A 229579-nucleotide genomic window follows, 5' to 3' on the forward strand; every position below is an offset into this window, starting at 1 on the left:
CAGCCTCACAGCCCGCTGCTCGAGGCGGCACTGCTTTCAGGTGAAGCTGTTTCGCTCCGTGACTTCAGCCACAATCCAGTTCCCTCTGCTAGGTGAATAAGCACTTGTCACCGTGCACCGAACTGAAGCCAAATATGATGCAAGAGCGGATGCAAGCGATTCCTCGTGAGCTAACGGGAGACAAGCCTGTGCTTCTTACCGCTCAGCTTTGGTTGAGAGCAGCAAGGACCACTTCACCCCAAAGCCCGAGTGAAATTCCTCCCTTACGGAGCAGATCGGTTAAAGCAAAGCTGCCTAGCAAGGAGCTGGCCCTCTGTATGCTGCCACGCAGCTCAATATCGTAGCGGTCTGGGGAAGGGAGAGAGGCAGCAGTCAGTAGGAACTTCCAGCTTCACTACAGAAGCGGCCGTCCCTTGTAATTCTGCTTACTGAATGTGCATTTGAGCACCCAAAACACGTGCTGTAAGGCAAGCTTTATCTGAGCTGGGAGGAGTTCAGCACTCCTATCGATTCCCCCCACACCTCGCTAATACAACAATATTATCGTGGCAAGGATTCAGGAACAGAGTATCTAAGAGGTACCTCATCTGTAGAGCTGGCTTTTTTCTAAAATATCTCAAGGAATCTCAGATTATTATTATTATTATCGTAATCCTAAGTGCTTCTTAAGTCCTCCAAAACTCTCGTTTGAGCAGAACAGGAAAGTTGTCACAAAAATTCAAAACTGTATCCACATAGTGAAGTTCCTGCATGGTGTAATTAGAGCACTGTACGTTGTCTGTGTGTGAAATTACCCCAGCAGCTAGGTTGAGATTTTCTCCAGTACTGAGGGCATAACATATCTCAGAGCCCTCTTGATTTCCACATCAGTTCATCCGCACCGTGCATCCAAGTGCAAGGAAATGGCATCCTGACAAACCAGCATTCCTTATTGATCTGTTGTTTTCACCTGACCTTTGCATGGAAGCAAGAGCCTTCCTCCCTGGGTACAGCTGTGAAGCTGCGATCGTGGAGCACAGCTTTGAAATGATAACAATCACGGTAAAGAAGCTCAAAAGATGTGCCAGACTTTCACACCTGCCCTCTTTTCACACCTGCAGTTGAGTTGTTTGGAAGAGCAGCTCCCCTGTTTGTTGCTTTCTGTCTGAGAAGTCAGCAGCCTCAGAAGCCTCCGCCTTCCGTGAGAGGGGAAAACCATCATCATTCGTCATGCCCCTAAAAATAACGGTAAGAAAAGCAGACGAGGCAGGCAGATGAACATCCAAATGCGGGCTTTAAAGCCAGTCAGTTCAGTGCATCTGTCACCTCAGATAGCTTGTGCTGAAAGAGTACTACACAAACACTGCTACTTTTGCACACCCAATTATTTTAAGACATGTTTCTTAGATTTGGCAAGCTGAGTTTGAAAAGCAACAGTGGAGCACTCTGGTTATTCCAGTCCCTCTTGCCAAGTATTTATTTGGACACTCCCATAAGGATACAATTCAATTTAGTCACCTTAATCTTCATAGTTAAAACCTAAATTCTAAGCCACACAGAACCTAGATGCAGGATACACATCGCATTGAACAATTCAGTCTCAGTGTTTGCTGAAGTACTCATGATTTTTCAGCTGTACATCTCCTTCTCTGGGAAACTTTAAACAAAAATCCTCCAGGGATAGAAGATGAGCTGAAGTTCCTGTTCTAGGAACTCAGTGACTGGGGACAAGTCTCCACCCGTCCTGGGAAAGACCCACATCTGCAGCAGTACTCATTAAATAGCTGCTCTTACCCTCACAAGCAGACTCAGAGTCATTCGTGGCACTCCAGCAGTGCCAAAGCAGCATGAAACATCACTAAAGGGAGTTGAATTACCAGGATTTTTAAAGCTGCTCATGGTGACATCAGGCATAAAGGGAGGACAGCATCGAGAGCTACAGTGTATTAATTAAAGATAAATAAACTGAAGTCCATATTGTCACCCAGTAAGTATTGGCTCAGAAATTCAGCCACGCATTTTTAATATCTGAGTGACCTAGTTATACTGTCATTTAGCCCAATAATTGCCAGCAAAACAGAACAATTTAAAAAGCAATTCACTTCTCAGTGTCAACTTCTGCAAAGCTTATTTCAAAGCTCACATTGCAACTTCAAAATACATGAACATCCAAAAACAGTTACTCTTCCTTGCACTGAGTAAAAGTGCTGACAAACAGCACACATCTGAACCAAACAGAGCTCCTGTGGCAGAAAACTGAATGCTCACAGACCTGATGCTCTTGCCTAGAGCATGCCAAAGATGACCTCATAAAAAAAAGCCAGGCTGGGACAGAATGCAGTTAACCCAGGAGACTGGCACCCCAAGGAGCAAAGTCAGCTTGCCACAGATGGTAAGCTTTACAGCTGATACTCTTCTTGGAGTGCAACCTTTTACCCCTGTTTACTCATTCTCCCAGTTCACATTGACTCACCTGGTTATCTCATCCTGTTACAGAAGCACAACCAGAAGGGAGAACTCATCCTTCCAGGCTGTGCAGCCTGAGCTGTGCTAGAGCCAGACACTTCTGACTTCCTTAATGAAACTTCTCAACTAGAACTCAGATCTACTAAAAATCACAGATTTCTTACCACCCTCCCGTGCTGTCGCACTGCACGGCTATGTGTGCAAACTAACACAAGGCAGCAGTGCTTACTGCACTCCCTTGAGGGAAAAAAGGGATTCAAGAGCTGCAGTTCCATCATTTTCCCCACAAAAGTGAAGACTGAGGAGCCTTCATCCCAATTTCACCTGATCTCAGAGATCCAAGGGCACACAGATGTGGGAAATGCATCAGCTGCCCATACCACACAGAACAATGCCATACAAAAGATCCATGCTGGATCAAGTTATTGATGCTTACCCTTTCATCATTGGGTTGTGCCTGCAACAATACAGCTGAGGCTGCTCCTGAGCCCTCCATGCTGGCCTTGCCAGCAAAGTTTAGGAGATCAGCAGGAGCAGAACCAAAATGCTTGGACACACTTAAAGACTCGTGTATATTCCTTCCCTTACATAAAAACAGAAGGAAGGGCAAAGTGAAATGGAACTGAAGCAACCTGCCCAGTTCCCAGCTGGAGCACGATCAGGGCTGGGATGCAGTGCCTATTTTAAGATATGGGGAGGCTGACAATGTTCAGCTGTCAACATTTAGCAGTGGATGGTATTTCAAATATTTACACAGCCATGTTCTTTTCTATGGAACTGCAAACGTGAGAACTTTCTAAACCAGAGCTGCTGTACAGAAGGGGAAACCATGTCAAGAAGGCTCCAAATACTTCCTCACCCACCCAAATGAGGACACTAAGCCTTGGGGCTCAGATACTAGCACAGTCAGGAGAGGGCATCACCACAGCAGTTTGTAAACAAAACAGTATAGTCAGGGACCTGAAATAAACCACAGACAAGACTGGAGATAACGAGGCTTTATTCGTACATTTCAGCAACAGGAGAAATAATCAAAGATGAAATTATTTGCTTTGTTGTAAAGTATAAAAACATTTAATTATAAATATTTAGCTAAAAAAGCGTGATTTTATAAAATATAATCTGTGAAGATATATACACAGTTTAATTGTTTAGCAATTCTTTCACCTGACATTAAAGAGTAGAGGTTTTCTATTCATTATTCCACGCTCACAGTTTAGTGCTCGTACTTTAAGAAGCAAAACAGACAAATGAGAAAATGACTGCTGAGTTTTGGTCTGGAGAGAAAAAAAATGCACCAACTGGGGCAAACAGCAAAGACAGAATCTGAGCAAATTTGCATTTTGAGGTCTCTCAAAGGAAACACATTTTCCCTCTGTCATAACCTACAGCACATATCCAGACAAGCATCAGGTATTTTAACATTTGTGGGTGAGTTTCCTGTGTGTGTGGTGAAGGAAGTAGCTAAGAACAGTGCAACCCCTCTGAATCCAATTCAGCTGAAGATGCTAACCTCTCTGGTCTTCCCTTCTTGAGCAGAGGGCACTGAGCTAGTTTCATCTATTATGGCTCTGATGAAATCAAACACCACCATTATCTTTATGATTCAGGATGAACACATCCAACTTGGAGAAAAAACCCTGTGTGCCATCCAAGTTTGTCATCCAGCTGGCAATATCCCTTAAAAACAGACAGAACTAAGGCTGAAAAGTACAGTGAAGCCATACAATGCACTAACACGATGGAATGTGATAGAAGATAATTGATTAGGCAACTCAGTTTTCTATTCTTGTTTAAGAGAGCCAGCTTCCTCCCTTCAAAGTTCCCAGAAATCCCACATCTTACTGAAAGGTTAGTATGGCACTTCAGAGAAGAAAAACTGGAAGACTCTCCAACATGCTGGGCTGAAGAAAAAAGCTACAGGAAATAATTTGATCCCTGCCCCTAGTAGTTATCTCTCTCTTCACAGTGCTTTCAGTGCCTGCAGCACAGGGCTTTGAGGAAGACTGATGAAGTCAAGGATGCATGACAACACCCAACAGCAGTACAAACATACAGGAAGTGAATCTGTACTTGGTACACTCTGCTTTACATGAGACCTCACTACTTGAATGTAAGCAAGGAATGAATTAATGAGGTTAAGAGAAAAATGTACAGAAAAGGAAAGAATGAAGTAGGTAAACACTTGTCAGTGCTTACCCATGATTTGCTACTTGCTGTTTCTACTTCAGGGTGATGTACTCCTGACAGTTCAAAGCAAACAGCATGCACACAGCTCTTACGATTCACATTGCTAGGAGTGCATAGTAACTGCAAGAGTTGTGCCTTTAAACTCGGAAGGATCTTCGAGAGAGGAAGACTAAAATCTGTTACAGCATTGCTTGGCAGGATCCAGGCCGTACTCTCCAGGTAGAACCCCAATCTGGAAAGCATGCCAAGTCATGTGCAATCTCAGAGTGCATACTGGTTAGCTGCTTTACTGGGTAAATGCAGACTTCAACTCCCTGAAAGCTGCCCGGCGGTGTTTCCTTTCCTCCTCTTCTCGCTTTCGCTCATCTTGCTCAGCTCTTATTTCTGCTTCAAACTTACTTGCTGAAGAAAGGGCTTGAACCTTGATGAAAGAGAAAGCAAAAATGCTTTGCATCAGAGTCAGAACCAAAGTCTGAATTGCTCTTAAGTGAACAATACCAGACTGTTTACTGCACCTCTCATCGCTTAATGGGAAGATGTCAGGATGGGTCAAGTATTAGGCTGCACTACTTGGGTATTTACATCCAATACTTGCTAGCTCGCTTCACTTGGACATCAGTAAAAGAGAGGTCATTTCCTAATAAGTCACTAGCAAGCGACCAAAACAATACCATCAGCATTAGGTCAAATGCATTAAGTTGCACTGCATGCTTACAGAAATAAGTTCTGAGTAAACGTTGGGAGAAACTATGGCAGAAAACAGCTCTGAATCATAGCCAAATCTGAGATAATCATACTACACCACAGATAATCTGCAGATCAAAGACTTTTGCTGGCAGTTTTTCCAGCTTTCATCTCAGTACATCTGCTGTGCAATAGCTGTGCTACACTCAGGACAAAACTTCTTATGTAAGCAAGCAGGATTATTCTCTCTCCAAGAGAACTTGCAAAAAGGGTGCTTTGTCAGCTTCTCATTGTGTAAAGCTCTTTCTGCCAGCACCAGGACCCCATGGAATAATTTTGATTCCAAAGGTCTTTCTTGAGCTGTTCTTTGTAACATCTGAAATGTATACTCCAAAAAACTCTATTCACCACTAAACTGAGTTCTCCGGTCAAGTTCTGAAAAATGAGAAAGTCAGTCCCCATGCACTTGTTTCCAGGATGTTTCTGTCCTCTAAAGGAAGTCAGCCAGCTAGTCACATACAGCTCCCAGCCACAGGGACACAAGTCCACCAGCCAGCTCTACCAGAGAAAGATCCACAGCAGAGTGGGAACAAAGGCATTCGTGTTGATTATCTGCAGGAGAACACATCAGCTAGGTAACAGTCTGAAGGGAGAGAGCAGTGACTGAGGTCACGAAGGCCAGATTAAATTACATATTCTTTCAGCTAGAGAGAAAACAGGCAGTATCTTCTACTGAAAAGCAAGCAGGGTTAGAATCTCAGTGACAGTCAGGTGCAGTTTTTTCATGTTAGTGTTTGCTACAAGATACCTTAGCTTCAAAGAAGTTCTTGGCTCCTTTGACTCCCTCAATGGAGACATCGATCTCTGAGAGCTTTGCGAGAGTCAGCAGTCCACTGTCCTCCTCAAGTTCCCCAGCTGCAGCTTTATGGAAAATCAGCAGGAACTATCAAGACAAGAAACATTCAAGTTCTTCACTGAGAAGAATTAAAATGCAACCAGCACGTACATCCACCTGGGGGGAGGGAGTAACAATTGACATTTCAGAGCAAACGAAGCCAGTTTTATAGAAACCAAATGGCAACTTTTGCTCTCATGTCCTAGCTCTATGACACAGCCCTGTTGCACTACAGAGAGAAACTTCTTAGGAAAAGAGGGTTTGTGTGGAACAAAGCCATGATGAAGCACAGCTGCAGGGCCCCTACACAGCAAGAGGGAGGAGACCATCCCCACCTGCCTGGTTCAACTGCAAGGTAACACTATATTGCCTTGCGGGGTCTCAGATCACATCCCACAAGAATGAAAGCAGAACAAAAACTGCCTTGCTTCACACCTGAACCTCAGTCCCTCTGCACTGAGGTGACAGTCCAGTTCCACCAGGGAGGATATCAGAGGAATGATGTGCACTTGGAAGCAATGTGGGGACAGCCCAGCCACCACGAGCCCTGCCTTCAGTACTTCCCAAGCCTCACTGTCCACACAGCACAGGAGGAAAAAAACAAAATTAAGGCCAAATGCACCAGGAACAATAACACATGGTTACTTCAACTGGCTCCTTGTCTAGGACATGGGAAAGACCACTTAAATCAGTACTTGGAGCAATGCCTCAGCATGTTCCAGGAAACCCTGAATGGTTTAGCTATAATGAGCAACACCCATGTATTTCTTTTGTGCCCATTAAATAACACAAAGGAGAGCTTCTGTAATGTATCTGTCAGGCCAGGGGCATGCCCTCATGAGCGTCAGAGATGACTTAGAAGAACACAGGTATCCACAGAGCTGGTTTTGAAACCTTTGTCCTACACTGACCTATAGACATTTAACCTGGAGGCACCACAGCAAAGTGCCAACTGGCAAATGAATCACAGAAGAAAGAATCAGCCATATTACCCTTCAGGAAAGGGCACAGAAGGGATAAGAACAGCTGCTTAAAAATAAAGAACTCTGCATCACCTGCCTCCTGACAGCCAAATGCATACAACCAACCCCCTGCTATCCCTGGGCACCCCACGAGGTGTCTCAGTGCCTGCTTCGTACAGCACTGGAGGAACAGAGACAAGTCACCCAGGCACTAAAGGAGTCCAGTAACACACTGCAGCACTTCAGTCCAGGGGAGAGAGCTGCAAGTACCACAGAACTGCTGTGAAGTCCATCTGCACAGGCACGCCTGACATCCCTGACACTTCAGGACTTGGCTTTCTCCTCCAGAAAGTGCCTGTATTATCCCAGAGGAGGGCAGCAGAGTCCCAGCATCTGAACTGAGAAAGCCCCACTCTCCTGCTTCAAACCGTTCACAGCAACCAACAGAGATGGGCGAGTTTGAGAAGATTCCCGTGGGGAGGGGTGTGGAGATGACGGCAGTGCTGGCTGCCCTCTTGCAGAGGCATTGCTTCGTGCAGTGGCCTTGTAACCCCTTATGTGCTCAGCACAGAGCAGCCAGAAGGCAGTCTGTGCTTGGAGAGGAACTTCATTCCCCTCCAAAAAAACATGCAACAAATTAAATGATACCCTGCTGAACAGAAACCAAATCCTTCCCAAGACACGCTCTCTCTCGGCTCAGATCCGCCAGGCTTGGGCTAGTTCCTCTCTTCATCCACCACTGCTGAGCACAGCAGCACGGAGGGCCAGCAGGCAGGCTAGGCAGCACACACTGCTGTCAGTTACAGTTCCTCCTCACAGTTTCTGCTCCACCCTGCAAGTCCCACTTCCTGGCATTGGACAAGTGCAGCAAAAGCAGCACAATCCTGAGGTCTGGCACAGCTGCTGCCCAGGGAGGGACTGGAAACACCCAGTCACAAGTACAAGTGTGCATGAATCATCCTGAAACCAGTGGATGGGGAAGCGATCCTCAGATGGAATACAGGCTGCTGCAGCCAAGGAAAGCAAGCTAAAAAGGAAACCAAGGAGCAAGCAACCAGCTGGAGTAGACACAGCCTAACTCCAGCCTTTAAGCGCCCTACAACACAGACTATAGGGCACCATACTGGTTCCTATTGAGGAATCAATCCTCACTTAACATCAAACTATCAGAAATTTTCCCTTTAGAAATAGGAGCTCATCAGGAAACTAACTCATTTATATCCTCACTAGGTGCAGGACACATCACATGCAGCTAAGCATCCAGGAAATAATGCCAAGAGAAGCCAAAGTGAACAATGCTTTTAAAAAAACTTAGTTCTCAAAAAGCACATAACAGGACACACTATTCCCACCCCAAAAACTTCCTAAGAAGCACGAGATAAATTTCCCTGTGCATCATTCGTTAGCAAAGACCAAATCAGTGCCAAATCCCAGAGCAATGCTGCAAACATGCACCCCCTGCACACTGTGCTGACCTCCAGGACATGAGAGCAGGTACTGCACTGACTGGCAGCAGTGCCCTTGGAGCTGCTTGCCGGAGAAGTGGTGTCACCCAAGGCTGCGGTGCACAAACCCTGCTGGCAAACACATGACGTGGGTCAGCACTTAAACAGGTGAGGAACAGTGGGTGGATTGTGGCAGGATGTAGCAGCCAGAATCAGACATTATTATACCAATTAACTCTGGTTTTCCTGTGGTAATAAAAAAAACATGGATTTTTTTTTCCACCCCCCTGCTGCACCTGATCCTTCAAAGCCTCAACTGCTTGGCTCAAGCTGCAGAGGGAGCCCTGTGCATCTGATAAACTGACATACCTTGCAAAGTCACCAGTACAAACAGCATTCCTAATAGGGCCAACAGCTTGACAGCTGCAAGCCAGAGCAACACAGGCCTGCTTTCCAGACAGCAGCTTACATGGGATGGGAGGACACAGCACTACCCAAAGCAACAACAAAAAGGTGACCTGCTGCAAATGAAACAGGACCTTGGGAATCCTCTGGCCAGGCCTCAAGCAGCGTATTTTCAGACAGGTTTGTCAGGAAACATCCTCTGGAAAGATAGACAGGAGCCCTCCAGCAGTTGAGTTGCATGCTGCTGAGTTCAGGCATGCATTTAAAACAGGGCTTCTCCATGGGTCGTCAGAGCAGCCTACGTCAGCTCACTCTCCACATGCTGGCTAGTCACCATGAGCTGGAAGTGGAGCAGGGCAGGGCCACAGAGCTGCTTTAGGCCTCCTCGCCCACCCAGGGAAGCCTGTCTTCCTAACAGCCCTCTGCCCAGTGCTTCTGTAACAACACAAGAAGCTCCTCTCTACCACTTGGCAGGTACTCAAGTCTTCCAAAGTGTGTAATTTGTCCCAGAGCTCTGCCAATAACACTGCCTCATTCCAGCCTGTGTACCGCTCAGGCTTCTGTTTGCTTGTCCATCTTTTTGCATCTGGCAATAAACTACAACAACAGCACCAGCTGCTGCCTGCCATGTGCCAAGAGCTGGCAGCACACAACACATGCCAGCTGATGAGTGGCCATGCAAGGGGCTGAGCTCCAAACAGGTGGCAGCAGAAGAGGAGCCACACTGCCACTTGTGCTGAAACAGCAATACAAGGACATCACAGGCTGGGCCTCCCAGAGCCCTGAGGGATAAAGGCACTTGGCTTTCATTGGAGAAAACACTTGCAAGCACTGCTCATGTAACCCAGAAGCCATCTCTTCACCTAGTCCAAAGGCAAGCTCAGGCAGCACACAGCAAGACAGAGAGGGCTTCTCCAGAACACACAGAAGTTTAGCAATCACAGGTGCACGTCTGTTCTGCCTCCAGTGCTTACCTTGCCCCTGTCTGACCTAGGAACAAGGACACTGCTCTTCCTGCTCCACTGGATTCTTTGCTACCTCCAGTTCACCTCTGCCTGAGCAGGTACCCTTCCGTGCATAGAGGAACCACCAGCTTAGAAGTTGGCAAGCTTAAGCAGAGAGGCTCTCACTGGTTGAGAGCATTCCTCAGAGCAATACTGGGAACAGTGTGTGAGAGGGGACATGCAAGGCTGTATGAGAAACAGGAGCAGTTATTCCCAACAGCTCTAAAGGGCAGACAGAGGCATCCTCATTTTTCCCACATCTCAAAAAACCTAAACAAATGGCATTTTTAAAATAAAGAACAACATCCTGAAGCACGTGGAGCTCTGCCACAATGAAATACCTGCCCTAGAAGCATGGCAAGGGCACACCCCCTCCAGAAACAGGTCCTGAGCAGCAAGGCTTCCCTATCTCCAACACATCCTGGAGGAAGGAGCAGCAGGATGGCCACACAGCCTTCCATTGCTGTAGGAGTCAAGTAATTGTACTGCCTGAGGAGCTGCTGGTTAATATATAAAGCCACACTGTTAAGCACACTACAGATTCAGGCAGCAATCAAAGTCTAGAAGATTATTCAACAGGAGGTTCTGATAACTGCTGTGATAAAGGCTGGGTACCCTTGACTGCATGCACACCACTGCTGAAACGCCCTCTTCTTTCACCCAGCAGCAGCAGCTCCTGCCCACAGCAGGGCTCTCAGCTCCCCCAGCACAACTGATGCCCAGTAGTATCACAGCAGAGCAACAACAGATCTGTTTGCCGACTCTCCTGTGCCAGTATGAAGTATTAAACTGCAGCATCACCCAGTTTATTACTCAATGCAAGGACACAAACTCTTGAAGCTTGCTGTGATCTGGAGAGGGACCCACAATGAACTGGAAAAGGAAGCTGTCTGTGCACCATGAAACAGTCTGCTTTGAGCAAAACCCCTCCCTTGCACCAGGAACAAGGTCTGAGCCACCAGAATGCAGAAACCCAAAGATGTCTCATGACTGTGGGGATGTGCCAGATCTGCACCACCCCCAGCTACAGCAGGAAGGTCTGCCAACACACCCGGGCAGCTGGGCTCATATGTGCTCCCAAAGCAAGAAGGGAGGCTGAAGCATATCAACACCAGGTACCATCGCTTACTGACAGTGCTTCAGACTTGGATCTGCCCATGGCATGAGGAAAATCACCTGCTGTTCCACCATACCTCACAATAGGAGGGGTATGGAAGGTACAGGGCTACAGTTGGAGAACAGGGCCTGGCTGTCTCCTCCCTTCTACCCTACAGCCACATCTCAGCTGCATTCACGTCACCTTACCTCACGGAAGCTGAGCTTCCCATCGAAGTCTTCATCCACCTCTTTGATCATGTTCTTCAGGCCCAGGTGGGTCTGAGGGGCTCCCAGCTTTTCCATCATCAGTTTTAGCTCCATCAAGTCAATGTAACCATCCCGTCCTGAGTCGTACCTGTGGGGTAGAAAGGGGAGAGGGTCAGCCCTTGTCATTTCCCAGATCCAGGAGCATCATCCCAGAAAGGGAACTGAGCAAACTGAAACACTGAGCAGCAGAGAGAAGCTGTACAACACAGATAATACTAAGCTCAGGGAAGTGGTAGGCCACTTTCAGAGCTGTCTCTAAGAAGGAAGTACTCACAAGCCAAACCACCCCACACAAAAAGAAGAGGAACTCAGCTTATCTTGGGATTTCCATCTCACCCACTTACGTGTCCAGCACACAGCTTACACCATGCACTAGCAGAGAGCAGCAAAGACACACCAGAGCCAGCTGCCACCTGCTCTCAAGCTCATTTAGAGGAGAAACAGGGTGCACAGACCAACCAGAACCTCCACTTGAAAGAGGCTATCTTCCTTTGTGAGAAAAAGACAACCCGCCTGGCTGCTAAGATCTCTTCTCTCTGAAATGCTTTTGTACTTTATAAGCACTCTGCTTCAGGGCAGCTGTTGATTCAGTGCCCTGAGGCAGAGCACAGAAGCAGGCTGGGGGAAGCACAGTGCACTACTGTGACCCTGGCTGGTGCCTGATGGCTGCAAGACAGCAGTGGGAGAAGAAATTTACACCCACCTCGGGACAGGTCCGGGAGCAAGGCTGGAGAAGGACCGTGCTCCCACAAGAGCACAAAAGGTTGTAAACAACTCCTTAAGGAGAAGAGGGTAGAAACAGGGGAGGGAGGCAGTGACCCACAGCTCTCAGACTACGCACCAGTTTCTCCCTTGACATCCTCTGCCAGCAGGAGCGGAATACCCATGAGTTCATAACCATGAGTTACTGGGTTTCGAAATCCAAAGACCCTGCTGCAGTGCCTGCTGCTGCCCTGGCCTCCTTCCCCACCATCTCAATGTCAACGCAGTTCTGTCTTCTCAGCTGCTCAGAGAGGAGCCCCTGCGCACTGGGCTGAAGCTCTCCTCCCTGGCAGAAGCCAGTGAAATCCTTCCACCCATCACTCATTCACTATTAGCTCTCTTCCAAAGAGCACGACAGCTGCAGCCATCCCAGACCAAGACCTGCACAATTGTGGTTACTCTGGAAGAAGGCCCTTTCCAGCTGAGAAACCTCACAGCTGCGGAGGAAGTTGTGGCTGAGGAAAGCATGAACAAAGCTGCTGGCACTGAGCCGCGTGCAGGCGTGGGCAGTGCGAGGCAGGGCTGCAGCCAACAGCATCGCCCCACCACAGCACCGGGCGGGGATCCCTCGAGCCAGGGTGGTATCTGCTGCTTTTCACACAGCCCCACCACCTCCCATACCAGTTCTTACACCCAACATATCAAGCCCACGAGAACCAAAGAGACATCTGGCAGGCTTGCAGACCCTGCTGCTAACCTGCATGCTCGTTTGCAGCCAGCAAACCTAAGGCCTGTAGATGGGACAGCTTTCTGCAAAACTAGGAGAGAAACCTGTGCTGGAGCAGAAACCAGGTTACAGAGCTGACAGGTCAGGAAAAGAGAAAAACGGCAGGCATGCTGCAGGAAAGCATCAGCAATCTGTGTGTAAGCAGCACAACCAAGCCGAGCTCTGAGATGCACTTGCACAATTGCATTAAGTACAATCTCACACATCTAAGTTCAGGGGAAAGGGTATGGTGCTGCTCCTCTGCAGTGAGACAGCAGGACAGGCAGTGCCTTTGATCAGATAAAGGACCACAGTAAACCATGGCAGGGAGGCTCTTGGGATTTGCTTTTTTCTCATCTGTTTGTTTTGCCCAAACAAGCTAATGCTGCTCTCTAGCTGGCTGTGGAAGCAGAGTTACACAGATCCCTCAAACAAGGGCTGCCACTCTCAGAGAAGGACAGGAACGGAGATGAAGCCAGAAGGAAAGAAGGTGCTCAGCCAACACCGTGCCCACCTCACCCTTGTGATGCACACACTACCTGCAGGCAGACACTGGTCCTCAGTGCCTGTCTTCATCTCAGCAGTAGCCTGGAGGGCAGACAGCACCCCAGAAGGGTTAACTAGCTACACTGGGTGCCTCACCACTGGGCACAGCTTCAGGGCTCAACTATCCTGCAGAGAAGCAGCACAAAGCCAGGATTGTGAGGAACAGGCAGCAGAACAGCACGCTGTCCCAGCTACACAATAGGTGTTCAGTGCACAGGGCTGGGCGGCCCCAGAGGAATGCTTCTCCAACACAGGGCAGGCCACCGGCGAGGGGCAGCGGCTCAGCAGGCACATACCCTCCCAAAGTCAGCTTCCCAGTCTCTCACTGCTGGGGACAGCAGGACACCACAGCTCCCAGACGCTCAGTGCAGCACCCTGCAAAGTGCTGCATTGCCTCCCCACCCCCACTCATCTCCCAGAGCAGCCTGAGTATTTTAGGACCTTGGCACAGCCACACGACCGCCACGCAGCTGCACAGCCAGACTATTTAGGGAGAGACATATTTATAGGGCATGAGAGAAGGTGTAATTCGTTCCCTGCTGCACCCCCACGAGTGCAGGCACTCAGCACAACAGGACACAGCACATTTGTCACACAGCTGAACCAGGGGAGCATCAGTCTCAGCACTCCTCAGCCCTACCCAAAACCACACCACCTACCATCTGGGAGCTCCCCTTCAGCACCCTGTGCTCCAGCCAGGTCCTGGGACAGCACTCACCTACAGCACTGCCAGCACAGCAGTCCTGCTCCTGTAGGGTGACCCTGCAAGGATAGCTCAGGTACCAAGCAGAGCTGCAGCAGAGCACCAGAGCAAATTTGGTCCCTAAACATATCCCAGCATCCTGACAGCCACCCTGTCCTACACTTCAGGAGTGGCACAGCAGCACCTATATGCCCAGCTGCCTCACCAGCCCCACCACCACCCTCTGTCCTGCCATGACACCAGAGCTTTGCTCCCTTTGGGCTCAAAGCTCCCTGGGCTGCCAGCCAAGGCTTACCCTAGCAAACACGCAAGCATTACAGAGGGGCTCTGACACTGACAGGCAAAGTATCTCAGATCTCAGGCACACAGAGACAGGGCAGCCCCAGCAGCAGGGCCCTGGTGGGTCCCCTTCTGCAACTGGGCAGTTGTGGCCCCATGGATGAGCTGGGACACTGCACACAGCTACAAGCACCGTGGCCGACACAGTAAGGCTTCGCAGTACAGCCACTGTAACAATCCTGGCAGCAGATGAGACACTGAGCTGCTGCCAAAATCTGCTGCAACAAGGATGCACACAGATTCCCAGACTGGCTCGCTTCTACTCGGGCTGCAGCACATCCCCACCGCTGGGGCACTGAGGGAGGAAAGCAGCAGCAGAAATAGGGGCAAGGAAGGAAAGAGACAATGCTTAACTGAAAAGACTTATTTAAGGGCAAGAAGCTTTTTATGCACAGTTATTGTGCTAGTACCATCATTACAACTGTGTTATGCAGCACAGCTGGAGGTTTATACCACAGAAGATAAAAGGACTGGGAAAGGAAGAAAGGGAAAAAGGAAAAGCTGAGCACTGCACTACCAGTACTGACTTGGCAGTTACCTCACCAGTTGTCTTCACAAGAAAGCCACCAAACAAAAAAAGGATAGTTGAATGAGAAATCCCAAACACTGGAGGATCAAAGAGCATTTCTAAATATTCACACTTCTTGAGAAAGGCTGGAAAGAAAACCTGCCCTTCCTGTACACGTTCAGTGTACCTGAGCTTGCTGCACACACTGCAGGCAACCATACTTTGATCTGCAGCTCCCGCATGTTGTAATGGGCTAACGCAGTCTCTGAAACAAATCAGAGTAATGGTGCTAAAGTGGTAATAATCTCCTCTTAAATATTTCAAAATCCTTTCTAAGTAGCACTCAACTTCCTCTGAGCACTGCGTATCACCTTACATGCCATGAGCTTCGATAACTCCTCCACACTGGGGCAGATTTCCTCCGAGGAGCTGGAGCAACGTGGCCTTGGGCAGCCAAGTCCCCATCAGGATTACCTTCCTGACCACTGGGCCTCCAGGCACAGCTGGTGGCAGATCAGGGACAGCTGGTCACAGCAGGAGCACAGCCATCCCAGAGCAAGTGAGGGTGCCCAGCACCAGTCAGCAGCCAGCCCAGGCCCCCCAGGGGGTCAAGGGGTGACCACAGCCTTCCTTGCTCGTCACAAAATGAGTGGGCAGCACATGAAATTCCCTAAATGCAACAGCAATGCTGGAATTCATGCACTTCCTCCCACCCTGCAGACTAATCTGGTGGCTGCCTTCCTCCCCCGCCACATACCTCAGAGAGGTCACTCAGCCCAGGCACAGCCTGCTGCTCACACACACGCCTGCCCCCAAGCTGCCTCTGCCTGGATGAGATCACAGCAAGGTGAGCTGCAGGACTCCACAGCTCACCTGCAATACTTTGGGAAGGGAGGTTATTGTGGTTGCCTCCATCACCACACACTGTCAGAACAGGCAACTAATTAGGTCGCATTATAATTAGCCTGAGCTGCAGACTTCCTGGTTCTTCCGCCAAAATAAATAAATAAAAGCCCACCCCAAGAGCCACCTGAGCATCTACACTTCAAACTGTGGCCCCTGGAGTGGCACAGCCCCAGCACCGTGATGCTGGCACCTGGGAACAGGGACATGAGCTCAAACAGGATGGCAAGCCAAGCCAGAGCACATCCTTGTGCAGGGGCTCCCACATCCCAGGGATGGGAAGTTCAACAGCAGAAACTTGGTGGCAGAATCTGGTGGCAACGAGACAATACCACTGTCTGTCAAATGCTTATTTTCTAACATCAGTCATAAAAATCCTAGGTTGCTGTTGCTGGGGCCAATAAGCCATACAAGGCATAAAACCTTTAATCACATTAACTCTAGCTCTGACTGGCAGGAATTAAGGGGAGTATTTCCTCTCCTTCTGGAGCACGTGGTGTTGGCCAATACTTAAAACAGGTTGCTGGGACCAGATGGAGCAAAGACCAGATCCTCCACGGCCAACTGCAGCTGCCCCCAGCACAGGGCTTCCTGTCCTCCTGCCTCCATGGAGGACACCCACCAGCCCATGGGGCCGGGGGAGCACGCAGCCCAGCTCCATCCTGTTCTGGCAAGCTGACCAATGCTCAGCTGCAACGGTCCTCAAAGGGCACACAACATTTCCCAGCTCCACCGAACTGCTGATTAGCATTCAACTGCAAAGCCTAGATTTCCCACTTGTAAGGCCTGCATTTAATGAGCTCATTGTCTAAACATTCAGCTGCGATTCAGCTCTTCCACTTTTTATTTCCCCAATTGCAGTTGTTCCTTTCCTTTTTCCCTTCTGAGTCGGTATCCCTGCCCACTCCACACTCCTACCCTCAGCTACCACAGCAGGCTGCCAGCTTGGTTCACCCTGCTGCCCTCACAGACCCACATCTCAGCCCTCTACACAGCACAGTACCCCTTTAGCAACTGCCAGAAGGGGCACAGGAATGAGCAGAGCAGAACTCTCGCCCAGACACCTCCCTCCCCATGCCCGGCTGCTGATGCAAAGCAGCCCACACAACAAAGACCTCTGCCACACAGAAAAATGAATGCCTCGCCACAAGCACACAGCTAGGTCTCCCGCAGCAACAGTCCTGTCTGGGGCCAGCAAAACCCCACAGAGCCGTGAAGTAGAACCATTCAAGCAAACGCTGTCTCTTGGCCCAACCTCTGAAATGCCTGAGGCAGCTTTCAGACAGGAGAAAGACCTGACAAGTTACAAACCCTGCTGCAGACACCTCTGTAAGCCGAAGCAGCTCCTTGCATCCCATACGGCTCCTCTGCAGCCCAGCCTCCTCGTGCCGGACAGCATCTTCACCCCCAGCCCTGCCCCCCTCCTCGAACATCGGTCCCAGGGAGCACGGAGATTTGGGGCACCGAAAGGAAACACGAGCACAGGCAACAAAGGCACTCACAATGCAGGAGCAGAGGGAACAGAGCAGGGCTGAAACGTGGCCCTGGTTAAGCTTACACCAGCAGCTCTCTGCATTGCTTCGCACGAACGTTCCCGACAGGAGGGGAACTCCATCCCAGGAGGAGATGCAGCCACGCTCAAGCTTCGTTTGAGCGCACGAGAGGGAACACAAAGCGCGGCCAACGAGCCCGCAGGTGGGGCCGCGGGAGACACCGCGCTGCTGGAGGCGGCCAAGCAAAGGTCAGCCGTACCTGGAGCCACCGGGGCGGAGCCGCACGGCACGCAGCACTCGTCCCCTGACACGGGACGCACCGCTCGCCCTTCTGCCTCCTCATCCCACAGCACCCACCGCCCCGAGCCGCGGAAAAGCATCCGGACAGAGGCGGCCCCCGGGCAGAACGGCACCCTAACCCGCCCCCATCCTCCGCACCGCGGCAGGAAAGCGGCGCGAGGGGCCCGGCCGAGCCCCGGCCCGGCACTCACAGGCGGAACATGCGCTCCATGTCCTTGATCTGCCGGCGGCTGAACTCCTTGAACTCGGTGTAGGGGTTGAAGACGGCCGCGCGGCGGGGCTGCGCCGCGCCCTCGTTTATGTCGTGCCGCCGGGCCAGCTTAGCGCTCAGCTCCGCGTCCGCGCTGGCCGCCAGGCAGCTCCGCTCCTCCTCGCCCGGGCACGGGGCGGCCGCCTCCTCCTCGTCGCCCTCCGCTGCCGCCCCGCTCTCCTCCAGCAGCAGCCGCCGCTGCAACTTCTGCGCCAGCTCCTCCGAGGCCATGGCCCCACACGGCACCGCCTGTCCCGGCCCTCAACTTTATTCCCTCACTCGGAGGAGGCGGGCGGGGCGGGGAGGGGCGGGGAGGGGCGGGGCGGGCGCTCGGTGCGGCCCCTCGGGCTGACCCCGCCGTGCCGCCCCGCGCTCGGGTACGGCCGTGTGCGCGCTCCCGCACCGCCCCCCGCCCGCAGAGAGCCCGGCCCGCGAGGATCCGACACCTCCCCCGCGGGGCCCGTAAGCCCTGGCACGTGTCTCCCTCTCCTCTCTTCGGGCTAAAATTAACCCGGGTCAAAGCTCGGCTCGGCCCCGCGCTCCTCCTCCTCCCGCGGGGGCACCCCGCGCTCCCGGCCGCCCCTCCGTGTTCCTGCGGCTGTGCCCGGGACTGTGCGGCCGCCGTGTCCCTCCCGGCCCCGCTCCTCCCGCTGCGAGCAGGGTACCCCACAAAGCCCCCGGGGCTTTTTCGCGTGGGAGAGGGGCGGCCGGGAGCGGGGGCTCCCACGGGAAGGGACCGCTGAGGCCACTCGGAATGACCGTGCGGCAAACGCTGGGCAGCACGTGAACGCGTGGGGGCACCTTCGTGTGACTTAAAGTCGTGTTGTTCTTTTCCCCAGCCTCGCATACTGCCTACGGTACGCTTGGAGAAACAGATAAGCAGACAGTGAGAGGCTCAGCTGTCAAGATTAGGGAAACGGATGGGACAGACACGATAAACAGGAGGTAACACGTGAGAGATCAAAGCTGCGTGGGATCGGGCTGTAAATAGATTGCGGACCTGCAGTACTCAATCAGCAGGGAAACGGGACAAATGCTTGGCGTGCGGGGATAGGGAATATGAGGCTGTGATGTGTTTTAGGGACATGATGGGATCTGCCATCCTCGCGCAGCTTTGGTCCACATGAGTGGCACAGGGCAGGACCCTGCAAAAAAATCAGGCCCGGTCAGCCTGTGCTCGAATAACGGTGGCCATGGTAGAGGCAAATACTGCGTCTGTGCACTTCTGTGCTGCGGGGTTTGGAGGGTCTGTAAGCTGAAAGGCAGGCAGGAGGAGCACTTCCCGCACAACCACGTCGCCATCTGCTGGATCGAATGTCTGGGGTATAACAGCAGTAGCTGAAGAAGTGACGTTTCTTCTTGACTGTGCGTGCCTAAGTTTGTAAAAGGGTAAAGAAGTATGTATGCAAGTATTTTGCAGAGAGATGTACGAAAAGGAACGGAGAAATATATAAAAAGTAAAAGGTAAATGGCAAGAAATACACAGAGCTCACTTGTTGTGCAAAGAACAACGATGAAATCTAAGCAGGGTCAGTGTGGATTGCTCCTCTGAGGGAGACCCTCACATGGGAGACCATGTTGACAGCGACAGGATGAGGGGAAATGGCCTTAAATTGTGCCAGGGTCAGTTTAGGCTGGATATCAGGAAGCACTTCTTTACAGACAGGGTTGTTAGGCACTGGCATGGGCTCCGCAGTGCGGTGGTGGAGCCACCGTCCCTGGATGTGTTTCAAAACGGTTTGGCTGTGGTGCTCAGGGACGTGATTTAGCGGAGGGTTGTTGAGTGAGGGCAGTATGGTTGGGTCGTGGTTGGACTAGACGATCTCTAAGGTCTTTTCCAACCTGAGTATCCCCCTCCCCTCCACTCCCGTCTCCCACTCCCTCTCCCCCCACAGGCTGTGTGGCTTTGTTCTGCCTTCGTTGCCATGTGGCCGCATTCCATTGGTGCCTGTGGCCATCCTACCGCTCCAAGGCGCCATCTTGCCTCTCTTCCAAGCTAAGCAGGTGGGGGGTGGGTTTAGAAGTGGGAAGGGAGACCTCTGGGGAGCAGTGGGAGGTGTAGGGCAGTGCTGCTCAGAACTTGGAAGTTAGACAAGTTGGCCATCCTGGATGCCATAGCTTGTTTTCTTCCTTCCCTGTTCCCTTCCCCTTCTCCCTTCCCCCTTCCCCAACACCTTTCTCTATCCCTTTCCATTAACCCTCTGCTTCCTCTTTCCTTTCCCCTTCTCTTCCCCTTCCCCTTTCCCCTTCCCATTCCCCCCTGGTTCCTGCTGCCTTGCCTAGGCTCGCTGTGGGCTGGTGTCATAGGGTAAGGTAAGCAGGGTCTGTGTGGGCTGTAGACCTCCAGGGAGTGTTGAGTTGTGTAGAGTTGTGTTTTTTATGTTGGGGCTTTGTGGCACTGGGGCCTTTTTTCTCCTTTTGTCGCGGGTGACTGTGTTGCTGCCAAGAGTGTGGGTGCAGGAGCAGGAGCTGGAGGAGTGTACGGCCACACCACTGTTGTAACACCTGCTCTCATCTGATCTCAGAGGCTAAGCAGGGTTGTGGGTAATGAGTACTTGGATGAGAGTCCTCCTGGCACAACCAGCTGCTGTACACTGCTTCCTTTTTCTCACTGGGCTGCAGTGCTGTATTTTTCCCTTTGTCACATGTGGTCGGGCTGGTTGTTTAGGGCTTGAGCTTTGTTTTGAGGGATGTCAGCCACCATCGTTGTGCGTAATGGCTACTGAGTTAGTGTACACTTATATTTGTTTTCTCTGTTGTTTATTGTTTGTTCTTTTTCTTTTTGCACACTTTTTCTTTATTTGTACTCTCCGTTATCTTCTCAGAGTTTGGCTTCCATAGCTGGAGCATGCACTAGTCGTAGAGCCCGTGTGTGTCTGCAAGGGGCCGTGCCATGCTCTGGACTGCCCACTGCAGGATCCCATCCCAGGTTCCCTATAGGATAGCCCACATGTTGTTACTCTCCATTTTCACTCTGTTCTCAGCCTCTCTGGGTTACTCTGCCTACTCTTCCTTCCCACAGTCCGGGGACCTACTCTGGGGTACCCAATGCACTTAGTAGTACCCCGTGGGTATGCTCTGTATGTACCCCGTGTCTTACCTCGCTCAGGAGGGCATCGAGCTCTTCCCTGCTTGACATGGGGTCACTGCTCGCTGAGCCATTCTCCAACTGTGGGAGGAGATGTGTCACCCCCACCTCTGGTCATGTGCTCATTTCCGTCCTTCTCTGACTGGAGGTTGGGGTCCCAGCACCCTTCCATCACCTCCAGCCTTTACCCAGCAGCCTGTATTCCCTGCACTGGTTCTGGCTCTGGTTGTACCAACCTTTGCTGCCTGAAGCACATCTCCAGCAGCTGCAGTGCTCTCCCAGCTGCCTGGTTCTGGGGTGCCCACACAGGAGCTGCAGAGCCACAGCCCTCTGCAAACCAACAAGGTATTCACAAACTCTCTGAGCAGTATGAACAAATGGAGAGGTTTGGGGTGTGATGTAGGGAAGGGCGGAGAGGACTCACCCATGGTTCCCATCACGTGTAGGGCAGTGTTGGGGTGCAGAGATCCTGGAGAAACAGCGGCTGCAGGTGCTCCCATGGCTTCCACCCAGCTGGGCACCATCCTCCTCCTTTTCTGGGATGGCAGGGGGCTGCTCTGCAGCTGTGTCTGCGTCCCGCAGCCTGCCCAGCTTGGCCACGCATGAGCTGCATTGCCATGTCCCACTGCACAACCCCAGCACAGCAGTGAGGAGCAGCGGGGACGTGAAGTACACTGGAGCCCCATCCCAACCCGGGGCTCACCTCGGGACACGAGGCAGCGGGGGCACCAGGCAGGGGAGGTGGAAGGCCCTGGGACAGCCATCACAGCAGATGAGCTCACCGCCGTCACCGCACACCGCGCACTCATCCTCGTTGTCCTGCCATGGGCAGGGATACAGGGCCTTGCATTGGCAGCAGGATGCACCCAGGCCGCAGGGGACCTTGCCACCCACTGTCCCCTCGCCTCATCTCCCATCACAAACACAGCACACCGACTGTATCTGGGACAGGGATCTACTGCTCCCAGGCTGTTGTAGCCCAGTGATGGTGGGGTGGCTGAGCCCCAGGCTGCCTGGACTGGGCCAGTAGAGAGAGAGATACCAGGAACACCCTGACGGTCCCACTTTGCCTTTCAAGCTCACCTGGTAGGGCGCAAGGTCCTGGCTGTGCACGGGGGGCACTGGCAGATGGCCCTGGGGGGTCTCACACATCTCCCCGCTCTGTGAGACAAAGGGCTTTGGGGAGCCAGCAGCTGGAAAGGGAAGGCCCCTGCTGCTGGGTGGCTTCGTACAGCTGTAAGGGTGTGTGTTGGTGCGGGGGGAGCGTACACTTTGGGGTGTCCTGTGTCGAGCAGCAGGCTTCAGGCTGCGGCTCCTGCTCCTGGCCCCCAGCTCCTCACCGGCAGCTGGGATGCAGAGCTCGTCCCTGGCTCTGCTGCCTGCCTTAGTGCTGCCTGGAAGAGAGGGGAGCACTGCTCCAGCAGGTGCCATCTCTGTCATCCCTGTCCAGCTCTGGGGGCCTTCCCAAGGAGGGGGGCTCCCGATCTGGGGGATGAAACTTAGCGTTTGGCAGTCTGGGGGCTGCCCGGTGCCTGCACTTACTTACCCGGCTCCTGTGTGTGCCTGATGAGGACGTGCTTTCCCCCACCAGCCCCACAGGTGACAAGCACCTCGCTGGCTGCCACCATGACCACCCTCTGCACTGAGGCAGCCTGGAGGCCTGTAGGGTGGGGGCTCAGCCAGCCCCGAGGCCCCTACTGTTGCCCAGTGTGATGCGCAGGCAAACACTGCCCCATTGCTGCCCCTGGTTGGCCCAACACACTCCTTTGCCCAGCCTGGCAGCTCTGCAGCCCCAGGGGCGTCACCCAGACGGTCACCACACAGCTGGGATTACTCTGGGGGGAAATCTGTGCCTGTGCTTGTCCCCCTGGCTGCCAGAGGACATTGGCACTCACCGCTGGTACGGAGTGTGCGTGGAGTGTCCACGCTCTCAGCCTTCTTCACAGGTTTTGCCTTTGCCAGGAGCCCTAGCAGGGTTGGGGGGGCTGTCACCATGGGTGACACCACGAGTGCCCCCCACATCTCTTCCTCACACACACCCCCCCCGCTAGGCCTCTGTACCGGGGCTGGCAGTGTGCCTTGGTGAGGGTTGTGCCACCCGGGCCCCATCCCGCGCCTCGGGGGCTTTTCTCTTGCCTTGGGGCCTGTGTGGGGTCGGTGCCATGGGGCTGGGGGACGGGCGTCTGCTGCAGTGCTGCTGCCCGAGGTCCACCTCTGCAACAGAGACGGGGACAGGCACAGTCAGAGCAGAGTGTCACCTCCGCCTGTGCGCAGCACCCAGGGTGCTGTCCCTTCCAGCCTGGCCTCCCACCTGTGGGGAAGGCGCTGTGGAGGGGCCGGAGCCGGCTGTAGCGCTCCAGGTTGTAGTCCTTGAAGAGGACGGCCCAGAAGTCCCGGACAGCAGTGGCATCACGGCCCAGGAGCCAGGTGAGCAGTGCGTGGAAAGCGCGGTGGGAGCCCTCCCGCTCCGTCTGGCTCAGCGTCTCCTGCCGGCGCCACCGACACCCGTGGACACGCAGGAGAGTGCCACCAACCCCGTCCTCGCAGTGGGGGCCAGGACTGCGGTCTCCTACCCGACCCCCCCCCCCACGGCCTCACCTTGAAGACGTGCTCAGGGACGATGTCGTGGTCAGCGAGGCCGTGCAGCAGTGGGAAGACATCATCCACCGCCATGGCGATCTCAGTGCGGTGCAGTTTCAGCAGGTGCCGCAGGTGCCCGTCCCCCCCCAGCCCGGCCATGCTGCTGCAGCCCTGCAGCCGGCCCCGACGCTCTTTAATATACACCCTGGTTGCTGGGAACTCGTCAGGCTCCCGCACCCCCACTCATTTCTGTACAAGGCCACGTAACCCGAGATCACACCTCCTGCCCCCAGCTGTCCCCGCAGCGCAGCCCTGTGCCACTGCCTCTCCCCATCACCGGGCAGCACCAGCCTGGCAGCTGGCACGGCGTCAGCCACCACGAACAGCGAAGGACACCCAGCGTCACGGTGAGCACCCCAGGAAGAATGAGGAGGGGGGAATGAGGCAGAGCACTGTTGCAGGCGGCCCCCACCTCCCCGTCCCTGCGGTCAGCCAGGCGTCATCCCAAAGTTTCTGGACTTTCCACAGCACCTGCTCTTCTCATCCAGAAACTCAGCCGCACGTGGGAAGCAGTGCCCTGCAGCTGAGGGCAAACGCAAGTGCTCGCTGCAGTCGCCCCCCCTGCACACGCATGCAGCTGAAGCACAGCAGCTGACAAACACCTGCAGCAGAAATGCTGAGGCTGAAGAAACTTCAAACATGTCTGGGTGCGATGCGGCGTTGCCAGAATGACAGGTGGTGTCACGAAGGCACCCGGGGATTACCTGGCTGTGTTTGCAGTGCTATAATTGCCCGCTATAGGAAATTGGGCAATAAAGCAATTTTGTGGGAAATGCTGGGAGCAGAGGAGTGGGGATTGGCACTCTGTGGGTGCCTCGCATAAAGAAGCCTGGGGGTGATGTGATGTAATACACGTGGTTGCTCCATCCAGGAGACCAGAAAAGGAAAGCTCCAAGGTTCCCCTCCTGCCTCCCAGGCATCTGGGACTGCCCCAGCACAGGTTTCCAGCTGCACTCAGAGCTGCCGGGGTCGCAGGTGCCATGCACGGCCATCCCATGCTGCAGGGCAGAGCCTGATGGCACTCGTGCAGCCAGAATTGGGACCAACACAGAGCTGCACACATTACAAGGTGGTACAGGTAAGGATGTCTGTAAGTCCAGCACTGCTGTCCATCCTTTCAGCTTGTTTGGGCCAGGCCGAGCCAACAGGAACTGCCTTGGGCTGCGTTTAAAATATATATTAACGTATATAAGTAACAAAACTTTTTTAATGTGTTGTTTTTTAATTAAAACATAACAGCAACAAAGACCTAAAGGTGGTGGCTGACCTCATTGCTGCAGAACTAACCCCTCAGGCCGGCCCCGTGCCGTTCCTGCTGAGCTCTCCCGGTGTTCAGCAGAGATGTTTGGTGAAATATTACTCTTCCTGTGTTCATCCTTGACAATAATCATTCAGAAACGCTCACACTGCCAAAAAGGGATGATGTGGCTGTGAAGGGAAGGGTATTTCCTTATTTCTCACTGTTAACAGAGGGCTTATGGCCCGGCAAAGAGACATGACAGATTTTGAGTCGAACATCTGATTTCAACTCTACATATTCAATTCGAAAATTCACAGGTAATGTATTTATGTCAGTTGAAACGAGTGGCAAATATACAAAAAAAGGAAAAGACTGTTTTTTGGGAACTCTTGAAACCTATTCCCAACTCCCATTGTCGCAGTGGAAAGCGTGGCTGCATATTTCTCGCTGCTCACAGGCCAACAGATCACAGCGTGTGAAATTATTCACCATCAGTCAGGTTTCCATAATGTAGGTGTCATTTACAATGCTGTTATTGTCTAGAACAGTGCAGGTGAGTTCAGTTTGAGCTTGAAGACATACATTTAACACATCTAAATGAGCAGTCAGAGCCCCAGAAGTGCTGAATCTGGGAGCCATTATCCATCGTCACGTTCAGGTACAGCTTCCCCTTTGGGTTCCCCGAAGCACTGGATTTCATTTCACAGTCCATAAAATCATTTTCCTTTGTAGCAACTGATGTCCCCACCATCAGAGTCCATTCTTTTAAAGCTCTCCTGGAACCGGCAGCGATTCCATCCTTTGGACTTTATGGACTTCACAGCTTTGATGATGATAGGCACAGCATTACCCATTTTTAAAGCTTTTGCACATGCATTTTCTTGACGTATCATCAAACACAAGTTGCTGGCTGTGGTTCCATCACCAACTAATTGTACAAGTCCCTGTTGGTTTTTTTTTTTAACCAACCACTGCCAGGGCACTGTCAGGAGCTACACCAGATAAAAAATGAAAGAGAAATGCTTCAACGTAATGTTTTACTGGTCCCTACAAACCAAGAGATTAAGCTGTGTCTTTCAGTGGCACCAAAGCAGCCATTACTTCTGTGAGAGGATATTCCTTATCAGTACCTCGAATGAAAGGGGCAAGTTGAGCCCTATCTGTAGCATCAGTACTTTGATCTGTTGCCAAAGCAGAACATGTGAAATCAGCAGCTTTGCTCTCCAGCTTTCCTTGGACAGATGTTCCTGTCTCTTCAGTTCACCAGGCTGCAGGCAGGTGGGACAAACTGACCTTGGAGAGAGCTTCTTTTTTTTTTTAAATGAGGACACATAGTAAGGAAAGCACAGCAGGTGCATCGCTCAATAAACTCACAGCCTGTCGATGGTTTTGTTTGCCATCAGCTTTGCTACCACAGCACTACCTTTGCTGGCAGAGCCATGGTGGCACAGCAGGGTCAGATGTGCCTGGGCTGGAGCGTGGCTCTGCTGGCAGCAAAGCCCTGCCAGCAGATGGTGGCTGCTGTCCAGAAACTCAAGAATAACAAGACAACACCCCCTGCAAGGACAGGAAATACCCTCATCCATTTCTGGTTAATTATTTAACATGTTCATCCGACGAAACTCTCTCCCCAGAGCTCTTCTCAGGATTTGAAGTGTTTTTTTTCCCCTTGGAGGCCCTGGCAGCTGTGGTATGGAGGTCAGGCCAGCACCACGTCCCACCCTGTGCTCCCATTGCCAGTCACCTTCAGCCTGGGTTATTAAGCTGTCCAGCAGCTCCAAGAGGAGGCTGTGACACTCCCTGCAGGGGCAGCCCTCACACCCACGGCTACAAAGAGGTGCTCCCTCGTGCAGGGGTGCTGCCCAGTGCAGCTGAGAGCTGTGTGCCCACAGCACTTTGCTTGCTGGGCTTGACTGGACTTGTTTTGAATACCAACACTGTGACTGCACCTGTGCTTTGAATCAAGGACAGATTGTTTTCCATACCCAGCCAGCTCAGCAGTGCAGTAATCTGCATTTCAGGTGCTTTTTGTGATGTTCCTTCCCCTCTCTGAGATGCTAGGCAGGAGGCAGAGCGGGGGCTGCCAGGTGCCAGATGAAGAGGCACGTACTTACTGGGAGTCTGGATGGTTATTTCTGTAGTATCTTGCTTAGAGCAGACCTTGGCAGTTCAAAGGCCGTGAAAGGTCAGCTCTTGCTTGCAGAGAGGAGTCAGACAGTCCTGGGGGCTGGCAGCAGCCCTGCTTGGGTCTGAGGGCTGGAGACTGGCAGTGGAGGCCGGCCACACTCAGGTTTCAGGATGTCCTTTTTGCAGTGCTCCTCCTGCAAAAACCAAAGCACAAGTGTTAAGGTAGGGGAGCACTGCTGCTACGTGCCATCCAGCTGCTGAAAATGTTTTCCACAAACACCCAGTTACATCATCACCTCCACATCCATCTGGATCCCTTGCAGCTCCTGGATGCATCTCCAATCCCTCCTCCCTTGACAAGCTGGTGAAGTAAAGGAACCATTTTCACCATTTCTTCCTTCCCACCGAGGTCCCACAGAGCGTTCCCAAGCCGTCTCTCAGACACCACCTGCCCCGTGCACATCTCTTACAATCCCAACGTGTCCCCACAGTCAGGAGAGAGCAGGCAGAGAGGGGAACCTGCAGAGGGCAAGACCACGAGATCACTACCAGGAAGGAGAGGCACTGTGATACGGATCTCTCGGTGCCTGAAGCACACCGGCAGCCAAAGCAAAACGCTGCCACCAGGCACACATTTCAGCCCTCTCCCCTTACCTCCTGCTGCTCTGGGGCTCCAGTGCTTTTGGGAAAAAGGCTCCACGTGGGGCTTCTAGACTGTCCTATCCCTAGAGGCTGTCCTACTGCTGCCCTGCGTGGTCCAGATGAAAGCAGGTCCACCTGCACGCTTTGCAGCTGCTCCTGCAAGAGCCTGGTAGGGAGAGTGTAGCAGAGTTTTATTTCAGCTTCAGTGTCCTCTTTCCTCCCCCTTTAGAAAGAAGAAACAAAAGCCCAGAAGTATGTTATATTAATTTATTTGGGACACACCAAAAAAGGAAAGTCAACAACCGTTAACGTACAAAAGTACAGAGTCCTGGGACAAGATTTACTGTCCTGATTAAAAAGGCACCATGGTCCCAATGAAGAGTAATCAGAATACATCATTATAGAAATCTTCCCCCTGTTGCAGCAGAAACAGAGCCAGGCTTTGGCTCTATCCACAGTCAAACCCAGCTAAGAAGCAGACACGATTTAAATGCAATTAACACTGCTCAGCCTGTACAAGATGTCATGAAACGAATCACAGCCTACAACGCCATCTCTTTTAACTCAAAAACAGCAAAGGTGACAAACAAGCAGATAACTGAGGAAGGCGGCAGCGTCCCGACACCTTCAGCTCTGTGAGACACGCCAGCTGAGCTGGAACAGGAGGGCTGAGCACGGGGCTCCTGAACGAAACGTGGTTCCCTGTGGTACACAGGAAGTCAGATCTGACAACCTTAAATTCCCTGAATCCCTGAAAACCGTAAAGCACTACAGAGCTGTGTTCTGTACTCTGTTCAGCCCCGGCGGGTTTACTTTACACATTAGCACTTATACCATCTGCTATATCTGTAGTACAAAGGGGGGTTACAGCAGTTATTTAAAAAATTCTAACTCTGCGAGGTCCGAGCTTGGCTATATTCCCTGCTGAAACAGAGCTGCTGGTGTAGGAGCCCCGTGAGAGGCCGGAGTCCAGCATCTCAGGGCTGGAAGGCAAATAGTTTCAACGTGACATCATTTGCAAGGGGAAAGTCAGTGAAGCACGTCAGAGAGGAGAGGGCTGCGATCTCTGGAGCAGAGCACGGGTATCAAACATGCAATCAAACCTGTAACGACGCTACGAGTGATGCGGAGTACACTGAGTTCACTAAATACTCTGGAGCAACTTACCAAGAACTCGTCAGACACACAGCAAGGATCCCAGCAGTTACTAACGAGCAAGTTCGCTGGGACGCCGACGTATCGCCCAGAGCCAGACAGATCCATCCTCAGGAGGAGGGACAAAGTGGATGCAGCTGAGCCTGACTAAGCAGCGGGGCCAGGGCTGCCACCACCTCCTCCTCTGCTTCCTAGCTCTGCTGCACCTCCATCTGAACAGCAGCTAATTTGCTTTTCGTTCCTCCTTTGGCATAGGACTTCAAAGCAGTCCAAGAACTGATGCATCAAAGTAACAGGAACTGTCAAAATTATTTGTACATGCATTTATTGTTAAAGGAAGCAAAAGCTAAAGAATGAAACAGTGCAAGTTAATATCAGTAAAATGATACGCAGGACAATGAGGAAAGGAACGGGGTAAAGCTGAGATACTGGAGTGGGGAAATGTTCACACTGAAAGGTAAATTTGAAAACCAGGCAAGTTGGAGCTCTTTCTGTCAGAGTGTTTCTGAGGACAGAGACTTGTTGCTTTTTTGTTTGTTTGTTAAATGTAATCTGGCAAGGTTTGGGAATCTCACCAGGGAGACCTCCAGCACTGGGTTTCGTAGAAAGTTCAACTCGTATTTAAAAACCAGTAAAGCAATCTTAACTAAAAATGGCAGACACCCTCGTACTGCATATATCTAAAACCACAGACATGTCACTGCTTAAGATACACGTGGGCAAGAGGATTATACTTTTCTCAAATAAACTCTCGGTGGAAAACTACCACTTCCACTCTGCTGGTCAGCACGTACCTACAGGGGGTGGAGAAGCAAGTCCAGATTAAGGAGCCTTTTGCTGCAAATACCACAGCTACACACGGGAAGATTTTTTCCTTCCCTATATCCTAAGACGACAGGATAATATTTTATAAAGTTTTTCCCATCTTTAAACTAAATAATGCAATTTGCATCCTTTCCTCTATCTTAATACCATCCCCTCTCCCCAGGAAGATAAAAACTATCAGTTCATTTAGGATTCACATCTCTGATCCTAGCTTAAAGATTTATATTAAAACTCATTCGATTGCAGGAAGGTTTATCCTGATCAAGGAGACGTCATCAACACAGAATCCAGAATAAAATATTCAGAACCATCAATGTTTTTACAGCCGAAGCACTCAGACGGCTCCCGGTCTCTCTTCTCCTCCTCAAGAAGGAGAGCAATCCCTTTATGAAATCACAGCACGCCTCTCTGGGACTGGGTAACACACAAGAAAACTAGTTTCCTTCCTCGCAGAAACGCCAATTCTGCTGAAAGGGGCTGAGCACCCTTCCCCCCCACTGACATCAGCGGGAGGTTAGGGCTCTTCAGCACATTAATTTTCTATCAGCAACAAGTCCAAGTTATTTCCCTGCAGTAAATCGGAGTCCTGTTAGGCCACCGCTGGCTCAGAAATGGTGAGAGACTTTCAAAAACCCACTGATGTAGACAAGACCTTGGAAGTAGAGGCTTATAGGCTACATCAACTTAGATCATCTGCTAGGTTTGAGCCTTTGCATCGTTAGTTGATGACTACTTATCCTTCCAAGTTCGTGTGTTTTAGTCCTTGCCGCTGTCGCCGTTCCCCGGAGGCAGGATGTTCCTGAGCTCTGGCTGGGGATCTCAAACAAACGCTGCCAATTGATGGTGGGATTTCAAACTTGCCTAACGTGTGTACTGCCACCTTGTACTCCAGCAGCTCTGCTTGCTGACCACGGCATACACTAGCAGTTTTCTGCCTTCTCCACAGTCTCGTAGAACCCAGGCCTAACCCTCCTGATGCTCATCCGTATATGCTGGCACTCCAGGGGCATGGCATTGCTGGCAGGAGTCGCAGTGCGCCGGCGCTTCCTTCTGCCCCGCACTGAGAAGGCTGGAGCCCCTCCGTTCTCCTCCTCCACGGGATACACCTCATCCACACTCGTGCCTTCACTGTGCTCGTCAGTTCTGTATGCCGTTCCCTTCACTTTGTTTCTCTCCTTCTCTTCCCTGGCGAGCTTTCTGAAGTGTTCCAGGCACTGTATCTTTTGTCTTCTTTCCATCATTTTCAGTTCCTGCTTGTCTGTGAAATCTTCGTAGTACATTTTCCTTTCACTCCTTTGATCTTCAAGAAACTTCAGCTCGATGCCAGTCGTTTTTATTCCGCTGTATTCCTCCAGCTTATTTCTAATCTGTGTGTCCACACAAAAGATGTCGAACAGCTTCTGAGAACTCTCGTTGAACCTGTCAGCTTTCTCCGCGTAATTCTGGTTCTGCCTCTGCTTCCTGGTCTGGTACAATCTGGTAAACTCCTCGTACATTTTGAGGATCAGTTTCTTTATGTTTTGAGTTCCGATGGTGTGCAAGTTGCAAACCAACCAGTGCTCCTGCAGGTGCTCGGCGAGCAGCTGGGCCGCGTCATCTTTGGACCGCTGGGCCTGGCCAGCTCTTTTGGGCTGCAGCAGGTACAGCATGTTCTGAACCACATCCTTCTTCGTCGGCAGGATTCCCTGGGTGAAGCCCAAAGACTCTACGTACTCAACAGTTCCCAGAGTCTTCCGTGCTTTCACCTCGGTGTCCAGTGATTCCATCACTGCTCCTTCGCTTCGTGGTTACGACATAACCTGAAAGGCAGCGATTGAAGACAAGCGTGTGAGATGGGGCTTTTTTAACCGCAGCACGGATAAACAGACGAGGAAAAGCCGCCCAGACCAATGGGATCCGGGCTCTTCCAACGCGCCCGATGCATTGGATGGTCGCCGCGGTAGCCCAGCCCACCACGCTATCAGCTCATCGCGGCTCTCGCACTCCTGCGCAGCGTTTAAAGTCTAACACAGCGTTTGTTTACATCAATTAGATTTAATGGCGTTTCGGACTTCACACTGCAAATTGCAGCACTCCGAGGCCGCCCGGGGCGCCGGGTTCGCTCGGGGCCCGAAGCGGGCAGCTCCTCCTCGGCCCGCTCGGTGCCCGCCGCTTCTCCCGGCCGCACAGGAAGCCGGCCCGGCCCTCGGGCCCCGCGCAACCGCGGGGCGCGGCCCTCCCAACCCCGAGGCCGCCCCGCGGGGCCCCCCCACACCCCGGGGCCGACGGATCGCGGCCGTAGCGGGGGCACTGAGGCCGGAACTCCTGCTTACCCCCCCCAAGCAGCCCTCCCCCGCGGCGCTGAGTCACGGCGCGGTCCCCGGACGCCGCTGTCCCGCCGGGCCCCGTGCCCGCCAGATCCCCGCCGCGTGTCGCGGCCCCGCGCGGGGGTCCGCAGAGCCGGCGCGCCCTGCCCCCACCCGCCCGGCCCCTCCCCTCCCCGGGGCTCACCGCCATCTTGGAGGGGGGTCCGCGGAGCCTGCGCAGGAGAGAGAGGGGAGAACGCGCCGAGGTTACCGCCGCCATCTTGGAGAGGGGCAGCGCCGCGGCGGCTCCCGCCCGCCCTTTCCCGGAAGGCCCGCCCTCCCCGGGGCGGGGGCGGCGGCGGCGGAAGTGCTCGGCACGTGCCGGCCGCCCCTTCCTCTCCGCTCGGAGCCTAGAGCGGCGCGTGGGAGTGAGCGCGCGGCCCCGCCCCGCCCACGGCGGGAGAGGGCGGGCGTTGCGATTGGCCGCGAGGCGCGCGCCGCCTGCCGGGGACCAATGGGAGCCCCGCAGCTTCGGGAGCCCTCGGCCAATGGGGGCCGTCCGTAGGAGGGGGCGGGGCCGCTGCCGGCCGTGGGAGACGTCGCGGCGGGGGAGGGGTGGGGAGTGGGCTGAGCGGGTTGGACTCGGTTAGCAGGCGGGGCAGCGATGGGCGCCGAGATGGAGCAGCAGGGAGAGGTGGCGGGCTCCGGCACGGTGTACCTGGACCACAATGCCACTACCCCGCTGGCCCCGGAGGTCGCGCGGGCCGTGGATGAGGCGGCTCGCCACGCCTGGGGCAACCCCAGCAGCTCCCACCCCGCAGGTAAGGCGGGGCGGCGGTGGCCGGGCTGGGCGCGGGGCCGTGGCAGGTGGGGCTGCCGAGCTGTGTCCCGCAGGCAAGAAGGCCAAGGAGCTCATCGAGAGTGCCCGGGAGAGCCTGGCCAGGCTGGTGGGGGGACGGCCCGAGGACATCATCTTCACGTCGGGGGGCACGGAGGTGAGGGCGCCCGGCGCTGAACGGCCGCGGTTTCTGTGTGGGGAGGATGGGGTGAACGGGTGCTGCGCGCCCCGTGGGTCTTCACTCTTCCCTGTGTCTTCCCCCCCCCCAGGCTAACAACATGGTCATCCACACCGCCCTCAGGTACTTCCGAGACAGCCGCGGGCAGGGCCAGGCCGTGCCGCACGTCCTGACCTCCAACGTGGAGCACGACTCCATCCGCCTGCCGCTGGAGCAGCTGGCGAGGGAGCGCCTGGCGGGTGGGTGGGGATGGGGAGGAAGCAGCGGGGGTGGGGTGGGGTGGGGTGGGGTGGGGGTATTTGGTCCCAGCTGCCCTCAAATGGCACCAACTCCTGACACAGTGCCCACATTCCTGCACGCTGGGCATGGTGTCTGGCTGGCACCAAACACGGCAGGAGCTGCAGGACTCTGCATGAGTGGGCAGCCCTACTGTTGTTCAGTAGTGTTAGGGCAGCACCGTGGGGCTTCCCAGCAAACCTGGGGACTTGTTTCTTGTCTTGCAGAAACCACCTTTGTGCCCGTGTCCCCACGCAGTGGGCGGGCTGAGGTTGATGATGTTCTCGCTGCGGTGCGGCCGACCACCTGCCTGGTTACCATCATGCTGGCCAATAACGAGACAGGGATCATCATGGTGAGTCCCACAGCACGTGGGATGGGACGCAGCCAGGAGACATCCTTGTAAAAAGGTGTTTGGTAAGAGAGAGGACGTGGTTCCTCAGATGCAGACTCCCTTCCTGTCAGCCTGTTGCAGAGCTGAGCCAGCGCATCCGTGGCCTCAACCAGAGGAGAGTGGCAGAGGGGCTGCCCAGGATCCTGGTGCACACGGACGCAGCGCAGATGATTGGCAAAGGGCGTGTGGATGTGCAGGAGCTGGGGGTGGATTACCTCACTGTCGTTGGACACAAGGTACAGCCCTGCTCGTGAGGCCCGGACACTGTTTTTGTGGACATCTCTGCTTGGTCAGGCCAGGGCAACTAGCAGAACGTAGCTGGGAGAGCACCGTGGGGCACAGCTGTGGGATTGCACATCCCTCAGATGCTGAGATCTCAGCAAATCCCCCAGCAGCTGAGCAAAGCTGGGCGGTGGAGCTCCTCCCAGTGAGGAAGATCCATCTGGGAGGGACAGCAGGAGGTGGCTGAGGGCTGAGGACAGCTCTAGAGGGCACTCAATTTGGTTTAGGCAGCTGTCTGTCACCAGGGCACCTGGCACTGTGTCGCAGAGTCAGTGTGAGTTGTTTTTTCTTTTTACCTGTAGTTCTATGGCCCTAGGATTGGTGCGCTGTATGTGCGTGGCCCTGGGACCACCACCCCACTGCACCCCATGTTCTTTGGAGGAGGGCAAGAGAGGAATTTTCGGCCAGGGTAAGGTGGCTGTTTGGTGGCAAAACTGCACTGGGCTGCTCAGCCTGAGCTGAGGTGTCAGCACTGTCACTTCCAGTCCTGGTGTGGGGAAATGGGTTGGTGTGTGGGAACTTCATGTGCAGGCTTTGCACGGGTGGACCCCCAGGGTGAGCTGCCCCTTCCCAGCTGTGTCAGAGAGTTTTCTGGCAGTGGTGAGGGGCCCCATGAGGGGAGCATCTGTGCCATGAGGCTGGAGGGTAGAGCAGAAGGTCTGGGTAAATAAGTCACGTCTCACTCTTCTCTTCCAGCACTGAGAACACCCCGATGATCGCTGGCCTTGGCAAGGTGAGTTGGACATAGGTGAGAGGTCATGGCTGCTGCCTGGTAGAGCCAGCATGGACACAGCGTGCTGCACACCTCAGTCTCTAAAAGTGACAAATTGAGTGTGAGAGTGCAACTCCAAGAAAAGGAGATAGGAGTTTGTGGTGCCAGCCTAAGGAGCTGCTTCAGAGTACACGCTGCAGACTTTGCCCTAGCAGTGGGGCAGTCACAGCTAATGCTGCACAGGGCACTGACTGTTGGGAGACGCAGGAGCTCTGGCAATTGCGGAGGTTCCTGGGCTGCAGCTGCATGCTAGGGGGCTGCATGTGGAGGGAGTTGTTTGAAGGTCACTGACAGAACCTGTCTGGGTCTTTTCAGGCTGCAGAGCTGGTGAGCAGGAACTGGGAGGCCTATGAGGCCCACATGCGGGATGTTCGGGACTACCTAGAGGCAAGGCTGGAGGTGAGCAGATCTGCCTCCTGTTGTCTCTCCACTTTCTGGATCTCAGCCTGCAGAGTGGAGTCCTGAGCTGGAGTGATGATTTCCTTCTGGCCCATCCACCTCCTCACCAGGACAGAACTGCTTGTTCTCACAGCCCTCTAAATTCTCCAGGCATCCTTTGGAAAGCTGAGGATCCACTTCAACAGCCAGTTTACAGGCTCCAACCGACTCTGCAATACCTGCAATGTCTCCATCTTGGGCTCAGGCCTTCATGGTAGCTCTGTTCATGTCTCCTTTGTCCAGCTTGCCCACTGTACCACAACGTGCTGCATGCCTGAGACATGTGGGAGCTCAGCCGTGGCCTGGGCATAGAGATTGGCTGGGCAATGGGCCTCTGAGGGTGGCAGCACTGAGACTTGTGTGTGTTGCAGGGCGCCGAGTACTGTCTCACTGCAAAACCCTTCTTGCCAGTGTTGGGGCTGCCTGCCACTCTGAGAAAGGAGATCGGTGAGCAGCTGGCCCAAGCAGGGCACCTTTTCAGGGGAGAGAGGGTGGGAGGGAAGGAGAGAAGGCAGGGAAAGGGACAGTGGGTGGCTGTAGGCATCGCTGCCTTGAGCAAAGGGAGTGTTCTTTCTGGAGAGGCTGAAGAGCAGCAAAAGAGGTCAGGAAACACAGCTGGAATGCATGACTGCTGCTGGGAAGGACTTTGTCCCTCCTGGCTCTGGCGATGTAGCTGAGATTGGAAGTGCTCCTCTGTGCTTGGCACTTGTTTGGAACACAAGCAGTTCTCCTGGAGTGCATCTGTACAGATGTGCTCCTCATTAAGGCTCGGCGATACTGCCTGGTGATACGTTTTCTTGGTCTTTAATTAAACCTGCTCATCCCTGTGTTTGTTTCAGGCCCTCCTCGATTCTGCTCAGCTGTGGGATCCCCTGTGACATAGCACAGAACGCCTTGCGGCTGAGTGTGGGCCGAGACACCACGCGTGCGGACGTGGACCTGGTTGTGCAGGACCTCGTGCAGGCTGTGGCACAGCTTGGCAAGGACCAAGCCTCGTAGGCCCCAGGAATCACTGTCAGCCAGGTCCTCAGGGTAGGATTGTGCTCTGCTTCGCTCCTGGGCACTGGTTATGGCAACAGAGTTGGTTGTGCAGGGGCAGGATGGTGACCAAACTGATTGCAAGCCACTGCTAACACGATTTGCCCTTCTGGTCCTACGTCCAGTCTTCTAACTTAGTGGCTGCAGACTGAGTCAACTTGGATTCAGGGTTTGGCAGGAGTAATCTTCTGCCTGACAACCCAGCCAAGCCGACCCAGCCTCCGTCGATTCAACAAGTCGTGGCTGGAGGAGGAAGTGAGATAGTCTGCATCAGCAGCAGCGTGCTGCCAGCTCTGCTTAGCTGCCTGCTGCCTTGCACTCACAGCAACTGCAGCATGGCTGGTCTGTCTGCACAGCACGGAGACAAAACTGCTAATGCCTTAGCAGAAAAGCTTGCAGGTGTGTGCTGGTGGCAGCAGGAGCTGGGGGCTGTGCTGAGGAGGTGGCCTTGCTACTTTGGGGCTGGGGCAGCTCCTCTAGCTCTTGCTGAGGATGCTGTCAGCCCTATTGTATGGTGCAGACATTTCAGGAGCTCGGCTGTCAGGCACTCCTTGCTTGCCAGCACGTTTCTGCGTGTGTCTCAAAGAGTCAAAGCTTGGCTCCCCCCAGAGCATAACAGGCGTGAAAGCCATAGGAGCTGAAGGCTTTTGCACTGGTTGTTTTCCACAAAGGAAGCTTGCCTGCTGTCTTATCACCGAGAGGAAGAAAGACCATCTGTCCTAGGGAGAGATGAGTTTATAGCAGCGCAGTGAGAGGCTGGGCTGGGCACTGCACTGCCCCTGCCAGAGCCCTAAGCCACAAGAGATTTTTTTTTCAGCTGGGAAAGCGTTGGGTATAGCTTTCCCAGCTCTGCATTGCATTACTTGCTCCCCATCGTTCCTACAGTGGCAGAGCTCCTGATGCTGTCTCCACGTGCTCTGAAAAGAAATGGCTGTTGCAGGTGCCCTGACGTGTGCCAGTGCCCGAGATGTGTCACCCCTGCGAGGCCAAGGCAGTTGCTCTGATCACTGACACTAGGAAGACAAGAGCACCTGCAGTGGGAGTGCTGCAGCTGGGCTGACTGATGCTGGGGAATCTGATCTCTGGATATTCATAGGAATAAAAGTGATTGCCAGTGCTGTGGCATTTTTCCATGTAAAACATATTTTCCATGGTGTTTTGGGGGAAGCTGGACTGGTTGAGGTCACAAGAGGGATGGCAATGCCAGGGGTTGGGCAGGGAGGGGGCAGCAGGGGGCCCTGGTCATTCCCTGCTGCTGGTGTTGCCCTTGAGCAGGGAAGTTCAGGGCAGTAATGGTGACACAATGGGATAAATGCAGGTGTATTTTCATGGGCTGGAGTGTTCTGGGAGTTAAGAGGAACTATGGTAAGAACAAAGCCTTCCACGTCTCATCTACTTTCCTTCTGGGCTTATTCCACTGGCGTCAGCTGCACCCAAGTGGTGGATTAGCTCTCAACTTTTGAGCTCTTTCCTATTTCACATGTCAGGCACAGCCTGCCCTTAGCCAAACCACTTCTCAGGTCCCTGTTTCAGCTCCAGACAACAACTGGACTTGCCACACAGATGCCAATCCATGACTCAGTGCTGCACCCTTGTCAGGGAGACCCACCTGGGGGTGCAGAGGGGGTTGTTACTCATGCCACTATGCTGGGCAGGGGGTGCTGAATGTGTGCTAAAGCATACCTGCCACCTGCCTTCAGTTGCTTCCCAGATATCTTCGATACCTGGAACAGCATCAGTGACTGCTGACACCTCCTGCTACTGGGTGGGCTTGGCACCCATTCCTCCCTGCTACCCTGGTGGTCTCAGGAGCCTGATGTTCCTAGGGCCAGGCTGCAGTGGCTCAGGTTTTCCATCTGAAAAAATACTGTGACATGTCTTCTTTGTTACTCTGTTTTCAGAGAGTCTGAATCAATGGACTTGTGGTGTTCTTTGTTAGATTGTGTTTACCAACAAGGAAGAATTATTTTCTCCCTGTTCAGAGACCCACGTCCCAACTGCTGCTGTGGTTCACCAGATCGTGTATACTAACTAAGCCATTCTGCTAAGCAGCAGGGGCTTCTTCCTTGCCTGGTGGGCACAGGGCACAAAACAAAGCCCTTGTGTGCTCAGGCTCCTCCTGCTGTGTCTTTTCAGCTGGCTCCCAGCAGTTCCAGGGGGCTCCCAAAAGGATGAGAGCAAACGCCTCTGATGGCTGACCTCGCATTTCTAAGTGATGGTCACAACAGAGTAGGAAAGGTGTGCAGTAGGGATTAATGCAATTACTGGGCTGCATTAATTGCTGAAAGCACAGCTGTGGGCAGATTCTTAATGTGCTGGTCTTTCTCTTTCCTTGCTGTTAGCATGGCCAGGAATGCCATGTACCCATTACACCCCAGTGCTTTTTGTCCATTTAATTTCTAACTGAATTGTTAGGACCCAAACACGCTGACTTAGAAAACTGTTGAAAGGACACTAAGCTTGCTGTATTTCTTTGGGGTGGAAAATGTGCTTAGCACTGACTGCTCTGGGAATGGTTTTACAGTCACTAGATGCCTACCAGGCTGTTCCTTGTAAACACAATCGCTCGTACCTCAGTCTCAAATGCAGCCTTTATCTTTCCCCTCTCTCTCTTGCTTAACGCTTGAAACCTCTTTTGGAGAGAGTGGTGCTAGAGAAGGAATACTGCCCTGCTCCAGAGGTAGATCTGCTATTAGCCTGGATCTTCCTGGGGCTCTCTTTCACAGTTATAGCACGACTGCAGATCCACTCAAGGGCGCAGGGGAAGGTAGTTCTAGAGGTCTGGGCTTCCTGTGTCAATTCAGATAGAAGCTTAACCACAGAGCACAAAAAGCTTTACTGATACATTCTTTTGTTTATATGCACACTAGAAATACGAGTGATGATCACAGAAACATCAGCATTACTTCATTTGGAATATTACATCCAAAGCATAAGAAGTGTTACAGAGGACACGAACGCCCTGGTTGACCATTTTAATGCTGCTACTGCTCATTTTCCTACTAGCACGGCACACAGTAATGACAATTGCTCATGAATCCCTCTGACTCTACATTACTTCATCCAGGAAAGCGAGGCAGAACAGGCCTACAGCTTGTCCTGGGCTCCACTACCCCCTGTGCTGGAGGTGAATACCCCTTTCTCATGTGACAAACATCACTGGTTGTATGCACTACAACAAATTCACCTGTCATGGAAATCTGGAAATACCAGTGTTGCTACATCAGCTGTGAAGTTACACAGTAGAAAGAGGACCTGACCAGTACACTAAGAACACAACAGAGTTGGAATGTGTTACTTCCATGTGGTCACACACGTAACAGATACACCATAACACTGTCCAGAACTGGACAAGAAACCTGCAGGTCACTTAATGGAAGAATCCACAATCTCCTGATAATCTTGTCTTCCTAAATTCTTCCAGGACAGTTTATAACACGCTAGGAAAAAAACGCTAACCAAAATAACCGCTCCCCCAACAAGATCATAAGTACCTGGCAAGATGCGCAGCACGATGAGCTGCAGGACCATGGCGATGACTATCTCTAGGTGCTGCACAGTGCTGACCAGAGCAGGGTGGAACTTGCTCAAGGCGTAGTAGACCCCCAGGAAGGCTGCTGTGGAGCACAGGCAGATGGCGAGGAGATAGCTCCAGGTTTCTCCATCCAATGGGACGATTGGCTCTTGAAGTAAGAACATGGTGGATGCTCCCCACACCGTTCCCGTCCAACTGAAGGTGAACAGCGCTGTCCACATGCTGATGTTATCTTTAATTGACCTGTAGACTATCATGGAGAGAGCAGTGGTCAAACCTGCCATTACGGTCATGGTATAGCCAAAAGCTTCCTTCCAGGTGCTCAGCAGAGAGTTTCCTTCCTTGACGATGTTGGGGATCATGACCAGACAAACACCAAACACACTGCCCACCACTGTAACTATGTCTACGTAAGCCATTCCTTCATCTACTAGCAAAAAAGCCAAAATGGCACTGAACACTGTCGTGGTAGCCCTCCACATAATGGTCCCGTTACTAGGGGGAACTATAGAGAAAGATGTGTAAGCACAGGTAATGGAGATAACGTTGCAGACCCCGTAGAAGAAGAGCCGGAGCCTGTACCCTCTGGGGCCAAAGGGTGGCTCGTGGTAGTAACACACAGCTGTAACGGACAGCACCTGTAAGACGGAACGGATGAAAATCAGTTCTAGTGATGGCACTTTGGAGCGATCAGAAATTAATCGTGTAATTAAAGCCACGCATCCGTGAGCCACAGCAGAGCCAAAAAGGACTACCCACATCTTCCTTGACTGCAGAGAATTTCCTTCAGGGAAGTTCTGGAGATGCCCCATCTCGCCGGGTTTGGGTGGCTGTGCTGGCTGAAGCTGCGTGTCTATCGTACCAAAAAAGGTCCTTTCTCTTTTCTTGCCAGCATTCAGTAGTCTTGTCCTTGGGCTGTCCTCCATAAATACTCCTGTGTCTTCGTTCCAGTCCTCATATCCCTCCTCTCCTGGCTGGGGGTAATGAGATGTGTATTTCACCGTTACGGCGTTGGGATGAATTTTCACTCGCTTTTTGACTGGATATTTTGGGGAAGTTGAATCCATTTCCTCAGAGAATTGTCCTGCTCTTAAGGAAAAAAACCAGGGATGCATCGTTATTTTCTTTTTCACAAATACTGAGAGATTAATTAATATGCAAATTCTGACAGTGTTTACAAGCTATTTTTATGGGTCACATCCAAGTACTTGTGGATTGTTCCTGGTTCTGCTTTAACTGCATTTTATTCACCAGATTTTGAAAGTGACATACATTCCCATTATGTATAGGTTGTATAACATCCTGGTATATCTGAATTCTGAGGAAGTTCTCTCTCTAAAGTACTTTTTGGACAGTAAATACCCTGTAATGAATGATACTTGTTAATCGCTTGCTAATTTTAAAAGATTACAAAAGTCTGGCAGGAGATGGCAGCCTCATTTATAAACCTCCAGAGAACAACACAGGCAAGGCAGAATATCCCTGAGCACAGCTAGCATATGAGTAAACAACCCATTTTTTAACAATAACTGACAGCGTTCAAATACCTTCTTCTTTTCACATCGTATTTCCAGTAGCTGATTCTGCAAACATTTGCTCTCCAAGTCTAATTCAGTTTGTCGTGCACAGTTCCCTGCACCATCTGTGCAAAGAGCCCTTCCAAATGAGGCAGCAGCAGGGAAATGTCACCTTCCCGGCCTTCCTGTAGAAGGCACCGCTGCCCCACCAAGAAAACAGACACGCAGACTCTACCTGCTCTTGAGAGGTTTGATTCCAAGCCAGAAGGGGAAAAACACTTCTCTGTCATCTACATCCTTGTCCAGGTATCTAAACAGAAGCAGTAAATGCAAACAGAACAGGTTAGTAACGTGCAAACACAAAATGAACAGGATGAGCCCGGGAAGGCGGTGCCTCTCTCAGCCTCAGCTTTTCCTACCCAACGTTTTCTCTGGTTTTAAACTCACTATTCTACCCCGTCCTCCCCACGTCCTGAAACGAAAACCTTCTTCATCTCCACGACGTGTGCAGAAAGCACAAGGACAGCGATGCAAACAGCGCACAAGAGGTGTTATTTGAGCAATAGCAGATCCAGTCCCCTCATCCAGAAACAGCCGAGTGCATGCTGCAGCCACAGGCTCATGGAAACAACAATAACAGCAACCCCTAAAAAAAATGAATTTCTCTAACAGCATCCCGCAGCATCTTTCCGACATCCTGAGCTTGGATTACATTTTCTTCCAACAGACACAAAGAGGGGAATAGAAAAGAGACAAAACGCGTTTGCAAAGGCGGCAGTGGAGCTGTGGAGCGCACTCTGATGGGAAACAAAAGGCCACGGGCACCCGGCTCAAGATGGCAGTCCTGCACGGCCCGGCGCTCCCAGCAGCGCGGGGAACGGGCAGCAACGGGAACGGAGAGCCCGAGCGCTTAAACCAAGATCCCCCAAGCCGGGACGGAGGGCACGGCACACGTCCTGCAGCCGCTCACACGGGACGTCCGTGTACGCGTCGAGTGTGTAAGCCGTGGCAGCGGGAAGCGAGCTCGGCGCGCATCCCGAACGCTGCCGGCTGTGCGGGGCGCGCACCGCGAGCACCTGTTTATTACGGGAACACAGGACCCCCTCCGCACGCCTCCTCCGAAATAGGCTGCTGCCGGCCTGCCGCTCCCCGCTCGGCTCCTTGCCGCTTACCGCCGTGCCGCGCTCACACACCGCTCTCGGCGGCGGCCTCGCGTCCCTCCCCGGCCGGCAGCGCCCGTCCCCCGCGGGCGGCATCGCGGCTCCGGGCTCGATCCCGCCCTTCCGCCGCGACGCCCGTCTCCCGGACGACGCCCCGCCCCTCGGCCGCCGCGGCGCCACGCCGGCGCTGCGCATGCGCGGTGTTTTCGCGCGAAAGACGCTCGCGGCTCGCGGCTCTCGCGTGCCGGGCGGGGCCGCCCCACCCCTCCGCGCCCCTCCCCTCCCCTCCCGGCGGCGGCGGCGGCGCGGGGCAGTGGCGGCGCGCGGCCACCAGGGGGCGCCGGGGGTCCGGCGCGCGGCGGCGGCTGCGCCATTGGCGGTCGGAAATGCCGCCAGATGGCGGTTTAGGATTGCGGCTCCGGTGAGCGCGGCCCCCGCCGGCGCCGCCGCCCCGGCCCCGGCCCGCACCCGCCCGGACCCCGCGCGCCAGCCGCTCCGCAGGCTCCCGGGGCGCCGCCCGGCGCGGCGCGGCGCGGCCCGAGGTGAGCGGGCGCGGGGGAGGGAGGGCGCTGAAGGCGCCGATCCAAGATGGAGGCGCGAGGGGCGGGGGCAGCGGGCCGGGGCCGCTCGCTCGCTCGCTCGGTCTCCGCGGCGGCCGGGCCGGGAGCGGGCGCTGCCCGTGCGAGGAGAGAGGAGAAGGGGAGGGGAGGGAAGAGGAGGCGGCGCGGGGCGGGGCGGCTCCTGCCGGAGCGGCGGGTCCCCCGGGCGCGGCGCTCTTCGCCGCCATCTCATTGTCCCCGCCGGGGCCGCCGGGGGCGCGGGGCCGAGCGCGGCGGCCCTCTCCCGCCGACGGGCCCGGCCCCTCCGAGGGCGGCGGCGGCGGTGGCGGCGTTCCCGCGGCCCGGGCCCGCGGGGGGCGGCGGGGGACGCTCGGGCGGAGCGGGGGTGGCGCTTCCGCCGCGCGGCGCCCCGGGCGGCGGAGCGGGAACCGCGGCGGCGGGGAGGGAAAAGCGCGGGGGCCGGCGGCGAGCAGCCTGGGCCCGGCCCGCGGGAGGGCGGCGGGGCGGCTGGAGGGCGGCCAGGGCCGGGGCGGGGCGCGGGGGGGGGGGAGAGGGGGGCGCGGCCCGGAGCTCCCGGAGTTGCTCGGCGGTCGCGGCGCGGCGGGATGAGCCCCGTGGTTCTCGCGGCGGCGTCCACAAACGCCGTCCCCGGCGGCTGTGTGAATGTCACGTTGCTGCGTGGGGCTGCTTTGTAAGTACCGATGTTCGGTGCTTCCGGTGCCGGACGGTTCATCCCGTTCACGATCCGCCGGCGGACAAAAGCTCCCTCCGATCTCGGCACGACGGCGGCTGTCGTGGCAGGGACGGCGGGCGCTCGCCCGACTTTCCCGTGTTACCGCACCTGCGGTGAAGGTGCGATGCTGGAGGGCCTCTCCCGTCTCCCTGCACCCCAAGCGGCTTTCGCCTCGTGTAGCGAGTTGCTGTCCATCTGCAGGCAACAAAGTTATCCAGTGCATTTCTGTGGTGTGATCCATCAAGCGGTTGGAAGAAACCGCTGTATCCCAAGGCCGTGTCAAGAAGTTCCTGTGGAACCAGAGGCCACTTTGTTTTCTCTTCCTGGCAGTTCTGTGTTGAGTTGTTGGTGGGCACTGCAAGGAAGTGCTGCTGGTTGTGCCAGCCTCTGCAGCACAGCCGCCCTGCGGCATGGCAACGGTGGGGAACAGGAGTGGGGAGCTGGATCCAGGGCTGTGCTGCAGCAGGCAGGGTACAATTGGCAGGATTGCTCAAGCAATGGACTCGCTGATGGGTTTACTGCAGCAGGAGGTAGTGGTGGGGTGCAGAGCATCTCCCCAGCACATGGCAGCTCCTGGTCTCCACTGCTTCCCCATATCCCATTGATGTGGCCAAGCTTTCATGTGCAGCACTCTGGGTGATGGCTCCCAGAGCAGCTGGTATCCAGACCACTGTGGCAGAGGTCTCCACACTCCACAGGAGTTAAGCTGCTGTCTCTGTAGCCTGTTCTTCATGTTGCAGACGTTTTATATCACACCTGCTGAATCCACAGCGCACCTCCTGAGAGCTGGGGAGGTTTATGAACATTAAATATTTGATGCCTCGTCAAAATGAGTAGCTCAGGGTGTTTAGGGTGAATATTTCTGATTGGAAAGTCCCCTTTCCTGAGAGAGAATATATACCTCAGATTTGTTTTCCCGCTCGTTCCCTTTGTTGCACAGGCTTGCTGCACTATGAGGTTTGCTGACATTTTAAATACAATTTTAGTAGGCAGTTGAGCCATCTATAAAGATGTGGGAGAGAAACGCTTAATTGTGATGACTTACTAAGGGAGGTCCCATTGCTGGGATAAGAACATACCTTCATCATAACATTTGTAAATGGAGGGATGCAAAAAAAAAACTCATACACCTCTCTGAAGATCAGGAAATTCTGTAGGTAACACAAGGCATGCTGACAGCAGTGAACTTGGCTTCTCCACTTACATTGTGCAGGGGTGGCAGAGAGTGGATCTGGATGCAGTGTCAGGACAGGCAGGTGGCCTCTGCCATGTGGCTTTCCCAGCACTGCACCTGGAGTGCCCACGTGTTTGGGTGAAGCTCTGCCTGTGCTGCTTGAAGCCTGGATTAAGGTGTGCTTCCCTAAGTCTGGCAGACCAGCTACAGGTTTCCCAGTGACAACCAGAAGGTGTTACGTAGGTAGTGATTGGTGGATTGATTTTGAAGTTTGAGTGTTTTACTTCCAGTCACCTCTTCACATGGAGCTCTGCACCTCTCCTGTTGCAGACGGTTGCTGTGCAACTGTGTTCTCTCTGCTGGCCCAGAACAGAAAGGCATGGGGTTGGTTTTATTTCATGGAGGGGAAGGGGAAGTCTGAAGAGGTGTGGGTTCACAACACACAAATCTTCTGTTGATTCTATTCTGGTTATAGTGATACACGGTATCTTTCATTTCCAAACTGATTTCACTTGGCTACTTTTGACATTGAGTAGGTGATCAGAATGCAAAAACCTCCCTTTGTTCCTCTAAGAGCTTTAGAGAACATTGTGACCCTACATTGCAACTTTTCAGGGTGAAAATATGCTTCCTGAGTAAAGCGTTGGTTCAGGAAGATCCCTTCTTGTCTTCATGATAAGGTGAGCACCCCTTGCAGCTGAGAGAGCTGAGGAGGAGTTGCAGAGGGTTAGCAGCCAGTAACTTAGGTCCTTTGCTAATGTCACGAGGACCTCTGGTTGGGACAATTTGGCCAGGTGTTTTGCTTGCATCTCTGTAGCAAGTCTTGTAAAATGCTTTTTAATAGTAACAATGTGCTTGAAATAGACATTCTTTGCCAAGACATCTTTGCTGAGTCCAGATTATATCACATATCCCAGATTGAAACACAGCTTCAGCATAAACTTTGTCCGTTTTGATTGTGCGATCTCAGAAGCGCTTTCGTATTGGAAGAAAATGTCCCCTCCCAAGGGACCAGCAGACAGGGTGTGCTGCTCAGCCTCCCCTGGCCCAGCTGGAAGGAGAGTTGTTTTGGTGGCTCCCCAAACCCGTGCTCTGTTGGCAGCACACAGGCAGCTGTGTGCCTTGCTGAGCGGGAGTTCACCAGAGTAAGTGCCATTGATTCAGTGAATAAACGAGCCTGTGTTCTGTGACCACATGGCACACTGGTGCGGTGCTGGCAGGTTAGCTGAGGGGAAACAGCACTGGTTTGTCTCTTAAGAGAAAAACATTCTTTGTGGAGGTGCTCAGGTCTAGATCTGTGTGTCAGAGGTGTTCCTAAACGTTGCGTATTTTCTACAATAAAAGTAATAACTTCTCATCTTGGATGCATGATGTTGTGTTGTTGGGTTTTTTTTTTTAACAGTAGAGCGTAGCATGTGTTATGGTTTTTGTAACCCCCCACCCCTGGGGGGGGTTTCTCTCTCCTTTACAGGGTTGGAAACCCATAGCAGCAGGAAGATACCCATGTGTTAGTGTTTAAGAGTGGAAACTAAAACTTCATCTGCAAATGACTAATGAATTCCACCGTGAGTAAGAAGCATGCAGGCTTTGCACCGCTCTTCCTAGCTGTGCTCACCAGTGGGAACTGTTGGTGTGGGTGGAATTGCACAAGATGGTTGGAGCATGCAGCTCCAAGAGGCCCCTTCCCCCCACAGGCTGTGTGGCTTTGTTCTGCCTTCGTTGCCATGTGGCCGCGTTCCATTGGTGCCTGTGGCCATCCTACCGCTCCAAGGCGCCATCTTGCCTCTCTTCCAAGCTAAGCAGGTGGGGGGGTGGGTTTAGAAGTGGGAAGGGAGACCTCTGGGGAGCACTGGGAGGTGTAGGGCAGTGCTGCTCAGAACTTGGAAGTTAGACGAGTTGGCCATCCTGGATGCCATAGCTTGTTTTCTTCCTTCTGCTTCCCCTTCCTCCCTGCTGGGCCCTTGGTGGGGCTGGTTGGGTTAGTGCTCGCAGCGAGGGCTGTTTTCCTGCTGGGTGAGTGACCTGAATTGGGTGCTGTAGAGGTAATGCAAGGTCAACCCAATAGTATTTTTGTGGGGAGAAATGGTTCTGGAGTGTTTAAACTCCGCCTTCTTCAGGTGGGACACGGATGTGTGTGCTTACCCCAGTGGCCGTGTTCAGCTTGGGGCTGTGTTTGTGTGTTCCTGTGGGTACCTCACTGCTGAGCCCCCCCAGCTTTGCCATGGTTTCACAGTCTGTGCTGGCTCTTCTGTTCTTAGCTGCTGACCCCGTTGCTGTTAGGTGGCACAGTGTGCAGCAGCCCATAAGAGCAAGCACCATTTTAGAACTTTTGAAGGCTGTTTTCTTTCGAGTCACCACTGCGTGGCTTCTTTGGCGTCACATCGTGTAACTTTGTTTTCCTGCAGCCTTGCTTAAGTGGAAGGATACGTGGGAAAGGGAATTGAAGAATATCCTTTAGGGAGTAATGAGAGCATATATTCTGGGATTTCTGTTTTGCTGAGTTTAGTAGAAGTTGGTCCACGGTCTGAAAATTATTGGTAGTGGGAATTAGAGAAAAACAGAGAGAAGGGTGTGCACCCAGCGTACAGTTGTGTGTCTTACACTCTGCAAAGGAGCATTTTCATGTGTTTCTGTTGGTGCAGTGGAGGGTAGAGCTCTGGTGTCATGGCATGAAAGCCCTGATGAGTGGCTGCTGTGTGCACATCTGTACTTTGGGGTGACTGTGGAGTTGGGAATGCCTTGTCTTTGAGTCGCAGCATCTGTTACTGCCGCAGCCATCAAAGCTGGTGGAACAAACTGCATTCATTGGTACATCATGCTTTTCTGATTTCTCGTTACTGTCTGTGGATTTGATCTGTCGGTGACCAGGTACAGCATTCAGAAGGAGGAGACAAGGGGATCAGTGAGGAGTGAGAATCCAAGGAAGCAAAAACATCCCATTTACACCACCACAAATGTCTGTAGCTGCTGCTACTTCATGGACACGTTTTCTCTCAGTAAATGAATTTTTATGAAGCTGTCGAAGTTTGAAGGCTCCTGTTAAAACCTTCAGAGTGTTGTCTTTGAAGCTTCTGCCAGGGCCTCATCTGTGAGGATCACCAGACCTTCTGTGGGATTGCTGTCACTCGCTGGAGATGTGCATTGCCTTTGTGCAGAGCTTGGAGTCTGCTTGGATACACCACCTGCGTTTCCTGTGCTAGATTCTGAGGCATTGCTTGGTTATGTCACTGATGCTGATTTTATTGTAAAACCAGCAGCTGAGAATAACCCTTTCAACTCTCACTTGGTCATAAATGTTTTCAGCAGACAACTCCTTTGTTGCATCTCACTCAAACAGCTTCCTTGACCTGAAGTCATGCTTTGGTAACACCCACGTCTGCAGCTTAACCATTGTATCTGCCTTTGTCCTGAAGGCAACGTGTTGCTCCTTTGTAAGCCCTGTTTGCATTCAAGCTCCTGACACAAGATAGTGACCCTCTGTGACAGTCATCACAAAAAGCATTCATTGTGTGGGGCCAACGGAACTGATCTGTAGTTCCCCAGTTGTGATCTCTTTACCTACAGACTGCTGAACAGCACGCAGCCTTTGCTCAGTGTTACAAGGCACAGAGCCATTCTGTTCCTGTGAGCTCCTGCTCTGATGATACTGGCAGAGCTCCCTGAATGGAGCCTAGGGTTGAGAAGACCAAGAGGACGAGCACACCGGAGGAAGGTCAGAAATGGTCTGGATGTTGTTTCTTTCACCAGGCTTTCCTGTAGCAACCAAGGCCAAAACGTTAAGGCTTAGGGCAGACACAGCTCTGTTATTTTTGTTCTCCCTTCAGTGTAGATTCTGCAGTAGGGAATTAGCTGCTGGTCGTTAGTTTTTGTTGTTGTTGTTTTTTTTTACCACTTGTGGTGAAAGGTGGCTCAGGAGAGCCCTGCTGGAGATGGGTGTTATGAGGCCGCTCCCACCCTGCTCACACTGGCACTGCACATCCCTGCATCAGGCTCAGAGCTGCAGGCTGATTGTGTTACTATAGAAAATATTCAAATTAATTCTTGAATATGAGATATAAAGCCCTTTTTTTTTTTGCCACTTTTTGTTTTTTTTTACTTTATGGGAAAATTCTGCTGAGTTTTCCTGCTTTGGAGACAGGAGCTGCTCCACTGTGTGGCTTTCACGTTATAGCTGCAAGTTGCTACTGCGAGTAAATGAAGTGACCAGAGTATAAGCACCTGCAAAATAGTGAGTGCTAGCTTGGTAGAGGCCATAGATAGGTTCTTCAGAGCAGATCTTTGCTTAGCAGATTTCATCTTTGTGCAGCTTTTACAGGAAGAACAGCTTGTGTCTGCCTCCTGAGAGTAACCTACACTGTATCCTTCCAGTTTTGTCAGGAAGGATGGGGCCATGACAGACACCAGTGTGCTCTGCTGTAAACACAAGGCATCCCCTGAGCACCGCACTGTCTTAAACATAACCTCCAGGGTTGGGAAGCAAGGCTCTGAGCTCTCTGTCTGCCACCACTAAGTTCTCACCAGTCAGGTATCTGCTCTGTTCACGTTGCTTCCAAAGCGTGCAAGTTGCTGCAAACACAAATAGTTTTTCCTAACTTTGTTTGGGAGAGAGTGTTTGTTTTGGCTGAAGTCTTCCAGAGGAGCTTGGGCTACCAGCAGCACGGTGCAGTGAGCACGCAGCAGGGCACTGCTGTGTAGAGCTCCAGTGGGATGGGACGTGCAAGAGCAGCACGCAGGGCTTGCAGCCTTGGCTGGTGTCAGGATCAGAGCTGTTAGTGCTTCAGGGTGCACTTAAAGGCGAGCAGAAGTGGCCGTGCATAGCACTTGTCTGCTTTGCTGTGCTGAATGTCAGCGTGGCCGGGGAGCAGCCGGGCGATGCGGGTTGTTGGTGGCCAGCAGCACCTCACTGCTGGCACGCAGTGGCTCTAATGCTGTTTAATTCTTGGAGTCTAAATATCCTGATTACACGTGACGAGAAAAATGGAGATCACCCTGCCTCCCCCATGTTCTTTTCTTTACAACCTCTTGCCTTACTGCCCATTTCATCAGAATTTCCCTGTTTTGCCAAGGCAGATTTAACTTTGCAGTATGTTTTCTTGAAGATCCCTACTCAGGGTGTTGAAGTGGTTAACGGTTTCATGTAACATGCAGTCCTCTAGCAGCCTGCTTGCAAGCAGAGACCTAGGCTCCTGTTTTGTCTTGCAGTTGTTTTCCTTCAGAAGCCTTAGTTTGCTTTCAGAGAGCTGCAGAGCATTTATCAGACACAACTCCATTCTCAGACCGGAGCGTGCTCCAATGAGAAAGATATTCCATGCAGATTTTAAGCTTTTTTTTCCTCTGTATCTTTGAAGCTTTATCTAATGAGAGGACTATGACTGGGGAGACTATTAACAACTGTTCCTTTCTAGTTGTTCTGCTTGTTAATATTCTCGCTGGTTGTCCATGTTGCTGGCATTGCCAAATCCACGTTGTGCTTACAGCTACCAGGAGATATGGAAGGTGTAGCATCCTGAGGTCTATCTAGTGCTGTGCCCTTATTGTAAGGACAGGCTGTGTGGAGTGGTTCTTTATTTACTTCTACTTCATGGCTCTTCCTGGGCACTCTTTGTTCTGGGACAATACTGAGCATCAACAAGAAAGGGGAGACCTTGAGTTAGCCTCTTGCTGTGTCCTGGGGGAAGGTCACTGGCCATGTTCTTGACAGGTGCCTGTCTAATCTCTTAATTGCTGGGAATTCCACTGCATTTCTTGAGCAGATTATTCCAGTGCTTTATGTTCTCAGTGCTTTATTGATTGTTTTTTCCTGATGTGTAACCGACAGATTTCACAGTAACCTCTGACTCGGTCTCTCCCAGCTGTTTCCATTCTGCCCCCTGATCTCTAACACAAATCTCATGTCTTTATATTCCAGTTTCCAATGTTCCCTCACAGATCTTGTTCTTGTGCTTCCTGACCCCATTCACTGCCGTGTAGACGTTTTCCCATCAGTTCCTGTCCTGACTCCTGGAGCCTTCGTGGCACCGTGCTGTGATGCTGGTGCTGCTGGATTGCTCTGCTGATGTGTTTCAGGGAGCTGTGCACGAGGCTGCATGGTTCAGTGGTGCTCCTCTTGTGCATAGCTCAGGCAAGGCTTTGTGGGTGAGCAGTGCTGGAGGTTCTGCCTTCACCTGGCTCAGCAGCATGGCTGGGTCACTGTTGGCTTTGCCACTCAGAAAGGTGTATTCATCCTGCTCCCACATGGGGAATGAGGGAGATGGGATGGGATCCAGCTTGAAACTTGTCACTGAGACAAGTGGATATCTGTCCCTGTGCAGAAGCAGCTGCCCTGCGTGGTTAGTGCGAGGCACAATACAGTGTTCATCTGGCTTCTTGTCTGGCAGTGGTTGATTGCATAGGAGCTGTGGCTTTCTTCCTTGCTCTTGTCTGGGAGAATGAGGACCTTCCGTTTGAATGCTGTTGCCTGATGCAGTTGTGTGTTGTTTGATTAGCCACAGCCTTCAATATTCATGAGGAGTGAAGAGAGGCCGCCCTGTTTGCTCAGAGTTGAGCTACTGAAGGCATACGTGGAACATTGGCTTCTCTGCATCCTTTGATTTCAAATGCTGGGTTTTTTTTTTTGTTACTATAAATTGGTACAAATGCTTATGACTACCTCTGACAATACAGAAAGAGGATTTACTTTATTGTGGCAAAAGTATAATAGCACGTTTAACAGGAGGAAAAAAATAAAAGGGAAAGTGAAAAAAAATTGTGCAAAGAAAGTGTAAAAGGGATTTTAATGGGAACATTTAATGGGAATATAGTCTCCAATTTTAAAGTCTTCCTCTAAAATGTGCCTGGGAAGCAGCTGTCTTCCAGCACTGACTGTGTGTAGCTCTTGTCTCTTTCATGCTGGAGGCCTGCCTTCATACCAATGGGTATGTTCTGAGCCTCAAAGCAAATCTTTCAGTTATGTCTTAATTAACAATGTTTATTTAATAACTATTCGGGTCCCAGCTTCTTCAAATAACACTATTTGTTTCCTATCCAGGTGTAATCTTAAACGAATTAGTTCAGATGCAGTTTAGAATTGGTACTGTGCAATGTTACTTGTAGGATGAGCTGGTAGTTAGATTTCATTCATCTTTATTTTGAAATCATCTCTTAATGTGTCTACAAGATAGGTTTTCTTTGGGCTACTGATGGAGATGAAAAATTAGATTTATAGTGATACTGTTTTGTGGCTTTTAGGCTCTCCTGGCTTTTGTTCATGTTGTAGATTTATACTGATGACCGTGCCTGATGGTCTTTTAGTGTATGTTTGTTCTGGGTTGGTGTTTTCCCACCTCTTTATCTTACTGGGTGGCAATCAGTGCTGTCACCTTTGCTGCCCTCCTGTCACCCTGCGTGTCGGCCTGTGACGGATTAGCCCCGTCCCTCTGCCTGGAGCACGAGGGGCTGCTGCAGGCCTGGCCTCTGGTGGGGAAGCACCTCCGTGCAGCTCTCATGTAACAGGAGTGGATGTTGTAGGGTTCCCTTGGCTGTCGTGACACTGTCTGCCTATGCAGAATCATCACCAGCCTCTGCAGCTGTTCTGGTTCTGGATGAATTTGGATTTCCTTAGCAGTCGGATTGACAGCAGATGAACGAGCCTTTCAGTAGTGAAAAATCCGAGGTGACAGTGATTGAAGCAGCTTCCTTTCCTCCATCTGTGCTCTTTGTTACGCTGCAGCTCCCAGCAGCGTTTTGCTCTGTGCGTTCAGTGGTGGTTGTTAGTAAAGGCATGTTGGAAGACAGGTACCTCTGTGAGTTAAAGAGCAGTTTGTGGTCAGATGTGTAACAATTGTGATAGTGAGGTTTGTCTGGAGGTGGGAAAGCAGCTGGCTTTATGCTTCTCTACTGTGGCTTCAGCGTAATGGGGCTTTGTTCTGTAACTGAGCATTTTCCTGGGTGCAGCAGCATGTGGTACAGGAGCAAAAGGCTTCTCCATTTTGTTCTGTTCTCCTGAGAATATGAATTTCTTTATTTGATGCAACTCGGAGGCCAGTGGTATTTATTCTTCTGAAGTACAGCTCATATTACATCACTTACCTTTCCAACACATTTAATAGATAGTCAGAAGAACGATCAAGAAGATTAATCAACCTCTATTTTACTTTCCCTTCTCAGAGCCCTCAGTTACCCAAGGCGAAAAGGAAAATTCAGATGCCCTCTGACTCCTTGACAGAGTTGTATGTTACGCTGTACCTGAGCTTCATGCGTTTGCTTCAGAAGCCATTCATCTTTTGCTCTGCTTTCATGAACATAGTGCACAATTCCACTGCCAGTGCATCTTCTGCTCTGTTCTGTTTCGACTGAAGAAGATTTGGGAGAATCTGCTCCCTGTTCAAGCTCCAGAACTGTTTCCTGCCCCTCCAAAGGGCTTTCCCAGTGTCTGTGTCTGAGTAATCAATCAATAGGCTTGGTGAGTCCATTGATTGGTAAGTCAGTCCTAATAGTTGTCAAGTCCCCACCTTTAGGAAAAAAAAACAAACAACAAAGAAAGCAAGCTTGTGCTTGTGTGTCCCTAACTTGTAGCTCCTCAGTGGGAAGAAAGACGTTTAAGAAGAAGAAAGGCAGAGTGGAGTGAAAACTGAGCATGGGGCATGGCAGCTTGAATCAGAACTTCTTGCCTTGACAGCAGAGAAGTGGATGTTCTGGTGTGGGGAGCAAGAATCTCACCAGCTTGCCAACCAACTGCTCTGCCCCAAATCCCTCCTGGGCCAACGGGTGTTGTCTTTGTGACTCTTAAGGATCCATTCTCCCCTGTGAGCTGTTTGACAAAGGCACCAATACTCTGCTCAGAAAAGCAGTCAGACTTCAGGTGTTCCTTTTGGTATTACCTTGGGCTTGTCATGACAACAGTTTGTTGATTTCAGGAGGCTGTTTTATACTTGCAAGCTAAAATTTTCCATAGTAATCATCATCTCCTCCATCTCCTTGTAAGGCAGGCTAATTTTAGCAAGTCTGGGCATTGGCAGGTAGATTAAAAATGAAATATTGTTTTAGAGAACAGTCAATATTAAACATCCTTTTAAATGCTCACGTACAAATAGAAATAAGTGTTTCAAACCCTCCAGTAGAAAGCTGTACTGTACAGCGTGTTCAGGTTCTCCTTTTTCTGACAAATTACATTCAGGGCTTTTTCTTCCTTTGGCATTTAATCTGATAATCCACTTCTCCCACGTGTTTCTGTTGTCATGTGAAGGAGGTCAGTGCCTACTTACAGTGACAGCCTTTGTCAGCTGTGTCTGCCAAAATTGTGTTTTCATGTTCGAGTCTCTTCTGGCTTCAAAGAACACGTGTGCTCCTGCTACAGCAACGCTTCCACCGTGCTCGCTGGTGTAATGAATCACTGCTCTCTCTCTCCTTCGTGGAATAACCAAAAACTGATGGGTAAAGGCTTTTGTACCCATTGGTACTGACACTTGTTAAGCTCAGAACACGAGTTCCTTAGTTTTGATCCCTGGATGCTGGTGAGATGTTCTTAGCTTCAGCGTGGGAAATGCTGATGTAACTAGTAGCTGCCTCACTTGGCTTTCTCTTGGTCTGTCCAGCGTATCCAGAACGGGAAGATGGCTATACTGACTGCAGTTAATTTCTGAATAAAACATGGGGACTGAAGTGTTGAAGAAGTCCCTGAATTCTGGCTGCAGGGGAGGGCTGAGTGCTCAGCATTGCTGGGGTTTGCTGGTGCTGTTGGGATGTTTGGTGTTAAAACAGAATTTTCATTAAAAGCTGCAGTTCTAGCACACAGACACAAGCCTTTGGAAGTATTGATCTAGTTGTTGAACTAGTTACATGTGTTAGTGAAACAAACCAAAGGGAGGAAAGAACAAGACTAGCCCCACCTAAATGGTGAGCAAGCCCCTGGAGATAAATAGGTGAGGTTCCTCTTGGCGTTTCTCCCAGCCAGAGACTTGGAATTGATTAGAGCAGTATTGAACTACGTAATTAATGAATGATGAAAAGGCCCACGAGCAATTTGGATAGTATTGAACGCGAGCTGTATAATGAAGCAGGGAGGTGAGCTCAACCACATTAAATGGGAGGACCTGTCACATCTGTAATATTACAAAGCTGTTCTGGTATTGGAAATATCTGCAGCAGCAGAGTACTCAAATTCAGAATATTAAGCAGAAAAATTTTTGAATGAGCCAAATGTTAAAATGACCTCAGTAACAGTCTGATTCTTTGAAAGTTTATAAAAGCTCTGAGCACTGGCCAAGGGCTCGCTTTTATATCATCCATGAAGTTGTGTGCGGAGAAATCCTGCAACCTCTGAGAGGAAGTGCAAAAGGAGAATCTGCTTTGAAAATCTTGGTAACATCTCTGCATTGGATTCAGTTAAATAGCTATGAAACATGGAACTGGGCTAGTTTCATGTATGGTATCGTTGGTGGTATTCTCATGTCCTTCCTAAAACTGGAGAAGATAATCCTTGGTACTTTTCTTTACTGGTGTACTTCCGTTGATGAGGGATTAAAAACTTAAATTATTGCCTCTTATGTATCTTTTGAGATTTTTTCTGCTTTTGAACTTCTGGGATCATGGTTGAGATGAAAGTTAGGCTTTTCTGCCTAGTGAAGCAGCTTCCTTGTGGTCAGCTGGTGAAAGCAGCTTGGCACCCTGCTCTCTTGCTATAGCTGTCAGCTTGCTGCTGCCCAGAGAGTGGCAGCTCCCTGCAGGAGGTTAAGAGAAGCACAGTGTTGGTAGGGTCCGACTCCAGGGGTCCTTTCTGGTGCCAGAACTGCTCAGCTGAGCTGGAGGACAAGGTCCAGAATATCCCCCCACTCTGATCAACCTGCTTACCTTTGGATCAGCCCCAGCAGTAGCTGAGCAGCCACAGGGAAACAAGGAAAGCTGGCCAGAAGTTCCCTAGCTCTACAATTTCTTCAGAAGTTCAGATCCTGTAGCAGGTAATTTTGGGAAATGAGTTGCATTTTGTCACCTGGAAATACATTTTTCCAGAAAGTATTTCATAACTGCTTTTGAGCCATCGACCTTGCTCTTTGCAGTAAGGTAATTATTTGTCTTTTGTGTGGTGATGAGTTGAATTAGATAAGCAGGACAGCACCTTTCAGATTTACCACCAGCTTCTCTTCCTAGCTGCTTTTCACTGTTCCATTGATTGCAGTCAGGATTTTTCATTTACTTCTTACCAGGATGTGCCTCTTCCTGCTAAAACATGTGTGCTTTTCCGGCAGCGTGTGCACCATTGAGAACTGGGGCTGCTGCAGGGGACACTGGTGGGTAAGCAGGTTTGTAGTGTAGGGCTAAGGCAGTAGCCATGTGTAGCTGGGTAGCTTTTATAAACATTGCTGCCTTTTTCCAGTAATAAAGTTGTATGTCAAATTCTGATCTGACCTAGCTCACCGTTAGCATGCATTCCCTCATGGAGTTTGAGTGCTCCCATTTACTCTTGTTGAAACCTGAAGCAGGAAAATAAATGCTTTGTCATTGAACAAATCACACTGGAAATGCTTTAATTTGCTCTCAGTCACTCTTAAGTACTCACTGCATTTTCCTCAGTAAGTATTTCTCAAAAATAAGGATATTAATTTAGTTGGCTTTCCCTCAAAGTATGGGAAGGTGCCTTTTGTTGTTACGTGTAGCCATGTGAGTGAATGGTTTTTGCCTTGACTACTCAAATTCCCCATAAAATTGTACCTAGAGCTCTGAGAGCACCTGTGTGTGTGTGTGTGTGTGCATGTGCAGGACTGCATTGATGTGCCATTTAGTGCTTCTCTCGGGAGGAATGTAATCAATAGAGCAATTCATGATTTTTCAGCGTGGAGTCAGATTGACATAGAGTGTGAGTATCAGTATGTGAAAGTTGTTTATGTGTTGTTTTTTTTTTAATGAAGCTTTTTCTTTTGGTAGTTATGATGCTTCTACCTCCTTCAGAAGACAACAGCAACTTGTACCAGATCAGAAAGCTGGTTCTTACCTCATTCGTATAGTCATTTATTAAACTATCTGCATTCATTGTTGCCTGTTTATAGCAGTGCTTTCCAGGTCATTAGGGAAGCCATGAATAAGTTCCTTTGCCCTGAGATTACTTTATGATTTCTTAAAAGCCACTTATCAGTCCGAGTTCTGTTTACACAGCAAAACAGTTGTGAACATCTGGGATACGGAAGGTCAGCTGGGAAATGTCTGAAGGTGACCATGCTGAGTACAACAGGGTGAGGTGTTCTCTGCATCCACTGCTGCCATTAGCATCACTGTGGGCAATGGGAGTCTCTTCAAATCTGTTTGCTGAGCTGTGCTGTCCCAGAGGGAAGTCTGGGCTTTTCCTTGTAAGTGGTCTCACAAGTATTGGGAAGGAAGCAAGCTGAGCTAAACTCTGTCATTGGGATGAACAATTTCATTTGTCAGATAATACATTACTATTTATTCTTTTATTAGGAGATACTTCTTCACTCAGCAGTGTTTCGTATACTGTTTTATCACTGGGACATTTACAGTGACTTTCTAACTGCCTGTCCTTCAGGGAGGGTAGTTTTGTGAGGTTACATGTTACCTAGCAAGCTACACTTCAACAAAACATCCAGTCCTTCCTGGATATTAGTTTTGTCTGCTGTCAGGTCTTTAGATTTATCAGTTTCAGTTTGAATTGATGCCAGCTGAGATAGTGAAGTGCTTCTTAAACGTTTTGAAGGATTATCACGATTTATTTTGTAACCTATAATCCAATAACTGAATGCAACTCTTCCTGAGATGCACCTACAGGAAAAACACTTGTCCGCTGGAAACAGGGGTTTGTAGAATCTCCTCTCCTTCATTTCTGAGCCCTTTTTCTCTGCCACTGAAATCAGAAATGCTCATAATATAGAAGGATAAGTGATAAGCACTAAATTCTGTGCTACTCTCAAGTATTGGAAATTACTTTTTGGATCTGCACTGACGTCTGGGTGCCATTGAATCAGGCATCTGAAGTGAGGAACATGAAAGAGTTCAGAAACAGAGCAAGTGCTTTCAAACAGCTCTTCAGTACACAGCTCATCATCCACGTGTATTCCAAATACTTGTGGGATAGCAAAGGAGTCTAAAGATTTTTGGCAAGTACTATGTTGCTTGGATGGAAAAACAACTATTGTAAACACTTTTCCTGGGGGATTTCTTGGTTTTTCTTGGTCTCTTTATATCCATGCAGGCTGTTTGATATCGCTTCTTGAAGAATCATGCTTTGCTTTTCTATGTTTCCGTGTTTGGTTTTCTGTGACAGTGGGGCTTTGCAGCTGATGATGTGCCGTGGAGGACAGAGGGGCAGCAGTGGAGGTGCTGAGGTGCTGTTACTGCAGGGGAACAGCGACTGTCACTGTTTGGGATGGGTTTTTATATTGTTAATGGTTGGTCTTCAGTTATTTTGAAATAGGGCAAAACTCATATTTTTATAGTAAGACATCACACGTTATGTAAATACATCAGAAAGATTGAGATGCTGTGTGCATCTTTTGAAAATAATGGCCAATTAAAGGATAGCATGGGGGAGTTGTCAGAGGGAGAAATGCCTCATAGTTTTTGTTGGTATCATCTCACCTTCCTGTCCTGTTCCTACACCCGTCCCCTCCATCTCCAACGAAAGCAGCAGCAAGATCTAAATTGCTGCATGTTAAAGAACCCATGCAGAGCTGTGGGACAGCAGTCCATGGGGAAGCAGGTGTCATCGTTTCCACTGCTTATGAGACTGCTGGAAAAGACAAAACAGAAGGAATGCAGAAGTACTCAGCAGTCTCAGTTGGACCTAACACTAAAAAAGAGCTCAAGTCAGAATGGTGATTTGCAAGTTCACGATTCCTGAAAACGTGAGCAGTGTTCTTATTCTGGAAGGAAATCTTGAAAGCAGGTTAATACAGAGAAAGTAGGTTCTCTGAGAAGACAGCAGAAAGAGCAGCAGAATTGACCAGTACCTCTTCAGACAGCACCACGAAGCAGTGATCGGGTTGAGGATCATATTTGATGGCTAATGGCTGTCTCCTTGCAGATGTTCATTTTTATGAATGCACCTGTGCTTGTCTTTTCCAAATCCACACAATCCACTTAGTGCATTGACAGGGGAGATCCTCGTAACTGAGCAAAGTACTGTTAGATGAGATTTGTTTCTGTTGTTGGGGGGAGAAAATAGCTTCCCTGCTCACTCTGTTATTAGTTCTTAAGATAATTCTCTAAGGAAAAAGCGGATGCGCTCATCCTGTCGCACTCAGGCAGCAAGTGGCTGCAGGACGGGAATGCACACTGATCAGTGCAACAGGGAACAAGGTTTTATTCTACTTCACCCAGAATAAATTGTGTGAAATATTATGGAGAAATATTTTAATTTAAGTGCTTTATCAGCTTTAAGAACCGTTTTCTTTCTATCAGTCAACTGGGGAAAAATTCAGCTTGTTTGGGATGTGATGTCAAATTGGACCCTCGTACTATGCAGCACAAACTGAGTATTATGCATTGCCCATGAGCAATTGAGTTACAGTTAGGTTGCTGGTAAATATCACTGTAATGTTAAATATTTTTAAGGAAGAAGAAGACATAACCTTCAGATAACAGAAAGCCTGGTGAGTCCCGCAGGCTTATTGCTGATGCATTTTAAGTATGAAGCAGAAGATGTGAGAATGGTGTACGTGATGAATAGGTTATTGGAAAAAAGCCTTGTGGGTTTCATTTAAACAATCAGTTTGTCCTGACTGTGCTAACATATTAATTTATTAAGATTGCTATCATGGCATTCTGTTAACAAAGCTAGTATTAGAGCTCAATCTGAAGAAAATTATGAGTTGAAAGATGACTTGTATTTTCACAGATAAGCATCACAGTTCAGGTGTTTATTTTTAGGGGCAAATTTAGGTAGAAAGAAGACAGTGGAATTTTGTAGAATGCAGTTTGTTTCTTTGAATGGCAGCACTTTAGCTCCTCCAAACACGAAGGCAGAAGCAGCATACCTGATAAAATGTTTGGGATGCAGGGAGAACCCAAGAATTGCTTGGATTTGTGTTTAGGGACAACGGCTTCGTTCTTGAGGGTTTTATGGGAGGTAAGGAGGAATGTGACTAAATGGTATTTTTCTTCAAAATTGACTGCAGGGAGTGGGAAAGAATTGAGTTGCAGGGTTACGTTGATACGAAATCTAATGTATGCAAATAGGAGCGGTCAGGGTGAGCTGCATTTTCAGTCTGTTCCAGGAGAGCATGGCTCCATGCATGTAGGTGCTTTGTGCCCTGCAGCAACCACTGGTCTTTACAAGTCTTCTGCCCAGCATGCTATTTTGATTATTATGGATTTATTTACGCTGATATTTAGAAATATGTAAAAGTTTAACTGTGAGCAAGCTGTTTTTTGTTCGTTTTTTTGTTTTTTGTTTTCTTTTTCAAGTGAGGAAATGATTTGAACTGGGTTTGGAGGGTGTGAGGACAGCTCCTGGTTCTCCTGAGTCCGTGCAAAACTCTCAGACAAACCTTTGTCTTTTACACAGAGAATACTCTTCGTTTCAACTTAGCTTTGAAAAGGTCAGAAAGGACAATCTGAGAACAGGAGATGTGTCCTAGCTGAGATGGAAAGGCAGGACTTGGCGCCGAGTGTGTGCACTTCCATGAAGACCTGCAAGGAGCTGAGTGAGCTACCTGGATCAGCAGCTCCTGGTAGTCCTGTGGTGTTGTCAAGGCTGTCAGTTGTGGCAGCTGAGTTTTCCTGAGGTTGTCTGTCTCAGGGACTAGTTAGTGTTTGGGGTATTTCTTTACTGTTGTTAGGCATCATGGACGATGGTTATCGCCAAGCGAGCTGAAAGACATGCGCCAGAAGCTGGTAGGTGTCCCAGTCTGGAGAAAGTCAGAGTTATTCCTTGAGCTTGGTTACTAATTCAAACAGGCTTTGCCAGCTGATTTTGTGAAGTCTGGAGAGGCTGAAACTTTATACTCCATCCTGGACAGTGTACTCTGTACTCGGTTCCCACTCCGTATGTTCTGAAATACGATGTTCTTTTTCTTATTATGGGAATTTTACTCAAAGCAAATAATAGAAAATGAAATTACTTTAGGTAGGTTCTTTCATCTTGATTTTACAAGTTGCTTTGACCATGTAATGATTCCCAATGATCCCTGTGAGTGATTTTCCCCTTGTGATTGCAGGGTTTTTTTTTTCCATACTTACTGAGTTTATTGCAGTTAAATAGAAATGCAAGAGTTACACTTTGGAGCTGAAGATGTAAGCAGATCTTTTTTTTTTCTTTGTGTGAGTCTAAACTTGGAATTGGTTTCCAGATATTTCATTTTGTAGACCTAAAGCTGTGCTATCCTTATCTTTTCTTTTCTTTTTTTTGGGTGCATCTGATGTGTTATTCTGAGCCCTGGTTATTAATTGACAGATGAGTTACGCTATGATGGCACTTAAAATGCACAACATGTATTTCTGAAGGCAGTCGTTGCTATAGCAACTTTCTAGTAGGTCACTGGCAGTGTTGTGTGTGTGTATGATGTGGCTGTTAGTGCAGGCTAATGCTGATTGAAAAATGAGAAATGTAAGAATGAGAAGGTAGCCCTTCCCCCCCCCCCCCCTTTACCCTCCTCCAAAAAAGGCCACGATAATTTTGGTAATGTTTAGTTAAGATATTGCATGCATTGGCAAGAAATTGGCCGTCATCTGCCATAATGAGATGCTTTTGTTCTATTTTTGCAAAGATTATGAGAGCAAATTGCCTTAATCTCATTCTGTTTTTCTTTTGACATAATTGGAGTTCGTTTAGAAATGGAATTTATGTTGAATTATCAGAAAACAATGCCTGCTGTTGAGCAGAAGGATCTATTTTTAGGGACAAAAAGCTGCATGGGACAGTAGAAGTGTAAATTTTGAAAAGCCATTTTCCTTCCTCATCTTTAAGGCACTTCAGTGCCATGCATTTGCAGAGCAGTCCGGGCCCATCTGCGTGCTGGTGGAACAGGGAATGAGCTGCTTCGAGGAGCTGGTACCAACACCAGCGGCGTGGAAACAAGTTCAGGAATTGCAGGATGACTTCGTGGGTTGTGTAAATGGGCAGGAAGCCTAATGCTAGTGCAGATACAGTGCAGGAGGGAACTGTGGTAGCTGCAGGCTGGGTCAGTGCATGCAGGAGAGACTGGGGGTGTTCACAGGGGCTAAAGATGCTGCTCCTCACTGACTTCCTATTACAAGTTGCTCTGAAGTGTAACTGATAGTACTGTGTAAATACCAGGGTTTTTTTTTTTTGCTTTGGTATTCTTCTTTGAAATAGATCTCTCATGGGAGCACTTCTTTTCCTTGCGTAGATGTGGGTTTGGGTGTTTTTGGTAATAGTAATATACCGATTTAAGTAGAGTTTGTTCATATGTCCTTTAAAGAGATCAACTTATAGCCCAGGTAGTGTTTCCAGTCTCAAATTAACGATTTCTTAAGATACTTGAAAAAGTTTCATTTCAAATAACACGTTCCAGTAATAAGTAAAAACAATGATGAGTGTAGCAAGTATTTAATGATACTGTAATGCACTTCATTTCTGTCAAATCGTAGTGCTGATGAAAGACCAAACAAATGTGTAAGGACTGAGTTTTGCTGTGTGTTGACTCTTACCGTTTTCCAAAAGACATGAACAAGTCCCACTTGATTTTCAATTAAGCCAGCAAGGTAGAACAGGTCTGTTGGCTGGGTGGAGGCAGTGGCAGATGATGGTAGGGAGGGCAGTAGGGATGGGCTGTTGCCACCTTCTGCTTTTGTCCATTCTCCTCTCTTTCTGTTCACTGGTTCATGGGGGCTCAGAGCAGTATCAGGGCAGTTGTAATGGCAGAAGCAGGAACACGAGGCCAGGAGTGGTAGGAAGGAGCAGGGACTGCTTTTCAGCAGCACCAAGCCAACAATTGGGTTCAAGTGTTGCATGAAACCTCGTCCCAAGGGTATTGAAAACGTGTAATCACGTTTTCAACATGTAATCTGTGCTTTAAGAACTTGATTTCTGCTGGTACAAAGTGTTGATTTAACTTCTGAAAAAATCTTCCCCAACATCTTTAATTATTCAAATGGTTGTTGAATGCTTTATTAAATGATCCCATTGTGTATACTGTTTACTCTGGAAGAGCTTGATTTACTTTAGCCTCAGGGGTGAAGGCGGTGCTTAGAGTTTAATGTTTAAATTTGGATATTTTTATGGGAAGTGGAGGTAGGAGCAGGGAGAAGAGGAAAGGAAAGTTTGTCTTTTGTGTACCTTCTGTAAGAATCATTCTTAAAGGAGGTGTTCCCTTGTTTAACTCCCAGGGTTACAGCTTAGAGTTTGAACTTACTCTTTCCTCATGGGAGTTGAGAATCTGTTCAAAGAAATGCTTCAAAACATTCCCACTCTTGCTCTTAGAGCCTGACGCTTTCAAATGTCAATTAGTGTATGTATTTTTGTTTCGTGTAGCTGTGTAAAAGATACTGAAAATTCACTTCCTATCTGTGCAAATTACAGAAGCTTCTCTGCAAAAAACAAGAAGTTTTCCAGGGGAAAAATAACCTCTCGTGTGGATCAGCTGCTGGAATTTCCTCTCTCCTTGGAGATCCTGAGCTTCTGGTAATGGCAGTTTCTCTTGTCCAGGGCTTCTGTTATATTTCACTCTGTTTTACCAGCAGTGCTTAGAGAACTTGAACTTTTCATTTTCAGTGTCTTGCATTTGATAGTAGAGGCATGATGATTTCCTTCTAGTCGAGAGGGTTTTCTCTTCCCCTCATCCATTACTTTTTCTTCTTACCTTAGTTTCTCATTCTCTGGGAGGATGCATGTAAGCAGGTTTGATACCAGCAGGCCTGTTAGTGACCATCTTCATAACTAACATAGAAATCTGTGAGGAGCAAGTATTCTTCTGTTAGAGTTATTGAAGATTATGTGATCTGTACTCAGAATGCTGACCTTAATTTCCCCTGAATGAAGCTCTGACCTTCTGCTGCCTCTGAAACCAAGCAGATAGCACTAGATCCCCAATGTCCATATTTATTTATTTTTAACATGTTTTGTTTGTATCAGTACAGCTTCTGGGTTGTACTTCTTCCCTGTTCCTGCTGTGGGTCTTCCAGAAATGTTGGTTTGTGCAGCACAGTTCACAGTCTCACTTAATAATCCTTAGTCATCAGGATTGGGATTTTTTTCCCCATAGAAGGGCAAAGGCTTACTGTTTGGATTCATACTGAGCAAGAGGAAAAGCAGCCATAGAAAAAAGCGAAGAGGAAGAAGGTGAGAAACACTGAATGTGTTTTTCTACAGGCAGTGGAATTGCTGAAGCCTGTTTGGGTAGGCTTGGTACATTCCCTGCTGCAGTTAACGCAGTGCTTTCCTGCTGCCCTTGCAGGCTGCCCGCTTGTGTGATGGCTGCAGCCTGGGCTCTGCCATGCCGTGCCTTACTGGGTGAGCAGGATGCATGCATGGGTGGCACCTGATAACAGGGTGGAGGAGTGACACTGCTGAGCTGACCTCCTGTCTGCACCTTCAGCTTCTTTCCAGAAGCTATCCGTGCAGCACCTGCCCTGTCAATTATGGTTTTGGAATTTGCCAACACATCAAAAAATCATATTGGTATACATCTGGTATATGAAGTCCTGGGGAAAAGGCACTTCTTGTCCGGTGTGTGTGTGTCTACATCTCTGTTCTTGCCTTTCCTCCCTGTGTTTCAGATAAAAGCTGGTTTTAGAGACCAGTTTGGAACTGGGGTCTCTGCTGGTTCTGCCGTCTTCAGGCATCATTCCTCTATCTGGTCCATTGAACGAGCAGTGAAATAGGTAGTATTTGGAAGCATAATTTCCCAATAAAGTTTTCCTTTGAGTGAATTTATTGTTGTGTGGAAGACATTTTTAAACAGCAATGAATAGGCAGTTTCACCCCCTACTGTTCCTTCCCAGGGTTGTTGACTGACTGAGACTCATTTCATCACCAAACGATAGGAGCACTTCTAGATTATTCAGTGAGCTAAAATAAATCTTGCCTCCAGGTGCTGATTTGTCTGCACCCTGGGTTTACTAGTGCTTTGGAATATTCCAGAACTATTTCCAATTTTACTTAGTATTTGCTAATAACTTTTCCCGTATTTACCGTTACGTTTGCATTGGTTCCCTGTGCCTGGCATGTCGGAGTGCTCACTAGGGAGTGCTTGTCTTTAATGTCTTCAGTCGTGGAAAAATATGCTTCTGCTAACCAGTTTGTGATGGTTGGGTTGTTTTAGGAGTGGGAGAGGAACGTATTTTAAGGTACACTTTTCCAGCAGAGGTTTTAGCAGCACTCTGATAGAAGTGGTGGGCTTTGGCACTTGTAAAACCCAAAGGCACAACCTGTGGCAGAGACTTGAAGAATGCGTCTGATCAGTCACAATGCTGATACCCCTTTGTGAAGCAGTGGCTGTAGGGAAAGTTCTGGTTTGACCAGTGAAACAAAGCAGTGCTGAGTGCTCTGGCAGCAAACGCAGCAGTTGTTGATATGCTGCCTGGACGTTATCGCTTGTTTGAATTTCAGGTGGCTGTGGGCTTTGAGGAGAGGGGAGTTGGTCTGGGTGTGCAGGGAAGTGATAGCAGGGCAGCTTCTAGGAGCTGTCGCAGAGAAGAGCAGCCAGCAGCATGTGTTGGATGGCTGAATATGGATTTTCAGACTACAGAATAGATGTCATCTGCATGTTTTAATAAAGGCTGGTTGTATCTTTAGAATCTCTTAAGTAATCAGTGAGGATCTCAGCGTATTAGTGGGCTTGCTCTGCTGCCGTTAGACTGAGTGAGTGTCAGGTTAGGATGGATTGGAGGTATCTAGTGGTAGGCACATTGTGGAGTTTGCTGTGAATTCCTGAGGTAAAAAACATGGCTTTACACAGTGAGAGGCTGGTGGTCTGACTTAGTGCATACAATTCATTGTTGAAACTGCATAGTATACCGAGGAAGTTTATCTTGAAGATAACCAGCTTGCTCAGTAGCAAAGAGGATTTTCTCATATTTTTTGATGCGTTTGGTTCCATCTTGGTTTATACACCTGCCAGGTTTCTTGCTTCTCTGTCTTGAGGAAGTTCTTGGGATGGTAGAATAGGGTTGTTCAGTCTGTCAGGGTGAAAAGTTCAAAGAGGATTTGTGGTGAAGAGGAGTCAGATCAGGGTTGCAGCGTTGTTTTGCTGATTGCCAGGTTTAGGGGGTCCTGAAGCTGCTTTGTGGATTCGTGGTGCCTGGCAGGATGGAAGGTTGGGGAGTTTTTCCATGGAAGGCTGTAGCTTTGGACTGCTTCAGAATTGTAGTGGTGCACGTGGTAGGTGAAGGTGTGTGGTCTGACACGGGGTTGGGTTTTCTTAGGAAATTGTTAGGATGGGAGGTGAGGTTTGATTCTGTATTTGGTTTTTGTTGGCTTTTTTTATAGCTTGTTGGCCAAGTTTATCTTGTCTACCTCTGCTACTATAAACTTGTTTTAGGAATTTCAAGTGTTTGTAATTGAGGAATTTTAATGCTACCTCTGTTGGCCAGCTACATGAACTTAGTATTTTTAGTGAATATTTTTCTTGAGCCTCCGTGCACACCCCACAAACGATGATGAAGTCTAGCATTAACCAATCCCAGAGTTCTTCATCTACCTGAGACACTGAATGTTTGTTTGCTGATCTGCACAAATAGTTCTGCAGCTCCTCTTAGCTTTTCTCACTAGTGCCATCTGAGAAGAGGCAGAACAAAAACGCCCTAAGAGTGAAACTCCAAATCCTTGTGAGTTTTCTTCCTTGCTCCAGCGTTCTGCACGTCCAGCTTCACTTCTCTTTGTGACAATTGGTTTTGTTGCTGGCAGTGCTCCAGTTGCAGTGCATAATAGAGTGCCAGATGTCCACAGCAGCAAAAAAAAAAAAAATAATTACAGATGGGTAAACACTCTTTGGAGGTAGCATAAAAATCTATGAACGCTGCTTCTGGTGTGCCTGTACACTGTCTACAAACATGGCCCGTTGTGCTTTGTGCCATTCATAGGTGAACATGTCTGACTACAGGAGGGACTCCTGCTGTCCCCAAGACGTGGATTATTTTGCAGTAATAAGTACTTATTCAGTGAAGTGCTTGACTGAGGATTTAATCACTGGGTTTAATTTTTATTCTTGTCACACCTGGATTTCAATGAGGATAAAGTCACAGAAACATTAAAATAAATGGGGGGCAGAGGAAGTAAGAAAGGGCATTGAGTTGATCTAGTTCTTGCCCTTTCCCCTCCAGCAGGCAGTTGGAGTTGTGTCATGTTATCAGACCCAAAGTCTTGTCTGGTTTTCCAACAGTATCAGTCCTTTAGGAATAAGCTTCTTCCTTAAACTTTGTTTAATCTTTACCTGACAGGAGCGATGCATTTATCTGGGAAAAAGAAAATCTTCAATGGTAGATCCGCATTCCTTCAAGCAAACTTATCAGAGTGCTTCACAAGTTTTTCTCAATGTCTTACTTGACTTCTCAGAGAAAAAGGCATTTATTCCCCCCTTGCCTTCCTGTTTGTGGCAGTTTGTATGTGCTGAGGAGGAAGTCATCCTTCTTCAGTCTTGTCTGCATCCATTTTTACTGTCCTGGTAAATGTGCCTCCTAATACTGCACCTCCTGCAGCCCTGGCTCGACTTCCTACGACTACCTATGCAAAACCTGGGAACTTGAATTCCCTTTTAGTATGCTGGGCTGACTTGCTGCGAAAGCAAACAAGCCGATATCACTTTTTGCAAAGCGTATTGTTGTGTTAACTCAGCTATCTTCTAAAACCTTAACTCAGGGTACAGTGAACACGTGGGCTATCCGTATGGTCCTTCAGTCTTCTTCCAAGTTCTCATTCCTCATTCTTTTATTTGAAAGATGACTCTGCTTTCATTTCTGTACGCTAGGCAAATTCTCTATTTTTGCCCTATGGGCTTTTTTTGTAACTCTCAGTCCCCTAGCATCTCCCTAATAATAACATGGAGTTTATCTTAAGTCTGCATCTGAATCATGGAAATTTCAGTGCAGAGAAAGACTTCAGACTGTCTTTTATACTCACAATCTGAGGACAGTAGAACCTAATTTCTTTACAGCCCTTTTTTGTTATGTCTAACAGGTAGGTACGAGAATAGTAATTAAATAATCCTAGTGGATAGACGACAAGGAGAAAATTATTAATTTAGACCTTAACCCGTGTGCTGGCATAAGAACTTTTCGCCCTAACTCGAAGTCTTGTGCAGTCAGAGCACAATTTGCCGTGTGAGAGGCGGCGTGCCTGTAGCCCCCAGTGAGCTCAGGCACAGTTGTGAATGCTCAGCGCTGCAGAAAATCAGGTCAAGTGTCGCGCCGGGTGTCTGCAGAGCCAGGAGCGGGTGAAGAGTCTGTAGGAGTAACAGGAGGAGAGCAGGCTGCTTTTCGTGTCTTCAGCCCATCGGGTTTACTTGGGTTTTGAAATATTAAGAATAACCCAGGAGTTGACATAGACAGGACAGTTCTGTTCCTCGGAAAGCTGCGTCCTGCAAGTAAACATTTGCAACAAATCGTCCGATTCATTTCTTTAACATCAGCTGTTGTGGGTGTTACAAGATGATAAATGAACACAATTGAAAGCTATTGAAACAAACGCTGGGGATGATCAGACAAAACTGAGTGACGCGTGTCGTGAACTAAGCTGCTAAACCATGCTTAACAGATTGTGTCCACCTTTCCTGTGGAGTCTCAGTAGCACAGGCCTTCCGTGGTGCAGGCATTAGCTGCTCCCTTCTGGAAATGCCAGCAGGATAGACAGAGAAATGGATTGCTTTGGGCAGTTGACACGTTTTTAGAGACAGAAAACCGAGCAGGGAAGTGTAGTAGCATGGCTTAATGCTTGGAGGTCTTTGTCGTTTAAGAGTTTTATCCCCAGCTCTGCCAGAAGTGATTTGTGTAACCTTTCAGTGTGAGGTCTTGCGTTCATAATTGTGAAGTGTGCAGAATATTGCACGGTGGAAAGTGAGTCTTATTTTTCTGGCTGGCTGGGCAGGACATCTCCCTGCTAGAAGCATTTGGTGAGAGGAAGCAGCAACAGCTGTCCCATGTGTTGTTTAGAGTCAGTCCTGTGAGTTGGTGCAACTGCAGATAAACTGAGGAGACAAGTAAAATCAAAATTAAAGAGACTGTGAGGGGTTGTCCATATGTAATTTTTGTTCCCATGTTTTATACACAACACATCTGGAAATATCTTTAAACAGTTGGGGTATGAAGCCTTAGCCCATGGAAATGGACGTCTGCTAAACGCTTTCATTTTGTGTTGTTCTTGGCTTCTCACTTCTCATCTACCCATCAGCTCTGGAAGCCCACTTCCTTTTTTTTTTCATTTTACTTATTAACTTCTTATTGAAGCTAATTGAGGAAAAGACATTATCCTCAAGCAGATGCCACGCACTTCAAAACCACTTCTCCACAGCCAAAGATATGCATGTGGCTCTCTCCTGCTGGGGAGCTCAGCCTCAAACACATCCCCTGAGCTCTGGGCAGAGCAGGAGGGTCACGGCCTGTGAGTGCTAGCAGTGCTTTGCCAATGTAATTTGTACATCAAAAGCAAAATGCATTTTTTGTGTAAAAAAAACTGGAGTGAAATGATCTTAAAGGTAAGCTGACTAAGCATTATGTTGGTTGGCCTTAAATTATAATGCTCATATTCAAAGTTAGGGCTGGAGGAGGTCACTGAGCGTCGATTTCAGCATAAGTAGCTGCAGGGTTAACAAATTATTGCTGCAAGTTCCAAACCTGGAGCAGAAATACAGCTTACACTTTTAGAAAGATAATCCAAAGCAAACTTAAAAGCCGTCTGCAAGATCAATAGCCATGAATAATGAAGAGCACATCGCAGCATGTGGTGAATTTGTTATATCATTAGTTCCTGACAACAATTTTTTTTCAGTTCCTGAGGATTTAAAATTTATACTTTGAATTCCTAAATGCTATCATCACTTTGCAAATAGGACAGCTGAGCAGGAGGGATTTAAGTGGCAAGCTCAAGGCCGTGCCTGAGGTTGGATAGAGCAGTAAAAGGACAGAATTTATCTGCCTGCCCGCGAGAGCATCCTTCTCTCTCACTTTGCTGATGAAAGCCTTCGGTGCTCCATAGGTGTGCAGCGCATGCCCGTCGAGCAGCACTGCCCTTTGCTGCTGATGTAGGCCTTTTCCTGGCTGTCAGACCCTGCTGCTGGGTGGCATTACTGAGGGGACAGATGTTACCTTTAAACTGAATTAGGAAGGCTCGTGTTTCACTGATGCTGTGTCACAGCTTAGCGTCATGTATAGCATCTCATCCGCACGAGCAGGAACTTGGGAGCTTCTGAGCTTCCTTTGAGCCTTAATGGAATGGTGAAGTGTGCTGCTTTATTGACTTGTGACTTGTGAGAAAAGATACGAGCACTGAGGGAGGAAGCAGAGTCGTTGCAAATGGAAAAGGCAGTTCTTGTGTGTAGACGTTACCCGTTCAATAGCTGAAGATCAGAATGAGCCACTGGTTGAATATCTTTTCCACCTAGTTGGGACTGTCACTTGGTCAGCAAGGAAAGGGTTTTGAAAACAGGACTAAATCAAATACCTGTTATCTTTTATTTTGCTAATCTCCTAGGCAGTGGAGTTAGTAATGATGCAACTCTTATTACTATTTTATTTGCGTGTGTTTTTGTTTTAGTCATTGGCTTCAGCTCTATAACGTGTAGGTGCATTGTGTGTAATAAGGTCAGTTGAACCTTGTATTGCTTCAGGCAGCAACCGAATCTGTCTACTTTCAAGGTTCAGGTCAGGTTCAGCTGTTGGTTTGTGTAGCTTGGCTGAAATGGTATTTTACTTCAGCCCTGGAGAGGCAAATTATCTGAAGACTTTGCAAAAAATAGGTATTTTTTGACATTGGTAGGAACTAGAGAAAACGTTGATGAAATGCATGTGTCAGGTTTGCTGCTGTAAAAAGAAATGACTTTATTCTTAAAGGTAAGCTCATGGTGAGAGATGTATTGAAGAAAAATTACCATAAAACTGACCATTTACAGGAAAAGGTACTTTTTCATATAAACAGTTTAATATAACGTTCATTATAAAAATGAACCTTATATGAATGGTTATGGTGCATTGTTTAAAAAAAAAAAAAACAAAAAAGAAGTGAAAGCATTTACTGACTTTCCTCCCAATGTATGTTTCAGCTGAATGGTCTCTCCCTGTCTGCTCTCATGCTCTGTTATTGGTCATTTTTAACTATTCCAGCATAAATTGATGTCACCTTTGAATACAGATACACACATTTAAAAAGCTGCAACCATGCTTAAAAGTATTAAAGTGGGGGTTAAGAGAAAACAGCACATTAAAAAACAACCACAAACAACCAACCCTCCTAAAATAGAAGCAGTTGGCTGCAATTTATAAGGACTTAATCAATTGTGTCATGTTTGTAATAGTGTAAATAAATAACCCCATACTCCTATCTCCTCTCCTTCCCCATGCAACGTGATGGGAAAAAAGTGACAAAATGGGAATCTGGCTCAAGCTTTCAAGTGTGTATGTGATTGTCTTTATGTGACCGAAGGAGACAGAAAGGGGAGGGGTGGAGTTACATTTTTTCATTTTATAAAAATATCCTCTTTAGGAAATGGGTATTGCTTTTGTTAAAACCAGATCATAATGATCAATGATTTCTCTACAGTTGTCAAACCTGCTTTAATTGCAGGGCTCAATTGAGAACTCTGTTCCAAGCGCATAGGGCTTTTCATCAGTCCCTGAAGTAACTTAAATTTCATTTGCAAACTAAGCCAGAGCAACGTGGGTGATAATTTAAGATTGAATTTTGGAAACAGGGAATGGTGTTTCTTTGAGCTTAGCAGTTCTCCCATTGTGTGAAGTTGCAAGGCAGTTATCCCAAGGCTTGTAAGGGTTTCCTAGCTTCAGGTGAGGAAGAAAGACTTAACATCCAGAACAACAGGCAGCACAACTGTGTTGGATGTAGGTGAAGGACACAGCTGGCTTGGACCATGTGAGGGGGGATGGTGTTCCATGCAGTGTAAGATGCCACTGCTGGTCAGTCCCATGAAGCAGGCAGGACTGTGACTTCTCCATGTAGGCTCCTATCTGTGCATTGTGCATTTTCCATCTTGCCAGCGCTGACAGTTCTTGTATTTAGCACTCCTTGGCTTAATCCTCATTAACTGTGTTTAAATATGCACAAGGCAGTGGAAGGGCAACTTCATTGTCTTGTAGATGTATGAGTCTGGACCTAACCACATAGAGCTGGATTTTTTCCAGCATTGTTTTGCAGTTTCCTGTTCAGCACAGAGACTTGGGGAATAAGCCACAGGACCCCACAGTTGCCTTTGTGTCAGGTTGTCCTCCATTTATGCTGTGTCAAGGCTGTGGGTCCAACTTCCTTAGTTCTTCAGTCTCTTCTGACTTAAGAGCTCACCTCTTCTCCCTGGGACTTTCTATACCCTAATGCTATACATTTTTTGACTAAGCTGTGTCTGAGCAAGGAATACCATTCCTTGTGAGAAAGCACTTCTAGTTAGTACATCTGACTGCATAAGGCACTGCAGTTATTAAGGGTGGTAGCTGAGTTAAAAAAAAATCAATTAATAATAATTTTAAAATAACCACCTCTATGTAACAGATGTCCAGAATGCCATATATGTCTGTAGAGAATGCTGCACATGAAATACACATCAATTTTCTTGAACTTCTTTTGAAATCTCTGTGAGATTGATGCACTATATCCTTCTAGAATTAGATAAAAACATGCTGACGATCCGTGATGGATAGATTCCCTTTGAAGAATAGTTAGCATATGAAGGGATGTGTGTATAAGTGCTTGTGTATGCACTAGAAATAGTTCTTGTGTTTAAGATAAAGGGAATATTTTACTAAACAAGACTGTTATTCCAGTGAAAAATGTGTATACCTCGTGGTGTACATGACATGGTGGCAAGATGCTGTAAGTAAAACTGTTGATAGCACAAAGTGAGAAGCACTGGCAGAAATAGCTGTATGCATCTGTGAGTCTAATTAGGGCTATAATAACTAGAGGCAAAGAAATATGTTCACACTGTACAGCTAAAATTTTGTTAAATAAATATTGATGTAGTAGGATACAAATATTACTTTACACATTGTTCTGTTCTGCTTACACTGGTGCAGTTTTATTTAGGTAGGTTGATGGTAGTCATATTACCTCTGCCTGCCTTGATTTATCACATCTGCCACTTTGACCCATTACTCAGTGGCAGTCACTGCTGCAGCCACTAGTCAACTCCTTGGTCAGTCTTCTGCATAGAGAGATTTTACTAGTGGGTCTAGCAGTGCCATGCATGCGGTCTAATTTATTGCTTACACTTTGGTTGCATTGTGTTGGAATATTTCCTGTTGCATCTAGACACTTGTTGTTGTCATGCCTGAAGCAGAATTTGTATAATTTTTGGTGTAAGTCTTCTACCTTTATCCATAACTAAAAACACTATTTCTCATGAAAGCGCACTTGAAAGATAAACTTTATTCTATTTTTTCTGTAAAGAGAAAGTAGATTGCTTAAATCTACATCATGACATGCTTTCTGGTTGCTCACGTTCACGTATTTACCTTGTTTATTAAAATTTTCTCAGTTCTGTTTGCATTTTTATAGTTGTTACAGTAAATAAATATGGGAGGCAATAGAAAGTATGTTGTTTCGATTACACAATACAAAGCCCTGAAGCATCACCTGAAGCAAAACCCTGAGCAGAAATGGAGCCACAGAATGCAAGAATACAGTTACACTGTCCTGGGGATGTTGATTCTGAGCTTTGGATGGACTCATAATGATCACTCTTCAAACTGAATGCAGAACTTCTGCTTACAGTGGTTTTCAGTGTTTCGCTATCCTGGAATCACAACTAACACTTTTTTTCTCTTTTTTACAGACTGGACTTTGACATTCTTTTCATGAAAGAGGTTTCCAAGTAGTTGTCTTGTTATAACTTTGAGAAGAAGTTCTATGTAGCTCTTTCGAGAGTGCTGCAAAAATGATTACTTCAGATTTGCCAGTACTACAGTGAGTATGCATTTCTTTATGTACTTGAATTTCTCAGTTTTCAAAATGCAGAAGCAAGCAGGGAGCAGATCAGTCTTCCAGACCTCCTGTGTAGGCTGAAAGACTATAAAACTTAAGAATTTCCTCTTAAGGGTGGTTCTTTATATGGAGATTTTACTTTGATGTGGAAAGCAAAAGCAAATATGTGCTACTTTTACGCTTCTTAATGCTGTGAGATTTCAAAAACAGGAATTTTGTCATCACTGAGCACTTCCATGTATTCCAGGTGCGTACTCTTTCTTGCAGTGAGCTGTGTCATTGTGCACAAAGCCTTTCTGGAGTTCTGGTCCACGCCAGCCCCGCAGCACTGTTTCCTCGCAGTCCTTTTCCCACCATTTTTAAAACCCACCCCCCCAGCAGTGCTGCCGGGCACACTGATTGGCATTTGTCACTGAACTGATGGGAAAGGGATATTCCCATTCCCAGTTCACAAGTCTGAATCCCTTAAGAAGTGAAAGAGAGTAGAATGTAAGGTTATATAATGCATAGCAATAGATTCCATAATTCAGTGTGAGGGACATTTGATACTGCAGTTCTGTTTGATCCAGAGATGATTGAGGTGACGGTGAACCACCAATATTGTGCAACTTAAAACAACCAAACCAACCTTCAAGGCTGTCTCTTTTCAACAAAGAGTCTTAAAGTCAATTTGTTATGTTAATATTCTTTACTTAGAGCAGTATTAATTTTTCCCTCTCAAAATTCTTCCCTTTGAGGGCACGCAAAAAGGGATCTTTTAATTTTTCTGGATTCATTGAAATGGCTTCAGGATGTCATGAAGGCAGAACGCTACGTACCCGTGTGTCAGGCGTAGCACAGTGCTCTGTCTGGTTTACATGACCTAGGTGACTGCTGGAAGCCGTGCCTTGGTGGGATGAGTCACGTTTGCTGTGAGGCAAGCTCTCAGATTTTGAAGATCAACCATGGGAGCCGATTCATCCATGATTCATGAGCCTGAGCATTTCGCCATTTTTCTTCGTGAATGCTTTTCCTCACCAGGCTGAGGCTGGTGGCAGCAATTCCTGTATTTGTCTGCCAGAACCTTGAGCCACCTCAACAGCACTGGCAAAGTCTACAGAAGTGTTTTTACTTAGCAGAACTGGTATATGAACGTAGGTTTTTGATGTGGTCATTTCTTTAGTTTTATTTAAAGGGCATGGTATGAATGGCATAGCTAAGGCTTTGGTAGTAGTATGAGGAAGGTACATTGAATTCAGTTGATGTATTTTACAGAGATTTCAAATGCACTGTGTTAATGGAAATATTTTCTCTAGAAGTATGAGACAGCAAAGGGCTGAGGAGTAACCCCTTAATTCTTCGTTACCACATGGTTTCATTGGCCTGGATTTACAACTTCAGAATAAAATCTGCAGTTTTTAGGAGGCATTCCGGGGTACCACCAGGTTTTCTAGAATGCCTGTGCCACCACAGAAACCAAAAAGTAAGGCAGAGTATACTTAAATTCCTTAAATTGATCATGACTTCTCTTCCTTACTTCGTTCAGCCTGGTCTTGTAGGTCTGCCCATACTCTGCCAGGCTCTGTCAAGTCTCTGCCATGTTCAGGATGTCCTGGAGCTTCGTCTTCAGCACTGCTGCCTTTCCTCTCATGCTGCAGGTCTTCTTAGGCCCGCTTTACATTTCATCCCAACAGCTTCATGAAGGGTAAACGGTAAATTATGGCAAAGCCTACGTTTTTCTCTCAGGTGATGAATCACACACACATGAAATATAAGGATAGGGTAATTCTGGTCTATTAAGTTGTGGGTGACTGCCACAGAAAAAATTGCTTCCTAGCAGCTCTGCAAGATGTGTGGGGAACGAGGGAGATGGATGCCGGCCAGATGCTCCCCTCAGTAAGTGTTAAAAACCTGACAGAGCTGCAAGCAGTTCTGAGATGCTTTACTCCTCCCCTGAGTTCATAACTAAGAAGGAAGGGGCATGCGTGCGTGTATTCAGAGCAGCTGTAAGGCTTTGATGGAAGCAAGAAGCACTTCCCCCCACACTGAAGCTGCTGTAGGGCTCAGTGCGAGTGCCTTTTTGTCCAGCTGCGTGGTTCCACCAGAGCCCCCTGCTTCTGGAGGTACTGCAGTGTTTGCTTTCATGTTAAGTTAGGCAAGGGCTGTGGGTTGTCCTTATCTTGTCACCTCGCTCTGTAAATATGATTGGCTTATTTATTTGTTCCCTGTTACAGGCTTATGCTCTTAGTAGGAAGATCTTCCCCACTTACTGTTAGGGTGAGATTGATCCTTTTTAATTTTGAACGTTTCTTTTTGAGATGCTCATCTAGATCACCTTACCATCAGTGCATGGAAGAAAACTTACAGATTGCCTAACCTATTTTGGACTGCAACTGTAACGTGAGGTATATTGCAGATTTTCTGTGTGTGTATTGTATACATCTAAAAGTAAGATGAGATGAGTCTTACCTCACTGATTTCTTGAGCCTCTCCAGAAATGCTTCCAGCAAATGAGAGGTGTTTCAACAGGAGAATCAGGCAGCACGCTTATCAGGTTTAATACAGCGCTTTGCTTAAGACAGTGAAAAGATTGATAATTATTCATTTCATATGTAGAGCTCTGAAGCAATTGAAATTTCAGTCACTAAACATACAGACCTCAATAGATTGAGTTTGGCCCAGACACCGAGTGTAGCAAAATGAAGTTGGCCGTGGACTAGATGCATGCAAAATGGTAGCACTGTTTGATTCCATAACTCAGCATTTTGGGAAAGCATTAGAGCCATTTGTCATGGCAGACTGCTGAATCTGGTTTTAATAGAGAAAAATATTTGTCTTGATGACATTAGGTGTGCAGTTTTATAAGCTAACAAAGTTGCAGCATTTCCACAGGAATGTGGTGTTGTTTGGGCCACCCCGTGCCTGAAACTTCTTTGTTAGGGTTCTGTGTGGGTGAGAGAGTGCCTGGTTTTTCTACAGAGAGCAAGAGTGAATGGCTTTAATTTATCTGCAGCAACAGAATGCAGCAGATATTTTAATGCATGTTCCTCACTTCTGTATCCAGAAGTTGTTTAAAAAAAAAAAAGAGCAGTCATTGTGAGGCAAATGCATGTTTTGCACATAGAGCTGTGGTGTGTGCAGGGCCTGTATACATCCATCCATATAGGCATTGTGTTCACCTCTGTCTGCTGCCTTGGTTTTTATCAATGTGAGGCTGTTTAATCAAGTCGTTTTGAACTGTTGTTGGGTTTCATTGGTTGGGTTTTTTGTGCATTTGGTTTCTTTTATTTTTCAAACTCTTATCTCGATGCTGAGTTTTTCAAATTTCCTGTTCAAGGATCAGAAAAGTTAATTCTCTGGTTTTATCATTCCTGAACTCCAGTTTAAGTTGGAGAAATGCTGCCATAAAAGCACACAGTCTGAAAACTCAAGTGTGCTTGAATGCAGTTTATATTGAATCTGGGTGCATGCATTTCTGGGACATTGAGTATTGTGGGGTAGTCCATCACTGTTACCATCAGGAAAGCAGATTGCTCTGTCTTCTTCTGTGTTCTAACTTGTGTAAAGGGTTACACATACCACATGGCGTTCTTGTGCTTGTCAACTGGAAAAGGTCAGAAAATAATTCCTTGAAATAGTAGAATTTCACCATAGTTCCACAAAATAGTCTATGTTAGAGGAGGAATATGCCAATTTAGGGGAATAGACTAATTTCAGTCACAAGTGTCAGAAGATTCTTGATTCTGATATAATGATATTTGCACCTTTCTGCTTTACTAAATAGCTTTCTTGGTGATGCAGCAAATTTGTTATTTAAATTATTCCTGATCTAATAAGAAACAAAGGGAATGAACAAAAATCACAGACAGTGTGGAAGATCTGTGTAGGTCTTAGCTTGCTGGTGCTTCTCATTTTCCACCAGATCACTGATGCCTTCTATGTTGGAGGGTTTATAATGTTATGGAATAGGTGTGATTTTTTTTTTCCCTTCCCCCCTCATACAAGATTTACTGCCTTCACTTCAAGAAAATTATACTGCCTTTAAGGAAGTCTGTGATTAGAACTAGACTTGACCTAACTTTGATTAACCTAGGACATTGCTACAGGTGTTCTTCCATTTGTGGAGATACACTGCTGCTCTTGCAAACTAATCACAATGCACATCATTAACACATGGTTTTGGTTGTGAGTTTGTCTTGGGCAAAATGTAATGCATCAGAACATGACATGAAAGCAGCCAGGTTTTGAAGGCAGGTACCTGTGGACCTGGCTTGTAGGGGAAAGAAGAGGAATTGGAGGTAATAAATGTTTTTTCCCCTGTTGAGCATGCCCTTAGGCTAAACCAGGAATTACTAAAATTATTATGGGCTTCTCTGCTAATAATCTGAGCTCTGTGAGGTTTCTTTCATTTGTTTGTTTTTTATTATTGCACAAGTGAAAGCATCTTCTTAGCTACAAGGGTCTTAAATTGTTTAAGACTGAAGAGAGTCTTCTGGTTTGTGCCTCACGGTCACTGTTAATCCTTTTTTTATTAACAGCTGCACAATGGCGTTGTCTTCAAGTGTGACTAAAAACATGATTTATCCCTAGTGGGAACTTGTGCAACTATCCTAATGATGGATAAAGCTGGATCAGATGCCCGTCTTTCTCTCTGACCTTAAAAGCAGCTCAAAGTACCTATAAAAGAAAGCTGATAGTAATGAATACACTGTGTAGGATGGGTATGTTGACAATGTGCTGCTTAATATAGTGAGTTTTTGAAGTGCAACTTGATTTCTAAATAAGCTGTTAATTTAAATAAGTTTCAGTCTATAAAATGACATTCCAGACCAGAAAAAGGTAAGGACTTTTGCCAGGGGTGGCATTGCTTGGTTCCTTAGTTTGCAGAATAAATGTGGCAAGCCTTTTAATGCTGACTTTTCTTTTTTTTTTTCCCTGATTTAGAACTAAAAATCTAATCAGTCAGTTATAGATTACTTGTTGATTTCAAATCATTTTCATTTATCTAGTATTTTTCCCCCCTAGGGATTCTACAAATGAAACTACTGCACATTCAGATGCTGGCAGTGAGCTTGAAGAAACAGAAGTCAAAGGAAAAAGAAAAAGGGGCCGTCCTGGCAGGCCTCCAGTATGTGTAATTTAGTTTTATTTTGTTATGCATCTATCTAAACTTGACTGCAAACTGTTTTTCATCTAATCATCTTGTGGTCACGTAAATAGGCTTTTAATGAGCCCTATGTCAAACTATGAAGACTTGTAGTATGAAATATTTATCAGATTGAAATAGAAGTGTTTGAAGTGATTAAAAAGGGACATAAAAATGAGTTTGTATAGCTTTTTAAAATCTACTAGATATGTACTGTGTTTTGTTGTTGTCATATTACAACATTCTTCTGGGCTTGAGAAGAGTCCAACTGAACACAACCACTTTTGTCTAGAAAGTTTTAATGATTTTTTTTCAAGTGGAAAATGACAGCTGAGCCATCTTCGTAGTAAATGATAATCTCTTAATGTGAATGGAATAGTTTCAGCGTAGTACTAACAGTGTCTTAGAAGATAATTAACACATCATAAAAAATCATATAATTGGCATACCTGATGTTCTACACTTAGATAGGGAGCTCTAACTTCTTATCTAACAGAAGTTAACCTGTGATTTTGCTGTCTGCTGTGCAGGATTTGCTAACAGGCTGCTTTTCTTCATTGTGTTTGCCCATTTCTGGCCCATAAACGGGAATGTGCAGAATCAATTCTCTATTACAGTCTTGTATTTTGATTTCTTTTACAAATTACTACCCAAATTATTAGAAATTACTGAAGTTCTGTTGTGTCTCGTGCTCTTTTTAGGTTGAGGGCCGTGTGATGCAGTTCTCATTTGATTGTATCACTTCAAGTACACGATGTGGAATAAGTTTTTTGGTGGGAAGTTCTGTTTGCTATTAATTGTTTTGATTCTCCTCTTAGTGTTTGTCTACAGGTACACCCCCAGTATGAACGCCTAAATACGTAGCACTAATGGATTGAGATGCTGTGATTTTTTTTCCCTTTTTTTTTTTATCCCAAGAGCAACCACCCTAAATCTAATTCCTTAAGGACAGGCTAGTAAGGCTGTAGGAATGGACAAAAGCATGTGTTTCTCTCTCTTACATGCAGACAAAGGATACTGGCTTTCAATTTGCATCACAGTTTGTGAGCCAAGATTTTACGTCCTGAGTTTTTCTTGGCAAGTCTTATTCCTTCCTGAAGGTTTTTTGATACTGTCTTCTGTGAGACCTTATATTTTTCATCAGATAGATAAGCTTACCTTATCTTTACAAGAAAGATGTAAGGAGAAGAAATCATCTGTTTACACAGCCTGTAAGCAAAAGGCAAAATGAGAAGTTCTTAATATTTCACCAGTAAATGTATCAGTTTTTAGATGTCCAATTGAAAAAAATATATATAAAGAATGTATGGTGCAGCCTGATTGCTGACCCAGAAGGCTGTCAGCCTGTGAATTTAAGGTAAAAGAGCATTGGTATCATTACATACCTCTTTCATATTGACTGGAAAAGATAGATGAATGTTATAAAATGTGTTCCTCATCCCTCAGTTTGAGCATATTAGTAGCTCCTATGAGAATAGTTACTGAAGCACTCTGTCCTGCTGTCGAGTTTCTACAGGAGCATTTGCTTATCTGTAGAACAACTCCAGGTTCTTTAAGTGTACATGATTGTCAAGTGTTGATAATACTGGGGAAGCAGTCATTACTCCCTGAAAATGATGGGCTGTCTTACTGCTGTGGACCAAGATGCTATGAAAGCATCACCTTAATGTCTGTTAGAAATAAAAAAAAAATCAAATCTAGTGTTTAAAACCAAGAAAGACAATAACCTGAAATCACAAGAAAGATATACTGGAACTGGAAGGGGTTCAGAGCAGAACAGCAGTGAAGGTCAATCACAGAATCACTTAGAGTGAAAGGGACTTTGTGAGGTCCTGTTCCAACCTGCTCAGAGCGGGGTCAGCTTTGGGATCAGAGCACATTACTCAGGGCTTTTCCATTCTGGTTCTGAAAACCTCGAGGGCTGGATACTGTACAGCCCCTCTAAGCAATTTGTTTCATTGCTTAAATTTTCTAGTGCTGAAAAACCTTTTCCTTGATCAGAGCCTTTCTTGTTTCAGTTCTTGACTGTTGTCACTCGTCCTCCCGCCATATGCTGCTGCAATAAGAGCCTCACTGGGAAAGTGGTCCCAGCCCCTGACTGTACTGGGCCAGAACTGATCACAGTATTCCAGATACAGGCTAACAAGTGCTGAGTGGAAGAGGATAATCCACTTCCTTGGTGTGTTGGCTGTGTTCCATTCATGCCCCAGCTGCTGAGGTGACCTGTACTGCAGGGTCATGCTGCTTTTTACCATGAATCTGATGTTATTTTCCCCAGCTTATTACCATGAATCTGATGTTATTTTCTCCAATGTTGCTCCCCAGCTAGCCAGTCCACAGCCTGTAGGTGCAGGGATATATTACTCTGCCATGGGACGGATCTGTCCATTTTGAAATATGAGTGTCCTGTTAGCCCAGTCCTCCACACTGCCAACAGCAGGCTTGCCCTTGATACCAGTGAGTGATCTCCATGCCAATTTCATGTCATCTGCACGCTTGACAGGAACCCATTTTCTGCCTGCTTTGGCTCTCTGATGAAGATGTGGAACAGGACATGTTCCAGTGTAATCTTCTGTCGTACTCACTTATTGCCAGTCTCCAGGTAGAAACTGTTGTTAGCCACTGTCCTCCGAGCCCAACAGTTCAACCATTTGTCCACCCTTCTACTTCTGTTGTCTGCCCATCTAGATCACAGCTTCCAAACTTGTTTAGAAGAGGATTGTGAGAGATTGTTGAAACCGTGGCTAAAACTGATAAATAACATTTACTGCTTTCCCCTCAGCACAAATTTTCTTAGTTCTTGCATGGCTTGGCACAAATTGTGTACGTTTGGATCCACAACAGCACTTTGCCTGCATAGTACATACTGCAGAAATGGAAAGGAATAAATAAGCACCTTCTACAAAAAATGACTGAAAAGGGAAAACCCACTCAGTCTCTGATATCCATAAGGAGAAATGCAGATGCCATTGACTTGTTCTAGGCATTAAAATTTATAACACAATTTGATATTGAGGATCATGGCCATAGTAATTGAGGCATTGGTTTTACCAACATAGCGTGTTCACTTTCCTCCTCCTCCACACTGCACACTTATCCTTGACCAGATTCCACAGCTGAGTTGTCTGACAGAAGAAGTGTGGCTCCCCAGCACCTTGTCTGCTAACATCACTTTTGTTTCCTCCATTGCTACTACCTGTCTTTGGTCTTAGATGTGTAACAGATTGTGATGTTTAGAGCTTACTGTGCTCAACTGATACTTAGATATTTGGTTTTTAATTTCTCTTATGGACTTGAAAAGCTTTGTGCCCAAATGTACTTAATGTTTCAGTATTTTTTTTCTCTAAAGTATTATGGTCTGATAAGATTTAATCTCTCCTCAGAAATGCTGACTTGCTTATGTCCTTAGGTCATTGCAGCTACAGTGGCACATCTGCCATAAACATATCGACCTCTTTTAGAAGGAGAGTTTACTCTTCTGTGCTGCTCTGTTACAGAGCTGTACACAGTGCAATCCATTAAAATATATATGTATATGTATGTATGTATATATTTAATAAGGTTTCTGCTGTGGTGTTGTAAAATTGATTTCACATTTTATCAGGGAGACAGACTGGTGTTTTATTTCCAGCCTTCTTTTTCCAGAAACAAATGTTTTCTCATTGCAGCTGGGGCACTTCTGTAAGCAATAGCACTCATTTAAAAATCTACCATTTGTAACAGAGATCTTTTTGATTCAGTAGAGAACCTTAATATTTTGAGAAACCTTTCCTTCCTGAAAGTGCTACTTTCCATGTTGCTCCCCCACTTCTCTAGAGACAGTTGTAAAGACGTCCATGGAGCAGTCGGCTGGGTCAGGTGAATCTGTCCAGTCAGTGGGTATACACTGGTGCATGTGTTTACGTAAAGCTGCAAGTGAGTGTCCTCAGCTAGATGTATGTTTAGTAAATTGTGTGCTGTGTATGTAAGGAGTGGCCTGTGACAGTCCTCTGGTTGGAGTTGCTGAGTAACATTAGCTAAAAAATGCCTTTTCTGTATGCTGCGTTATTGAAATTGGATGCTCTCATCTAGGTAGGGGATTTGAAACCCCAGTGCAGCTTTCACATTAGTGAGCTCAGGCTCAGATCAGTTATTCATTTATCCTTTGTTTTTGCTTCCTCTCTTGCATCAGAGATCTCTTACAGAGTTGTTTAATTTTAGTTCCCATGTTTTATATTAACCTACCTGGCCTTACCTCCCCAGGATCTCTGAATTGCTTGGCTTAAACCTCAGCTCTTGGAGGTCTAAGCGAATGAGAGGTTTGTGGTAATATTTTAGCTATTGTATTTTGAAATAGGAGTAGCTAGAGATTGGCGAGTTTGGAGGATAAGAAGAAAGTCAGTCTGTTCCAGGGGTGGTAATTCTGAGATCTCTGCTGGAGTGTTTCTCATCTCATAGTTATGGAAGCTGCTGCATGCCTTTCTACAGCTTCTCTCCTCATGTTTCTTTATAAGGCAAGATGAAGCAAAGCACTTTGGATGCTTTTGTCCCCAGCACAGGATGTACAGTTTTGCTTTCAGGTACTTTTGTATTTATTTCTTTTGGTGTGGAGGAGACAGACCACAGTAGCTTATATTTGTTATCATATGTGAGATTTTAAGTTTGCAGCAGACCCTTAGCTTTATTTAGTCTCGTGTCTGGATGGTAAGTACTCCAGGGGATTGAGTTTTTCTCCTAGTTCCAAAATCACATGCATCCCAATTCACAGTAGGAAGAAATTCTCTTGGAAGAATTTATTTTAATAGTAGTCAAGTTTGTAGTTCAGTGTGATGTACATTGCTGTCCTGTTTCAGCTTCCTTACCTGATATTTTAAGTCTGTCCCTTAAAACTGGAGTTGAATAAGTCTTTGTGGACGTCTGAAGCAGCTCTACATGAAGTGGGTCTCAGCAGTCCCATGTCTTGTCTTTATTTGCAGTGTTTTTTTTTCAAACAAGAGCACCTTGTTTGTTTCTGTGATGAAGTTCAACGGACTGAGTCCAATAACTTCTGTCTGGATAGCCATGACAGTGTTATGAAATAGGCAGCTTCTTTTTATGAGGATGCATTCAGAGAGAGCTCAAACCAGATACTCCTCTGCTTCACTGTTATAAAGCAGAAGTTTCTTGAGATAATGCCTTTGAGAGGCAAGTTCTTTTGTCTTACTCAAGTGGAGGGTTGGAAGGCTTCTTCTGTCTTAAGAAATGGGATGTTACTTTAAATTACATATGGTGTGAGTGCACATATAGGCTGTCACTGAGGGGCAGGTGGAATTAATGACCTGTAATTCTTCCACCGTCTATTTCTTCTTGGAATGCCTCCCATCAGTTTGGACAATGTTAATGGAAAAGGTCAAGCCTTCTTTGCTGTCAGTTTAGCCTAATGCACAAATCCAAAAAGAGTAATTAATAGCTTCTGCTTTTGTATGACTGTAATTTGGGGCCTTCATGTATTTGAGGCTGATCTCTGTGACAGTAGTTAACTCAGAACATTTTTCTGGTTTTGAACAGGAACAGAGTCACTTCTCCTGAATTCTGTGAGAACAAAACTAATGTCCATATTTCTAGTGATTAATTTTGTAGAATAATGACATTACAATATAAAGTATTTTGTGTATAGATTGAGCTTAGAACTTGGTTTTAGAATAGTTTAGAAAAGAAAAAGATAGGGAAATCTATCTAGGGGTACTTTTGGTCTTCATGGGGTGACCCTGGTCCCCATCTCAGACAATGCAGTCTATTTTGACACCACCACCAGTCTGACTCCATGCAGCCAGGTCTCAAAGTGAAGGCACAGATTTTGCTGTTACAGATTTGTGCCCCCACGCAGCTCCTTTGTGTGATTAAGAAGCCTCAAGCTTCCTTACCATGCATTACTTCTTGGTGTCTCCCTCTGATGAAAGCCCTTATTCACTTCAGCAGTGTCCTGCTTTGCCCTCGCTGCAGATGCCTGCATTATGGATTATTAATGTATTTAGATACAGTGCAGCTAACCAGCTTGCCTTTTCCATGACTTTTCAGGGTTCCTTCTCATTAACAGAAGAAAAGTCAGTCTTTCTGAGTCTGGAAAACAGTCAGATCTTAGCTACTTCAGAATTCTGCTGGACTGGTGCTTAAATGAAAAACAAATAAGCCACCATGGGTTACTGTCAAATTAAGGCTTTAGGTAAAAGTCAGTCGTTTTGGGCATCTCACAGAGGCTGGAAGGGTAGAAGGGGAGGGGGCATGCAGTAACCATCATTGTTGCTCCCATTAGAAATCAGAGGATTCTGTTTTTCCTGTATCTTGATGATCGTTTGGGGGATCCTCAGGTTTATTCCTGTCAGATCTTATGGAATGTCACATTTTATGTTTGTAAGTGTTAATCAGACAGGTTTTCTGGAGCCCAGTTTATCCTTGGGGGGGCTGGTGCTGTGTGGAAGCTCTTCATGGCATTTTGAGGACGTTGTTTCTTGGGTTGAGCCTAAGGGCCATCCTCACCTGTGAAAACACTTCTACCTTGTGACATGCAGGACTACTTGTGCTTCACATTCTTGGTGTGTGCATTTCACATCTGTCTCCTACTTGAAGTACTTAATGTCTTGAATTTCTTGTTTAGAGGAACTGAGTATATAGGGGGCACGTTCTGGCTTAGATTAGTATCTGTGGAGGGCATCAACTTGCCTTACTGTTTTCCTATAGTACTACCTTTAGCTAGTTCCTATGCTTATGGCTTACTGTCACTCAGATTGAGTAAGCACATGGATTATATATTCTGGAGTGGAATCACAGAATGCTTTAGTTTGGGAGGGACCTTAAAGGCCACCCAATTCTAAATGTCTGTCACAAGCAGAGACAGCTCCATCTAGATCAAGTTGCCTGATGCCCCTTCCATCTTGACTTTGAATGCCTCCAGGGCTGGGGCATCCATCGCTGCAGGCAGCCTGTGCCAGGGCCTCGCCACTCTCAGAAAAAATTATTCCTTCAGGATATCTTATCAGTATCTAAGTCAAACTGTTTTTACTTCTTCACTCTTTTATTAAATAGTGATAATCTCTTCAGAGCTTGGTAGATCTCAAACATTTAGTGTATTTATAGCTTTCTTGCTGATAAAGGAAACTTTGCCAAAAAAAATTCACTGGGAGAGAGTTTATATTCTTCTTGTCATAGATGCAGATGTTACCTGAGAAGCTTTTCATAGATGTTCGGCCATTATTTAAGCTTTACATCTTGCATTTGTATGCGAGTCCTTAACTGACTACTTGCAAGAGACAGCTGCACTATTCCTTGCCCTTTTCTTTATTTCTCTGTCCCCACCAGTGGTGATTCCTTTTAAAGGAGATGGATAGACTGCAGCTCTGTCTTCTACCAGCTCTATTCCAGAAATGAGTCTGTCTTCTACCAGCTCTATTCCAGAAATGAGATTCCTTTCCTTTCATCCAGGAAGGTGCAACTGAAAATGCTGACTTCATACTCTTTACTAAAAGCATTACTGGAAACTGGGTGCCTGTATCTTCAAGGTAAATGGCACTGTGAGGATGTTCTCCTCTGTACAATTTTAGAGTTGCTTGCATGCTGTTTTCTGTTACAGTATTCCTCCAAAGTTCTGTGGCAGAAGGCAGTTTCTGCTTTTGCCTGCCTTGCAGCAGGGAGAAAGAGAAGATTTGGGGCATAAGATTGTAGCAGGAATCTTACATCTCCCCCGTTCCCCCCCTTAGAAACTGACTTTCTGCATAAGATGACTTAAATTCAAACAGTTCACTAAGTGAATCATTACAAGTGGAATCTACAGCAGTTGATTATAAGCTCAAAAAATCTATTAAACGCTTTAGGTTTACAGGGAAAAAGTTTTACTCAAAGGTTTAAGGCAAGAAAGGGGCTATGATGGCGATCTGCTAAATCTGAATGTAAATGTAGTCATTTAATTTTACTGGAGTTGAAGTGTTGTGTCTTCATGTACATAGTTTCTCATTAAAGGTGTATAACTGCTTTCAGAAAATGACTGTTAACATGACAAGTATATGTGTAATAAATTATTTGTTGTTTTCCAAAGATCGTTATTCTGAAAGTGTACTTCGTATGCCAGCATAAAACACTTCTACTGTCCTGTCTATAATTTGCTGCCATTTATCAACTTTGAGTTATGCTGCCAAGTATCTGTTTTGATTAAGACTAAGGATGTTGACATGAACTGATGCTTAAAAAGTGGGAATTCAGTGATTTTGAATTCCTTGGCTTGACAGTGACTTTTAAGTTATTTCTCCACAACTACTGATAATGAAAAATATACATACCTGTCTGGATAAAGCCCTAATCAATGTGGTTCAATTTCATAGCTGACTTTGCTTTGACCTTGCAGGAGATCAGACTGGAGACCGGAGATCCCTTTTAACCTGGCTTATTCTGTGATATTTGTATATTTATGTGCGTGAGTGTATAAATGTGTGTAATATCTATTTATGATGTATAAGGATACGTTGAATGATGTCAGATCTCATAGCTATAATAAGTTTTTCGTTCTGCTGGTTTTCTTTGCCCAGTCTGCCACTAAGAAACCTCGGAAGTCTCCAGGAGACAAAGGTCGTTCTGAGTCTGGAGCTAGAGGAGCGAGTCGTGGAAGAGCTAATGGCCACCCTCAGCAGAATGGAGAAGGGGATCCCGTCACTTTGTTTGAGGTGGTTAAGCTGGGAAAGAGTGCTATGCAGGTAAAACACCTAACTGTGTTACACCTTCAGATTTCAGGGTATCCCAGCTGTAGGAGTCCAGTCTAAGCTGTGCTTTTGTAAACGCTTGGATTGTTTTCATAAGCTGTATTGGTCCAATAAACTTTCACGTTTAACGTTATCTTAGCCTGTATATGATAAGGAACAGAGTGTGCTGCCTTCCAGCTGGGGGCTGTTACACTTCTCAAAGGCATGCAGCAGTTCAGAAAGTCGTTAGTTCAGTTGAATTCACAAGTATTTTGATGATTGTTTTTGAGCTGAAAATGAGTTGGTATCATGCAGTCCATTAAACCATAACCTGCAAATTTTGCAGGAAGACAAAGTATAAAATGATACTGTTGTTGGATGCAGAGCTTTTCGTTTTCCTGCTTTTTTTCTTTCCTTCACCCTTCCAAATAGCTGCTGGCATACTTTTGAAATGCTTTCTACTTGCATCCTTCTTGCTGTCTCCACCACAACTACAGAACAAAGCTAAACTAGTTGCCCAGACTTCCTCTTTAACCGAGGAGCAAAGATCGACACACCCCGAAGGCAAATTTTCCATTGTAAGATGAATATCTAAGATAGCTCCACTGAAACGCCTCTGGAAATGTTTCTTGCTTCTCATCACATACTGAGGTCTTAAAGTTATTTGTTAGTCCAGATGAGGCCCATCTGAAGAACCTCAGTAGGTGATTACTTTGACAATGTTTGTATGCTTTTAGTAAGTCGCTGTGCTTCAGCCATTTCTATTTGGCACACAGAGGAGGAATGATGGGTTCAGAATACTGATAACCCATTGCTGTTAAAATCTGACAGTGGTTACTGCTGAAGGACTGTGGAAGAAGGCCTCCTTTATTTTGCATTTCAACAAAACTGGCTTCATGCAGCATCAACATCCGTTCGTGCGTTTTGATTTTGCGGGGCTAACATGAGAAAAATTATAAATTAGTCAAAATCTCGTTTTCATTATTTTTAGCATAGCTCATAACTCAAGTCTAACAGTCTTCCACGTGCATGAAAGCTATAGAATGTTTTCTCTAAATTTCAAGTCTGGGACGTAGAGTGTTGTTCTCCGTATTTGCTGTGTTTGTTGTGCAGGATTGTCCCTTCTTATCTAGTAGGTGAAGACAGAACAAATGTACTCCTAACAAACTGACAGGTTCTGTGAGCCTCTCCTCTCTACGTGTTTTACGTCGAGGCTTCCAACTTGCTTGGATTTCAGTGCTTTTTCAAATTTCATTTTTGGCAGGATTTGAGGAAACATCTGGAGTCTATTTTCTGGTTTTACTGCAGCACTGAACATACATTATGCTTTACGTAGTATGTTTGTCTTAGAGTTACTGATATTTGCAGAAGCCAGATGAGAAGTAGTGAGTGACTGCTTTGATATTTGATGACTGTGTGTGTGTGTGTGTGTGTGTGTGTGTGGAATTGACTGATATATTTTATCTCTTTTAAAGGCTATACCAACTGAAGTCTTCCTAAAATGAAATTCTGGAAAGAAATAATCTGCATGTTTGTATTAAGAAACCATTGGAATTCAAATAAAAAGGAGTTGTTTCAAGAAATGTAATAGTTATGTAAAAATATACAAGGGGTGTGTTTATATACATGCGCTGGCATGCTTAAAACATGCTCAGCCTGTATCTCATACACATGAGAAAAAAGTAGATAGTGCATTTGAAGCCATTCCTAAGAAGTAAACAAAAAGGAGAAGAGTAGGCAGGTTCAGCTGAAGACTAGAGCATAAATGCCCCACATTTTAGGTCTGCATTTAGGAACTGAATTCAAGAGTATGCATCACCCGTGTCCCTTCCAAAATGTACTATTGATAAAAAAAAATTCCAAATAAATTAATAATAATAATAATAAATGCTGTAGTGGGGAAGAGGATGCAATTATAACGTGGTTAAATTATTTTTACTTTGAACGTCTGGGTGATAATGCCACATGAAACAAAGGTGATAGTCTAGGGGTTTTATGACACAATTGGGAATGCTTGGCTTTCTTTTTTTTTTTTTTTAGCTCATAGATTTGATGCAGGTTTTTGTTGTGGCTCTTTTTAGCAATTTGTCAGTATTGTCAATTTGGAGAGGAATGACATGTATTTGTGTTTGTCAGAACCTATTATTTGCTGATACTTAGTTATTTTTCTGTAATATGAGCCTGCTTTCGTTGTAATGCTCTTCAGTTTGCTTCCAGCAACGAGAAACAGAAAAATTCAATTATATAGTTTCAAATTACGTGGGAAATTTACTTCGTGTGCTTTCATTTCTGATCTGCCTACTCCAGCTGTTTGCTCTCAGGACACATTTTAGTTGGTAGATTTTTTCTGGCTTAGTGTTGCCAGCTCCTGGAAGTCTAGCTGAGTAGTTGTATTCAGTTCTCACTTAATTTTCTCTCCTTTGTTTTGGTTCTCATTGCAAGCTTACTGCTGTTCAGTTCTTCCAGGGAAGCGAAGTTGAGTTAATATTTGAGTATGTATAATTTCAGAGGTGCTTTTTGCCTATAGATCTTTGCCACTTTTATGAAGTGTTAGCTGTATCCTTTGTGTTAAGTCTCATTTGAACTCTGTAAATCAATTTAATACTCACGTTAGCCCAGTACTGGGTTGCTAGTTTTGGTTTCAATTTGTTTTTTAACCTTTTGTATGGTTAATTGCTTCAGAAGTTGTCAATTCTCTTTGTATGCAGTGCAGGATGACCTTACTGTTTTCTGATGGTACATTCCTTTAGTCCAGTAAGACTGTCCATAGACCTATTTAGGCACATGTTTTTCTTTTGCAGATGTGACACTCTTCTCCTTTTTGCCATTTGTCTCTTTTCTTTACCTTGAATGCTGGGTGCAGGTATATCCAGTATATTTCCCCTCTTTAAGTTCTGGAGACAGATAAGACTATCATCATTTCTCATGTGCTAAACTGCGTGAGCTGACATCAGTGGGAGTGGAGGATGTGGATTAATGCCCACCCACCACCACCACAGCTGAGCCCCTGGTATGCAGGCTGTAGCTGAAGATTTCAAGGGCCCTTCTGCACTGCTCTCTGCCCCCAGCATTAAGCCAGTGCTGAAGAGCACGTGCTGATCTCCCATTTTGTTCAGGCTGCAAGCTGAACGTTTCTTATAGATCACTTATGTCCAGTTAGTGGTAATGAAGTTTATGCTTCTGTGTTGGTCCAACCAGGTGTGGAGGCGTTTTGCTTTCATGTATACGAAGGAGGTTTGTGCCTCTCCCAGAAAACCAGAGATAATCATCAGTAATCATACCAGACATTTGTTACTGAGACATAAACAGGTCTGTGCTGAGATTGCATTATGTGCACTGCCATTTACCCTTATCTGTAGTGAACTGCAAACATCAATTTCAGTGTTCATTTTTGACCCCTCTGCTTATGCTCAGCTAATAAAAGATACGTTGGTGTTGAGCAGTCATGGTTCAGAGTGAAAGTGTCTATATTATATGCCAACGTGCATTTTAGGCTATTTTTCCTATTTTTAAAAAGAGAGTATTTTGTAGGTTGAAATGGAATTTGTCATTGTTGTACTAGTTCTTTTTTGCCTCTCCAGAAGTCAGGAACATAGCTTGTTCTTTACTTTTCTTATCCACCCACTTAAGCACACGTCTGTGTGCTATGAAGTTCCCTCCCTGTTCAAGTGCAGGTGCCTTTGCAGCACTGCTTACCCTGTCATGAGAGGAGGTTTTCTTTGTTTCTTGTGCTTCCATTCCACACGGTTATTTCTTTGTCTAGCAAGTTCACATATCAGAGCAGGAACACTAATTAATATCAGTGTAAAATATTTCTGAGATGTTAACAATACTTTCAGTACTGTACTGGTTTCAGTGTTTTTGCACTTGTCCTCGTTGTGGGCCATGGAGTTCAAAATTAGTACCTGCAAAAATGAAGGGTATGCATCCCTTGTAATTACATTTGTACTGTTGGAAATGTAAAAAAGGAAGAGCAGGCACTTGACCACTTTGAGCAATGCCTTTTTTTTTTTTTTTTATGCACTAGCATCTTACTGCAAGTTCCTATTAACATATTCCTTTTAAACTGAATTTAGTCACCAAGATCTGTATCCAATATTATTTTTTGATGGAAATTCCCAGTTCCTGCTGAATCTTCTTCTGTCACTTGGAGGTTTGGTGACTTGTATCATGGTAGTCAGTTCTTCCAAAAATTGGATAGAGTTTACATATCTTGTTGGAATGGCATATCCTGTTCTGCTGAAATGGTTTTTGGATTTGTATGGCATTTAGGGCAGAAATAAGCTATTATGGTCTGTACACTACCCCCTTGCATAGGTCAGGCCATGGAATTGCACCCATTCCTGTACTGAGCCAACACCTTTGCCAGCCCCTTTTGTATAGTAATAATGATTTTAGTTTCAGTTAGGGTGTGCTAACCTGAACAACTGTAGAGAACCCTGAGTTTGAACCTTTACAGTTCCCCCTCAGGTCTTGCTGCAGAAGCTTTTTGCACACCTGGTGGTCACAGGGCCCTTGGCTGGTACAGGAGGGGCACTGGCCTTGGGGAGGCTATCTTCCCACCCTCCCACCGCCCCCCACGTACACACACATGCACACACACCTCAGAGGACAAAGCTGCTGCTCAGGTGTGTTATCTCCTAGCGAGGGAGGCTGACAGCATGCTGAGTCCCAGAGCCTTTGCAGCATTGCCAGCTGCTTCCCAGCACGTTCAGCTTGGATTGGGCTTTGCTTCGCTTACTTCTCAACTCCCTGAAACTTTGCCATACAGTTATTTTATTTGCGTCATTATTGTGCAGTACAATCTCTATGATCCTTAGACCTCTCAGTGGCTCTAGTTAAGAACAGTTGCTGTCTGCCTGCTTCCATCTTGCGTAAACTAAGGCTGCTGTGGATCAGATTGGTCCCACCTTCTCTCACACCTACAGCTGGTGTTTTTTACACTTTTCTTGTGTATTTTGTAGTCACACCACGTAGATACATGGCACTGGAATGGATATTTTTCAGCTGGATCAGCTCTCTGATTCAGCTCATCTCTGGCAGCAGCTCAGACTTACTCTTGGTTGAAATGAATGTATAACCATGGTCATATCTACTTTATTTAGGAGGAATTGTATTTTACATATATTCCTTGTTACTTGAGCGTAAAAGTATAAACATTCTAGCTCTGACTGGATCATCTTGGAAGCCCAATATCCTATCACTGGCAAAGGCAAATAAGAAAGATATATTTTGGGAATTCTCCCTACCTCAGATTGTTTGCAGCTCAGAGTGAATGTCCTTTCTGTGTTTACAGTAGCCTTAATGGCTTTTTTCTCCCTGACTTTGTCTGTTCTCCATATTAGAAGTCCTCTTCAATGGATAGTGTCTCTGCATCTACCTTGACTATTTCAGCAAGTCAAGGTCCTTGCTAAAGACTTAACAGTGTACAAAAAAATTAAGGATAGTAAGTATTATTCCTGTTTTTTATGTTGAAGGCATAGCTTATTTGTCCTTTAATGTATTGTAATGACATGGGATTTTACCAGACTGTCTCAGAAACTCCTAAGGAGTTTTAAACATGTATTCTCTGAAGTTTGCAGAATAAAATAACTGCAACTGTTATTGTCACTTTTAATAATATTTAGTTTTGATACTGGTAGATGGATTTTTCTTCAACCTCGTCTTGGTTTGCTGTTGGTTGTATGGTACTGGTTTAAAAGGAAAAATCAGAACTAGGTACATGCTCTCATGCTTGTACTAGCAACAGTTTAGCTGCCAAATTAAACATTAATTAATTGAAGATGCATCCCTTAATACCAAGTAAATTTCTTCTGTAGTCATCACACAGTACTTCCTTTCCCACGTGTAATTCATGGTTGATGATTTTGCAACCGGGGTGAACCGGGTTTTACCTGAAAATACCCACTATAGTTAAAGCCAGATAAATTTTTTACTCTGGAACATTGGCCTTTTTTTTTTTTCTAATATCTGAGATGATATATGAACTCTTTCCAAATAACATTAGTAAAAGAAATTGAAGTGTGGTTTTTAATAAATTGATGATTCTTTTATTGGAATAGCTGATCTTGTTTCTGTTCTCCTCTAGCGATTTTCAAATCTCATGCACAATGCATGTGACTTTTTTGTGCTTTGTAGCATCTCAGAACCGTTTGTGCCCACGATAGGCCCAATTTAAACAGACAGAGCCCATTAGAAATTGTGTAATATGTAAATTGTGAGGGATGAGCAACTACACAAAGTCTGTACCGTTGTAGAAAATGGACTTGGTACGAGGCTGCTGCAGTCTGCCCTTGTTTCCTGAGGATTGAAGTGAGGAGGTCCCATTCTGAGTGGTGTAGACATGCTGTAGCAAGGGTATGTGTCCTTGGTGGTTCCTGTAATTTTAATCCATCTGCAAGAATAATTTTTCCAGTACCTACTATGCATAAAAGAGTAATGCCACCTAAATCATGCCATTGTAATACTCTTAGGGAATTAAATATTTTTGTCTTTTAGAAGGGGTTATGTTCCCAACTGAATTTTTCCATGTAACATGTTAGGGTACTTGCCCCACCTAATGATAGTTCATGCCCATTGTTCTGCATAGAAACATGCAAAATGCCAAACACAGATGCTTCTGCATGGAGCGCGAGTCCCTTTGTTTTATTGGGAATAAATCATTTGGAGATGTTATTCCTTTACTCTCTGTGCTTCGAGGAAAAGAAAAGGTTATGTAGATAAACTCTACATAAACAGATTTTTTTACTTTACTTCTAGAGAACAAGAATCAGCGTTACATGAAAACAAGGTTTAAAATAATCATTTTGGCTTGTTGGAAAATGCTCTCTTGGAGTTAGCGGAGCATGAACTCTCTTCATTTAAAATAACCATTTTTAGAAGAAAAAGGATAAACTGCAGCTTTTTGATCTACAGTTCTGTTTTATTAACCTTACATTAGTTCTTTCTGTGGGTGTATGTTTCTGCCTGCCATTAGGAATGCAATCAGTCATCTGGGAGTCTAGTGCACGGTCTTAAATTGCGTGTAGTTTGACATGCTAGGTGCTACCTTCTCCCTGGTAACTCTGTAATTACCTCTGTCTTCACAAAATTTGACCTTAAAAGACTATTAAAAAAAATAAGGGAAAAGAGATATGTAGGCTTACTTTAAGAACTTTATACAGAACATTACAAGTCATTTGTACTTCAGTTTCTTTCCCTGTATTCTTATTTGACTCTTCTTTTAAGTTATTCTCACCACCTGTTAAAGTATTTTCTAGCTTTTGTCTTTTTTAGGCTGTTCTTTATACAGATAACTGAAGTCATAATTTCACTGTGTTTTTTGTTTCAGTAAGCTTAGAATTTCTTTTAACTGCTTATTGGCAGAAGACCTTAGTATATACACCATGTTGTATGCTTTCATTTTATTTTTTGTACCTTCAGTACAAACACACTGCACACCCATCCCCAAATCATACTTTGTCTGTTGCATTCAGTGTAAGTGATGCATGCCCATGGTCAGCTGAATTATTGAATTGTTCCTTATTGTTGATTTCCCATAGTGAACAGTAGACTCAGATCTTTCACTTGAGCATCCTCTTTGGATATAGTGTTTACTTTCTGTTGGTAGCACTGCTGCCAAATTGTTGCTTAATTTGAATTGTGAAATAGCTTTATGAAATGAACTCTCATTAATATTTAGAGAGACTGTGCTAATTTACACGAGTTAGCAAAGTATCGTCGGCAGGGAGCTTCTGAGTGTTGTAATGTTCTTGCACTGCAGGAATGTGAAATTGATTCATAGCTGAGAAGCCTCCAGGAGGTAATAAGATAATGAGTTTCATTTTTTTTCATTCACTGCCTCAGACTTTTGGTTTTACTGGCATTTGAACCTGTTATTTCTCTTCACTTATAAAAAGCGTTCTGATTTATCGTTGAGCAGACTGAGATGTGAAGGTCAGTATATCTGTAAAGATTCCATGATTGGTTCTAAGTTATTTATTCAGATTGTGGATCTGTTTTGTTACTTCCTTAACTTTCTTCATGCTTCTGATTTTTTACTTAATAGCCTTGTTAAATTTTGTCTTCCAATGCTCCCTGGCAGGTTTTGAAGCAGAGTTATCTGTGAGATCCTGTGAAAGCAGTTACAGAATACTTAAAATCTCTGTCCTGACCCCCCTGTCCATGATATATCATCTATCATCTTGATTCTTCACTCAATTCTCATAAGGATAGAAGCATTTTTCAATTAAAATAATACTGAAAGAATTAATTTCTATAACATGGACTCATTACAGTGACTGAGTTGTGGTGCATCTGTGTGTGTATATATGTATATCTGTAGCATATATATATATATATATATATATATATATATATATATATAGATGTACTGTGTGTGCATATATAGCTGCTTTCTTAGGGCAGAGAACTAGAAGGGCTCATGTGGGTGTTGCTGGAGTAATTACTTACACCAGTCTGCTAGTGAAAATGAGAAGCTGAAGAGTTTTTCATCTACTTTCGTCCATCATAATGTTGCCAGGGGCCTTTTCTTTGTTGTGTATGTTCACTGTGTTTGGTGAATCCAGAAAGCATTGGTTTCCTGCACCTGGAGAACTTGTGCTGTAGATCTCACGCTTCCTGGGAATGCTGTATTTATCTTGCTAGGTGCTCTTTTCCATACAGTAGATCACCACTCCCTACTGCATCCGAAAGTAACAGCATCTGGCAGCAGATAGGTACCACCAGAAGAAGTCGTGCAGTCTGTTTGTGCACCTTTCCTAAGTGTTTTGCTGAATCAGGCAACAAGGCTGTGGGGTGAATTCTTCTGGTGGATGAAGCTGGCTTACAGCTGCCTCTTTTCCAAAGAGCTCTCTGAGCCTTCCCTCCCCTTGGTTCCTTCACTCCAGCATCAATCCTGTGTCTGAGAGAGATGACAGGGAAGAGGCCAGGAAATGAGTTGTTGCTATGAGAATTGTTAATGTGGTTTGTTGCTTGCTTATGTCTGAGAAACCCTTGAATATGGGAAGATTGGAAGGAGAGTAATAACAAGATCCGTTATGTCTGGAAGGGTTGGTTTTAACTTGTGGACTGTCAGTAAGAAGTCCTTGTTTTTAATAGGAGTCTTTCCCTCTATGCATGTTTAGCAAAAAGAAATCCCTTTTCTGGCAGAGATCCATTGTTGCACCCATTGCTGCACTATTGCCTGCCCAATTTCTTTTTCTCCCATTCGTCCTCTTTTCTCAGTTTTTGGATTACAGCTGTTTTTTCTTGGTTCAGTTGAAGTTTGTCTCTATTTTGGGTCTGGTACGTATCTTTTTTTTTTTTTCATCTGAATGTTTTCTGGTTTATAGCTCTTTTCTGTTACATCTAAAGTTAACAGTTTGATTAGGTTCCAACTGTTGTAGCATATGTAGTCTGGCTTCATTATCTCCTGTTGCCTTAAACTGTAATCTCTAAAAAAAACCCAAAAAACTACCAGTAAGCATGCCAAATGTGCATGAGGGGTTGAATTGTATAGATGTGTGGGTGCTACTTCCATTCTGATACACTGGAAGTACCCTCCTCATGTTCAGGGATTAGTGAGCACAGTGTGTGTGGCTGTGTAACAGCACTGAGGGGTGAGGTTAAGTAAGTATATACAGTAAGTCTGTAGGTTACTCCAAAAGTAATGCCTCTTATTTATTTATTTATGTGGAAACTAAAACAACGAGAACCATTGGGTAGAGCAAATTATCAGCCACAAAGCACTATTTTTTTTAACATAACCACCACCATCAGCTATTTTTGCCAGCAATGAACAAGAGCCTGTGTGCTGCACTCATAGTCACAGAGTTGTAGGGGTTGCAAGGGACCTCTAGAGATCATCAAGTCTAGCCACCCTGCCAAAGCAGCTCCCTAAACCAGGTTGCACAGGTAGGAATCCAGGTGGGTCCATACCAGCAGAGTTGACTGTTGTTGCTGCTGCTGAAGAGCACCACCCACCCTTCAATGTGCTACATTCACTGTTTGGTATCCAGAAACTTTCAGCAAGTCAATGAATATCACTGGGTGCTATTCTTTTCACATGGAGAAATTCAGTGGCACATCTTTGTTTCATCTGCACTTCCACGTCAGGCAGCATTCCTCAGACTGCCCCTCTGCTGCCATCTGTCACGCAGCAACAAGATGTAACAGAATAGTGTTGGGAAGGTTCAGCCTCTGCTGCCATCCCACCAACATCTGCCTCTGGTTATCAAGGGCCAACCTCATACAATAGGAGGCATTGCTTTTGGAGCAGCCATTGCATAATGCACACATACACACTGGCTGAGAACTAGATACTGACAGATAAAAAACACTTGAGATTTCCCAGGCTGAAAGAGGAAGATAGTAAACTTCAGAACATGTTAAGAGCAAAGATAAAAACATGGAAGTGGTTCTGTGCGAGTCACAGCAGCCCTGGGTAGGGTTCTTCTTCCTGAGAGCTGGCAAGTGGAGAATGTGGTGGAAGCATGGAAAGTGTAAATTGGGGCTGGAGGCTTGAGTTCTCATCTCTAAGAATTAGGTGGCACCAAATAGAGCTAACTCTTGGCAAATTTAAAACAGAGCTCACTCTTTTTTGGGGGATGAGTAATTGACCCTTCAGGCACACAACAAACTGGTGTAGATGGTGAAGTTTTTTGGTGTAGAGACATTCCTTAAAATAAAAATTGTGTGGAACAACATTCAAAGACCAGGAAACTTCTGAGCTGTACATTAAGGATCTGGGAGAGTGACTGGAAGTATCAGTAAGTTCTTACCCAATTGTTAGTTTTTTCCCTGAATGAAGCCCTGTTGGGCAGCTGAACCTGTGGGCTGACTTTGCCCAGACATTGGTTTTTAAGCTGGCAATTGCACGTTGTTCTGATAGTTACACTAATTAAGCTGTTCAAGCAAATGTTTTCTTAGTCCACCAGCAGGCTGGTCATTAAGCTTTGTCAATATTTAGTTTATTAAAAAAAATTTACACTTGACTATATTTAGTTTTACTGGGGAGAATTCTGCAGCTGGTTGGTACTTACAGGTGTAAATTCATGATGAAATGGTAGCAAAGCATTCTGAATAGCTTTGTGCTAGTGCTTTGTGTTTTCTCAACAAGTTTAATTTGAGCCAAATCTTCCTTGCTTGTTTCCTTTTGAGGAGCAGATAAGACAATGCTTGTGGAGGTTTCTTCTCCCACTCTGCACATGTGTGAGTGTGTCGGTATACAAAACCTCCAAAAATTTAGTTTCCTGGCAATTTGGATGTGTAGAGATTTTCATCCACATTGCTTCATTTTAGTGACGTTGGGAGGTTTTAAAATCATGGGTCTGCCCAGCACCCGTAGTTCTGTAGTCAGAGCTGTAAGGGAAAGTGCATGGGAAGCAGCTGTAGGCTGTGCCATTCATTGTATGCCTCTACATTCATTCAGCTGATGTAACTCTGCCATTAACTCTTCCTGGTTCTGTGATTGCACTTTTATGTTGACTGGCCAAATTCATTTGTTGGGTGTTTGCATCAGCCCACTGAAGCACATTGTGTCCCCAGAGCTGAATATGTGACAGATGACAAACCTTGACACCTGTGTGCTTTCTGGCCTCCTCCTTGCTATTATTCATAATAATGACCATGTGCTGTGCCTGCTTATCAGTGATTATAAAAATATCTCCTGACTATATATATTCTGAGTGCAGTTTGAATCTGACTCCACTTCATATACTGTGACTCAGGTGACTTAATGATTTCCAAATGCTATGAGACCAACTTTTGTATATCTGTTGTAGTTTACAAAATATTATTCATTTCATCCCATCTTTTTGAACTATGTACAGTGTTTATGAATGACTGATACAACATTTAGACCCTTATAAATATTGAGACGTTTGTTATGCAGTATAAATTCTTTTCTTTTTTTTTTTAATCCTCAAATGATTTCTACTTGTTAGTTTTCTGGCCATGTATGTTGGTTATTCTGTATGTAATTGTAGTTTTTATGTTTTTATTTTTATTTTTATTTTTTTTTAAGACAAGTGTGAAACTGTATAAATACTGCAAATAGAATTGTGAGGAAATAAAGTAATTTGAATCTGTGTTTTATATGATTATAATACAGACAACAGTGCATATAGTTCTGTTCTCTTAACAATATTTGTTCTGTCTCCACCCTGAGAGAAGGTGTATAGATTTCTGCATTTGTACATACATATAGTTACGTAAAAGAAATTCTCAGTTATGAAATGATATTCTGAAAAGAATAAATGATTTGCCTTTAATAAAATGCTTTTTGAGAGTGTCTGATAAGTATTCTTTTTTTCTTGACAGTCTGTGGTGGACGACTGGATTGAATCATATAAACAAGACAGGGACATAGCACTTCTGGATTTAATCAACTTCTTTATCCAGTGTTCAGGATGTCGAGGTACAGAACGTTGGGAACAAGTTGTATAGAATAAATCTGACAGTCATGCAAGTGTGTATTAGTGAAAATGCTGATACAGTTGTGGGAGGCACATGGACATATTCTGTGTATGCACGGTTTATACAGAGATATGGTCTACATTCAGAAATAATTTTATTAAAGCTTGTTTGTCAAGGGCATACCCTTTCTTTTTCTCACTTTCCTGTCATCATCCTAAAGTGTACAAATCCTCACAGAGACATTCTGCTCGTCAGCAAAAGGAGACAAAAGATCTGTTAATCAAGGTAGGCGTATCTTTACTTCCCCTTTCTCTTTCTTCCTAATTTTTTTATTACAAGAATTGGTAGGTGTAACTATACTTCAAATGACTTTTTTTCTCTTTCTTTAGGAAAATAGGACGTTTTTAACTGAAGAGGAGGGAGTCAGGCTTTGGTTGCCTTCGATTAGGAAGCGAGAAGCTGTTCTTGGCTTTTTGGTTTTGTGTTTGGCTTTTTTTTCCATGAAGCACCAATCTTATTTCTTCTTCTGTAATACTGTATGGAGTCAGCAGCCAGTGGATAGTCTTATACCCTATTTAATCAGTCTCCATTTATCTAACGTGGGCTGCTCTTTCTAGCATTCTGTTGCTACATTGCCCTTTCTAATCAATTTTTCATGTATTGTCATTTTACTCAACCTTGAAAAGAGTGAAAGACAAAACTTCACTGTCTGTAGCACCCAGCACCAAACTATTAATTGTTGAATAATGTTTCATATTATTTGCCTTGAGTATTATTAAAAATAACACATAATAGAAAAATGCTTTTCCTTCATTTTGTAACAGACGTGTAAATATATTTTCAGACCCTCCAGTGGTTTAGTCAGAAGTCCATTTCCTTCCTTCTTAAGTTATAAGGAGAAGTTCCAGGTAAATTAAAAGCGTCAGAGAAGAAGAGATGTAAGCCAACACTAGCTTCAGCAAACTTCTCTTGTAGCTTAACAAAAGATACCTATTTATGGATGGTAGGAAAGACAGGAGCTATGGAAGGACTGAAGCTTGGGGTTTAGGTTGCCAGCCTGTGTCTGTACTCTCACACACACTGCCGACAATATTTTCCAGACTTATTTGGCTGCTTATATGAATGTGGTTGAATTCTCTTTTGCTTTTTTGTTTGTTTGTTTTACCACTCTCTATCAAAGGTGAATGTGAAAAAAGACCAAACTACTATACCTTCATTCCCTTGGCTGCTCTTCCCTAATTCCTACGTTTCCTTATTAGAGAATGCAGCGCTTAAAATCTCTGAAGAATGACATTTTTTAAACATCTTGTTACTGACTGATGCAGGCTGAATGCCCGCTGTCAACCATATGCTATTGGAGCAATTGCTTCCCAGAAAAGCTTTCCATTATTGGCTGTGAAGCACAGCACTTCAAGTGGCTGATGTCAGTTAATTTTTATTCTGCTGCTGGGTTTTATATTTTTGTGTGATGGATGGATTTATGGTAATATGGTATCAGTTTTTATCAAGTATTCTGTTTTGCACTCACAGGGATTTCTCTCTGCTGAGTTTGCTTTAGTGGCCCTCTGGTTTCAAACAGTGATGGAAGGAAAGAGGAAGCAAAAACGACTCATCCCTTGACTTTATAGTTGTGGTGAAGGGATCTGTTTCTGTGCTGGAGTTTTTGTAGTGGGTACAGTCACAGCTGTTATATGAGGGTTAAAACCCTGGCAGATAGCTCTGTTCTTTCCCGTTCCCAGCTCTGCTTTTTCCCACTGTCCTGTAAGCGTGCTTGCCCATGGCAGTAAGTAAAAGCTTTATCACAAGGGAGAGGATTCCCTCGATAGACCACTTAGGGTAAGATGTGTAATGAACTACTCTTAAATAAAGGCAGATATGGAAATCACCATTTCATGTGTTTGTACGAGGAGGACCCAAGTTTGTTTTTCATTGGAAGAATACATGCTCTATAATGACATTTTAATTTCTAATCTAAAATATTAATCTGATTTAAATGCTAACCACTAACAGATCTAACTTTGTATTAAATTGAGCGAAGAAGAGCAACAGCTAACTGGGGAGGGAGCTTTGAAAGTGGCACTGAGTTTAACAAACAGAAACATTTGGTATCTAAATATACGTAAAATACACTTAGCTTGACATTTATTTCAAAAGCTGTATGTAGTTGAAGAGCATGTGCCTGTTCTGACTTCAATTAGAGATTGTTTAGGTACCAAACTTAATAGCATTATTTTGCAACAGTATTGAAAGTGAACAAAAATATTTATAATTAGAGAAATAGTGGTTTTCACCCATTTATTTCATTCTATTGGACAGCGCATAGGCTTGAATGAGTTTTTTGGCATCCTTCAGTTTTACTTAAGAGATTTTCCTGAAATGAGAAGTGATCTCTTGTAAATAGGAGTAAGTAGTCACGTTACATGAATTATTTAAAAATGGGAAATGTTATGTATTCTGTAGGCTAACATGCAAGATATGTGTAACTTTGAATAAATATTAACCAAGTATTCAAGGGTCTGTGTATCCTTTGTCAGCACTTTGGAGTATTTAATACTTTCAGTATTATGTATTCTGGTTTGTGCAATAATGACAATTAAAACATGTGAGAATTATTTTCAGCATGACTTCAGTAATCTTTCTTGTTTTTGTAAAGTTGACTGTGTATGAACGAAATGGTTGTCCTGATAAGCTAGCAAAAACATCTCCATTCAATAATTGGATTTTCAAATGGGCTAAAATCATTTTTTACACCGTTTTCCCACTAGTTTTCCTACTCAGCATTTATGTTTATTGCCTTTGCTGATTTTGATTAGAAAATGAAACCAGTTCCTAAGTTTTCCTTTCTCTCTCCCTTAAAGAATCCCAATGAAAATCCCTGCCTTTACACTTTGTTAATATAGTTGTCTTTGTGATGCTTTATGCTATTTCTGTGAAAGAAGAATGGTTGACCAGGACTGGCAAATTGATAAATGTATTTTCTTGTTTCCTACCACTTCAGAATGCTTTTCATTTGCTAGAGGGAAGATCTTTTATTAGATAGTATCTTAGAAAGATGAAGAAGTTAGTGTTCAGTTTAAAAGCTGTTACGTTTGGAAAAACCATAGATGAATGCTGTTTCCAGTCCTAGGAAGAAGATTTGTTTGTTTGGTAACATTTATTTTCACAATCCATAACACGGGTGTTGTGTTTGCCTTCTGCCAGAAACTAAGTTTAGTGGTTTGCATTGTTAACTTGCAGAACTTAGGCTGTCCTAGTGATAAACTGGTTGCTCAAGTCACTTCCACTTGACTGGAGGGGGAAAGTACCTCCATGCAACTTAGTTTTCCATTCCAGATTTTGAAGTGTGGTCTGTAGCAGTGTGGGTACAGCCATCCTTCTCTGCCATGAAGTTGCTGCTCAGTGTTAGTTTTCTGTGTTTGTTCTAGAGCTCAATTGATTTCTTGTTTGAAGGATCTTATTTTTTCTTTTGCGCTAGCTGCAAGTAAGCTGAAGTGCCTAATCAGCAGTATGGGTACCCAGGTCCCAGAAGGATCTGTGTCAGTGTGATGCTGCTTCTGGGCTAATTAGCTCTGCCTCTCAGTCTGAGTAATTAGCTCAGGTAGCATGCTCTGCTGCTATGACAACCAGGCTGTTTCTGTTTCTGGAGCTCGGTGGATTTAGAGCTGATTTGCGTGTCTGCATTGCTGTCTGCTTTTGCCTTCTGTTATTGATACAAAACAAATGGAAAACCCTATAAGCACGTTGACCTTTCTGGATTTTAGAGGCTGAGCGCCATGCTTGTGGAATAAATATATAATCATTCCTAACCAGAAGCCTGAATCCACCTCTTAAGCTGTGAAGGACAAACTGACCTATCAAGTTCATGTAAGAAAAGCTTTCTTTTGAAGGAAGAAAGGACACTCACATGTTGAGCAGAAGAACCTTTTGACTGCTTTCAAATACACAGCAAAATTACTGCTGAAATTTGTTTTCTCCCTTCCTCTCATTTCTTTTCTGATAGGGAAGCCAGAAACTGCAAGTTCTTGGGAGGATTTTACAAAGTGATGTGAGCGTTGCATCCTGTGCCAGCTTTACCTAGTGCTGAACAGCTTCAAGACACTATTACAGGAGGCACAAACTTGATGCAGTGCCCTCACTGTTCTTAGTGAGGGGGCCTTGACTGGATGTTAAGCGTCCCTCCATTAGAAAACGTCGTGTGATGTGGCACACTGAAGTTGATTGTAGGAGTGGTCCTGTTGGTCAGGGAAATCAGTGGGTTTCCTTCTTTTGAACTTTGTCTTATTTCCCCCCTCAGAATCTTTTTGTGGAATCAGACATTCATGAAAAACGTTCATACTGCCACCTGTCAGCCCTGGCTGCGAGTGGGTTTTAGAGTTGCCTTTTTGTAGTTGCAGGCAAGCAGGGATCCGGGGAAGAAGTTTGTGCACAGCAGGATGTTTATTGCTGACATTTTCCTTGTGAATCAGCCATTTAGAGGTCCACACCCTTTTGCTTGGAGCTTTTCGTCTCTAGTTGTTCCCCACATATTCCTGTAAGATGCTCTGAAAAATTTTGTGATGGAACATTGGAAACAGAATCAGCAAGTGCAGGATTTAGGAGCTAGCTTGCGTGAGTCCAAGATTCATGCTCATTTTTATTTTTATTAATGTTCTGTGCTCTTAATTAAAGGCATGGAGCAAGGTAATAGATTTGTGTTTCTCCAGAGGAAATTGAAGGCTAAGAACAAGTTGATGTGTCCATTGTGTAATCTGGCAAAACAAATGAAGAGGCAACTGCTCGCTTTGCTCTTGAGCAGGATTTCAGAAAGCAGATTAGCTGGGAAATAGTAACATTTGCTTTGAATAATAATGTTTTAATAGGGATATGATGTTGAAAGTAGAATAATGTTTTGGTTTAAAAACAATCATTTATCAGTTACTTTACTTGCACAGAATTTTGTTTTGTGATCACTGGAATTATACTGCTCTTACAGATGGATGTTACTGAGTGTTGAAGGAAGGCTGAATGATAAGCATAATTTCCTGCAAATGGTCTTTACATAAGGAACTGCAGAATTGTTTGTGGGAAATGTTTCTGGCTTTGGCATGTGGTAAAACACTTTCTCTCTTCAGTTGTTCATGTATTATTAAGAAATTAATATCCTGAATGTATTTAATGTATTTAAAATACGAGAAAATAAGGTTATTCATTATGTTGAAGTTTGCATTTTTTTTTTGAAGGGTATAAAATATGCTTTGTCTGTTATTTTCTTTTTTTTTTTTTTAATTTTATTTTAGTAAAATCCCTTATTAGTGTGTCAGTATAGGGGAGAAGTTACAAAGTAGAAGAGTAGTGCATGTCAAAAAAGAAGATATTTACCTGCATGTGATTCAAGTTCTGCTGATGTCAAGGTTTTATAAAACATTTTCTATTCATAGTATACACAGATAAAAAATACACTCCCAATTACCTACATTAGGCATTAAAAAGATTCTACTAACCACATTCAAGAATAGGCAAGCAGGACTCAAGAATGGAAATGACTTTATTTTCTTCTTAATTTTATGTGTGATGTTGATAAACCAGATCTGAACTTAATAGTTCTTGATTCTGAGCCTCAGGGTCATTTCTACAGTGCGTTTATCGTGAAATGAAAGCTTAGAAAATTCAGAGTGAAAATAAGATGCAAATAATAAACCTGGTGTGGGTGGAAAGTAGGTAGGATTACCAGAGCTGTGTTAAATCTCTCATTTCTGTAAGTGAAGATAAATAAGGTTAAAATGTCCTCATGAAAGACTTGACAGGTAATATGGTGATGTCTAGATATCGTTTTTGTGTGTGTGAAAATTTGCAAATGGCTGATTTTTGTTGAATTTCTTGAAGCTCAAGCCTTAGTTTCACTGCTGCTGACTGTTAGTTCATAAAGCTTTTCCATCTTTCTTCCAATTTTTGTGGAGAATGCTATCTGTACTTTTTATCTCATGTTCTATTTCTTATGTTCTTTTGCTCTTCAAAATTTCTTTGGCCGCAGGAAGAATAGCTGCAGAACTCTGGGCTTGCTTCAGTTTTGCATTTCCCTGACGTTTCTGTGATTCTGGGGATGGGAAGCCTTGAAAAATTGAAAGTAAAATAATTGAGCTGTGAAAGTATGAAAAAGGTCTGAAGTAGTGCATCATGTTTTGATAAGTACCTGGGAGCTGATGTCCTCTTCTTCCCCAAAGGTGCATCCTGCTTTCAGAAACTAGTGGGCGAAAACTGGAGAAATCTGCTGAGTGTGCATTACAGAGATGTGAATGAGGGCCATGCTGGGTCTGTGGTTTCAGAATCGCTGGCTTGAGGTCTGTCTTCAGCCTGGGATTTCACCCTAGGATCTGGTGACAGGAGCAGTAGTAATTTAAACGAAAGTACTTTTTAAAAATTTATTACTTTCTCACAGATATATTCAACTGTTCATATATCAAGTACAGTGACAAACCAGAAATAAGCTGGCTTAAAATCAAGATAGTAGCTGATTTATTCATGTGAATTAATTTAAGATTTCAGATTATTTAAAAGAATTTTATTCAGTTAACTGGCAGGACTTTCAACATCTGAATATTTTAAAGCAGTCAAACATATAATGTAGGGAAGGACAAATTACCTTTGTAGTTACAGTCCAAAAGCAAGTTCTGCTCTGCCAGTGCTGTATCATGTGTTCAAATCTCTGCTGAAGATGAAACTGCTCCTTGTAAGTGTGGAACAAAGTTTACGTTCTACCCTTGTGTACCACTTCCTAAACTCATAGCATTCATTCACTACATTTTTGGTAGTGCTCACTGAGCATAAATTGTACAAGGCTTTCTGATGTTACCGCTTGTTTTCTACCGCATTCATTTAATTACATACACATCAACCTGGGAAATTGTAGTTCTCATGTGATTATGAAGTCACTATGTGAGAAGTCTTACAGATAAGCGATGATGCTTCAGTGCTACAACTGCAAGACCAATAAATACCTCTTGACGTTAAGGATTCAGAATAGTTGTTGTCTTACTGGTCAGTTCTGTATAATTTCTCTGTATTTATGCTTTTTTGTTTTCTGTGTCATATTTTTTTTATAGGAGGAACCCCTATGCAGTAAGCAGTTCTTAAAAAATTGAAAACCCAGATCAGTGTAGGGTTGGTTTTTTTGGACAGTACTCCTCTGAGATATACGAGCGAACTCTGGCTGTGTGAGTTCATCTTTATCTATGTTTTAAATACATTTGTTAATTTTTTTTTAATGACTTCAGAGGTAAGTTTATTATACAAGGCCATCAAGTACCACCAGATCACAGTGCTTTCTTAACAGATGACAAATACAAAGGCAGGCTTCTTACATCTCTTGTCTTCCAAACGTACACTTTGTGCTGTAGCTGGAGTCTGACTGCAGACAAAGGGTAGGAATTAAGTTCAAAAGATGACTTTTCTCTCATGTAATACTGTGATTTTGATTCTCTCCCTCTTGCACTGGGGAAGCTGTAGAGTTCAGTCATTACTTTTTTTGCAGGAGCACTGAGGAGCAACCTTCCCAGCACTCTCTGTGCCTTTGCTTAAATAACCAACGGTGATCCCAGTTCTTGGATAACATGTTGTCAAGTGAGAAGTGGGTACATCAGCAGAAATGTCTCATCTTTCAGTCCATTACATTACATTTAACTTAGAAAAACTGGTATTCACACCATCCATAACATTTTGATTTGAATCTACTCGATTTCATAAAGGGTTGGATTTGAGAGTTAAAAAGTTAAAACACCTTTGACTGATGAGAAAATCTTTTCTCTCAGGAACAGCCTGCTGAGTTTAATAGACACCACCCGTTGTGGAAACAAATCCCTGCAAGGTCATAGCATCATCTTTTGGAATACCTTTAATGTAGTCATCAGATTTATCACAATCCCTGTTATTTGTTTATTATTGAAATGAATCTAGATTGCTTGCGAATTGTTGTGACTAAGGAAACTATGATCATGGAAAAAGGGCCTAGAAATTTCAGAAACTTTTGGGAATGAAAGTTTATTGTAGATATTTAATTATATAGGTACAGTCAGTAAAGTTCTTATTGACCGTATATAGATACAGCCAGTAATGTTATTTGAAATATGCTCTTATTAGACTCTATAAATGATCAGATTTCTTGTAGGATTAACCTGCTAAAACAAATTCTGCTTTAAATAGAATTCAGTATAACAAGAATACATTTGCTACTGACATGTTTATTCCCACCTCAGACTCTGAATGAAGAATACAGAGCCAGCTGTATGAATTGAACCATTAAGTAATGCAAGTCGTTCCTTGGAAGGAGTAGAGGGTGATACTTTACTATCACTCCTCGATGGTGTTTTAGTAGTTTAAAAAAGAATTATTGATATTGTGGAGTGATGGTTCTTAAAAATTTTGCCTGGATAGTTGTGAGTGTTTTGTAACTTAAATGTTGTAGCTCAAACAAATTAAAATCTTAGTTAATCTTAATTAAATCTTTCAGAGATGGCATTGGGGTTCTGTTTGTACAGCTGGGCAGTGTGGTAGATTGGATCACCACAGAGAACCTCTTAGGTTTCCGTATCATACAGTTAGAGGTGCAACAAAATACAGAACTAGTCCCATTTCAAGCAGTAAAAACAACTGATCAACTGATGTACTAAAAATTCCTACTAGCAAAAGTGTGCAGGTCTTCATTAAAGACAGTTATTCTTCCAGAGATGGCAGACTGGAGTTTTACATAGGTGTAATTTGCTTCTGGGAGCAGAAGTCATAGTAAGACTTCAGAGCTCAGGCAGGTGGATAGCAGTAAAATTAATGAAGTAAGATATCCAGAAGAAAATGGAAGATAGTATATCCACATTATTTATTGTACTGGAATCCCTTATGTATATGAACAAAGTAATGTGAAAAAGCAGTTCTGCAAAAAAAAGCTGTTAAGAAAAATAGTTTATGGCCAACTATTAAAAGAAAGGGATACATTTTCATTTCAGGAGACCAAAGCTTATTAGTAAGTACTTCATGTGGTATATGTATAGCAGTAGAAAATCATGCAAGTTCCTTTAATTATGCTACTGAATAATGAGGAAATTTCAGAGGGACATAACAGTGCTGTTAAGTAGCTTTTCTTTTATTAAATTGACTGTTCTACATCTATTTGATGATGGAAATAAATACTACCTTTTTATATATGTAATTTAGCTGAGAAGAGTTTAGTGGATTTTGTGGCAGTAGGGGAACTTTAGTTTTTGGTAAAGTGTGTGACAAGTTTCTGTTGTGTTGATTCAAACCAATTTTGAATATTTGAACAATATTCAAATCAGTTTAATTAATTGAGTCATTACTGAAGAAGAGGAAGAGCATCTTTTGAGATTAACAAAAGATTGCTGTTACTTCTGTATTCTTACTGAATACCTTTGAGCTATTTTTTCCTGATGGCTAAGAAGAATAAGAAGGCAAAATTCTGCACTCTTGAGGTCAAGTGTTTCCACAGCTTCTTGTGATGTCCTGAGTCATTTCTTCCAATTAGAGGTGGATTTTCTTTCTTAAATCATGAACATAAAGAAATGGATTTTCTCCTTTAAATCATACTGCATTGAGAGTACTAGTATATTTGTAGGGAGATTCTCTGATACCCCAGGTATGGTTACGACTTTTGTTTGAAGTTGATTTAACCTGAGTCCTCAAAGTAGTCCCTTCAGACTTTTTCTACAACAAAATGCCCTGAAATGTAGTGAAGTATTGAATGTTCCGGAGCTTACATGTGCTGGACAAGTCAAGTTGCTAAGCATTTTTTCTACCCTAACACTACGTCTTGTAACATGAACGTCCTGTTTTAAAGTTTCACTTAGAGAATAGAGCCAGCTGAAGATTCTCCGTTCCTGTAAAGCAAACACAAGTGGACAATGTAGTGGAATTCATTAAAATCCCTTCTTTCAAGTCTTTGAAAACAAATTACTTCAGATCTGCAGTGAGGTGACATTTATAAAACTGTGATCTAACAGAAAGAAAAAAATCTCTTTTTTGCAATTCAGAATAGAAAACCACGTGCACTAACATTTGCTTTTGAAGAGAGAAGTGTACAAATTCAACTCTTGTGCCTGGCTGGGAATTGCTGTTTCATAGTGCTTGGTCACTGCTGCTAGAGGAACAGCAAACAATGTTTTCAGCTTCAGAAGATAAGTAAGTAGGTCACTCCAAAAGTAATACCTCCTATTTATTTCCATAGAAACTACAACAGTAAGCACCATGAAACCATTAGAGCAAATTCTCAGCTTCAAAACACTGTTTTTCAACATAGTGACCACCTTTAGCTATGCTATTTTGCCAGCAATGGCTGTGCTCATTGTAATCCACGACAGTAGAGGTGAACAATCCTGTCATTGCAGAGCACCACTCACCTCCTCGCTGTGCTCACGTCCACTGTTTGGTCTCCAGAAACATTCAGCAAGCATTGATGAATGTCATTGGGTGCCATTTTTTTTCCACACGGAGGAATTCGGTGACACATCTTTGCTTCATCCACACTTCCATTTCAGACTGCTCCTCTGCTGCCATCTGTCACGTGGCAGTAACATGCAGTGGGATACTGGTGGGGGGGTTCAGCCTCTCCTGCCATCCCACCAACATCTGCCTCTGGTGTCATGGGCTGACCTCATAAAATAGGAGGCATTGCTTTTGGAGCTGCTCTCGTTATATTTGTGTTCCTGTCTTGCTGTATTATTTGCCCAGTGGATAAATGACGAGTGACAGAATAGCTTTTAGTTTTGAATTATGAGAAGATCCATTTATGGATGGAGAGTGCTTTGATTTGTTGTTTTCCAGTCAGTTGCTGGACTGTAATTCTTCTTCTGCAGTTACCATTGCCATTGCATCCAGAAGATGAAGTCCTTTCCATGATATATACAGGAGGAAATGTATGCTAGTCACTTCCTGGTGCCACTTATGAGTCCTCTTAACGGACTGGAGTTCTATGTCCAGATTAACACAGGAACCATGAGACATTCAAACTTGAATTCTTTACCTTAGTTAAAAATACTTTAATCTTAATGCTATATGATTGTGGAGGAAACCTGCGTGAATTAATTTGCTCTTTGTTCTCAAATTATTAATCTTATTCTTGCTTTGGGTTTGTTTGTTTTTGTTGTCGTCGTCGTTGTTCCTTGATCCACCAATCCTGCATTGCTGGTATTGGAACCAACACAGTGAAGGCTTGTAATTGGTTTGGAGATTTGAATTCTTGATGATGTATGCAAAATATAACTTATTCTCTACCAACTTAACTCACATGGCCAGTGTGCACACGCAGTTATGTTAACTTTTGGATTTTTTTGAAAGCATATATTTGAGCTGTAAAGTTTTTCAGCCATGCTTTGTTTGGGTCACTAGGAGTGGCTTACAGGAGAATATAAGAAACATGCAAACAGGAAAGATAGCAGTGCTGGCCCATACCACCTCATTTTGTCTAATAGCAGTGAAGACCGTTCCTACTCTCAGATTTGTCTGATACCTAATTTTCAATCCATTTTTATTTCTGGTTTCCATGGTAGCCTGTAACAGAGGGTGTTGTATTTGATTAGAAAAAAAATCACTATTTGTCTTTCTAATACTTCACTGACTAGTTCCTTGGGATTATTATTTTTCTTTTTAGAGATCATATCTATGTTTAAAATAGTTTATTGATACAAATATTTCATATATATCATTTATATCTTTTAGTCCTGCGTGACATCTTGTAAAGACTTATCAGAACTCTGACTTTTTCCTTTGTATTCCTCCTACTTTGCATGAAAACATGTATTGCTTGAGATCAAAAAATGAAACTATGTTCATGTGATTTTGTGACCAAATCTTAGGTCTGATATGTCTTAGTAGCTCAGCTGTCACAGCCAGCTTTTGCCCTAAGTTTCTGGGATATCCATTTGCAAATAAAGCTGAGATGTGACCGGTGCTGATAAGGAGCAGTGGCTGGGTTCAGCAGTTCACGAGGCGTTTCCAGACTACTTTCATATCTGTTGGCCATGAGCCTTTCAGTCTTGAGAAGGAAAGGCTGCCTGTTAAAATTGTCAGCTGGTCTAGCAAGGTGTATTGTTTAATTGCTCTGATTATCTGATACTTCAGCCAGTATGACTTTGCACTGTTACTTTGCGTATTGTATATATAACACCACGATTGTTTATTTTGCTTCCTTAATTGAGATATAAAATCAAATTTGATGTAGTTTTGACGTAATGCTTTTTTGCAAGAATGATAGGTTGGTAAATTTAACTACTTGATTACAGACGTGTTTAATAACACTTTCTAGAGAGAGAAGATAAAAATACAGTCAGAAATTGCAGCACATTCAAAATTAGGTAACTGATCTTAGCTATGTACTAGATTAGTATAGTGCAGTGTAAAGTAATGCATATTAGTATTAGCATTTTAGTAGTAAAGCATGTTTATTCTATCTGACAGAATTAATAGGAGTCAAGCTCGCTCACATTGCCTTTGCTCCAACCAAGGTAGGTTATAAAATAGAGACACTCCAGGGATCGGGTTCAGGTAAACTGCAGGGCTTATATCTAGGTTTAACTTCCACAAGTGATTGCACAGAAGGATATTCTATAGTTTTCTTTCAGGGTAATAAAGAATTAATCTTACTAAGTGGCTTATATTTCCCAGTGCTCTGAAGGGAGACTGAGCAACAAGCTGCTTTTGGGAAACATGAGTGTCAGTGCTCCTCATCCCCTGGTAGTGTTCTTCCCTGCTTGCATCTGCCAAGCAAAGCTTGCAGTTGTGATTAGAAACAGTGAGAGATATTGCAGTGTTTTGGAAAATGCATTTAACCCTTAGGTACATTGAGACTTTGATGTCATGGAAACAGCATCACGTGGCAGGCATTTTGAAAATGGGAAATACTTTATGCATTTCTTTTTCTTCTTATCAGCCTATAATGACAGCAAAAAAAGTGATAAAAAATAAAATAAGTGATAAAATCCTTGGGGAAAAAAAAAGTAATTACGTGTGTGAGATCTCATTAATAGGGAAGACTCAAGAAGAAACTAAAACGTTTGTTTTGTACTTTCATGTAACTGGAATGAAGGATGAAGAGGTAAACTTGTGGCAAGTATAAAGCAAAAGGAAGAATGGACTCTAAAAGTTACAAGAAAAGTATGTGTTCTGTGAGGGCAGATTTTCACTGGTGAGCTTAGGAAGCAGAAGAGGCAGATGGGCATACATCCCAGTGGTTTAGCTCTGCTTCATTAGCCAAAATGCCTGTGTATTTGTTTCATCTGATGTGTATGTTGTGCGGCTGCTCTAGGCTGCTGCACAGTGGTACAGCCATGATATACTGCTGGACAGGGCCATCAGTTAAAAATGTAACTCAATTTTCAAGCATTCATCAAGCAGATGATCCATAATGTAATACCTTTTGGTATTTCTGTTATGGTATCAAGAAAAATTTCATGTAGGAAGGACAGCAAAGCAATTACTAGACAAGAGTCTGTGTAGTCAGGTGGTTAGAGCTGAGAGTAATGCCAAAAAATTGGTCCTGTATAGAAAATTAAGCGTTACTAATAACCTTAAAAATTGTAGTGAGGAAATCCTTACATTAAGGCTTCCAGACATCTTAAACTGATCGTGTGGGAGAGGGAGCACTGAGAAGTGAAACCAGAAGAGTGAGTGACTGCTTTATTCAGTGACTGCATGCATGGTGTCTTGCATTTGGTAGTCTACAGAGAATTATATTAGCAGCGTAGTAGTGCTTGATGTATTTTAAGCACAGTTTCTAATTTATGCCAAACACACAGTTTCAGCTAATTATATTATTTTTTGCTAGGTGTAGTGTCCAAACAATCTGGGAGGAAACTCTAAATTAGAATTTAAACCATTTTCCAGATAGAGCCTGCCGTACTTCCAATGTTCCTCTGTTTTTCTATTTTTTCTTAATGGTATTTGATTAATTTTTTTATCTGAAGTCCACCATCTTTGCTTTAATTAATGTTTATTTTTCCACTCAAGCTCTTAATTCCCTCTTGTGTTCATCCTCTATTTATTGCTATTGGTCTTTCAGCACTCTTTCTAGTATTCACTGCTTTACCACTTCAAAACTTCGTGCGAGTTTGTATAGGTGTACCTTTGTCTTTACTCCAAATACACAGGGAATCCTAGGCATCCACTGTTGAGGAACAAGGGATTTATTGACCTTTCTCAGCTTTTTCCAGCTCTTTCCTCATTCCCACTTACAATTTTTGTCAACACTGTTGTGATCTCTGTGGGTTCTCTCATCTTTCCTTAGTTTGCATCTCCAGTTGCCATTCTGTGCAGCCTTAGATGGCCTCAGAGCTGCCCTAGAAAGGCTCTTTCTTTGGCCTTCTCATAAAAGCTGCTAGCACCTTTTCTTTTCTTAATTGTGAGGTGACAGTTCCCACTTGCATTATATTTATTATAAGCATATACAGGCTTTTACTGATTTAGGCTGTAGTGTAGGCTCTCTTGTTCTCTTGCCTCTGCCAAAGCATTTTGAACGGCTGTTGTTAAGATTAGAAGTGAACCTAAAACAAATTAATATGATGATTCTTCTTAATTTTTTTTATAATACCCAAATCCAGATAATAAATATTCTTGTGGGCTTTTTTTGCATGGGGTTTCAGCTAATTTGTCTTCAATGCCTTGTAAATAAAGATACTGCCTCCAGTGTGTAACTGGGTAGCCCATGCACAGCTTCATGGATAAAAATCTTTTTGAGACAGCAGATACAGTATTTGTGCCACTCCCTATGGGGAGGACTTTTGTTCAGATAACTATTAATGTTTAAAGCACAGCTGTTACTGCCTTCCTACTCCTTATTTTCAGTTTAATTAGTGGCTGGGCTCAGAGTACCTTAAGCAGTTCATGAAATGGAAACTTGAAGTTCTTAGTTTTGTATAATAGTATTTGCAGTAAGAAAAAAGCAAGATTCCAGCCTAGGCTAAGAGAATGGGATCCTCTCCAGTAAAGGGCTAATGCAAGCTCTTCCTTTTCCTCTTAATTTTTTTTACATACCAAAGGAAGGTAGTAGAGGCAGTGTACTTGCAGATTTTGTTATTTGTATGCTGTACTTTTCTGAATTGATCCATGATAGCCCAATGAAGATGCTTGAAAAATGAAGAATGTGCAGTTATGGACAGTCTTTGGTGTAGTTTAGGTTGTCCAGACTCTCATAGGAACACCAAAGTGAAAGAAAATAGCAGTCTGCAGCATCCTCGTCAGTTCCTCTTGTACCACCACCCTCTTTCTTCCTCGATTTACCTGCCAAGTTCATTGGCTGTAGCAAGAGCTGCACGCTTCCAAAGTGAAATAATTTCACCAGCACAACCCCTGTTCACTTCCAGAAGCTCAACAGAATTGTAAGCAGCCATGTAAGTTGTCTGACACGTCACAGTGTACACAGAAGAGAGCAACTGAGGATTGCAGAGAGCATCTGAAGTTCGGCACTTAATTTCTGCTAAGTGCACATATTATGTATTTTTTGCAGTTTCTCGAATTCATTCATTACCTTAAACAAAGAAAAGCCCCCATACATGTGCTCATATATTCAAAAAGTGTTGGAATGAACAAACAGTTAAGAGAAAATTGAGTTTTGTCCTAGCAAGGTTGGAAAAAACAGCTATGTAAAAAAAGGAGAGTTTCTCTCATCTTGTGTACTTGTAAATGGGAAATGATGAAGATAAAGGTGTTGCTGTCAGCCAGCTCTGGAAACCTTTTGCATTGACTTCATAGATAATGGCTAGTAAATGCTTTTCATCTCTACTTGAAACAAATAATTTCCTGAGAAGCAGAACTAATGAGGAGGCGTACCTAGTGTATCTGCAGTGCTTGTCTTCTTTAGCTTGTCTTTACTAAGTGGTATGAAGGCTACTGAGCATGCTGATCAAGTGGCAGATACTCTTTATGAGAGATGGTGTTCTGAGTGCCATGTATTCCTCTGAAAGCATGTTAGTAGAAGCTTATACATTTTTGGAAACCAAACTGTACAGAGAAATACTGCTGCAGAAGAGGTTGCTGTGCTCCAGAGGAAGCTTTTCTTGAGAAGTAGTGGCGTTCCCCATGTGAGCATCCCTGTCTGGCTCTAGCTTTAGGGCTTTTTGGTCGTAGCAGACTGAGGTAATGATTTAGATTGACTTTGGCTTTTATTAAATTACCTGCTTTTGTAAAATTCACTGCAACTTTTTAGATCTGTCAGATTGGGTTGAAAGAAACAATTCAAATGTTATTACGCAGAATGTAGTTAAGGATAGAAATGCACACAAGTCTCATTTCCTTTTTTCAGATTAATAAAAAAAGCAGATAACCTTTTTAAGGAAGCTGATGGCTTCCTTAATCTGCATAATCTGCATAATAATTCATATAATCTGCAGAAACAATGGGATAACCAGTGGGATCCCTGTCCTTGGACATGCTCAGTTATGCATCCTGGTCCAGTTTGCCCTGCATAGGGAAGGGCTTGAACTAGCTGCTGCCCCAGAATCCTGCCAACTGAGATTATTCTACTGTTCTAAGTTTCTAAGGGAAATAAGCATATGCAAGTTTGTTCTTGCATGGAGAAACTTTTGGTAGAAATCACAGGAAGCAGTATAGGAAAATCAATTGTCTGTTTTTAAGGAGTCATAATCTATTTATTATTTTGAGAATTAGTGGATTAATGCTTAGCTGCCCAAAAGAATGCACAGTGAGGGATACGAAACCTCTCCTACTAATGGTGGAACAGAGATCTCTGGTTTTTACCTTACAGAACGTTCAATGCTTTTAAAACCACTGGGGTTTATTGTAGGTGGCACAAAGAGGGTGTGCTGGTTCATTGTAAGTACAAGTACTGGTACAAAGCAGCTTGTTGTAGCTGAAATTGGTTTATCAAGCAGATTCGGTGTTTTCAAGACCTTTGCTATTTTTATCCCATGTGTCAGCTGTGCGTTGTAACGAGAGACATCTGCTACCAAACTTCAGTTCACACAGCAGGAACTTATGACACCTTGATCACCAGCCTAGCAGTGTGGGACTTGTGTAGTGAATGTGGGCATGGTTGTGCCTGTAGTCTTTTTAGCAGCTGGGGTAATGTTTTTACTCAGCCCTTGGCTACAAAAAGTGTTTATGCACTTAAGCTGTACTAATAGCTTGTGTTTGGATTGTCTGAGTCTTCTGTCCCTGGGCACTGTTGGGAAGTGTCTGTCTGTCTCCATTGTCTTTATGCCCTCCAAACAGGTACGTGTATTTGCTGGTAAGATCCCCACCCAGGAGGTGAGAGAGCCTCTCTTTTTCCTGAGGGAAGCTGGAGGGCTTGCTAGCAGTGCAGCTGATGGGTGACTCTAGGTGTGAAAACAGCCTGATAAAAGTACTCTAGAAGGGTAGTTATACCTGGACTTTCAGCCTTTCCTCCAAGCTACTGATCTTTCTGTTGCTAGATTTAAGTGACTTCTGGCAGCGTGAAATCAAAGTTTGGTTCCACGTATGAAGCGATAAATTGTTAGTCCTAGAGTCTGTTGTCGTTTCGAATAATTTGGAGATGTAACTTCTCTGCTTGGCGATGTCTTGAGAGGTGAAGTGAAGATCAGAAATGAAAGATGAGTTTGTGTATGTATTAAAAATAAAGGTGTCTATCATAAAATTGCATTGCAAAAAAAAAAAATAATAATCTTGAGTGTTGAATGCATTTCAGACCACATCGCTTCCAAAAGAATGTAGAGAAAGACCCGAGCACCAGGGAAAGGGATGACAGGTAGAGGAACAATTATTCAGTTTCTTGCAAAAAAGATCCCGAGCTTCTCCAGCAAAATGATCAGGCAGCATTTCTGAAAACAGATGAGTTACTTTCTTAGAGAACGTAGAGCTGAACTGCAGTTCTCTGCTATGGTAAGTATGAAAGAATTCAGATGCAGTAGATCCCCTAGCAGCACGAAATACAACTTTCACAGTGTGGCATAGCAACCTGCTAAGGTTGAGGTAGGCCTGAGCTACTGCTCAGTGCTGGACTGATTTATACATATGCCTGTCTGTGCACACCTACCAACAGCTAGTGCTGATTACTGAGTCTGGAAGTCCTTATGTTATTTTCTGCTTCATCAGGTCCACGCAAAATGTTTCTCTAAGCAAAAGTTTCCTTATAGCATGAACGTGGGAAACTGCAAGAATGAATAGTGCCTGACAAAAAAAAAGAAAAGAAAAAAAGAAATCAATTGTAGCGTAAGTACTAAGTAGGTGGAAAGTTTCAGGAGTTTAAACCCAGGAATGCATTGGAGCCAGTGCTTTCCCCTCTCCTTGATTGCAGACTGCTTGTTCAGCCACAGTGAGGTGAGGCAGGGCAGGATACAGCTGCTGGCCTGTAAGCTGAGGATGCTTCCACCAAATGCAAAAGCATGCAGACATTATTAGGAACAAAGCTCTGCCTTTGGGGTAGCAAAGGCTCCAGAGCTTTTGCTCGTGTTCATGCCATTTACTGTTGTTCAGTTGTGCTGTGATCTGACAAAAAGGTGGATGCCTTCTGAGAATTATTACTTCAGGCCATCAAAGCATGAAAGGATCCATTTTGTTAAGGCATTCAGTACAAACACTACATTTCAAGTTTTGTGGCTTTAGTTATTAATTATGTGGCTTCTGTTATTCAAAGCCAGTGACATTAACATCGAGATGAAAAGCAGCTTACCATTTCCAAAGGCAAATACTGTAAAATTATGCCAAAACAGCATTATCTGACTTAAACTCTCTGAAGTGGTTTCATTTATAAAATGTTAAGATTTGAATACGTGAAGCATGCTATTTCTGGATGCGTTAGATTATGCAGGTCTGCCCCTTTTTCTAGTAGCAGCTTGTGGAATTAGTGTGCTTTTTTTTCTGAAATGCATTTATTTACCATTTTATCAATTTTGTCACTATGAAATTATTTTGCAGCTTTGTCTGTCAGCTTTAATTCTCGCTGTTCTAAGTAATTTTGTTTCTGGCAAGCTTTGCCTGCTCCATTATTCATCCTTCTTTTCAAAGCATTTGTATCTGCTGGTTAGCATATTTCTATCAAAATCCTTGTTTATAAAGATATATTCCATTCTGAAAACTGACCATTTTTGTTATCTTTCCTTTTTTTTTAATCTTTAAATCTAAAAAAAAAAAACAACTCAAAAAAACCCTTTCTCTCTTATTGTGCAGCAGCCTATTTAAAAACTAAAATAAGGAAGTTCCATTACAAAGTTTTGAAAATGGATGTGTGTTGCATAAATGCATGACTTTCAGCTGCTTATTAATGCTTAGGAAGCTCCAAACCATTTGTGAAGCAGTGCTTTGCAAAAGCCTTGAATAGGCCCAAGTGTTCTATAGTACAGAACCTTCTAGGTTGGCACAACAGTTTCATTTGATGGTAGGTAGTTCTCTGGATCAGGGGTGGGTTCTGTATTTTTACTCTTTCCTTCTTCAGACAATTAATTTAAGCAAATAACTGATTATCATGCGTAGGAGATTGGGAATTTCATAGGATTTAGTTTCTTTACAACAGACAGAAATGTCACTTTTTACAATAAGAATACAGTTATTTTTCACTAGAGAGGAAGTGGCTGAATTGTCATTGATGCATATCACTGTCCTCTTATAGCGTTTTCAGACAGTCTTTGGTCTGTATCTTTCTGTATAAGATAGTTGTTATCTTCACTGATGGATCAGTATAACTTACATGAAGAGCTGAACAGATGACATATGAATCATTAGTTGTATGGATGAATTTGTCAGGTTCTTAGTCTTATTCAGAACTTTGAACTTTAACGTGTACGATAGAATTGTTCACTCTAACAATGAAACAGCTATCCTTAATACCAGAAACAGCGAGGGTTTTGTACTGAAATTCTGCTTCTAGTGCAGTGCAGAAAACCCCCTGTCAGTCACAAGATTAATAAGTCCTCCCAGTTTTATTAGTGCTTTTGACCCTACTGTATTGAGGCTGTTCATAGCTATGGTCACTACTGATGTTACTGGTTGGTTGAAGCCAGTTTCCTATTTAGTAAACTTTTGAGGTTTCCATACTGAATATTTTCTTTGAAGGCCAAATTTAGTTTTGGAATATCAGCAGAGACGGTTAAGCTAATTCTTGCCTATACTAAACTTATGTAAACCAGAACAGTAGCAGATTTCTGTGCCTTGTATTATGGAGGATGCAGAATTAGAAATGCTTTAGTAGCAGTCCCTTTGAATACGCCTCTCAATGTCTCAGTCACTCACCTTGTACATTACACACACATGCCTTTATTGGCTGTGTGATGAGCACAGAGTAGGAGCTGTAGGTGGCAGTCAGGCTTTGGGAGGAGAGAGCACAAAATGGCCATACAGATGGAAAGGACCGTGGTGACCAAAGTTCCCTCCGTTCCAGAAACTGGATTTAACATCATATTGCTATAGAAAAACGTCTCTTACTCAAGTATTTCTTCACGACAACGATTGAAAAATTAGTAGATTAGTTACTTAATCTTCTGTCAGGTGTAAGTCTGTTCTTTACATATGTTTCTCATACTCTAGTGGGTTTAGTACAGTCTTCTATAATGGCATTTCTGGTCTTTATCTTTCCTTATTTATTTAATTCAGATTAATAACTGTTTGAAAGAACTTCTAGGAAAAATCAAGATCTGAAAATTTAGAAGCAGCAGCTCGCCCCTAAATCCTTTTCCTGTATAATGTCAATGTTTTTATTTGGTCTGAAATCTAGTATATGTCTCTGGAGAATGTCTGGGCAATGAAAGAAGGGGAGAGATTGTAGGAGTTTCTTCTGTAGAGGGTTACAGCCACCAAAACAGGTGCTGTTGTTTTTATTTGGTATATAGTTGCATGCCATACAGTAACTGATGAGGTGGGGAGTCTCAAACTAGTGAGGTGTCATCAAGGAGTAGAAGATAGTAAGTCAGGGGTCATCCAGTTAGTTTGTATGATGTGGTGGTGACTGTTCTCTGATACAGAAGATGGAGAACACAAATTAAATATTCTCCGAGAGGTACATTTAATTATTGGAATGACAACTTAAATAGGCTAAGTCATTAAAATAATACTCCCAGTTCTGTGAGAGCAAAGTGAAGAGCAAAATAATGGTGATGGTCTTTAAAAGAGGCCAAGAATGTACTGAGAACATAGATAGGCACGTCTCCATGAGAAACACTACCAAGAGGGAAGAATGAATGCTCCTAAAAAGAATACTTAACAGTCAAGTACAAAATGGCTTAAAGCAAAAGAATAGGGAATGTTGTAAGTGAACAACATATTTGATTCATACACTATGCAGTGGTGTGAAAATCAAAATGAAGAGTGATAAATAATTAAAAGTAAATATTCAAGAAGTATAGGGTGATACATACAATGAGATAAACAAAATGAAGTACAACTTTTGTTATCCTTTGCTAAGCAAAAGGATAAGTGGAAGATCAAAGCAAGAATTTTACTACAAGAGAATAGACCTTCCTTGTGTGTTTCAGTTGAATGGTAAGGTCTTACCTTGGCAGTGAAATTTCAAAGAGCACATTTGAATGTGATTTGGCAATTGACACATTAGATACTTGGTTTGTGTTTTGTATTGGGATGATAAACATAAATGAGTTGTTAGAATTCTTTCTAGTAATTGCCTCTGATTCTCTGCTTGAAAAGGTTTCAGTTGTGTGAGGCTGTGATTTGTTTATTATTTTCCATTGGGATTCTTGCTGTTTATTTCAGTACATGTTCATGATCTGAAGCTGTTCTAGGGATGATTTAGGCCTACGTCCTTTAGGACAGTAATGGCTTTTGAATACTGCTTCATTGGCAGGAGAAGCTGGGCAACCTAGAGAGAATGCAGCACGACTAATTGAGGAATATGTCAGTAAAAGCATCTTCCCTTCTTGGGTGTGCCACAAAGGTTAAAATCCACCTATTTAGGCTGTCTTCTTTCCTGAACCCAGATTTTTTGTTTGAGTGAATTGTTTCAGTATTCAAGCTCAGAAATGAATGGAAAGTTAGGATTTAGGATGCTTAACATCTACTTGGATGTACTTTAGCAGGCCCAGTGCTGTTTCAGTTTAGATTTAATCATTATACGTATTTATTCCAATCGGGTAAGATCTATGTTAATATTCCTATGGGATGGTACACAACTCACAGAAAATAGAAGTCAAAACAAAAGCGTGTAATTTCTGGTTAGTTTCGGGCTGGTCTTTTCTGGGAACAGTAAATGAAATGTTCCAGAAGTACACATGACCTAAGTTGAGTCATGAGAAGTAATGCGTGGTTTGACATCAGTCCTTGTTTATCATCTTTCATACAGAGGTTTGTCATTAAAGCTTTTGAGATGATTTAAAAACTGCACTTTAAGGACACTGTGGAAGTGGATTATTTCTGTCTTATAATGTAAGTGGGGAGGAAACTGTAGGAAACGCATAGTGAATGATATTGGGGGAAATATTGCCCACCCAGATATTCCATAATCATCATTCATCCTTGCAAGATTTTTATTAAACTTACCTTTCTTGACAGTTTCACTGTGCTCTGATCACTGTTGACTTTTTGCTAATGCAAAGTAGTACTTTTCTTTTTTCACGTTATGCTTTCCAGCTCAAGTCTCCCGGTGTCCTCAACGTGATGCCTTTATAAATCTTTCTTTCGGTTATTGTGTTTCCAGGTACTGTGGCTGAGAGATAATAAGCTCTCACCCTGAATGGGAGTCCCCACAGTTCATCTTTCTTTGAGGAGGCAGAGTGGATTTGCTTTGTATCCATTGCCTATTCAGTCTTGAGCTGCAATTTTCTTACGGCTTTGTAGCAGCTCTCTGAGTTTGGGCAGGTGGTCTAAAGGAGAAGGGATGGTGCTGGCTTTGTAGCTTCCCTGAATGGAGGTAGAGGAGATGAAACCTCACTCTGGTTCATGGGATGTAATTTGTTGCCAGCTGTCAGGACTTTGTATTTCAGTAGTTCATTTAGTAGTGAGCAATATGTTTTCATGTAGGCTACTGGAGGTGGAGCACCACTCCTGCCACAGCCTTATTTCTGTTGTATAAACTTCCCTTTCTTGTGTAAGTACCAGAATTGCCAACTTTCACATTTTTTGTTGTTGCTGTTACTTTTCTTCTGTGGTACCTCTGCATGGTGATCAGTAAGAATCCTCAGGTGGTGGATGGAAAGTAAAAAGAGACTGCCTGTGACCTGTAGTCCTGTGATTGCAGCTTCTCCCCTGGGCCAGTGTAGAGGGCAGCTTAAAGGTTTCTGCACTTGTGGTACAGTATATACAATTTGTTGTCTGATAGTGACACAGGAGTTGCATCTTATACCAGCCATCAGCTTTCTCTGAGCACTGTTACTGCATCTGCAAAGTTGTCCAATTAAAGAAGCAGGGATAAATAGTCCAAGTCATAATTGTATTATGTTGCATCCGTGCAATTAAAAAATAAAAAATCAGTGTTGAAAATAGTTAGTCCTGAAATCAATTGCTCTGAAGAAACTGTTCAAGGAAAAACTATACTTGGGTGTTAAGTAACAGGAGGTCATTTATAAGCTAAAAATATCTGAAGTCCTAAGTAATAGTGACCACAGTATAATTACATTCCATACCCTCAGGAGAAAAGATACAGAGAACTACATCAGAATTAGACTAAATTGAAGGGAGATTTGAATGGAGTGAAATGCATTAGCAAAGAGTTTTTGTTATAGTGTGTTTACTTTTTTCCAGCAAAGTAACGTGATTACATATTTTATGGAAGCTATTTGAGGTTATTAACAGAGGTCATAAATAAATGGAATGGATAAAATTTGAATCAGGACTATGAGAAATAAAAAGAAACTGCAGTCGGTAAGTTATGTACTCAGTGGGGCTTATGTTACTGATCAAAATAAGAGCAGATGACAGCGTGCTCTGAGAGGTATAAATGCAGCTGAGGTGGATTTACTGTTCAACACACTGAGACATACTGAAGCTGTTACAGTACTGGGGGAAACATTTATAATACAACTGCACTTAGAGATGTTTTTGAAGCTGATGCTACAGCATTCTGTCATGCAGCAGTATTCCTTTGGGTTTTTGTTTTATATTAATATACCTCATTACTAATTGGTTATTAAAAATATGGAAATTGCCATGCTCAAACATAGATCACCGCTTTCAGAACTGAGGCTGACAGTGTTGCCTAGTATGAAATAGATAACAAGTAAATATTACTTCCTGAAGAAACACTGCCATTGCAAGAAATGAAGATATAAACTGTATTCTGAAAGTTTCCTTGCAAAGATGTGGAAGATTGGTGAGCTCTAACTGTGCTTGTGTATTTTGGAAGGTGTGTGTCTCTAATGCTTGTTTTTCAAGGAAAAAAATAGTGGAATTAAAATACTCCCATAGCAGTTGGTATACTTGTCTTTATCTTTCCTTTGTACAGAAATTAGTGCTGGTAGCTGTTATTCTGGTTTGAATTTTTGGAGCCATGCAGTGTGCACTGTTAATCCAATTGAACTTTCTGTAGTAGTAGCAAGACTCAGCTTTTTCAATGCTAACAAGGTTGGCTGTAGCTCTGTGGTTTACATAAGTTTTATGCATTTCTTCCATTAGCAAAAGAAGATTGTCAAGTGGCAAAAAGATGATGATGATGAATTGAAAATAAAATATATCACACAGTAATAAAAAAAAAAGTTTCACATGTTTGCTTGCGTTACATGGTTGGAAATTCAGACAATATTTAGTTACTAAGGCAATCATGTGATGTAAAGGTATTTTATTTCGTTGTTCTGATAGAATTTAGCATCAAGTCAAAAGAACTTTCATTAATTGTGATTGTGTTGTCATATTTCCAGATTTTGGTATCAGTTTACAATGTAAAATCGGTGCTATCAATTTAATGGTTCAGGTAATGGGGGATTGACATAATCCACATGAAGAAATAACATAGATGCACATACTGTTTTTAGTCCTGAGCTGGCTCACATCTTGACTGACCCCTTGGAGACTTTGGTTTTCGAGTACCTCACTGACTGCAGTGCCACGGGATGCAGTTCTGCTAGCTCTGGTGCTAGCTCCATTCACAGTGTTGTGTCTGAGCCATAAATCATATTTGTCCAGAGTTAAGCAGTTTGAAAACCACCGTTATGGCTCCAAGTAGAGTGCTTGGTATATCTTTAAAGGTGGAAAGGGAAGAATTACTAGCAATGGCCACAGAACTGAAAGACAGACTTCATTTTATTTTGCAGACAGAATTAAAACCATTTGGTGACTGCAGACATAGTATGAGTCCTGCATTGCTTTTTGGTTGCTTCTGTATCGTGCATGTTCTATTATGAAGAGTAAATTTTACTAACGTCTATTCAGATCGTTTTACCCATTTCTTCAAAATACACACTTCTTCAAAGTGTTTCTACCATCATTGCATTAAATTGTCTTTCATGTGTTATTGAGCTGTGCATTCAGCAGCAGAAAGACTTCAATATTGATATTTTGATACAAAAACGTGAGATGTGTTAATTTCTTTTGTTCCTTTATTACACCACAGGTACTGTAAGAATTGAAATGTTCAGGAACATGCAAAATGCAGAAATAATAAGGAAAATGACAGAAGAATTTGATGAGGTATGGTATGCAGATAGTATGCAATAGTTTCAGTATATATACTACAGATAGCATACAAACATACGGTAGCTTTATATTATGAAATATATTACAATATGCTGTGTTTGTAAAATAAAAATGCAGTGGGCAGGAAACCAGTGGTAAGCAATGCTTCTTTATAAGAAATCACACCAACAAGCAAAGCAGCAATTTAAACTGCAAGATGAGGATTGGTGAGCCAATATCAACGTTAGGAAGAATAATACAGGAAAAGTAGAAGTGGTAAAATAATTTAAAAGGGTAGTTGCAGTATGCTGACATTCCAAAATTATGTTTTGGAACAGTGCTATGCAAAGAAATTGTCTTTCAGACGTTCTGAGCTTTTTGTTTGAAACAAATCTTCTGTCAAAATAAAAATGTTCTGAATCTTAATGATTTTGAGCTTTGAAATTTCCAAATTTGAGGGTGTGAGATCTCTGAGTCGTTTATTTCACTGCTTTTGAAACAGAACTCTTGTTTCTCTTAAATTAGGCATTCAAATACTACTTGTTGAGGTAATGTCACCTAGCACTGTAATGATAGATAAACTAGGGTCATTAAGACTGCCTTGCACTTGTCTTTTTCTAATGTATGCATGCTTTTTGCATTGCAATTTTAATCATTTTAGTATGATTTTAATATTACGTTACTGAGTTTGAGTTCACTTTGTGGGATTGTTTTTTTTTTTTTTTGCTGCAGTTAAGCATCTTCTGTTAAGTTCAAGTTAAAGATTATTTGATTACAAGTCCTCTCTGCTTAAGTTTCTGGCTTTATGTGGCTCAGTCTGTGCAATAAGACAACTCCCAGGATAATAAAAATGTTTGTTCTTCATGAAAAGGTGGAGTTGTTATGTAGAGATGGTTTTAACTTTGTCACAGCTGATGTTGTATCTTTGGGAAGGGATTCAGGATGGAACGTTGGTGCCTTCATGTTTTGAATAAATCTGGAATTGACTTACAAATCAGGTGACCAAGGAGTTTATGAATTTTCTAATAGGAGGGAGCAGTCTCACTCAGATGCAGTATTGCTTGAAGGGAGAAAAGTGCAAAATTAATCTTGGAAAGATGTTAAACTTGAAAAAAATCCATTGCATCTATCAGAAGTTAGGCTTAGCCACAAGAAAAAGGAGAAGTTTGTAAGATCAAAAAAGGGTAATATTTACTTTCTGATAAGATCTCAGTTGCAAAATTGAGTAAAGCGTATCTTGTGGGGAAAGGCAGCCAGATGATTAGAATATTAACATGGGGTGGAAATGGAGGGTAGAGAATGATTCAAACGTTCAGTCACTCAAGATTTTCTTTAGATTTTGGTGTTAAATGCTTTGACGTTTTCCTGTCATCCTTTACCTCTATTTCCTAACCCAGGACATCAGGAAAAGAATTGAGTCTGGATGCATATTTTGGACTATGCGTAGCTAATAATACGAGCGTAGAATAGTTATAATCGCATCTCTTGAGAAGTGGTTTCATGCCTACTAGTTGTTTATTGAAGAATTAATTGTTGTTATTGTCTGTTCTGCATTGGTGGAGGAAAAAATACACTGTTGATCTAAGGAACTTGGTCCGTGTTCACTGAGTGTATTCATTTTCTCATTCCTCAGGACAGTGGTGATTACCCCCTTACCATGCCTGGGCCACAGTGGAAGAAATTTCGATCCAATTTTTGTGAGTTCATTGGAGTGCTCATACGACAGTGTCAGTATAGCATCATCTATGATGAGTACATGATGGACACGGTGATCTCTCTTCTGACTGGTTTGTCAGATTCCCAGGTCCGGGCTTTCAGGCACACCAGTACATTAGCTGGTAAGTAGAAGAGTGCAAAGAGGGGTGTTTTCAAAGGAGTTATACCTATTTACTTCTAATTAAATATATAAATCAATACATATATAAATCAATTGTTACTGCTGATATTGGTATGGGTAACAAGCACTGACAACTCTGGAAAGCTTGATCAAAAATCCAAGTGGTTTGCTCAGTGTAACTAGCTGTACTTCTCCTTTTGTAAGAGAATATATCAGCCTCACAGATTACTGTCATACCGAAGGGATTCTAGTGAATCGAAAGTGGCATACTTGTGTCTTGTATTTATTAATTGTTCACTTTTTGTATACCTTTGTCATTTTGCAGTTTAGAGCACAAACTTACTGTGTCAATAAAATTCTGCACCTTCTCTCTTGAGAAACGCAATGTTAGAAACACTGGACCAAAATGCTATATCTCACTGTTTTCTACCTCTGGCTGTGCTGTGCTTTTCAACACACCTGCCTACATCTGAATCAGACTGGTTTTATCATTAAACAGAAATAGGCTTTGTAGAGTGTATTTCATCTGACCTGTATTAGAGGTCTCTGTTAACATGGATGAATTGTTCTGTGGAAGTAGCTATATTTCTCCAATTATAAATTAATAATACGATTCCTAGCTTAGATGCATGTATCTAAAACTAGATCCGTCAGGTGATGTTCTTATACTGGTCTCATGCTGAAATGCATCTTCTTGGATTGCTGCTGAAACCTGTGCCAGATTACTTAATCTGAGATGGAGACTGTATTCATTTCCAGCTGATGCTGGATGTTGATCTTAAATTCCATGTGATTTTGACTTGCTATTTGCTTGTATTATGGTTGGGTGTTTTCTAAGAGTGAGATTTTGGGCGAGAATAATGCTAATGTATGCTCTGAAAGTAATGCCTCCCAAGAATTTCTGAGGAAACCACAACAGATACAAAGAGCATGATGACACTATTGGTAGGGCAAATTATAGTGTAATGTAGTGGGATATTGGCAGGTAGGTTCAGCTTCTCCTGCCATCCCACCAACATCCACCTCTGATGCCATGGACCAACATAATAAAGCAAGGCATTACTTTCAAAGCAGCTCCTATAGATTTGGTCCTTAAAATTGATTGTCTTATCCTTGTGTCATCCAATATTTGAGAAGTTTGATTGGAAACAGGAAATGGCAGCATACTTGAGAATTGTTACCCAAAAACCATGCTATGTAGAAGAAATAGATGCTGTCCTGTAACTAGAAACTGCAGGCGAGGATGAACAAATGCCAAGGCCTGCATTTGTCACAACTAGCTTCAGTTTTTAAGGCACTGCTGGTTTCTTGCATGAGAGGTATAATCAATTAATATGCCACACACTTATTATTTTTATGCATTAACAAGCTATGGGAGCTTTGTTTTGATTCTGCACATTTCCCTTAGGCGAGTTTTTGCACTTTAGATTATATTGCTAACCTGCAAAGCAGAGGTCATCACGATGCTGTGAAACTCAGTCTTGATAAGAAATAATGAAAATCTCTTAGAATTTCATTTATTCTTTCTGAGGTCTTTGTTTTCAATTTTCCTTATGCTAGCCAATTTGAATGAGAAATGATTCATTATAGCAAGAAACTAAGGTAAGAAGTTTATGTGGGTACTTCTAGACTTACAGGCTTTAAGCAATTGATAAGAGAGTTAACCATAAGAACAGTTTCCCTTCTCCATTTGTATAATTGCTTATTATCTGGAGGACAGTGCTGCATATTTAGCCAGAGAGAATGTGATTAATTTTTTTTTTCTGTTTTCAGTGTTGTAAACTGTGATGTTGCCGTGTAACAACACAGAACATGGGAAAGACACTTACTAATGTATTTTTTTAACTGAATTAAATATGCACTAACAATATTGTATCCAGGTTTGCAAACGTGTATAAAGGGGTACATGAAATTCTAATCGTTTATTTGTACCATCATACACTTGGCTTTAAAGCAGGGGCAGATTAACTTTCAGAGATGCGTTGTTGTGGTCCCTTGCAAATTCATCAATTTTCAGTCGTTAAGATTTACTCACTGGTTTAGAGTTGCACTTAATGTGGAGGCATCTGTCATTGTATTTCTCGGTAGAGAAATGCCTGTAAGTCACGGTAGCTGGCTTCATGATGTACACTGAACCCGTGGATTCAAATGCTTGCCCTATGACGTTATGCACTTAGAACTTGCAGAAAGGGTAAATAACATTGCCTGGAGCTCAATTTGGTACATATACTCTGATTTCTGATCTTTAGGTCAGCCGAGTGACCCGGGTATTGCTTGGGTGGGAAGTGCCTATCCAGATGGTTCTGTATCAGGGTCAGGATGGTTATTTTCTGTGAGTATGGATCTGCTTGAGGCAATATTTTTGAGCTCTGACTGCAGGTTAAGTCATATTCTGTCTTTTGCTTTTGCAGCTATGAAGCTTATGACTGCTCTTGTGAATGTTGCCTTAAACCTGAGCATTCATCAGGATAATACACAGAGGCAGTACGAAGCTGAGAGAAACAAAATGATTGGCAAAAGAGCTAATGAAAGATTGGAGCTGCTGCTTCAGAAAAGAAAAGAGGCAAGTGAAAAGATGTTTTGCTTCCTGGCTCATGAGCACTCCCTCCAACAGAAAGTCTGGGATGGTTCGTGACTTCAGTTGTGAGAAATGAGGGATTAGTTCTGCTGTGGTGTTTGTGTGATCTGAAGCAAGCTACAAGGGCACTTCTAAAGGTTGTATCTCCATGTACAGTTGAGTTTGTGCACTGTTCTACTTACACAAGATAATTTTTATCCTCTGTTTCATATATGTGACCAGGCAGGGAAAAAACTAGTCTCAGGTTGTATGTAGTAATCTATTGCAGTTATGCAAAATGGCTTTCAGAGTCTCTTGTAGTCCATCACAGTGCTGCCCATTTCCCCCATTAAGCACTGTTATTGTTATGTGGTGTGTTGTTAGCACTTCTTTTTGTAGCTACATTCAAAAAACACTGGTCAGGGCTGCAGCACTTGGACTCAGGGAGAAGCTAGGGAGACATTAAATTCACTTTTAGCCAATATCACACTGCCACTAGGTGACCGAAGCGATTAGAAGGATGCTGTAATCATCCCTAAATAAAATACATCCTAGGAAATTCAGTTTTAGAGTTATATTTAAAAAAATATTTGTCTAGAGATCATAAGAATCAGGATATGGATGTGGAAACAGCCAAAATCTGTAAAGATGCTGTGCAAAACTCATGAGCCTGTATGACTTAGATTTAAATTTATTATTTTTAATATATTCGTTTTGAATGTATTTTCTCCACTGTTTTACTCAGTGTGAAATGAAGGATGTCTGGGTTCCTTTCCTGTGTATACCTTGCATTCTTTTACATATAACTTCTGACTTTAAATTACATGACTTTACAGTCTTAGTCTGGGAGATAATTACAATTACAAATTTTTAGTTGTATTTTAACTCTGTGATCCACACCACAATTTTCTCTTGACTTTATAGTTATTAAAATACTTAATGCACAAAGCAGGAATCATTTTTGCTGAAACTGAAAGGAAAACATTTGAAACGAAGCATGTCAGTCTTAAAGCATCTCAAAAAGCAGAGTTGCTTAGATAAAACAGCTGGGGAACAGTTTTTATCCCACATTTGTTGATTGTTGCTTGAATTTTCCAGTGCACAGATATTTAGGCCCGTGAACTCAGTTCAGTATCTACCTTGGTGCCTGTGGACATCCTTTGTACTCATCAACATTATTTTTTCAATGATTTTTGGAGATGCAGTGTGTAACTCTGGGGAGATCTTGAAGCGTTGATGCATAGGACAGTGAATAAGGTTGAGCATTTGGCAAAATTTACCTCTTGATGCATCTCTCTCTTTTCACTGCTCCTGAAATCTAATAAAAATACTGCATAAGAGTAAGCCAGAGAGGTGTGGTGATGACTGAAAATGCTCAGTAATAAATGTAGGAGAGGAAACAGAATGAAAAGGAATTATTAGGTTTAGATGGCATAATGGCCCCGTGTGAGAATTCATAGCATAGTGCTGTTTATTTCCTGTGCTTAAATGTGCTGAATTTACAGTACTGTTCTGTGCCAACACCTTCCTAGTTGATTCTTTTGATGCAGTGCCATCATAATAAAAGCTCATAAGCACCTTCATCAGCATATGTTTATCCTTCTGAAGTTATACAGGGGCAGTTTGTAATCTCAGTGTGGGAAATTAATTAGAAGTAGAAAAGATGGAATGCTTTCTTTGGCGTATTCTTTCTTGTATCATCTTCTACATATCTGATGTGAAAGGTCTCTTCTTGGCAATGAGATTTTCAAACTGGATGAGGTTTGTAATATAAATTGCCACAAAACAGAAAAAGTTGTGCTTTAGTTGCTGCCAGTAGTGATTCAGATTTATACATCTCATACGTGTCTTTTTTGAGTCTCCCAAAGTGCTTGCAGAGTCAACAGGAGAATGTTTCCCTTATTTTGGTTTAGATTTGAGAGGGGTAGTGTTAAATTACTTTTACATTGGTAAGAGCAGGAATTGTAAGGCATTCTCGGTCAAGATGTTTAAAATTAAGCGTTCAGATTCAGGTAGGTGATCTCGGAAAGCTGAAATTATAAAAACCAATTGCAGCTATGGAGAAAATCCAAATTTGTGAAGGAGTTTTTAATCTGTTATTGCTGTGGAAATACACTTGGGCATTGTGTGTGTTAAATACTAGGACACAAAAGATTCTGCAGAAATTGGGCAGGTTGGGAATCTTCACTGACCATCGCAGTCCTGATTCTGCTGAAGTTAACATCATCTTAGTGATAAGTTAACATGTTTGTAGGTGAGCATACAAAAGTAGACATTATTAATGCTGATGCTGACTATCCTTTGTTTACAATAGTGCCTAGTTTTATGTAAACCTTTTACTATAAAATTAATTTATTTCTGAGGTATTTGATAGTTTAGTCAAGCACCTTCCTTTACTTCAGTTTTCCCATTGCAAAATTGAGTCTGCACCACGCTGTGTTTTAGAAACCTTTGAGGCTTCATGTACTGAATATTGTAAGATCTTATCTGCAAGGTAGTGTAGAAATACTTATAAACATGCTTGAAAAATATAAACCCCTAGGGGAAAGTGCTTCTGAGCTCATGCTGTACAGGAAGCCAAACCAGCTGATGGTAACTGTGCCTCTGGATTTAAGGTATTTTCTGTGTTAAATGTATGTATCAATGATTACACAGTTTCTATTATTTTGTGTGTATATGCAGTCTGTACTACCAAGGTTCAGTTGTGGTTTTTATACTGAAAATAGGAAGATTTTATCTTAACATTTGTTGTTATATTAAGCTTTGCGTTAAGGAACACCTTGGTGGAAAAAAGGTGGCTTTGTGTGTTACAGCAGTTCTACTCCAGAAGTTGATTGTGTAAAATTGGTATCATCTCATTTAACAAAGCTACATTTTGGTGTATTCAAGTCATCTTTACGTAGGTTAGCACAGAAGCTGACAGTATGAGAATAGTTCAGTTGATTCCAAGATGATCTTTAAGGATTTGTTAACAGATCCACTGACACAAAGAAATCTTTCTGTAGTACTTAATGAATGCATTCATATTAAAGAGGAGCAGTTAAGGAATTAAAAAATAATATTAATTTTAACCACTCAGAACGCTGCTTTGGTTTGTTTTGGTGCTTGATTTGGTTTGGTTGTGTCATGGTCTGAGACCAGGTCTCAGCAATGTTAAGTGCCCACATTCTGACTCTGGAAATGGGATTGTTGTGGGCAACGAAGTTAAAGCAGCTTACACACATGCTTGACACTGAGCACGTGCTTCACCTTAAGTAGGGCGTCCAGTTTTTGTAGGGAGGCTTCCAGGTCCACTACTGCTCTGCTCAATAACTAGCTTCATTTCTGAGCTGCCATTCTTGCACAGTTCTATCTCTGACTGCTGTACTGCTGATATTACTGAACATATGGTGTCTACAGCCTGGATTTCTGTAGCAAAAAGAAAAAAGAAAGAAAAAAAAGAGTGATGACCTCAAAGGACTAATTAGAAACTAAATTCATTGATATTTGCAGTGAATGTTAACTTTCTTCCATTAAGGAACTGTACATATGTATGTGAATGCACACAATGTAAACTGGAAAAGTTGAAAATGGTGAATCTGCCACTATCTTTAGTGAAGTGCTCTTTAGTGAAGTCCTCTAATGCTTCCCAATAAGTAATTGTAGAATATTAAATAATAATGAGGAGTGATCTTGTATTTATTTGTTTATTTTTACAGCTACAAGAAAACCAAGATGAAATCGAAAATATGATGAACTCTATTTTTAAGGGCATATTTGTTCATAGATACCGGTAAGAAAATGCATGCTACAGTGTGCTTTGCTAGCAAAGTGTAATCACGATTAATGCCAAGGACAGTTTCTGTGCTGTTTTTTCTATTCATGTGATGTTCTAGATGTCACAAAAGCAGTATCAAAGTAACTGAAGTCCCAGAAGAAAATCTGTTATCGTCTAGTAATTGCACAGTAGATCTGTCCACACAACTTTATTTTAATTCAGTAAAACAGCTTTAAGGAGTTGTGGAAGACGAGTGATTGGACTACTTGTTTCCTAAAAGGAAAAGTCCATGTTGGAAGTATAAACATTATGCATCTTAAAAAAAAAAAAACTAAAAATCATGATCACTGTGTATCATAACAGCAGATTTCATTGTTGGGTTCCTCTGTGTTGCATTTCCTTTTGTGTATCTTAAGTGTAAGGAGCAAATTTCTGACATGTCCATAATATATGCATTACCCAGAGCTATAACTTTATTTTAGGCTTTTTTTCCCTCTTTAAAAACTACATTAAGGCACTGAAAAGCCTTAATTCCAATTAGCATGTAGTTCTTGCTTATTAATTGATTTGGATGTTTGTAACAAGAGAGTTAACAAGTAATTGTAATGTTGACACATCACATTTTTTTTCAGTAGTTGAAATGTTCTGCCTTGTAAATAGAAAGGCACGTTGAGTTATATATTCTTGTACACGTGTGTGCACTTCTGTTCATTCTAGCACCTCACAAACCAGTAGATATGGACTATTCAGTGCTGTTCTGGGGTATGGTTTATCAGAGCCCATTAGTCTTTCAGGATAGATTTAGCGTTGTTTTGCATCTGCAGTGTATTGATGAAACCAGCTTTTTAAATGTTAATTGGCTTATTGCAGTCAAAAGATAAAATACAACAATACTTAACTGTGCAATTAACCTTTTAGATTTAAATTCTGGTTTAAACTATCAACTGTGAAAACTTCTAGACAAAATGCAGAAAGCAAAACAGGTGTAAATGAGAAGAGGTTTAGCATGCAGAGAGGAACATGTAACTAAGGTGGGTAGAGGGCTAATTGTAATTATGAGGGAAAGTGTGCAGGAAACCTAGAAGAGGCCTGTCCTAAGAAATGTGTAACTGAGCAGCACAGTGGTCTTCCATGCCTCGCATGTGAATGTTTTTCTCATAGACTGTTATACTGAAGACTTTAATTTTTTATTATGATAAATCTATATTTACTTGAATTGCTTTATGCTGTCTTCGTGTCAGTCTGTCTTTTTTTTCTTTCTTGGGGTGAAAGTTTATAGTGCCTGGGAGTCCCTGAGAGAGCCATTTGAATGGAGGATCAGTTTTTCACTGTCTGCCTAGGGAGGCTCCAATGCATTCTTATGAAAAAGATAAATTTTCCCGATTTTGACTGGCTGTGCTGCATGATTAAATAGCTGTTAACACTTCAATTCTTCCTGAGGTTGCTATAAAATCCTTCCAAAATGTTTCAGTTATCAAATTTACAAGGTGCTGAAATAACTTATCTTCATTGTCACTGCATTCCCCATAACAAATGTGATTTCCACAGTGCAAAGCCTTGGATGTAATAATTTATTTAGTACATTCACCCTTACAGCGTTTAAAATCTGCTTGAGAATTCCCTGGTAGGAACAGTTTATTTAATGACTTATTCTGCTTGTAATGCAGCTGGTCTACACTGTGGATTGACAGTTACCTTCCAGTTTCTACGCTCGTAGCATAACTCTTCAGGGAGCTTAGATGGACCAGTTACAGTGATTCTGTTTGGGAGTTGGTAGAAGCAGTGTGTTTCACTTTGGACAATGATAGTGATCTGGTGGTGTGTCTAGAGATTTGCTAATAGCACTCGTAATCTTTAAATGCATGTAATGTGCTATTATTTCAGTACAGTCTCCTCCCAGTGATATGAAATACAATGAGAAAAAACACATACTTGACATTTGAAATGTATACTCTAGTCGTGTGTGATGCTGCCATTGTTTGACATGTCAGTCTGAATGAGTGGTTTTCCCCTTGGTGCCTGGAGGATCACATGAAGTATGGCACCTATTGATACAGAGCACTGTGAAGATTGAAGTACATAGGCAGATACAGTATGGGTAGTACAGCAGTTTTGTTGCACTGTACTGTGTGAACTTAGGCAATAAGTACCTTGGGCATAAGTTTGAGAACACATTATTCACATTCCATGAAATTGAAGACTTACAGGAATAATACAATTGCTCTTACATAGCAATTATTCTCGTGCTTGAAGCTTGAAACGTTGCTTTCGTAAATTACATTTTGGTCTTGGGCTCTGGTGCTGCTTTAGAATAAAATCAATGCTTATTACTTTTCCAAAAAGATTTTTAAAAAGGCAAAACAAACATCGGAATGAGGATCTCAGTTATGAATGAGGCCAGTGTTTGCAAAGCACCAGCACTCCCTTCCTCAGCACAGTGGCTCTGTACGCTACTCTTTTACGATAGCCGAAATTTGGAACTGTGAAGCAGTGCCAGCTGGAATGGCACAAGCAATTTCTCATAGTAACAGATGTCTGAAAGATGAAATTACCAAGGGGCCAGATGGCCCCAGTCCCTTTTCCCGTTGTTTGGCTGTCGTTCATTATTAGTAAATATGCCATGCTCTGTGTCAATCAGGCAGGAAAGTGCCAATCAGACTGAAGTCATTTCCATCCCTAAACTCTTTAGGTGATCTCTCCAGACAGTTTACTGCTGCTGTACCTCAATAAGCAGCTGATAAATATGTCTGAGATGTGTCTTTGCCTCTTCCATCACTTGCCACAGTCAGAATGTAGAAAAATCAAGAAAAAAAAGGCAAAAATTGAGGTTAAAATATGTACGGTTCTCCTAGATTTTCTTTGAAGGGCTTTTGTATGCTAACTGAAGCAAGTAATCAAATTCCATTCTCCCTCTTTGCCAGGCTCCTTTCTTTACACCAAATAACTTTTCCTGCCTGACACTCTGGATCTCTAGCTGGAGAGAGTCAAGCCTGTTTAGCAAATCAGGGTGATAATGTTGCAGAAATTATTTTTAAGAAGAGTTTATAGCACTTGGATTCATAATTTTGCTTGAAGAGAAGGAGGAAAAAGATTAATAGTCTAAAAACTAAACTAGAGTGAGAATTTTTTGAGATAATGGAAGCATACCTGGTTGTAAAGATATTGAGGTGATTAGATAGGTCAGTGAGTGAGGGCTGTGAAAATCTCTACCTAGTTCAACCAAAGTAAAAGCAAAATATATCTGGAGCAATGGGAATGAAACATAAATGGTATGTTTGTAATCTGATTGCTTCTTTTTTTCTTACTAGTGATGCTATTGCTGAGATTAGAGCTGTCTGTATTGAAGAAATTGGTGTCTGGATGAAAATGTACAGTGATGCCTTCCTGAATGATAGTTATTTAAAATATGTTGGTTGGACACTACATGACAGGGTAAGTATTTTGTATTACTGCACACAGCAGAGTGTACTGTCTTTTACTGCCTAAGACATATTTAGTATATTACCTTTGATTTATGGAAAGGTAACTAATTTTTTTGTTGGTCATTTACCTTTCAGCCAGTGTCTTTTAATATACTCACTGAAACTGGGATACAGTCATCCTGAATCACATGCTTGTTGGTTTAGTTTTTATTTTTTAGTCTGTGTTAGACTATCTTAATAGATTTTTTTCTGTGCTGCTTTTCTTCTTACTAAAAGAGAAGTCGTCAGATCATCCCTGAGAACCTTTGTATCTGAAGCAAAATGGAAAAGGAATTTCCAGATGACTCTTCTATTGACATTAACCAATAGTTAGAGAAAAGAAACTGAAATCTCTGGGTCCCAGAATTAACCCAGCAGGCCTCACTGGCTCCACAACCAGTGGAATTCCTCTTACAGTTTACTATTTTAGGTTTTTAGGCATTTCACAGCCACCTTTAAAGGACATTTTTCTACCCTTCTTGAAGCATTCTTCAATTCTTCCTGACAAGACTTTTTCAAGTCTACCTCTTGGTGCCAGCTTAGAAGAGCTTGGGGGGTTGAGTTAATCTTGGAATACCTTTCTTGCATGAGAGATTCTTCAAGACCAGCTTTGTATTAAAAAAAAAATGTTGAAAGATTTGAGAAAAATATATGGATGTGGAGGTTCTTTTCTAACTGACCGCTGTTCTTTTGTACTGAAATTCTGAACAAAGTGCTTCTTGTAGGTACAAGGCCTAGGTACCACCTGATGCCTGCAAGAGTAGCACTTTGCTAATGCTAGAACAGGGCTTTGCACTGCTAATTGTTCTTTTCCTACACCAGGCTGCAAATGGGACTAGACATCCACTCACTCAAACCACTAGAAGTGCTTGTATTACTCTAAACTGTTTTTCTTGCAGTGTCCAAGAAAAACAGATGAGACCTACATATAGTGTTGAAATGCTCATTAAATAGTGGCACCGTGGTTTAGACTACTACTCTTACTTTTGCCTAGTATAGCTGCTGGAAAAATTCAGTTTGCAAATTTCTTCTGATGAGTCACATAGCAAGTAGTTGATATGCTTCATTAAAAAGGTGATTTCTTCAATAACTCTGTACAGCTTATTAACGTTAAGGATATGACTTCAGCATTCTTCTTGCTTTTTGAATAAGGTAAAGAGTTTGTGCTACTGATTATTCTTTTGCTTTAGCTGTAGCTGACAAGGATCTGCATCTCTTGACTTGGACCAGCAGCATATCTTATGCTTTGGAGACACCAGACAGGCAGTGGCTTTCCCCTCTAAACATGTTATTTCCAAACTTTACTCTAGAGACACTATACAAACATTTAGGTCTGCAAGTCTAAAATCAGCAGTGACATTTTTGGAGCACACTCAAATCTGAGCAAAACATTTTCACAAAGTAGCACCTCCAGTGGTAGTGCTGCACTTCACAGCTCTCAATCCCTTTCAGTTCTGTGAAGTCCAGCTATTTCTCACGTAATTCCCTTTAACCCTCTGTGAAATCTAGCCATTCCTCCAGGCACTGTCTGTGACTTGTGTTAACTTCTCACAGTGTGATCCACTGCATCCAGCATTTTCTCTTGTTGTGTTCAGTAGATCTCACATTCTCTAGTTAGTTTTACCTCGGGCTAGGATCTAGGCATGTGTCTGAAATACTAACATGTATTTTACCTCATCTATCCTAAAATTAGTATGTTGTTTCATATTAGACAAATTTTGAATTAAAGTGTTCAGTTTAAAACAAAAAAAGGTAGGAAGGCATGTCCATCTGGACCAAACACAGAAGAGCATCACCAAACTACTCTTCTGTCTCTACTGTTTTGCAATAGTTATGGTTGCAGGCCTCCGAAGTGGCTTGGGTTTTCTCCTAGCTACTCACACTGTTCAGTATCCTAATGTGCATGCTTTGTGGTGTTTTTTATTGATGTGGTGTATGATTACTATACAGGATGAAACAGATAGCGTGCAGCGTGGAAGTGTCAAAGGTACCAAGGGATAAAAAGGAAGTGAGTGAAGAGAAGGAGACATTTGAGGGGGGAAATGCAAAGGGAAGCACTTATTAAATAAGATTGAATTGGAAGCAATTAAAAATGCAGGCCCTCCAGAAGTGCAAGATCTCTCATAGCCTGGTTTTCATTATTACTGCCTGAAAGACTTAGTTCTAATTTGGAAAATTTTGTCAGTGTTAATCCTCTCCTTTTCCTGGATTTCAAATGAGCATCCGTAGGAGGTTTCTAATTCTACCATTCGCTCCTTTTAAGTGACTTCTTCCTTGCTGTGGATCTGGTACCATGAGTTAAAAAATAGATTAACCTGGAATACAACTGCACAAAAAAAATCACTTCAAAAATAAAAAAGGAGTTCAACTGTGCAGTCTTAATTTGCTTCTCCTGAATTGATGCACGGTACTGTTTGGAAACCATAATTGTGTCTCTGGATACTTAGACAGCCCTGGTTTTTGGAAAGAAAATGTTGACTAGAGCATGACTCACCCAGAGATGTGTGGATTATCCCAAATGCTGGCATGAAAGGTGGATGTATTGCTTTTCAGTTCATTAGCAATGTAGCAATGCTGCTTTACTATTACAAGCATCTAGAGGGTTATTTTTTAAAAAATAGGGAAAATATAAGAAATGTTTGTTATTTAACACTGCTGATAAACATGATGTTTTTCCTTCGTGTTCTAACTTGAGACTACAAATTAAAGTATTTACAATTACTAATGTGAAGATGTTCATGAAAAATAATTGTAGATAACTATTTATCTATTATCTTTCTTATATTAAATTGCTTTGAGAGAAGGGGAATTACAGGAATAGTCCCACTGAAGAAAGAGACAAGCATAGAGCTGATGACAGCATGACTGAAGTCAGGATTCTGCAATGATCAAGTGTCCCAGAAACTGAAGGAGAGGGAAATATAGATGTTTTTCAGGAAGAGGAAACTGAGGAAAGAAAGTTCATAGCAGTCTGGATGCTGCTGATGCAGCTGTTTTGTCCCTTGTGTTTGTTTAGGAAACGGTTTTCCTTCCAGACCTGTTTTTACTGTATTTAAAGCACGGATGTTACTGCACAGAAGTAGTTGGGAAATTGATGCTCATTTTACTTAGTGGAATTTACAAGTATTGCATGGTTGCAAATACTTGCCTTCTTAGGTTGATATAACCTTCAACTCAGAATTGAAGAAAATCTGTCTAGCAGCTGATCTGGGAAATATTCTCATTTACTCTTCTCCCACTTAAGGCGGAGTCTGCAATATATATGTAGTTTTCCTCTAAAAGTTTCCTAATATGCTCAGACTGCTGTTTTTTCTACAGCTTTCTGTGGCAGCTTATTTGAATGCTTGGCTGTGTTTATCACTAAGTGGTTTTCCTTGCATAAGCTAAACATTCTGAGTATAATTATACTATTTCTTTTTCTATTCACTGCACACATTTTTTTAAAAAAGTGACTATTTCTTTCAAAAGAAAGTAATTTTTCTTAGTTATGTCATGAAGGTGTTTACAGAATAGTTTTTTTATTGCCATTTCTGTGTAATCCTACTGTGCCTAGGCCTTTTTTTATCTTTTTTTTCTTTAATTTATCGCTCTTGTATTTGACCTCCTAATGACTTGTGTAATTAAATAAGTTAATCCCTTGGTTATGTAAGACCTGTCCTTGTCCTGCATTGGTGTGTTTGCACCTTTCCTTCAAATTCTAATTCTTACAAATTATTTGAACATGAATATTTCCACCCTTCCTAGACAGGAGGTTCCTGCTCTGTTTATTTCCAAAAAAATATCTGGCATGTTAGAAGTCCAAATGAATGCTCACTTTCTGTACTTCGAACGATTATCATAGCTACACTTTAAGCATCTTCTGCCAGGCATACTGGTGGAACATTTCCCCTCTTTCATTGTGGACTTCAGTGCAGTATTTGCACGTGCTGCTTCACTTTTGCCTTTCTTAGATTCTTGTTCTTGTCACTACTATTTATGCTTAATCGTGGGTTTCTGTCTCTAATCTCCACGACTATTTTAAAACCTTTGTAACAGGATTAGCAAGCTGTTGAGCTTTTCCTTCCTCAGAGCGATGAATTCCAACCTTGATCACCAGTTTACAAATACTGTTCTGCTGTCAGAGGCAGTCAGTCTCACAGTTTGCCTGATGAGACAGTCATCTCCTGACACTGCCTCTGTGTATCCTGTGCCCTTATTCAGCCTAAAGGACCACGTGTAACATTACCTTTCTCTCTTCCACTTGTGCTCCCCTAGCCTTGCAGTCGCTTGTCTTCTTCCATGGATTTGTTTAGCTGCAGTAGATTAGCTGGGTTCAGTATGCCTTTGTTAACATCTTGGTTTTGGTCTCCTGGCAGGCCATGCAAATGTTCACCGTTGCACTTCCTATCTACCTTGGTTAGTCTGCTCCCCTAAGGCATAAAGGTGTTCTCTGTGCAAAGCCTACTCTGAGAGCCCTGGTCCGTGGTGCTGGGTGAAGCAGGCAAGCACTTCACCACTGGCTGTGCCACTGGCTACACTGAAAGTTACAAGACGTGCTGCTCTTAGCACTGATTTATTTTTTTTTGTCTTTGACCAGTTTAAAGCTGTGCATTTTGAGACTCCAGTACTCACTGAACATCAGGACATCTGCTCACAAGCAGCACAGCTGTAGCTAGACTGGCTGCCTCACTCTTGCTCTTACATGCCAAAACTGATACAGATCCTCTCCTGCTAAGTAAGCTAAGGCTTTAAGAAGCTTGCATCCTCTTCTAATGATTAGTGATGACTCCAGAGATCCTGACCTTTCAAAATGCCAGGATTTCACAGCTGAGGAAACACCAATTCTGGTACCTTGGCAGTAAGTACTATTAAAGAAAAGAATGACAGGCAGTATTTCTCTGTGTTTACTTATCAGTCGATGACATCCACATAAACTTTCTTCTTCAAGAAAAATATTTTCTGAACCATGACAGATTTTACAGTAGATCATATAGATAGAACTGTCATCTCATTGACTTCCTCTGCAGTAGTAGTCAAAAAGATCTTCAGTAGAGCATGAGTGCTCAAAAACTACACAGAAATAGAGGTGATTTGTCAGGAACAGTGGTTCTTCAAGGAAAAGTTTTTCTGCAGATCCTCCTTTCAACTTTTATTCCTCTTCAGTTGCAATGTTTGAAATCTGTGGAAACTGGAAAAAATGGATTTTTAGCTTCTGGTGCTATTTCTGTGTCTGAATGTTCACTCAGGTTTTAGCCTGAGCGGTTTTTTAAATACAGACTTGATCATAGAATAGGCTCAGAAACAAAGGGCAGGTTTGTGTTTCAAACCTTCTGGCTACCTCCAAATGTTTTTTGACAAGAGCACGTTATTTGCCAGGACTTGACAGATGAGCTGAGCTGTGTTTGCAGCCAGACAGATTTTGTGGATGTGCCCAGGGGATCCAGCCCTTCCCTTTCTCACCAGCATTCCCATAGGTGACAAACCTTGATCCATAGGCACAGCCTTCTGATGCCTGCGTTTCCTGCCTGACCAGATCAAACCAATCCCTATCTAAAGAGTCACGGGGAGTGAGCTGCTGCCCACAGAACTCCTCAGACATGAGCTGCTGTTCTTCCTGGTGGTCCTCAGGCAGTGGCTTAGATGCACTGTCTTTATGGTGGCAGCCTGCTCCCGCTGGAGGCTCCCTCAGCCCATTCATCCTTCCTGTGCATGGCCTGTGATGAAAGAAAGTTGCAGAAAAAGAAATCCAGAGTATGTTCTTTATGCCTCTTATTTAGACAGACCATGGCTTAGGATGACTTGAGTTGTTTCTGTGAGCCACATGTATACTCTGCTCAGTTATTTTGAACTCTTGTACATCAATTTTAAACAACAGGTATCAGGAAGAAAACATTTGTAGTTCTTAAAGATAAATTGCTGCACTCTCTTCTCACCGACCAAATTGAAGTCAGATGTCTTCATTTTATATTTGCTTACAGCATTTTTTGTCTTTTTGAACTGTGGAATTACTTGAAAGGGAAACAAGAACAGAAGTTGAAGTGATGGCACATTGAATTCTTTGTGTATGCAAAGAGAAAAATTAACTTTGTTTGTAGGCAGCTGCACGTGTGGTTTGGGGTTTTTAACTGAATTGCAAATTGGCTTTGGTTAACATTAGCATAAAATTTTAAATGAACATTAAGCAAATTACAAAATGATATTATTTAGCATTCATGTGGATTTGATTAGGATATTATATCAGCTAATCTTAATGTGTTTTATTTAGCAAGGTGAAGTGAGGTTGAAGTGTTTGAAAGCTCTTCAAAGTCTGTATACCAACAGAGAGTTATTTCCAAAACTGGAGCTGTTCACTAATAGATTCAAGGTAAGAGGAAATGTAGTTTTTGGAAGGAGTACTTAAATAAGCATATTGTCTGTCTCATTATGTTGTGGTCTTGATTCATATATTAAATGCTAAACTGTTCCTGAATGCTGAGGTGAAGACAATTAATTTTACAGTGTTTATCTTCTAAGATCTTTCTGGCCAAGGTGATTATTTATCTGTATATATTATTGTTCATTATTCATTGTCATTATTTAATCTTCCTGTGCTAATTTAATACTAGATTTGTTGAATTTCAAGGAGTTTGTACAGAGTGTTACACCTACAGTAAATCCGAAAGTAACAAACTGAAAAAGCAGTCAGAAGGACAGCTTGTTAGTTCGATTTGTGCTTGTGTTTGGAGGAAGAGATAATTTGATCTGCACCACAATACACTGCAGAACTAAATAGAACCTCTGTAATGGGAGTTTGCGTTGCATTTTTAGTCAATTATCTTGCAGTAATTAACCTGCATAGGAGATAAGTACTGGAGAAATGTTTCCTTTTTTCCCTTTTTTTTCTTTTTTAATTTAAACCAGCACAAACTCACTTGATTTTTGCTTAATGTCTTAATGAGAATATGGATGTTAATTCACTTAGCATAGCTGCTTTATTGCACTGGAGAGGTGAGTGTAGAACTGCTGTCACTGCTTCTGTTTGAATGCTCTGTGAGGAAAGCTTTTGAGCAGTTGCCATTTCAGCAGGCAGCTTTTACCATCACTTCTGTGTTTTAGAGGACAGAAAACTGTGGTAAAGGAACGACTAATGGAATTTATTTTTGTTTAAATTATTATTATGCTGATGAAAAATCTCATTTAAGAGAGAAGTGGATACTTAAGTATTCATAAATAAGTACTGTGCAGCAGAGTGAAAAACTTCTCCCTGTAGATTTTATACTGGTTGTGTTTGTCATTGCAATTGCTGTTAAATCCTCCAGTTGGATCTAGAAAGGCACAAAATAGAGAAAATTTGCTATGTCTTTATTCTATACAAACACTTGATAAAAACACAATGGTAATCTGCCTTTTGCCACAGTGATCTGGGTGATGGAGAAGAAAATACACTGCAGTTAAGTCTTGGATTTTAAGAAAGGATTTTTCTCCAAACTGATATAATGGATCAGACTACTTGGAAAGTGATAGAATCTCTTTCATTTGAGGCTTCTAAGGGCAAGTTAAATAAATATCCATCCAGTGAGCTAGGTATAGTTGACTTCAAAGTGGGAGATGAAATACATCATTCTGTGAGTTCATTTCAGTGCTTATATTCTCATAATTTTATAAAATTAGTTTCTGTGACTATTGCAGTATAGACAAAATTTCCTCTCATAGATGACTTACGTGACAAACAGACAGTAAAAGCTGCAGACCTCAGACTTAATTTTGTAATGCCTCTATAAATCTTGTTTGCTTAAAATCTCAGGGCAACCAGGAATACTGGATAGCTCCCAGAAAAATGCTGAATGCCATTCTCAGTTCCACGTGTTCCCTCATCAAAATTGAATTGTGCTGCACAGTTCAGCTGAGATTCAGCTCAATCCATTCAATAGGAATCCCTCTAGAGATCTTCTGGCATAAGTTAATTTGTTCCAGAATTATTTGCATTGGGTTTTTAATATTGGAGCTCATTCCAGATATCTGTGAGAATGATTTGATAACGTCACTTCTCAGACAGAGGGAAGATATGTATTCTTTATGGCATTTCTGTTTGAGTTGCTAGGCATAGTTGATAAGCTCAAAAATAAGCTTTGTCCAAAAAGAAAACAAATTGGCTTCGTCCATGTTCATCCATCAAAGAGACTTTTGTTTTCCATCAAGGAGTCTGGTCTGATGGAAACAGTAATTTCTACATAGGAAAGGTGTGAATTAATTCTTTTACATAAGTCAGTAACAAAGTCAGCATCAGCAGATTTATCTGCAGCCACTTAATTGCTGCCCCTCATCCCTGACCTTTGCTGGAGAAAGCTGTCCCCATGTCTTGAATGACAGGAAGTGGATTTGCACTTCAGCCTATCTTGTTCATAGCAATAATGCATAATGCAAAACGATCTTCACAGAATAAATTAATATTTCATGTTTTAAATGCAGATGTGTCCTATTTTACTGCTGTACCGCAGCATGGAAAATTCATGTTGAAGAGGATTGAACGGCTGGGTTTGGTAGCTTGCTACAGCTCTGAAATTTCATCTTCCAGAGGCATTAGGTGCTAAGGTCTCATTTTCAAAGGTTGTAGTATGTCTGACAGGTTCCGTCACAGAGAGGTTCTGGCAGTGGGGCAGAAAATGAGGGATGTTGTGTTCATGCTGTTGGTTCTTGGCCTGACGTTCTTGGTAGAATTGAACAGTCTTTTTGGATAAGAAAATATTGTCACATCAGTCTATTTCCAAGACTCTGGGATTTGGGAAGTACTCCTTGCTCTGTAGCCAGGCGAGAGGAGCCCTTCCCTTCCAGGCCTTTGTTAGGGATGTAAAAGAAGTTTTATGCTTGTGTACTTGCTCTTTTTCTCTCCCTACGGCTGCTGGAGTTTAAGGCAGACTGTGAAGGAGTCTCACTGATTCTTTTAAGACCAGTTTAGTTAGTTGTGCTGCCATAGCCACAAACTAGGGAAAATGGGAAGCAGTTTTCTTGTCTTCTTCACACGCAGAATTTTGTGTTTGCAAAGTTATTTTGCTGCTTGAGTCTCTTCATGGACTTCTCACAGTCTCTAAATCTGTCTAGATGTAACAGTTAAATGCATCAGATCTCCTTGGTGACTTGGTGACAAAGGTTCATTCAATCATAGTGATACAAAGACTTGGTTTTGTTGAGAGACAGCAAACACTTGAGACAGCCACGATGCATTCTTAACGTATTATTTCCAAATTTCTCTGTTGCTTTGCATACACATTCAGTCTTTGAATTCCTGGAAGAGTAAAAAAGAGGTAGACACCTTTGTTCTGTTCTGATTTGTTCTTAGTGACTTACTGTTGCTTCCTGATACTTTTCTGTTTCTTGCTTTCTGTTCTTCACATCCCCAATTATAATACATTACATAGTCCATTTGAAGCAGGTCAAGCGACAGAAGTCACGTTTTGTTTTACATGGCCCAATTTCTTTTCATTAACTTCATCAGTTGAACAAAGATCAAGACATACTGTGTTTCTGAGGTGAATAGAAATTATCTCCAGATCAGGAGGACAGCTTTCCCTAATCACTTCTATTTTAGGTCAACAGTGAGCAAACTGAAACTAAGCAGGAATTAACATTTAGAAGACCTCCTCATAACTACAGGGCTCTTAGCAGGTATAAAATTATCATATTTAATTGGAAAGTGGTGGTTTTTCTGAACTGGGAAAAGTATAGGAAAGCATAAAAGCACACCATGGAATTTCACGTTTTCTTGTGGAAGATCTGTAGTGTTACAGTTGGGGTTAGCTCAAAGCACCACAGTGTTGCCAAGTCAAAAAAGCCACAGCTTCATAGGCAGTATGCAAGTGCATATTTTCATGTGTGATTTTCTGCACAGTATTTCCAAATTTGCATACGTGCTACATAATTGCATATATATAACATTATCTAAAATTACTTTTTTTGTGGGAATGAAGTGGGGCAGTTTTTCTTTCACCAAACCAAGCACGTTTCTTTGAGGAGAGCACTGTTAAAGTAAGATCAGTCCAGAACAGCATTCAAGTGGCAAAGTTTGTTGTTTCTTGATTGTTTCTTGTAAAACGTACAAAAATAAGGAGTGTTTTCTGCAGTATTTTATTCCATTCATGCATTCAAGCCTGCTGTTCTATTTTGCCTGTGGTGCACAGCTTTCTAAGATGTGCATTTAATGATTGAATGATATGATTTTTATGAGTCCTGTTGAAAGATCTCTCTCCCCAGGAGTATTTATATCTATGGACTCCAAAATCAGATAGCTCTTTGTGTGTTATTGTTTTATCCCTGAAAGTAATCATGCTCCTTTTCAGGATCGCATTGTATCAATGACACTTGATAAGGAGTACGATGTTGCTGTGGAAGCCATCCGATTAGTCACACTAATACTTCAGTGAGTATTTTTTGAAACAACTGTTCCCTCTGAAAGTTACCTAAGCCAGCAATATGTAGTTAACTTTATTTCTTCACTTGTGTAATGAATTCGCTCTGTTACATTTACTATTAAGTTGAACTGAATATGTAGTGTTATAGTCGTGAAGCTAAAATAAAATACTCGATCTCCTGGAAATAAAATAAGTGAAGTATAAAAACATATTGATTTATTGAGGCTATTTGTTTTGGTGCATTCATTGTTGAGGAAAAAGACCAGTGGACTTTTACACCGTTTGCTGGGGGCAAAATTATTGTCTTTCCTGCAGTATCTGTGGAATAACTGTTATCTGCAGAGATAACTTCAGTAGTAGCTAAGAAATGATCTTGTATTAGGAGATTTGATTATGTGGCATGGCTGAAAAGAGTCATCTAGCAAGTGAACTGACAGAGAGAAGATGCTATCTCTACCACCCTGGTTTGGGTTCTGGAGAGGAGGTGCTGGTGATCTGTGGTTTAAAACACTTGAAGAAACTTCTGGACATGCAGGATTTGGATGAAAGATTTGCTTCATTTTTTACTTAGGAGTAACACTGCTTTGAAGATATTGCAATATTAGACTTGTAATGTTAGGAAGGATAATCTCTTCTTTTATGTTTGTAAAGCAAATATAGCAAATACACTCACAAACAAGATGTAGAACATATCTTTCTCCTTCATCATTAGAGTCATTTGTGAATACAGTGAGATTTTTAAGGCAAAATCTGTCCAGTGCACTTTTTCCTGCCCTGTTTCTCCTTTGGTTGTGTGATTAAAACACAGCTAAGTGCAAGCTGATGCACATAGGAGCAGAAGGGTATGAGTCATGTCAAATGGCACAGGGCAGTATTCTGGCAAGAAGGAGCTCTGAAAAAATGCTATGAACAAGTGATGAGGAATGACCACTTAAAAATCATTGTAAAAAAAACTAACAAAAACAAATGAGGTTTATAGAGTCCTGATGTGAAAATGTTTCTGGTGAATGTTGACTAAACAGGAAGAGAAGTAATACTGTTCCTATATGCAGTGTCAGTGGTATCGTCGACAGAATGTACGTACACTTCCATTACCCATAGCATTTTCAAGAATACTGCTGAAGAGGGGAAATTTTCCTGAATTTCATAAAAACACACGCTCAAAATCAGCCTTAAGTTCAGAAGTTGCTGAAGCTCCAGCTATGTTGTTTACCCAAGAGAAGAGTAAAAGTTGACTTCTTGTTGTCAATAACTAACTACAGAAAATCAACTTTTCATCATCTTTGTTCCAACACAGCATGGGATGATTAGATTCCTCTCCTTGATGTTGAAAATGAGCGTGTATATCTAGTCAGCACAGTAACTGCTGTGAGAGTGATGGACATTTCATTTTATCAGCATTATTGTACTGCTAAACCCACATCATGATTCAATCCTGAAGTGATTACATGTTGATTTTATTGGTACACACACGGTGCTAGTTATATGTCCTGCTCTGTGATAGTCTGTGATTTAGTTTTCTGCTGCCTTTCTCTGGGGAATTTCTGTGACTTCTCCTATGGCTGAGGCAGTTTTACCACTTACCATAGCTTGGCTCTCTCAGCAGGAACAGGGAATAGCAGTAAGTGTTTGGTGCCTTTTAGCATATATAGTGTGACAGTAATTAAGTTGGCAAGACTTGTAAGCAGTGATGAATTTTTTTTACATTAATTATTATATACGTTGATAGAATTGAGAGAAGAACATCAGGCAAATTTTTAGTCTTAGAATCCTTTTAAAAGCTTCTGTATTTGAAATCAAACCAAAGAGCTTTGAAGTCAGTGTTCCTCCGCCTAGGATTTTGTACGAAGGAAACAGTCCTGTAACTGTCAAAAGTAAGTTATGGGATTAAAACTAAACAGCTGTTTCAGTTCGGTGTTACTTTCTGCCTATTTCAGTGGAAGTGAAGAAGCTCTGTCAAATGAAGACTGTGAGAATGTTTATCACTTAGTGTATTCAGCACATCGGCCTGTTGCAGTAGCAGCTGGAGAATTCCTTCACAAAAAGTAAGTTATCCGTTCACCTGGAAGAACATAGATTCATAAATGCTTCTTTGTTTCCTGGTAGTGACGATGTCAAAAGGAAAACAAGCAGTTGGTCAACATACATCAGTATTATCAAGTTGGTGTTTAATTTGAAACACATACTTACACTCTTGATTAAAATAAAAACCTAAATATTCGAGGAAACTGGATTTACCTTTATCTTGCTCCAAGATCCAGGTACCTGTACTAACTCCTCGAAGCCTAAATGCAAAGTGCTGCACTTACCTCTCTGTATTAAAAGTTATTTTAAATCCTGCAGCTCTTACTGGATTGCTGTCGTTATATATATCCAACCTGACAACCCTCCTGGTATGCAGTCATCATTTTTACAGAATTTCAAACCAGTTTATTTCAAAATTGTGAACTTGAGAGGCTTCTTTGTATTAATGACTAATAAAATTGTTTCTAAACTCACTGACATCCTCTAAAGATGTGTTACACCTTTATTCCATCTTTGTACAACCACTATGCCAAGGGAAATGAGCTAGTGTTTCCATGGAAGTGAATCACACTGTACTGGTGACTGTGAGCAGGACATTACCACATCATAGTCATTAACCTTCTGGTGTTAGTCCTTGCACTCAGATCTTTTAGCAGTGATTTTCTTTTTCACTATATTCTTTAATATACTTTCAGAGGATTTCTACCAAAATCCAGCTTATGTAATTTTTCTTGCCATGACAGAAGAAGTCAGTTAAAAATATCTTTTTTTCTTTACTGCAGTGTTATTTTAATTCACAGCAGTTTATTTGTGATTTAGAAATCCACGCTGTAACTGTAAGCTCCTGTTAATGGATTTCTGGAATTCCATCTCTGAAGAAGACATTTGTTTCAGGGAATAAATTTACTAAATTCAATTACATTTAATGTCCTTTATTGTTTTACAGGAAAATGGTCAGGTTTCTTCTATTGTTTTGTTTGTAAAATTACTTACTGAGATTCCTTTATAAACTAGTATGTGAAAAATAATTCTGGAACATGCCTAGAAGGTAAATGACTTTGTCTGAAGGTGGATCTGTATGTGAACATCGAGACAAAACTTCATCCCGACTCTTCTTAACAGTGAGATAGATAGTGTGCTGTGTTTTACAGATACGTGTCTCAAAGGAAATAGCCTTGAGGAAAAAGTATCTTATTTTTAATCTTCCTTTTCTGTTGGTTTCTAATAACATCTTATAACATTTTAAATGTGTTAGAATCTCTACTTGAAGCATTAGGGATGGGATTTAGCTCGATTAATTTTAAGCATTTTAGTACTACTTTCTGAGTGTAAGCTAGTCAGTTGTTTCTCTCTGTGCAGTTTGCAAATGAAAGCAAATGACACAAAGTCATGAGTTGGCCTTGAGTTGAATGTTTAAGATATTTCAGCACCTGCTGAGGTGCTTGTCTCTTACCTGTTACGATGAGCAGGGAGAAAAAGCATGACATCTTCAGCTGAAATACAAAGTTGTTGTGTAAATCCTTCTGTTTTGATTTAATTCTAGTAGCAAAATCAGGATCTTTTTTTCACATTTGGAATGTGCTTTGTGGATGCAGCTTCACTCTGAGAGCAAGGAGCAGTTTTCAAACTTTACCAAGTAAAACAATCATTGTAACTGAAAAGTAGGCACATCTGAGATCTCTGTAAGCTATGAAATATGAGTGTTGAGAGTACTTTGGAGTTTGCTGCAGAATATATAATGCACATTTAAAAAGAAAAAAAACAAGTAACTTGTCAGTTAGCTTGCTTTATCATTCCTGCTGCTTCTGATGCTTGAGGTTTGTCAAGTTTGCTTATACAGCATCCTAGTCAACATAGCAGTAAAGATACAGCCTTAGTTCTTAAGGCACTGGTGGAAGACTGTAAGATTTGATAGCTTAAAAATGAAAAATATATATATAACTTATGCAAATATATAAAGCTGTGCAGAATTCTTCTATATAAATATGTTCTAGAGGGCTTTTTCCTGTATAAAATTCCTCCAACCCTAAGAGCTTGAGGACTCAGAAGACAAGTTGATCTCTTCAGCCAGGTCATGCCTTCTTTCTGTTGAAAAAAGTAGCTTGACGTGCTTCCACTGCATTTTATGAACACATATGCTGTATCAAGGATGAATGTTCATCATGTTATGGAATAAATGAGATTTGTTTTGATAAACATGTTAGCTCCTTTTGCTTATTTTTAGGCTGTTCAGCAGACATGATCCCCAAGCTGAAGAGGCTCTAGCAAAGAGGAGAGGACGAAATAGTCCAAATGGAAACCTCATTAGAATGTTGGTTCTTTTCTTTCTTGAAAGTGAGGTAAAAATATCTATATTTAATACTTATATGTTTAATAGAACCTGGAATGTAAGTAGTGACATACCAACATCTGTTAATAAATTGTTTTGTAATAATTTCTGAAATACCGTATGCCCTTTATGCTGTCCCCCATCTCACTGTCAGCCAAGCAATTCAATCTGAAATCGTTCCCATGTTTTATTATGCTCTTGCATGTCTCCAAAGTGCTCAGTACTGCACTGCTGGTAGTACAGTCACTCCCAGGTGTCACTGCTACATAGAAATGTTTGGGATTTTTGTTAGATAACAAACTCAATTATACTTCTGGAGTTTTACTCTTTGTAAAGTGAAATTATTTAAACCAGAAAAGAACAAAATTTTTATTTAGAATCATGGAGTAATCATGAATTAATGGACATTGAGACCCTGTAGTGTGTTCAGAGGGCAACAGAGCTGGGGTGGATCTGTCTGGAGAAGAGGAGGCTCAGGGGGGACCTTATCACTCTCTGCAGCTCCCTGAAAGGAGGTTGTGGTGAGGTGGGGTTGGCCTCTTCTTCCACAGGATTACCAATAAGACTAGAGGGAACATCCTCAAATGGTGCAGAGGAAATTCAGCTCGGACGTTAGGAAATGCTTATCTGAGACAGCAGTCATGCACTGGAACAGACTGCCCAGGGAGGTGGAGTCACTGTCCCTGGAGGTGTGCAAGAAACAGTTAGATACAGTGCTAAGGGACATGGTTTAGTGGGGAGATACTGGTGGTAGGTGGACAGTTGGACTGGTTGATCTTGGAAGTCTTTTCCATACTCGGTGATTCTGTTCTTCTGATTGTGTGTTTTCCTGTTTCAGCAATTAGTTGTAATATGAACATCACTGCACACGTTTTCATTTTGTTATTGTCTGTCCCATTCATGCTAACAATGGATATTATACTAAAATGAAAAATATTTCCATATCCACGTTCTGCACCAAAAAATAAATGCCTGTTCAGAAAGAATGTACTTACAGCATCCTCCTAGTATCATGTCTCACCATCTCTTTTTCTTATAGCATAGTAGGAATATGATAAAATGGAAATTATTCTTCCAGATCAGAATTGAGAGATTTTTCACAAACAAGCTGCTTTATTGAAATACAGGCTCCATTTGTTTTCATCCATTTTCCAGTAAAACATATCCCCCTTGTCATACAATTGTATCATTCAGGTTAAAGAAGGCCTTCAAGAGTTAGTTTAAAACTGAATTTTCTTTCCCACTTGTTTAATAAGAATACATGCCCGTGGACACTGTGCCTTAATGGTTGTGACAGTTGAGGAACAGCTTTGTACCAGAACACTGTACTGACCAGTGCTTTCAATTTTGCAGTTGCATGAACATGCAGCCTATTTGGTGGACAGTTTGTGGGAGAGCTCTCAAGAACTGTTGAAAGACTGGGAATGCATGACAGAATTGCTCTTGGAGGAACCAGTCCAAGGAGAAGAAGGTATTTGTTTAACCTCCTACTGTACTGATATTGCACATTATTGTTTGTTATGCCTTAAAAAGGTGTTTCGCTGTGGCAGATAGAAGTGCTTATGTTGTGGTTTGTTTACAAAGAATATTTGAGAAAGTACAACTTAGATTTTAGTTTAATCCATTTTTAATGTACTCTGCTTCAAAGGAGAAGTTTGATATTGCATTTTTCATCTCACAAAGTCTGCTGTAGTGTTGCTTAATACGAAAGGCTAAGATTCTTGTCTGAACATTTAAATGCCTGGTGTATACATGAACGTTTTAGTAAATTAAGTAACTAACATAATTTGAAGTAAACAAGAATTTCAGGTGGTGTTAAATATGAGGCTTTTGCAGACAATTTTAAACCCCCTTGAATTCATAAAAGAAAAAAATCAAGGGAATTTTTTTGTAATTAATTCTATATCCCCTTTGTCAGGTAGCCAGGGAGGTTGGTGGCAGATTTCCCAGAGATAATGTGTGTCATTCGAGGTCTTTGTAATCTTTCAGGAGTCTTCTCCAGGAACCTTCACAACTGTTAGGTGGTCAGAAAAAACAGTGTACTCTTACTGCTTCCTTGCATGGTGTGCTAGTCATCCCTGTGTTTCAACATCTGACTTTTTGGTATTCCTCTTGTTACTCTTGTGTACCTTCTATGTGTATGGTTATTTCCTTAGGAATGGAGCTGGCACTTTGGTTCATTTAGGTTTCTGTATAGCCTAGTTGGGTTTGGCCCTCAAGATGTGACTGGAAGTATTTAATACTTCATGACGGTGAGAGTGTTTCATAAGAGGTGACAGTGAACAGGCAGTCTCTCTCTGTACTCCATGCCACTTTTAGATCTCTGTTATATTCCCCTTCATTCATCATTTCTCCAGACTGCCTTTTGCCAGATTAATTCAGTTCTGCCATATTCAATGTGAGGTAACTGAGAGAGTGAGTAAGCAAGCCTTGGTTTTATAAACAAAATTATGTTGTCTCTTTTGTTGTCTACCCCATATTTTACAACTGCTTTAACAGATTTGTTTTCTTTAAGATATCCTTCAGACATCATCAAAGCTGATCCTTGTTCTTTTTTGCTCCATAGCCATGTCTGACCGTCAGGAGAGTGCTCTGATTGAGCTGATGGTGTGCACAATCAGACAAGCTGCTGAAGCACACCCTCCCGTTGGCAGAGGCACTGGCAAAAGAGTAAGTAGTACTGCAACGGGTAGCTCAGAACTATTTGTGTTAATCCATTAACTTGAAATACTTTTTTGTAAAACCATATTTTGACACTTCTAAGTGAAATTTTTATAATCAGCATTGTGTGTGCACATTTTTTGAGGAAAAACAGCAGATATGAGCAACCTGGTCTGGTGGGAGATGTCCCTGCCTATAGCAGGAGGGTTGGAAGTAAATGATCCTAAAGATCCCTTCCAACCAAAACCATTATATGATTCTATGTTCTGTTTATGGAAATGTCTGGTTTTTGGTTTGGGTTTTTTTTTAGTTGGATTTATCTTCTGATGAACAGAGCTGACTCTCTAGAGGTGGGACAGGGACTTTGCAAAGTCCTTTCCAGCCTGAATGCTTCTGGGATTTTATACATCCATCCACTTTGACTTTTTTTTCTTAGGTGCCCATGAATTTTTGAAATTTGAAATAATGTTTATGTTGCCATCTAGATACCGTTTTTATTTATCATGCAGTGACTCTGGGGCTCTCCAGCAGTTGAGTTCCATTCCTAAGGCTATGTGTGCTCTTTTAAGCATTTCAGCATAAGTCACAAGGTCAGGGAAATGAACAGGCTTTCATTTTTATTCTCCATAAATACAGCATTCACATTCCGAAAGAGTTTCATCTTCCCAAACATATTTGTCTGCTTTTCTTAGTCCTCCTCTTACTTAGGTTGGACTGTAATGAAATAAAACCATGTGAACATTTGGTACTTCTGCTAGCTTTTCTTCTGAATAGTCATAACTAATAAAGAAGAACGCAGATCTATTTAAGATGAAATCTAGAGACACACTTAGCACTCTCTTATTGCTAAGCTAAATACAATTACTTAGCTTCTTAATTTTTATGTACTAAAAGTAGGTTAGCTTCATGTCCTGAAACAGATCCCAGGAAAATTTCCAGGAAGCCATCAATTTAAACATGCTTTTTGTACCTTATGAACCTATGAACCTATAAGTACTCTATAGAGAATATTCTAAGAAATTCCTGATTTATTAAAACATTACAGAGATGAGAGGGCAGTCTACAGAAGCACTTACTCAAGTAGATGTGTATGTAAACATCTGCCATGTTAGCACAAGCATTAAGTCCAACTTAACTTTCTGGTTTCTCTGCAGCTGTAAGCCATTCTAGTAGACAAATAACGTTTAAATTTAAGGAAATTTTCACATTTTTCTGTTTGTAGCAGTAATGAGTGTCTGGGTAGTTTTTCTCTGTCAGATCTACATTTCTGTTGGCTTAAATTCAGCAAATTGATTAGTGTTAGATTTTACCTGTCGATAGTTTTACAGAGGTAAAAAGTAAACTTCACTTTCTGAAGTAGCATCAAGATCATTCTTAGGGATTCAGCTTAATTAATAGCACCACTGAATAGCAATATTTGGCCATCAAAATATGACTGGCTTATTATAGGGTGAAGTCTGAGTTGCTAGATGCATTTGCTTTGCCTCCTGATGAGCTAGCAGCTTTTGCAGGCACGGGTGATGCTGCTCTGTGAGTTGGTACAGGAGCTGTGGTTGCTGGCACATGCATCCATCTATCTGATGCATACTGTGGAATAGGTTTCTTACCCTGCTGACAAATCTTTAGGTATTCTCTTCATTTCCATGGCTGTCTTGGCTGCTTACACAGTAGGATGCCTGTCATCTAAGCACATTTTGTTTCCAGCCATTCCCTCTCACTTAGAGAAAGATGCAGCTATGACATTTAGCTTTTCCTACTTTTCAGTTAGGTTATGAGTTTTGAGATGGTAGCTGCAAGTTTCTGTTGACTCGTCAGCAGAAGTTTGTTGTGTTCTTATGATCTCAGTACCATATTTTCTGAACTGAAATGGGATTTTTAATCGTGCACTCACATTCTTGTGAAATAGTTTTCACTTTGTGTTCAGCTTGTAACCCTTATTGTGCAGTCTAGCAACTTTGGTAAATGTTAATCTTTAGATAATGTAAATATTTTATTACTTGTTTTCAAAAGTATTCTTCATGTCCACTCTCCTTTTCTGAAGCCAGGAGGCCAGCTTTGAGCTTCTATGAAGTGTGCTTTGTCGGTTATTATCTATAGGTTCATTATTTTAAGGTGGTTTTGCTCTGACAGCATTTGTAGCCTCAATGTAAGTGTCACTGAAATTTGTAAATGAATTCTGGTAGCTTGGATGTGCTTTCTCACTGAGAATTACATTTCAGTTGAGAGATGAGGCCATTAATCTGCTAATGAAAATCACTGTGACAGTGTGGTTTGATTTTGATTCTCTGAATTATAATTCATTTTGTCCTGAGGCCATACATTAACACATTGTTTAATGAGTGAAAGCTAGAGCTCAGTTTATTTTGAAACAATAGCAAAACTTCCACTGCCTTGGGTTATATTTAAAGTTCAATCCTAAAAATTTGTTGATGTGTAGCAACAGTGTAAGGCTGGATGATATGATATTTTCCTTTTCAATTATGGCTTCTTAGGACGTGTGGTCCTCCCATTTAATCACTCTTCACTCCAAATGTTTTTGAATGTCTTTCCTTCCTCTTTTGATTTATTAAAAATGTGCTTGCATGAGTTTTTCTTGAAAATGCCAACTTCAGAGAAATGAATGAATGAATGCTATATGCAGATATTGTATTTACTGTAGTTATCTTTGATTGCTTGCAGGTCTTGACAGCAAAAGAAAGAAAAACGCAGATAGATGACAGAAATAAATTGACTGAGCATTTCATTATTGCACTTCCTATGTTGCTATCTAAGGTATATTTTTCTACAGAATAATTTGCTCTGGTATTTGCAACTGGCTTTAAACTTTCCTTCTGTGATGTAGATGTTTATTTTTACCAAATTGTCTTGTTTTGTTTCAATGATGTTTTAGTATTCCGCTGATGCAGAGAAGGTTGCAAATCTCCTGCAAATCCCTCAGTATTTTGACCTGGAAATCTATAGCACTGGCAGAATGGAAAAGGTATAGTACATTGAGCAATAATGCTGGCTACTTTCAAATTTCTGATAACTGTTGTAGTCGTACAGTACTGTGCCTTCATTAGGCTTATTAGTAACATAACATGGTGTATTCTTTGACTTTCTTTTTTTTTTTTTTTGAGATTTATTGTTTGACAAAGTAAGAGCTGAACTTCTTTTCTGATCTACAGCATCTGGATGCCTTACTGAAACAAATTAAGTTTGTCGTGGAAAAGCATGTGGAATCGGATGTTCTTGAAGCCTGCAGCAAAACCTACAGCATACTCTGTAGTGAAGAATATACAATCCAGAACAGAGTTGACATAGCACACAGCCAACTTATTGATGAATTTGTGGATCGATTCAACCATTCTGTAGAGGATCTGCTGCAGGAGGTTTGTTTCCTTAAAATGAATTTAGTTAGACTACCTAAAAAACACAGTATGATAGACTGCAGAAAAGCATTCTTTCTAAGTCATGAAATTATCCATGTGAAGATGTAGTACAGCAGCAACTCTATGATAATTGTTTGGAGACCTTTCTCCATGTAGATAATCCCCTAGACTAACATTAAATCTGATGCTGTAAAACAAAGACCATGGCACGATCCTATTTCTGAAAATTCAGTGTATTATTTAAACAGTTCACACGTGAAATGAATTTGATGAAAGCTGAGGAAAAATACAAAGAAAAGTGCATTTACATTAGTGCTTGGGGTAATTCCAGTAGTCCCAGATGGATATGCTGACCGCAGAAAGAAAATTGCATCGTGTCTTGAATAGAAGAGAGGGTTTCGTCAAATATTTATTGTGGCATATTGAAACAGCTCAGGAAAGAAGGAAATAAAGATACAAGTATGAAACCTCGAGATGTCTGGGATTTACTTGCAAGATATGAATGGATAAGACAGAATACATTAAATAAGGATAGAGATCTGGTTTATATTTTCTTTCTTTACATAAATTTATATAGAACCACTTAATTTATTGTAGTTCTCCCTCTACATTTCATAAAGTCATGCAGTGTGGCATATGGACTTAATTGTGTTGTACATTTATGGAAAGTTAAGCTACAGTGCTGCAGCCTTTAATTTCGAACTGTGTGTTAAAGCAGTTAAGCCTGTTGCTGTCTGTGGGTAATATGGCACATGCATACTGACTGGTCATTTAGAAGTAAATAAAAACTGAGTTAATTATTATTTGCAGAGTAATTAAAAATAAAAATGTACGTATGACGTGGAAAAAGATGTGAAGATGAAAATGAGATTAAGCAAGGGAGAACAAAAACTCTGGCCTTTGTGATATTCTCTACTGAACGACTGATGCAGAATAATCTATTTTAGTTAAGCTTATTTCCTCGTTTCAAAGATAGTGTTTCATTTGCAAATTCGTATGCTTGTAGTGAAGCAAGTATAACATGGTTTTATGGCTTCCCACTAGGCTGATAATGAGAGAAACATTGACTGGCACTTGCATCTAAATGCAGGGAAATGATTTAATTGTTGGCCGTCAGTGGAAAGCAATTGATTGATCAAAACAAAATGGAGCAGAATAGCTTTAAGTGAATTTACTCTTTCAGAAAATTGCTGGAAAAATTAAGTTTCAGAAGTGCCTTAATTCCACTTGATTTTTCAATTTAACATTGGAATAATTATATTTTAAAATGTTAACCTTAAAAACAAATAACAGCAACAGAAAAACTTCCATCCAGTGCTGACTGTCATTCTATACAGTGCAGTTGTCATGTGTTACAGTGCGTAACAGTGAATAGCAGTGAAGGATAAGAAAACAAAGGGATTTTCTCACTGATCATTTTAAAATGCTTGCTGTTAACATCTGAAGACAAGCATTTGACTATGTTCTTGTGGCACATTCTTCAGCCTGTGGTTAAACCTCAGTTCAGTCTTTTCTGTAAAGTAAGATAAAACTCGGATTTTTATCTTGGGAGTGATTTCTACTTCTGGAAGATGCTTGAGCATTAATTGCTCATTTACTGCTGCATATTTTTGGATGACCTTGCTTACTTCCTAATGCTATGTAGCAGTTATTGAAGTTGTACTATGGAATCTAGATAAAATTCATTGTAAAATTTGGACCATGTTTTGCAATCAACATAAAACCTGAAAGGAATCTGTTCCTTCCCATTCAGTAATGTTCTCTCAGTTGGTTTGCTGAACTGTCTTCATGGTTTTTCTTTCATTTTCAGGGAGAAGAGGCTGATGATGATGACATATACAATGTGCTCTCCACATTGAAGAGATTAACCTCTTTTCACAAGTATGTGTCTATTCCCTTGAAAATTTATGGTCACTTCAACAAGTATCAGTTGATATCTGGTGTTAAGAAGTGAGAACACTTATGGTCTAAAATAAAAAACATTTTGATGAATGACCGGTGGCACTTCTCAGTGCCATCCAAACTACTCTTCAGATTCATTGGTGTTGTTGGTTAGACTGCTTTTTTTAAATTTAACTTGCATCTGGCATAGCCTCCCTTGCACAGAACGATTTTTTTCCTTGTGAGTGTTCTACTACAGAAGTCATACTCTCCTGCATGACTTATGAAGTTTTAACTACCTGAGTGGCACAGACTCCTTCACTCAGTGTAAGGTGAACCAACCAGCATCTTCCTAGGGTTCTGCTGCTCTCAGTGAGACCTATTGTCAGCCTGATGACTTGTGGAGCAATCTGGAAAATTTCACTTCAGTTGTTTGACTTTTGCTGTGTATAGCACAAAGACCCAATCTTCCTCTTAAACCAGCTGAAGAAAGTAATTGCTTCTGGTCAGTGTGTAGGAAAGCTTCATATGCAGATGACTGAGACCACAAATAATTTCTTCCTTATCACATTATTAGAGAGGATATTGCTTCTGCCACCTCTTGTACACTAATTAGTGTATTTGGATTTGCAGTTTTGGTTTTTGCTTTCAGTGCTTAATATTCACCTATCCTGAATCTTGTGTTGGATCATGGTATGAGATGATTTGGAGATATCTGCTCTTTGTTTCCATTCAACAGGAGTCCTACAGAGATCATTAAATCGTTATTAATTTCTGTAGTGCAGCAGGCTGACGTGCAAATTAGGTTTTCAGTCTCCTTGGTAACATGGTGGAGCCATTCCATCCCTGAGAGGACTGGTGAAAGCTGTAGTTCACACTGAAGAAAACAACACAAGTCTTAAGCTTTTTGCTAAAACATCAGTTATGAGGCTAGGATCTTTAATTCAAAACTTGCATCGAGTGTTCTGATCTTGATTGGCTCTTGCATGCTACTGTTGTTGTCCATCAGCAGCTAGGAGCCAAAGGCAATGGAAGAAGTTGAAATTATATGCTAACAACTGATACCTTTCACATCTTATCAAACTGCACAAAGCAAAGCATTTGCTGGGAATCTAAATAGAAACAAGTCCCTCTCTCCTCCCAATGAGAGAAATGTACCTTCTTTTGTTTCCTTCATCATGGCTGCTTCTTCATGTTCTAGGAAACTCAGCAAGTGGGAAAAGCCATGACAGGGATTATCAGAAAAGCCTTCCAGACCAAAAAACCTTCTGTACTGAGATTTCCCAAGGCTGAGCTAATCCTCTTTCTGAGAGGGTCATTTTATTGTGAGTTTTCATGTGAGAATGAATTAGCTTAGATCAGGACAGATGTTCTGTAGCTCGTACTTGCTGCCCAATTTTCTTCCACTTAAACTAATGTAAATCAAGTTTGTTAATGAAGTTACTACTAGAAATCGTGTGTCTACATGCTGGAACAGTGAAATAGATTCAGTGGGAGATGGATGTTTTGGAAAGGCCAGAAGGCTTCTTGGCAAAAGGCTTGCAGCACACTTTTTTACTGATGTCTTTTCGTCAAGCAATGATATCAGCATTTCAGTACAAATAAAATTTGTCATTACAGTGTTTCCTTTTAAGGTTTCAAAATGGAATAATAAATTTTTGAGGATTTCTGAATAAACATCGAGGTTTCTTTTCTTAGCCAGGGTCTCACTGATGTTTCTAGCATTTTTTTGTGTATGTATATAAGAACACTATCTTCCCACTTCAACTCTGGCTTAAGTCAGCTGAGCTTTCACACTTCATATGTCAGTGCTGTAGCAATTTGTGTATCAGCATTTGTTATTTAATTGCTCCTGTTAATTCCACGCACGATACATGAAACTCAGACATCAGCTACATTTCTCTGGTTCTGTTATCATGCTGTCCTGTCTATAGAACATTGTTTTACATTTAGAAATGAGATGATTGTTGATATCACTGCCCAGTAGTCATCAAATCTATTACAGAATTTGATTGTCTCCTGCCATCATGCTGACGTCTTAAAATATGCCTGGCAATGGCTATAGTAACTCTCCAGTAGTTGACCAGTATATCATATCAGACTCCTTCAGACTGAACTGTTCAGAAGTTTGTTATCTCTGGAAAAAGAAGAAATGATGATAACTGAAACCTCTGTTAGAGAAGTAAGACTGCATCTTGCAGAGCTGTTCCTAACCCACAGTATTGCTTCTTTTGCTTAGTGCTGCTTTAAAAAGAGAGAAGGTCTGAGGGTGGACAGATCACTTTTTTTAACAGGAATTCCACACTTTCAGAAACGTGGAAGTGATTCCTTCACTTCATCTGACTCATTTCTAGCAGAGATGTACCCCAGTAGACAGTGCTACCACGGAGGTGAAAAGAAACTTGTTTTTTGGGCCTTGTTTTCTGTAGTCCAAGAAGACATGGAAATGACTAAGTTAGAGAAAATTCTGTGTCATATGAATTTTCATTCTTGGAACCTTAATGCCACACAATCTGAACCTCCAAAGGATGGGGTTGTGTCCAAAGTATCTTCTTTGCTACGGTTCTGATTTCTGAGTGGTTCAAAACAGAGAAAAATATACTAGAACATGCCTAAATTTAATGTGGAAGCTTTTCTTTACGGGAGCTTGCAGTGATAACCTCTATTAGCTGGTAGTTTTCAGCTTTGGATTCTGGAAAGCTCCTCAGGAGGACAGTTGTAAGGCCAAGCTCTGAGCAAAAGGCCGAGGTGCCCCCAGCTGTCAGAGCAGTGAGGAGTGCCTGCTGTGCTGCTCCCTGCCTGGAAGGGCTCTGCAATAGCAAGGCAGGCACGACACCAGTTTCCCTTTCACATTCTCTGTAGAATAATCTATGCAGATACCAACCTCTGCAGACCAGGGAGATTTTACTGCTTTAATTACAATATTGTAATGAAGGAGGGATGATTCTGCCTTACTAGCAACCTTGTGATTTGCTGAAGCAGAATCTTTGTGCTTAATATTGCTAGTCACAGGCAGTTCCCTGACAGTCTCTAATTTGTCTGTAAAACATTTTATTTCCTTACTTCCAGAATCTAGGTGGGGAGTATATCTTTGCTCCTTCATTTCTTTTTGGGGGGAGGGTGCTGTTTTGCTTTGTTTTAGATTTTCTTATTTTTTTCCTTCTACTAATGGATCTTAAATAGAAATTAAGTTGCACCTTGGCTTAATGGCACAGCTCTAGAGCACTTATTCTCAGTTGAAGGATGCTAAGTGTTAAGATTTCTGTGAAACTTTTATCAGAGAGGTTTTCCATGTTTGTGGGACTGACACAGTCCAGACTAGGAAAGGATTTCGTACTTGGGTTCTCAGCAGAATCTCAAAGCTCCTGGTTCAGCTTCTGTTCATCTCAGAACCAGAGAAATGTTCTTTCTCACTGAGTGGAGTAGTTAATTATTTAAACAAAGTCAGGCAGCTCCAACACAGGGCAGAAGCAAAGGGGTGGGAAAAGTGAGCATATCTTGCTGGTTAAGATGAAAGGAAGCCAGATGAATGAGATTGCTTTATCTAATTTAGACTTGCCAATTTAGTCTGAGCATCCCTTCTTCCAGGTGAGTATTTTAATTATCAAGTCTTCTTTTTACTGTTCTGAGGTGACTTACTCTTTTATGAATGTTTTATATGTGGTTTCAAATTTTCTCAGTTTCTCTCAACTGTGAAACCTACATCTGCTGTGAAAAATAATTCTTGTCTTTCAGGTTACTGTATGTTTCTTTATTTAGTATTTCTCAGTTCTTTATTAAGAACCTATAACATCAGCAGTTGAGTTTTGTAAGACTAAAACTTTCGTTGCTAATCTCATCTGTATTTCTCTTGTATCAGGTTTGTACAACTGAAACGTGATACGCTGAATGGAAGGGATGATTAGCACAACCTCAGTCTTGTTTACATGCATATTGTTCTGTCTTAGTTTAGATATTTCAGAATGTTCAATATTTAATGATAATATATGCAATTATTTGCCAAATGATAAGGCAGAAGATTATGTAAGTTAAGCAATTAGTCATTCAGTATAGCTGCAGTTTGGCCATAGCTTCTGCTGCAAAGCCAGGAAGTGCCTTCTGAAGTTCTGTCAAAGAAATATAACTTAGAGGGCAACACTGAGAAGGAGCTTGTAGCTACTCTTAAGCAATATTTAAAGCTGCGTGGTATGCATCAAATTTATCTCTTACCTGCAAAAATCCAATCTGGTAAACATTTTCTTTTCCTCTATCACCCAAAAGCCTAACTTCTGGTTTTAACATGGTGTGAACTAATTGTGCAGCTGCCTTGTCAGCATGCTGTATTGTCTCTGCTTTGCAAAAATACCAAACTGCTCTCTGAGCTGGCAGGTCAGACCATATTCCTGCTGCAATATGGAGTTTTGAGGAACACAACTAATCTCTCTCTCTTTATTATGTCTTGTTCTAGTGCTCATGATCTCACAAAATGGGATCTGTTCAGTAACTGCTACAGATTATTAAGAACTGGAATTGAACATGGAGCTATGCCAGAACAGGTACTGTTAGCAACACCTGCATTGCATCATTTGGGGATTCAGTGTTTACAAGAGTCTCATAATGGAGATAGTCAAGAAATTAATGCATTAGACATCAGTTATTTAGGAAAATTATGGAACCTGAAGTGAAGTTACTCTTGGAGTTAGAGGAGGAGGAAAATCTGACCTTGTTTCTTTTTTACTCCATGTGATTTTGAGCTACTTGCTTCACCTTTCTCAAGCAAGGAGTAACTCATGTCCCTGGCAGTGACGAGCACCATATAAGTCATGATTTTTACTCAGGAACGCATCATTTCTAAACCTTGGCTGTGATTCAAATTATTGCAATTATTGTGCATTGAAGGTGAGATGAGTGCTTCTGAAAACCAGAAAAACACTTATCAAGGATGCTGGCCAAGCTTTCCAGTGAGGTTCTTTCAGTTGATGTGTTTTGGGCTTTGTTTTCTCAGTGTAGTGAATCAAGGGACCACTGAGCACAGAGGCATCTCACATTCTCCCAGAATACTATTTCAGCTTCAACTGCAGACTCCCTACTGGAGTATTTAAGCTATATTTTCATTTCAGTTGGAAGACAGTTGCTAATTAGAAAAAAAATAATGAGAAAAATATTTCTGTTCTATTTTTAGAAACTTTTTCTAGATAGGAAGTATTGGGAGATCTGAGGCTTTTCTCACAGCCAAGTTTGATGGAAGTAGATGGAGTTTTCTGAAAAGGAATAGTTTGGCACCTTTAGTAATATACTTCAGGAAAGTATTTTGTGAAGCAGCTAAGTGCTGTTACAAACGTGATTTACCATGCACAGAACTGCAAATGGTTGGAAGTCCCTTCATGCTGAAAAGGTTTCAGAATTTTTAGCACCTATTGTGGAACTGAAATGTTAAGAAGATATTGATGCTTTTGTGGACATTACAAATACTCATCCTGTGTTGTCCATGATGAAATAATTTTCCTCTTTTTTTTTTTTGTTTTAATTGGACTACATGTTCTAGACAGTATTACTCATGAAGATTTAGAGATATTTAAACCAGTATTTTGAGCTGGTGTATTGTAGGTGTTGGGTTGTACTTCTGTCGTGCTGTGGTTACACCCTTTACTGTGCTCTAACACACGATTTTCTCTTCTCTCTTGTGTCCCAGCAAACCACAGTAAATGTTTCATTCACAGTAGGTTTATATTCATAACTTCATAATAATTTCTTATTGCACTAAGCTGAACGAGGAGAACCATGTCCAGAAAATCTGAGAACACTTCCTAAGAGCTGCTCTTATTTTTTTTTGTCCCCGAACTATGTTGTACATTTTACATACACTTTCCTGTTTGTTACTTCCAGCATGCTTAAATTCTCTGTGTTGCCTGTGTTGCAGATAGTGGTTCAGGCACTGCAGTGTTCGCATTACTCTATTCTCTGGCAGCTGGTGAAAATCACTGAAGGTTCCCCTTCCAAAGTAAGTAGGCATTTGATCATACAAATTTTGCTGAAGATACTGAACTTACCTTAACAGGCATTAGATCTGATTCTCTAAAACTTCACCCAGTGTACTGTCATTTTATACCATTGTGAAGCTGATAGAAATGTTTTGTTTTGACTTACTTAGTATTTTAAGATATATTTAGTATCATACATATGTCTAACTAAACGATATGAAAAGCAGAAGCTTGTCTTTATCAGGATTTGACACTAGTTGACTTTTATGATTTTATTGTTTAACATAATTAATTTGAATATAACAGCTAGCATGAACAGATAAGCATTGTTAACTCTACCTAGCTAATAATTGCAAGCAATACTAGTGGTCTGTACATCACATACAGCTTAATATTTATGTGGGTTTACCTTGTTTACCCTTTAGGTACATCTTTCATGTTGCTGAATATAGGCTTGCTAGCAGTGACTATTACTGATAAAAAGCAAATGCATGCAAATGTAATGCAGTAAGGTCAGTGTTACATGCAGTTCGATCATAATACGTAGTATTTTCAGAGCCTATCCTTAGTAATTTCTCAATCAGAGGCCACTATCTGATCTTCCAGGGTGTTTTCAGAAGTAAAACACCAAAATAAAGTGTGAAATCTATAGTAATGTGTACTTTCCTGCCCACAGCAGAAACAAATTAAGGAGAAATCCACAAACCTGATGCAGTGGAGCATTTTTTTTTCTAAGTTCTTTTCCTATCAAACTTAATTTTCATTTGTTGACAATAAAAATAAATCCAGGTGCAGTATATCTGTCCATTAAGTCATTATGAGATCATTTTGCCCATGGCGATTTGCCATGATTTAGGCTTATGAGTTAGCAGACATTAAAGGGAATCGCTTTGGAATTAAGATGTATGGGAGGACAAAGGCTTTAATAGGAAACACATTAGAATGAGGGATGGTGTATTTCATTAGCATTTTTTAGTTATCTAGTCTCTTAAAGGTGTATTTCTGACACAGTATTTTAATACGCAGGTCCATTCAGCTTTCTAGTTTATATTTCAGCTTTCTAGTATATATATATTTCTATACTTTGCTGTAGCTGTAATGATCTAAGGACACACAAAGGTGATGATTTGTAGGCTGAAGTGGTGTCTTTGGTAAGAGCTGTAATAGAAAGGATTTGGGGCACATAAGCCCTTCGGGTTTGAAATAATGGAAGATTGCAACACAAAGTGAACATTTTCATGGTTTCTGTATGGATACAGATCACTAAGTTGTCTCTGAAAGAAAAGAGGAGGGTCATTGATACCTATAGGAGGGTGGGAGCAGCTGAAGGAGAGGTGATAGGACAGTTTCCAGGAGTGAAGCAGGAGCTGAATAGTGCTAATGGGAGAGAAGATTGGTGAGTGTTGATAAGGCTAGCAGGGAGAGACTTATAATTGTTGCAAAAATGAGAAATTTATATTAGACTGTAAAACTAATTTGTCTGAGTCCCCTGTCTTGCACTTAGCAGCTTTATGAATTTTTATTGCTAGGCCAGTTTAGAAGACTTTTTTTTTTTTTCCTAGACTCAGAGAGATAGACTTATAAGAAATGCTCATCCCCTACAAGTTGGATCATTTGTGTGAATTGATACTCACAAATAGTAGTTGCTCTTTCAAAGTTCTTTGAGCAGAGCTCAAAATTTGAAATAACTGTGTTTATAATTTTGTCTCAGGGTAAGGTTGTACATAGATGGGGCTTTGAACAACCTGGTCTAGTGGGAGATGTCCCTGCCTGTCACGGGGGGTTGGAACTAGATAATCTCTAAGGTCCCTTCCAACCCAGACCATTCCATAGCAACCAGGGAGATACCACTGGGAATAGAGTCTTTTGTAGAATGAAGTTGTTATTCAGACAGCTCTTCCAGACATGCAGCCCTCTCTCCCTAAAGGAGTGTTCTGTGTTTGATTACTCTGGTGGGCATTGTGCCTAAGCCTAGGACACAGTCATTGCCTTCTGAGGGATGTTCTGTGTTACAGCTGCTGGGCATGTCTTGGATGCTGGCTGGCTATGTGAGGCTAGGTGTGCTAGTCTGTAGACTTTGCATGTGTGGCAGGGAAAACCTATTGGACTCATGTGATCTAAATCAAATTGGGGTTGTGGTAGTTTATTGATTCATTATAGAAACATAATTAGCATGCAGTCAATAAAAAATACATCTCCAGGATCAGTATCACCAATACACCAGGTAAACCACAATACTGGACACTTGACAATTGCTTTTAAACACTTCTATAACTATTTGCAATTGATTCTAATCTGCTCCCCAGCACACACATATAGTTAGACATGTACACTCACTATCGTAAAAAGAGGAAGGTACAAGTCCACTGCTTTTCTTTTGGGACCATGAGATCCTCTACTTACACGTGGCTCCTGTTGGACAGGAGGGCGCTCCAGCTTCGTGGGTGTCCATGCCACTTAATGCAGTCTGTTAATTCACATGCCACTGCAAAGCATCTGCCAAGTCATCTGTACTCACTGAAGCTGTGGGTTCTGCATTACACCCCAGGCTGAGAGTCCTTCAGCTGAGTGCAGGCTGCTCACAGCTGCCAGCAGGGAAGCTGCACAGCCAGGCCTAGGCAGTGATGGCAGCGTTGGGTGCCACTGTTCCACACCACGCTGATCCCATAATCACAAGGTTTCATGGTTCTGTTATACTTCTTTTCAAAGTGACTTCTCCCTTTCTCAAAAGTTTCTTGGTAGTCTGGTTGCTGTTCAGTGTGGTGATTTTAAGCAGACTTCACTGTTAGCTTTCCTCCCAGCATTATTATTTTTTTTTACACAGACACCCCCACATTAACGCTGGTTGTTCTGTTCACACGCACAGCTGCACTCATGTTCTCATCCTCTCAGCTGTTGTTTCTCCAGACCGTGTTACCAGGAGGACCCTGCAGGTTCCCTCGCACTGTGTAATACTGTTTTCACACTGCAGTTTTAATCACTGTGCTTATGAAAGCCATACCAGTGTAAAATGTTTTCAAGACGTTTGAATGGCAGAGTTGTAACTACTGATTATTTGAACTAATAAGAAAGTCTAAATCCTCTGCCAAATACATTTCCTTTAATTAACTAAAGACAAAATAGAGGCGAGGCAGTTATTTTAAATCACTTTTTTCAAGGTGGACTGGGAGAGGGGTGAGTGGAGGTGAAGGAATGTTGAAAAGAATGGCTTCCAGTGGGATCATCTTAGTGTCTAAAATCTTACAGGAAACGCTGACGAGCAAAAGAAAGGTTGCAGTGGGTGAGGATGGCAAGCATAAGCCTTGAAGCATCCTCAGACCAGTGCTCTTATCACTGGCCTTGCTGCTGTCGAGCTCAGAGGAGGCTGAGGCCATGACTGGGGAGCTGCCACTACGCAGAGCAGTGATAGGAAGTACAGAGGGGAAGAGATTTACATTGTGGTGTTTGTGGGAACAGTCTGAGATGCCCTAGAGAAAAACTATTCTTCAAATGAAAAGGGGCTTTTAGGCAGTTTCAAAGGGAAATCAGTTGCAAATTCTGTAAATGTATACAATAAAAAGGAAATATCTACAGAAGAATAAGAGTCCAAAATCTTAGAACAGCTTAAAAAAACAAAGAAGAAGCAATAATAGAGCAAGCATTCATAGGCAAGTCAAAGGTGAAACAGTTCTGAATGAGCTGCAGGCAGACCTGCCAAATGCAGAGCTATTGCTAAGTGATTAGACAAATTAGTAGAGAGGATTTTAAAAGGATTTAAAGAAGAACATAGGGACTTGGAGGCTTTTCATACTACTATGGACACAGTGAAAGAAAGCACAGAATACTGCAGTGTCACGAGGTGCTAAAGGTTGGGTTGTGTTCTGCAGTAGGGTTGAATGCTAACAACTGTGAACATGGTGAAGTTTGTCAAAGAGTTGGGTTTGGAAGAAGTAAGTTAATACTCCACAGAAGTAGTTCAGTGAAAAGACAATGGGAAAATAAGAGTGAAAACACTAGCTAGCAAAACTATAGTATTTCTCAATGATTTCACTGGGGAGAAAGAAGCCTTCAGTTTAAAGCTAGAAAATTACAGACAACTTTTAGATAAGTCCTGCAAACAGTTGTTCAGTTACAGTTGGTGGCAAAACCAGTTCAAGTCCTCGCTCTTAGAGGCTCATTCTTGTTCCATGTACTAGTTATGTTTTAAGGTATTACTTGTGTAGTTCAAGGGTGGATTATTTTTGTCATGGGTCACTTCGGTAATCCAGTTCACAGTGTGACTTCATGGTTTTTGCCAAAAGGAACCAAAAGGACAGATCATAGTTTATACCACTTTTTCTACTGAAGCCAGCATCTCTTGTAATCACTCCTCAAGAACCTTGGCTGTGTGCCTTAGAATGGTAGAAGACTTGAAAATAGAATTTGTTTTCTTCTTTACCATTCTCTGTTTAAAGAAAACAACAAACCAACAACTACATCATCACTGTACAGTAGTCTGGGGACTTCTCCAATTTTAGAAAGCTCCAGATGGCTTTGTTGCACTGTTCAGGGAGACTTTCTTTTACTGTCTGTACTTTACAGCATGACAAACATTCAACTGAAAAGTGAGGATAATAAATAGTGTATGCTAGGTGTTACTCAGGCTTTGACAGGAAGAAAAATGGGAGACATTCCATTTCTAAATTTTTGCATAGGATTTTTTTGTAGGTTTTAGTTTCTCTTTTGAATCACTAGCATTTAAATGAAGATAATTATGTTAGAAAGTAGTTTCTATAGATAGACTGAAATGAAAGTGATTGTAATAACTATGTTTAAAAGTGTAAACCAGATGATCATGTCACAGCAAACTGTTAAGCCTGCTGTCGGTGCTAGGTAAACTCTTGGAATGGGTGATGGAAAACAGTCAGTGCAAGGCTGAACAAATATGGACAACAAAAAAGACCAGAAGGAACAAGTAAACTTGAGAAAGCTGCATTTTTGACTGTGCAAAAATGTTTGTAACAGTGCAAAAAAGGCACTGTTTTGTAATACCAATTTCTGTAAGACATTAACATCATTTCACATTGCAGGTGAATATGTGTATTTAATGTAATCCTTATTCAGTAGCTAAGAAGTGATTCATGTATTCAATAAAAATTGAAATTGGGAAATCATCTTAAGGTAGTAGCTTCTGAGGCAGCCAAATGGAAGATGTCTGGGAACAAGAAGGCTGATCTCTAGGAATTGATCACATAGAAGAGACCAAGGTGCCTTACAGATCATGTAACTGTAGCATAATGCAGTCGCAGAAAGGGATCTTTGCCTCCATTAAGAGAGAAAAATGGTCAGTAGTAAAAAGGTGATGTAGCTTATAGATCTGTAGAGTCTGGATCAGAAAGCCACTCTTACTCTATTGAAAATCAAGAGGTCTAGGAACCCGTGAGCTGCTTAGGTGTGTTTATATACCTGCCTTCTGTTGTGAGTTCAGTACAGAAAGAGCATATGGTCCTGTTTTCCCCTCTGTATTGAACTGGATCTTAATATGAACAGAATAACTATTTAAAAAGGAACCAAGTTATGTATATTTTCATATTTATTTTTTCTACCCACAAATCCGCCTTCCTCTAGATCAACAAACCTCCCCCCTTCTTCCCCATGTCATTCAATTTCTGCAGTGTGCCTTCACATTTCCCATGTGTGCAGGCAGTTAAGATAACGTTTTTGTTGAATTTGAGATTCCTCGTTGATATTTTTTGTTCATGTTAATTTATCTTCATACAGAATTATTTTTAAACCACCAGGTGGGCTGACCTCGATGGATAGATGTTTCTCTTCTGAAACATTTATAATTTATATTCAGCATAAAATACAGATGTATTTCATGTATTTTTATGAACCTAGAGATGTATTATTTTATTAATAGTACTTATTACAGGAAACCTTGTGCCATTCATCTGAAAACTAATGACTTGTTTTACTCTGTGCATACATTTTCACAGCCTCCCTTTGCGTTGCTAGCACGTAGGGTTGAATGTGTGAAGTTACCACCATCTCCTTACACTGCTTTTTCTTAGCAACCTTTCATTAATATTTACATATTATCCCTATTTATTCCAGGAAGACTTGCTGGTATTGAGGAAAACTGTGAAATCCTTTCTGGCTGTCTGCCAGCAGTGTCTATCAAATGTCAACACCCCAGTTAAAGAACAGGTAAAGGAAGTGTCTGTCACGTGCTCTTACTAAAGTGTGAATGTAGTGAAACTCAAGATGACATTGCACCAAACTTAGAAGATGCACATGAATGTTCCTGCAAGTAAAACTGACCAAACACTCAATAAAAAGAACTGTTAAAATCACCTCCAAAGTACAGCTAATATCAAATACATTTCTGATAGAACATAATAGTTGCTTAGGCCCACGTTCAGCTGTCTTAACTGTAGGTATCTAGCTAAATCACCTAAAATTAAAGTCTGTTCCTATTCTTAACTAGTGTATTAACAGATGTAAACAGGCACTTTTAGAGGATGATTCACACCTCAGATTGGCTGAATCCTTCTTTGTGTATTTCTGGATATTCTTTTTTTCCCCTTGTATTGAGGATTAGGGAATCTAGAGCAACTGCCTTCCTACTCAAGTCAAATGCATGATGTTAGATTGGGGAAAAAAGTCTAAGCCTCAATATTTAATTATTTTGTCATCTTGATAATTCCATAAAATGTAGCAGTAAATGCTAATTAGTGTGTCTCTGTTTCCCATGGTGGCTAATTGGAGAAAATTGAGACTTCCACCCGTACAGGTCATTCTTATGTACACTTCCTAGCAGGAAAAGAATGTTAATTAATTGTACAAAAATACTCTGAAGTACACTACAGATTTATTTTCACACTGTGCAAAAATAGTTACTTGACAAATAGTTCTGCCTCTTTAGTAAATCATAGTAAAATATGCGGTTACATAGTCATATAAATATCAAGATCTGGAGGAATATCAAGATCTGGAGGACTTTCAAGACTTTGAAGAATGTAGTCCTTACAGCTTAGATTGCTCTGCTTCTTCAGAAAGCTGATTGCAAACAGTGTGTGTGTCATGTTCATGGGCATGTGAGCACACGTGTGCCAAAGGTACATACACAAAACACAGTCATAAAGATATCCTTTTTTTTATATAGTTCAAAGTAGTTATCCAGTTATCTACGTTCAGTTTTTGGAAAGCCACACGTGCATGTATTGGGAAGCTTCTGTTATGTGTATTTAGAAGTTGTAATAAAAGAAATTAAATCAAGGACTTGCTGAAATAATATGCAGTCTCTGCAATGAACGATAGCTAGTGTATTTGTTAAGATTTTAACGATGTTTGCTGAATTATATCAGGTCTGCTGACATCTTTTTAGTTGTCTACAAATTGCTTTGCTGTATCAGCACTTCCATGATTTTGCCAAGAATAATTAAATGGCACACAGGTACTTGTGTTTTTTTAAAAGATAATACTTTTTAGCAGATACTGTTTTGGGTTTTTATTTATTATTATTTTTTTAAGGTCACCTCTGTTTGGCTTTAAACTGTCTTCTGCAAGTAGATATAAATAATAAAGGCTCAGAGATCTTCCTTCTTATGTATTTTTAAGGGGCTGTTGAGGTATCATTGTCTTCCAGCAGATTAACTTTAATAATTATTTTTAGTATTCTGAGCAGTTAACTCTTGACATAGAATGTTTTTTATTAACATTGTATAATGTGAGAATAACATCTAGCTTCCTGAAAATACCAACCATTCCTTCATAAGCTAGCTCTAATATTGCTTCTCCATCAACAAATGGTAAATGATGCTTACCATTTCTGCACTGGTTTTGTTCTCAATATATCTTAAAATGTTTTAATTCTCTTATTCTCTTTTGTGTTTGGTTTTTTTTTTAATTGATAATCTCAACTTCTCTTAGAAACTCCTTTTCAATTCACCATTCTGTGGAAGTTTTCAAGATTCTGCTAGGCAAAGCTTTGACCAACCAGACATTGACACAGCAAGAGTCCCAGTCAGGGTAGATTGGCCTTGAGACTCCAGAGGTCCCTTCCATCTAACTCATCTATGATCTTTTTTATTTTCTTTCTTAAGAAGTCTGTCTCTATTTTTGCAAGGGCAGGAATTTCTTGATTTTACTGATTTTTTTGAGATTTTTTTATGTTATGTTTTCTCTCTAGTATATTTCCTCCTTAGTTTAACTGATCTTCTCTGAGAAGACATACACATCTTAAAGGAGGGAAGAAAGTGTAAAGTTGAGAAATGGAACTTGAAACATGCCAAATTTTCTTATACTGAAATAAATCTCTGACTAGACATGTCTACAATACATCATCTGTACCTGAGCCCCCTGCTGTCTTTGTCTTGGACAGAAATAAAAAATAAAATAAAAAAAAAAGCACTTTACTGCATGAGTTTTTCTTTTTAGAGGAATATTTTACTTTTTTTGAGGTCTGCATCAGGATTAACTTAAATTCTACTGAGTGTTAAAGCAGTTCAGTACAGCCAAATCGTCACTGAAACAAATGCTAAATTTTCAGGTACTGTAGAGAAGAATCTCAAGTACTGCCACCTGTGTAAAAAGTCATGGTTTTCCTCTTCTTTAACTATTTGTCAAAAGAGGTGTATTTTCTTTACTGCAGTCCTTGGAGAAGAAAGAGATTTACATTTCTTCCCACAAAGAAGAAATGGAAATGTAATACGTTCATCCTGGATGTGGAACATCAATAAATAGAGTTCCCTACGTAGAAATAAGAGACGTAGTATTTTAAAACTAAGGGAACCCCCAGTGAACAGCATGGAAACATACACAACTCTTTTTAGTTAAAGTACATTTGTTAATAGAGAGAGAATATCTTGGAATTACATAAATAGTATTTTGGTTTTTACTTACTTATGCTTCTTAGTCTTCTTACATCCCTTTTGCCTTTCAGGCCTTCATGCTGCTCTGTGATCTCTTGATGATTTTTAGTCACCAGCTGATGACTGGAGGTCGTGAAGGTCTTCAGCCATTGGTGTTTAATCCAGACTCAGGCCTCCAGTCAGAACTTCTCAGTTTTGTGATGGACCATGTCTTCATCGACCAAGATGATGAAAACCAGAGCATGGGTATGTTTAGCTTTCATGTTTTCTACTTAGCTTTTCTTTCATAACAGGTGCAGAAGAAACAGGAAAATTGAAGAAACTGATCTGAAAATTCTAAAATGTGTTTAAAATTGTCCCTTCCTTGGTTTGGGAGGGCAAAGAATAAGCATGCCTATGAAGTATTGAGCCCTGTGTGTGTTAAAAAGTAGTTATGAAGTTCACTTAGTGAGACCAGGTGTCTGCAGGTGACATGGGAGCAGCCTGTAAACTACCTGCTATTAATGTTCTTCTTTTAAAATCTTTTTCTTAGTATTTATTTTCAAAATACTGAAGTGCTAGAATAGTAAAATGTTCAAAATAAAGCTCAGGATTCTTGATTTGATAGTCACTGGAGACCTAGTTAGACCTAGGCTAGTTGGGGAACTATCACGTATGCTTGCTTGCGTCCTTGTTATCTCTTAGGCATCTGTGTGTGGTTGTGCTTTGAGAGGTAGTAGGTAAGGAATCTCTGCTTACTCAGAAGGATGATGAGATCATTTGCCTTCAGTCAGGGAAGAGCAGATTTTTTATTGAGATCTGCTTTTAAGTAACTCATTGCCACTACTGTGTGTTACAAATGCCTAAATCCATACAGGGAGGTACCCAATTTCTGAATCCTAAACAACTTTGGAGAGGAGAAAGAATCCCAGAGAGTTAAAAGATAATTGCACCTGATGAATGCAAACTGTAATTCTTTTTTTGGCCCATTTTCTGAATTTGCATTGAACTCAGTTACTTGTATGTTAACATGGCATGTAGGTGCTGGTTTTGATGTTTTCAGACAGTCGTGAGTAGAGCTAAGGTCTCGGAGAATTTATTCTTGCTTTAGAGATGCTTCCAGTCTTGTAGTTCACTAGCTCCCCACTAGTGTGCATCTTTTTGAACATCTCTTTAATGGTTACAGTAGCCAGAAAATGCTGCTTTTTAAAACACACCTTCACCACAAGTGCACAGTGCAAGTTAATTGTACTTTATGAGCTCAATGTTCAGAATAATTAATCACGTGTAACTTTTAAGAGGACATTATTTATTTTTCTCGTGAGCTACATTAGTACTTTTTAATGTCCTGTAATGGGACTGGGAAGACAGCAAAAAGGTGGATGAATATCTTTGTGTCCCCAGATGCTACTCTTCACTCCATGAAGTCAGTCTAACACTTTACAGTTTTTGGTATTCAGAATATTTCATAACTATAAGAACAAATGAAGTAAATTGAGGGGATGTTGTTGGGCTTCAGTTCTAAGGATTGAAGTGTACACACAGTCAACTACTATGAAATACATGATTTATACCCAGTGGCTTTGTGAAAAATAAAGTAAGAATGAAGCAAAAGAGTCTCAGTGATGCTGTGTCCCTTCTGGCCCCTACACAGGTCTATTTTTCCTCAAGCTGGTTAGGACATTCCCCTTAAAAAAACTATTAAATATGTGACATTTGTTACAGCTGATTGCTTTTTCTTCTTGTGTAATATGGTTTTACTATATGATAATGTATTTCACGTTATGTGTATAGTTTTCATTTTCATTCAGAGTGTAATCCTACATGGGGATATAATACTTAAGACATCAGCACTCAACATCTCTTACAACTGGATTTTATTTCCTGTTGTTTGCTCCTACTTTAGAGCTGTGGATTTCATGCCTACAAATCCAAGGCATGCTGTAGAAGTATGGGTTTCTAATTCTTCTCATGTGAATCATTTAGAGATTAGTCATGTTAGAGAAGTATCTCCAACTGTCCTTTGGTTTCAGAAGTCAAGCATAAAGCATTCAATCACTCTTCCCTGTGGCCTTTCACGTGGTAAAGAAAATAAGTGATTCAGTTCCACGTGGATTGTGTTCAGTATTATTCAGAGCTACAGAATCCGTGGTGAATGGTGTCATCTTCCTGAAATTCCCAAATTCCCTGAAGGTCCTAATGTTCAAGAATAATCATCTTTTGTTTTAGCTTCTCCTGCAACAATCACTTTTTTTCTTGAACACTACTCTTAAATAACGTTGCTCTAGAAAATAGTAGGCAGTTATAATAACTTTATTGTTGATGCTTTCAGAGGGAGATGAAGAAGATGAAGCTAACAAAATAGAAGCTTTACATAAGAGAAGAAACCTTCTGGCTGCCTTTAGTAAGCTGATAATTTATGACATTGTGGACATGCATGCAGCAGCTGATATCTTCAAACACTATATGAAGGTACAGCTCTGTGTATTCTGCTCCTCCTAAGTGAACATAGATTGTAGTGTCAGGTTACTTGCTTCTCTCCCTTGCAGTGCAGTAGTTAAAGACTGACCTCTTGAAAGCTTTCCCCAAGCCTTATTTGATTTCTGTACTTTTTTTTTCTTTTTAAATTACACCTTTCACTGAGAAACTGTAAGATCTGAACTAGCCTTCCTATGTAAGGAGAATCTTACTAAAGCAAAACTTGATCCTATGAGCACATAGCACATATGCACATAGCACTCCTGACACTGCAAAGCTACACAGAGTCCCTCAGCTCATATCACATTGCCAGGTGTACCCCATGTGTCTGTCTGTAAGAGATTAGGCAATCCAAAGAAGACAGAGCAACACTTCCAAGATGAAGCCATCACACTCCAGGTTAGTTTATTTTTTTCTCTCTCTCTTTCCCTCTTTCTCTTGAAATAAGGGATGAGTGAGAGAAACTGAGTTTAAAGTAGAGTGCAAACTAGGACGATTTCTTTAGAAAAGAAGTCAGGAACAATATTTGAGAGGGGATGAAAACAAGTGGTTGTAAATACCTAAAGATTAATCAGTCTGAAAGAATACAGGAGAAAAAAATGTTTTAGATTCCCAGCCCGAAGTTTTAATTAATGATTATGCAGGCTGTGGCTCTCAGCAGTCATTCCTCATTCAGTGCAGAGAATGAACCAGTGCATCGTACAGACGAATTCCTGATTCAGTTTTCTGGCTTCAGTGAATTCCATTCTTGCCCACCTAACTCACCTCAGACCTTCTGTTTGTAACTATCTGTCAAATAATGTATAGGTTGCATTATTGCTGCTTAAAATTTTAGCCACAGCTCATTTCATCTGACATTTAGTTGGGATAGGGAATGCTCTTTTGTTTGTTTTTCAGTGTGTTTATTACAAAGGTGATAACAAATAAAGAAGTCCCTTATCACCACGTGCAGGCTACTAGCCAGCTTGAATTTTCATACTGAAACATTACCTCTCACTCCTAAAAGAAATATGGTTTTGAGGCTGTTGTGGTTTTGTTTGTTGTTTTTGTTGGTTTTTTTTTTAACTACTGCCTTCTCAAAAGAAGAACTAGAAGTAATCAGAAAAACTGAAATATTGTGTAAGAATTTCTGTTAAAGAGGATTTTTCCCTACGTTTTTTTCCTAGTACTACAATGACTATGGAGATATCATTAAGGAAACCCTGAGCAAAACAAGGCAAATTGATAAAATCCAGTGTGCAAAGACACTCATTCTCAGTTTACAACAGGTAAGAATATTGATTTCTGTTAGAAATCCGACATTGCAAAAATTCCTGGGCAGCACTTTTCTCTGACACTGTTTACAGTGAAGCAAAAAAACCTGTGCTTCTGTTAAGAGCCTGTGTTGCTCCCCGATTCAGGCTGTCACTATTGATTTGTCTCTGTATCATTAAGCCAACAACAGGCAAAGTTTTGGTCAGGTTAAAATGGAAGAACAGGAGGAAGGAGCTTTGAGTGCAGTTTGATCCAAGACGATTTATAGTGTTTTACTGATACCCAGTGAACAAGAGGAGTTAGAATTACCTTTTCTCCTTTAATTTTGTCTGAATACTGATTGGTTTTACTGAGCTGATGAGTTGCAGTCCTCCAGTATTATTGAGCATGTTTCTTCCTTGTACAGTTTGCTTTATAGCAACCATAAATTATTGGCTTGATGATGAAAGCCATCTTTGTTCTTCTGGCTGCACAGAGTGTGTGCTTCCCTAAACACTGTTTAGACCCCTGAAGTACTTGATGTATCCATTACACAGAGAAAATTCTTACATAAATTAGATGTTTTTTGAATCAGCTGGGCCTTCCAGAATTCATTCTGGGCAAGTAGAGAATTTCCTGTAGCGATCTGAAAGCAGAGAGAGATGTGTGAAAACCTGCTAAAAACTGAAGAATTTCCAGAGGAACTGGCAAGTGTCAAAGTAATTCCTGTCCTGAAGACTTGGAGTAAGGAAGAATCTGGATGCCAGAGATCTACCAGCTTGGTACTGCAAATAGAATATATATAAGACAAGCTATTTGCAGGTGATAGGTAACAGTCAGTATGAATTTGTCAAGGAGAAATCACATCAGAGGAAGCTGCTTTCATGAGTTATATGGTAAAGAGCTTGTGAATAGGAGAGAAATGGTAAATTTAATGCCGTTGTTGACAGAGTCTCCTCTGATGCTGTCACTGGCAAGTTAGTAAAATGTGGTCTGAATGGCAGTACCATAATAAGATAATATAAAAAGATAAAGAACTGTTTAGAAAACTACTGAGTTTTTAATGATTGTGCTGAAATAGCATTACCAAGCAAGTTTTAAGGCATTTACCCCATAATGCTTTTCAGATATTCATTAAATCTTGAGTGATGGAATAGAAATTTTGCTTCCTAATTTTCTAGCTGGTACTGACGTGATGGGTGACACAGGTATTGTAGAAAGCAGCGTAAGAATGCAGCAACACCTTCATGATTTGGGAAAACAGTAGATAGAATCCAGTGAAGGTAAGTGCCAGGTACTACTTATGAGGTGTGGTCTGCACAAGTACAAGGTGGGGCACAGTTGTCAAACAGCATTTACACAGAAGGTGGTCTGGGAGCTGAGGTGGATTAGCAGATAAATGAAATCTGTCCTATCTATGTAAAAAAAAAGCCCACAACTGAGTGTAATGTCCACTCTGCCCTAACAGGTTAAAAATAAAAGCCTTTGTCAATGAATATGTTTTCTAGCACACAGATTTTAACAACTGAATTGTTTCTCTAGCTGTTCAATGAGCTCGTTCAGGAGCAAGGTCCTAATCTGGACAGGACATCTGCCCATGTTAGTGGAATTAAGGAATTGGCTCGTCGGTTTGCCCTCACTTTTGGCTTGGATCAGATCAAGACAAGAGAGGCTGTGGCCACACTACACAAGTGAGTGGTGGTAAATAAACTAGATTTTTATATCACTTCACCTTAACGTTTTTGCTCAGTAATACCTTTCTGTAGGAATATAGTTTAACCAGGTCCTGGAATAATTATTCTAATTTCTGTAGAAAAATGATGGAGGGTGTCAATGTATGGATGTAAGAGAGGAAAGAAGAAAAAATATCTGTCTATTTATTTGTGTGATTGGAATGGCCATTTTTATCTAAGGTGAAGTCACAGGTATTATGTGCACTTGTGAGGACTGTATCTAACAACTTAGTAGCACACTACTGTGTACTCTGTAGGTACCCCTAGGGATTTATGAAAAGGTACTCCAACAATGATTTGGAGATCTATTTTATTTTTTAAGTGAATTGAACCTTTTTCTGTAACTACTGTGCAGGAGAGCATAGACGGGCACTGCTGAGTTTGAATTATGACTTTTCCATGGCATAAAAAAGTTAAAATATTTTTGTCTGCTGTCTCAGAGCATTAAGACTAAGATGAGCAAAACATGATCATGTCTTCATATTCATAATGCAAATAAAAGAATGAATTTGGCCAGGAAAAAGGCATGAGTGATGCTGACGATTGGAGGAGACAAAAAATAAATCATATTTGGGAATGGATAATGGATGAATCTGTACCTGCTAGTTTACATTTCCCTCCTAAGTTTGGATAGAAACTCCAGATTCTCCTTCATGCCCATCTTAAGCTTTCAGCAAATATCTGGGGAACTCTTGGAAAGTCCTAATGCTTGTCCAAATAAAAGGTGACATCTTTTTGTCCAGAGGGTGCAAGTGTAGGTGGTGAGTGTGAGAGTTCCAGTCATGCTGCTGTATAGCATGGCAAAAGTAATGTGAGTTCCTTCATATCTTGAGCTGAGTGTGCTGTTGTTTTGCATTGAAGATGGCATATTTTTTGTTCTACCTTCAGATTGGTCACTGATGATAGTTCATCATCGTGATAGAGTTGGCTGAAAGGCCAACTGTATCCTGGGCTGCATCGTGGGAGGGGATTGTCCCTTTTGCTGTGCACGATCTGCAGTGCAGTGTCTAGACCTGGGCCCCCAGCACAAGAAGGGTGCAGAGCTTTTGGAGCAGGTCCAGAGGGGAGCCATGAAGATGAGCAAAGCCTGGAGCACCTCTCCTATGAAGAAAGGTTGAGGGAGCTGGGAGTGTTCAGTTTAGAGAAAAGAAGGCTCCTGGGAGACCTCATTGTGGCCTTCCTGTACTTTAAAAGAGCTTATAACAGCAGGGAGACAGACAGAAGACATCTGCGTGGGCAGATACTGATAGGACAAGGGGGAATTGTTTTAACCTAAAAGATAGGAATTTTAGATTCGTTGTGAGGAGGAAGCTCTTCACTCAGAGAGTGGTATGACCTCTGCTGCCCAGAGAATCTGTGGGTGCCCCATCCCTGGAAGAAATCAAGGCCATGCTGTATGAGGCCCTGGGCAGGCTGGTCTGGTGGGTAGCAACCAGCCCACACCAGGGGGGTTAGAACTGCATGGTCTTTAATGTCCCTTCCAGCCCAAGCCATTCTGTGGTGCATGTATGGTAATGCACATTTTCTGTCATGCTCAGTCCCACCATCATTTATTTTACTGCTTCCTTAAACATGCAGATCTGAGGCCGTCTGCATCATTTGTTTTCTAAAGCAGCTCTCAGTGTGAGGAGGAAGCTTCTTCCACTCAGCTGTCAACTAGCAGTGTTGTCATCACTACTAGTGAAGACCTCCAGTGAAAGAGCAGAGATCCTGAAAGAGATTTTGGTGTTCTGTCTGATCTTGCCCTTAGCCCTGCACAGCAATCCCAGGATTACTGAGAGAGAGTTCAGCAGCCTGTCAAGGATGTCTCCCTGGGATCAGCCTAGCTATTCTGCTTCACTGGGGGAGATCTAGGAATAAGTGATGATCCTCCAATTTGTCTGTTCTTCAGTATCTCATGAATTCCCTTCAGATAAGGCCAGTACACACCAAGGCATAACTAGTGGAAGTGTATCAGCTACAGGTTACTGAAATGCAAATGTTGCCTGCTTCTGATGGGAGCCTTTCAACATCAGCTGTATTCCTTGGGTTTGAAATCCTCAGCCATTTGGTGTTCTGTAGGCACACGAGCAGCTTACCTGTGTTGTCAGCCCTTTTCCAGAAGGGAAATTCAGTAGTACACAGTAAACCTAGATCCCATTGAGAAGAAAAATGTTCCTGTAGCTGTACTAAAGGGTTTAAAGCAATTGAAACTGGGGGTGAGTAAGGAAGATGAGATAGATATAATCATGAGGCCAATAATCTTGATTTTCAGGCATCCTTTATGCTATTGTAAAGGCTTTTTTTCATAACACAAATACCCTGTGTTCAAAGAACCTTTTGAGCTGGAAGAATGTGAGAAAGCAGGTGGGCAGACTGCAGTGGCACAGCATCTACTTCTCTGCCATGGTCACTGCAACACTACTGCCAGGAGCACCAGAGCTGCTGATGCTCTGTGCGTGTCCCTGAGAAAGGTGCCTGTTCCTGATATCTTAGGAAAGGAGCCATCCTTACTGTTACAGCTCTCACTGTAGTGCTTACTGTTTGTGTAAAAGGCATCTCAGACCCAGTCCCAGGCCAGGGTCTCGTGATTATACTTTGAGGATGTCTGCAGTATGAATGTACTTGGGTGTTTTTAGGCTCAAATCTACCTGTAACAGCAGTGGGTTTTTTTTAATCAGTAGTCAGTCTGTATTTCCCTTCCTCTTCCTCCTGCACTCCTTTATGGGTTTCCCTTGTCCTGAAAGGAAATCGGTATGCTGCTAAACACTTCCTGTGACAAGGAGGAGAGAGATCCAGGCATGCATTTGCCATATTGGGTCATATAAAACTAGTTTTCCTTAATCTCAAATGATAAAGCAAAGACAAGGTAGATGTACGTGGATCAGTGTGATGGTAAGTAAATTCTCTTCCTCTAGATGTGTAAGTTATACCTTGTTAAACCTCATCTATAATCATTACTGCAAGCATCTGCTTCAAGCTGGAAAAAGTAAGAGCCAGTTGGCTATTCCTGCTAAGGCAGTGGCTTTCCACAGCTGCCAAGTTCCTTGCACTGACCTGAGTCCCTTCGGACCAGGAGGTTTGCAGTGTTTTGTCTTTGACTTCGGATCTGGTCACATTCAAAGAGAGTGTTTGATTCCCCCTAGGTCTAAAAGCTGCTATTTGCTAGTAATGAAAAGTAACGTAGAACAGGATGATCAGTTTGGATTTGAGGCAGCATTTAGAGGTGATGAGATTATATGGGATATAATAATAAAATATAATAAAATATTTTTTTATTATTTTCTTACACACCTGAACATTTTGAAATTTCTTTACTGTAGAGATGGAATAGAGTTTGCCTTCAAATATCAGAATCAAAAAGGACAAGACTATCCACCTCCCAACCTTGCTTTTCTTGAAGTGCTTAGTGAGTTTTCTTCTAAACTCCTGCGGCAGGACAAAAAGACTGTGTAAGTAACAGCCTTATTTTCTTTGGTGGGTTTGCTGAATTGTGTTAATAGTCGAATTGTGTGTTTAAGTTCTCTGCTTTGAGGTTTTCACTGTCTAATGGGGGTTTTAGGGAGGCCCAGTGGCTTTTCATAGTTATGAATTAATTTATATTTTGAAGTATTAAAAATAAATCAGATTCACTGACGAGGTGAACTTGAGACCTTACGAAACAACATTGCTTAAAATTTCCCATAGAGCACCGAAAATAAAGACTCATTTCTCAGACAAGCAGAAAAAGGAATGAGCTGTAAGCAGTATGGGAAATGTATAGGCCTCTAAACATTGCAGTGACATCCAGTCCTGTTAGATATTTGCATGAGAGGTATATTTTTGTTTTAATATACTGAGTTGAAGTGAACAATAGAGTTGTCAAGGCTTCTGTTACTGGCACAATAGGATACAGAAAGGTAGGGTCAGAGACAATAACTGTTGTTGGCTGGGGAAGAGCAGGGTTATGGAGACCTCGGGCTAAAACAAGCAACCTGTATTTGGTATGGCCATCCATGGCTGCAGGTGAAATACCAAGAATGAAATAAATCAGAGGTATTGCTAATAAGAGCTGAATGTAAAGTGAGAAATACCAACATTTGAAAAACCATCAAAGGCAGCTGTGGATCTTAAGAGAATTGATAAAGAGAGAACTGCATTAGTGAAGGCAAGTCCATAGTAAAGATGTGTTGTCAGCATCACTGCAGAGGTCACAGTGTACGTTTCTAATATGTTCTGTATCAAGTGTCCAGGGTTTGGCCGCAGCGTAGGAGCAGTGAGAGAAAAACAAAGTGTGTAGTCAAACACCATCATAGCACTGTGTGCCAGCTGAGTTCTTTGAATAACTTCATGACAATTCAAATATCTAATTGCCAGATCTTCTCATTTATGGTTGTAAATATCTCTGTCTAGTCAGTTTCTGGCCACAGTGAATTTCAGTCATTCTACAAGAATGTATAAAGTCATACTTCTATAACTACCTGAATTGACTCTTTCAGTCAAGCTTCTCTGTATTTTTTTTTCAATTGTATAAATAATTTTCCAGTTCAGCAAATGTAATAGAAGAAATGGTTGAACTAGTTTGAGAATTAGACTATTCATCCAGGCTAGCTTGGCACTTAGGCTTTCAAACTGCTCCTCATTGTTATATCCTGAATTTTGTCAACCTCTGTTCTGTTCTTCAGAACAGGACCTAAGGATACAGGGATTTCTGTCTGCCTTTCCAGCTGAACCATAGGTTCTCTGCATCTGTTAGCTTAAGTATTATTAGCCTGACTTCAGTTGACTTTACTGAAGCTTACTCTTCCTGCTCACTGGTCAGTACTCCCAAAATTTTCTCCAGTTTCCAAATTTGAAATCATTTTAACTGTACACAGTGTAGCTGACAGCTTAAATCAGACCTGGCTTTTTGCATAAAGTTCAGTGTTTCTCTTTCATTTGGTGTTACCATTTACATTTCTCACATTTTTCTCAAGACTGCAAAGACTGCTATGGTGAAACCTACTTCTCCTGATTTTAGCTGTCTTTCTTGTAGCATTCTGTATCTGAGCTATTTACTTTTAGCTGCATTTGAAGTTTGATGAAAAGAAATTGGGTATTTAGGACATGATTCATCTGATCTGTTCTAAATTACAGCCTTAAGATAAGTTCAGCAGAATAGATTAGTTCAGGATCCATTGGCAGCTGTGACTATGGAGAAAGTCAAGATAACTAGCTTGTATGTAAAGATGCTTTTTGGACATCTCTGCGTTCCTTTACTTGAGAGATCTGTCAATGGGTGCAGTGCCCCACAGTATTTTGCTGACATTACATTCTCAGCTATACTCTGGGTAGTTGATTTTGCCCTTCTCTGTAGCATGGCTCCTCCAATCCAAAGGGACCTCTCCCCCGCCCTGCAAAGGGGCAGCAGCCTGCAAGCAGGAAGGAACATGACCACCATCTGGTGGAGGAGTCCTGTGTGCAGGATCACTTACCTCCCTGCTGGCTTGGTCTCCTGCCAGCTGACTGTAAGCTCAGCAATGGGCTGTTAGCTGGAGGTTAAAGTGCTCTAGAATAACCCTGAAGGTCTCATCAACTTATCTGCCTGTCTGCAGATATGGGAGCAATCTGCAGGGCAACTTGCCCTCCAGATTGCCTTTACTACCTCAAAAACAAACAAAGAACTATCAGTTCAGTGTGTCTGTCTGTCACCTGCCCTTGGTGCAAGATACCATTCCCATCACAGTTCAGGGAACACTACTGTTTTGCTAGGCTTCTATTTCCTACTTTATTTACTTCCTTATTATTATTATATTTGATATTATTTGTGTTATTATTAAGACTTTCTTTTACTTCTTCTTATTGTTACTATTACTGTTGTTACCATTACTATTATTGCCACTTGGCAATGTGTTGAATGGGTTCATGGGTTGATAGTGATAGGACAAGGGAGAATGGTTTTAAACTAAGACAGGGGAGATTTAGACTGGAAGTTAGGGTGGAGTTCTTCACTCAGAGGGTGGTGACGCACTGCAACAGGTTGCCCAGAGAGGCTGTGGCTGCCCCATCCCTGCAGGCATTCAAGGCAAGGCTGGATGTGGCTCTGGGCAGCCTGGTCTAATGGTTGGTGACCCTGCCCATGGCAGGGGGTTGAAACCAGGTGATCTTTGAGGTCCTTTTCAACCCAGGCTGTTCTATGAGTCTATGAGATTGTGATTATAGAGTGCACCATAACATATTTTTTGAATGGAGTGAGGTAGTAGTTGAAGTACACCGACTTCTCTTGCCTTAACTCTGAATGCTTGGTTCTTTAGTTTGGAACTCACTGGAATCACTTTTGTGGGGCTTTTCTTACTCATTTTATGGACCAACTTAATTAAACATTCAATGGAAAACAGCACACATGTCTTCCAGGACAGAAGTTGGTTGGTTCCTCCCATAAGTTAACAAGTACTGGATTTCTCCATGGCAGTGGAACAGATCTTCAGGTTTTTTTACTGAAAAATATCTGCTTGTATTCGAGAAAACTCTTCTTTTCTTATTCCAAAGATGCAAAATTTTATCTTCAGTCTACTGATCTGGATTGTCTGCTGACATGCTAGCAGTGTAGAGAAGTGACTTTCTTGCTATGCAAAATAGAAGGGGAATTCAAGTAGAGTGTGCTGTGAATGACTGCAGGCAAATATGGGAAGATGCTGGGGAGAGAAAACTTTAAATTGTTTGTCTGAGTAACCTGTACTCAGTTAACTGTTGCGTTGTTTCAGGGGAATGCCATGAGTTCTTCATCAGTTCAAGGTACAATGCCTTATCAACATAGGTTATCAAATTAAAATAAGGAGACACTGTGACAGGTTTCTGTTAAGCTCTCAGCAGCATGAAGAGGACTTGCAGGTGAATCACAGAGGAAACAACACACTGAGCCTCTGTCCTCATTGTCTTCTGTTTTCAGTCACACCTACTTAGAAAAGTTTCTGACAGAACAGATGATGGAGAGAAGAGAAGACGTATGGCTTCCACTGATCTCCTATAGAAACTCGCTGGTTACGGGCGGCGAAGATGACAGAATGTCTGTGAACAGTGGAAGCAGCAGCAGCAAAACCTCTTCAGTGAGAAATAAGAAGGGACGGCCACCGCTGCACAAAAAGAGAGTGGAAGGTTTGTATGGTTTTACCTTGCCAAGTAGAGGCATTTCTCATTTTAGTACACACGTTACAGCTTTCCTTGTATTTTGCGTGTAGTGAAAACAAAACACTTGTTCTGCAGATTCCTATCAAGCTTCAGCATTTCTGTATAGCCTTGCAATTCCCTGTTCCTGTTTGTCCTGAGGTTTTCAGATTGAGAACTCCCAAAAGCTCTTTTCCACTGAAGGTGGAAACAGGACATGGCTGTGGAGTTCTGTACCTTAACCAGTCACAGATTTCTGCTTTCTGCTTTGTTTTGTTCTGAAGCACATGGTTAATTTATATGGTGTTAGAGCAAACCTGAGGCAGAAATTCTGATCCAGATCAGTATTTTTGCAGGACATAGGAGAACACTAAAAAGATGCACGTTTTTGTTCAACGTGCCATCAATATGCATTGTATCTGCTTTTTCTATGACTTCAAGAGTGTTAATCAGGAATTTGGCAATGATGGCCATCTTCCTAAAACATTGCATCTGTTCCTGGTTGATAAGCATGAAACTGCAGGACGTAGTGCATGTTTATGTGAATGTGCTTTCAGTAGACACCAAGTGTAAGTGGGATCTTTAAACTTCAGGTTTTTTTCCAAGGTTGTTATCTACCATAGTAACCCCTCGGAGAATCCAATGCCAATTCCCCTGAATATACAGCCACTTTCCAAAGGCACTCCATTCCTTAAATGTTAATATCTATGTGCTCCTGTAGTCAGGTCCATTCTGCCCTACAGCTTATGCTGAGCAGTGCATGAGTAAGTCTTTCAGTTTCTAATAGCCAACCTAGAGTCTAGGTAGATAAAAGCACGGCTTGCTTTCTTCAGACATTGTTTTGCTTCCTTCAGGTTGCCATGGCTTACACAGAATTCAGTTGGTATCTTTTTTTTTCTTCTTTCTGTTACTACTTTTATTTTATTTTGTTTATTCTACTGATATCCTTATTTTTCCCAGCAAGTGTAGTAACATCTCTGCTTTCCTATAAGGCAAGTTTTATTCTTAGAGCATAGGTTTTATGACATTGTTTGCCCCACTCTCTTTCTTGCCTGTCTTGTTCAGTGAGCAATACGAGGAAGAATTGACTTGCAACACCTTCCTCTTGAGTATTGCCTTTCTTTGCAGTATCTGGAGTCCTGAACCGAATTTTCCAAAACCATCACTGACTTAAAATGCTGCAAGCCTGAATCCATGGCTGTTCATCTAATTGCTCACTTTCTGAAAGATCTGAATGTACAAAAGTTTCCACGGGAGATGACCTAGCAGCAGTACAGCCTACACCAAGACTTGCTGTGGGCCTGACAAGATTCTGATGTCTACAGAGAATTTGGGAGTTTATTTACATTTTACCAGCACTGTGTCATCAAAGGACACCTAGAATTTACCTTACCTTAGGCTAGACGTTGGTCTAATGTCACTAGTGATCACTGCAGTAACCTGGCATTCCCCCATTAGTAATTGGTGGCCAGAAAGAGGATAGATAAGCACTGCCTCTCCTGGAGTGCTCCCGTGGATGGGCTGTGTGCACGTCCTTTGAATATTGTATGTACAGCTCTGGTTACAGTATCACATGTAAGAATGGCACGTGGAAGAAAACTGCATAGGAAGCAGTTCCCTTCTTTATTCTGTGTGAAACTCAATAGACCTTAAATTCAGAGTTCTCTATGTGATCCATTACTTATTAAGGCTTTTCTATACAAGCTAAGCATACAGATCCAGGGATGATGTATATATAGGTCACCATTTTTCTAACCCAGAAGAACTTCAGTGCCTTTTCATTGATAAATGCCTTTATTGTGCCTTTATTAGGTGATAGAACTGGAAAGTTACAGCACGTGCACCCTTAGAAAAGTAGCAACACAAGAGCTGTGTCATTTCTGTACATTAAAGGATATGCAGTGCAAGCACTAAGGCTTTGATTTAGACATGTATCAGGAAAGGATAATTGATATCAAATGTTAAAAAAAAATAATATAAGCAGTTGAAAGGGCATCATGTATTTAATTCTTGGTTAAGTCTCGATGAGCAGAAGTTATAACCAATTGTGTTATACCCTAGGTAAACTTCCTTTTGAATCCTGGAAAAAGGGCAGCTAAGAAAACCTGGAGCCAGTTTGCCTGTGTTTTTCGTGGGCAGACATAGTCTGCTGCACGAGGAAGCGGCTCATCTTGTATGTGCAAAGTACAAGCTGAGGAGATAACCAGAAATTGAATCCTCTTAGGAATACATTTTTACTGTTCAGGAATAAATAGGCAACCTCTTAGACAGCCTTTAAGCTCAAAGGGTAATAAAAGGTGTAGGAATAGTGAAGAGACCTGTTGAGGTTTCCAGCTGCCTTCTCACTACAATTTCTTTCTGTTAGTAAACCTATGGTCTTGTCTTCTCCTCTTTCGTAGCCTCTCCTTTTTCACTTGCAGCAGCGACTTCTACATATCCCGTCTGCATGGCTGTGTGCTCTCACACGTTTATCTCAGGTCCCACCAGCCCTTCATCTCCAGTTTGCTGCCTTCTCAGTACAAGCCCAGCATCCCACATGCTTTTTCCCTCAGCCTCCCATCTCCATCCTCCCATCAGCTCCAATCTCTATATATGCCACCTGAAATCACCAGTTTGCACCAGCCAGACCTCTCCTTATTCAAATTGTCCCCTCTGTACTCCACTGGAGTGGTTCTCAGTGAACTTTCTAAAGGCCTCTGCTGATCAGATTTGGGTTTTCTTTCCCTCCACCCTCAGTTCAGTTGTATCCCATTTGATGCAGATGTACAAGACTAACAGCCTTATATTTAGATTGCAGAATTGGTACTTAGGAATGGTCTTTGTGAAATGTGTACAAGCCACCCAACAGTTTAGGCTCTGCTGCAGTGCAGTGTGTTTGCAATGTTTTGTGTTTTGTTTTCTGAAGTATTTCTTCTCTGAATAGTTGTTATTGCTGGGAATAACTGGTAGTAATCCTTCTAAACAGAACACAGAATCTATCATTTTGAGTACTTACCCAGCTGATCTCTTAAAGGCACACCTATTTCAGTAGGTACTAAACCACTGAAAACATAGATGTGCAGAAGGTGCTGCCTCTAAAAAGATCTCTGTATTGAAGCTCATCACCCATGGAGGGCTTTAATTACTACATAAGGTTCAGTGAGTTGGCTGAGAGGACTCTAAAGGCAGTGATACTGCATTTTACACTGTCACTAATGCATCAGTAATTCCAAATGTTCCTTTCCTAGATGAGAGTCTGGAAGGCTCTTGGCTGAACAGGAATGAGAACATACATACTCCAGGGGCACTGCAAGCACCACAGCTCACCTCAACTGTCCTGAGAGAGAACACTAGACAAATGGGAGAGCAGATCCAGGAGCACGAGTCGGAGCAGGGGTCTGAACAAGATTTTTTACACAAGTAAGTGTTGGAACGTCCATACCAAACACGGTAAGATCCAGGTAAAGAAGCTGTGTGAACTTCATACAGGTAGTTGTGGCTCCACAGATGGAAGGGCCTTGGCTGTGGCTCAGCAATACTTCGGTTAGTTTAAATTCCCAGAAAAAAAACCAACGGTGTAATGAAGTAATGGTAGAAGTTCTTTAGATTAAAACTATCTTATATCCATAATCATGGGATTATGGATAAGTCATAGTGTTTGCGGGCCTAGGTTGGATTGACCTGTTTTTCTAAAGACAATTAGATGCTATTTTTTTTGTTGTTGTTTTTTCCTTCTATCCTGTGTCATTGTATAGTAAATGCTCTCCAGACATCTTTACTGATTTCTTAACAATTAACTCTTCAGTCCATGTCAGCTGCTGAACTCATAGCTCCTGCTTCTAGGAATGAGAATTGGCACATAAAGATACAAGGCAAGTGAGGGTATGGGTTTTCTCACCTGTACAAAGGAGATGGGCATGAAAGCACAGCTCTGAGCTGATAACATCCAAACCAAAGTATCTTTTCATGTTACTCCTACAGTACTGAGATCTAGGTTCGTGTCTCTTGCTTCCTGAGCTCAGAACATGGATTTGAACATGATCTGAAATCACCAAATGTTGCCATAATTTCCAGATTATAAAGAAGACTTTGTGGCTCAACCATTTCTCCTTTTTTTCTAGTCCTCAGTTAAAACAAAACAAAAAAACCCCAGCGACGTGGTGAAGCAGGCGCCTTTTCCCTGCCCCTCACAGACCCCAGCTCAGTGTGCTGAACACCAAGCTGCCTCTATCTCTGTGAATATTTAATCAGGTACAGAAAGTGTGACAGCTTCCACTCGCTGTGCATCACCTTCCTGAGCCTGATGAAAGGGAACTGCCTTGAGCTGTGGGAGAACTCTTGCCTTTTCAGGGGAGAAGCTGCACCAGGCTTTTCACTCTGTGCTTGAACCTGTTTCTCCTATCCGAGCTGAATGTTGCAGGCAGAGAACTATTGAGCAAAGACAAGGCAGCATTGCTCTCCTTGGATCTCACACAGGAGTTCACAGGGTGAACTGAAAGTAGAGAATGGTTTCCTTTCAGCGTGGAGATAGCTGCTTGTCCACACACATCCTGCAGGTCACCTCATGCAGCCTCTGAATGTGCCACAACATACCTTATATTGGGTCCTGCTGATCCCTAATGCTCCTGATCCCAAACATCCTGTGCAGTCCATGCAAAATCACTTAAAATATGAATGTATACAGGAGTGTACAATCTAATGCATTCTATTTGCATAATAGCTGCACACAGTTATCTAACACTGGATAATTAAACTGCTGGTTGGACTTGACGACCTTAAAGGTCTTTTCCAGCCTCAGTAATTCTATGGAAGATGAGGGTCAAAAGTAAATACAGAGCAGTCAGTCATGCCCAGAGCAGTATTTCCTCCTGGGTTGTGTTCACACGGTTCGTCCCTTTTATTGTGTCAATCTTCCTGGAGTATGAGATTACATAATTAAAAAGTGGTGTTGCTCTACTACTGTCTCTTTCCAACTGCAGTGCACAAAACATAGAATGCATTGCTGTCTACTGCTGGATTTAGTTGGTGCTAACTACAGCATCACAGGAGTTTATATGTGGATTAGTTACTGGATGCTAAAGTTGATTGGGAGTATGTATTTGAAAGCAGTTTGTTCTTTCACTCTGTGTGATTTTTTTGTCTTAAAATGTGTCTGTGTTGTTAATTTGGATCTATTCTTACTCATCTTTTGCCTGATCTGAGGCAGTGAATTAGATTTTTGAAGTGCCCTCACTTCAGGTTCATGCTTCATTAATGAACGAGTAATATTAGCATTTTATGTAGCTGTCTCTATTGTAACAATTAATGGCTTGTTTTATGCACAGTGGGAGGACACAGATTGCAGAAGGGAATCCAGAAGACATGCACAACGATGGATGTAATTTCAGTAGCTAAATCCGAAGCATACCCAGGCACAAAACTTGAGGAAATGCTGTCTAAGAACAGCCAACTCAAGATCATTAGTGTTCTAAGTCATAACGCTGCTCTGTGTTTGTTAGTCCCCAGATGCAGATATCTTGGTTGGGCCAACAGAAGCTAGAAGATTTAAATCGAAAGGACAGGACAGGAATGAACTACATGAAAGGGAGAACTGGTGTAAGGCACGCAGTGTAAGTCTTCAGAGCATCTTCATCTCCACATCAGAACCACTGCAGATGGCAAAGCTGCGTTTAAATGTTACTTTCCTGGGTTGTTACCTGTAAATTCTGTGACGATGTTTAACTTAGTTAATAAAGGCAGAGTAACAGCTCTGTAACACTGGGATGGCCACGAGGCAATAGGGCGCTCTGGCACGGTGCTCTGCCCCAGCCAAGGCTGTAAGCAGGTGCCCTGTGAACACAGCAGACCTTCGTGGTACCATTTTCTGTAGTTCTGCTACAGCCTTCAGCTATCTTCAGACACTTCCCGTGAAGCACTGAGCATTTCTCTCAAGCTGTTTTCCAGCTTTCCTGTGAACATGTTTAAGTTTCTTTCATCAACATCTCTTGCAGAGGCATTCTGCCGGGCAGCTGATGGCTGCAGCACACATGGGTGAATGCAGAGGTGCTGTGTTGTCCGAGGTGCTCTGTGATCAAATGAAGCCTCTCAGCACATAAGTTACTTTTCAGGATGGGGGCCGGGGTCTTTTGCAAGATCACATGCTTAAAGCATTAAAAATTGCTCAGTGGTGGATTCCCAGGCACTCAGCAGCGATCTTGGCAAACACTGTAACTCCTTTTTATAACAGGGCAAGCAAACCTAATGAGCTAATTGCCCTTTTCTACTTAAGGACAAATTTAATTAGTGATCATAATGATATTACACTGGACTCTCTGCTTTAACCTCTGCGAGTGGGTGGTTTTCTACATAGAATTTTCTTCCAGCTAATAATGAGTAAACTTGCTGGCTTTATTCTCAGTGTAGTGTTGAGAAGGCATTAGGGGAAAGGATTTTGCATTGTTCTTAATGACAGTGTTCGTGGTTGGGAAATTACAATGCCTGAAATCAACTCTTTCTGCTTCATCAGACGCGGTCTAATGGAAGATGACGCTGAGCCCATCTTTGAAGATGTAATGATGTCCTCACGAGGACAGCTAGAGGATATGAATGAAGAATTTGAGGACACAATGGTCATTGATCTGGTCAGTAAATCTTATTAACAGTGAGTTTAAAGTGGTTGAAGGATAATTTAAAAGGAATTCCACGAGTACAAATGACAGTGTCCAAAATTTTGACCTTAATTTCCTTTGGTCTGAGCTAAAGAGTGGAAATAATCTGAATACTCCCTGAAACCACAGCTGCAGGTTCAGCCCCAATTGATTTTATTCACAGAAACACAAGAAGCATTGCCTCTGTACCTCTGACTTGTCCACCTATGAGAATATGATCTGTAGCCATGCAGACCTGTTAGTGGAGTGCTGAACAAGTCACTGATCTGACTTGCCCTGCAGATCCAGCCAAGGGTTGGAGCGCTGCTGGGGGACAGAGGTGAGACCAGCTCACTCTGTCCCACTGAACGTGCCGTGAAGCTGCCTGCTCAGCATCGTGGCACTCGAACCGTCTGCAGTGCAGTAGCCATGTTTGATTTGGTTTGGTGTTTGACATGACAAAGAGCTTGGAAACTAAAGTTATCCAAGCTGTTGTTTCCTTCCTTGTGTCACTGTCACAGCCACCCCTCACTCGTTTGTGTTCTGGGACGTGGTGTAGCGGATCCTTAATGCCATCCAGGTTACAGCCGTGCTCGCAGGCAGTGGAGGGGTGGGCACGCTGCTGTGCTGTACTAACAGGCTGTGCCATCAGACCGCAGCCTCAGATCCCTTCACAGTAATCCGACGGAGTTCAGGCAGGATTTCCCTCCCGCCCGCAGTTCTGAATCCATTTTCGTGTCACCCGCTTTCGGTTTCCATGCTTTTGTATTTCTCCCTTCACGTCCAAATGACGAGGCACAGGTGGGCAGCCAGCAGTGCGCTGTACTGACGGCCTGCCCCTCTTCACAGCCACCTTCAAGGAACCGGCGGGAGCGGGCTGAGCTGAGGCCAGACTTCTTCGACTCCGCAGCTATCATCGAGGATGATTCAGTAAGCCTTTACTCGTGCTGCCTGCTCTGTATCAGACAGTCTTGTTTTGATTCCTGGTGCACTTCATTAATTACTCTCTTTTACGTCGTTTTTCTAGGGATTTGGGATGCCTATGTTCTGAAGTCTGCTGGAGCCATTTTACAAATTTGGAACTCTATTGTTTAGAGCTAGAGGCCTATATACTGTGATAGCTTGTATGAAAACCACACTTTTGATGTGATACGGTTTGATTTCTAACCAAATGATTAAGGTCAATCCCTTTTTGTAGTGGCAGAAAGAAGAGGAACTTCTTAATGACACAAAGGAACGTTGGCCGATCCCGTCACCTCAGAAAGGCTGACCTAAAAAATCATTTGTATCCCTTGTTCTTGACTGTCCTAATACAGATTTTTTTTTTTCCTGGATGAGGAGGAAGTTTTAAATTGTTAAGACAGCTGTCAAAATAAACACTGTTCTACATATGTTTTCTGAAAACATTGAGTGATAACAGAACTTTTTAACTTTATTTTTCTGCTGTACAATTTAAAACGGTTTTAACATTTGCCTTTTTATGTTTTAAGAGCTAGCCATTTTTATGAAACCTATGCCTATCAGCCATTGACTAGCAGTGACGCTGTGAGCAGGTCGCTCTGGCGACGGGGACGTGTCTTTGAACACACTGGATTCGATTAACGTTGTGGTACGCTTATATCCTCTCGTAGGCATTGAGAAGAACGCTCTTCTAGAAGAGGTTAGAATTCTAATGACGTGCATCTCTGCCAAAAAAAATTCAGATTCTGATATGATAAACCCAGATTTTATACTCTTGAGAAGATTTATTTTTATTTATAACGGGACATAAAGTAAGAGATGTCCGTGAAGCCACTTTTCCAACAGATGCTGTGTAACATTCATTTTATATAGCACACGGGGACACAAAAGCAGTAAGTTTTCTATTGGTACTTGCTCTGTGCATTTTTAGCAACTTATACCAGCAAATAAAGTATTCTCAGTAAAACACACAAATGGTTCTCAAGTAATCACTTTGCTGTTTTTACTACCTACTTCAAGCCCTGCCAACCCGAGGTACATAAACAGCAACTTTCCTATTTAAAAAAACCAATAATTCAAGGGTGGGGGAAAGAACTGCTTTAGCACACTAAAAGCAATGTTAGCTGTACCAGAAGGAGCTGCTTCCCACGCCGTAAATACCTTCTGCGCTATTTTTGTAAATTAATTTTGCCAGTTAGGAGTACGTATGTGCCGCATAGAAACTTGTGCTTAGATGGTGAAGTTCTTCAGCTTACAATGGAATACAGCTACATTTTCAGTGTTAACTGTGCATATTAAGAGTAATTATTTGGAGAAGAAAAATACGATTTTTCAAAAAAGAAAAAAAAAACAATTAAAAAAAAAAAAAACCACAGGCAAACCCCAAACTTCCTCAGCTAAGTCATTGTCATAAGAGATTTTCTTTACTGATTTGGAATAGCATTATGCTTGGGTTTGATGCCTCTGCTTAGTAGCTGGAAGGGGCTGCTGCCAGAGCTGCTGCCTGGCCACAGCTCGTGCTGACCAGCATCTCTGGGCATCAGCCCCACACGTTTCCTTCCTTCCTGCACTGGAGATACTGAGCAGGCTGACCCACCTGGAGCACAGCAGTTCTAGAGGTGCTTTTTGATTTTTTTAAGCAACAGCGAAATACTCATGGATTTTTTTTTTTAATTCTTTTTAATGAGCTTATTTAAAAATCAGTCATCATCAGTACCCAGTGCTTATTTGCTGGGAGGGGAAAAAAACATCTATAAAGAACAAACCAGCACTGCCCAGAGCTGAGGTTTGTTTTTTTTCTCACATGTGCAGTTCTCAAACAGACACGGTTGCCAAAAATGTTGGAATAAGAAATCCAGCCATTCCTCTGCTGACAGCGTGGTCGTACACGGAATGGGAGAAGTGGCTGGAACTTGAAGGAATAGCATGACCTCCCTCCTGCCCAGCCCCGAGGAGCTGGGCGGGGTGGGATGGCTGCACTGAAGTGTCACCATGGTCATTCTGTGAGCATAGCAGCACAAGAAATGCTGCCTGGTTTGAGTCAGAGCCTCAGACCAACCTTGTGCTTCACAGTCCTCTGTGTGGAAAACTGATTCCTAATTTAACATTGTAGAATACTGTATAACAAACATTTATTATCACGGTACCTGCAATGGGTTTCCAGTTCAGTTTGCAGTCAATAGGTTTTTGTATTATGAGTGTCTCCTTGATTGGTTTTGCTAGTAATTCTGTAAATTGTACATTTACAATATGAGGTTTTTTTTTTTTTTTCCTTTTGTACAATTTAAAACTGATGCTTCACCTTTCATTTAATAAACTATTCAAAATCATGAGTATGATGAGCACCCTCTTCACTATAACTGTTCTAATACTGGTTCGGGCCATTGCATCTTATCATCCCATTAATTAGCAGCCAAATGAAGTACTGAATGGTAGCTCTCATATAGCCCAGGCTTCGAAACCAAGTTTATCACACATATCTTAACCATTCAGACTTAGAGGAAAGGAAAATGCTGTCTGGTCTTTCCCCCCATCCCCCTTTTTCCTTATTTTTTTCTCCCTGTTTCTCTCCATGGTGGTGTGGCTTTGGTTGACAGTGGGGTTTTATTGTGAGACTGCAGTGCGTTTGGTAACTCATCACACACCTCGGGAAGGCTCACTGCTGACAAGTTCCACTGTTCTCAGCCGCTGCCACACTGTAAAAACTGCCAAAAAGTTTGAGAACAGTTTCACTCTCCTGTCATTTCCACCTCAAATGGGAAGAATGGAGCCAGTGAAGGCCTGGAAGGGCGAACCGTGGCCTGGGCAAGATGAAGTTTCACAGATTCACCACATGAAATGCCCACATCTCAGACAAAGAGGTGCCATTTTTCTCCAAGCCATTAATGAGCTCACCTCTGTACAGCTAAAGGAAACTCCCTGTCATCTGGCATGCCTCCTAAAGAAAGATCTCCTGAGAGGAAAAGTAACAGGATCGAGCAGGTGAGGAACGGGACACGATTCGCAGTACAAACTGCACTCTGGGTCTACTCCTCAGACATAGCCGGAGCCTCCCTCCAGCTGCCTGTAAGTCACACTCACTGACATGTGTCATGCTTGGCCTGCTTCTAAGTTCAAGGACTTCTGTTTGTTATTTTATTCTGTCTGTTATTTTATATCTATTGTTTCTGCAGGGGACTAGGTGGCTTGAGAAGCTTGAGAAGCGTGGCCAGAACAGCTCTCTCTCCAGTATGCTTCCACAGCCTTGTGATGACAGAGCAATGAAGTGCTCCAAGTCAACAGCATGTAAGAGCCACGTTCTTTTACTGGCACAGGGGAGAAGAGAGGCTGGAGTCTATGTAACTAACGAGGTTAGGAAACGAGAACAGTGCTCCTGCCTTTGTGACACGACAGCTGGGGTTCTCGGTGAGCATCATCTGCTGAGAAACTGTATGTACTGCTGTACTGACAGCTTCTTTCTCTAAACTTGGAACAGCCACTATCATGTGCCTTTAAAAATCCTCTTCTTCCTATGTGAGTAACTCCTACAGACTCCTGATCACTTCTTACAACAAACTGAAAAACATGCCCATTGCAGGGAGCCCTGATGCATTCACATTTCACCTTACCTTGCCTTGCTGCAGCACGGTTTCCTGGGGCAGTAGGAGCAGGCACCTGCTCATTCAGCACGTGGCTGCTGAGATGCAGGCAGGTACATTCAGGCAGCGTAAATGCATTTCCATGATCTGAAATTATCACCTCTAGTTATTAAAAAGCTGGGATCATAGTTGAAACAGTCTTTCTGTGCTATTTTTTAGGTCATTTTTTAAGTGACTGCTTTTTTTCCCTTTTTTTTTTTCCAGGCTCCATGGCTGAAGACACCAGCTTGCACTTACCTAAGAATAATGCCTACCAGGGAAGTTGCTCTCTTATCTCCTTCCTCAAATTCAGAGGCCTGGGGAGCAGACAGAAGCAGCAATGATATGCAGGTACAGTAATTCTATATCCTGTAACAAATTCACCATTAATTACTGAGGATACTCACAGCAGACAAGGTATCACAGGACCTCACTGGATGGGAGGTGTTTGCAGTAGTGCTGAACGTGATGGCAGCCATCACTCACTACTGAGGCTGTAGTTTGCAGCTTCTAAGGAGGAGAGTGAGCACAGACCCATTGGTAGTAGCATCTGTTACTTGCAAGTTGGACAGATAATCACAGAAAAAAGAAGCAGGCTGGAAGTCCAGCCTGGGAGTCTCTGTTTCAACCCTCTGCCATGGGAGAGGCTTTTTTTTATGTCCATTGGAATTTTCTTGAACTGCACAGAGTTGTGATGTCTCAGCAGTGAGCAGTCAGTGCTGCTCTGCCTAACTCAGCCACCTCTGCCACCCCTGAAATGAAGGCTCCAAAGGAGCATTCAGCCCTGAACAACCAGGACCAGGCACTGCAGGTTGTGTCGCTTATTAACCAACAAAGAAAGGTTTATGAAGATGAACTGGGAAGGTCTCAAATGAAATGAGGTACGTACTATGATTTATTGATAAGCATTAGCAAGATCAAAATGAAGTGCTTCTGTTGCAGAGTAGACTGCCACGTGACAGAAATGTTGGCATTCAGAGTGCTGCCAGGGCCAGCTCCCTCCTCACACTCACAGTGGGATATTAGCATGTTTCTTCCAGGGGTTGGACTGTGTTTTACTTGCCAGCACATCGAGGTCGTGGCAGATGCGTATGCGGGTGCTCGAAGGTTGGATGATATCATCAACAAACCCTGTGAAAACAAACCACCTCTATGAGTCTGCCTCTCAACCTTTTGCATCTAGGTTGTGATTTAAATTCACAGAACTAAAATAATGCATGGGATGGACTGTTCACGAGTTACAGATTAACTTAAGAATTTAAAACAGCTTGAAGAGAAAATATTCCTGTGGCAAGTGTTACAATGGATTTTTTTTCCCCCAGAAAGAGTTAGCCAACCATAATGATAACTTGGGAAGGGAGTGGGCTTTACTCACTGAATGCTTCACCTGTTACTGCGAAATCTTAGACATACCATCTCTACTATTAATTAGTTTGACTTAGAGCTTCACAATTGTTGATTAGAAGGATCCCTGAACTTTGCATGTTCATGAGTCTTTTTTTTTTTTCCTGGCTCTAACAACAGTAACAGTTTCCTGCAGAACCAAAGGATGGATCCTGAACATAGTAGCAGTGGTGAGGAGCTTGGGTAAATCCTCCCAGCTCTGGGGCACTATCAAGATTTAAGTGAAGTATGAAGCTTATTAGTTGGGCAAAGCTGGAAAGATGTAGAGCTGGCTACAGAGCCTAGAGAACTGCCATCTAGAGCACAGGTAGTGCTTCAAAGCACAAGTAAAAGTCTTTTTATTAGAAGAGCAAAACTCATACCAAGGAGCCCTGGGCAAAGCCATTGAACTGAACCAGACCCTTTCTCAAGGCCACTGGTCAGCACCTAGAGCCATGAAGTAGATTGCCAAAGCACCTGTAATTTTCATTAACAGTATGAGTTTTGAGGTGCCTCAGGTGATTGCAAAATTGAAACCCTGCCTTCCACTGCAGTGCCCATGTTGCACCAGCCCCTTCCCATCTGAAGCCATTCAGATGGGTGCTTCGGTGTTTTGGTCTAGACGTGGTTTTCCTCTTCATGCACAAGTTATAGGGACGTTTCTGACTTGGATACAGATTTCTTGGCTAAATAACATACAGCAAAATGTGTACCCAGTGCTTAAAATTTAACTACACCCAACAGCAAACTCAAAACAAAGGACACAATGCGTGCAATAACAATACCTCTCATAGCTGCAGGAAAGGGGTTTGCGAATTTATCCACATACTCCGCCTCTGCATCTGTCTCTTTTCCTCTGAAAATGATCTGCACAGCACCCTAGGAAGATGAAGTCCACAGGCATTCAACCCACGCAGGGGAGAGCTGTCTGCTTTACCACCCCACGCAGTGTGGGTACATCACTTCAGAAGTCCAGGGACAGCTGCTGCACGCCAGCATGAGGCAGCCTGCACTCATTTACCTTTGCCCCCATCACTGCCACCTCTGCAGTCGGCCAGGCGTAGTTCGCATCTCCTCTTAAATGCTTCGAGCTCATCACGTCATAGGCACCGCCATAGGCCTGCAACAAAGCCCCAGGGATTTGTCAGTGCAAAGTGACCTCACTGCAGCAGTCACTTACTTTCCTCTTGCAACTTTCGCTGTTCCAACAACAAGCAGGTGGAGCTAGAGTTTTACCTGTAAGAGAGCCTGTAGAGCCTACCAGTGGCTGTTATTTGGGCCATCAGCACACTGGTATTAGACACTTGGCACGTGCAAACACACATTCAAGACATTTCTGTCCATAAAAACGAGCAAGAACAGTAAGAACTTGCCTCCAGCCATCTCCTACAGCTAGAAATCACAAACTTGAAACCATGTAAAAGCAGGAAGGGAGCTGTTGGAATATAACCTTCCCGATGGCAGAAAAGAGGAGTTGGTGCCTGTCTGCAACACGAGGCCTCACCCTGCAATGCATTCAAATAAACAAGCTAGCATGGGCTGCTGGGAGCTCCTGGCCACCAGCACTGCAGAATCTGAGTGCTGCATCCCCACTCTGGGACTGGAAGTGGTCCGGACAGCAATGGTAAACAAATACTGCAGAACTGTGGAGCGACCTGCAGCAAAGTGTTTGAGCACTCCTTAAAACAACAGCAAGGATGCAAGCTTGGGAAGAAAAGAATGACAGAATATTCAGAGGAAACAGGCATGGCAAAGGAACAGAAACCTGAGCAGCTCTTTTAGTTTTATTCATTTGTGATAGGCTGATGACAGCAAACAAACCACCACCAAAGAACAAAAACACACAACAGGGGGGCCAGACCAGGAAAGGAGAAAGATGAGAGAAGTTTAGCTCAGCCTTTTAGGAACTCAGAAAACCACAGCATCGTGTACCTTACAGAAAAAAGAGAAAAAGAAAGGAAGGAGGGTATAGAGAAAGTACATGGGAGAAGGAAAGCCACAGAACCATTAAACCTTCAAAGAAGGCACGAAAGAGACACAGCACTGCTTCTGGAGCTGGAGCCTGAATCTGTAAGAACAGAGATCACAAAGGTGGCCTCTTGCAGAGGGATGACACCAAGAGGTGACAGAGCACAAATACTTGACTGAAGGCTTTTTAGGGAGAAAGCAAAGGGCAGAAACATGGATTTGGAGGAGCACAGAGACAAAATGAACTGTGAAAATATTCTGAGAGCAAAAGAAATGTCCACTTGTAAATTGGCATAAAGAGGTGCTACCAAATGGGACAAACCAAGACGTGACCACTACAGAAGGCAGAAGTGGGACAGACGTACAACACTTCACATAACCAGAACTGCTAGTAGTGAAAACAGGAGCTCATTTTATAAAGCAACACCACAGAATTAATACCAACTTACTTTTCTGGTGATTACAGTAATTTTAGGCACGGTTGCTTCAGCAAAGGCAAACAGTAGTTTTGCTCCGTGACGTATGATCCCGCCGTACTCCTGAGCTGTACCTGCAAACGACAGAAATAATATTTCTAGGAAGTTCTCAAAAACTTCATTTGAAGTTGGGCAAGTGTCTCCACCTTGTCATTACCAGCAGCAAACCAACAACAACTACAGCCTTGTTAATAGCACGTAACAGCCCCAGTGATGTTCTCCATCAGATGCTGAGCAACAAGATTAAAAATACCTTGCCAAAAGCAGCATGAAGTACAGGTCTGAGTGTAAGGCCACAGAAACCTAATGCTCACCAGATGGTATCTTCACGGGAACACAATAATACTCCAGAATTTTCAGTGCTCCAAATACAGTGAGCAGAGAGATATGCAGCCTAGATTCGCTTCCAGAAAGCAGCACTCTTCCAAAACCCTTTTTTCTAGTCCATAAAGAAAGGCAGCTTGGCTGCCACACACCAAACACCCATGCCCATCTTCCTTCAAGCAAGCACAGGACCATGGCCCTTAAAGGGCAGAGCATGAAGTCTTCTACAAGGAATCTCTCTCTGATAAACTAACTCCAGAAAAGCCTTTTACAGAATCTGAAGAAAACAAAGAAGAACTCTGCATACATAGCAAGGAAGACAGCTAATTCATTGCCAGAAGACCAGCAGGGCATGCTTGGTATTGCTCTGCCTTCTGTGCCCACACACCTGCACAGGAGGGCACTGCTTCAGTACTCCTACTTGTCTGCCACAGTGGAAAAAATGTCCCAGGTGCCACAGTAAGGCACACGTATTGGATGAGACGTGGAAATGACATGCCTGTGGTTGCCATTTCCAGGACTTCTGAATTTCAGAGCAGCGTGCATGTAACAGTGCAGTTACCATCTGGCAGTTCATCCATCTTCTTACAGTAAATTGGGATCTTTCCAATAAAAGCTTTAAAAATATGTATTTTAAGTTCAAGCTCGTTTTGTGACATCTTTTAAAACTTGGTAGCTTGATTCCAAATGTAAATTTGAATGCCTAATACTGCATGCCTACACTTACAAATGTCCCTTCTTAAGTGCAGTTTCACTTTGGATTCCTTTGTTTCCCTGCAGACCGTTGGACACACCAAGCCTGCGAGCACCTCCCAGCAGCAGACATCAGAACAACCAGGTCTCAGCACAGGAAGCATCCTGAACACAGCTGAGATCCTCAGCCCACACCCAGAGGGTGGCAAGCACAGATCCTGCAATCCAGGCAGTACCTAACTCACTCTCTTAGAGGAGCCAGTTGCTTCAAGTGCTTCGATATCAGCTCAACCCAGCTGTTCCTGGAACCATTTACACTGTCACACATTGCAAATTAGTATGAACTCTGGACATGAATCTGGTCCCAAACTTGTTCTGTGTTTTTATCCTTAAATGCTATTCGCACACTCTACCTAAATTGTTTTGTACACCTCAATGAAGATTCTCTCTTACTCTGCTGAAGTGGTCAGAGAAGTGACCACCACACTCAGAATAACGTTACTCGACTTTGTATTTCTAACAGCAGTGAAATAATCTTTCCACACTGTGTAAAATATAACAGAATCAGTATAAAGCCTTGTCTTCTTCAGCTTTATTTTTATCTGTCTTCCCTTTATGTCATTCTACGAGAACACAGCACATGAATATTTCTGATTGCTGACAAGGAAGTCGCTTTGTTCTTGGACTGTACATGTCCACATAGCAGCCCCTGAAGTTCTAAAGGAGAACCAAGTTGCTTCGTGCTCCAAACAGGAAGAGGAGAGCGTGTCAGCAGCAGGAGAGAAAGGAAAGTGGCCAAGAGGGAAAAGAAGGTTCCCTGAACACCTTCTCTATTGCCTCACTGTTAAAACATGAAACGTGTGTTGGGAAGTAAGAAGCAGAACATTGACTAGTGGTATTTTGATGTTTTCATATCCAACAGAGGCCCTAAGGTAAGCCTTAACAGTTTTTATACTAGTGTTAACCTCATCTTCCATTGTGAGGTTATGACTTTCTACTCCTCACAGAGGCTGTTCTCTAGTTTTCATTACCACTCACATAACTAATATTGAAGTGTCTAATTTCAAACCCTTGAAATCATGGATGTTCTGATCTGAACCAATGCTTGGAGCATGAAAGAACCTGAGCCTTCAAAATGGAGTCTCATTATAGTAAAGGAGAAAAAAGTTACTTCCATATCGTTTATGAAAAGGACATCTCCAGTGAGCGCAGGGTTTGTTGCCACGATGGGTGCAGCTGAGCTGCAATCCCACAGGGCAGGGCACAGCCTGTTGGGGCTGATCGTTTCCCACCCGCTCAGCCCCAGCCAGCTAGGCTCATCCCAGTGCCTGCAGCCCTTCTGCTGACCTCAGCACTGCTGTGCTGCGAGTCGGCCCTCTCCTCAGCGAAGCTCTGTCAGAGCACACACAAACAACAGTTTTGCCTTCCGCAGGCACTCATTTTTCTGGAGCATAATTCGCTTATTTCGATATCTTATTGTTATGACTGCTGTGCTTACACAGCAGCATTTTAAAACGTGGCTTATTTATGCTTTGGTACAGTAAATATCTCTTCTTACAGAGTTTTTAAAACAGGTTTTAGCACCACCACCCTCCTGCTGCTCCCCCCACGCCACAACCAACAGGAATACAGGGACACAGCATACCTGGCAAAAACCCAGGAACGTCCACGAAAGTAATGAGAGGGATGTTGAACGCATCGCAGAAGCGAACAAAGCGGGCTCCCTTGACAGAAGAATTTATATCTAAGCACCCTGGAGGTAAGAAAAGGGTGAGCTGTTAATGATGCACTATCGGCAGTAATTCAAGGCAGCATCACAGACACGCTGTGTTTAAGCTGTTATCGTCTTCTTCAAAAGAAAGTCAAGTGAAAAATCCTGCCTGCAGTAACGCAGAGATTATCATCAAGGTTTGCTGTCTGAGCAAAATCCCTTCCACAGTTCAGAAAGGGTGATCTAAGCTACAGCTACGTGTGTACCGTGTCGTAATTACGTGTGTTCCACACACTTGTAATGTGTGAACACTTCGTGTTTTCAGCAGAGCACACTAAGAACAGATTGGGCCATTCACTGGCAGTCTCCTGAGCTGGATACAGCAGTCCTCCAGTTACCCAAGAACCACATCATCACACTTACAAAGAAATTCACTTGTCTTTCAGGCCTTCTTGTAACAATGCAACAGGCAAGTCATGAAAGTGCACGACAGTGAGATTTCAGACAAAAAAAGGAAAGCAGCATGAAGTAGTAACAGGCCACACAAACCACTGTGTGGCAGCCAGCCTTACACTGAGGGCAACAGCCAAACAAAACACAACTGAGAGGAGGGAATATATCAGAAGCACACGGCCGTCCCTGACCTGATGCCACTTTGGGTTGGTTGCCCACTATGCCAACCGTTCTTCCGTTCATCCTGGCAAACCCCACAATGATGTTCCTGGCATAGGAAGGCATGATCTCAAAGAACTCCCTTTCGTCAACGATCTGTAAGGAGGAGAGGCAGGCAGAGCTCTTAGAATGACATCTGCATCATTCACATACACCAACACACCCGCTGTTCGTATCAGAAATGGTCATGTTTCAAAACTTGTAGAATCAAATTGAAAAGGAAGACATTTTTTTCTCTTTGCAGGACGTAATTAGTGCTGTGTTTACAATCAGAATGGCCCATTAAGCATTCCAGCAGAGAAAGTCATCTTTGTGGCATCTCCTCTGTAGTAAAGCTGTTCTCCTAACTTACCACAGGATCCCACACCAGATGCTGACTGTTCCCACCCTCAGCATACCACTGGCACTGACAGCTTCCACAGATAACAGGCAAATCATTACTTCTTGGAACTCAGGGACTTCGCATTATCTTTACAAGTTCAGAGCACTTTCTCACTAGAGAACATAGCACACTGCTGCAGATGACAACCTGTGTGCTGACCAGCAGGGCTGCTGCTGTGCAAGAGGGGAGTGGAGCACTGCTCTGCGCAGCGGGAGGACGCTGCTGAAGAGATCTCACTGCACACCCAAACCCTTGCAGCTGCACTTCTCTGAGCTTCAAGGCCCCACGTGTGCTCTGCTAAGTGACAGCCACTGGCACAGAAAGCAGTATTAATATTCACATGTACAAAAAAAGATGATAATTATAGATGGAGCAGCAGCGACACCTACACACGGCCGTGTCTGCTCTGCTGCGTCCCCTCTAATGCCTTCTCAGCTCTTGCTGGCAACTTTGCCTATACACACCACAGTTTGCTGGACCCTTCCAATGGATGGGGATGGAAAGTCTCAAATATTTATTACTTAAAGCAGTTTTATTTCCTTTCTCAAAACTTCCCAATGTCTGTGCATGGGGCTTTTTTTCCTAAATTCACTTCAGTATGAGGCTGCTCTCCCCAGGTCTCTCACCTGTACAGCAGTGCATGCAGCATGCTAAGACTGATGCTGCAGACAAGCACTAAGACCCTTTCCCCTGCTAACATCTTACTTCCCCCACCGCTGCTGTCCCTTGACGCATGGCTGCTGAACAGGGGAAAAACAGTAACCTGCAAAGACTGAAAAACAGATCTGCAATGGCACCATATTGGTTTCGTTCCATTATTTACACTATATACACTCAGAAGATGATAAATTCACATTCCTCTCAGCAGGGCTCAGACTGGCAGACTTACAGAGTGTATGATATCCAGCATATCGTAGGCTTTGGTGGACTCAATGGGGACAATCGTGTCCAGCTCAGGAACCAAACGGTCACTGCAGAACATAAATGCAAGCAGCAGTATTTACAGATCAGTTGAACACCAAGACCAAAAGCTCAGGCACACAACACCATCTCTCTGAAACATCACGGGAGCGGCTACTCAAACATGGGCAAAGAAACACTCCTCTCTGCAGCAGCCAGTTGTGCTTCAGGCCACTGAGGGCTCACCCTCAGGGTTACCTGCTGCTCTGAGCTCCTCCTGGAGGACAAAAGCCTGATCCATCTCTTGCTGAAAGAGACATCTGTTTTAGAGATGTATTTTTGCCTACGAAATCATCTCCTGGAAACACAGCTCCTCCTCTGACTGGAGGGGTCCATGACACGAGGGGACACCAGAAGGGCTTCTGGGGAGGCACTCCAATGCTCCACGGCTGCAGGGCACTGCAGGGCTGGGGCACACAGATCAGGCAGAACAAGTGCCAAGCACTGTGCAGAAGCACAGCAGCCCACTGTGCCACTGTGGACAATCTTTATAGCTGGATGAGTGGCTTCTCCCAGTGGCACAGCAAGGCTTCATACCATTCTTGCCACATTTACAACCCCGATGCTGTCTCTGCCCACACTGTATGCTTGTGATCTGAACAAACATAACTGCTGGGAACCTCTCCACACTTCTGTATTTCTCTCCCCAACCACCAGACAGGTAGAGAAACTCGTGGGAGGGCAGAAGGTCCACTCACAGCTTCTTCAATTCAATCACTGGGTTTAAAGAAATCTTACCATTGCTCTGTGTATCTCAACATCTCTGCACTTCCTAGCTTGACATTTAACACTCTGTTAGCAGCTCACACTGCCTTCAATAGTTTCATTAAGGACGTACAGGTGTTGGCAGTCACAGTCCCAGGGTGGAGGGGCTGTGTGTACTCAGCTGCTGTGAGTCACCACTGCACTTTTCTACGTTTTAACAATGCCATGGTTTGGTACCTTTGAAACAGTACAACAGAAGATTCTAGACATTCAGTTTAAAACTGCAGTTTGTCAAAGTCAGGCAAGGAGCAAGAACATCAACCCCACTGCTGCTCTGCACTCACACACGGTGGCCAAACTGACACTCCTCCCTGCTGAGAGCAGCAACAGAACTGACACCAACACTTCCAGAGTATTCCCACCATTAGGAGTATGCCATGCAAATACTTTCATCAGATGTGTCATGGTTTTATGATTTTTGGTACTGGTATTCCACATCATAACATCATGTAGTGCATTTAGAGTTAAAGAGTTAATGCTCCAGCTCCGTGGATCATCAATAGTTCCAGGTATACCTGTCTCAGAAGAGAAGAAGAACTCCATTCCCCAGAGGACTTTGCGATGCTTTGCGTTCTTACGTGTTTACGCTCAGAGGGAAAGATAAAAACTGTCTGCGGTCACGGGACACTCTCTTTCCTTTGGGATCGACTCAGCAGTGGGTGCTCGCTGCCGTCCGCCTTCAGCGTTAGCGTAAGGCCTTCGGTTTATCGGACACTCTCTCTTGCTCATTTTACTTGATTTATTAGCTTTAATTCCAATTATATTGTATTATATTGTGTTATTTTGCTTTCCGATATCTATTTAGTAAATTAGCTTTCCTCCTCAGATCGTTGCTGCTGTTTTGTTCCTAGGCCCATCTCCCTTTTTCCCTTTTCCCTTTCCCCCTTCCCCTTTCCTGGGGCGTGGGTCCGTGGGTCCCCCGCACCAATCGTCACGGAACCGGGCCAAACCTGCCCGTAAACCGTTGACATTTTTGGCGCCCAACGTGGGGCAAGAACCAGCTGCTTTAGCCGGTCAGAGACATACTTTTAGAGTGAATCTCTGTCTCTCGTTAGCAGGCTTATCTGTACTGCAGGTGCTATACGGCAAAACACGACCTTGAAGTCTGGGCGTACTGCCAGTTGTCCTGGGATAATTGTAAACTTTTTGGGTACTGCCAGCTAGTTTTAGAAAAGAGAAAAAAAAATGCTTTCTCTTTTTAAACTGGTCTTAAAGGGACTGCATTTCATCGGTTTTTCCCTTGTAATGCTCAGAACGTACTGGGACTTAATTAAGTTTGCCAGTCTGATCCATGGAGCTTGGTCTCTATATGATAAACTAAAAACACTGATGGACATACCTACCTGGCTTTTGTATCCTGGCCTCTCCTTTGAATTCATTATGCGTTTTCTGAATGCCCATCCAATGCTTGTTATGATTGTGGTGTCAGTCTCCCTGAATGTACTTTTACTCAGTATTTGTATTTATAATATTTTGAGAAAACCCTCCCCAGAGCCAGAGAATACTGACTGGCAGGGAGTTTGGAGGGACATAGGAGAGACTTTAGAGAAATGGGCATCACCGGTGTCATGGAACTTTTCTCCTGAACACCTGCAAGATCCTGAGAACTTAAGCAGATATTTGAGACAGGGATGTTGCGGCTCAAACAGATCTGAGGAGGCCCAAATTATTTGGGGTCTGGCTTATGCTTACCGGGCCTTATTCAATACTATCCCAGAGAGGCATAGAGTTTTTGAAACAGAGCGAGAGAGTCTCCGAGCCGAAAGGGACAGTTTCCTGATCCAGAAAGAGAGTCTTTTAACTGACAATCAGACTCTCCAGTCCAATCTAGACGCCCTCCAGGCCGAGAGAGACGCCCTCCAGGCCGAGAGAGACGCCCTCCAGACCGAGAGAGACGCCCTCCAATCCGAGAGAGACGCCCTCCAATCCGAGAGAGACGCCCTCCAGTCTCAACAAGAAGTCCTCCAATCCGAGAGAGATACCCTCCAAACTGAGCGAGATGCTCTCCAGTTCGAACTCAACAACCCTCAGTCTCAACAAGATGGTCTCCAATCTCAGCAAGATGCCATCCAGTCCAAGCGAGACACCCTCCTGTCTGAACGGTACTTCTTCAGAACTGAGCGAGGTACCTACCAGCCACAATAGCCCCTGTCCCCCAGCCAGGTGGGGGAAAGGAATAATAGAGTGTATTGGACTGTGTGGATTCGATGGCCTGGCACATCAGAACCACAAAAATATAAGGCACTGGTGGACACTGGTGCACAGTGCACTCTAATGCCCTCGAGTCACCAAGGGACAGACTTAATCTATATTTCTGGGGTGACTGGGGGTTCCCAAGAGTTAACCATGTTGGAGGCTGAAATAAGCCTCACTGGTAAAGACTGGCAAAAACATTCTATTGTGACTGGCCCAGGGGCTCCATGTATACTTGGTATTGATTACCTCAAAAGGGGATATTTTAAGGATCCCAAAGGGTATCGATGGGCCTTTGGAATAGCTACTGTGGATGCAGACAACATTAAGCAGCTGTCTGCTTTGCCTGGCCTATCAGAAGATCCGTCTGTTGTGGGGTTGCTCCACGTGGAGGAGCAACAGGTACCGATTGCTACAAAAACGGTGCACAGACGGCAGTACCGAACCAACAGGGATTCCTTGCTCCCCATTCATAACCTGATTCGTCAGCTAGAGAGCCAGGGAGTGATCAGCAAAACTCACTCACCTTTTAACAGCCCCATATGGCCGGTGCGTAAAACCAGTGGAGAATGGAGGCTGACGGTAGATTACCGTGGCCTGAATGAAGTCACACCCCCACTGAGTGCTGCTGTGCCGGACATGCTACAACTCCAGTACGAACTGGAGTCAAAAGCAGCCAAGTGGTATGCCACCATTGACATTGCTAATGCCTTCTTCTCAATTCCATTGGCCACAGAATGCAGGCCACAGTTTGCTTTCACCTGGAGGGGCGTTCAATACACCTGGAACCGTTTGCCCCAGGGGTGGAAGCACAGCCCAACCATTTGTCATGGATTGGTCCAAACTGCATTGGAACAGGGTGGTGCTCCTGAGCACTTACAATACATTGATGATATCATTGTGTGGGGCAATACAGCAGGAGAAGTTTGTGAGAAAGGAGAGAGAATAATCCAGATCCTTCTGCAAGCTGGCTTTGCTATCAAGCGAAGCAAAGTGAAAGGGCCTGCACAGGAAATTCAGTTCCTAGGTATAAAGTGGCAAGATGGACGTCGTCACATCCCTACAGATGTGATTAACAAAATCACTGCCATGTCTCCACCCACTAGTAAGACGGAGACCCAAGCTTTTTTGGGTGTAGTGGGCTTTTGGAGAATGCATGTTCCAAACTACAGCCTCATTGTGAGCCCTCTCTATCGGGTGACGCGGAAGAAGAATGATTTTGTGTGGGGCCCTGAGCAGCAGCAGGCTTTTGAGCAAATTAAGCAGGAGATAGCCCGTGCCGTGGCCCTGGGGCCAGTGCGGACGGGACAGGATGTAAAGAACATCCTCTACACTGCTGCTGGAAAGGAAGGTCCCACTTGGAGTTTGTGGCAAAGAGCTCCTGGAGAGACCCGAGGCCGACCCCTTGGATTCTGGAGTCGGGCGTACAGGGGGTCTGAGGAGCGCTACACTCCAACTGAGAAGGAGATCTTAGCCGCGTACGAGGGGGTTCGAGCTGCTTCCGAAGTAATCGGTACTGAAACGCAGCTCCTTCTGGCACCTCGATTGCCAGTGCTGAACTGGATGTTCAAGGGAAAGGTTCCCTCTACCCATCATGCTACTGATGCCACTTGGAGCAAGTGGATTGCGCTGATTACACAGCGAGCTCGGATGGGGAACCTCAGTCATCCAGGAATCCTAGAAGTGATCATGGACTGGCCTGAAGGTAAAAAGTTTGGAACAACACCAGCAGAGGAGGTATCACGTGCCAAAGAGGCCCCACCATATAATGAACTACCAGACAATGAAAAGAGATATGCCCTGTTCACAGATGGATCCTGTCGCATTGTGGGTAAGCACCGCAGATGGAAATCTGCTGTGTGGAGCCCCACACGACGAGTTGCAGAGGCCACTGAAGGAAAAGGAGAATCGAGTCAATTTGCAGAGGTAAAGGCTGTCCAGCTGGCCTTAGATATTGCTGAACGAGAGAGGTGGCCAGTGCTTTATCTTTACACTGACTCATGGATGGTGGCAAATGCTTTATGGGGGTGGTTACAGCAATGGGAACAAAATGGTTGGCAACGGAGGGGTAAACCTATTTGGGCTGCTGAACTGTGGAGAGACATTGCTGCCCGAATAAAGAATATGGCTGTAAAGGTGCGCCATGTAGATGCTCATGTTCCTAAGAGCCGGGCAACTGAGGAACAACAAAATAACCATCAGGTAGATCGAGCTGCCAAAGTTAAGGTGGCTCAAGCAGACTTGGACTGGCAACACAAGAGTGAATTATTTTTAGCTCGATGGGCCCATGAGACCTCTGGCCATCAAGGAAGAGATGCAACATATAAATGGGCTAGAGACCGAGGGGTGGACTTAACTATGGATGCTATTGCACAGGTTATCCATGACTGTGATACATGCGCCACAATTAAACAAGCTAAGAGAATGAAACCTCTTTGGGGGGAAGGGCGATGGCAAAAGTATAAATATGGGGAGGCATGGCAGGTTGATTATATCACCTTGCCACGATCTCGCAGTGGTAAGCGTTATGTGCTCACCATGGTGGAAGCAACCACTGGGTGGCTTGAAACATATGCAGTACCCCATGCTACCGCCCGAAACACCATCTTAGGGCTCGAGAAACAAGTCCTATGGCGACATGGCACTCCAGAGAGAATTGAGTCCGATAATGGGACTCATTTCAAAAATTCTCCTGTAAATACTTGGGCCAAAGATCATGGTATTGAATGGATTTATCATATCCCCTATCACGCACCAGCTTCTGGTAAAATTGAAAGGTACAATGGGTTGTTAAAAACCACGTTGAAAGCAATGGGTGGCGGAACATTTAAGCACTGGGAGAAGCATTTGGCAGAAGCCACCTGGCTGGTCAACACTCGAGGATCCATCAATCGCGATGGTCCTGCCCAATCCAGATCTCTACCTACTGTAGAGGGAGAAAAGGTCCCTGTAGTACATGTAAAGAACATGTTGGGAAAAGCAATTTGGGTCCTTCCAGCTTCTGGAAAGGGTAAACCTCTCCGTGGAACTGTTTTTGCTCAGGGACCTGGGTCCACTTGGTGGGTGATGCAGAAGAATGGGGATGTTCAGTGTGTACCACAAGGGAATTTGATGTTGGGCGAGTGCAGTTGTTAATTCCATGTATATACTTATATATGTTGTGTGTATTTAATGCATGTTAATCATTGTTCTTCTATACGTATATATCAAACATGATGTAGTGATGTGGAATAAGGGGTGGAATGTCATGGTTTTATGATTTTTGGTACTGGTATTCCACATCATAACATCATGTAGTGCATTTAGAGTTAAAGAGTTAATGCTCCAGCTCCGTGGATCATCAATAGTTCCAGGTATACCTGTCTCAGAAGAGAAGAAGAACTCCATTCCCCAGAGGACTTTGCGATGCTTTGCGTTCTTACGTGTTTACGCTCAGAGGGAAAGATAAAAACTGTCTGCGGTCACGGGACACTCTCTTTCCTTTGGGATCGACTCAGCAGTGGGTGCTCGCTGCCGTCCGCCTTCAGCGTTAGCGTAAGGCCTTCGGTTTATCGGACACTCTCTCTTGCTCATTTTACTTGATTTATTAGCTTTAATTCCAATTATATTGTATTATATTGTGTTATTTTGCTTTCCGATATCTATTTAGTAAATTAGCTTTCCTCCTCAGATCGTTGCTGCTGTTTTGTTCCTAGGCCCATCTCCCTTTTTCCCTTTTCCCTTTCCCCCTTCCCCTTTCCTGGGGCGTGGGTCCGTGGGTCCCCCGCACCAATCGTCACGGAACCGGGCCAAACCTGCCCGTAAACCGTTGACAAGATGGTATCATTAAATCTTAATCTGATTAAAGTAATCGATGTTAATATGTTAAACCCCAAGTTACAATGGATTCTGAAACTTCTGCTTTCCCATGAAGTAGCTGTGAATGTGCTTTACAATCTGCCTGCCACCTCCAGATTTTATTCTGAGATATCCCAAAGGATAAGGAAAATGGAAAAATGGAAGTACTGCTCCCATAAATTCACAGAGCTAAAAGGCAGAGATGGAAATCATAGTGGCATTAAATGAACAACCACTGGCAAACAGAGACATTGCCCAGAATATCTCAGGGAAAAACAAAATCTCAAACTGTCACAGATGAAGGACATCTGGAGCTTGCCAGTAGAGTCCCTGGACTCACAAGGCTGAGGTCTCATTTATCTGCCTGAAATCCCATTTATCTGAAAGGATTTTTTGCTCATCATCAAAGCAGTCATCTGAATGCTGGGACAGCCCAAGAAGCTCTCACTCAGGTCAGTGGTGGTTTTTGCTAAATGCAAAAATGGACCTGGGCAAGGTTCCCAGGAATGGCTCCGTGCTTCCTCCAGAACACGGACACAACCTTCAGGCTTCGGAGGAAATGGAACTTGTTTACAGTTGAAGACACAAAAATAAATCACATCACACAAATGGGATGTACCTGTCCTCAAAGGCAGAGGACATCATCACCATAGGAACCTTCTAATTTTTTTTACAGAATCCAAAAAAAACAAAAACAACTCTAGCCAAGAGAGGCTTCAGCTACCAAACCTGACATCATCAGCACCACAAGGAACCTATCTGCAGAGGGAAAAAAAGCCAACATGGTTGGACTTAGCAGCGAAGATGAAGTTTCATTTACATCATTAGTGCCCTGGCATGACAGTGGTCCAGTGAGAAAGAAATGAGAGGAGTGGGCTGTGATTGGAGCAGCAGTAAGAACCAACCCCATCAGTTCAGAGCAAAGAGAGTCCACTCAGATGTCAGTATGTGCAGATGAAATATCTCCAATGTTAAGTATTAGGACCATACAGTTTGGTACACAAACATGTAAACTGACCCAAAAGATCTTTCCTCACGCCTAGAAAGACAACTAAACTGAAGTTCTAAGTACAAATTATTGAGCATTCATTAAACTCTGGTCCTCTACTGGTATATTTGATGCTGCAGAAAACACGGTCTCCCATAACACAGAACTACTCAATCTCCCACAGAGGAGCAGCCATGGGATAACTGACAGCTTCTCATGGAAAAAGAAACTGCCCATTGTAAGATACACTGATTACAAAATGGACTGTTGCTTCTGTAGTGTGAAATCTTACTTCATTTATCTCAGTACGTGTTGAATGCTTAGAAAGAAAGCACCCACCTCAGCAGCACTGCCCCATATTCACCCAGCACCATCGCAGATCCACTCTGGTTTGTCACTGTAGGAACAGCCTTCCAGCTTAATGAACACTGCAGGAAGCATTAGGACCACTAACCAGTTTGTCTGACCATTCTCTTAACAGCACTTGGCACACTGATTTCTCTTAACAGTGAGCAATGTATTTCAGTTACCACAGCAGTGATTTGTAACACTGATCTGAAAAATCTGCCTCAAAGATGTTAGAAAACAGCAGAGCATAGAGGACAACCTTCCCAACACCCATGTTAAAATCTTCAAGTGTACAAGAAACCACAAGACATAAACCATATGCACCTGCAGAGCTGAAAGGATGAGCAAAGTTAGGAGCAGATCCCATACAGGGGAGGGTGGTGACCTTTTAGGGGATGCATACCGTGAGGGCTGAACTAAGGCTGCAGCTGGACCATGGCTGCAGTTAAATGGCTTTTTATTCCACTGACATTCTGTCCTACTGAACCAGTGCTGTTCTGATTCCCAGGCCATCCCTCCATCTCTTGGAAAAATTCCAAGATGAAAATCCTGGCATTTTTCGACATTTTTCTGATTTCCAGTCTTGGGAGTGAGTCCTCCTTTTGTCATCAGCTACACAACGAGCCTTCCAGACAGCTGCCTAACGCCTCCTTCACCCCACTGCTCCATCCCAGCCTCTACATCTGATGACCAAAGCTCACCCAACAGACACATCACTGGCAGAGCAGGGCCCTCCCCTCTGCACCTTACTGTGCAATCTTCTGCCTCACTGCACTTGCCTGAGGAGCTGTGAACCTGAACAGAGATTACTTTTCCCCATATCCCATACACAGCATCACATTACTTTATGAAAACTAAATCCAACAGTGAACACACATGTTATTCCTACACGCATTTGTAGACACTTTCCACATTCCCACAGTGTAACAGAATTACCAGAACACATCTCTTCATATACCTTGAGCCTGAGAAGCCATGAAATTCAGCAGTCAGAGAGCAGAGAGCTCAGCCAGCCTCCTCCTACCTGGGATCGTGGCACTCGCAGACAGGAGCCGGATCACGGTTGCTGAGAGGTAAATAATTGAAGAACTCTCGGAGGTTAAGTAAGGCATCTATGTCATTCTCAAAGGCCCTGTGTGCCACTCCTGGAAAGAAACAGTTATTGAAATTATTTTGCAATGTTTTATTTTCAAGTATGTATCCATAAAGATAGGGAAGGAACAGCAAGATGCTTTAAATTTAATCTGGAATTTTAAGCAACCAAATCTGACCAGCCAAAAATACCTAGAAAACGTGTGGCTGTATCAGCCTTCTTCCACAAGAGCTCTGGATTGCTGATTTTACACTTACAATAACATAAACTGGCTTATCCGCTGTCACAGGCCTAGCTGGATCCCAGCCTCGTACAGTGCAACCCAGCTGGGCTCAAGCTTTACACTGCATGTTCTCCCACACAGGCAGGATGTGAGGGAGGGGGGAGGGGTGCATGCACGTGTTGCTTTGGTCTGCATCAGTCCAGCTCACATAGAGTTTGAAATCCCACAGCCATTTTGAGCCTCAAGAAGATTAATGAGTCAACAAGTCTCTCCAGAGGAAAAGAATATTTAAAAAAAATATAAATATATCTACACTAGGCCAAATGGAAAGACTGTTACTAGGCCAACAAAGCACTGCTAAGAATCTTTCAACCCATGCATATTTTGTGGAAAAACAAACAAACAAACATAAAAGCCACCACCCCAAACTTTCCTTGTGAGCTCTATGTCCTTTCCAATTCCAGCATCTTTTGGGGATTTGCTGCTTTGTCCTCAAAATCCCAGAACTCTGCCACACTCCCACTATTCCTACTGTCTTCCATCACTAAAAGGGATTGGTCAGAGCCCTGCACGTGGCACAATCCCATGCTTCAGCAGTTTCATCCCTTCACCTCAGGTGACAGCCATGACCACAGAAATCAGTGTGAGGTGAAACAGCAGCTACAAGAGCCATGTACACATGTTAAAGAAAATCAGCACGAGGTAAAACTACCCAGCTCTCACCAGACACAGCCGTGTGTGTCTTCGCTCCTCCGAGCTGCTCTTGTGTGACATCTTCATTGGTGACAGACTTCACGACATCTGGGCCAGTGATGAACAGATAGGACGTATCCTAGGGGAAGGAATAAAGCAAAACCAGTCCATAAACGCCAGAGCTAAGCTGCAAAAGACCTAAGGAAAAGCCACAGCCCTGAGAGACTTTCCTCAAAGTAAGAAAATTGTTTAACGTTGGAAAGAACTTCACAAAAAAATCCCCATTACATTACACTACCACAGAAAACAGTTATCTACAGGTTACTCTGGAAATTTATTCTTGACCTTCCATGAAGCATTAACCCAGCCTCAACACGAGGTGTATTCTGCAGTTCCTGCACATCTTTCATTTTCAATTTCTGTACCAGTCTCTACAGACACTGTTAGCTTATGCAGAAGAATAACCAAGACAAACATTGTGAGGTAAAGACAACAGCATCAACAGTGCAGCCATTTCTTAGGACAAAAAAAGGAGACCTGTTAGTGCTAAGAGACATCTGAAGGAAGGTGGATGGAAGGACTTTTCTGCTGAGTATCCACAGAACTGAACACAGAATGATTCCACGTTTCTAAGTTTAAAGTGAGTAAGGAAGTATCGTTCTGGGTCTGCCAGTTAAAGTAGTAGCATGAAATGCTAAAAAAGTGAAGTAGGGGTGAAATATTTGTGCTATGCCACAAAGAAACACTGATTTCAGATGTTATGACATTCATTAACACAAACCCTTCTGAAGCTCTTCACAGGAATGACCAGCTCTTCTACAAAACACCTGAGTCAGCCTTTTTCAGCATCCCCTAACCACGCCTCGAGCACTAACTACATCCTACCTGCAATCCACACCTGCCAGGAGCACAACACACCACACCACGTTTCCAGATCTGCTCACACACCTGTTGTGCAGTCTGATCCTACAGAATGTGTTACCTTGCCATTCCATCCAGTTCGAAAATCTATCAAGCACTTTTGCAATGCTTCAGACTGACTTTGTTTAAAACTGAAGATTAAACAAAACAATGCAGCTTTTCTTTTCAGAAATGACCCCGAACAAAAGCACTTTTTAATCGATTAATCATCTCTTCATCTGTCCTACAAAACGACAGAACACGACAACTTCAGCCCTGCTACCCATGACATGAACATTGGTAACGTTACAATGACATTAACGATACTCCTGCAGCAATTTCCACACCTTTACTGTTGTGAAGCAGGAGCCCATCTCCAAACAAAGCCTTGAGATGGCTCTGCCTGTGACTGACCCACACTCCCAGCAGCAAGGCAGGATCTGCTCCACCCTTACCTTCACCATGAATGTGAAGTCGGTTAAAGCAGGCGAATACACGGCCCCACCAGCACAGGGCCCCATGATGAGTGAAATCTGAGGAACCAGCCCAGAACACAGAACATTTCTCTGCAACAGAAAACCCAAAGACATTTAGTTTAGGGGGAAAAAAACCCAATAGTATCTGCATCTTGAAATCTGGTCAGAGATTCTGCAAGAATTCACAATGACAAACAGGGGAAAGACAGCTTTATTTGCTGGGAGACAAACTGTAAGACAGAATGCTTTGATGCAAATAAAAGACAAATAATTTAGTTTCTATTCTTCTGCTTCTTTCTGTTCCACAGCACAAAAGTAGAAGCTATCAACAGGCAAGAGATGTCACAACAGCACACAAACTCTACTGTTTTAGTCACCACCTCAGCCTCACATATTCTTGCACCAAATCCTCTCTACCTGCTTAAAATAATAACAGAAGTAAAATTAAGTGCATTTACTTCCCACAACTGAACTGCAACCTCATTCATCTGCTCTAATTAGAGGAGACATCCCACCTCATTGTGAATGTAAACCCAGTGCACAATGCTGAAAGGAAATGTCTAAACAAGGAATTCACTTGCCACATTTGCCAAGAGGCAGTGAATTTGATCTTTCTGTCCATTCACTACCAGCCTGCTTTGAAGGAAAAAGGCCATGGAATCACAGAACTGTAGGGGCTGGAAGGGACCTCCAGAGATCATCAAGTCCAACCCCCTGCCAAAGCAGCTCCCAGCCCAGGTTGCACAGGTAGGTGTCCAGGTGGGTCTTGAGCAGCTCCAGAGGAGATCCACCACCTCTGTGTGCAGCTCCAGTGCTCCATCACTGCACTGGGAAGAAGTTCCCACACACATTTGTTTGAAACTTCCTATGCCTCAGTTTGTGGCCATTTCCCCTCGTCCTGTGCCACACACTGCTGAGAAGAGTCCAACCTCGTCCCTTTGCCTCCCACTCCTCAGATATTTAGAGACGTGGATCAGATCCCCTCTGAGTCTTCTTTTCTCAAGGCTGAACAGCCCCAGGTCTCTCAGCCTCTCCTCATAAGGGAAGTGCTCCATGCCCTTTATTATCTTTGTGGCCCTCCACTGGGTAATGTCATTTCAGTCCCCAAAAAAAAAAGATCATCAGTCTGCAGAGGAAAACCCTTGCTTTAGCCACAGCAATACCATATAACACAAAACTTTCACCAGTCCAACCAGTCCTGGACATGTGCAAGTGGTAAGATTAACACGTTCCATTGTATTCCAAGCTCTTCTTTGCACAGAAACCTCCTATTTGCATTTCTTTCCCTCCCCTCACTGACCTCCCACCTCAAGAGAGCGCTCAGTGCTTCTGATGCAAGTTCTCACAAACACATAAGCATTTTGAAAGTTACATCTCAACACACAAGCTACAACTCCGTGCAAATCAGAGCTATTCACTGAAGTAACTAAAAATATTTAGTTTTTTTCTAATTAAGCAAATTGCCTACTTTTCTTTCCTTCTGACAAAGCCCACGCTGTAGTGCAACTCCTACAGAGCTCTTCATCAGATCGCAGTGCTCGACAGTGTTCAGCACTGTCCTTGCTTAACAGACGAGCAATGGAACTAAGAGGAATTTCCCTAAACCAGGTACAGAACCAAAAGGACAGCAGCACTCTCACAAACTGCTTTACCCACCAGGTAATACTGGATGAAACAGGACTACGATACCCTACAAGTTTACTCAGAAACACTGCCTTAACGAAAGGCAGGCTCTGCCCTTCCCACAGATGGCAAGCTGTGTGCCACCAGCAGGCTACTTACCAAGAAGATGTCTGCATAGCCAGCCAGGGACTCCACCCCTTCCTGGATGCGGGCTCCTCCCGAGTCATTCAGCCCAATCACAGGTGCTCCGACCATGGCAGCCTGATCCATGACCTGGTGATGAACACAGATGCTCCCTTACTTACCCAGCTAAGCTACAACTCCAGGGCAACTTCCCTGGCAATGTGTACACCCCCTAGAAAAAAAAATCCACGTGACAGACTTTGAACTGCTTATACAGCACTTAGCTTCTCCTTTTCTTGCATTAATTACCATAGCCATTAACTGCTTACTGACATATTGCATTCTGACTCTCAGACTGGAGGCTACAAGGCACACATCTGACTCTTCCCATGTCCTTTATCTGCCTTACAAGCTGTGCACCTCCATTCCCCCACTGTACCACCAAACCCTTTGCTACAGTGTCACAAGCAGAGGAGTTTGACATTTTCATAACATTACAGCACTGATTTACTGTGGTAAGACCTGCTTTAGTTCTTAAATCATGTTCCTGTAGAACTACACAAGCTCTACTTTGATATTTTTTCCTGCCCTTGCCATCGTTTTTACCCAATCATATCTTATTTTAAACAATCTTTTAACTTTGTAAGATTACTAAATCTTCAGCCCTGTCCTTCCAAGTTCTCACAGCATCAACAATAGAAAGCAGGATTTCTATTGCCTAGAAAAAGACAGGATATTATCACATTCAAATCACTATACCCTAGCAGTACCAAAACTGCAGCTTGAACACGATCAGTGATAACCATGCAGAGCTCTCAACGGGCATCATTCCTAATTGCAGTCACCACATGTAAACTTTGTGCCTGGATGATCATAGTTGGCCCATCACTGTGGCAGACGTGGAGGATGACTTTGCAATGTAAATACAGTCCTGCATTTTAAAAGCATCCATGTGGGCTGCAGACAGAGGCCTTGTTTGCTTACAGGGATGTTACACACAGCATGATCAAATGTCCTATCGGAAACAAGACAACACTTATTGCCTCTTCCCACAGAGCCTGTTATCCTAGCAGGTCAGGTTAGGGAAATGAATCTACTGGCATGCTTTGTGTGTTTGCAATACAGTATCTCAGGTGCACACTAAGTACACAGACTCTGGAGTGCTCCCCACAAGCCAACACACATTACTCTCAAGAGCCACACTAAATCTCTGCTGCTTCAGGGAAACCACAGGCATTCCATGCAGTCTGAAAGGCCATGCAGACAGCTCTTCTGCAAAAGGAGTACACAGCCTGTAGCCCAGACCGACCCACCCTGGAGTTTTGCTGCAAGATGCCTAATACCCTAACTATAGGAAAAAAATCCATGTGCAGAACAACTACAACCAAAGAGAAAAGTCCTGGTGAGGGGTAGCAACTCACTTCCATGTTCCACGATATTTTACACACCTCAAGCAACTCACAAAGTCTGCAAGAGCCAAGACTGCCTCCCAGAATGTATTTCTGCTTCGCAGAACTCAGCCCAGTAAGAACTAAAAGCAGTGAGGCAGATACCACACCACCCAGTTCTCCACTGTCCAAGGTACAGCCTCACAGGCTGAGCAACTGAGGCATCCAGAGCCTTCAGAGCCTGCCCACCGGTACTGATGCCAAACAGCATCAGCAGGAAGGATTCATTTCTTCTAGTCCTGCTACCACTCCCTGCTTCTCCAGAAATAACAGGTCACAAACAATACAGAAGGACATCACAGTACCGTCACAGTATCCCCCTGTCACATAGACACATTTCAAAGCTCCACTGAAAAAGGGTAACACAAACGCCTTTGCTGATATCAAGAGTTGGTAAAGCCAAGTAGTTATCACCCAGCCCGAAGTCTTTGTGTCTTCTAGTTTTACATCTCCTCACTGAGTAGGAGGTTATGCCAAAGATCAGTTACTTCCAGCAGGAGAAAATGCCTTGAGCTCCGTACACCCGATTCCACAGCAAAAAATCCTGGAAGTTTTCATCAGCCAAGGCCACTGTATACTCATGCAAGAAATAGTTCTTGCCCTCCACACCCCTGGGATTCAAACATCAGCTTTTCCAGTGTGGCCGTAGGGCAAATGAGGATAAACAGCTGCACGTGCCTGATAATAGAAGCTCACTGTCAAGGTGACCTCTAAGTTGTTATTTGTCTTCAGATTGCTTATTTGCTACATTTCTTTTTAATAAATACTACATTTCCACAGAACATAACTTCCAAGTCACTTCATATTTCTCCTGTAGACAAAGGCTACTTAATCTATGCTCATATTTGCACGTCCCTCTGGTCACAATAGAAAAATCAGCTTAAAGCATATGTTACTTACAAAAGCTCAGAGAGGTCCCAGAAGGCAGCTCTCTGCTCAGCTGGACACAGGCATTCTGAGACTGCCAGCAACGTTCACCACAGCCCACTGAAGTCATTCACAAACAGTTTCCTCCAAAATTATTAGCACAACAGATTGGAAAAAGGAACCTGGCAATTTTCTGTTGCTTTTTTCTATTGTGAAACATTACCTTGCAAATCTTCTGGGCGTGAGCTCCGGATAAACTACCTCCAAATACAGTAAAATCCTGGAAACAAAACGAATTCTGAGATTATGGAAAGAATCGTTTCAATAACAAACAGCCAAAGGAATCCCATAATTGACCCTGATGAAGTAAACAGTATAATCCTGCAGTGCTCTACATTTAGAGTACTGTTCCAAGGCAACCTGACTGCACAGCAGATCAATCTTGGACAATCCAACCTTGTTTACATGTAAAAAATCCTTTATACATTTGCCAGTAGATTTTACATTGAAATCACAAGCTCACTATGTCTCATTTGCTTTTATTATTCCTCCAACAAACATTCTTTTTCTACAAACATAGGATACTCATTCAGAGACATCACCAATAGTGGAGTAGACGGGAGTAAGCCTGGGAAATTTCACTGAAGTAGAATCCCACTACAAAGAGTGGCAGTAAGATAAAGCTGCATACAAGGCAGATATCACAAGTGAAAACCTGCCACTGTTCTGTGTGTATGAGTTATGCTCCAAGAGTTTATCATTTTTTTTATGGGTGCTGCAGCAACAACACCAGCCAAAAATCGACAGCTGGTGCTACCTCTGGGACTGCCTGTGGGATCCATGAGCAACAAAAAGCCCTGGGGCTGATCCAGAAGGGAAAAGGAATGGTACACCCAGGGGAAGCTTCTAGTGAGCTTCACTGATGTATTCCCTCTGAGTCAAAGAAATCCTAAAAACTCAGCTGGCAGAGAACAGCATGACTAGTAGCTGAAGCAAAAAGGAACAAACATCTCAGGTGGCAGCTGAATTTGGAGATGCATAAAGTCTTTTTAAAGAACAATTAAAAAAAATAGCATATGATGAAGGGACACATTTAAAAACTTTCAGTATAAGAACTGCCTTGCATTATTTGAACAAAGCACCCGGTCTGCTCCTCTCGTACATTCAGTCCCACACAGCAAGGGTGCCCTCCCCTGGAAGAATGACATCCCCAAGATAAAACAGGCAGGGTGTATGCCTGACTGCAAGCAAGATGGCAACAACCATTCTGGCCATGGCAGCAAGCGGAACAAAGGCAACAAGCTTTGCTCAGAGATTCCTCCATTAATTCATTCTTTATTTACCAAATAAGCTCTGCATCCATCACTTCATCTCAAACTTAAATACAACTGCATCTCTCACCCAAAAAAATGGCTTTGAAAAGGTTTCTTTTGCCTCCTCTTGTCTGAAAGTGCACTGCTTCTTCCCACAGGATGTTACGCTCATCTTATGTTTGCTGGCAGGTGGTAAACAGGTACACTACTACACGGTCACACTGAAATGCAGTGAATTTATGTCAAAGGAGAAGTTCATGCTATTTACCAGAACAAAAAGAAACATACCTGACTGAAAACATAAGCCAGTCTACCATTAATCCGTCCACGGCCAGTCACCACACTGTCTCCAGGGTACTGTATTAGAAAAAAAAATTAATTAAAAATAGTAACTATACATACATATACCTCAAAACTGCAATCAATGGATTGCAATTCAATCAATAGATGTCCATTAAGAAGCACTGAGTACTAGGTCAAGGTAAAGACTGACGCCGTGGAAGGATTGGTCTTTATTTTTGCAGTGGAGGCTCCATAAAGACTTGCTTCAGTACTGGAAAAGATGACTGGAGGTAATATCACACAGAAGTTGTATATGAATGTAAAGATTTATGAATCTTGCACTTTCCCCTCAAATTTCAGCATGTCTGAAATATGACCTCCGAGACAGGGTGCACATCTTATTAGAATCAGATGTTTTTAAAATAATGGGACACCATACACAAATCTTGCTTGTGAAAGTCATAAAATACAGCAACCCAAAACACTTTCTAACTTGACCTGTCCCGTTTTTCACCCCATAAGTAAAGGAAGAAGATGGAAGAGGAGATACAGCGTGTGAATCCTAAAGTTTCCTTATTGATATTGTCTCACTTTTAAGGAAGTATACAGATGTTTTTCCAAACAGCAAAGGAGCTGTGCTGCCATAAAGGAATTCCAAGTATGTCAATGCTTTTTGCAGCCTGAGAGGAGGAAAAAAACCAAATAAATAAAAAACCAACAGTTCTCCACTTGAAGGTCCATTGATACCCAAGGTCATCAGGGAGGCCACATCCTTTGGGGACTTTTCTCAAGCTGCACAGACAGCAATGCTACCACCTCTTGGCATGCAGAAAAGCAATAAACACCACCTCAGCTCCAGCCATCGTACTGCAAAGATGGCTGCTAACAGCCATACGGCATCCAGAATGGAGTACAAGTTTCACTCTACCTTCGGAAACTTCCAGGAACCCAGAGAAATTCAATGCTAAACTAATACTCCAGCTCACTGCCCACTAATTAGGTCATCTGCTGTGAAGCTGTGCTCTGTAAACACAACCTGCAGCTCACTGAAAGGGGAATTCTGAAGGACAAAGCAAAAATTAACCCAGCTCTCAATCTCAGGACTTCACTGCTCCTTTTATCTCCAGGAACAGCATTTTGTTAACAGCACTGCAGGGTGCAGCATTGTGTACTATGATGAAAGGCAACACAGGAGTTAATTCAATTTGCTGGGGGAACAAAGAAAGAAACTACTCATAGAAGAAAAGATGTTTCCTCCTACGCTCAGTGAGTGCCATCCTTCCAGCATCAGGGCCTGGCAGCAGCCTGGCCACGAGAAATGAAAAGTAGACCTGCTTCCCTGGTCTCCCATGCCCCAGATTCACAGAGCAAGGAGGGCTCACCTAGTTTCCTCTGAGCCCTCCTTCACCCACAGCCTGGCAACTGGAAGGACTCCAAAATGATCAGCTAGTTCAGTAACTGTGGAAACTGAAACTGCATTCAGCACGTGGCACTGACATACCTGGTGCAGCTTCGTACCGCATCCCAAAACAGAGGAACCTACAGGAAGGTTCACCCTCAACAGGCTCGGGGCACTAGCCACCCACACAGCCCAACATGTTCACCAGTCACTTCAAAATACTTGTTGCAGGTAGTAATTTATCACCAGGCATCAACATCGCTGTGAAGGACCACAGGGAGCCACAGACTTTTGCTCTACACGATAAACCTCGTGTACCTTGTTGGTTTAGGTTATATGGCCATGCATCAAAAACTGCATAAGTGAGGCAGATTGCAGCTCGCCAGCAGACCAGTATAATTGCTTGGACATGCAGACACATCAACATTTCAGACCCTGAAGGATTTAACAACTGCAGTTTGGCAAGCTTAAGCACAGATCTGGCTAATTTCAGCCTATAGCTCCAACTGTATCTGTACAGAGGCAAAGTAGCTGTGTTTGTACAATATAAACTATATAGGCACATACAGATGTTCTGTACATGCCAAATGTATTTGCATTGTATATATCTCCGACTTGACAGACAAATCTAAGACAGCAGCCAAGGAAGTACTCAAAACAAACAGGTAATCTTCTAAAACAAAAAATAATCATCATCATCACATTTAAACAATGTAAAAATAAACCACATAAACTGCTACATGGAAATTACGAGCAACAAAAGGAAATCTGCATACGCTTTCCAAACCCAAAACAAATAAACTGTGAGCGAATGGAAGAACCTATTCTCAATCACGCAGCTGGCTAAACAGCAAAGGACAAAAACAAGAGTTAAGTGAAACAAAAATACCTTATTCTTGCTGGAGTCCATCCCAAAGTCAGAACACCTGTGTTCCACAAACATGTCATATTCATCAAAGCTGTCGGGGTCCAGCAGCAGAAGAATCCGTTCTCTGGCAGTCAGCTTCCCCTGGAAGGGAGCAAGCTGCGCTTACCGCTGGCTCTACCAGCTGCCAGTGGGTGGTTTCATCCCACGCTCCCTCACGGGATCTGCTGTTTGCCCCACTTTTGTGTACCCCCCCAAAGCTGGAAGTAGCCAGTGCTGAGCCGCCTTAGGAGCAAACACAACGCAAGGGGACCGTGGAAGGAAGGCTGACTGCTGGAGCAACAGGGTCAGGGGAAACAGTCTCAGAGTGCTCTCAGCAAGATGGAATGGTATCTCAGGTATTTTTGCTTACACGTTTGAACGCTGCTACGCTGTTATGGCTTTCGTTCTATTCTTGAAGGAGAGCCCTTCCACAGCCAAACCAGCCCTGAACAGCAGCACGAGGCACTCTGTGATATCTGAGCGTAGCAAAGGAAAGGAAAGCACACGGCAGCCTGCGGGAACCTCTGGCACAGGGCTCTGCTGCTTCTGCACGGCACCAACCCGGCCCCAGTGCAGGACGGGCCAAGAACGGAGCGCACCCGCCAGCACTGCACACCCTTCCTCGGCACTAAGCACGCCGAGCGGCAACCGTGGCCCGCACCGCCCTAAGCACAGTCAGTTGTTACCTCCAGGCGTGCTGCCCTCCTGGGGCCCGCCCCTCAGCACGGCGTTACAGCACAGCTGAGGTTCCGTGTAAAAACACGGGCAGGAGAAGCCCAACGTGCCTGAGCACAAACACGGGCGTGCAGAGCCGCGAAGGCTGGAGAACACCGCAAAGCCGCCCCGCAGCCCGCCCCGCCGAGCGCACACGAGGGCGGCACGGCAGCCAGGCCGACCACGCGCTACCGGGCCTGAACCCGGCGGCGGGGGGGGGAGAGGGGGGAGCGGACCGGGCTCGGCTCACCCGCCTGTGCTGCGCGTCGATGCGGCTCTGACCGCCGCCCAGCAGCGCGGCGCGGCGCTTCTCGTCGATGCGCTGCGGCACGGAGCGCCCCGAGGCGGCGCGGAGCCCAAGCGGGGCGGCCCGGCACAGCGCCGCCCGCCGCAGCACCGCCAGCGCCGCCATGTCGCGACGCGGCTCCCGCCACTGCGCCTGCGCGCGGTGCGGCTGCTCCCGGTCGCTCTCCTCAAGAGCGTTCAGGAGTACCCGCAGCGAGGGCGCGTACGCGTCTGTTGTGGGAAGGAGCGGTCGTTCTCTGCGAGGACGCGAGCTCCTCGTGAGCAGCCGAAAAGCAGAGTGGTTATGCTGGTTATGATTCTCATATCCATTAAAACAGAAAACAGGTCGCGCCGCGGAGCAGAGGTAAAACTGCGACTGTAGTGTGTGCAGTTCCGCTCTGGCATTCGTAGTGCCCCGCTCCTGAAAGTGAGATACGCTGATGTAGCTCCCTATGCTCTCTAGTGCTTATATAAATACATACGTACAACGCAGAAAGAGAGAATGTAGAAAAAAGGGAGCCCAGTAATTCATGTAAGAGAAGCAGACAGCAGCCCTCTGTGCAGAAGAGGGACGCTGAGGTAGGACAAACCACAAAGGACCACGCATGGCACAGAAGGGCTGACCTGCCCAGCACCCATCCCATCTTGTATCCAAGACACAAACCGCTGGAAGCCAGTCAGACAAATAAAGCTATATGCTCGTGATATCGTTACTGTTCTCTGTGTCTTTGTTGCTGGCTGCTTTTGGGAGCAGGAGAGCAGACCTGGTTCTGACACAGCCATTCTTACGGTCCTGAATGGTTGGAATACCTTTACCTTCCCTGTGCTCTCAGGGATGTGGCAGGACTGTCAGTTACTGGTGCAGGCAGTTTCTCAGGAATCCCCCGAAGTGTAATTTGGTGATAGAAGTGAAAGGATCTCAAGGCCAAATCCAGTCACCAGAGGGCTTTGCACCATGAGAAAGCAGCCTCCTGCTATTCCATAAAACCCAGCTCCATCATCAGTCTGTAGCCCTATGAGAAACAACCCCAAGTCACGAATGTCGGTTGATTTATTAACGGAGAGAGTAACACAGGTAAGTAAGAGGCAAATTGTTATTCCCAAGGAAGGATGTACAGCAGCACTCCCATTAAACCTAAACGAAGCCATGGAATATATGCAGAGCTGGACAAGTATTTCTACATTAGCAGTCTGGCTCAGAGTCAGCTCGAATATTTAGTGCTAATCCCAGAACATCTCTACATGCTACACACTGTTCCAAACCAGGCTGAAGAGAAAGTCCCTTTCCAACAAAACTCTGCACTCCTGAAGCCCAGGTGCTGAGCCAGCTCATAGCAGAGCTAGGGGTGCACAAATATCAGCAGGTCTCAGGCAACACAGAACCCCAAAACCAGATTCAGGAATATTAAAGCCAGAAGCAACTGCTGTGATCAATGTCAGACACACTGTACAACACAAGATCGTCTCAGTTGTATGTTTTATCACTATCAAATACTGCTATTACATTGTTTAAACCAAGAACTTGATATTCTTTTTCAGATGTGGTAAAATAATGAGTCTGTACTGGTTTCTTAAAGACTCTGTTAAAAGACCTTGGAAAAGTGTTTGTCTGGGGGTAACTACAAAGTCTCTATTGAAATAGACAGTTGTAGCCTTCCGAGTTCAAAAATAAAAGAAGTACTGAGGCCATTAGCAACCCAACTTTCAGCAGGCAGAGGATTTTTCATTAGGTCCAAAAGGTCAGGAATATGTTGGTCAAAGAAAAGCTGCACCAAGGCCATATGGATCTAAGAAGTCACCTTTTGGAATAGTATGTATTTGGCTGAAATTAAAGCAGTCAAGAGGACAAGTAAAACCAGGGTTTTCCAGCAGCCTTGCAACCAAGGTCTGAAGGAGGGAGGTCAGAATATCCTGCTTTAATAATAATAATAGCCACCACCAAGTTAAAAATTACAATATTGTGTGAGCTTCTACATGACTTTTCAACACCACAGCTCAGTGACCAGCTGGGAGGATGACCAAGGAGGAAGGAGCATTGCCACCCAGATGCATTTTTTATTTCAAGCTCCTGCCATGTGATTTGAAAAGAGTGAGCATCCCAAACTGGCCAGTAAGAACTAGAACAGGGATAAAGTGGCACTTGGTCTGAATTGAAAGAAGAGCTGTGGTTTTTCTATCATTCACAGAAAACAACAAGAACTCTGAGCCTAGAGCAGTGACAGTTGATTTTAAATTTGTGGTACTGTGT

General features: G+C 43.1%; 7 protein-coding genes across 10 annotated transcripts; 2 read left to right on the forward strand and 5 right to left on the reverse strand.

Annotated features, from left to right (window-relative positions):
* Positions 1–4070: 4070 nt before the first annotated feature.
* On the reverse strand, positions 4071–18271 carry EFHD1 (EF-hand domain family member D1). Its single transcript, XM_065748213.1, has 4 exons — positions 17847–18271; positions 11336–11483; positions 6128–6262; positions 4071–5056 (listed from the first exon to the last, which is right to left on the reverse strand). Exons 1-4 carry the CDS (start codon positions 18134–18136, stop codon positions 4922–4924), a joined length of 708 nt encoding a protein of 235 aa, XP_065604285.1. The 5' UTR covers positions 18137–18271; the 3' UTR covers positions 4071–4921.
* A 2413-nt stretch (positions 18272–20684) lies between these two features.
* On the reverse strand, positions 20685–23732 carry AIRE (autoimmune regulator). Its single transcript, XM_065748391.1, has 10 exons — positions 23592–23732; positions 23305–23479; positions 23055–23207; positions 22889–22978; positions 22077–22186; positions 21697–21812; positions 21418–21618; positions 21230–21323; positions 21006–21074; positions 20685–20839 (listed from the first exon to the last, which is right to left on the reverse strand). The coding sequence occupies exons 1-10, from the start codon at positions 23730–23732 to the stop codon at positions 20759–20761; spliced, it is 1230 nt and encodes a 409-aa protein (XP_065604463.1). The 3' UTR covers positions 20685–20758.
* Positions 23733–29099: 5367 nt separating this feature from the next.
* LOC136056358 (uncharacterized) lies at positions 29100–32220 on the reverse strand. The gene is made up of 2 exons (XM_065748515.1): positions 32113–32220; positions 29100–31421 (listed from the first exon to the last, which is right to left on the reverse strand). The coding sequence occupies exon 2, from the start codon at positions 31386–31388 to the stop codon at positions 30543–30545; it is 846 nt and encodes a 281-aa protein (XP_065604587.1). The 5' UTR covers positions 31389–31421; positions 32113–32220; the 3' UTR covers positions 29100–30542.
* A 349-nt stretch (positions 32221–32569) lies between these two features.
* SCLY (selenocysteine lyase) lies at positions 32570–37136 on the forward strand. Of its 3 annotated transcripts, none has more exons than XM_065748082.1 (12): positions 32570–32728; positions 32802–32902; positions 33015–33162; positions 33427–33554; positions 33665–33829; positions 34178–34284; positions 34572–34608; positions 34963–35046; positions 35197–35299; positions 35457–35532; positions 35925–36117; positions 37009–37136. In XM_065748082.1, exons 1-11 carry the CDS (start codon positions 32572–32574, stop codon positions 36082–36084), a joined length of 1266 nt encoding a protein of 421 aa, XP_065604154.1. In that variant the 5' UTR covers positions 32570–32571; the 3' UTR covers positions 36085–36117; positions 37009–37136. The 3 variants fall into 3 exon arrangements, with proteins under 3 accessions (XP_065604154.1, XP_065604153.1, XP_065604155.1); XM_065748081.1 differs by having other exon boundaries at positions 37064–37091; XM_065748083.1 differs by lacking the exon at positions 32802–32902 and having other exon boundaries at positions 37064–37091.
* A 1814-nt stretch (positions 37137–38950) lies between these two features.
* On the reverse strand, positions 38951–41444 carry SLC35G2 (solute carrier family 35 member G2). The gene is made up of 2 exons (XM_065748128.1): positions 41411–41444; positions 38951–40747 (listed from the first exon to the last, which is right to left on the reverse strand). Exon 2 carries the CDS (start codon positions 40723–40725, stop codon positions 39490–39492), a length of 1236 nt encoding a protein of 411 aa, XP_065604200.1. The 5' UTR covers positions 40726–40747; positions 41411–41444; the 3' UTR covers positions 38951–39489.
* A 1280-nt stretch (positions 41445–42724) lies between these two features.
* On the forward strand, positions 42725–195099 carry STAG1 (STAG1 cohesin complex component). Of its 2 annotated transcripts, XM_065748187.1 has the most exons (34): positions 42725–42877; positions 73671–73801; positions 78824–78926; positions 87479–87643; positions 99929–100025; positions 125481–125557; positions 127176–127380; positions 129791–129942; positions 133635–133708; positions 137002–137125; positions 143399–143497; positions 147447–147526; positions 149456–149563; positions 151768–151882; positions 153226–153343; positions 154439–154542; positions 157213–157305; positions 157424–157513; positions 157701–157904; positions 159715–159785; positions 164233–164320; positions 165685–165765; positions 171821–171913; positions 174651–174825; positions 176891–177030; positions 178203–178304; positions 179812–179960; positions 183305–183433; positions 186889–187094; positions 190331–190502; positions 192581–192691; positions 193588–193702; positions 194558–194638; positions 194736–195099. In XM_065748187.1, the coding sequence occupies exons 2-34, from the start codon at positions 73773–73775 to the stop codon at positions 194757–194759; spliced, it is 3774 nt and encodes a 1257-aa protein (XP_065604259.1). In that variant the 5' UTR covers positions 42725–42877; positions 73671–73772; the 3' UTR covers positions 194760–195099. The 2 variants fall into 2 exon arrangements, with proteins under 2 accessions (XP_065604259.1, XP_065604258.1); XM_065748186.1 differs by having other exon boundaries at positions 194558–195099.
* Positions 195100–199162: 4063 nt separating this feature from the next.
* Positions 199163–227469, reverse strand: PCCB (propionyl-CoA carboxylase subunit beta). The gene is made up of 15 exons (XM_065748202.1): positions 227297–227469; positions 226315–226434; positions 224033–224101; positions 222655–222711; positions 220153–220266; positions 218350–218460; positions 217025–217133; positions 216010–216130; positions 206784–206865; positions 205485–205608; positions 204775–204882; positions 202086–202186; positions 200690–200788; positions 200454–200547; positions 199163–199416 (listed from the first exon to the last, which is right to left on the reverse strand). The coding sequence occupies exons 1-15, from the start codon at positions 227456–227458 to the stop codon at positions 199295–199297; spliced, it is 1593 nt and encodes a 530-aa protein (XP_065604274.1). The 5' UTR covers positions 227459–227469; the 3' UTR covers positions 199163–199294.
* Positions 227470–229579: the final 2110 nt, after the last annotated feature.

This window comes from Cyrtonyx montezumae, unplaced genomic scaffold (genome assembly GCF_038088225.1).
Source record: "Cyrtonyx montezumae isolate F1298 unplaced genomic scaffold, pur_monq_1.0 scaffold_5, whole genome shotgun sequence".
Classification (NCBI taxonomy): Eukaryota; Metazoa; Chordata; class Aves; order Galliformes; family Odontophoridae; genus Cyrtonyx; species Cyrtonyx montezumae.

Bases quoted from the DNA above. Each gene is read 5' to 3' on its own strand.
- EFHD1 (XM_065748213.1), bottom strand. From the start codon at position 18,136: ATGGCCTCGGAGGAGCTGGCGCAGAAGTTGCAGCGGCGGCTGCTGCTG. The intron at 11,484-17,846 runs GTGAGTGCCGGG...TCTACCCCACAG, and splicing joins ATGGAGCGCATGTTCCGCCT to GTACGACTCAGGACGGGATG. The intron at 5,057-6,127 runs GTATCTTGTAGC...TCTTTCATCAAG, and splicing joins AGAACTTCTTTGAAGCTAAG to GTTCAAGCCCTTTCTTCAGC.
- AIRE (XM_065748391.1), bottom strand. From the start codon at position 23,732: ATGGCCGGGCTGGGGGGGGACGGGCACCTGCGGCACCTGCTGAAACTG. The intron at 22,979-23,054 runs GTACAGAGGCCT...CCATGGTGACAG, and splicing joins AAGGCACACTGCCAGCCCCG to CCCCCCCAACCCTGCTAGGG. The intron at 21,813-22,076 runs GTGAGCTTGAAA...TGCCCATGGCAG, and splicing joins AGGACCTTGCGCCCTACCAG to GACAACGAGGATGAGTGCGC.
- LOC136056358 (XM_065748515.1), bottom strand. From the start codon at position 31,388: ATGGAATCACTGGACACCGAGGTGAAAGCACGGAAGACTCTGGGAACT.
- SCLY (XM_065748082.1), top strand. From the start codon at position 32,572: ATGGGCGCCGAGATGGAGCAGCAGGGAGAGGTGGCGGGCTCCGGCACG. The intron at 33,830-34,177 runs GTACAGCCCTGC...TTTTACCTGTAG, and splicing joins TCACTGTCGTTGGACACAAG to TTCTATGGCCCTAGGATTGG. The intron at 35,047-35,196 runs GTGAGCAGATCT...TAAATTCTCCAG, and splicing joins ACCTAGAGGCAAGGCTGGAG to GCATCCTTTGGAAAGCTGAG.
- SLC35G2 (XM_065748128.1), bottom strand. From the start codon at position 40,725: ATGGATTCAACTTCCCCAAAATATCCAGTCAAAAAGCGAGTGAAAATT.
- STAG1 (XM_065748186.1), top strand. From the start codon at position 73,773: ATGATTACTTCAGATTTGCCAGTACTACA. The intron at 87,644-99,928 runs GTAAAACACCTA...TTTTCTTGACAG, and splicing joins TGGGAAAGAGTGCTATGCAG to TCTGTGGTGGACGACTGGAT. The intron at 174,826-176,890 runs GTATGTTTAGCT...TGATGCTTTCAG, and splicing joins TGATGAAAACCAGAGCATGG to AGGGAGATGAAGAAGATGAA.
- PCCB (XM_065748202.1), bottom strand. From the start codon at position 227,458: ATGGCGGCGCTGGCGGTGCTGCGGCGGGCGGCGCTGTGCCGGGCCGCC. The intron at 226,435-227,296 runs GTGAGCCGAGCC...GCTCCCTTCCAG, and splicing joins TCGACGCGCAGCACAGGCGG to GGGAAGCTGACTGCCAGAGA. The intron at 222,712-224,032 runs GTATGTTTCTTT...TTTTGTTTCCAG, and splicing joins TGGCTTATGTTTTCAGTCAG to GATTTTACTGTATTTGGAGG.